This window comes from Talpa occidentalis, unplaced genomic scaffold (assembly GCF_014898055.3).
Source record: "Talpa occidentalis isolate TD23 unplaced genomic scaffold, MPIMG_talOcc4v2.1 talOcc4.8, whole genome shotgun sequence".
NCBI lineage: Eukaryota > Metazoa > Chordata > Mammalia > Eulipotyphla > Talpidae > Talpa > Talpa occidentalis.
Genome location: NW_023605194.1, coordinates 63,778,307 through 64,066,664, shown reverse-complemented (window position 1 = coordinate 64,066,664; position 288,358 = coordinate 63,778,307). Strand labels below are relative to the sequence as shown.

The window sequence follows — 288,358 nt, the reverse complement described above, 5'->3', positions numbered from 1 at the left end:
ACTGGCTCACCCAAGTTCACACAAGCACTCATTAACAGAAATCAAGCCCAGAATGCTAACTTCCTCAAATTCTGCTAAATGTCAGCTGTTAAGCTTAACAACCTTCTTCTTTTCAAATACATATTCGGGCCTTCCTGGTGGCACAGGTGGTTGAGTGCAGCGCTGTGAAGCTGTCTGCAGTCTCTGTAGTGCCGGTTCGATCCCCGCCAGCCTCAGAGCAACCCACACAGCGAGCAGACCTCTCCTGTCTCACCCACTGCTCCCCTCAGCAGTGTATTTCAGTCAGTCTGCTGTTCTGTTCCCTGCTCTGACTCTGGTGAATCCTCTCACCCTCCCACTCATCTGGCCTGTACCCTGGTTCTTGTATAAATAAAAATAAATCTTAAAAAAAAAAGTCACCTCTTAAAAAATAAAATAAAATAAAATACATATTCCCACAGGAGGGGTTAGGACAATTAGGAACAAAATGAAACTCTCGATGAAGAAAGGGCTGAAGGAAGGGTTAGAACCCAAGCAGGGAGGGGCTCTGTGTAGGCAGAAGGGCCAGGGCAGCAGTGGGTATGTGACTATGGCAGGGACGGAGGTGCCACAGGGTGAGAAAAGAGTGCAGTTGAGAGACCACCACACAGTTGACCTACTTTAACATCTCACCCAGCTAAACAGACACAAGTACTCCTCTAGAAATTATTTCTACAGCTGTCATTTAACTGCTGCTTATCTTTCCTCCAGGAGATTCCTTGGAATGAAACCAATGGGAGATCAGGGCTTGGGAGAGTCTCATCAGAGCAGATGGGCCAGCAGCAGCCAGAAAGCTTGTTGCCTTTGGCTGAGAGCAGCATCCTGGATCTGAATGTCTGTGAGCAAACCCCAGCCTTAGTCCCGAGTGATGTTGACCTGCTTCTCCTTAAAGAAGGACCTCATGTACTCCCATGTCATCCTTCCCCACTTGCTGATGTTAAAAATCACATTCTCAGAGAGCTCTTCGACTTAAATCATGTTACACACACTAGCAACCAAAGAAGGACATCTTCTTCGTACTTTTGGTACATTTGGAATTGAACTGCACGGATAGTCAAGAGTTGTAGGGGGAAAAAAAAGAGTTGTGGGTTCTGGTTCTTACCCAACTACTAATTTTCCTTGGGACTTTAGGCAAATTGTTCCTCCCAGGCCACAGTTTCCTCAGTTGTAAGGCTGTTTATAATAACGACAGCTGCCATTTATGAAATGTTCACTACTATGTAATGGACATAATCTCATTGACTTCTTTCAGTGGTCCTGTGAAATAGTTGTTATTATTGTCCCAATTTACAGGTAAGGAAACTGAGGCCCTAACCATCCTATTTAAATGGCTAACACCCACCTCTGGCCAACACTCCTTTCCCCACTTTATTTCAGCCATGATATTTATTATTACCTGAAATACTCTATATTTTACTTTTTGGTTTGCTCTCTTCTCCTATAAGACTAAACTCCATAAAGGTCTGGCTTTTGTCTTATATTTCATGTGCTGCATTCCCATGGTCTAGAATAGTGCTTGGTATGTAAATATTGGTTGAATGAAAAAAATTAATGAACTGATCCTTGTTAGCAGTATAAATTGGGATAGATTCTAGAAAAGTCAATTTAACAATATTAGTATTTAACATGCATTAACCTTTTAAACCTGCAACACCAGAACTCAGGAATTTATCCAACAGACCACACATTCACCCACGGTCCTAAAGCTGTAAGTGCAAGGGTGTTTACTGCAACACTGCCATAGAAAAAGACTAGAAACAAAATAGTTATCAATAAGGGAACTCATTAAATCAATTGTGAAGGATCCCCACAGTGGAATTCTATACAGGAGTGGAAGAGAATGAGGCCAAAAAACCTGCCTGTGCTGACATGCAACAATCCAAGATATATTATAAAGTAAAATAAATCCAGAACAAATATCACTTCCTCCTTTATATATATATATATAAAAGATAGATTTTAAAATGTACTTGTTTATGATGGACTGTTTCTAAAAGCAGAGACAAAAAACCAATAGTTGCTTTTGGAGAGAGGACTTGAGGTTATGGGTTAAGATGGAGAATATATTTGTATAGTATACTGTTTTTCAAAGTTCTTTTTTTTTTTTTTGCAGTTTTATGAAGACGTTATTTACATCCCATATGATTCCCCCACCTAAAGTACACTGTTCGGTGGGTTTTGCTATGTATTACATTAATTACTTACTTAATTTTTTTTTTGCATGGAACAGGGGTATAGGACAAAGGTGCGGGGGGTGGGGTGTGTGTGAGAGGATTCACCAGAGAGAGTGAGGAGCAGAGCAGGTGGATCTACTGCAATGCACTACTGAGGGGGGCAGCGGGCGAGACAGGAGAGGTCTGCTGTGCCATGGGTGTCAGCTCCCTGGCCGGGGATCAAACTCAGACCTCAGCAGTGATAGCTCTGAGACTTAACCCCTAGGCCACTAGGGAGGCCCCCATTATTAATTTTTAAAAATTCTGGTAAATATATATATAACAAACAACTTGCCATTTTAACCACACAATTTAGCAGCATTAATTACATTCACAATGTTGTGCAACCATCACCACTATTTCCAAACCAATATTTTTATTCCTTAAACAGAAACTCTGTAATACAGTATAGTCCTTTTATAATATTTGATTTTTTCTTCTATACTAGTATATTACGTTCAAAATAAAGCATACATAATATGTTAATTTTTCCCCACCACCATCCATTATAGTACCTTTGAGCCTTTCTCCCGCTCCCCTCTTAGCCTCAGAAACCTCACTTTTTTTATTACTGACTGCTAATTTTTATAAATACTTTACTTTCTCTAATTACCCTCTATGTAAATGTCTAATATTTGTCTTTGTCATTCTGATTTGCTTTACTATATACAATTCCCCTCAAGCTCCTTTCATTTTGCTGTAAATGGCAACGTTTCATCTTTCCTCATGACTAAATAGTACTCCATAGTGTGGAGACACCACATCATCATGATCCAGTCATCCGTTGGTGGCCATTTAGGCTGCTTCCCTGTCCTCGCTATTGTAAACAGTGCTGCAATAAATATTGTAGAGCGCATTGTTTCTTGTTCATGGTTTTATGTTCTTTGGATAGATGTCCAGGAGTGGGATTGCTGGGCCATATGGCATTTCCACTTTCAGTTTTTTAGAATAGATTCAGATCTCTTTCCAAAATGGCTGCATCAGTTTTCATCCCCACCAATACTGTAATTGGGTTCTTCTTTCTCCAAATCCTCTCCAGCACTTTTTCTTTTTTCTTTCTTTTAAATACGTGCCTCGCCAACATTTGTTGTTGCTGTTTTTTTAATATGTGCCATTCTCACTGGTGTAAGATGGTATCTCATGGTAGTTTTGATTTGCATTTCCCTGATTACAAGTGATGTTGAACATTTTCTCATATGCCTGTTGGCCATTTGCATTTCCTCATTGGAGAAATTCTTTTTAGCTCTTCTGCCCATTTTTGGACTGGATTATTTTCTGTTTTTTGTTGAGTCTCATCAGTTCTTTGTAGATTTTTGTGATCAGTCCTTTATCATTAGTGTTGTGTGCAAAAATGTTCTCCCAGTCAAATACGTGCCTCTCCTATGAGTGTGAGATGGTATCTCATTGTGGTTTTTACCTGCATCTCCCTTATTAAAAGTGATGATGGACATTTTTCTATGTATCTAATGATGGATATCCTTTTGGACATCCTCTTTGTGAATTGTCTATTTAGACCTGCTGCCCATTTATTAACTGTGCTGCTTGTTTTTTTTTAATTGTTGAATTGCATAATATTTTTATACATCTTGGATAGTAACCCCTTTTCAGTTGTATAATATGTGAATATTTTCTCCCCTCACTAGGAAGTCTGCTTCATCTATGTTTTCTTTCACTGTGCTAAAAGCTTTTTGACTTGAGGTAATCGTAATTATTTCTTTTTGCTTTCCCTTCCTATAAAGTTTGAGTCTCCAAAAACATCTTTATCATTGATATCATGGGACATATTACCATTGTTTTTTTCTATGTGTTTTATTATTGCAAATCTTATATCTAAATCTTTACTTTATTTGGAATTTATTTTTGTGCATGGAATTAGAGAATGATCCAATTTCATTCTTTCACATGTGGCTATGGAGTTTCCCCAGCATCACTTATTAAAGATAATTTCTCTCTGCCCATTGCATGGTTGTGGCTGCTTTACCATAAATGAAGTATCAATATGTATGTGGATTTATTTTGATTCTGTTCCATTGCTCCATGTGTATATTTTTATGACAATTTCATGTTGTTTTAATTACTATTTTTCTATAGTTTAAGAGCAAATAATGTGATGCCTCCGTTTCTCCTCTTTGTCCTCAGGTTGCTTTCAAGAAACTTCTATTCCATAGAAATTTCCATATTTTTTGTTCAATTTCTTTGAAGAGTATTATTGGTATTTTGATGGGGATTATATTTGATTTTGATTATATTGATTTTCTCCAACTATGAGCATGGAAAGTCTTCTATCTTCTTTTTTTTTCTTTTAAAGATTTATTTATTTATGCATACAAGAGCTGGGGTACAGGCCAGAGGTGAGGGGGGTGAGAGGATTCACCAGAGACAGAGTGGGAAACAGAATAGACAGAATGACCGAAGTACACTGCTGAGGGGAGCAGCGGGCAAGGCAGAAGAGGTCTGCTGTGCCATGTGGGTAGCTCCATGGCTGGGGATCAAACTCTTGCTGCAGAAGCTGTGGACAGCTTCATAGGTTGCGTCTTAACCCCTTGCACCACCAGGGAGGCCCAGTCTTCTATCTTCTAATGTCACTATCTAAATCCTTTAAAAACATCTTATAGTCCCTATTGTGCAGATTCTTCACCTCATTTGTTAGGTTAATTCCAAGATACTGGATTCTTTTTGAAACAATTGTAAACGGAATTTTTTTCTTAATTTCTTTTTTCTCATTCATTGTATATAAAAATGCAACTGATTTTTTATATTGATTTTATAACCTGGCACTTTGTTGTATCAATTTGTTTCTAATAGGTTTTTGGTGGAGCTTTTAGGGTTTTGTATATATAACACCTGATTATCTGTAAATAGTGATAGTTTCACTTCTTTTCTGAATTGGATTCTGTTTATTTCCTGTTTTTGTCTGAGAGCTTTGGCCAAAACTTCTCATAGTAAATTGAAAAAAAATGGTGACTGTGAACATCCTTGTCTTGTTTCTGATCTTCAGGGGTAGACTTTAAGTTTTTTACCATTAAGTATTATATTGGCTGATGATTTGTAAAATATGGCCCTTATTATATTGAGGTAGCTCACTTCTGTTCCATCTTAGAGTTTTTATCATAAGTGGGTGCTGAATCTATCAAATAAATGCCTTCTCTTTATTTTTTGATAGTATCATGTGATTGTTTTTTACCATTAAAAAATTATTTATTTTCTTACATTGCTGTTAATATTTGGGCAGTATTTGATTTCTCTCTCAGGTGTAGTGCTTATAGTTTTCCCACCAATTCTTACAGTTCTCCCAGCACTATCATGTGATTTTTATCTTTGTGTTTTGTTGATATTATTAATGTATTACATTGATTGATATATGTATGTTAAATAATTCTTGTATCTCTGGGATAAATCCTGTTGATCACGGTGTATAATCCTTGTAATATACTATTGAATTCCTTTTGCTAGTATTTTGTGGAAAATCTTTGCATGGAATATTGGTCTGTAATTTTCTGGTTTCAGTATTAAGGACATGTTGGCATCATAAAATATATTGGGGAGTATTCCCTCTTCTTGGATTTTAAGAAAAAATTTATGGCTGATGTGCATAAGTTCATTAAAGGTTATAGAATTTGTTTGTAAAGTCATCTGGCACCAAGTTTTTGTTTGAGGAGAGATATTTTACTGCTGTTTCAATTTCAGTGCTTGTGATTGATTTAGTCAAATCTTCTGTTTTTTCCAGCTTCAGTATTGGTAAACTATATTGATCTAGAAATTTGTTCATAATTACTCATATTATCTCCTATGATCCTTTGTATTTCTAGGCCATCTGTGGTAATTTCTCTTTCATTTTTTGATTCTATTCATTAATATTTTCTATGTTCTTTGTTAGTCTATCTAGAGGTTTATCTATTTTATCTTCTTGAAGAAACAACTCTTAGTGTCATTAATTTTTTGTATACTTTTCTTGATCTTTTGTTTATTTCCTCTCTTATTTTTATTATTTCCTTCCTTCTACTAACTTGGGTCTTGTTTATTCCTATTTCTAAGTTGTTTTAAGTGTAGTAATAAAAAAATTCAAGATTTTTTTTCTTGTTTCTTAATGTAGGCCTATATTGCAATTATCTTCTCTCTTAAGACAGCTTTTGCAAAATCCCATAGATTCTGCTAGCTTGTATCCTCATTTTCCTTAGTCTTGAAGAATATTTTGATTTTTTTTTAAGATTTATTTATTTATACAAGAACTGGGGTACAGGTCAGAGGCTCAGAGGGTGAGAGAATTCACCAGAGACAGAGCAGGGAGCAGAACAGGCAGATGACCAAAGACACTGCTGAGGGGGGCAGCAGGTGAGGCAGGACAGGTCTGCCACACCATGTGGGTTTCTCCCTGGCCGTCCAGGAATCGAACCTGGGCTGCAGAGGCTGCAGACAGCTTCACAGTGTGGTGCTCAACCCGCTGCACCACTGGGAGGCCCAATTTGATAACTTTCTTATTTTTAATGTGAAAGATTTTATAGGTATATACATCCCCCATAGCACTGTTTTGCTATGTTCTCTAAGTTTTAATATGTGGTATTTTAATTTTCATTTGCCTCTAATTTCCCTTGTGATTTCTTCATTGGTTGTCTAAGGTGATTAATTTTTTTATGTTAAACCAGCCTTGTACTCCTGGGACAAATTCCACTTGGTTATGATGTATTACCCTTTTTCTGTGTTACTGTATTCATTTGGTAAAACTTTATTTAGAATTTTTACATCTGGGGACCTCCCTAGTGGTGCAAGAGGTTAAGACACAGCACTATGAAGCTATCTGCAGCCATTGCAGCACAAGTTCGATCTCTGGCTGGGGAGATACCCACATGGTGCAATAGACCTCTCCTGCCTCACCCACTGCTCCCCTCAGCAGTGTATTTCAGTAGATCTGCCTGTTCTGCTCCCCACTCTGTCTCTGGTGAATTCTCTCACCCCCCACACCTCTGGTCTACACCTCAGTTCTTGCATGCATAAATAAAAATAAATCTTTAAAAAAAGAAAAAATGTTCCATATGCACTTGAAAAAAATGTGTGTACAGTGGATTTTTATTAGGTTGTTCTGCACATATCTGTTAAGCCTATTTGGTATAGCTACTCATTTAAGGCTATTGTTTATTTTATTTCTTGTTGATCTATCCATAGCTATATGTAGATATAAAATCCTGTAGTATCTTTTTTGACAATATCTCTCTTTAGTTCTATTAGTAATGGTCTTATGTGCCATCATTGATGCATATAATATTTATGAGTGTAATTTCTTCTAGTTGTATTGGGCCCTTCATCATTATGTAATGTCCATCTCTATCTCTTACTACCTTTTTAAATGAGAAGTCTATTTTATTTAATATAAGTTTTTTTTTTCTGTAACTTTTTATTGAAATACCTTCTTGTTTCTGACTTTTTTTTTGGTAACTGCCATTTGCTTGAATGACTGACATCCAGCTTTTGACTCTAAGTCTGTACTTTTCTTTGGTATTAACATGGTCTTCCTGTGAGCAAAAGGTTGGACTTCGTGTTGAAATCCATGTAAGCACTCAATGTCTTGTAATTCAGACCATTCGCGCCATTTACATTTAAGGTGATTATTGAGACATAAGTGCTCATTGCCAATTTTTTTTGCCATTTTTTTGCATTTTTATTTTTTGAGGTGTTCCCTTTTATGTTTTGTTTCGGTTCCATGTCTACTGTGTTATGTGTTACGGCTAATGATTTTTATTTGAAGTTTCTGGTGAGCTTCATATGCGATTGACTATGTGGCCCATTGGACAACCTGGACTCAAACTGGTTCTGATGGGCCACATTGTTATTCTGCTCCTCCATGTTGTGTAACTTAGGTATCTGTTGCCTAGATGTTTGTTAACCCATTAAGACTTCTTTCATGTATGGCTTAGTATTGATAAATTTGTTTAGTTTTTGTTTTTCAGTGATGGTCCTTACTCTTCCTGTTGTCTTAAATGTTAATCTTGCTAGGTAAAAGATGGAAATATTTTTTTTTGAGTACCATAAAGATCTCTTGCTATTCCCTTCTTGCCTGTAAGATTTCTTTTGAAAAGTCTGCTGACAGTGTAATTGCTGTTCTTTTATGGGTTTCTCTTTTTTATCTCAAAGTTCTTAACATTGTGGCGTTGTCGTTGGCTTTCAACAGTTTTTTTATAATGTGTCTTGGAGTATATCGGTCTGGTATTATTTTGTTTGGAACTCTTTGGTTCTCTTGGACCAAGATGCGTGGTCTGTTTTCCAGACTGAGATGGCTCATAGCAATTTTTTATTTACATAAATTGTCTGTTCTTTTCTCTCTTATTCTGGAACCTCCATGATACACATGTTATTTCTCTTTAGGTTGTTCCAAAGAGTTTTTATACTACTTTCACTTTTTAAAATTCTTTATTTTTGGGCCTCCGTAGTGGTGCAAGGTGTTCAGTCTCAGCACTATGAAGCTATAAGCAGCCTCTGCAGCATGAATTCAATTCCTGTTCAGGGAGCTAACCCACATGGCACAGCAGACCTCTCCTGTTGTACCCGCTGCTCCCCTCAGCAATGTATTTCAGCAGCCCAACTGTTCTGCTCCCTACTCTGTCTCTGATGAATCTCCTCACCACTCCCCCAAAACCTCTGGCCTACACCCCAGCTCTTGTATGTATAAATAAATAAAATAAAAATAAATAAAATTCTCTATTCTCTTTATTGTTCTACTTGTATATTATTTTATATTGTGCTTTAAGCTCATTAATTCATTTTTTAAAGATTTGTTTATCTATCTATCTATCTATCTATCTATCTATCTAACTATCTATCCATTCATTCACTCAAGCGCTGGGTACAGTCAGAAGCGGGAGGGTGAGAGAATTCACCAGAGCCAGAGCTGGGAACAGAACAGGCAGACTGACGAAATACACTGCTGAGGGGAGCAGTGGGTGTGGCAGGAGAGGTCTGCGCGCCATGTGGGACCCTCGCCGGCGGCCGGGGATTGAATCAGTGCTGCAGGGACTGTGGGCAGCTTCACAGCCCAGCGCTCAACTGCTGCACCACCAGGAAGGCCCTCAAGGTCATTAATTCTTTCCATTACTTGCATTTGTGTGCTATTGAGGATCTCTATTATATTTTTTAATTTGGCTATAGTATTTTTCGATTCAGTTCTAACTGATTATTCAGTTCTAAATAATCTCATATTTTCTGTCTTTATTCTTTTCCTGTTTCCTTTTATTATTAATTTTTAATTCAGCCAACATTGTTAAAACTGTTACCTTAAACTCCTTTTCAGGCTTATTCTGTAGCTTTGCTAGATTGTGGCTGACTTGGGTTGTTCTTTTTTTTCTTTTCCTCAGCATTTGTGATATGCTCTCTGTCTCTTCATTTTACCTTTTATGCATCATAATAGGGATAAAATTTCAGACTTCTGATCATCAGAGAATTGGTACTGGTAAGCAATAACAGGTAGAGGAGTCGGGGCCATGGAATACCGAGAAGGGTTTCCTCCAGGGAACTTCAAGGATTTAAGCTTCCTACTGCACACTGGGTACCAGAGTTGTGTGGTGTGGATACAGCGTGATCCCTTCCCCTAGGCCAATTCCTTGGCCTAATGTCTCATATAGTTTCATGCCAGCCTCAACTAGGCTATGTTGGAGCGCTCATTTTAGCTCCAAGTGCAGATTATAGCTGAGAGTTGATTTCTTTGCTTTTCCAGTACAGAGCCTTACTCTGAGATGCTTGTTCCTGTGTTAATATCCTGATGCTTAACCTCTGGTTAGTGAAAGCCCTCAGTTACTTTCTTAGTTTTGGCTCTAGGGTGGGAGTAAGGCAAGTGTTCAGAATTTCACAGCTTCAGGCTGCAAATAATGGCTTCTTTTACGAGGAGACACAGGTGATCCATCCTAGCTTTCCCTACCAGTTCTGGTTCCAGCTGTTCTATATTGGGAGATCATCACTGCACCCCTACCCCAATAACATACCCTCTATCCCGGGTGCCAACTCTATGCTTCCCCTTATACAGTGTAGTCCCAAGTCTCCAAAGTCCTTGATATGGGTATGCGACTCTGAGTTAACAACTGTAAGCCTATGGCATAATGAGTCATAATGCCCCAGAATTGCTGTAAATACAATTCAGTTACATTTTACCCACCTCTTTCTGCCAGACTGTTGTTCCTGATAGATGCTGTAGTCATCCATTTATCTTTCAGGGGTTATTGACTTTGCTCTACTGCAATTTAATTGTGAATATGTGGTAGAAGTAATCCCAGCAGCTTCACTCTGTGACCATCTTTAGTATGTGATTTTTAAAAGGCACATGCATGATTCTAAAATGAATTAATAAAAGGAAGGAAATCAGGTGTAGAAAACTTAGTAACTTATCTAAGATTCCACACCCTCATACTCCATGGCAGCAACTACTGGTTTCACTGTAAAATAGTAAAAATGCTTTACAAAGAATCAGATGTCAGCTCTATTTTTGGATGCTATCAAGGATATTGGATATCGTGTAATGCCTTTGTTTTCCAAGTGAGATTATAGACTCTCAGAGGTGAGGGGACCTCCTCCAGTCAGGAAGCCCTTCAGGAACAGGCCTCTCAATCCAAGGGAGAATATTCAGAGTAGGTCACAGAAGGGATCTCTCTACTCTTTGATAAAAAGGAGCTTGAATCCTTCCTGACGAAAAGGGCATTTAAGAACCTCCCACTTTAGATCTCTTTTGTGTGTTCCTGTTCCTGTACTGTCTAGTAATAGAGAATGGGGCCAGTACACCCTCATGTCAGCTTTTCTCTTTATCTAAACTATGCAGCAAACTTACAAATTCTGTCTTAATTTCTACTCATAAGAAAATGTCTCTGATCGCCATAGTGCATCCAAATTGATTCTTCCCCACCCCCGCCTTTATTGAGGTAACATTGGTTTCTAACCCTGAGCAAGAGCTAAGGAAATAGGTTCATAACTCATCAGATGTATGTTGCCACCCTACTCCCACCATCCAGGCACTCACAGTCCTTTACCACAGACCATTGTCCCACTTGACTCCTATATCTTATGAACATTATTATTTAAAACACAATATAGCAACCAAAGAATAGTGTGAGACATTTTACAACTATGTCAATTTATAAGTCCATTCTGCTAACTGGTGTCAGTTCCAGGAATACAGGAATTGGGGTGGTTGTTTTCTTGCAGTAGACACCCAGCAGTTTTGATGGGGCTAACTGAACTGGGAAAAAAAAAAAACCCTATGATATCAGATGTGAATTTTTTAAAGGGACCAGCAGAGATGACTACAGGATTACAGAACACTGGAACTGATGGAATTTGTGACTATCCTTCCAATTTACTGAGACAAAGTATGATCCTTCCTTTGTCTTATCTTGGCATTAATGGCATCTTCATTCATGTGATTTATTGCAATTCATCTTTGTTTTGGAAGGCAGCTGTGCTCACCCTATACCACCAACGCTCAACTTTCTTTTGTCCTCCAACTCAGCTAGGCTAGAATTTCCATCAGAACATAGACCATGTCTGTCTTGACTCACGTTTATATCACCAAGCCTGGCACGTAGTAGGTATTCAAGAAATATTAGATGGGGGAATGGATGAATGAATGTATCAATTGTTTCATAGATGAGGAAGCAGAGTCCCAAAGGGATTGGGCTTCTTAGTGACAAAACTGGGGTAAAAACTCATGTCTCCTGCTTTCCAGGCCAGTCAACAGTCTTCCTATTTCCCTTCGTGTTCTCTCAGTATTGGAGTTAGAAAGTCCTAGAGTCTAGCCCAATCTTTCATTTTACAAATGGGAAACTGAGGCCCAGAGAAAGGGAAGGACTCAGTCAAGTTCACAGAATAAAACTAGTAGCGTCAGGCCTAGAACCCTGGTCTCCTGACTCACAAGCTAGTGCTCTTTTCTTTGTTAAGATGTAGAAAAAACAAAACCGGATTAGGCTTATTGCCAAGCCCCTGCAAGAGGTCACATAGCCAAGCAGCTCTCAGAGTTCCTCGTCTATTCTTAGCCTGAACTTTTAGTGACTCTGGTCTTCAGCACCCTTTTCCCTCCTTTTTCCTTTGCAGTTTGCTCTTTGTGTATATGTGGTGTGTGTTTTAAATAAATGGTGCTACGTGTAGGAAGTGGGCTCCACCACAGTCATGCTACAGAGGCCCTGAAAAGAGTAAACGTGAGAAAAGGGCCCTGAGAAAACAATTGGCTTCCCTCCTCTGAAGTGACCCCAGTGTCCCAGAGCCGCCCTCTCTGTTCGCTGTCACAACTGCCGGCACAAGAGTATGTCACTCACACAATGAGAAGGAAATTGCCAGAAAGAATTTATAAGGAGGACTGGCTATTGTATCGGCTGCTGATGCTTCACTTTGTTGAAGGCCAAAAATGAGCTCTTCTCAAGCTGTGGTTCCTCCTCAGACTTCACTTCACCACCTGGAAGTCGTTCACCAATACGAAGTCAAAGTCCCTTGTGGATGCAAAATTTTAACCTCTCTAGGGCCTCCCTGGTGGTGCAGTGGGTTGAGCGCCATGCTGTGAAGCTGTCCGCAGCCTCTGCAGTGTGGGATCGATTCCCAGCCCGCCAGGGAGAAACCCACATGGCATGGCTGACCTCTCCTGCCTCACCTGCTGCTCCCCTCAGCAGTGTATTTTGGTCTGTCTGCTTGTTCTGCTCCCTGCTCTCTCTGGTGAAGTCTCACCCTCCTGAGCCTCTGACCTGTACCCCAGTTCTTGTATAAATAAATAAATCTTTGGGAAAAAAATACTATGTTAATTCTTTAAAAAAAAAAAAATCTAACCTCTAAAACCCTCTTTCTCAACTTTGCCAAATGCTTGCTCTGCAAAGGACAGAAAAATTGAGCAAATACTAACCTTGGGTTGCTTGGAAAGACCAGAATCATAGAGGACAGACAGTAACCAATATTGCAGAGGGACAAAATGACCAATGGGAGAACAGGTCAGCTTCAAGTTCAAAGGAAGCAGAGGTTGCCCTGGGCTAGGCTAGGTCAAAGAAAATTCAGGGGAGCAGCTTGAATTGGTATCTTTTGTGGTATAACAAATTAACCCACTCTGTTTATTGGCTTCTTTCACTGTCTAACAGATTACTTAAAACTTTAGTGGCTTAAAACAACAAACATTTATGGTCTTACAGTTTCTGTGGGTCAAGAATCCAGGTATAGCTTAGCTAGGTGCCTTGGGCTCAGGTCTCTCTCAGCGAGATTGTACTCAAGCTCCCGGCTTAAAGACTCAAGAGGGGCCTTAGGGGAATCCAATTCAAGCTCAGTGAAATAACCAGCCCGGAAGCACACAGGTAAGTAGCAAGGCAGGACTTGAACCAAATGCTTTGTGTTCCTTTTACTGTATCTCACTCCACGTCAAACTTTACCAGTGAGCTCTGAATAGCATTTTGTTACTCTGAAGTTCTCTCTAAATATTCAAAGGTGTGGCTGCTTCTGTCACCATCTATTCTGTCCTGACCTTCCAGTGTTGGGACTTGTGTCTCAGGCTCTATTCCTGCTTACCTGTGGTGATCACAAGCACATCTTTTCCCCCTTTCTCTAGGCTTTTCTTTCTTCATCTGTGATGAATTTCATTGACTGGGGTCATTTTACAATTTTTATCAGTCTAATGAAGTGATTTTCTTTATCTTCCATTTCATTCATTCAACAAACATTTATTTAACACCTACTATGTGGCAGGCACCGTGCCAGGTAATGGGTACAGGACAGTGAACAAGACAGATGCAGGACCTGACCTCAGAGAATTTGCTTTCTTTCTTTTTTTAAAAAAAAAAAATTATTTATTTTTTGGAGCCTCCCCGGTGGTACAGCGGTTGAGCGCTGGATTACGAAGCTGCCCGCAGCTTCTGCAGTGCTGGTTTGATCCCCAGCTGCTCCCTGGCCACTGGAGGAGGGTCCCACATGGCGCGCAGACCTCTCCTGCCACCCGCTGCTCCCCTCAGCAGTGTACTTTGGTCCTTCTGCCTGCTCTGCTCCCCGCTCTGGCTCTGGTGAATTCTCTCACCCTCCCGCGCTTCTGACTGTACCCAGTGCTTGTATAAATAAATAAATAAATCTTTTAAAAAATTATTTATTTTTATACAAGAACGGGGTACAGGCCAGATGCACGAGAGGATGAGAGCATTCACTGGAGAAAGAGTGGGGAACAGAACAGGCAGACTGATGAAACACACTGCTGAGGGGAGCAGCGGGTGAGTCAGGAGAGGTCTGCTGCACCATGTGGGTAGCTCCCTGACCAGGGATTGAACGCATGCTGCAGTGGCTGCGGATACCTTCAAAGGTTGTGTCTAACCCTTGCACCACCAGGGAGGCCCTCCTTCTTTTCCTGCTGCCAGTGACAGTTTATTGCTAGCAGATCAAATTTCACACATTTATGTTTCACACACAACACTTATACCCTTGCTCTTCTCCAAAATTAGGACCTGTAGCAGCTGACTGTAGTCCTAGGCTGTGCCCAGGGGTATTCTGTAGACAGTTTTTCACAAAACCTTCACCACTCCTGGGTCTGGTTTCTCAAGGTGTGACACTGAGATTAAGCTAAGTAACTTCCTGAGGTGGGAGTAAGCATAGGTGTGGGCTTGGCCTCCATGATACTTCCTAGGTGGAAGCGCCTTCATATGTGTGTTTTGCATGACTCAGCAGCAGCAACTCTTAGCCTGGCACTCAGCCCCAGCAGGTTAGCAACTTGTATGTGAACACCTATTGGTACTTGCAGACACTCGATAAAGTAATCCCAGCACCTCTTCACACACATTTGAAAATATATATATATATTTAAGATTTTTATTTATTTATACAAGAACTGGGGTACAGGTCAGAGGCATGGGAGGGTGAGAGAATTCGTCAGAGAGAGCAGAGAGCAGAACAGGCAGATTTATGTTTAAGTGAAAAAATATTTTAAATTTTATCAAAGTTATACAGGCACACAGTTGTAAAAGTTAACTAGTCCTTCAAGGCTTATAAAGACAAAGAACAGGCCTCTGACTCCCTCCACCCACTCCACCCCTGTTTCCCTTCCCTAGAGGGACCATTTTCAACTTGTTTAACTAATTCTTTTACCTATCTATAAATAACATACTTGTATTGCTACTTCCTGGTTGTTCAGTGGAGGCAGTATCTATTGACATCCCACTGTGGGAGATGAGGATCCAGCTCCCTGTCCTGCACTCACCCCCTCTTCACATGTTCATGCTTCCCGTGCGCCCTGCTCGCAATATAGTTCTAGTGTGATATTTTACTAGATCAATAATTAGTTGCACTTGTTATTATAACAATGTACATGGCACTCACAGCTAAGCCATGTAGTCAGCTATGTTTGGGTTTCCTTCCCCACATACCTTTTTGTTTTGCTTGTCTTGTTTTTTCATATAATTAGGCTTTTATAATCTTATGGCTAATTAACCCTAAACTTTGTCGGTTATCCAGATCTCCTCTCAATGTGTTCTTGAAAAGTCTCCTGGATCCTTCTCTCCTGAAACTGCCCCTTACCATTGCTGGGGGGAACTACTATGCCTCTTTCCTGGGTTGGAGCACATGTTTCTGGATTCTGTGAACTTCTCAATTCTTGTTTTTCCCCCTTTATGATAACTTATATTAGCTAATATATTTCTGAGAGCGCATGAGAGGGAAACTTTTTGAAAACTTGCATGATTGAAAATGTCCAATATTTGATTAAGTGTAGAATTTGAGATAAGAAGTGGTCTTGACTTAGAACCTTTGATAGGGTGGCTCTATTGTCTTCTCCAGAACTGAGGTTGACGCCAAAGCCTTCTATGTATGTAAACTTGTAGAATTTCTTCGTCTCCAGGGTTAAGAATTTCACAATGACATACCTATTGTGTTGGCCACTTGGTGTTCCTTTCAATCTGAAAACTCATGTCCTTTGATTCTGAAGTAGTTTTTTTTTTTTTTTTACTTATTTTATCTCCTTTATTGTGCTCCTAAAACTCCTGTTATTCAACTGTTGGGATAAATTTCTCATCTGCTCTTTCTTAATTTCTATTTCTGACTTGATATTCTACTTTCTGGGAAATTTACTCAATCTGTTTTCTAATCCTTCCATTAAGTTTTTAGTTTCTGATATTACATTTTTTCCAAGCACTCCCATTGTTGCTGTACCCTTGGGGAAAATAATCCCTTTCAGTGGAGTTTAAGATGCAGTGAAATTAGATGCGCATATTTAATTCACTGTTTCTATCCAGCATCTCTATATGTAGTAATTATTGAATAATTCCTACCTTATATTTGTATCAAAGCCTTTATGTGACCCTCTCGGTCTACACGTTGATATCTAGGTAGAGCGTGGGATCTTCTAGTTCATACATTTCAACGTAGAGGGAGAAAACCTGATTCTCTGAGAGGTGAGCTTACCTCTCGGAAAACTCATTTCTGCCAGGACTTATCAAGGTGTGTGAGATGGGCCTTCGACCAGCTCACTCTATTCAGGTAGTGTTTTTGGTTTCTTTTTACTCTTTTCCAATAAGGTGTTATTGAGTTACAACTGATGTAGAATAAACTACCCATATTTAAAGTGTCTTATTTGATAAATTTTAACATATATACACTCCTGAAACTATTAGCCTAATCAAGATATTGCTCACCCTCCCCAAAGTTCCCGCATACCCCTCTATCAGGCCTCCTTTCTGCCTCCCTCCAGCCCTGCCCAGGCAACCACTGATCCATTTTCCAGCATGACAGATTAGTAGTACATCTAGCATTTGCTAGATATAAATGGAATCACAGAGTGTGATCTATATTTTGTCTGGCTGTTTTACCCTTTGTTTTCCTGGGAGCTTCGGAGGTCATTCTTGACTATCTGTGTGGAAAGCCTTCACTAGCTCTGCCTCCCTCTGTATGCTTTCTCTTCCTGTTTACCCGCTTCCAGCCCCAGGGTTGCATTGTTTTAGTTTTCTCCTCTCCATCTGAGCCTGTTCTCAGTAAAGGACCTGTTTCTTCTGCTCAAACTGAGGAGACTAAAAACGATGTTATATGGGTGGTTTGTGTGATTGGACAGAAGACAAAACCCACACTTGACTTGTTCCAAAGAAATAAGGCTCGAATGGATGAGTTTCCAAGCATGAGCAGATCAGTTGGGAGAGATTTTTGAACAAGGGCTTCCCTTTCTTTTCCCGAAGATCTGAAAGTACACCCTGCGGAGCAGAGTCCTCGTGTGAGCCGAGTCTGCCTACAGACAGGCAGAATGAATTGAAATCCCCTCTGGCCCCATTCAGAATTTGACTTCCTGAAATGTCAGCCACTTAGGAGCTAAGAAAAGAACCTATGTCGTGCTGGCCTTCCTTCCTTTTGGTCTGTTTGGCAAAGAAAACAATCCTATGTAGATAAAAGGTCACTTAGGAGGGCAAGGCCTCCCATGTGTTTGTCCTTACCCCGCCGGTCCCGGTGAGAGGAGGTGGTGGGGAGCAGCCAGGCCGACTTCCAAGCTGGCCGTGGCCTAAGGGTCGCAGGAAAGCCGGGTAGACCAGCCTGGCTCCAAAGATGGCTCGTCTTTTTCTTCTTATTCATTTTCACACTTAATCTTTAATTTTGCATTAGTTAACTCACATTTAATTCTTAATAGAACTAGGAAGCAGGAAAATGGGAAATATTTATCTATTTGTAAAATGAGCAAAGAGAAATAATATAATCTGCTCAACTTCAAAGCCTTTCTCAGCGCGAGCCCTGTCTCTGGCGACCTCAGGCCACCTGTCTTTTCAGGCCAGGAGACAGGGCAGTGTAAAACCTCTGGGCTGCAGCCGAGGAGTCAGGGCAGGGGGGGAGGTCCAGGGCATACTCCCAGCTGCTATTCCTCCCTTCCCTGCCCTACATGTTTGAAGATACACAGAGCCTTTGAGGGGCAGGCTAAGGCAGGGGTTCCCAAAATCCTGTGGGAAGGGGCCTATCAGACATTTTCCTTGTGAGCAGAAGGACTGACTCAGCGCAAAGCTCTTGATAAGCAGGAAGACACACAGGCTGTCCCTTTGGCTCAGATCTGTGTTTGTTGAATACCGTCTCTGCCAAGATGGGCCAGGTACAGTTCCCAACCTTGCAGGGGTCCTTGTAGGTAGTAGGGGGAAACAGAACAGTGGTTGGTAGAGGGGGAGGAGATTGTACAGAACCCCTCCCTTGGTAATCCAAGAAAGATGCCATGATATCTACACCAGAAGGGGCACAGGGCAGAGATTTTGAAGACCAACTTGGCTAGCTTTAATCCTTAGTCAGGGCTGGCAGCCTCTGTCCAAGAGCCCAGCAACATTTTTATGGGCATGTCAAATAGATGGCTCACCTGCAGGGAAGTCTCAAGGAGCAAGGATGAGGGTGTCATAGTCTTTAAGGGTCACCTTGGTAGAGGGACATTTTTGAGGCCAGGATAAGTCCATAGTCTCCAAGAATGTTCCTAATACACAAATAGATTCAAGGCCCCTACGTGGAATCTTTGTTACAGTGTCAGAGTCACCGGTCCCTAAGGGTCTGTCATCAACATCCCTACAGAAAGGGGTCTCGGTTTTCTTTCCCTATCCCCCTCCCCTATATTTCTCAGCAAACTGCTTCCTGCACCAGCACCCTTGTTATGCTTGTACTATTTGTGTCTGCTTCTAACAGCTGGCCTTAGCCTGGCCGCCCCTAGCTCTGAGGATTATCCAATTATTCCATTAGCCCAGCATGTCCTTCCTTCCTCCAGAGCTAATAGCTCCCCTTTTTCTCTCTGTCTCCCTCTCCCTCAAAGTGTTGGTCCATAGTCTCCCTTGCTTCTTCCCTAGCCAGAGCTAGGGCTGGGTCAGTCCCCAGTCATTTTTCATCATTTTGCAGGGGAGGAAACTTGCCCATTATGCACAAAGCCACATGACCAGATTGTGGCAGCAGAGACTAAAAACCAGGTCTCTCTGACTTCACGACGACACTCTTACCACACCAAGTGCTCACTGCTCTTAGCTCTGAGTGGAGAGGATACCCTTCCCACTCCACTTCCTGGGAAGCTCTGGCTGACATATTTAGAATTTAGGATCCAAGTAGAGAGATATTCACACTGGTGAAAACCAACATGTTATTCTGAGGTAAGTCAGATCTTAGCAGAAGCAGAGATGTCACCAGCAGCAGGTCACACACTTGCGGTGTAGAACAGACGCGGCCTGCTTCAGGACTCTGAGAAGGGAGAAGAGGTTTGCAGAAGTCTCTCAGGGAATAGATGGCTCTGCAGGCGCCTCCTGGAGCCTGGGAAGTGTTTCAAGTTGGGGAGATTGAGAGGAGTCGCATTCCAGGCAAAGAGGCCTCCTCAAGAGGGAAAGGCAGGGAAGGGGTTCAGAGGGAGGTAGCCTTCAGTTTGGCTTAGCCAGCGCAGTGGGGAGGTCAGGTGGGTGGATGGGGCAAGGCCAGAGTTTAGAGCTGTGGGCTTGAACACCATACAAGGTGAGGCTGGACCTGACTGAGAGGCATTTAGGATTTGCTAAGAGTTTTAGAGCAAGGAAGGGACATGACTAGAGGAGTGCCTCGGGCACGTCAGTCTGTGTGGGCTCAATCGATTAGGATAAAGAGAGAAATACAGAGAAGCAGAGCTGGAGCTTTTCCAGGTGGTTGAGAGATGATGAGGCCTCAGCTAACACTAAGACCTTGGGATAGTTACTGGCACCTAGCGTGGAGGAAGCAGATTTAATACCTTTGGCAATAATTAGCATAATGCAAGGGTTGAATTTGAGAAGATAAGAAGCTCCTAGTAATAGGACTAAGGAAGTTGGAAGTGGGAGTTATGGGGAGAAAAGGAAGCAGCCCCTTTTGTGCTTCTCCTCTGACACTCATGGGGTGAGAGAACTTTATAATATTGGCGCTGCATGAAACCTTCTCTACCTTGTCCCAGCCCCTCCTGCCTCCCGCCTCCCACCAGACGGCTGTGTACTTTAGCTGGGGTGACACTGCTGTCGTGCAGGTGGCACTGGTGGAAAGGACTTCAGGCCTGGGCTATCTTCTGTTCCAGGATCCTGAAATGGCCAAGAAAGATGAGTCATCCTTATCTGGCCTTTTGCCCTAGTGGCTCAGGGTAAGCTCCTCAAGGCCCTACAAGGCCTCTTCTAGGCCAATGAGTGCCCCTCTCCTCTAAGCCTCAGTGCTCCTGGAGGGCACTGAATTACTGCTGCCTGATGGCCTCAAACAAACTTATTCCACCAGAGCTTCCACTTATCAAGGCCCTGATAGGTGTTCCTATCAAGTCAAGCTTGAAGAGCACATGTAAATCAGTCCCTATCCTGATTCACTTACCTGTCATTTCCAGCCTCACTTCCTTGGCTATTTTATTTTATTTTTTGTAAAGGTTTATTTATTTATTTATTTATTTATATAAGCACTGGGTACAGTCAGAAGCGCGGGAGGGTGAGAGAATTCACCAGAGCCAGAGCGGGGAGCAGAGCAGGCAGAAGGACCGAAGTACACTGCTGAGGGGAGCAGCGGGCGGCAGGAGAGGTCTGCGCGCCATGTGGGACCCTCCTCTGGTGGCCGGGGAGCAGCGGGGATCAAACCAGCGCAGCAGAGGCTGCGGGCAGCTTCGCAACCCAGCGCTCAACCGCTGCGCCACTGGGGAGGCCCTCCTCAGCTATTTTAAATTTCCTATCTCCAGACCCTCCCTATCTTGATGACCTTCTGCTGACCACTTGTTAATTCTGCTGGGTGGCAGCATTTTCACGTGGCATTTCAGTTCGCTGACGATGTGTTATGGTCCTGAAACCCAGGTGTGAATCTCCTGCTTTTGCCAAGACCCCAGGAGCACCTTCAGCCTGGGGCCTCTGCAACTATGGTGTGATGCGCTGATCATTTCCACACATTTAGGGAGCACTAAACTCAGCAACTGAAGTCTCCGTGTTGTTTGAGATGAACTGATGATGGGAGCTGCTCTTTCTCTGCCCACCTGCCCCTACACATTTGCTCTTTCAAACTCAGAGCAGGGCTTTACACTCCTCTTTGCTCAGTTTTATCTGTTCAGCCCCTCAGGTCATGTGAGTCCTGATGGTCAGCCCAGATAGTCTCTATGTCCCTTCTTTGTTCACATCTCTGATAAACCGCAACTGCTCTGGATTTGAAACTTTCATAAACATGAGACAGGACGGGACTGAAGACAGGAAATGATCCTCAGACCGCGCCGCTTGCCTCTGCCAGTTCTCACAACCATCTCCTGGCCCCCAGACACCAGAGGCTTCTAGGTTCCTGGATAAATTCACAATCTCCACATTCCTTTATCTGACAATGACTGGGCTGTGTCAGTGAGCAGGACGTAGACCCGAGTAAGCAGCCCTTTCCCCCTTCTGTCTCTCTTCCCTTAGTCCTCTTTCCTGCTCTCCGGAACATCGAGCTCTGACTGCTTGTCCTTCTTTTGTACCAATAATTGCTTTGGTATTGCAATAATAATAATCCTGGGCATTTATGTTACAAAATTTTCCAAAGTACTTTCACACTCATTATCCTGTCTCATCTAAAAGTGAGCGCGGGGGCCTCCCCGGTGGCGCAGCGGTTGAGCGCTGGGTTGCGAAGCTGCCCACGGCCTCTGCGGCACCAGTTCGATCCCCGGCTGCTCCCCGGCCACTGGAGGAGGGTCCCACATGGCGCGCAGACCTCTCCTGCCACCCGCTGCTCCCCTCAGCAGTGTACTTCGGTCCTTCTGCCTGCTCTGCTTCCCGCTCTGGCTCTGGTGAGTTCTCTCACCCTCCCGCGCCTCTGACTGTACCCAGTGCATGTATAAACAAAAACAAACAAACAAACAAATAAATAAATAAAACATGCCTCTATTAAAAAAAAAAATAAAAAAAATAAAAAGTGTGCGCGGCAGCTGAGAGAGTGCCTGGCCCACTGTGAGAGAAGGAGGCCTGAGTGCGAGCGTGCTGTTGGCTTCCCTTATTTAGAGATGAGTGAAGCTGGTGGTAGTTAGAAGGAGCAAGCAATGGGATTCTTTAGCATATCTGAGTTAGCAAATCTGGCCTGGACTCTTGTCCCCGCAACAGCTCAGCCAACGATGGAACAGTTGTGACTGGGCTGTGCCCCTGAATTTTCCTCAGTGAAGACTAGAGACTTTTTAAACACAGAAACATCAATTCCAAAGAACACCTGCACCCCTATGTTTATAGCAGCACTGTTTACAATAGCTAAGCTTTGGAAACAGCCCAAATGCCCAAAAATAGATGACTGGATCAAGAAGATGTGGTACATATATACCATGGAATATTACTCAGCATTCAAAAAAGATAAACACATGCAATTTGCAGCAACATGGATGGCACTGGAAGGGATCATGCTCAGCGAAATAAGCCAAAAAGAAAAAGAAAAATACCGGATGGTCTCACTCATAGCAGGAATCTAGAAAACTTAAATAAGGGACCAGGAAAATGAATAACTATAAGAAAGTGAAAATCAAAATCAACAAAAAACTATGAACCAGAGACACTTTTAGGCGGGCGGGGGCGGGAGGGGAGGGATTGGGGTCAGAATGGGGGGCTGCAATTGTATGGGGAATATAACAATAAAATTTATAAAAAAAAAAAAAAAAAAAAAAAAATAAAAGCACAAAAAAAAAAAAAAAAAAAAAAAGTCCTATCTAACTTTAAAGATTCCCAAAATCTCTGAATCTAAACCAGGCTCTATCCCCCTCTCTCCCCTTGCCATTCTAACTAGAAAGTGTGGGTGGATTGAGAAAGAACAGAAAAGAAAGATCAAAACTCTGACAACCTTCTGACAACATTTTAACTTGAAAATTGCCTGCAAACGGATGGCATAATTCTGTGTAGGCAGATGTAAATCAGGTGCACATTTACTCAGCTCCTCATTCTCATCCCTTAACCTTGAAGAGAAGGGCCCTGGAGTTGGCCAATGACTAGCCTTTGAAAGGCTTAGTGGGCTTCAGGCCCCCAGGCTCGCCAGTAGGATGAGACCTAGTCCTCCTCTGCACACCCAGAGCTTCTGTCCTGCTCACGGCCTCACCTCCTGCTGCCCTAAAGGGCCTGACTTTCTTCAGTTGGTTGTTGGCTCCCTGTGCATCCTTCCTTCCAGCTCAGCACTCAACAGCAGGCGCTAATAAGGTGCTGGAGGGAGGAAGAGAAAGCCAGGAGATGGGGCTCAAGTTCTAGCCTGCTCAGTTCTAATGGAGCCCTCTCTGACAGTGTAGCTGGTCGCTAGGTGCCAGAGCAGAAGGCTGATTCTGCAAAATCACACACACACACACACACACACACACACACACGCACGCACGCACGCGCGCGCGCTTCCCTGGACAAAGAAGGGTGGGTGGTACCATATAAGCATTTCCCGGGCAGGAAAAAAATCCCTCCCTCAGAGCACAATGGGTCAGTAACAGCTGTCACCTAGCCAGCTTCATGCTGATGCCACCAGCTGGGCCTCTGCCCTCAAAGCCTGACCAGTGGGAGGGCAGGTGACTTGTCTGGGAAGGTCTGCTGAGCTGCTCTTTTTCTGCTGGTGAAAAGAGTAGAGCCAGAGCATCTAGAAAGATGCCTCTGGTGGCACATCAGGTTCTGTGTTCTGTCTGTCCCTCTCCTCTGAGGCTGAGTCCTCTCACATCCTCTGTCCCCTCCAGGGCTCTGCACCCAGGGGCTGTCCCACCAGTGACAGTCACTGCTGATGATGAGTGACTGCTGCAGTGAGGGGTGCTTCAGGACAGAGGAGGGGTAGGTGTGGGGAAGAGGCAGGGGTGGTCATCTGACACTGGAACGGAGAGCGCTCTGCTTGTTCAGAGTGGGTAAGGAACTGGGAGAGAGACTTGCCTCACAGAACTGGAGTCTGGGGTCTCTCCCGACAAGATCAGCAGAAGGGCGTTCGTTGCTCAGCGTGCACAGGCAGCACTTGGGCCCAGTCGGGGAACTCAAGGGGGGAGTGTCCACTACGGCAAGAGCTCACGCAAGCAGCAGCTCTGGGGCACTGAGTGGCAAGACAGTATAGGAAAGGCATTCCTGGCAGAGTGTCTTCCTGACATGCCTTTTCTTGGGCACAGAAATGGAGCCAGGCTGCACAGAACCATTCTTACACTGAGAAGTTGGCTCCCAAGAGCCCCCTGGGTACCTCTTTCCCTGCCACTGTTGAAAAAGCTTGTGTGACAACTCTGGGACACAGAGCCCCAGCCCAGGAGAGTCAGGTGGCATCGACACCTTATTCCTCTTTCTCCCCAGGATATCCCTCAGTCCTGCCCGCCATGATTTGTCTCCAGAGCTTGTCTAGTCCCCTGGTCAGCACACATGGAATTGAAGCTCTTCCCAGCTCCCCAAACAGGTTCCAGGAGCCCAGAACATTCTTGTGTAAGATGTCCCAGAGCAAAGGCTCGTCATACAGATGGGGAGAGTTGCAAAGGCAGGGGTGGTTAACGGAGCGGGGAGCATGGAACAGGGCTGATTTACAGAGGGCCTGTCTCACATGGCGTCCTGCGATGAGCCAGAACCCAGCCTGAGCCGGGCTCACAGGTCTCCCAGGGGGCCTGCCCTGGAGAGGAGCTAAGGTAATCACCAGGGCATGTTCGGTAAGGCGGACTTTGTGTTTGGGACAGGCCTGAATGAAGCAGGCCACCTACCCATAGCCCTTTGGGAAGAACAAGGAGTGGGCTGAGGGAGGGGCCCTTGGAAAGAGCTGCAGGGCTTGGAGCAGTCCAGGTGGTACCCCCAGTAGCCTGGCCCCTGGGCCGACAAGCACATGATCCTGCAGGGCTAGGCTAGACTTCAAGTCTCCTTATGCCCCCACTGTGGGCATCTACCCCATTGAGGGGGGCTTTGTACGTTTCAAGCATACACTCGCGTGTTCTGTTGTCATGGAGTGACCCATGCATCTGTGTCTGCACAGGCACTGCCTCGCTGTGGGAGAGCGATGGGGTGGGTGTGGAGATGGGATGCCCTGAGGGACTGAGGGGGCCTAGTCATGTTGGCCTGGGCTCCAGGGCTGGGCCAGGGTGGGCCCTCGGATAACAGGCAGGTGGGGCATAGCTGTAGTCCCAGAAGCCTTTCCTGAGTCCCTGTCCCTTGCAACCCCTAAACCTATACCTATATAGCCCAGCACCCAAAATTCTGTTCCAAGAGACCTCAGAAAAGGCTGAAGAGATGATATTTCTTCCTTTCCTACCTTTGTTTTTCTCTGTCTGGCCTCTCCCCACTAGTTGGCTGTGAGGACAGACAAACAGCATGTTCTTGGCCTCGGGAGGTATAGCCTAGCCACCGCTCTGCCCTCAGCCACAGCCAGCACGGACCAACCTGTGGAAGAGGGAGGAGGAAGCTGGGGTGGACGGGGTGGGCTGTGGGTTTACTCTGTGGTTCTTAGCCCGGCTTTCCACAAGCACTTCCAGGGAATCACTGCGGCCTGGCCAGGGGCTCAGGTTTCAGATTATCCTAGTGTTACTTCTGTTCCTTTGATTGCTGTCACAGTAAACAGAGCTAAAACAAATCGTGTTGGTTTGGGGACACTTATCTATGCATCTGCATAGTAAAAGAATAAAAGTACACAATAAGATTAAATGAAATCCAGGAAAGGGGTCATTTCCAGATGCAGGAAGCAGGGCAAGAATGTGGGGCGGCTTCAGATGCTTCCACTGTGATCACAGTGTTTCATTTATTGAGTAGGGTGGTGGGGACACAGCATTATTTTATACTTTGTAGTGTGGTTGAAACAGTTTAGGAGTTAGTGGAGAGAAAAGAACATATGAATTTTGCAGCCACACAGACCTGGGTCATAAGCACATTTCTGCCACTTGCTAGCTGCGTGATCCGGGACAGGACTTCGCCTCTCTGTGTAAGTCTGATGTTTGGTCATGTACAAAATGGGGCTCCCAGGGCTCCATGAGGATCACCTGCCAAGTTCTAACACTCCCTCCCAGTCCCTTCCGAAGTGTCTTTGAGAACACATTGGCCTGAAGGACGGGGCAGGTTGTTAAAATCCCCCTGGGCTCAAACCACCCCCACAGAAGGATGACACCACCTCCTTAAGGAGACCCCAGCCACGGGCGTCAGAGCAAGAGACACAGTTCCTTATAGGTTCCTTTATTGGAGGGTGAGGAAGGTGACTCCAGGGGAAGGCAACTGAGCCCCCATCCAGAGCTCTCTCCAGATGGCTTCTCAGCAGAGGGCAGTAGAGCGGGGCAGTGGGAGGTGGGGGCACAGCTCTGGAAGGGTAATGAGGGAAAAGCCTGGTTCCCACACTGTGGGGATGCCTCAGGCTAGAGGGGGACCTCACCCCCTAGTAGACAGAGTGTCTGTCTTCATATATACACGCACACTCATATAGTTGCACACACCTATTTATGTGTGCCAGGCCTGGCAATGGAGGAAGAAAAGGAACTCAGACACCATTCTAATTGGACGGGCTTAAAACACAATGTGGCTCATTTTTATTGTATCTCAGAAAAAAACAACATTCCCTACAGAAGGCAAGGCAGTTTTACAGGGCCTCTGCCTGGGCAGCCCAGAGCCGCCCACGCACACCTCATGGTCAGTCAGTTCCGACCACCTCCTCTGAGCCCACGCTCCGGAGTCGCTCCGCTCCGTTACAGCTCCCGCTCCTCACGCCCTTGCTGCCCTGAGAGCTGGCTCTGGGACCGACAGCGGGAGTGCGTGGCCGCTCATGGCAGTGGGAGAGGGCTGCTTAGGCCTCCCTGGGCCGACTCCTGGTGCCAGGTAGCAGCAAGACAACAGACCAGGAGGCCAGGGAGATAATAAAACAAAATACATTTTCTCCTGAAAAAAATATAGTCAAACTCCACCTCTGGGTACAGCTGTGCCCAAACTCCAGGAAGGTCAGTGGAGGGTGGTGTCTGTATGTGTATAAGGGGGCTTGCTGGAGCCCCTCTTCAGTCTCAGGAACAGGCCTGCCTGCTCTGCCACAGCCTTCTCTGTGGAGACAAGGTGGTACTTCTAGGTGCTTCTGGAGTGGGGGACTGGGCCCTGCTCAGCCTGCTGGTGCTCTGGCTCTGGCTTGGTGCAGGGCTTCTCAGCATGAAACGTCCACTTTCTCAGACTCCAAACCCTTTTTGCTGGACCTCATGCTGCTCCAGCTGCGGTTTCCGCCTCTCAGTCCAAAGCAGGAACCGGCCACCAGAAGGGTCTCCTGGCAGACTCACTCTTTTAATGACTGGTTCCACCAACCAGAAGAAGAAAGATTTCCTTCCCTCAGGAAGGGACTAACTCAGTAGATCAAGACACTCCTGCTCCAGCCAGGGAGCCCTCAAGGCCAGGGGGCTCTGGACACTCGCCCTTGAGCTCATGGCTAAGGAGTTCCACATCCGGGAGGTTCATGTCCCCATGAGACTCACCAGCGCTCCCGCCACCCACCAGCCCCGGGGCATAGCCATTGGGCCTCCGCCCAGGGTGGGGGGCATTGCCATTGGCCCACACCCCGGGAGGGTGGCCGTTGAGACGGAGGCTGATCTGCTCTCCATCACTGCCGTGAGCAGCCAAGGCCCGGGCACTGGTGCCCCCGGCCTTGAAGAGCTCCTGCCGTCTCAGAATGTGGCTGCGGATGATCTTGCGGAAGGTCTGGCGGAACTCTCGGATGCGGTAGGCATAGATGAAGGGGTTCACAACGGAGTTGGTGTGGGAGAGGATGATGGCCAGATACATGAGCCAGGTCGGGGCGTGCTTGCACCTTGGGCAGAAGAAGGTGAAACAGTTGATGATGTGCAGGGGTAGCCAGCAGAGGGCAAAGAGCCCCACAATGATGGCCAGTGATTTGGCAGCATGGACCTCCTTTTGTAGTGTAGATCGAGTCCGCTCCCCTGGCAGAGGCTGGCTCTCCATTTGCTTCAGCTGTCGCCGGGCTGCCAGGAAGATCCGCAAGTATATGCCCAGCATGAGCAGCAGGGGCACCAGGACACAAGCAAAGAAGTTGTAGTACACCATGTAGTTCATGGGGACCACATACTCAAAGAGGCAGGCCACCCGGCCCTCTGGGCAGGTCTTCGAGCCATTTTTGTCCTCCTTCAGCGGACTGCAGTTGTTCCAGCCCAGCATGGGAGTCAGGCCGATGGCAAATGACAGCACCCAGCAGACTCCAATGATGCCCTTGGCCCTCGTGCCAGTCACCAAGCCATTGTACCTGTGGACAAGAGACCAGCGTCAGGTGGGGCCCAGAGTCAAGAAACCCAGAGCTGTGCCCTGGTCTGCCCTTCACTGGCTGAGTGGGCTATCTGGACCAGTCACTTCCTGCCTCCTAGCCACATTATCTCCTGTGTTGAGCAGAGGTCCGAGCTCCGTGTTTTCTCACAGGAGGTGAAAAAGGGAACCTGCTGGCTGCACAGATGGTCAGGTGGTTATTGATTAGTATTTTGCGGAGTCCTGGCACTTAGTTTGGTTTGAGGGGATTAATAAGTGATTGGGGGGAGGGAGAGAAGTCAGAGCCTTCATGCTGATCTTGGTTGATGCTAGAAGACATTTCCCTTTAGAGCGGGAACAGGGTAGGAGGGTGGGCTCGCTAGCGGGGGCAGAGCCTGCCAGATCAAACCTGTTGGGGATTCACAGGTCTTCCACTCTGCTCCTCTTTCCCCATTTGACTTAGGACTTAGGGGCCCCAGAAGCTCCCAAGGAGAGGTGGCACAGGAGGGAAAAGAGGGGGTGGAGATACCAGGTCACCTCCAAGTCCATCCATAACCCTCTGGTGAGAAATGAGATGGCAATCATGCACGAGGAAAGGACTGCGTGAGCTACTGACTGCAGGGAGGAAAAGTAAGCCGCCTGCAGTCACGCAGTCATCCAGTCAGGCTTCGTCCCAGGCTCTGGGAGTGGCCTGATCTGACAGTCAGGGAGTTGACCTTAGTCCTGTTAGAAAGGAAGCAGAGCTTTTCTTAAAAGAACAGCAATAAAAAAACATCTCCTGATTGAACAAGGAGACCTCTGTGATCTCTGAGGGGTCACCTTTTGTTTTTGAATCGGGCAAAACCAAAGTGCCTTCCCCTCTACCTGTTAAACCCTACCTGCCCTTCAAGTCCAGGCTAGATATCTTCTCAGAGAACTTTCCTATTTAAGCGTGGCTAACTCTACCCGAGCTGAGCCCCACGGCTAGGAGCGCCCTGGGGACTAGGGCTTTCCCGCCTCCATCTCTGTATGGCCACCAGTGGGACAAAGCACAAAGTAGGTGCTTTAGTTAGTGCCAGAATTAAGCATCTATAGAAACAATCTAGTGCATGGATGGCAAACTCAGGGGCCCTAGATGAGAAATGTGCCAAGCAGGCTGGTGGGGCATATAGCAGCTGATGCCACTCAGCCCCTGTCACCGTGGGAAAAGTGTGCCCAGTGTTGCCAGCTCTCGGGAGGGACTGGGGAGCTGATTTTCTGGGTAAACTCTTCCGTGGTTTAAATGTTGCCAATGAATTTAAATTAAGGATAAAACAACCTAGTGGCCTCTGACCTCCTACTAGCTTAATCCCCTCATTATAAAGATGGGGAAACTGAGCTCCCCGGAGAGGAATGAACTTGCTGTGGACATTCAGGAGCTGAGAGGCAACTTGGATCAGGATAAGTTTGTCTGTTCTGACGTTAAGCCGTAATCAGGCAGGGCCATCAGCCTCTCCGTGCCCCACTCAGCAGGGAGCTGGGTGCCTGTGGCAGGACCATGGCAGGAAGAGGGTCATGGATTTGCCCATTTCTACCAAGCCACAGAAAGCCTGCACTGCCATTACTTATTCTAGAACCTCAAACATGGAATCACAGACTTTCATTTGTTCCATTTTTAAGTTACATAGCACTTGCTCTGTGCCAAGCATTGTTTTTAGTATTTTTCAAATAGTCATTTATATAATCTCACTGAACTGGAGGCTGTTTTAATTTTGATAGTTTTCTTGAGAAAAGCACATCCCTCTCTGAGCTCCAGCCCTGCTGCATTCCTTGTTAGCCGCGTTCTGTCACTCTGCCCATCTGAGCCTCAGTTTCCTCATTTACAATGACACTGAGCATCTGGCACTGTGGGCACTGCTCCGTGAGGGCAGCATGTAGGCTACTGGGTGGGATTTATAAGGGGGCAAGTTGTGGCTCATCTAAGTACAAGCTTTTTAGCTGAGCTATCTGCAGGAGAAATGGGCTGCCTCAAGCAATAGTGAGCTTCCTGCCATGTGAGGAAATCAAGCAAACGCAAGCAGTTATAGGGATGACGTGGAGGATCCTGAGACCAGTTGCTCTGGGGCCTTTGAAATTGTTCTCCAGCAGCAGACCTTCATGCACACATTCCCTGGTGATTTTAGAGGTGAAACTATCAGGGAGGAGAGGGGTTCAATATATATTTACTGAGTAAATGAGCTGATGGGGACACCAGGGTGTGGCCCAAAGGCTTCTGGGGACATGGCATGAAAATCCCTGGTTCATGGAGATTAATATTGTTATTTAAGAGGAAGCCCCTTATACAGGTTGAGAGCCTTGGTTCCAGCCCCTGTGGGGCTGGAAGAGCATCAGGGCCCAAATGGAACCACAGCCAGAACAGCCTGGCCCCTGGGCTGTGTCTAACAGTCATCTCTTGGTCTCCTGGGCTTCAGATGTACCCCATCCAGCACCAGACTCTACTGCTGCAGGGAATTGGGTGTTAGAGCAGTTGCCCACTGCATTGGAGGTACCTCTGCCACTCTGCATGAGCCAGCTCATAGAATGCCCCTTCTTGGAGTTCCCCCTGTTGTCCAAGAATCCCCCCAACTCCCATGATTTTAGGAAGGGCTGCCTGTGCATTTGCCTTATACTGAGAGGGAGGAGCTTTCTTAAACTGCTCAAAGGAGACAGTTATCCAAGACTTGAGGAGCTACTGGCCCACAGAGGAAATCCAAACTCCTTCCTGGGTCCAGGCAGGCTTGAGTCAGCTGCACACCCTCACTGCCATCCTCTTCTTTCCCTGTCACCTCTTCACGGCCTACCACGCACATGCTCATTCCTTTCTTGAGGCCTTTGTCCAGGCTTGACCCTCTTCTCATACACCCCCCATTCTGCCTGACCCACCAGTGTCACTTCCTCCAGGGAGCCGTCTGTCCTGACCCTGGCCTCCTCAGAAGCCAGAGCACTCAGGGTTCGTCCATGCAGGGTGATTCACCATGAATGATTCTGGCCTCAGCGCCCGCTGCTGCCCGGTATTCAGCCCGTTTCTCCAGGAGAGAGAGCATTAATGTGAGAGACAGGAGACAATGGATGCAAAAGTCCCCTGGGGAAAGCCCCATTTTCTGGGGACATGGACAGCTCCCATCTCTGCTTCTGGCCATTGACATCCTGACTAGGCTCTGTCCTAGAACACACAGCTTTTTTTCTGAAACGGAATTCTTTAAAAATGAAAAAAAGGGCCTCCCTGGTGGCGCAAGGGGTTGAGACACAACCTATGAAGCTATCTGCAGCCTCTGCAGCACTGAGTTCAATCCCCGGCCAGGGAGATACCCAAATGGCGTAGCAGACCTCTCCTGTCTTGCCCGCTGCTCCCCTCAGCAGTGTATTTCAGTCAATCTGCCTGTTCTGCTCCTCACTCTCTCTCTGGTGAATCCTCTCACCACCCCACCCCACACCTCTGGCCTGTACGCCAGTTCTTGAATGCATAAATAAATAAATATTTAAAAAAAATAAAAATGAAAAAAAGAACTCAATCCTGAGAGGTACAGGTCTGGGGCCAGCCATCCAGGGTATCAGTCAGAGGGTGGAGTTCAGAGTAGCCACACAAACCTACTGAGGAGAGTGAGAACCGGAACACAGAAAAGGCTGATTCCAGCTGTGGAGGGGCCAAAGGAAGAAGGCAGGAACAGGCAGCTTTGGCCAGGGCGTGGCTCCGAGCTGCCAGGAGCTTTGGGTTTCCATTTACCTCCATCAACTTCCCCTCTATGCCCAGCTTGTTCTCAGGAGCTCCCACGCAGGCATCTTTATATGCCTTACCCTCCCTGGCTCTTGCCAGCCCAGGGGCTTTGCAGAACAGGAATGTGGAGGGACCCAAAGGAACTGGAGGAACTTGAAGGGCCCTGTAGCCTATCTATGTCAGGAGACACTTTTCTTTCTCTGGCCCTGGCCTCCCCATGTAATATGAGGGTCATAACTTCTGTCCTGGCCACAGTGCCAGGTTGTGAGGATCAAAGGAAGTGCTGTGTTAACATCCTGGGCAACTGCGAAGCTCTTTGTCCGGGGCAGGGTCATCACCGTCAACCCCATCAGCTCCCAGAGCAAGAGATCCAGCCCAAGTCCTCCAAAGCCTTAGGCAGTGGAGCTCGAGTGATCATGGTCTGGATGGAACTAGGTCTCATTCCAGAAGATCCTGGAAGTCAGGGATACGCATGGGGGTGTGAGGGTGGGTCCATGACTTGACTCCATCCGGGGACCCTGGCCCTGAATCTCCAGCTGCTCAAGAAAAAGTGGAATTCCCACCTGCCCGACCCCACCCTACCAACCCCCCTCAGGGGCAGTCCCTCTCATCTACTCTCATCTTAATACCTTTATGAGTTCAGAGGGTCAGAGGCACATTCCCTTTCATAGATGAAGCAATGTCTCCAGAGATGGGCAGCTGGCTTTCTGTGGTTTACACAGCATGTCCCATCCTACTTTTAGGGAGTCATTTTTGACTCTCAGAAAACAGAGAGGGAAGATAAGAAAGGCAAGTTTCTTTTGATTGGGACTAGCAGCCCTGTTCTTTCCCTAGATGCATTTACCTTTGAGTGGAGGAAAAAGTGAAAGTAAAGTCTCTGCTTCCCCCTGGATAGTCCCACCAGAGCTGGTGGAGCCCAAGTGTGCTCAGCCTAAAGTAGTAGCCTCCGACCTGGGCACCCAGGTCCCCCTGGAAATCCCCAGACGGATTCCCTCCTAGACCTCTGTGTTCTGAACTGGACAAGCTTGGACTTCGGGGCCTCCTCTGTTCAGTTAGGCTCGTCCTCTACTGGGGCTGGCCTGAGTCCCCTTCTCTTGTGATAGGTGTCTGAGGCTCTCCCAACATGCAGAGTACCGTACGGGCCACACAGGGCCGGGACTCCTTTGTGATGAGGGGCCTGCTTCCCCCTAAGAGGGCAGGTGACGGGAGTAGACATCTGTTGCAGGCTCTGGGAGACTGGGGTTCCTGGTGATTCAGCTCCCCAAAGGCTGAAGTCGCAGTGGGTGGCAGGCCACATTTCTTCCTAGGCACAGATCCAGCTCTGCTACCAACTCTGTGTGGCCCTGAGGACTGACTCCTCTCTCTGAGCCTCATTTTTCCATTCAGACTATGAGAGGAAATGACCGCTCAGGGCCCCTTTTGGGTTTGACACTCTAAATTTCCATTTGCTCATTGAGCCTGCTTCTCCTCCAGGGTGGGGTGCCCTCAGCCTTCAGTGGGGCTGCTGGGGCCCATTACATAGGTGGGTGTCCTACCTATTTGAGAGAATTCCCACAGGGATGGGTTACCCTGACCCTTTGAGGGTCAGGCCCGCAGCTACCCAGGCTGTGGACCCCGGGGTGGGAAAATAAGTGTGGCAGAAAGTTCCCAGGGCTCCCCAACAGAAGGGACACACACCCTAGCCTCCTAGCCTTATTGACGGCCTGGGAATGTGCAGAGGCCATGCTGAGTAAGCTCCGCCTGGGGAAAGTCTTCATTTACACAACACACGGCTGAAGTCACTTTCACAGAAGAGTCACCATTAAAAACCCCTCCACTAGTCCCCTCCTCCAGCGCCACGCAGTGTACAGGCGCTAAAACCATGAGTACTTAGTGACCTGAGGAGCATATCATTTGCATATAGGTCCCAGTGACTCACTGTGGCATTTAACCAAGTCACTTCCCCTCTTTGGGTCATCTTCCTAATGTGCAAGCTGCGAGGAGGGGCCGAGGGAAGCAGGCAGGCAGGCTTTTAGCTCTGAGGTCTGTGGTTTCCCGTGGTGCCTTGCCCAGCCCCAGCATCATGCTGTGTGGAGAAGAGCTGACTTACCCACCCAGTCCTGGGCTACCTATGTCTGTCAATAATCTCGACCACATGAACCTGGGAGGCCCCCGGGGAGGAGCGGGGTGCTTCACGCTCAAAGGGATTAGCTAGATGGGCACAGTTGCTAGATCTATGCCAAGCCCTGAGTAGCCCCCAGACTAAGTCCATGGCCGTGTCCCGGCTCAACATGCCAACACCACAGACCAAACTCTGACCCTGGGTTCACCTGACCCCAGGTTCATCCTGACGCTGGGCACGGACCAGACCCTGGCACAGGCAGCCTTTCATCAGCAGAAGGCGCGCCAGGACAGAGGCTGCGGGGCCACCCGCCCCAGCTCCCGGCTCACCTGAGTGGGATGCGGATGGCAATATAGCGGTCAATGGCGATGGCCAGGAGGCTGAAGATGGAGCTCTGCGTGAGGACCAGGACAAAGCAGGCGATGAAAAGACAGCCATGGCAGGCGGCGCAGAACCCTGTGCTGATGGTGATGGCGAAGGGGATGGCAAGGACCCCCACAGCGATGTCGGCCGCTGCCAGTGACACCACGAAGTAGTTGGTGACGTTCTGCAGGTTGCTGTTGAGCCACACGGCCCAGCACACTAGCACATTGCCCAGCACGGCCAGCACGGCGATGGCCAGCTCCACTGTGATGTACACCAAGGAGCCCATAGTAAGCATGGCTGCAGTTGGGCAGGGTCAGCAAGGACGCCGGCTGGGCCAGCTCACGGTCCATAGCTGCAGCGCAGCTGGTCCTGCCCAGGCTCCTGAGCCTCTTCCTCACAGGAGCCAAGAGGGTCCGTGTGTGTGGGGAGACGGTGTGGCTCCCCAAGCGCTTTGTCACAGCCAACTCTGAGTGTCCAGAAACCAGGCCCTCTCAGGGGGTCCCAGTGGCGGCATCTTGACTGAGGTCCACTTGCGTTCCTGAGACTCCTGCCAAGGGAGAAACCTCATGAGGAGCTGGACCACTGGCATGGGGGTACAGCTGCAGGTTCCCAGGAGCTGTGCTCAGTTCCGGAATCACCCATGCCCTTCTTGGGGGCTCCACCCCCGTGCAAGCCAGGCCTGGGCCTGAGGAGAGTCCACCACGCCTTGCCCCTCCCATCCCAAAGAGGGCCAGGGATGAGCCCCAGTCCCTGTCTTTTTTTAAGGAAAGCATGGAATCTTCCAAAGTTAAGTCCCTCAAGTTAGCCCCATCCCCAGACCCCTCGGCTTCCCAAGCCTTCTGTGGTAGCCTGGCCAGTTTCCTGGAACCCGGGGCTCACTAAAACCCCTAAAACCCTCCCAGAAAGACCCTTTACCCCCTCAGACCTCAGACTCTCCCAGGCCCACCCACCTTCTCTTTCAGCCAGCCTTTTATTTGCTCCTTTCTTGAGAGGTCGTCCTGGGGGTACTACCAGCACCTACCTATGCTGCTCAGGTAAGGAGAGGCCCAGAGACCCTTAGAGCTCTGATCTGGGGAGCCTCCTGATCCTGCTTCCCATCACTGGCAGATAAGCCCTCTTGTCCTCGTTGGAGGTGGGTGGTGCTGCACAGGGCGGGGAGCAAGCTGAGCAGGAACAAAGGGGGCCCGCCCCTTGGCAGCACCCGCCAGCTGCTGCACATCTGGGCAGAGCAACTGCCACACCTCTCCCCTCACCTCCCTCCCGTGCCCCGCTCCCTCCCCTCGTCACCTCCCTTGGGAGGGGGGCCTCCCACCTCCTGCTATGCCTGGCTGAGGACCTGCACCCTGCACTGATAACTGAGCTGGTGCCAGGCGCAAAGCAGAAAGTTCCGCCAGGACTCACTGGGCAAACTGTGAGTTTCCTTCTTGGGCATCAGTTTCTCCACAGATACCATGAGGAGGCTGGACCCCAGATGAGCTCTAGGAGTTATTTCACCACGCACCCATGAGTCTATGGGAAGGAAAAGATATGAAAGGGCCACCCAAGAGTCAGATGTATTAGAATTGTAAGGAGTTAGTGACACCCCTCAGAAATAGAAGCAGAAGTGGAGGTCTTGGATTCCCCGGCAGACCTGGCCATCATCCAAACCCCCATTGCTGTCCCTTGAGCTTGTGAAACAGTTTCCACCCCACTGCTAGCCCAGGGACTTCTCTACGCTGCCTCTGCCCCCGCCTTGTCATACTCATATATGCTGCCCTAGGGGGTTCCCCCACACCAGATCCACCCCTTCTCTAGTCCTGGGCCCAGGTGTGTGTGGAAAATGACTCTGCCTGCCTCGGAACAAAAGGCCTGAAGCTGCTTTTCAGCTGTCTGAGTGTGGGCTCACCCCTTCAGTTCATGAAGGATCAAGGGGTAGTAATGACAATGGGAGAAAGTTGCTTAAGGTCCTTGGCCATGTCCAAAGAATCAGACTCCCCACCACCCCCGAAAAACACATCCCTTAATAAAAATTGTTAATAGCTCATTCATCTATCTACCACCACCATCAAACATTTTGGAAGTGATGGTGGACTGCAACAGATGAGCCCCAAGTTTCCTTCCAACTCTGATGTGCCTTAGGTGGCTGAGGCGGGCAGGCATGGACTGCAGCCACACCTGAGGGGTGTTCCCTGTCCTTACTAGGGTGCTCGGAATGGAGCTCCTAATACCAGGGAGGGGAGGAAAAGAAGAAAAGGTCAAGCCTCTAAGAGCCCAAGGGGTTCCCAGGGCCTGCAGCAGGTGCAGAAGCCATCACCAGGGCCGTGAACAAGTCCCACTGGGCCCCTGCCATGCACAGGACACAGCCAGCTACTCAGAAAGCACAACATTGGCAGGGACAGGCCAGACCACGTTTTCCGGTGCCAACCCTAGTCACATGATATTGCTCGTGCTTTCTGGCCAGAGGTCCAGAGCAGCACTCACTAGTCCCTTCCTGTTCCCTCCCTCCCCAAACACTACAGAGGATGCCAGGGGTCTCATTCTTGTGCTGCAAAAGGGAAGTGACAGGCCCAGGCCAGCCTCCCAGGCCCATTACCATCAGCAGTGGCAGCAGCAACAGGCTGCTATTCAGTCAGGTCTGGCCAGGCCCAGTGAGCACCAGGGACCCTGCCTCCCAGCATCCTCACAGCCACCTGCCCTCCTTCCCCAGGTTTCGGCCTTTCCAGGGAAACCTGCATTAAGAGGTATCAGAGCTTCTATCAATCCAACCAGCTCAATCTAGAAGCCTGACAATCATCTAGATTCAGAGGACCCTGGAGTTGAAGTGGGACCAGCAAAGTTCCACCTGACCCAAATGTATCTCCCATTCTGTGGTTCTCAGGCCAGACTGCCAGCCCCCCTGCCCAGTGCTCTGCCGACTCGGTCACACCACAGCTCTATCCTGGGCACCAGGCAGATTCCATGTGGGCAGCAATTGCAATGCTGAAGGACCTTTGAGGATCTGACCCAGCGCTCTGCTTAATGTGCTCTCCTGGCAGCCCAAGGTACCTGCTCATGGGCCCCATGACCACCTTCTGTGCTGCGGGCTCCATGTTGAAGGCCTGTACCAGCACCCCTTCTGACTTTATAAAGTGAAGCTACCTTCCTGCTGTCCACCTGGTCTCACCAGATGCAACAGATCTTTCTGCCCAGTCAGCCCTGCATGGAATGAAAGACAAAACGGAAGTCCTAAGAGGCTGTTTAGGACTTCACCCCTCGACACCCAGTCCTTCCTACCTCATTCCTGTGAGCTCTTCCAGCATGTTCCAGGGGAGGCTGGCCTGGTCCTGCAGGCAATGTGAGTGGCTGCCCAACAAGAGCACCTGGGTTGAGGCACCGTGGCACCCAGGCCAGGCAGGGCAGGAGGAAGGCCCGCTGCTGCAGCTGATTTGTGGGAAGGCTGGGAACTTCCCAGCCTAGCAGGAAATCTGCCCAGGGGAGGGGGTTCCCTGACTTGTAGCTTTTGCCAGCTATTTCAGTATAAATGCTCCCAATAGGGCCAATTTCAAACTACTAATGTGTCACTGGCCAGAACTGGGAATTGGCCCACATAGTCAGCTGTGAGAACTGCAGTCACCAGGCTCGTCAAACCTGCTCCAACGCTGCCTGGACACCAGAACTCTGCTCTGGACCCTCTAAAATAGTTAGTGTGGTCTGCTTGGGAGCTTAGGAAATGAGGGTGCAGGGACATGGGGTTATTGGCTTGATGAACCCCATTTTACAGATGAGACGCTAAGGCCCAAAGACGTTAATGGCCTCTCCTAGCCTTACAGTGAGCACAGGAGTGTGGGACAGAGAGGGAGGAAATGCCCATGGGAAACACTGCAGTGGGAAGACTTCCTGGGGCCTCCTGGCCCCTCTCTACTTCCCTCCCTTCAGAGGCCTCTAAGAGAGACAGGAAGGTTGGAGGCCCAAGGGGAGGGGGCCGGGGGCAGGGGCGGGATCTGGCAATTTCCTATCCCTCTCTTGTTGACTTTGTCTATCTAATTAATCCTTGAGTCATCTGTTGCTAGCCAGGAGGGGAAATTCAATACCAATAATGTACTGTCCCTGTGATTGTCCCTTGTTGGGGACAGAGCAGAGGGCAGAAGATGTCCCGTACACAATAGGGACACGTGCTGAAGAACGTGCAAAGAATAAGCCCACAGGGTTCCCAGCAGTCAGACTCAAAACTGCCACTTCTTCCCGCCTTCCTGCTCACCCCCACCAGCGGCCTGCCTACTTTAATTAAAACTCCATTTAATCAAAACCCCACATACTTCCCGGCCACTTCTGGCTCCTCATACGTCAGACTGGCAAGGCTCTCTGTACACATGCCCAGATGGTGGCTGTACCCCTCAGAGCCTGCTGGTCTCACTGGGCCTGCTCCCAGGCTCCAGAATCCTGGCCTGAGACTCCTCCACTACTTCTCCTACTAAATGTTCCCCAAATATGTACTGGGTGCCAGGCAGCAGCCCAACCACAGGCCACAGGGAGCTCTGCTACCCACTGCTGAGCCTGGTCCCAGGCAGTCCAAGTTCACCGCAGGAGGACGGAGCCCAGGAGGCTGAGCTGGGTGCAACTGCTACACAGTGTACGGGCCACTTCCGGCCCCCAGAACCCCAGCTCCTGCTTCAGATGAGTCAGGCTAAGGGAGATAAGTGACAATATCCAAAATATGGAGATGAATTCATTCCAGGAGAGGTAAAGGTAATGATTTTTCAAAGGCATTAAGGATTTTCAGAGATAAAGGCAGGGCATCCATAAAGAAGAACGAGAACTTACGAACCAATTGGCAGAAATGAAGCAGAAACAGGTGACAATGAACAAGAAATAATTTAAAATTTGGAATATGAAAAACAGCAGCTTGAGATAAAGCTTTGGGCATGCACACAATTGAAGAGGCAATCAGGGATCTGAAGACAGCACTGCGGAATTCTCACACAAACGTCATGAAGAGACCAGGTCTGTGAGGAGACAGTCGAGAGACGCAGGTAAGGTAGACTGGGAAGCGTCCACATTGTCTCATGGGAGCTTGGCAGCAGAGTGGATGGGCAGCTGGGCTCTGGCTCCAACCACAGGCGCTCACTGGCTGCCATGTCTGGTCTCCAAATTCACTGATGAGGGTGGGGCAGGTGCTACCCGGAGGTGAGCAACCACAGAGTGCTGGGGCCTTTCTGCACAGCCACCTCCTCCCCAAGGCAGTGGAGGACCTGGGAGGCAGCTGGGCAGGCCCCTCCCCCACTGCCCGAGGATGTGAGATGCTCTTCTCAGTTCCTGGGGGCAGGATGTGGGCAGAAATGGGGTGGAGCTCCAGCACTGGGCCTGGATCTCAGAGCGGCACCCTGCCATAGCTCCCTTCCCCGTCTGGGTTCCTACAATCACCCTCCTAACCTGCATGTGTCCAGGCTAGATGCCAGAGAGGCTGCAGACCCCTACTCCTCCCAGCCTGAGGCAGCCACTGGCTTTCCCACCAGTCACCTCAGCTGACATCTCCCTCCAAGGGGTCACACCTCACCCACAGGTGCTGGGTGTCCAACCTGTGGCAGAAGGAGCCCAGCTGGAATCCCATTCCTGCTCCATCCCACACTCTTTAGACACTGAACAAGAGGCCTCCCCTCAGTGCAGGGCTCCTCATGTGTGAGATCCATGAAGTGTCCAGCACCCACTCCTCCCTCAAATGAACCCTAACGGCAGGATGACAGGTAAGATGATACCTGAAGAGGGAACATGAGGGCCATGGGGGGCCTTCTCTATGGCCTTGAGAATACAGCCTAGCTGGCCTGGGGTAGGACCCTGGCAGAAGCTGACCTGTTGAAGGGGTAATGTAGGAGCACAGTCCGGGGCTCCCCAAAGGTAACTGATGAGAGGGAGGGGGGAGGTGAACCTACTTCTGTGGCTCCTGGGAGGAGAGCGCAATGGTGCAGTTTGGAGGCTGAAGGTAGAGGACAGGTGAGGGCAGGACCAATTCAAGCACAGCCTGGGGGCTGGGGCTGGGGCTGCTCGAGCCTGCCACTGCTCCTTGGCCCAGGCTACTGCCCAGCTCATGGTTTGCAGAGGCCACCAAGGGGCCAGAGGTAAATGTCCTACTGATGGATGGACAGATAGATACCAGCCTTGGGACCCCCTGGCCAGAGGCGACCTTCCCAGCATCAGGGGAGGCACCAACGTGTTGCTGCCCACCTTTCCAAGGCCCACTGAGACAGTCTTTCTTCCAGGTGACAGGTGAGCTGGACCAGCAGAAGTGTATCCCCTGCCCAGCAACTTATGAAACAGAGGGCTGTTCTGCACCCTCAGGCACTGCACCCCCACTGCTTCCTCCTACTCTAGACCATAGGGCAACATCTTCGCTCCACAGCTCCCGACACTGCCCTTGGGGCTGGGATCTGTCTCTTTTGTCAACTTGGCACCTATATGTGGTCTCCTCAGCATCCTCCCCCGCACACCAAAGCTGCTGTCTCAGCCCACCCTGCACACCTTGGCCATCCCTATTCTCACAGGCGCACACGTCTTTCAGCACCCAGCTTTGGTTTTAGTAAACACGACACACTCCTTCAGACACTTGGGATGGCAATTCCAGTTCATCCAGGGTAAAACGGCTCCAGTTAGATGGTAGGAAGAGTACTGCAGGATTCCAGGTCACAGCTGAGAGCCACCTGGGCGGTGGCCCCACACAGCAGGCATTGCCCAGGGCCATGCAGAGGATGTCTTAAAAGCCATGTACTTGCTTCTCATTCAACAGGAATCCCTTGTGGTGTCTCCTGACCCTGCAAGGCTAACACCGTCCCTCGTCCCTCGGAGTTTCCCCAAACTGTCCTCTGGTCTGCCCTGAAGCCTGACCCCTAGCCAAAGCTCATCTCTCATTTACTCTTCGCCACTACCCTGAAGGTTTCACTTTACTCATTGTGCTTGTTTTACAGATGAGAAGACAGATTCAGGGCAATGATTTGCCTGTGGCCACCCAATGAGTAAATCAAGGAGGCCGCCCTAGAACCCAGGTTTGAAAACCAGAATCAAGGGTCCATAGGGTTTCTCTCTAGAGGCAAATCATTGCCCTTGTAGGCTGAAGTCTCCTAGGGGACAGGACCCAGAGTATGGCTGGGAATTGCACTTCTTAAAGCCTGTCTCTGGTCAGCCTCATCTGGGCTGCTCTGGGCCTCCCTGGGGCTAGAAACTGGTAAGTGCCCCTCCCAGAAGCCAGTGTGCATGGAGGCGGTGGGGGTACAGGGGCATTGCTTGCGATTGGCCACAGGGACTCTAGGACCTAAGAGAGCCAGAGAGACCCCAAAGGACAAAGGCAGAGCAAGGAGGAGTGGCCATCAAGGAGCCTCAGGGAGGAGCTCCTGTTGTGGTCCTGCTGGGACCTGGGATGGGGCCACCGAAGACCTGCTGGACCAGCCATAGCGGGATTAAGAGGCAGCCCCTGACCCTACATCCTGCCTCGCGGGTGGCTGGGCTCCAAAGAGCTTTCCCTTATGGTTCTCGGGGCCAGGGCAGAGCTCTCAGATCTGCTGGCTAGCGGCTCCCTCCTTGATCCCTTGGGCCGTCCAGCGCCAAGTCCCTCTAGTGCGGCCACCATTCCCGCCACGCCTGCCTCAGCTCACGGCCTCCCGGCAGCCCGCCAGGACCACTCCGAGGCGCGCACCCCCGCGGCCCGTCCTCCGGCCCCTCCTGGGTCCCCTAAATGGGGTGCCGCCACCACGGTCCACCAGACGCGCCCGCGCTGGGTCCGGAGCTCCAGACTCCACTTGCTTGCTGCAGCCGGGGCGTTCCCGGGGCGCTGGGGATGCAGAGGCTCCGCGGGCGCCGCGCGCACCCCGGGGGGACGTCCCTGCCCCGGGGCGGCCACCTGTGGAAGCCCGCACTCCTCCCGGGGTCCTGCCTCGCCTCTCCGCCCCCATAAGGCACTGGCCGGGAGCTCCGGGAGGGTCCCCAAGTGCCCTGGCCGTCCCGCCGCCCCAGCCCGGCCGGCAGACCTTGCCCGCCCCTCGCCGGCCCCCGCGCCCGCCCGCACCCTGCGCCGCCCGGGCCGCCGCGCTCCGCGCCCCCTCCCCTCCCCTCCCCGCCGACCCCGCGCACCTTCCGGCTGAGTTAGGGGCAGAGCAGAGGGTCCGCCCCCGCCCCCAGCCCGGCTTAGGACGTGCGGCCGCGCCAGAGTCCCCCGCGCCCGCCGAGCGCGCGCCCCCGAGGGGCCGGGCTGGACGCCGCTGGGAACTTCGCTCCGAGGCGCGAGAAGAGAGGTCCGGAGCGGCGAGGGACCCCGAAGGAGGGGGACCCGGGCCGTCCTTTCCTCCAGGCCCGACAACCCCACGCCGCCCTGCCGTCCTCCCCGGGCCCCGGGGACCCCAAGCCGGGACCCCAGCTGACCTGCCGCTCGCGAGCCGGCTCCCGCGGTCTCCGCGGCGGCGTCGGCGGCGGGTCCAGCGCCGGCTCCGACCGCGCCGCGCACGGGCGCCCCCTGCAGGCGGCTTCCAGGCCCGCCGTCCCCGCCCCGCCCCGCCCCGCCCCGCCCCGCCCCGCCCCGCCCCGCCGCGCGGGGAGCCGAGCCCCGAGCCCGAGCCCCGGCTGGGGGAGGCCGCCCCGGCCCCGGCCGCGCCGCATCCCTCGCCCGCGACCCCACCGGGCGGCTCTACCCCATGGCGATCTTCTGGCCACCTGGCCCGGCTGCTCCCCTCCCCTTCTTCTCTCCCTGTGAAGCCCTCCGGCCCCACGCCCTCCCTCCAGCGAGTCCCGAGGCGGCCCCGCGCCCCCGCCCGCACCTCTGCTGCCGCTCCGGAGACGGGGCAGCTGGGTGCTGCCGTGGCGCCCCCCCCAGGTCCACCCGTGCCCCGGGAAGCGCTCGGTGCCCGGCCACGCAAATCTTCCCATAGCTCTGCCGTTCATGAAGGAGCAAGTCCAGCCGCCTTTCGCGAGTGTTCAAGGTCCCCAGGGACTGGCAAATGGTCCCCAGCCTCGCCTCCTTCCTGAGCCTTGCCTTGTGATGCTGCTGTTGCTGCTGCCGGTGGACCCTTAGCTCCAAGGATGCCTCTAGGAAAGAATTGGACCCAATTGCACCCCCAGGCGAGACCAGGGTCCTTCCCGTCCTTCCAGCCTCTGGTGCACCATCAGGCCCTGTCCTCACACCACTTCTCTCTGCAAAGGGAATGAGAGTCCCAATCCATACCAAAGACTAACTTTCAATCTCTGAGCTGCTCTCTCCCCACCCCCAGGTCTGTGTTCTGGAGATTTCAAACTGGGAACCTCCTCACAGATAGCCCCAACCCAGCCATACAAGGTGACCTGCCTTCAACTCGAATCTGGACAAGTGTTGGAGCAACTCCAATTCTGTGCACAGCAGGATGGACTGTGCCAGACTACCCGGGAGATGATGGCTAAGGGCTTGCACGTCCCTTGCATTCTTGAGCCTCTAGGAGCTGGTGGGGTCACTGAGAGAGGCCCAGGACAGATGGCTTGGCAAGGGTCTGGCTGGACCCTGGTTCTGAAATCAAGGCAGGAGCAATCTCCTGCCGCAGTCCCACCCTCAGCCAGGGGGCAGTCTCCCTGGCGCGTTCCAGCTCTAGAGCCTGTGTGTCTCTAGTGTCCACTGGGGCCTTTGAGGATGTAGTGAGCAGAAGAGGGCAGACATGGAGGGATCGGGACCTGGACACAACCTTCGGAGAAGCTGAGACTGTGTGTGGGCAAGGCCTACATGAGAACGCACAAATGGGGGATGTCCCAGCGTGCCCTACCCCAGATGCCTTTCCAACCTCCCACCTCCTACCTGACTATGTTGCCCCATTCATCTCCCCCTACCCCCAGTGTAGGTCTTTGTGGAACACTCCTCTCTGATGGGAAATAGGGGACTGAATGAGCCCACTCCATCCTCCCAGAGCCTTTGTTTCCTTAGTGAAGGAGCTCCCCCTCCCCATGGGGCCTGCCCTGGAGCCACCAGCTGGGGCTGCCCAAGGGCTGTGACTTTCCCATGGGCCTTGAGGGACCCATTGCTTCACCTGTAAAACGGGGCTTTCTGCCCTGCCACCCCCTGAGCTGTGCAGAAAGAGACCATGAAATTCCAGCGCGGACAGTGTTGGCAAGGCACCCTCCCCCCAGGCCCTCGGCTTCCCACCTTTGCTTCCACTGCATGGGGGAAACTCCTGTAGGGGGGACAAAGCCCCCCTGCCCACACCTGTTGGACTGACTCATCTACAGCCCACAAGGAACTGTGGAGGTTCCTGCAGCAGAGATCAACAGTCAGTGCTGGGAGTTACTCTTGTCCACCAGCCCCCATGTGGGTACCCACTATTCTCATCCCTGCCATTCCCGGTACCCTTCCCACCAAGCTCTCCCCATGTGTGGCTGGTCATTCACAAACCTCTCCCCCACAACTGTACCCTATGCCAAGGAATAGAGGCTTCATTTCTGCAGCTGGTACTCTGGGGCCAAAGTGTCAAAAGGTCTCGGCCCTGGGCATGGGTGCCTTAAGCCAGGTGGTCTTGAGGCAGGGCCTGACTCAACTCCAGCCTAGTGCCAGCTCCCCAGGCCCCCAGAGGCCTCCCCCAAGGTAGCCAGGCCCCCAGCCTCCCCTTACAGCCCCTGCCAGAGGTGGAGAGAGCGACTTCAGTGGTTCTGTGTCATGTGTCTTTACCCAGGTCTCCCGCGAAGCCACTCATTGCCCAGAAACAGCACATGTCATGGGCCCTCCAGTTCAGTGATGACAGGAAGCAGGCATGCGGGAGTGAGATTCTTAAACTCTGTCTCCCCCATGGTTGACCAAATCTCCGCGAGGTCCTCCTGGGGGCCCTCTGCTGCTGTGGCCCCCGTGTGAGGGGCCTGTGCTCCTAGCACCGTGAACCTTAAGTCCGTCCCCTAGGTCTTAACCTTGGGGTGCTCTCAGCCACCCTCCTTGGGGTGCTCTCAGCCTTGAAAGAGCGCCTCAGGTCAGGCACATGGGTACCATCCAGGACTCAAGGTGCTGTAAGAGTGGGGCGTTGGGATGCCCCTGGCAGGCCCCATCTTCTACCTCTGGACCTGGGTTTCCCAGACCAGCCCTAGTCAGGCTTTGAAGGTTCTGAGTGCCTGCCCTTCCTTCCGTCCAGCCCAACCAGGATGGGGTTCCTCAGGCCAGAGAGGGCCAGCTGGGCTTTCTCCTACAGCAGAATTCCTTTCTCAGACTCTCCACCCTCCACCCCCAACCCCCACTGGCTCTTTGTTCCTGTCCAGGATGCACCTGCACGGCCTCTGGCCCCTGATTGTTTGCTCTGCGGCCAGCTGGGCCACATCCAGGGAGAAATGCCAGACCCAGGACCAAGGTGCTGGGGCCAGTCAGCATCCCTTGGAATCAACCAGGCCACCCTGAAGTGGTCACCAAACTTCCCCCAAAGGGAGGGACACCACACACTTCCTAGGGATCTGAGGAAGTGGAGAGATTTCACAGGGTTCCAGTTTCTGCTCAGACTAAGGCAGGCCACCAGAAGGCAGATTATGTCTGTGGACTCTCCCTAACAGGCCCGCAGCCACAGTAGCAGCTTCCTGAGCAGCCCCCCATCCACCAGCCCAACACCCAGGGAAGATGCTTCAGCTCATGTCAACTTCTGGGCGTCAAGTAACAACCCCAGCAGGAGCCCCATGTTTCTGAGCTGAACTGGGCCTATCAGTGTAGATGGAAACTGAAGGTCAGTTAGAGTGGTGCTGTCTCAGTGTCTGGGGCTCCACGTGGGCAGGGATAGCCTGGGGAAAAGGGAACCCAGGTGTATTCTGTGTTCTGCCCATGCCATGCTCTTCCCCTGTCCTTCTGGCTCAGTCTCCTCCTAGGAGTGCAGACTCCCTCCCTTCCACCCCTCAGAACCCTAGACTCGCACACTTGGCAATGTGATCCCTCCAGAGCTCGAGAGGCCTTCCCTTGCTCTGGCCTGGTGCAGGTTGAACTTCTCCACACCTCTGACCTGGGTGCATGGCCTCCCCCAACCCTGCCCCCCAGCTGTTGTCTCACATGCTCAAGGAGGCATCCCCTGGAATTAACCAGGCCACCCTGAAGTGCTCACCAGACTTCTCCAAAACGGAGAAGTTATCCTGCTTCTATCCAAAAAAACACCCCTTCCCCTACCCCACCCCCAGGTTCTAGAACATTCCCTAAGTCAAAATAGATCCAATTCCCTTCCAGAGGTGCTTGCTTGAGGAGGTGGAGTCAGTACCAAGTTCACGGAAGCACAGCCCTTGGGCTGGCCCTATCAGGAGCTGGGTCTCTCCAGCTGCTTGCAGCCCTGTCAGGCAGAGGAGCCACCTTGTGAGGCCAGCAGGCTCTGAGCAGGTTGGGAAGTGAAGCTTCCCAACTTAAGTGTCCCTAGGTGGTCTGCCCCACAGTCTGTTCCTGAGGCACAGGCATGACAGGAAGGAGGGATGTTTTGGGAAAGGTCACCCCCACCCCAAACCTGTGGGGTAGCAGCTAGAAAAGTCCATGTTAGCTCTGCTGCTCAGGGGTTCTGGGTGGGTTCATCCCTTCTGCGAGAGATGCCATGTGATCGGTCCCTGCTGCATACATGCTCAACATGTCTGTCTCGGTGTTCTCTTACCACACCAGAACAGGCTACAGGCACTACAGAGGCCGAGAGCTCGTGTCTGATCCACAGCCTAGGCCCCACAGGGGTGAGTTGGCGGGAGCAGAGGCCACAACGTGTCCTCCCTCAGCCACCCCATGTGCAGGGATTCCAAGGACTAGGGTGCTATGCTCAGGAGGTTGGGCTACGTCAGCAGCATTTGAAGGGCTCTGAGCACTAATAAGACACAATTCAATGCAGACTGGTGGGTGCCTGCCTCCCCAGGAGCAAGTCAGTCGCTGGAAGGACCTCTGACCCTGGGGAGTCTCATGCCCAGGAAGGGAAGCCCAGTTTACCCTGCTCCAGAGACAGCCCCATGGGGCCCACTGCACATGACATGTGCAATGTGACAAGATGCAGTATCGCCCTGGGCTGTTCTCCGTGGATTCACCATCATCCTGTGATGCGCAGGAAGAAAGGCTTAACTGGCTGGCTGCCCCTGAGTAGTACAATTACTGATGTTACCTTTGTTTCTCCATAATTTAATACATTCAGAGAACTCTAAGAAGACAGATTTAAAAAAAAAAAAAAAAAACCCAAAAAAACCTTCAGGCATCAACTCCTTGCCCTGGAACTGCACAGCTGGCTGAAGCTGGGGAATGATGGGGTGTCCCTCCTTATAGGACAGCTGTTTCTGAGGTCTTCACGCCTGTCACAGAATCTCAGTGGTCACACCACACCCTTTGGGCTCATGTAAGCACCCTCATTACAGATGCAAGTATTTGGCTGAGGCTCCCAACCTCCAGTCGGCTCCTTCCCCCACCATGGGGACAGGTGGCCAGAGGGTGGAGGCTGGTCAGAAGTGCCCTCCTTGCACACCCAGTCGCCATGTTAGAGGGGTCACAGGGAAGGGCGAGTTAGAAAAGTCAAGCTTGATGTTTTTCAGGAATTTTAATAATTCGAGAATATTTAATGGAACAAAATAAAGAAGTATCATCCGTCAGCAGAAGACTGTAGTTGAGAGAAATAGAAACACAACTGGCCCTTTTGCAGTAAAGCTTGTGCTTGAAGGGAGAAGTGGCAAAATGACTTTCTGGAGGCTTCACATCAATTGCCACTGGAATAAAAGCACCTCAGAGTGTCTCAAACACACATACACATACACATACACGGGTGACCATCCGTAACCATTCCATAAAGCCAACCGTGTCATAAGGATCCTATTAGAAAAAGCAAATTGCTATGCTTCTGGAATCCTTTCAGCTGTGGATCCACAAGCAAATGTGGGCAGCCTAGCCAGGCAGCTCGTGTAGCCTGTTGTAAGGGAGGCAGAGGTAGATCCTCCCGGTGCCACCCTCTGCCCTGCCGCAGCCCAGGACACACTTCGGGGGAGCAGCAGCCATGTACATGCAGCCCGTCAGCAGCAGCCACGGCTGCCAGGGCTGGCTCAAGTGGCTAGGAAGGGACAAAGTTGTGAAATGTAGACCCAGGAAAGTCTTGCCCTTTACAGGACGAAACAGTCCTTTCCCCTGCCCTCCCCATCCTGGTAATAAACAAGCAAACATGACTACAGGTCAGATGCATGTGGTCCAGACTGGCAAATAAGAACAAAAGCGGGACTCAGGAAAAGTGAAATGGAGAGACATTTAAAAAACAATGATTCTTATACTAACAGTCATTCAGCTGACAGCAAAGGGGAACTGTCAACGGAGCAGCAGAAATAAGAACAGAATTGGGTTACAGAGGACAGGGACAGGAGTCCACTGGGGTTGCTGTTTCTGGGGTGCTCTGGCTGGGTTCTGCTCACCCGGTCTCTCCTTTGACTGAAAATGGACATTTCCTTAAAACACTCTAGCTGGGGCCGCAGCTGGAGCTGTCAGGTTAGGACATCTGGGTAGGGCAGATGGGCATTTACTGGCCACCAATGGCCTCAGGCTAGCAGGCCACACGCACACGCACACCCCACTTTGTAACAACCACATTCGTTTCTAGGCTATAGACATGTCCAACTCCTAGTCTAGAACATCATGCTTGAAGACAGAGGCCTCAGTTCACAAGCTGGCTGGGCAGTCTGCTGCAATCCTGTCCTTGCATCTTGTGGCTGGGGCAGAGATCCTGCTTCCACTGGTGCCAGCTCTTCCTTTGACTACTTTCTGGATGCCAAAAACAGTTGTGTTCTGGATGCGACAGGTCTTGACATTGTTCAAACCAACAACAACCGTGCCAGGCACACATAACATGGGGGTTCCAAGTTCCAAGAAGGGCCGAGTCCCAGCCTGAGCCAGCGCAACAGAAACACCTAATAAGGCTTTGGTTCAAACCACACAGAAGGGGCTGTGGTTCAGGTGTCTGTCACTCAGAACCAGGAGAGGGCAGCGATAACAGGGAGCCCAAGTCCATCTCTGACCGGTGGTGCCCAGGTGACATCCTGCTGTGACCATGGTGGGCAGTGGCCTTCCAGCCCCTCTGCATGGTGGCTATCATAGCAAGGAGAGTTAAGGCACTTTCTTCAATTCTGGCCTAGGAGGATTATGTCTCAGTGATCCATAAATGACTTTAAATTACACTCCCTGGGCTTCCTAAAGTTGTTTAGTTTATTCTCTTGCTACATCCTACTTCATTCTTTGCTTTTACCATACTAATGTCCAGATTTGGTATTTCATCTCTATTCTTACTAAAATAATTTACCTTTGGTACTAATGGAGCAGGAGCTATTTTTGCCAATATTGCTCAGAAGAACAAAAAAAAAAATTTTTTTTTAAAGTAGGAGAATTCCTTATGACCAATTCTTTAGTCCAGAAATCTAAAGTCAAAACTGAGGATCCAAGTCCTTTCAAGGTTGACGGATGGACTGGTCAGGAGAACATTGGGCGAGGGGTGCCCCTCAGTTAATTTCCTGTCTATGGAGGCCCAGCTGCATGAATCATTCCACACAGGAGACCCTGAAAGCCAGGAACATGAGTTTTGATCATGTTAGCTCAACTTAAAAATACCTAAGTTGAGTTGGCCAGGAAAGCCCTGTCACATGCACCCTTCAAAACCAAGCTCATGTTAGGGGCCAAGGCTTGCTCTGTCAAGTGCCTAGAGGCAGAAACCTGTCAGGCATGGATTTCCTTACTGGTTCTCACAGGTGAAGGAACATACACAGGCAAGCAGTCGAGAAGTGCTGGGCTAAAGCTTTCACCAACCCTTATGAACTGTCCACATAATTTAATCCCCTTTCCCAAATTTAACTGTGAGGAGTCTTTATTTTACACCCCGCAGCACTAATGTAGTTCAATATCCTCTTCAAAAAGAAAACTGGCAGCAAATCAGTGTCACGTTGGTTCCATACTGACCACTGGACAGGTTGTGTGGGAGGAGCCTGGCCGAGCCATGGGCCACACAGGCCCCAGTTCGTCCAACTCGGAGGCTCAGGCTGAAGGCTCACATACTACAGGGCAGCCCAGAGTTGCTGAAAGCTTTATAGGGCGCATAGCTAATGATGGTGGTGTCTCTTGGTATCTGTGGGGGGTCCTCCTGGGGTATTCAGGTTTCGAAGTACTTGTAGATTGCTGTCACGTACAGCATCACGTTCTGCCAATCTGGTCGTTCAGTCCGCACCATTTCATTAATGTCCTGACAGAGAAGAAAGGCTTGGTCAGAATTCCAGGTCACCTCCTGGCCCATCCCACAAAACAGGTTCTTGGGGCTGAGGTATGGGTGAGGGGGACCTTGAAGGATTTTGGTCAAAGTTTGATCACACACATCAAAGCTCTGGCCAAGGTGTCTGCTCCATCTCTTCCCAGTGTCCCTGGGAAGCGCGTCCTCCCTGAGCCGCCCGCCCCTGCTTGAGTACACAACAGGTTCACATCTTCTTTCTCACCACAGTGAAGGACCATCCCCTGCACTTGCCCCTCAACCCTCCTCATGGTCACTTCTGAGAGCCCTTCTCACCCCCGCTCCACAACCACACTGTCCCGAGAAAGTGTCTGTTCTGTGTGCTGGAGGATCTCAGAGCTCAGCATTCTAATACCCTTCCATAGCAGCCACCTGAAATCAGGGAGGACACTCTTTTCTAACTATATGATTCAGAATACTAGCAACCTGTGACATTGAGCCACTACTATAACAGGAACTTGGTAAATCCTGGATTTTGCCTATAGCAAAATCTATAAGAGAGACCCACTGTTGCTGGAGAGCATCTATGACTTCCCAAGGGAGCTGTCTGAAGAACACAGACCTAGCAGGCCCTTCCTATAGGTGAGGGAACGTGCTGCCAGAGCCAGCAGGAAGGAAAGGGCCACCCACTGGTGACTTGGTATACAGTTCAGTGTATGTTGGCATATGTTCAGTGTAAGAATCTTGACTTACAGAAGTTTTGCAAGGTGGGAAAACTACCCACTTCTTATATATCAGAACTTTACATGTGAAGTAAAATACCTAGACAATAGAAAATACTTCTATAGAACTGAATAGAAGGTACTCTAAAAAAAGCTTCTATCTATGAATTCATACAATATATTTATGGAACTCTACATAAACACACTGGCAATATAAATATTTCATCAAAGTTATTCAAATGTCAAGTGAGGGTGACAGGTCCCCCTGGGGTGAGATATGGTACTGGGTCAGGCAACTGCTGGGGTCCTAGGAATGTGGGGTGGCTTGGGTTGGCCTCAGAGTTATTCAGTCTAAGGAACTCCTTGTGCTGTGCACTGATACAGCGTGCGCCCCATAGCTCAGCACGAAGTTACGGAGTGAAAGTGTCTCTAGTTATGGAAGGACTGCCTTTGATTACTGAAAAGTGTTTTCTCCGAGGAAGTCAGACTCGGGGACAAGGAAGGAGCCCTGAAAGAAGCACATCTATTGTGAACTACTGCAGGCCCTGAGCAAAGGCCTAAAGAAGATGCTGAAACACGTGAGTTTTCTACAACTCATTTCTCATTCCACGAGAACCAGTTTCCCATGGCCTTTGTGAAGAAGTGTGGGAACTGCTTATTCAGTCTCTAAGGCCACCTTACCTTGACTCAGGACTCACCCTATCCTCACTCCAGTTAGATAAAAGGCTGACAGACCAGTTGGTTGTGCCTTTATAGGGACACATAAACTTGTCAGCATTTTTCTTCTATACCCAAGGATTCAGTGAAGGAAGATGATTAACTCTGAGAAGCAACCTGGAGGAAGGATGCCTGCACTGAGGTCAGGACCAACCCACTGAACTCTGAGCACTTCCTTGAGATGCTTCATGTGAGGCAGAAAGCACCCAGGGACCAGGAGTGAGACTCTGTTTGCACCTACACCTGACAGGATGCTTACACGGCTGATGCAGGGTTCCCACCCAGGACGCCCTTCATGATCAAGCTGCCAGAACACCTAAGAACCTCCCCTAATAAGGAAGTTCTTCCTAAGAAAAAGGAGGTACCCTGCCACTGACACCTCAAGGGAGAAGGGGCTCACCAGCGTGGATTTGATGCCGACACTCTCAGCCGCCTGGAAGGCCAGGGTGAAGTTCCTTCGCTGTGAAAGAAAGAACATGACTAGAGGCAGAAGCAAGGAGGGAGAAAGGCAATGGGCCCACACCTGCTGCTCAGAAAAGGCGCATACCCGCCCACATGGTACCAAACAAGTCCGCTACATTGTAAGTCCTGCTCCCATGCTTACTGGCCGCTGCACAAGCAACTGGCTATGGAGTGAGCCCCCAAACACTTGCTTTCCTCTAACACATCAGCCCGAGCCACCTGCAAATGCACCTTCAAATCTGGCATGAAACACCTGCCATATGAGTTTGCACCCCAGGGAGATATTCAAGGGCTGCCTGAAGGTCGGAGGGGCTGCTGTGGGAATGGAACAGGGGAGGGGAGAGATGGGGCTGGTTTCTCTTCTCCCCAGTGCTCATTCGGGCAGGGCTATTCCCTGCCCCTGCCCCTGAGCAGTTCCCTGAATGTGAAACCTCAGACCATGGTCGGGTCTGCAGAGGCTTGTACTTTGAGCCATTCTTAGTCCAAAAGGGGGCAAACGGCTGGTCTGGTGCAGTTGGTGCTATCCAGACCACTCACGTCTTGAGCCATCCTTCTGGACAGTTTTTGGTGAAGCTCCTACTCCTAAATGTCATCATCATCCAGGACAGACAGGGCCCATCACTTGGGAAATTCTGAACCAACCAAATGTCCCACCAAATGCCCCATATAAAATGGGTCAGGGGCTGGCTTACTTAGCACAAATAACCCAACCTCAGACTAAGACAAGGTAGAACTGGGCCATTGTGAGCCAGCACTATAGATGTGAAACACTAATAATGTAAGTTTGTGGCTCTATTTTTCACCCATCCCTCTCCCTTGGTGAAGAGGATGCCAGGAGCTGGGTCACTGCCTAGATTGCCTTACCTTATCCTGACTGTTCAATTCTTGATATGGAATGTGGGCTGGAAGGTACGTATGCAGGAGGGCACAGAAGGCTAGTCCATCATTCCAACTACTGCTGAAATTTGTAATGTCAATATTCTGAAGGAAACAAAATAAAAACATGTAAACAACATTCTGAGTTTCTTAGGAGAAGCTGATGATGGTGGATGCGGCCTAAGATGCCATCTGGGTGGGCCTCTGGAGAAGTGCCCCATGCTGGGGGCTGTGTCTCAAGACCAGCTGGTGTCAAGGACTGGCCCTTTCACCAAACCCGGCTCCCACCACCACCTGGACATGGCTGCCACTGCAGTGGGGAATATCTGAGCCAACTTTTCTTGCCTCGAATTGCAGGGTATCAGCAAGCAGCAGTTCTGTTCAGAAGAGTTATGATTCAGCCTGACTCTAAGCAAAGTCTGACAGTACATCAAGAACCTCTGGTACAACTGCTACTCCTTGTAGGAGAGAGCAGGAGTCCATCAGTGCCAGACTGTCAGCTTTCCCACAGTGCTTCTGGGAGAACCACCTGATTTCTTGTAAGTGGTACCTTACTCCATAAGCAAATTAGATATATTTGCAACCACAAAGTAGTGTATCATTCAAAATATTTCATTATATGATATATTCAGCTAAAATGTCCTTCTGAAGATAAAACTCCACAAATAATGTCACTAATTCACAAACTTTTACATAAATGCCACAAACTGAAAAAAGAGAGCACTCCCCAAACAACTCTTGTTTTGTTTCACTGTTAACTTCAGATAGCCTCAAACTGAATCAAGAGTTAGCTCTGTAGATGACTGAGGAAGCCCACATTTTATTACTGAAGGCAAAACATCTAGTTTCTGGGTCCCAGTTCTTATTCGTACCAGGAACAACTGATCACAGAACAATACAGCACTATTTGTATTTGTGTCGTTTCCCATAGTTTACCATCCTAGCCTTCTCTTTAAGAAACTATTAAGTCCTGGTACCAAGCAGAGATCATTGGCTTAGAATTGAGGGGCAGGTAGGGAGTACTGGGTCCTGTGGGGAGACCATCTTTGTCTAGTCTCATGACCCTCAATACTCCTAACCAAAGCAGCAGGTAATGTAGGGGAGCACGAAACCTAACTTAAGATTCATCATAAAACCCAGCTGTCTGGCCTCGACTGAATGCCCAGAGGTTGCCTTCTGGGGGCTTCTACCCAAGCGCACTGCTAAAGGTCAGCAGCTCTGTGAATAATTAGCCCAATGGTCACTTCCCTCAGAAATCTGATTGTCTGTTGCTGCCAGTCTCGTTGATTTGGCTGGAGGTATTGTCCACAAACTGCCATAAGGAAAGTTACCAATTAAGGCACAAAGGGATGCAAACCTGCCAAGAGTCAGGAAAAGGTCGCAGCAAGACAGTGGTGGCTGCATGCCACCTCTGACTCCATTTATAAGAATGCACTGGCCCGCTGTCTAGGCCTCCACATGTGACTGGGCACAGGCAGATGTCCCTGCCTCAGTCCTCATACTTCCTGGTCATGAAGACACAGTCCAGACAAAACTCCCTGTTACATTCCCTAAAAGCCAGGCTGCCGTCCTCAGGGCCTCTGCTCTGGCCAACAATTACAGCCAACACTCCTTAAGGCGCCACACAACAAATGATGCTTGACAGTTTTACTGCTGATAACTGCCACAGCAAACCTGTCACTCATCTTTTGTGACTCTCAGGCAGCAGCCAATCGGGTGTGTCACCTCCATCCAGGAGGAAACTGGGGCCAGGGAAGGGAAGTGACCTGTCCAAGGTGCTGGAACGGAAGCAGGGAGGAGAGTATGTGTCCTTTGTCCTTTGTCAGTCTATCATTTCAATCTCACGTCAGCAAGGAGCATTTTTTACACAAGGAGGCTGTGGTGAGAGGCTCAGGTCAACTAATAGCTGGTCTGTGCTATTATTCAAATTCAGGTTTAAGCCCAAAGCCCATCTGCACTTCTGGGATCTGACCAGTGCTGTGACTAAGTGCCCTGATGAAAGAGCCAAGGACACCAGTATCACTGCATAGAGCGCAGGCAAAAAGCTTTTTAATGATGTGTTTGAGCTTCCATGTGGGCCACATGGCCGTCAACAGCTCCCAATCTTTGCCCCCAAAGGTCACATTCACTTCTAGAAGAAAACAAATCCCCACTTCCTGCTGCCGCTGGCCCCTTCTCCAGCTCCCTGAAAGGCAGCTGTCTCTGGCAGAGTTGCCTACGTGCCTGGCCTCACTGCACCTCGCGGCAAAGGCTCCTCCTGCTCCAGAGGAAATGGCTGTGCCCCAGCTCCCCAGCTGTGGGAACCCCAGCCTTCCCCAGCTTCCTCAAGACAAACCCAACCCTAAACCTGGAACCTCCAGTCAGCGCAGTGCTTCATTTACAAAACATGCCTGTGATTGAAAGGAGGAAAACAATAACTCCTTGATTTCCAGGCTGGGGGAATTAACTTTTAAGTACACCTGACAACCAAACCTTCAAGTCAAAACAACTAAACCCCAAACCAAGGCAGCCTGGCCAGGGTCACTCTCCCTCGGGTCACTCTGCCTCTCCATGGGGAATTAGGCCAGGTACCCCCCTCACTCCCCCCCGCCATCCCCTACAGGGGACAGACACCATGGTTGATAAACACACAGCCCAGTGAAACCTCTGCATGTCCTCCCTGCCTCTGCCTCCTAATCTCAGGTAGAGACCCTGGGGGAAATATGCCAGGCCTTGAAACAAGGTGCTTTATCAGCAGTGGGGGAAAAGCCCATACCAAGAGATCAGGCTGCAGCTATCACCACGACACAGTGCTCAGCCTACACACCTGCTTCCCCATCTCACCTTTTATTTAATTGTTCTTAACGTTTCGGGCTGAAAAATCTGAGAAATAACACAGACTGAACATAGAAAAGTCTATAAACAACAAAGCTGGTTCTCTGAGGCTGAAAAGCACAAGGCTGGAAAATCCGTATCAGAAGATGGGGAAAAGTTCTCCTGGCTTCCTTTCCTCTCTAGAGCTCTTAAATTATTACCCATTATTATGACAGGATTAATACAAATAAATACAAGTAAAAGTACAAAATTGTTTCATATTGCCAGAGCAGTGGCCATTCCACCAAATGCCAGCTCCTTTCCTGTTCAGTGAGGACTACTCATTCCAAAACTGTGACAGCACTCAGCCAGGCCCTACTCACACCCCTGTGGGGCTGCAGGCTACCCACTGTGCCCCACCACCAGGATATCCAGTGGGCTCCAGGCAGATCCCAGGCCCCAAACCAGTTTTCCTTAGTGATGGAGCTCACAGGAGCCAACATTTGCAGGTTCCCACTAGCCTTCACCTCTTTTTTTAAAAAAAGATTTATTTATTTATACAAGCACTGGGTACAGTCAGAAGCGTGGGAGGGTGAGAGGATTCACCAGAGCCAGAGCGGGGAACAGAACAGGCAGACTGACGAAATACACTGCTGAAGGGAGCAGCGGGCACAACAGGAGAGGTCTGCGCACCATGTGGGACCCTTGCCGGCGGCTGGGGATCGAACTGGCGCTGCAGAGGCTGCAGGCAGCTTTGCAGCCCAGCGCTCAACTGCTGCGCCACCAGGGGAGGCCCTAGCCTTCATCTCTTAACAGGTATCCCGTTCAGTGCCTGGACCTAGAGGAATGTGCCGTGTGAAGTCTGGGCCAAACTTTCTGTTGCTGTCTTCTGAGTGAGGTGGCAACAGGCACAGGCAGGTAAGTCTGCCTGTGGTTTCCTGGTTCCCATAACACATGATCAATTGACTCTGCCCCTGAGAGCCAGGTTAACAGAGCTGGCCTTGAACTGTCTTAGCAGATGAGAAAAAAAAAGCAAACGTTTCTGTGCCTTGGATAAAAACAACTAAACCACCACCAGTATAAAGCCTTCAGGTAGGGGTGCTTAACCAGGCCTGACACCAGGTGCTGGGTCCCAGCGAGTGGCTTTTCTCTGTAAAGTGAATGTACACACCTGGCCCATCATTCACACTCTGTGAAACTGTGCGGCCTTCTACAAAGATAAGGGATTTTTATGGGTCTGCTTACTTAATTGTATGGGAGATAGGTACTTTGTAGCGGATGGTACCCATCCCATTATAGGGTGCCAATAGGCAACAAAAGCACCATGTCCCTAGGCAGCTCCTGGCCACATGATCAAGTCTGTTGACCCTTGCTGTTAATTATGTCACCAGTAAACCTCTACCTGACATTCAATGGGTGCGTCACATAAAAAATATGGGCTTTTAGTGTGGGTACCCTTCCTGTGCTCTAAGGGTTGGATAAGGGATTCTCAGATAATTGGCTACTTCTAAATCTCAACTCCTCAGGATTCACTTGGAACACATTGGTAGGAAACCTTCTCTATAATCCTTGTTTCAAAGGGATTCATGTTATGAGGCAGAATGTGTCCCTGCGCTATTGTGATTTATAAGAAATATAAACTTGGTCATCATTCACAGTTCCAGGTTCACAGCTCCTAATGGAATGTTCTAAATGTTGAGAATGGTAAAGGTGTTAAGTGAATGAGGTGACTTCTGGAAGCACCTGAGGATTGGGGCTGGTGCCCCATGATTCAAAGTATTGGAACTTCCAGTCACAGGTCCAGGATCTCCAGGGAGGGGAGAGTGCTAGAGATTAGTAACAGCTGTCAGTGGCCAATAATTCAAATTGGCCTAAATAATAATAAAAACCCAAGAGGGATCAGAGAGCTTCTGGTTGATGAACACGTAGAGATTTGGGGGGGAGAATGGTGAGCCTCGAGAGAGCATGGAGGCTCTGCCTTTCTCCCCTATCTTGCTCTACGCATGTCTTCCATTTGGCTGTTCCTGAGTTACACATTTTTATAACAAACCAGTGTTCTCGGAAGTAAAAGCTTTCTTGAGTTCTGTGAGTTGCTCTACTCAATTAATCAAACCTGAGGAGGGGTTCATGGACACCTGATTTCGTCACTTGGTCAGAAGCCTGGGCTTTGCCACTGGCATCTTAAGTGGAGGGTGGTGTTGGGAAACTGAACTCTTAAGGCCACAGAATCTGATGCTTTCTCTAGGGAGATAGTATCAGAATTGAGTAGAATTCCCAGATGCTCTGCTAGTGTCGTAGCACTGTTGGTTGGTTGGCATAGGGTACCCCTCCCCCGACACTGGAATTTGGTCATCAGGACACCCATTCAATTGGTGTCTGAGAACTACTTGTAGTTGTGGGGAAGCCTCACTTTGCAGGTGGGTCCAGGTACCCAATTTAGCTCCCCTGACAGGGGCAGCAGGGTTTTTTGTGTGGCTCTGTGTTCTGCAGGCCTGCGAAATAAAGAGTGAAGTGTCCAGAGCCCTGTTCTTTCACTGTTGGTAAAGAAGGCCTTCATCTTGGAGAGGAGCCAGGGCACTGGCCCCCAGGGAGACACATGCAGGTCTATAGCAGGACAGAAGACAGGAAAAGGACTGTTGACTCTTCACCCACAGAGCAGTCCTCGCCCAGGACCAAGGCCCAGCCTGGGCCTCAGTTCTCCCAGAATGAGATGTCTTGCAAGACAGAGCCCAACAGGTACATCTGACGCAGACCCAGTCTCAGGGCAGGCTTCAGGGGGAGTGTGGTTAAACTGGGAACTGGGGCTGCTGGGCAGGAAATAAAAAGGTCACCGTGAGAGGTGGCAGGTGGGAGAAGGAAGTGGCAACAGAAATAATTCAGAGCTAAAGCAAACTAAACTTGGTAACACAATGGATATGAAGAAGGGTCGTGCGTGCACTACTGAAGGTGACCATGGTTTTCTGCTGGCAGAGCTGAACATCAGTGGGAATAGTGGGGATCGTCATGGAGGCTGAGAAGCACTTCTGACAAATTGTGTTCACAGTGCTTCGAGACACCTAAAGGGAGGAACTTGGGGGTGTTAACATGGTGGGGCTGGAGGTGCAAGCTGTGTTGGGGGATATAAATGTACAAGGGCCATGAGTGAAGCAGCTCCCTGGTGAACCCTCCAAGGGATGGTCAGAGAGGGCAGTGAGAAGGAAAGAGGTCTCAGATGAAGGCTCTTGGATCTCCCTCATGTAAGGGCCATGCAGAGATGAATAGCCTTCAGAGGTACACAGAGGAAGGCCATACAAAAGAAAAACCAGAAGCCAAAGGAGGAGAGTGCTACCACTGCAGAGAGTAGTCAATAGCATAATTAAGCAATGGCAAATTATTCAATGAAGATCACTCACAAATTAAGAAGCCACTACAGGGCCTCCACTGTGGTGCAGCGGGTTGAGCGCAGCACTGTGAAGCTGTCCGCAGCCTCTGCAGCATGGGTATGATTCCCGGCCGGCTGGGGAGATACCCATATGGCGTGGCAGACCTCTCCTGTCTCACCTGCTGCTCCCTTCAGCAGTGTATTTCGGTCTGTCTGCCTGTTCCGTTCCCCACTCTGTCTCTGGTGAATCCTTTCACCCTCCTGTGCCTCTGGCCTGTACCCCAGTTCTTGTATGAAAATAAATAAATCTTTTAAAAAAAGCCACTACATCAACAAAGTTAATATTAGTTTATAACTTTCACACATATACTCTTTTTACATGTTTATTTCACAAAGGCTGTCTAGAAATGGAAATTCCGTTTTTTAAAAAAGTGGCACTTTCGGTGCACAAGGAAGGGCCTTGATTGTAAAATAGCATCTTCCAGGGCATATCTCCCTGGTAGTAGGGCCCAAATGCTTTGCAGATGGACAAAATGACTAGAGGTCGAGAACCTTTAACACCACTATGTCCTGACTCAGGCAGTGGCCAGTTTCTGGAGCCTGTCCCTTTTAAAATAAACTGTTCCGAAAGCTAGCACCTTGCTGATCTGAGGGGCACATGCATGCTCATGGAAGGACTCAGACGTTCACTAGTCACAGCAATGATGCCAAGTTCTCTAGGAAGGAAACAGTTTTTTTTTTTTTTTTAAAAGAGACACACAAAACACACTAGTAATTATAATGCAAGTACCTAATTAATGAATTAATATTTTACATTTAATTTTCAGGTTACTTTGGGGTTTTTCTACTCTGCAAGATAACTCTATGTTTGGATTACATGGACAAAAAGAAGAGTGTGATGCGCCACAACAGATGTTCACAAAAGGCTGACCACAGACTCAAATGAGGTCCTTTGCCATATTTTTTCTAGAAGCATACATCCTCCTGTCCAGAAAATGGCAACCAAGTGATCTGATTGTCAAGTGACATGACCTGTTTCACAGTGCCATTTGCTGCTCTTTCCAACCATGAAAATTCAGACTTGGACTTCTAAAATTGCCTGATACCCTCATACCCTGTGAGGGAGTGGCTGGACATTTTCCACTCGCTGCTTTAGACCTGGGATGGAAGCCCTTTTCCACTCCTGTGACTTTATTTTTATTATTATTTTTTTAAAGATTTACAAAAACCAGGGTAACAGGTCAGATATACGGGAGGGTGAGAGGATTCACCAGAGACAGAGTGGGGAACAGAACAGGCAGACTGACTGAAATACACTGCTGAGGGGAACAGTGGGCGAGACAGAAGAGGTCGGCCGCACCATGTGGGTATCTCTCTGGGTGGCTGGGATCATACCCACACTGCAGAGGCTAAGGACAGCTTCACAGTGCTGCGCTCAACTGCCTGCACCACCAGGGAGGCCCTCACTCCTGTGACTTTAGATATGGCATTGTTTCTGAGGCCTTCAGATGCTCTGCTTCAGCATGCCTTTGTATGCACTGAGAGTTGGGGGCTGGAACACAGAAACAAGAAACTGCATAAATCTCTACTAAAAATTATTTAAATATCGTAAGACAATGTTTTAAATGCTTTTTTTTTTTTAAAGATTTTTATTTATTTATACAAGCACTGGGTACAGTCAGAAGCACGGGAGGGTGAGAGGATTCACCAGAGACAGAGCGGGGAGCAGAGCAGGCAGACTGATGAAATACACTGCTGAGGGGAGCAGCGGGCGGCAGGAGAGGTCTGCACGCCATGCGGGACCCTCGCCAGTGGCCGGGGATCGAACCGGCGCTGCAGAGGCTGCGGGCAGCCTTGCAACCCAGCGCTCAACCGCTGCGCCACCAGGGAGGCCCTAAATGTTTAATGTTTTAATTTGCCTTAAGTTTAAGGGTCATAAAATTCACTCTCAAATATAACACGCTCTTTAAATAGTTATTAAGGTTCTGATCTATTTAAGGAAATTCCACTTTCATGGGCACAGGGCAAGAAGTCAAAAACCATTATTCACTTTTCTGCTAACATGTGAAAGGACTAATTTTCCCACCTTATGCCTGTTTCAACTATAGAGGTGATGACCACAGGTCCCTGTCAGGCAGAGCCAGAGTGACCCAATACACTGGGGATGACATGCTCTGGGCGTTACAGTCTACCCTTCATCAGACGGGATTGGGTTACAAACAAAATCCTTGCCCACACTGCCTCAGATTCAGGCCACGGGACAGAGTCTGGAGGGTGTTTGGGAATCTGAGTGTGTGTGTGTGCATTTTTCTGTGTGGTACAGTAGGGGGGGGGGTGGAGAGGAGGAACACAATACCAAAAAGAGGGAAAATTCACAAAGACATGGTTTTCACCCCTTCAGGTAGTGACTATGAAACTCAGAAGGCCCCACAAGGCCCTGGGAGTAGTGAGAAGCCTGGATGGTGCCTGTGGTTGCTGATATAAAGGTGTTGCCCTGAGGATTCTAGCTTGTCTCCAGTTTAGCTAATCTCTACTCAGTTGGGGGTAGGGATAGCGGTGGGGGTGAGGGATCTCTCCAGGGAGTCTGCATCTCACATCAGGAAGGTCAGGTGTTGGGGCTTATGCGGGAAAGAGGGAGAAAGCCAGGCAGGCAGCAGAGGGCAAGCCAGTGACCTGAACATAGCATCTTGTGCACTTTATAAGGGAAGGAGGTTCCAATAAGGACCCTCAATCCTCATTGGCATCAGAATCACCTGGAAGCCTTTTCAAAGTGACATATGCATATGTCACTAGAATAGCTGACACAGCTTTTCTAGGTATCTTTTTTTTTTTTTTTAAAGGTTCCCAGGTGACCTGAATGTGCAGCTGAGAAGGGAGGGTCACCAAGCTAAAAGCTGAAGGCAGATGAAAGTGTAATGCATGGCAATATCTAAAAGGTTAAGTCTATGAGTTCATGATGATGTTGACAGAAACACAACTAGCCCAGCTTGGAAATTCATGATCCTGAGTGCTGGAAAATAAAAGGAAGGGATTAAATACTTGATGGAACTTTCCTGACCAGACTGGATGTCAAGATTATCAACAGCTGATAAACAAGTTCCTCTAATGGATGAAGGAGGAATGACTGACAGAATTAAAATCTTGAAATCTGGTAAAAACAATTATCAGTGGCCAGTAACACCATAGGTAGAGAGTCACAGGCTACTTTACACCTGGACAGATGACACACTTCCACAGGTGGGGTATTCTGTCAAAAATTTGAACTGGAATCAGATCTAACCAACAGCTCAATCTACCAATTTATAGCATGACAATTCTCCCAGGATGTCATTAATAAAACCTAAAATGTTCAAGCTCAATAGGATACTCAATTCAGTTGTTTCAAAAAGATACAGTGAGAGGGAAAAAAGGGAGAATATTAAGATTAAAACAGACTTAAAAGAGACATTATCCAAATGCAAACTACAAACTTTATTTGGATCTTAATTCAGTAAATTAACAGTAAAACTATGATTCAACTGGGAATCTTCAACTCTGTCTAAACATATGATCATATTGAATGGCTGGGATTTGCTTCAGAATCATGCAGGGAGACGGGTGGGAGAATGAGAAGACTATGTGGTTGTGACTTGTTGCTGGGGATAAGTACAAGGGGGTTGTTTCACTATTCTCACTATTTTAGCTTGTATTTGGAAATTTCCATTAAAAACAACCCAAACTGTAACTCAACAACAAAAAGACAAACCAATTGTCCAAATAGGTCAAGGACTTGAATACATAGTTCTCCAAAGAAAATAAATTGCCAACAGCACATGAGAAGATGCACAAATCTATTAAGTCATAAGGGAAATACAAATCAAAACTGCAATGAGTTACCACTCCATACCAAGTAGAATGCTGATTATTTTTTAAAAAAGGAAAATAACAAGTGCTGTCGAGGATGTGGGGAAATTAGAAGCCTCATACATTGCTGGTGGAAAAGTCTGGTGGTTCCTCAATAAATGAAATACATCATTACCATACAACAATTCCACTCCTAAATATAAACCTAAAAGAACTGAAAATGGGTGATGAAACTAATATCTGCACAAGAATGTTGGGAACAGCACTATACATAACAGCCAAAATGTGGAAACAACCTGAATATCCACCAAATGTGGTATATTCAACCAAAAAAGGAATGAAGTACTAATACATGCTCCAAGTTGGATGAGTCTTGAAATACAATGCTAAGTGAAAACTAGGCACAAAAGGCCAAATATGATGATTCCATTTATATGAAATATTCAGAACAGTGAAATCCTGAAACAGAAAATAGATTAGTGGTTATCATGGGCCAGGAGTGCAGGAACCAGGAGTGACTGCTAATAAGTACTGGAGGAGAGTATTTGGGGTGATAAAAAGTTCTGGAACTAAATTTTTGATGGATGCACAATGCTGTGAATGCCACTGAATTGTACTTAATGCCACTGAATTGTGCACTAAAAAAATGACCAAAATGGTAAGTCTTATGCTATGTATATTTTATGACAACAAAAAACAATTGGCAGACAGACATTCTCAAGTAGCACATGCTCAAAAATGCTGTACACCAGGTAGATCTCATAAGAAACTTATCCCAGATCATCTAATCAGAGGTTATAATGCTTAAATGCAATAATTTCTGAGTGAGTTCTAAGGGAATTTATTATGGCTTTGCCTTGACAATTAAAAAAAATTTTCTTAAAAGCAAACAAGGAGTTATGGGTAGGATGAGCTTTGTCCACCACCACTGGAAAGCTTCTGGTAACTCAAAAGTGATCTGATACATCATCAGTGGGTGACTGTTCCAAAGAGCTGCTCATGCTTTGGTGAGAGAAGTTGCCCCAAATGCTCCAAGTAGTGAAGGCACTTCTAGGCTACAGCCCTAACTATGTTAAGTTTCACAAAGACAAATCCTAAGATATAATACTATGTCTGGGGTTCAACATGCTGAAACTTTTTTTGGTCAAATGACCCTATTTGGGGGACAGTTCAGGATAGGTCAGTAAATGTCACCCTAAGAGATAAAGGGGAGACTTCATAGAAGAGCACACAGGAACCACAAAGCTTTCTTTTTGAAATTTCAGAAAAACTGCCACCAAGAAGAGATGGTAATTGAGACCTGCTGGCTGGGTCACAGCTGATTCATGAATCCACGGCATGTTGTGAGCAGTTTTATTAGCAGCTTAAGAATTAGTTTTCTAGATTCAGTTTAGCTTTGGCAGGGGTTATTACTCATCAAAATGCAATTTCAACTAAAGGGGACATACAGTAATCCTCAAGTTACATTTACCCTGATTGGTGCCCTTGGGGAAGGGCATGGGGAAAAGAAGTGTTTGAGGCACTCCAAAACTTCCTTGGCCTGGCCTTCTTTAGTTTATCCTTAGGTAAAGCTCACCAGTTTTGTCCTCAGGCTCTGAAATAGATGGATACAGAGCTGCCTGGGTGGCGCAAGCCTTGAAGCCCACCAAATGTTAGCAGCCTAGACTCACAATGAAATCCTGTTTAAATACCATCTCTGAGAAAAGGCTCTCCAGCCTATCCTAGAACGTTCTGGTGACAGGAAGGAAGCACTTTACCTTACTAGGCCAACTGCCCCTCCACTATAAGTCTTAAGAAAGTCATCTTTTTTTTTTTTAAATTTATACAAGAGCCAGGGCACAGGTCAGATGTGCAGGAGGGTGAGAGGATTCACCAGAGACAGAATGGGGAACAGAACAGGCAGACTGACTGAAATACACTGCTGAGGGGAGCAGCAGGCGAGACAGGAGAGGTCTGCTCACCATGTGGGTTACTCCGAGGCCGGTGGGGGATCGAACCAGCACTGCAGAGGCTGCAGACAGCTTCACAGGGCTGCACTCAACTGCCTGTGCCACCAGGGAGGCCCAGGAAATTCTTTCATTGATTCAAAAACCACCCTCTGCAGATACTTGTTTGAAAAGCAGAGCTGTGTGGTGAAGGTGTCATGGCTTTAGGGCCCGATGGATCTGGGGTCTGAATGTTGGGGTCACTTCTTTAACAGGGCCTTAGGGCAGGCAGTTTAACTTAAAGGAGTCTCAATTTTCTCATATACAATATGGACAAAATATCCAATTATGAAGACTCACTAAGATAATGTAAGCTATGGAGGGCAGAACAGCCTGTACCCCTAGTCAATCTCCCAAAGATAGTGCTGAATCCACCTTTTCAAACACGAGATTGTTCCCCACCCTTGGAATGTCAGAAGACTGTCATGCTGGGTCCTCAGTACTTGTCCCCTAGTTAACATCCTGAATTTCAGGACACCTACTACTTTGGGCCAGAGATGACATGAGCAGGCAGGTTTCTAACGTGAGTCCCCATCAAGCCTACATACTGCACTTACATAGCTTTGTTTCTCTCTCTTAGAACATATAGCTCCTCAAGGGTGGGCTTGTTCTCCATCCACCAAGACTGAGCAGAAAGTCTGAGATATCCTTTAGGCACCCAGCAAAGACTTGCTGAATAATATTCTGGCCTAATGAAACTTAGGGAAAGTAGAGAAAAAAAATGTTTTAGCAGATCTGAAAGCTTCAGTACAGAGATAGGCTTGGGAGGGACGGAATGCTTCAATTTCTAAAAATGGGGGCTACTGGAAGATAGTATTTCACAAAGCATAAAGAATGGACACAGAGCATATCTGACTCATTTAAAGACTTTAAATTTGAAAAATATAATTTATGCAAAAAAGGATACTATATTATACTGTCAGTTCAATATAGAACAGAACAGATTTAAACCATCGCATTGATGGGAATTCCCTAACATGGAAAATGCCCATTTGGATGCATCATTATTCTTTTGGTACTCACGTTTCAGAGGGTTAACAGCCTACTGCCTGCCCGCCCACCAGGAATACCTTCTGATGTGTGCCAAGATGGAATGTGAGCCTGGAATGACCATGGATCTTACCCAGCGTGGCACTTCCCATCTCTGATATCATAGGCAATGTATCTGGTCAACCCACAACACCAAAGCACAAGGCATCCGGGATACAAAGTGTCTGGGATCTTTCAGTAGCTTGGGAAGGAAATGATCTCAGGGAAGAATGCTCAATATTGCATGCTCACCTTAAGATGAACTTATTTTATTGCTTATAGTAGGAACTGAAGTGTTCTTTTCCATCTGTCAGTGAATCAGTTTCTACATCTCTAATAGCACTCTGGCACAGAGAAAATGGCAAAATATCTAAAAAAGGTACTACACCTGTGGTACCTCCCTCTTGCACCTTTTTTTTTTTTTTTAAAGATTTATTTATTTATTTATACAAGCACTGGATACAGTCAGAAGGGCAGGAGGGTGAGATAATTCACCAGAGCCAGAGCGGGGAGCAGAGCAGGCAGAAGGACCGAAGTACACTGCTGAGGGGAGCAGCGGGCAGCAGGAGAGGTCTGCGCGCCATGTGGGACCCTCCTCCCGTGGCCGGGGAGCAGCCGGGGATCAAACCGGCGTTGCAGAGGCTGCGGACAGCTTCGCAACCCAGCGCTCAACCGCTGCGCCACCGGGGAGGCCCTCCCTCTTGCACTTCTTTCTGAAGTCCCAAATCCAGTGGTTTTCTTTCTTTCTTTCTTTTTTTAAAAGATTTATTTATACAAGAATCGGGGTACAGGACAGATGCATGGGAGGGTGAGAGGATTCACCAGAGAGAAAGCGGGGAACAGAACAGGCAGACCGATGAAATACACTGCTAAGGGGAGCAGCGGGCGCGACAGGAGAGGTCTGCCACGCCATGTGGGACCCTCGCTGGCCGGCCAGGATCGAACCGGAGCTGCAGAGGCTGTGGACAGCTTCACAGTGCTGTGCTCAACTGCCTGTGCCACCAAGGGAGGCCCTCTGGTGGTTTTCTTACCTCACCTTTAAGTGAAATAAATAAGGGGAAATGGGAAGACACTTTATTTTGGACCAAAGACAACCAGATACCACTAGTAGAAGTATGGAACAGAGTTATCACAGGCCCCAGAGCAGAGTTTGTGATACACCTGTGTATGGTGTTTGGTGCTAGTGCTACCAGTTATTTTTCTGGTTTTATTTTACAAACAAGTTTGTTACAAGCTCTTTCTGTTGTTTTCTTGATGATAAAATACATCAGGATGTAGTCAGAGAGAGTTGAGGGATTCACTGGCAGCAGAAGTACAAAGACACTCAAAACAGGATTCTATGTAGCACAATGATGAATGCTTGTGATAACAAACAAGCCATTAAAAAGGTTTTAAATTATGCCCAGGAAAAAGTGTAAACTTTCAAAATTTGGAAATAATACACTGTGCACAGTAAAGTGTTAAATATTAATTTCATGCTTGATTTAGAGCAAAGAAAGGAAAAATTTCCAATATAGATGCTGACAGGAGAGAAAGTATTAAAAAGATGCATAGAAAGAGAGGTTTCTTTCAGAAGGAAGATGCAAACACCAGGAATCATCCCATCACCAGACACCTAGGCCCAGAGTGGAAACTCATCCCACCCAGTGAATATAGCCTGATAACAAGCCCAATAAAATTACATCCTTTATCTTCTCCACAATTAATTTTCTCCCGAGTATAGAGATGAAAAGGATGGGGCAAATATCAATAGGGAGGCAAAAATCCAATCAAAATGTGTCACAGACATAGAAGCAGTCTAATTCAGTGAACGTGTTTCTCTTTTTTACTCTCTTCCTTGAAATGTCCTCACCTTGGAGAACAGACGAGTCTTCTTCCCTTCACCTCAACCACCTCTGACATTGTGTAGCTCTTTCCTTCCCTCTTTCTACGACATGCCATTCTTCCCAATTTAAGTAAGAGCCAACATTAAAATTAGCTACACGTCATACTTCACACCATACATAAAAGTAAATTCAAACTGGACCTAAATGTAAAACCTAAGACTGACTAGAAATTCTGCAAGACAGGGCCTCCCCTGGTGGCGCATGCCGTTGAACGCAGCGCTATGAAGCTGTCCACAGCCTCTGCAGCACCATTTCAATCCCAGCCGGCCGGTGAGGGTCCCACGTGGCGTGGCAGACCTCTCCTGTCTTGCCCCCTGCTCCCTTCAGCAGTGTATTTCGCCAGTCTGCCTGTTCTGTTTCCCGCTCTGTCTCTGGTGAATCCTCTCACCCTCCTGTGAATCTGGCCTGTATCCCAGTTCTTGTGTAAATAAATAAATAAAAATCTTTAAAAAAAAATAAAAAAAGAAATTCTGCAAGACAGGAGATAATCCTTGGGACCTTGGGGCAGGCAAACATTTCTCACATATAAATATCAAAAACACACATACACCATGAAAGAAAAAATAAATATATATTGGACATCACCAAATTAAGAACTTCTCCACTTCCAAAACCACTCTTAACCAACTGAAAAGACAAGCCACAGAATGGGAGAAAATATTTGCAAATGATGTATGAAGGATCAGAATATTTAAAGGATCTAAAATTTATTAATAAACAACAATAAGAAAGTAGGAAAAAATGCTGAACAGATACTGTAGGGTAAGGTAAAAAGTATCAGGCTTTTCTGCCCTCCCGCCATCAGAATAGATGATGGAACCCTGAGGTCCTGAATGCATGCCTGATGGTGGGAGTAGGGTGTGGGCATATGTAGATGGGTTTCACCTGGGCTAAGACTGGGCTTTTAGGGGCAGCATCGCGGGGACGCCAGCAGAAACAGAGAAGCCGAGAGCAGAGAAGCCGAGAGAAGGCTGGAGAGCCCAGAAAGAGTGAAGACTTGCTGGGGGCTGGAGGCCTGCCAGCCTCCCGGCCCCACAGTACTCCTGCCTGCCATGTGCCTGGTAAATCGCAATAAAAAACCTGCAAAAGCCACTGAGGGTTCTTGGACTCCTCCTTTACCTGGTCTGCTGGATCAGAAAACCTGCCCTGTGTCATTTCTGCCCCCACAGATACTAAACCAACGAACACATATAGATGGATGGCAAATAAGCACAGGGAAGGCATCCCTGGTGGCACAGGGGTTAAAGAATCAGCAGCGCTATCAAGCTATCACCAGCCACTGTGGCATGAGTTCTATCCCCGGCCAGGGAGCTGAGCCATATGGTGCAGCAGACCTCTCCTGTCTGCTCCTCCCCTCAGCAGTGAATTTCAGTAGGTCCGTCTGTTCTGCTTCCCACTCGTCTCTGGTGAAACCTCTCTGGTGAAACCTCCACACCTCTGGCCTATACTCTACTTCTTGTATGCATAAATAAAAATAAATCTTTCAAAAAAAGAAGCACAGGGAAAGATGCTTATTCTGATCTGTGCCAAATAACCTGCTTCTATAAATGGAGAGGTCACCCTAAATTTCCTGAATGACCTCAGGCTAAACTCATTCGTGAAAAGCCAGAGCACTCATATATATAATGAAATTAACCTGTCAAATTTTAGCTCCTCTCTAGACTTCAAATTATTATGCTAGCATCACATTGCACTGCACAAGGGGAAAATGATTTCTCAAGAGGTAAGGAAGGAAAGGACCATACATGCTATCTGAAATGATATATAAGGATTATTTGACCCAGACAATTTAATGGTTCTGCTTTTAGTACTATTAAGCAGCTCTTGAAAACGTTACTTATCTCATTTCTATTTCTCAGCATTACTCATAATAAAAATACTGACTTCCTGGAAACTTACTAAAGTGTTTGGGACACCACTGGGGAGGCAGCACAGCTCAGGAGGAAGCCTGGGGCAGGCGCTGGAGGCTGACTTGCAGGCTCTCAGGCAAGCACATCCACCTCTCTGATTTGCAGTTTTTCTCACCTGTGAAATGCAAGCTGGCTGTCATGATTTCCCCAGGCTGTCTCAAGTCTGTCTTTCTCCAACATTTGAGAATTTTGGGCACTGATTCAGGTAAGTATCCAAATTTTATTTTAGAAAATGCACCCCTCAGATAATTCTCTTAAAATTATATGAGAGATGGGCAATCAAACCATTTTACAATATTCAGCATGTTTTGTCTATGTCATTAGTGGGAGCTAAATGGAAAAGAATGAAGGGCAGATGGCCAAAATCCTTAGTTAAGAACAACCAGCTTCTAAAGCTCTCTTAAAACTCCTCAGGTCTCTCTCTCCCACTTCTACCACAAGCCTACTGTTGGTGAAGTCACACAAGTATGTCTCAGAGACCACTGCTGCTGTGCACAGTCCCTATCTCTGCCAGGCCATTCAGAAGGTCACCATTACTGAATATCTTTCAAATTTATAGGTCCTGATGTAACTATGAAAGAAGCTCACAGTGACAGAAGTAAAAATCAGCATTTAAGAATGGGTGTAATATGTAACTCCTTCACTTGTGTAGAGAAAGCTAATTTGTGTCAGCTGGGGGAAAAGAATCCCGAAAACTTGATTGAATAATGTTGTCGACCACATACTGAAACCATGATCAAACTAGTTTATGGTAATGTTATTAAGCAATTAATTCAAAAAATATATACAGAAATTTCTGGAAATAGATGCTAACTGTTATCAGGTCGTGTTTAAAGAGAACACAAGGACATTGTGATTCTGGGAAAACTGTTTCTGAGCTGCTATGTTTAGCTTTAAAAGGAATCCCCTGAAGACAGGAAACAGTTCTTTCACTCCACTGTGGCCACTAGGATCATCTAGCCTCCACAGTGTGAGACAGAGGACAGAAGAGCCCGGCCAAGTGAGAGCTGCCTATTCTCTGGGGCTCTTGCAGACATGTCAACTCCTCGCCTGGCAGCCACAAGCTCTGGATGAAGATATCTTGTCATCAGGTTAAAAAACAGTTAGATCATAGCAGTTTTCATCACCTCACTAGAAAGAACTTGTAAGTATATGTATGTTCACATTAAAAAACGGGCAGGACTACAAATCTGGCTAATCTGCTTTCCCTTCATTCAAATATTTTTAACCCCTGAAATACACAGAATATTTACATACAGTAAGATCTTTCTGCATGGGAACTTAGTTTCCATGCAAAGTCACAGTGTGAAATTTAAAAAATTTAGACTTTCAGCCTAGATTTGAATAAATCTAGATTTTATTTGAATTAAAAAAGCCTGCACCTTTTAAAATTTTTACTCTGAAAAGCCATTCCGGTGACCTAAAATTCAAATTATAAAAGAGGACATTAAACCAACTAAACTTTGCTTAGACTGTCAGGAACGCCTAATGCATTAACTGCCCCCCGTCTACGGGGAGGACTCCCAGCTTTCCTAACCTTTCCCAATCTACCGTCCCGCTAGTCCCAACTTGAATCATGAAGAGAGGATGCAAGGAAGGTGGAAAGGGGAAGAACAGAAAGAAGAATTGGAACTGTGGGATGTTTTCCTGAGAGAGAGATTGAAGAGCTCTTGAAAAGGTTGAGGGGAGGGAGGACAGCAGTGGAAATAAACTCTCAGCGTTGGGCAGGTAATGGGAAGATATGTGCAGAAAATGCTTCTCTAGTCCCTGTTCTCTCCCAAAATGCAGTGACCAAGAAGAATCACAAGAAACAAGCTGGTTTGGGGAGTGACCCTAATTCTTTTGTTGTAAGTATATATACCACATTATGGGCTACAAAATCAAATTCAGTAAGTTTAAAAGCACTCAGGTCATAGAGAATATGTTCACTGACCACTATGGAATTACATTAGAAATCAGTAACAGAAAGATCTCTGGAAAAATCCTCAAGCATTTGGAAACTAACATACAAATAATCCATGGGTCAAAGTAGAAGGGAAATTAAATTAGTAAAAGTATTTCAAATTGAATGTAAATGATTATACAACATATCAAAAATTATATAAAAGCAGTACTTGGGTAAAATTTCTGGTATCTATAATAGAAAAAAAATATCTTCAAATCAACAAGATGTCTTCTATCTTAAACTAAAGAGCAAATAAAACCTAAAGTAAGCAAAAGGAACTAATAAAGACGAGAGCACAGATTAATAGAACAGAAAAACAAAAACATATACCTATGGGATAAATTCTTTTTCTGCTGAAAGAGTTTTTGACTCTAACAAACATAATGACAATCTCACACATGTCTTTTGGTGAACATACATGTGTTTCCAATGAGTATACACCTTGCAGTGAAGCTGCTTGCTCATGGGGTATGTGAATATTTACCTGCAGCAGATACTTCCAAACAGTTTTCCAAAGTGGCTGGAGCATTTTAAAATCCCATCATCAGTGTCTAAGTGTTCTAATTGTTTCACTTCGTTGCCAACACTAGACATTATCAGTCTTCCAATTTAGGCATTCTGCGCTTAATTTGCTGTAGTTTTAATTTACATTTCCCTGATGATTAATGATATTAAGCACTTTTCTAGCTGTTAATTGGCCACCCGATCTTTTATTTTTCAAATGGAAGTGTCTGAGAAGTTATCTTACTAGATAGAATAAACCCTCAACTTTGTTTGCCAAGAATGCCTGGACTATGTGGGTATGTGGGTTTCCATTTAAATGTTTTTATCAACCATCAATTTCCAGTAAAAGAGAGAAAAACCCTGCTGTCATTCTGATATGTATTACATAACTAACATAACTATATAATCGATTATGTGTTCTTCCAATCAATGAACTTGGCATATCATGCCATTTACTTAGGTCTTCTTAATTTCTCACAATAATGTTCTATATTTTTCTTGATTCTATACATCTTTCATTAGATTTATTTCTATGTATTTGATTTTTAAAATACTAATGAAAATCAGATCTTCAAAGTTTTTTCAACTGTTTGTTATTAATTCTAACATTTTATCTGCAGCTTTGTTAGGATTTTCTATATCATAATCATGACTGTGAATTAGGAGTTTAATTTCTTTCTTTTCAATCATTACACTTTTTCTCTTTCTGCCTTCCTGCTCCGGCTAGGATTTTCAAAAGAAAGTTACAGAGAGGTGATGAGAGTAGACAGTCTTGTCTCTTTCCTCATCTCTGGAAGAAATGTCACCATTTTTCTTGATGTTTACTATCAATTTTTTCTAGTTACACTTTATTGGAGTAGGGTAAGCTCTTCCTATTTCTAGTTAGAAATTTACACTTTATCAAGTGTTTTTTTTGTATCTACTGAAACTAGATCAGTTTGTCCTTTCCTTCTGAGACTACTCTGAAGGTTTTAATCCTTTGAACTTTTTGAGACGTTTTGTAACTGAGAAACATTCTGTGACCAATCTGAAGGAATGTGCAATCTGTAGTTGTCTGGTGCAACACTTTATAACTGTCAGTACAAACTGGTTACTAGTGTTAGTCAAATCTTTTATAGCTTTATTATTTCTGTTTTTTACTTCTGTTACGAGAGAGGTATCAAAACTCAAAATATGACTAATAAGAGTTTATTTCTACTTTTAGTTCTGTCAGTTTTTGCTTTATGTTCTTCAGGGTCATATTATTAGATGTATTTGAATTTCAGATGTGCTATAACTGCCTGTGAAGTTCTCTTTTGGGGGCAGGTAAATCTTCCAATTCTGTTTTGCAAGGCTGCCTTGTTGTTTTGACCCTTTTATCTTAAAGGAATATTCCCCTCTATCTTTAGTAATATTTCTATGAAGTGTACCTCATTTGAAATTAATATAGCTCTCCCAGATTCTGGCTAGTGTTTACACAGTCTATCTTTTTCCATTCTTTTATCTTCAGTTTTTGCTTTTAAAATGTCTCATATAAAAACATGATTTGGTTTGTTGTTCTTTATAATCTGAAAGTCTTTTGTCTTTAAAGTGGAATATTTTGTCCACTTACATATAGTGCAATTATAATATACTTTATCCTTAGTGCTTTCTTTTCTCTCCTTTCCTGCCTTCTTTTGGATTAACCAAATAATTACTACTACTCCATTTCTCTCCCTCTACTAGTCTCCTATGAGTTTTCCTTTTTTTTTTAAAGTTTTCCATTTTTTATTGTTTTAGTTGTTACCAATATATCATTTAAGTTTTTCTAACAGCCATATTAAAAAATATAAAGTACATAATTAAATTTACTTAACCTAGTGTATTAAAATGTATGATATCAACATTTATCAATATTTTTTAAGTGGGCTATTTTACACAGCTTTTTCCAAATCAAGTCTTCAAAATCTGGCATGTATTTTACATTTACAGCACATCTCAATCTGAAGTAGCTACATCTTAAGTATTTGATAATCACATGTGGTCAATGGCCACTGTATCAGATAGGACAACCCTAGAAACTTCCACAGTATGTGACCCTTAATTAGCTACCAAAAATGAAGAAATTTATAACTTTTGAATAATGCAAGGACCTATGGTAATTACATCCCACAAACCTTTTGGGCCATTTTGCCTTGTATTTTAAACCTAAATCTCTTTTAAATAAGACATTTTTATTTTACTATACAATCAATATTCATTTATATTTACCCATATACTGCTACCATTGCTCTTTATTCATTCCTTTAATTTTGTCTCCCTATGGAATAAATTCTTTTTCTGCTGAAAGCATTTCCTTTAACTTTTGTAGGCCTGCTGACATTCTATCTTGTTCATCTGTTCAGAAGTCAGCTACCAGTCTTACTATCATTATACCTCTACAGTTAATACCTTTTCTCTCTATTTCATGATCTTCCTCTCTGGCCTTGATGTCTAGCAGTTTTACTATGACACTCCTATCCTTCCCTCTCATTTCCTTCTAGGACTCCAAATATATGTGCTAAACCTTCTTTGTATTCCATATATCCATTACACTCTCCTATGTATTTTTCAACCTTTCACCTCTCAGTTCATCATTGTGAGTATTTTTATCTAACAAATATTTCAATTCACAAATATCTATTGTATCTAAGTATGCTGTTAAACCTATGTGTTAAAGCTCCTAATTTCTGCTACTGTATTTTTTTAGTTCTAAAAGTTTCATTTGATTTTATTTCATAGCTTCCAATTTTCTGAAAAAAATCCTCTATCCATTTTTTGTACATATTAATCAGTATTTTATTTTATTTTTAAAAAAGATTTATTTATTTATGCATACAAGAGCTGTAGTACAGGCCAAAGATGCGGGGGGTGAGAGGATTCACCAGAGACAGAGTGGGGAACAGAACAGGCAGACTAACTGAAATACACTGCTGAGGGGAACAGCAGGCAAGACAGGAGAGGTCTGCTTCGCCATGTGGGTTTCTCTCTGGCTGGCCGGGGATTGAACTCGTGCTGCAGAGGCTGTGGATTGCTTCATAGTTCGGTGCTTAACCCCTTGCGCCACCAGGGAGGCCCTAATCAGTGTTTTAGAGTCTGAGAGTTTTGATATCTTAATCACCTGACAGTCTTTGCTATTATCTTGATTTTCAGTCACTTGATGTTTATTGCCATGCTTGAACTTTTTATGGAATCAAAGACTGAAAGATACTGGAAGATGTCATCTCACTCCAGAGAGGTTTTAAGTTTCTTAAGCAACTAGAAAGGACAGATTACCTTGATCCATTAGCAAAAGTTTCTAAGCTGATTTTCAAGCTGATCTCTTACAGGTAACACTTAGGTGTAAAGCATAGTTTGAGGTCTCTTGAAATCCTGAAGTACTTATCAGGGTCGTGCCTCTTAGGCTGGCCTTGAACTCTATTTTTGTTTCCCCAGTACTATGAGAACAAAAGCTGTGTTTCAGTTTTTATCCTACGAGAAGTAGCTTTCTGTTGGATATATTACCTTGAGAGCAAAAGTTTAGTTAACCGTTGAGTTCAATACGTTATGGTTGTCTTTATTCTGGGATTCTGAACCCTTAAGTCTTGGCTACTTTAGTAGCACAAATCTCAAATTTTAGTGTTTTTACTCAGTGATTCCCAAATAAGTTCTAGATCATTGTTTTCTGTTTGGTCTATGCTCTATGCCAGGAGTTAGCAAATGCTCCAAGGGTTTTTAAAAAACAGGTGTTCAACTGAAATGTGTTTTTCTGTCTATAATTCTGGGTCCTATAAACTTGTCCTGGCTATTTTGGTTAGTCTCCAAACACTTCAAAGATATTTATATTTTTGTACTTTATACAGATTTTATAGTAGTTCTTGGTTTGATATCCTATCATAGCCATACACAAAAATTCACACTATTTTAGTCACTGATATATATATTTTACTGACTATTCCACAAACTTCCTGAAAATAGGAAATATCTTTTATTTCTTGATTTCTGCTTCAACACCCAGCATACTATTTGGCACAGAGTTTGGTTATGTTTCTGCTAAGTTAATTTTTGTATTAAGAAAAGTTGCTAGAATGCAAGTAAAGCATAATACATAAAAACATCATATCTAAGCCATTCTAATCCATCAGCTATTCTGATTTCATTAATATCCACTAAGAAACATTCAATCTCTTCTTCTATTTAGCCCAAGCACTAATGAGAACATCACTTGACAAAGCCATGCATTTTATGTTCCTTTGAGATTAACTTACCTCTGATAGTACTAAAAGCCTTCGTTCATTTATTAAAACTATTTTCTATTAGATTGAGTGACTGTATTATCTTTTTGCTTAACTAATCTGTTTCTAGGTCTGTCATTTTATCAGAAATCAATGACATTTTTTACCTACAGCAAAGCTCTCTTAAACAACTTTTAGAGGTTTCTTGATTATGTCTTTTTTAGAAAAAGAAAATCTAATGGCACAGAGAAATGTTAAATATACAATTTAGAACCAAAGAGAATAAATTACTTTTTTAAAGATTTATTTATGTATATAAGAACTGGGGTACAGGCCAGAGGTGTTGGGGGTGAGAGGATTCATCAGAGACAGAGTGGGGAACAGAACAAGCAGATTGACTGAAATACACTGCTGAGGGGAGCAGTGGGTAAGTCAGGAGAGGTCTGTTGAGCCATGTGGGTAGCTCCCTGGCTGGGGGTTGAACTCATGCTGCAGTGGCTGCGGATTGCTTCATAGGTTGTGTCTTAATGCCTTGAGCTACCAGGGAGGCCCAAATTATTTTCCTTATTTCCTGGCTACTCTTGTATTATCAATCTCTATAAAGAAACACTAAGGAGCTGAAAATATTTATCTCTTGGAAGCAGAAATTACAGTGGTTAGGGAAGTAATAGCATATTACTTCTCTCTATAAAACACTTAACAATTAATAGTGTTAACTGCATATTTAAATTAGATTTAAAAACATAATTATGCAAACAGGTACTGATTTAAAGAAACAAATAGTCCCCGAATGTTGTTGGACTCCTGATACAGCAATGTGGCAGTCATTTATCCTTGTGGTGGGGTTTCAGTCTTATATTCGTAAATGTGACAGTAATCAGAATGTCATGCCCTTTCTACAGTAATACACTAGTCTTCTAAAACTTCAGTGAAGAATTAAGTGGCAGGGCACAATTAAAAGAGAAAAATGTATTTGTTACCTAAAAGGCAAAATCACAAGGGCTTGTTTTGTAATTGACAGATAATGAAATTAGGTAATTAGGACAATTATTTTAAGGATGACTCATAAGAGAGTTAAAGGAAGATGATATGGGTATTAGGAAATCTATCTCCATTGATTAGATGGTTCCTATGACATGAAGCATGCATGGTCCAAGTATTAATGATGCATCTGGGTCCAAGTATTAATGATGCAAGCAGTACGTGCTAAGTGTCACTTAACGGCTCCCGCTTTAGAAAGCTGGCCAAGTGTTAGAACCTACCCTTTCCTGCAGACTGAGAGGAGTCAGAGACCAAAGGACTAGACCTAAACTGCTGGCCCTAAAGGATGGGCATGCTCATCTGGATTTACAGCTAGATAAGGAAAGTGCTCTGGCACTTCTTATATGGTTGACAAATTAAGAGCTGTATCAGATAATATCTTTCCATTTAAAAAGATCATGCATTTCAGACTGTCCAATTTTAACTCACAGACCATGAATAAAAGAAACAGCATCCTATCTATTTTTAAACAGCAAAACCAGATCTGTCTCACAAGAAACAAAAACCAAACAGAAAAGCCATACATATGTATCATTAGGGAAGTGTCTATAGAAAAGTAAGGAATGGGGAAACTGGGTTTGTAGCATGAGATTGCTAGTGTGCAAAAAGGTTTACTGTCATGGTTAATCCTTCTATTTTGCATTATATTTCCTCCTGCAAGTACCTAGTAAATGAAAAAAAAAATTAATTGAAGTTCTTAAGGAATTTATTTGTATGCATTTTTAAACAACCTCCTCTCCTCCCCCCTAAAAAACCAACCATACACAAAAAACAAAACCCTTTAGAGAATTTAATTGGGAAGGAATCAGGAGACATTAGTTAAATCAATGATTTAATGTTTGAATTAGCTGTTATTTAATTAACTTTGCATGGTAAAATTGCATAATTAAGAGGGACATACTTTATAATTATCTGTATTTACTCAAGAAGTAACCTAGGAAAATTTAAAGCTTATGCTACAAGATGACACCCAATAATGAAGAAGAAAGTAATAGTTACAGAATTGATTAAACGCATGGTATATGCTAGGAAATGTACATGACTGCCTCAATTAGGAATCCTTAGTTTTACCTGAGGAGGAAACTGAGGCTCAAAGAGGCTAAGCAATAAGTGTAAGGCCACACAGTAAGGCACAGAGTTGACCTTCAAACCTTACCTGGCACTCAAGTCCAAGGTCTTACTCACTATTCTGTGTGATTCTCAGTGTGGTCTACAGTAGTGTGGTCATCTGCAGTGCTTATAAAAAATGCTGACACTAGGATCTTACCATAACCTCTCAAATCACAAATCTTAAGGGATCTGCACTTTTTCTATAATCTCTATATGTTTTCACATAAAAGTTTAAGAACCATTGTTCTGAAATGAACCTCCAATGTATCCCACTGAATTCAATATAGAGATTCAGACAATTATTTGGTTCTGTTATGTGCTGAGCTTTACATGTTTGGTGTTGTCAGGGAAACAAAGATAGGCTGGCCTGGGTAGCTTACAGTCTACAAAGGAAGACAGACAAGCAAACCAACTACGTCAATACACCCCGTGTTGTATCCTATGGGGTTTTGGAACACAGAAAATTATAGATGCGAAGAATATGTCATGAAATTCAGAAAACAGCCTATCCTGCATTGTTTTCTGGTCAAGGAGGAAGCTGGCTCCATGAGCTCTTAGGAGGGAATGGAAGGGAGCAATACATGTGAGGGATGAACCTTTGTAGGGGAAAAGCAGAGGCAAAAACAATTTTGCATAGATGCTGATTTCTAAGCTGACAGAGCAGAACCCGCTTTCCAGATAGAAAGCATTAGAATGAAAGGATGGAGGCCTTCGGGGCCAACGTGAGACTGGGGAGTTCACAAGAATGAAGAGAAGTCAATAAGGCTACAGGGGTCAGCCATAAATCTTATGATCAGCCATAAGTCGTCTTATTCTCCATGCCAAGGACCTTGAACTAAACTAAAAGGAGAAGTAGCATAAAGAGAAATAACCGGGCCTCCCCTGGTGGAGCAGCGGTTGAGTGCTGGGCTGCAAAGCTGCCCGCAGCCTCTGCAGCGCCGGTTCAATCCCCGGCCGCTGGCGAGGGTCCCATATGGCGTGCAGACCTCTCCTGCTGCGCCCGCTGCTCCCCTCTGCAGTGTATTTCGTCAGTCTGCCTGTTCTATTCCCCGCTCTGGCTCTGGTGAATTCTCTCACCCTCCCGCGCTTCTGACTGTACCCAGTGCTTGTGTAAAAAAAAATAAATAAATCTTAAAAAAAAAAAAAAAGATTTACAAATTTAAAAAAAATAAATAAATAAAGAGAAATAACCAAATCATTTGGCAACAAAATAAGAGATGGACAAGAGGAGGCTAAAATCACTTTTATCCTTGCAAAAGCTTGGACATAGCAGCATTATATATTATAGCCAAAACAACCCAAATGTCCATCAACAGATGAAAGGATAACAAAATGAGGTATATCCATATAAAAGAACAGTATTCAGTCATTAAAAAGAAATTAAATACTACTAACATGCAACAACCAAGATGAACAACAAGGAAGAACCTTGTAAACATTACAGGTGAATTTTATCTTATGTGAGATATGTTTCAATAAAAAATGCTTAATGAAAAAAGTGGTTTTTGCAATAATCAATTTATTTGAGATTTTAGTCCTAGACCAAACTTACAGCCACCAGCGTGACGTTCCTGTCATTCAGCAAAGCTGAGATTATTAGTTTAATACTGTTTTCAAGTCTGGAGTAGATGTCTTTTAGGCTACGATTCTATGACCGATTTCTTTTACTTAACATAGTATTTTCAAGGTTCACACACATTGTCGTATGCATTAAAACTTCCAATCCACAAACAAGGGAAGCCTTTCCATTTATTTGGATTTTCTTTAATTTCTTTCAACAGTACTTTGTAGTTTGCAGTACACAAGTTTTACTCCCCCTTGGTTAAATTTATTTCTAAGTATTTTGTTGTTTTTGGTGATATTATAAATGGAAGTGTCTCAATTTCATTTTCAGATTTTTTATTGCTAGTATACAGAAATGCAAGTAATTTTTGTATAGTGGGCTTATGTTCTCCAACTTTGTTGAATTTATCAGTGAAATTTTTAAAGTTTTCTACATATAAATCATGTTATTGGCAAACAGATGGTTTTATTCTTTCTTTCAAAGCCTTTCATTTTTTTCTCTTGCTTAACTGCCCTAGTTAGAAATTATAGTAAAGTGTTGAATCAAATTGTTGAGAGTGGGCATATTTTCTTCACGATCTTGGGGGGGAGGGACAACTGAGAAAATTCCCTTCCCCTTCTATTCCTAGTTAGTTCAGTGTTTCAATCACAAGTGGACTTTGAATTCTGCCAAAGAGGCTTTCTGCATGTATTGAGATAATTATGTGTTTCCTTTTCATTTTATTGATAAGGTGTATAACATTAAATTTTATATTTTGAACCAACATTGCATTACTGGGAAAAATCCCACTCAGTCATGGCATTTAACTATTATTTACAGTGGGATTCCATTTTCCAGTATTTGTTCTTAGGATAATACTAGTCTCACTAAATGAGTCAGGAAGTGTTGTCTCTTCTATTTTTGGAATTGTTTAAGACTGGCATTAATTCTTCTAAATGTTGGGCAGATTTCACCAGTGAAGTTATCTGGTCCTGAGCCTTAAGCTCTTTAGGCATTATAAGTCATTCAGATTTTTTTCTGTTTTGAGCAAATTATGATATTTTCAGGTATTTCTCCATTTTATCTAGGAAACCCAATTTGTCAACAAATAATTGTTCATAGCACTTTCTTTTAATCCTTTTTATTTCTGATGTCCCTTTTATTATTCCTGATTTGAGTAATGTTAACCTTTCTCCTCTCTCCCCCAATTTATCTAAAGGTTTGTCAATTTTTCTATTTTTTTTTTTTTTTAAGAACCAACTTTGGATTCACTAATCTTCTCTATTATTTCCATTTCCTTTACTTCTGTTCTAACATTTATTACTTCCTTCACTTAAGTTCTTTAGGTATAGTTAGCTCTTCTTTCTCTACTTTTGTAAGGTATAAAGTTAGGTTATTGATGTGAGATTTTTCTCTTTTAAAGGTAGGTATCTACAGCTGTAAATTTTCCTTTGAAGTCTGCTTTAACACCTCCTGCAGGTTTTAGTATGTTAAGAATTTTCCTTCTGTTAGTAATTTCTAACTTCATTCCATTAAGATTGAAAAGATACTTTGTGTAATTTCAATCTTTTAGAATGGATTAAGTTTCATGAATCAACTTATAGTCTATTCTATAATGTTCGATGTGTACCTGAGAAGAATGTATATTTAGAGTATTCTACAGATGTCTTAAAGGTCAAATTAGTATATAACTTTTTTTGTTTGTTTGTTTATTTTTAATTTCTAATTTAAAAGAAAACCATCTAACACCAACCACTACAAACATATTCCACTCTTATCCCCACCCAGCCCTACCCTCTTCACTTCAGGTAATCTCATTTTGTTCTTTTCAATGTCCATTAGTTTATTTTTATATTGTTCTATTTATCCTGTTTCCTTATATCGCATATACAGGTAAAGTGATTCAATATTTTTTTTTTGTATGTATGGTTAAAGTGATCAATTTTGTTAAGTATATTTTATCACAATAAAAAAAATTACTTAGCCTAAATAAATTACTGCAATAATTTATGGAAAACTAGATGGAAAATCAGCAAGGTCATATAAAATATGAACTATATATACTCTATGTATAAGTTATATACTAATTTGATATCAAACTAGTATATAACTTATACATAGAGTATATATAGTTCTTATTTTGATTATACTAATAATCAAAATTGATCACTTTAACCATACTTATGTGTACAGTTCAGGGGCATCATTAAGTACACTGTGCAACCATCAACAACATCCATCTCCAGAACATCTTTCATGTTGTGTAACCAAAACTCTGTGTTATTTTAAACAATAACTCCCCTAGCCCTTGCCCCCACCCCCGGAGACTGCCATTTTACTCTCGGTCTCTATGAACCTCTATACCCTAGTTATCTCATGTAAGTGAAATCATATGGCTTGTTTCATTTAGCATAATGTCTTCAAGGTTCATCCACATTGTAGGATGTGTTATTTTCTTTACTTTTGAAGGGTGTGTAATATTCCATCGTATATGTATACAGCACATTTTGTTCATTCATTTGTTGATGAACACCTGGGTGGCTTCTACCTGTTGGCTATTGTGAATAGTGCTGCTGTTAACAGAAATGTACAATATCTGATTAATTTCATGTTTCCAACTATTTTGGGTAGGTATATATGCATGATAAGTGTAAGTGTTGGATCATATGGTAATTTTATGTTTAACTTTTAATGAACTACCATACTTTTCCCTACCCATTTTATATTCCCAGCAACAGTGCACAGGGTTCTAATTTCTCCACATCCTTGCCAATATATCACCCCTTTTATCTGAGAACCAAAAGTCCATTGCAATATACTTGGCCTTTAATACAAAGTGAAATGAAGATTGCTGCTTAAAGTCATGTTTCAATTTGTCCTAAAATGAATTTGTTTATGGCAATCTTCTTAAGTTGTTCAATTACCTCTTACCTCTTTTACATAAAAACTGTTGGTAATGTATTTAGTTCTTTTATGTCATTTTGGTGAGAGGAGGGCTACTATGGTGAGAAAACACTAAATACTTTCTCATATTGTATTTCTATATGGATATACCATAATATGAAAGGGCATTAAATAATACTGGCAACAAGCTGGGAAGGGTACCTGTAACCAAAATCATATGTGAGGGTACTGGGAAGTAAGTTATACTTTCTAGCAGAAAAATGGGTACATTTTAGAGATTTCCATTTTGTGTAAAATTAGAACTGCCCTTCCAAATGCCGTATTTATTTAACATCACTTAAAATAAAACCTGAATAAAATATTGAAAGGAAAAAAGAGAGTGATGGACAGATGGGGGAGGAAAGGGCAGGCAGTTAAAATAATCCAGATATGAAATGATAAGGGCACAAAAATAATACAATGGGAAGGGAAGAATGCTACAAAAAACACTTAGCCAAAAGAAAACTTTAAATATAATAATTAAAATAATAATTTAAAGTAAAATAAATATATTTTCACTCTTAGTCCATATTTTACCTCATTAAAAGCATCTAACCAGGGGCCACCCCGGTGGCGCAGCAGTTGAGCGCTGGGCTGCGAAGCTGCCCACAGCCTCTGCAGCACTGGTTCTACCCCCGGTCTCTGGGCGAGGGTCCCACATGGTGCGCAGACCTCTCCTGCCGCCTGCTGCTCCCCTCAGCAGTGTATTTCATCAGTCTGCCTGTTCTATTCTCCGCTCTGGCTCTGGTGAATTCTCTCACCCTCCCGCGCCTCTGACTGTACCCAGTGCTTGTATAAATAAATAAATAAATCTCTAAAAATAAATAAATAAATAAATAAAAAATAAAAGCATCTAACCAGGACTTAAACAAGCAAGTATTCTAACAGCTGAACAGAGGTATTGGGAAGATTAGTTACTCTGGAAGGTAAAAAACTTCTTTCACTGAAGTGACAATCAACCAACTTTGGAGTAGACTTTTTACATGTTCCTGAAATTCAATATAAGACTAATCATTTCTAATGTGAGAATCATAGTGAGCTTATAAAGCCCAACATTTGGTTTGGCAATTGCTCATGTAGGAATAAAGAACCACATGATTACCTGATAGCCTTCTGTTTTCTTCTGACACCACTTCAGCAAGGCATTCCTTTTTGATCCTCCATATTCTCTTGCCAATGCTGAGAGAGGGTCCTTCCTTTCTTCCCTGGTGTGTAAAAATAAGAAACCAATAGTTGAAATATTTTTTCTTTGAACACCATTATAAATCACATTATGTATTCTTGAATAGCATAAATATACACACTATAGCATCAAATGGTAAGATGGTAAGAATGCATCTTTTCGAAGTCATCTGACTTTACCCATCAATTTCTATTGGATTCTCATAGACTCACCATTATCAGTAGTTTCTGTTACTCATTATTTACATGGAAACTGGAAAAGATATAGTACCATGTATTTTCACACTGAATGGAATGTGAGCCAGGATGCTCGGAGGAGAGAAACTAACATGGAACTGACAGCATCTAAAAGTTGTCATAGTTAATATAGACATTTCATGCCTATTTTCCTGGCCCTTTGAGAACAAATATTTGGGATGTAAAATAACAGCATTTGAGCGCTGATTTTTTTTTTCTTTCCTTGTGTGTTATTCATATTTACTGTTCTCTACCTTATGCGGCTTCGAGTGGTGGGGGTCACAGATGCTGTGGGAGAGGAGGACAGGGAAAGCTGTGGTGATGTGGACCCCATAGCCATAAGAGAAGCTGGCGACGCTCCTTCTGGTGCAGAGATGTCTCGTTTCATCTCTTCACTACTTCGTCGAGACACTGATTGTGAGAAATAGTCATTATGCATTTTATAGCAAAAACAGTTTAAATATTTTATTCAGCAGGTTCCAAAAACAGTAGAAACTATCATATGGGAGGAAAATGGAACATTTTATCTTATTGATAAGGTTGGGTTTCTTTTTCTTTTTCATAAAAGAAAAACCATAATAAGGTAGAACAGTCAAAATATGCATTGAACCTCAGAGACTCTGAAGACAAGGAGTCTTATTCATCCCTGTAAGACTCACTTCACCTAAGTAGCACACAATAAGCACTCCACAAATGTTCACTTAATTACAAAATACAATTATAAACAAAAGGCTGATTAAAGCAATACCTAACAACCAAGTCAACACAACTTCTGAATTTTGCCAAAAATACTGTTGTAAATGGACATAAAAGAGCTACCTTATTACAGGATGCCACTTAACTCTGATTCATGTTATAATTCAAATGGCATAAATCAGTGAGATCAACAGTAAACCAAAAGGCATCAAGTCAACTAGTGGGACGTAATACCAACCAGAACAGTCCTGCTTTGAAAGTCTGGCATAGTAAGATGCCGTACCTTGTTAGAATTACAGAAAGTTCTGAAAACTGTTAAGTAGAAGTGTCACTTCAGCCGTTAAAAACAGAGCCACAACAAAAGCAGGTTGCTAACAAGCATGGGCTGAGTATGAGCAGGTGCTCAGGATGCTAGGTTGAGCACAGTGAGAAGTGAGATGAGACAAAGTTCCTTCCTGAGACAAATTCTCTCTCATTTTAGGATATACTGGATATGCAGGCGCCAGCAACTGAGTCACCCGTGTTGGTTATAATGCAATCAGTGTTGTGTATCAGTCATTTTTCACCTGATTACTGAAACTTTCCCCATCTAATTGGCTAAACTTTTCCTGATGATTTTAGGATAACCATAAGTAGAGTCTGACTCTGCATTAGTAAAATGATGTCTTTGAAGATTCAGAGGAGACAGATGCTTTCTCTGATTATGTTATCTTAGATGATGGGCTTATATATTTGTGGCATTATTTTGTAAGTACTCTTGTTTTTCCTTTCAATGTTGGATCTGTGTGCCTTAAATCAGCAGTTTCTTCTAAGTCGTGTACTCAGAAATTAAATGAGAAAATCTTTCAGAACTTTATAAAAAGCAGAGGAAACAGACCAAGGAAGAATAGGAAGAACTCTGTCATAGGAAAAGATATTAGAATAGTAGTTTCAGCTAGACTTTCCACCCTGGACCCAGCTCTGATATACAAGAACTGTGTTAACTTAAATCTACGTACAAGTGGGACGTCAACTGAGGGATACTTAGAGGAATTTCTCCTTTACTGGTCTGATTGTTCAGCTATTAGGGTAAGTAAAAGCCACAAAGGGAACATATTGTGAGCAAATAAAGAACTGAAGATTTAGTTCTAATACATAGTATGCTCACCAAATTCACTATCGGGTAACTTCATCAAACTGGAAAAAACTGACTTCCAGAGAATTCTTAACATGCTCTGAAATAACTTCAAAAACAGTCATGACGAACTTTGGGATAAATGTTCTAATCTTTCATAATTATATCAAGTTTTCATGAAGCTGTATTTTCACCATATCATTTAACCCAGTATAGGCACTTAATAAGTACTTGTAAAATGAATGAAGTGACTAGATTTTTTTGTTGTTTTAATGCAGGCTATGGAATGTGATTTCTATAGAACCTGTAAGATAAAACAGGGGAAATTCCCAGTGAAAAATAATCAACTCAAGAACTAAAGAGGCAAGTAAAGTTAAATAATTGGTTGTAAGGTAAATAAGTCTAAAGAGAAAGCATTCCATACTCTGGAAGAGTATTTTCAAGGGAAATTTCAGATAAAAGTCATTACCTGAGATGGTCTTGGCACTTTCCATGGCAGGTACTCTTGGCAGGGAAGCAGGTCGGCTGGTTGAAGATGTTCTTAATAGATGCTCTGCACAAGGAAGTAAAGGTCACAATAAAGAAATCTGACATTGAATTTATTTTTTTTTTTTTTTAAATATTAAATTTTATTTTTATATTCCCCCATACAATTGCAAACGCCCCATTCTGACCCCAATCCTTCCCCTCCCGCCCCCCACCCCCCAAAAGTGTCTCTGGTTCATAGTTTTTTGTTGATTTTGATTTTCACTTTCTTATATTCATTTTCCTGGTCCCTTATTTAAGTTTTCTAGATTCCTGCTATGAGTGAGACCATCCGGTATTTTTCTTTTTCTTTTTGGCTTATTTCGCTGAGCATGATCCCTTCCAGTGCCATCCATGTTGCTGCAAATTGCATGTGTTTATCTTTTTTGAATGCTGAGTAATATTCCATGGTATATATGTACCACATCTTCTTGATCCAGTCATCTATTTTTGGGCATTTGGGCTGTTTCCAAAGCTTAGCTATTGTAAACAGTGCTGCTATAAACATAGGAGTGCAGGTGCTCTTTGGAATTGATGTTTCTGTGTCCTTTGGGTAAATACCTAGGAGTGGAATTGCTGGATCATATGGAAGCTCTATGTTTAGTAGGTCCAGAAATCTCCACACAGCTCTCCATAGTGGTTGGACCAGTTTGCACTCCCACCAACAGTGCACAAGAGTTCCTTTTTCTCCACATCCTCGCCAACATTTGTTGTTGCTAGTTTTTTTAATATGTGCCATTCTCACTGGTGTGAGATGGTATCTCATGGTAGTTTTGATTTGCATTTCCCTGATGACAAGTGATGTTGAACATTTTTTCATACTGACATTGAATTTAGAAGTACAAAGGTGGCAGGAAGGTGAGCTCTAGCCCTCTCACCCAAGAGCCTGACAATCCAGGACACTTCAACAATTCCCCCATACATTCCATTTATGTAAGACAACTTCCACAGACAAGGAACACGGTAAAACATTTCATTCAATGCTTCCTAGGGCTGAGACATTCAGCACAGTTGAATAAAATATTTCTGTATTGTAGAATACTTCTTACTTCTTTGGTGCAATAGAACCAAAATTCAAAGAACCCCCCCCAGACCCCCAATTCCAGTGCTGCCAGGTCTCAAAGTACAATCTGAATAAAAGCCTTGCCCTTATGTGCCTACATTTAGTGGTGAAGCAATACATAAATGCAACCACAGACAAGTCAGGATGGGATAATTAGAATAAAGAATGCAATATGTTATCAAATCAGAGGGAGAAGCCATTCACTTTGATTTCAGGTAACAGGAAATGCTTTGACAATATAATGGCATTAAAGCTGGGTTTTACTAGTAGAGGACAGGGGTGGGGAATGATATTGTAGACAGATAATAATCACAGCAAAGGTATAGGGATATTCAAGCTAGAGGATAATAAAATCCTAGTGTGGCTAAGACACGGCAGTACTTGGAAAACAGAGGACAGCAGGAATGGGGACTTTACGGGAGGCTGAAGCTGACTAATAAGAGCCTTGTTTACCTGGTATGTGGACTTCAGTCTGAAGACAAGGAAGCATCATATTTTTGAACATGCAGGGAAGGACATAGATACTACCTCTACTGCTTGTGTTTACAGCCTCGCCTGGTTCTACTCCACCCTTGTTCTCTAAACATAGCCATCTCTGGAGTTTCTTGAGTTCCTTGAACATTGGCACAAGCATCCTAGACCCCTCCTCCACTTGACTAACTTTGCGTACTTTGGTCTAGCTTCAACTTCACTTCCCTATGACCTATGAACTACTCCCCCACAGCCGAAGCCCCAAGTGAAGACCCTTGCTGCATACTTCTTACCTAGGGCTACCAGGACAACAAATGCAAGGACAGAGGAGATGTGTTCTGTTTGGTCAGGGGTATACATTGAGGATATGTGATTAATATGAGGGAAAATACCTCCTCTGTTCTTAATAAAAATTGCTAGTTTTTCTGTCTAAGAATGTCCCTAGGCAAACATATTTTAACAAGAGGAAGGCAAGATTCATCACACAACAATTAAAAAGGTCATTCACCACTTCTTTTCAAGAACTGACAATTTGAAAAATACTCCCTCTCAAAATATCATGAAATCTAAAATAATGGTATATGGCATTTTCTTTCAAGGACGGCGCATCTTTCATTCCAAAATTTATTATCTAGGCATTGAGGAATATTTGGTTGTAATTATATACTACTTTGGAGAGGAAAAGTGGGAAGGACAGAACGTACTTTCTTAATGAAGACAGGACTTATACAGCTTAGAGTCATTACAACTTTCTTATCTTGAACAAACATCACCTCTGTACAAAGTGCCTATAAGCAAGCATTAATCAAAATTCTGAACCCTGTCGCAGTTGGCTTTCATCATCACAGGAAGAGCATATTATGCACAAAGTCTGACAGACAAAACAAAATTAGCAGAACACGGAAATAGTAGGAAACAGAAATCAGCATTTTAATTTAATCAAATTTTCCATTCTACAATTATGAAACTATGCTCATTTCCCTAAAATCTTCACCTCTCAAAGAAGAACACAGAAAAAGAAGAAAGTGGGGGCCTCCCTGGTGGTGCAAGGGGTTTAGATGCAACCTATGAAGCTATCCGCAGGCACTGCAACATGAGTTCAATCCCTGGTGAGGGAGGTGACCCGCATAGCGCAGCAGACCTCTCCTGACTGGCCCGCTGCTCCCCTCAGCAGTGTATTTCAGTCACTCTGCCTGTTCTGTTCCCTACTCTGTCTCTAGTGAATCCTCTCACCCCCCACACCTCTGGCCTGTACCCCAGTTCTTGTATGCATAAATAAATAAATCTTTTAAAAAGAAGAAGAAAGTGAAAACAAAGGTAATAAAGACAAATGGATTGAAACAAAATATGAAAGCTAAGGCACACACTTTTTTCATTCCCTATATGGAAAGAGATTTTAAGTTGCCTTATTTCTTTCTCTTTTACATAGCACACTAAAGGCACATGCTGGAGAAAAAAGCTCATGAAATTTATTGCTGATACTTTTGCCCAATACCTGGTTAAGTCTTTTTCTTACTGAATGTCTAAGGATGCAAGTCTGTCTCAATTTGCAGACAATCTCTAAGATAGACCAGCACCTATTTTCTGAAAATGCACAAAGTGGTACTAAAAGCCCTACTAGGTTATTCTTTTGAAAAGTAACTAACAATTTTCAAAAGGTATGACACAATCTACTGCCATTTCATGAGGTATTTTCATATGAGACTCAAACTTGCCCAGAGGCACTTGTCACAGAAAGCACACATGTCCATTTACTACTGCAGTAAGGGGGCTGGATTCCATCTTCATGTCAAGCTGTTAGTTTATTCTCAGGAAATAAGATTAGTATGTTACAGATGGGTGTACCAGGCAGGAAAGATTATATTTTATATTAGTAGAGTCTGGTCTATTGCCATTTGGAGCTATTCTTGTCTTTGATCTATTAATTAATTCATTCATTCAACAAAAATAATTTGGCTATTCACTACATGCCACAGTGAGCTTGGTGCAAAGATCAAAAAAAGGAAGAAAGACAGGAAACCTACCCTCATGAACTTGGAGGTTAGAGCAGAAGGCAGACATTTAAAAAATCATTATGAGTGAGGGATGCTAGGAAAGAACAAGTATAAGGGGCTGTGGGAACACAGCAGTGGATGTGACCTGCTCATGAGGTGAGGTCCAGAGAGGCTTTTCAGGAAAAGACATCTCAATTAAGACTAGAAGGATAATTAAGGGGCGGAGCAACATGGCGGCGAGGAGACGCTGCGAGTAAGATCTCCCATTAAAAAAAGTTAATAGGGAGGAAAAGCGGCAGGTCCCAGTGAGAACCGGGACACGGAAGATAAACGGACGACTCCAGCAAACTGCCCGAAGAAGAAAGTGGCCATAAAAGAGGACCAGAAGGGAGGGAAGCGCAGACCCCTGCTCCCCTCCCCCGCCCACAGAGGCGGCACTCTCCGACTGGCAGAGAGGAGGAAAACAACAAACTAAAACTGCCAACAAGAACAAAGGACACAGCAAGCGGGACTGTGAGTGGAAAGGAACTATTGCAGCCACTACACCCTGTGAACGGGAGCTGTGGAGAACCCCCGCAGGATCCGCCGCGGAGGTGAGCTCCGGGCGCCATTGAAGAGAGACCCCGCCCAGGAGGAGACCAGCCCCAGCACACAGTCCCGGGCCGCCCGGTAAGCTTGCGCGGAAAGCGGCGCACCGGAAAAACAGACGCAGAGCAGGATTGCGCGGGGAAAGCGGCGCGGATTGCGCGGATCGGATCGCAGCTGCCCAGGTCCCCGCGCCTGCGACCTAGGCTTGCGGGGAGACGACCTAGGCTTGCGGGGAGACGCGCGGAGGCCCTCCCCGAGTGAGCAGGAACCAGACGCCCAGGCAGGGGAGCGGGATTCAAAAGGCGCCATTCCCGCGCCACTGATCTGGGCTACAGCCCGCGTCCTGGAACTGAGGGCTTTGGAACTGAGACCCGGGGCACGAAATTAGGGGCGTGGGTTCCCCACGACGGTGGGGCACAAGGCAGACACAGCACCCCAAAGCCGTTGAGGTGTACCCTACCATCCCTGCTCTGCTCCCTGTCCCACTGGGTGGAAAATCAGCTCCCCAAGGGCTCCAGGAGAGATCTCTGTCGCCACCTAGCGACTTGAAGCCAGCAGAGGCTCCTGAAGGAGCTAGTGGCCAGCTGGGGAGTTAGCCCACGCCGGGCCCCTTCCGAACAAGTAGTCTGAGCCCACAGGGAGAGTGAGCACCCACAGCCGGGGCAGACCAAGCGCGCAGAAGAGTGTGCCTGAGACGGGACACGCAGGGAGTGTGTCCCACATCACCATTATAGAATAGGGACATTTCTTCAGTAAAGACTACCTGCAGAAGGCTTCCTCAGGAGCCAGAGGTGAGCGGGGGAAGTTCGCCCACGCCAGACCCCCTCTGGCCTGCAGTCCAAGCCCAGAGGGGGAGCAGGAACCCACCGCCGGGGCAGACCAGGCGCACAGGGGAGTGTGTCCCCACATCGGCATTTTAGAACAGGGACCTTTCTCCAGTAAAGACTGCTTGAAACTGACAGATGACTCCTGGAGGAACCAGGGGGGAGCAGAGAAGCCCACCCAAGATGCCGGCCAGTCCCAACTACACAGTGTCCCAACGCATACGGCAAATTAGAAAACAGACAGTAGGGAGGAGAAGAACCACACGCAACCTAGCAACTCTCCAGAGAAAAAGCACACCACAAAAAGAAAACCAGCCCCCAGATGGCAACGACAGTAACTTGGAAGAACTTCTGAGCCTTCCAGAAAGAGAATTTAAAATTGCCGTGATTAAAAAACTGACAGAAGTCATAAAGGAAAACAATGATAAGGGAAAAATAATCAACGATCAGAAGAATGAAATTGAGTCCCTAAAGAGGGAAGTAAAAGAAATGCAGGAGATCAAAGAATTAATGGAAGAACTAAAGAATTCTGGGAAAAGCAATGAAAGCAGAATTGATGAAATGGAAGAACGAATAAGTACTCTTGAAGACACAGAAATAAAAAGAACCAAAACAGAAAAGGAAAGAGAAGTACGAAGGAAAAAGAATGAAGAAAGACTTCGGGAACTATCTGACTCCATGAGGAAAGGAAATATAAGAGTTATAGGAATACCAGAAGGAGAGGAGAGAGAAGTAGGAACAGAGAAAATATTCAAAGAGATAATTGAAGAGAACTTCCCAAATGTGAAGGAGGAGCTGAAAATTGATATACAAGAAGCAAGAAGAACACCAAACTTCCACGACGAAAGGAAAAATACAGCAAGACACATAATAGTAAAGCTCCCAAGAATCCAGGACAAGGAAAAAATAATGAAGCTGGCAAGAGGGAAGAAACAGATAACATTCAAAGGAAAGCCAATCAGGTTGACATCAGACTTCTCCGAAGAAACACTACGGGCAAGGAGAGAGTGGAGGGACATAGTCAACAGACTCCAAGAAAACAGATGCCAACCAAGAATACTCTATCCCGCAAAGCTCTCCTTCCTCTTTGAAGAAAGAATATGGACTTTCCCAGACAAACAGAAACTCCGGAATTTCATTGCAACTAAACCCCCACTCCAAAAAATACTACAAGGAGTCCTAAAGCCAGAACCTCAGAGGGACGAATAACAATGAAAGAAGGCCAAAAAAAAAAAAAAAGTTATTAAAAGAATAAATAAATAAAATCAAAGGAAAGACAAACACAATGGCAAATACAGATGTTAACATATCAATATTAACTCTAAATGTAAATGGACTAAACTCTTCAATAAAAAGACACAGAGTTGCAGCCTGGATTAAGAAACAAAACCCAACCTTTTGCTGTCTCCAGGAAACACATTTAGCTACAAAAGATAAAAATAGGCTCAAAGTTAAAGGATGGAAAACAATCCTACAAGCAAATGGACCAAAAAAGAAAGCAGGAACAGCTATACTTATATCAGATAAAACAGATTTCAAACTCAAAAAGATAAAAAGAGACCCCAATGGTCACTACATTATGATCAAGGGGACAATACTTCAAGAAGAAATAACACTCATTAACATATACTCACCAAACGAAGGAGCACCAAAATATATCAGACAACTGTTGTCCTCTCTGAAAACAGACATCAGAGAAAACACATACGTAGTGGGAGACTTCAACACACCACTATCAACAATGGATAGATCAACAAGACAAAAAATAAGTAAAGAAACCAAAGCTCTAAATAAGGACCTAGAGCATTTGGGCTTAACAGACATCTATAGAACACTAAACCCCAAAAAAACGGAGTACACATTTTTCTCAAGCGCACACGGATCATTCTCCAGGATCGATCACATACTGGGGCACAAGACAAACATCAACAGATACACCAAGATTGAAATCATATCAACCATCTTTTCTGACCATGAAGGCATCAAACTAGAAATAAACCATAAAAAGAAGGCAAGGAACTTTCCTACCTCATGGAGATTAAAAACCACACTACTGGAAGACCACTGGACCAATGAGGAGATGAAAGAAGAAATTAAAAAATTTTTTGAATTGAACGACAAGGAGGACACCAATATCCTAAATGTATGGGATGCAGCAAAAGCAGTAATAAGAGGAAAATATATAGCAATAGAAGCTCACATCAAAAAACAAGAAAGAACTCAAAGAAACAACCTAATCTCGAAGCTCAAAGATCTAGAAAAAGAACAACAAAAAAACCCCAAAACCAGTAGAAGAAAAGAAATAATAAAAACCAAAGCAGAAATAAATGAAATTGAAACTAAAAAAACAATCCAAAAGATCAATGAAACCAAGAGCTGGTTCTTTGAAAAAATCAATAAAATAGACAAACCCCTAGCCAGGCTCACAAAGGAAAAAAGGGAGAAAGCACAAATAAACAGGATCATCAATGAAAGAGGAGAAATCACAACGGACACAGCAGAAATCAAAAGAATAATCAGTAACTACTATGAACAGTTATATGGAAACAAGTTTAACAATCTAGAGGAGATGGACAAATTCCTACAACTCTACAATCACCCAAAGCTAGATAAAGAAGAAATAGAACACCTAAACAGACCAATTACAATTAGCGAAATTGAAATGGTAATCAAAAACCTCCCCAAAAACAAAAGCCCAGGACCTGATGGATTTACAAATGAATTCTACCAAACATTCAGAGACGAATTAGTGCCTATCCTTCACAAACTCTTCCAAAAAATTGAGAAGGAAGGGGCAATACCAAACACATTCTATGAAGCCAACATTACACTAATACCAAAACCGAACAAGGACAACACAAAAAAGGAAAACTATAGGCCAATCTCCCTAATGAACACTGATGCAAAAATCCTCAATAAAATTTTAGCCATCAGAATCCAACAATGTATCCATAAGATAATTCACCACGACCAAGTAGGATTCATTCCAGGGACACAAGGATGGTTTAACATCCGAAAATCATCATCAACAAAAAGAAATATAAAAACCATATGATAATATCAATAGATGCTGAGAAAGCTTTCGACAAAGTGCAACACCCATTCATGGTAAAAGCCCTTGAAATTCTTGGGATACAAGGAACATACCTTAACATCATAAAGGCCATCTATGACAAGCCAACAGCCAGTATCATTCTCAATGGTGAAAAGCTGAAAGCAATTCCATTAAGATCTGGAACAAGACAAGGATGTCCACTCTCACCACTGCTTTTCAATATAATACTGGAAGTCCTAGCCAGGGCAATAAGACAAGAGAAAGACATCCAAGGAATCCAAATAGGAAAAGAAGAAGTCAAACTATCACTATTTGCAGACGATATGATATTACACATAGAGAACCCCAAAAACTCCACAGAAAAGCTAATTCAACTCATCAATCAGTTCAGTAAAGTGGCAGGATACAAAATCAACACGCAAAAGTCAGTAGCCTTCCTATACACAAACAATAAATCTGAAGAAGAAGAAATCAAAAAAACCATCCCTTTCGTTATTGAAACAAAAAAAATCAAATATTTGGGAATAAATCTAACAAAAGAGGTAAAGGACCTATACAAAGAAAACTATAAAACACTGTTAAAAGAAATAGAAGAAGACACAAAGAAATGGAGAGATATCCCCTGCTCATGGATTGGAAGAATAAACATTATTAAAATGGCCATCCTTCCGAAAGCAATATACAGATTCAATGCTATTCCAATCAAAATTTCAATGTCATTCTTCAAAGAAATAGAACAATTATTGATGAAATTCATATGGAATCACAAAAAACCCCGAATAGCCAAAGCTCTCCTGAAAAAAAAAAGAAGGGAATGGAGGCATCACACTCCCAGACTTCAAACTATACTACAAAGCCATAATCATCAAAACTGCATGGTATTGGAACAAGAACAGACATACAGACCAATGGAATCGAATAGAAAATCCAGAAATAAACCCACAGATTTATGGTCAACTAATCTTTGACAAAGGAGCAAAGAATATGCATTGGAGCAAAGAAAGTTTGTTCAATAAATGGTGCTGGGAAAACTGGGTCGCTACATGCAAAAGAATGAAGCTTGACCACTACCTCACACCATACACAAAAATCAACTCAAAATGGATTAAAGAATTAGACATAAGACCTGAAACCATAAAATATATAGAAGGAAATATAGGCAAAACACTATGTGATTTGCACATCAAAGACATCTTTACAGACACATCACCCAAAGCAGTGATAGTGAAGGCGAAGATAAACAGCTGGGACTACATCAAATTAAAGAGCTTCTGCACAGCAAAAGAGACAATAACAAAAACAAAGAGAAACCCCACCAACTGGGAGAACATTTTTGCACCCAACACTAATGATAAAGGACTGATCACAAAAATCTGCAAAGAGCTGATGAGACTCAACAACAACAAAGAAAAGAATCCAGTCAAAAAATGGGCAGAAGAGCTAAAAAGAAACTTCTCTGAAGAGGAAATGCAAATGGCCAACAGGCATATGAAAAAATGTTCAACATCACTTGTCATCAGGGAAATGCAAATCAAAACTACCATGAGATACCATCTTACACCAGTGAGAATGGCACATATTAAAAAAACTAGCAACAACAAATGTTGGCGAGGGTGTGGAGAAAAAGGAACTCTTCTGCACTGTTGGTGGGAGTGCAAGCTGGTCCAACCACTGTGGAAAGCTGTGTGGAGATTTCTGGACCTACTAAACATAGAGCTTCCATATGATCCAGCAATTCCACTCCTAGGTATTTACCCAAAGGACACAGAAACATCAATTCCAAAGAACACCTGCACCCCTATGTTTATAGCAGCACTGTTTACAATAGCTAAGCTTTGGAAACAACCCAAATGCCCAAAAATAGATGACTGGATCAAGAAGATGTGGTACATATATACCATGGAATATTACTCAGCATTCAAAAAAGATAAACACATGCAATTTGCAGCAACATGGATGGCGCTGGAAGGGATCATGCTCAGCGAAATAAGCCAAAAAGAAAAAGAAAAATACCGGATGGTCTCACTCATAGCAGGAATCTAGAAAACTTAAATAAGGGACCAGGAAAATGAATAACTATAAGAAAGTGAAAATCAAAATCAACAAAAAACTATGAACCAGAGACACTTTTAGGGGGGCAGGGGCAGGAGGGGAGGGATTGGGGTCAGAATGGGGGCGCTGCAATTGTATGGGGAATATAACAATAAAATTCATTATCTAATAAAAAAAAAAAGAAAAAAAAAAGACTAGAAGGATAATTAACAGCTCTTATTAAGGTAAAAGAAGCTTGGAGAAGTGTTCAGGCTGAGTGTTCAGAATACACCAAAAGAAATCCAGGACAGCGATATTTAGAGGGCAAGGGAAAGTGAGGAGCAGGTGAAGCTGCACAGGCAGGATGGGAGGGTCAGGCTGGGTGAGGGCAGTGGTGCAGGAGATGCAGGTCAAGTTAAGTAGGGTGAACTTCACCCTTGGCATTGGGGAGTCAGGGAAGGTTTTTCTGGTCAACATCCTTCTGGCTGCAATGGACTAGAAGGGTTACAATACACAGAGGGTGATGAGTTAGACTATACAGGGAATTGACAGGATGCCTTGCATGTGGCTGGTACCAGGGAGATGGAGAGCAATAACTAACACAAGCATCTAGGTCTGCTACTCAATTTTCTTATTTTACAAATCAAAGAAATAGGTATAGACCGTTGTTCCTTTATTGTTTCCTAAGTAAAATTTACAGGCAATTGTGGGTTAAAAACTTGGAGCCTAGGGCCTCCCCTGGTGGCACAGAGGTGCCTGTAGCCTCTGCAGCACCGGTTCGTTCCCCGGCCACCTGCGAGGGTCCCACAAAACAAACAAACAAACTCGGAGCCTAAAATCCAATGTCTGTTCACAGAGGAGTAGTTTCAGATGAACCAAAACTCCCACTGAAAACAAATTAAAAAAAAAAAAAAAAAACCAGCTACTTAAAAGCACTAAAGATCAACCAAAAGCAAGCAGAAAATGAAAGGAATCTACACTCGAAAGAATGAAATAATCTTGGGTGAATTTCCCTGTTAAGGCAGTAGGCATGTATGTATGCCTCAGATGAAGCCAAATAGGGCAGTTAAAATTAGAAAGTCCATAGTCTTCCAGAAGAAGAACCAGAGGACTATCTTGTGACAACTAAAGTTGCTGAAAAATGAGGGGGTAGGTGAAATACCAGAAAGAAAAGAGTCATGAATTCTGTAAACAAATTCTACCCAAATCTCTCATGACTTCTGAAATCTGCAAGCACTAAATTCCAAGAAGCTGAATTAACGACAAAACAACTAACACATATTTCAACTGCAGCGGAGAGGTTCGAGTTTGGGGTGCACCAAGTTAACTGCTTGCTAAAATAGAAACCTATTTTCTGCAGAGGAACATGGTAGAATCCAGAACCTCTAAGTATGTGATTCACAATGCCTAAGATACATTTTAAAATTATGAGACAATACAAAAAAATAAAAATTAAAAAAGGGGAAAAAATGACCCATGACCAAAAGAAATGGAAATCTGAAAATTAGTTATATGTTGGAATTAGCAGAAAAACATTTTAGAGCAGCTGTTAAAAATATGCTCAATGTTGTAAAGAAAACTTTTCTCAACAAATGAACAAATAGGAAATATCAGCTGACAAAGTCACAAAAATATGAGAAAGGTCTTCCCTAAAATCCAATGCAAAGGACAGCCTAGAGTTAAACTTTTGGGGCAGACATTGAGAAAAATCCTCTGGAACACAAACTATTAATAGAGTAATTGGAAGCCTGCAGTGCCCTGAGGGCAATCACAATAACAACAAAATTCAAACCAAGCCCACCTCTTGAGTAGATAAATATGGACTCTCATAATTAAATCATAGCAGAAGGAAAAAGGTGTCCATGTCAAGACAAAAATCAATTTACTGTGCAAGCTACATTACCATGATGTCCAGCGTTCAACCAAAATAATGAAATAGACAAAAAGCTAAAAAAAAAAACCCAACATATTCAGCTCACTTTATCAAGACACCAAGTAATCAATAAACCAGACTCAGATATGGCACAGATGTTGGAACACTTCTCTACTGAAATCAAATAAAACTGTGAAAATCCTAGCTTTAGAACTCAACTAGGGGAAATTCTGACCCTTCCCCCCAAGGTACATATGCCAATGTCTGGAGGCATTTTTGGCCATCACAATTGGGGAGTAGGAGAACCATAGGTACCTTAGAGGGTGGTTACTATCACACAGCAGAGGCCAGGGATGCTATGCTGCTAAACACCCTACAAGGCACAGAACAGAGAATGAATTTTATGGTGTATTAAAAAAAAAAAAAAAAAAAAAGCCAAAAAGAAAAAGAAAAATACCGGATGGTCTCACTCATAGCAGGAATCTAGAAAACTTAAATAAGGGACCAGGAAAATGAATAACTATAAGAAAGTGAAAATCAAAATCAACAAAAAACTATGAACCAGAGACACTTTTTGGGGGGTGGGGGGCGGGAGGGGAGGGATTGGGGTCAGAATGGGGGGTTGCAATTGTATGGGGAATATAAAAATAAAATTTATTATAAAAAAAAAATAAAAATCAACTGAAGGGAGCAGTGATAAAAGGAGCTGACCTAAGTAACTATGGGGTATTCTGACTGGATGCCCTAAGGCTAACTACAAAAAGAACCATACACAAACACTGTACTCTAGTCAGTAAATTGGCTCCCCATAGGGGTATGGTTTAGCAATTTTGAAATTACTATGTATAATAGAGGTAAACAACAACAAAAAAAGTAAATATACTGTAGATAATGAGAATCAGGTTTCTCAGTCTAGAGAAAGAAGTTACAGATTAGGAAAGGGAAAAAGCTAGAAAGTACCCTTTGGTGCTTGTTCAGAATCAGAGGCATGGTTTTGGATAGACAAAACAGTTACATGTGTGTTTGTATGTACTGGTATGCAGATATACAATTTTCCCAGCTCTATCCAGAGAGGGAATAGAGGCAGTGAAATTTCAGTAGCAATTAGCATGTTTAGCTGCCAGGATTTTTTCTAAGTAATATTCTCTAAAGAAAAAAAATCAAGAGGTGCAGGAAAAAAAATAATTCTGGAGCATCCCTTGGTACCCTAAAGTAAGGCGTGATGTGAAGGGGTGTTGGGGAGTGGTAACAAAAGAACAAAGAGGGCCTCCCTGGTGGCTCAGCGGTTGAGCGCTGGGTTGCGAGGCTGCCCGCAGCCTCTATGACGCCGGTTCGATCCCCGGCTGCTCCCCGGCCACCGGAGGAGGGTCCCACATGGCGCGCAGACCTCCCCTGCCGCCCGCTGCTCCCCTCAGCAGTGTACTTCGGTCCTTCTGCCTGCTCTGCTCCCCGCTCTGGCTCTGGTGAATTCTCTCACCTTCCCGCGCTTCTGACTGTACCCAGTGCTTGTATAAACAAAACAAACAAATAAATAAATAAATAAAAATGCCTCTATCAAAAAAAAAAAAAAAAAACAAAGAGTTGATGTTAAGAGCTCCCAATGGCCAAAGCCCGAATAACTTGAGCAACAAAATAAATAACAACAATAGTAGATCATGACCCAAAGAATAAACTAAATATCCATAAGCCTAAACTAATACAAATAAATACTCTAACAGTAAATAGAGTAATGCATATAATAATATAATTTCTTACAGAAGGAATGAAGAAATGAGAAAGTCACTACTACAATACCACAGTAATAACTGTTAGAGGTAAACAGCAATGAGAAAAAATTTAAACAGGAATAGAGTATTTATTAATAGAGTATTTATTAATTACCGACTTAACCAAGTGATTGAGGTTAACATCACCAGTAATAAGACACATCAACATCATGTACCCCATAATGTGATGCACTTAGAAGGGCATATCACCTTTGTGGTGTCCTCCCAAATAGCACATAACCTTAACCTAATCAGGAGAAAATATCAGTAGAGCTCTGGAGACTTAACACATGTCTTCAAAAACCTTAGCCCACAGACTTTCCATACCTGGTACCCCCATCCACTGAAACCAAGGTAATAGAAAAAAAACAAAATGGTAATCTTTATCCAGTTTCCCAAATTTGTCCTCTCCTAAGAATCTAGGGGTACTTGTGAAAATGATGTTTCCAAGTTCCCTTTTATGGTGAGTCCAGATAGAGTCTGTACTTTACCAGGGACTCAGATAAATCTTACCAACAGGTAAGTTTGCAAAACACTGATTTTTTTCCCCGTAAACCTTGCCTTGCTGTGAGCTGATCAAGATGAATCTGGAAGGGAGAAGTTGATGCTCATTGGAGTATCCCCACCCTCCGTGGTGAACAGTAGTCTGAAGTCTCAGCATCCTCTGGTATCCCAGGATCACCTCAAATCTCTCCAGATAGGGGTCTCTTTCACAGGGCTGTCATAGGCCCAGGATTATACATGCCCAAAGGCTGTGACGTCCTGGTTTTTGATTCCAACTACACTTGGCTCTAACTGCAAGTCAAAAGACTGACTTGACTGACAGAACTGGAGCCCTCACAACAGGCAGCAGAGTAGGGGTGCTCCTGAACCCTCCCATCTTTGCGCTCAATGCAAGTAGCTTTTAAAGATGTTCAGGACACAATTTGTATGGATGTCTACTCTCAGTCACTTGTTGACAACTAAGCAAAATCCTGAAGAACATGGTTGCCTTGCAATGCACTGAAATCTTCTTGCATTTCATTAAGAGCCATCATTCTCAGCCACCTTTGCTACAAAGGAAAACTGTACACATAATAAAAGCTCATACATACACTCTAGCAGTGAGCATTTACTATGGGCTCAAACTTGTGTTAAGCCATTTATATGATTTGACCTTTATTTTATCTATGATTTTATCAGGAGCCCCATACTACTATTGGAGCTGAGGATGCCTCAGTGAACAAAAAAGAACCAAAACCCTGACACCTCCTGGGCCTAGTGATCTAGAATGGAAGAAAGATGATAAATGTTAAAGTGATAAATGTTAAACTTATCAGAAGGGATAAATTCTAAGGTTAAAAATGTTTTGTTTGTTTTTTTTTTAAAGGGGAGAGAGATCACAGAATGGGGTATGTGGAGGAGGGAGTGGTTTACGGTTTTAAAAGTGGCATTCAGGGCCTCACTGAGGAGAGCTCTGAATGAACCCTTTAGGGAGAGCAGGAGTGGCACTTTCTCCCAGACAGAGTGTTTCAGCAGAAGAGTGAGTGCAAGGTTCATAAGTCAGCAGTGTGCTGGCGTGCCCAGGGGCCAGCAGCAAGTCCACATGGTTGGGCAGAGTGACCAAGAGAGAAAGATGATGAAGTCAGAGAGGCAACTAAGGACAAATTGGCGGGGTTTGTAGTTATAAGAAAGTTTTTTTCTTTTCTCCTGAAAGAAATAGGGAGTTAGTAGATGGTTTTGTGTAGAATGACAGGTTCCAATCTCTATTTTTTCAAGAGCATGGTAGTTGTGGAGTTAATAGATTGTAGAAGGATGAGGAATCTTTTGGCAGAATCCAGGTAAGAGATGATGGTGGCTTAAACTGAGGAGGTGGCAATAGTGAGAAGAGCAATATTCCGATTCTAGGTATATTTTGAAAGTAGAGCCAATGGGACGTCCTAAAGAACTCAACAGCTCTAAGACAAAGCAGGGGATTAAGGATGACTCCCATCCTTAACTGAGATGAAGATGACAGGTTAAGGGCAGAACAGGTTGGGGAAACTGGAAATTTTGTCCTGGATACACTTAGTCTGAGAGTACTCAATATGAAAATGGAGAAGTCAGGTAGGCAAATGGATATGAGAGTCCAGCGTCCAGAGGAGAGCATCAGATTAGAAATATTAATTTGGCAGCACTCAGCATGAACACAATAGTCAGTCATAAGACAGAATAACAAAGTAAGCAGAAACAGAGAACAGTCCAGGATTGAGCTCTGGGGCACGCCAAGAAGGATGAGTCCAAGAGATGGAAGAGTGGCCAGGAAGAAGACAAGAGTGTGGTATGGAAACCAAAAAGAATACCCCAGAAGAGGCCAGTTCACATCAGATTTGGACTAAGAGTTGACTGGGTTAGCTACATACCATCACCGACAACCTTGAAGAAAGCATTTCTGGTGGATGGTAAGGAAGAAGGCTTGATTGCAGATTTTAAGAAAACACAGGAAGAAAGGGGTAGGTATTCAGTCATTCCCAATTTACAGATGAGGAACCAGTACCAAAGAGGTCAACAAGTTAGGACAAACATGTGCAGCTGATGATCATGCACCAAGCACACATGTAGTCCTTAGTGGATACATCTGGGAGGTAAGAAAAGCAATGAGGTAAAGATGTAAAGAGAGACTTTGAACCTTTCATTCTTTGTTCCCTTAGCAAAAGGACCTTCTAATGGGAGAAGTGATCTTGGGTCACAGCTGATGACTGAACCAGAAGTCAAGAAGCAGGGGTAGAAGGCGTATTTCTGTGCAGGGAATGTAGCAGCAACACCTGTTCTAGATATGTACTGATATGAACACCCAAGACTGACAGGTATAGGGCCAATTCAAGTGCTAAACCAAACCCTTCCTTGATGTTCCTGGCACCCAAGGAGACAGTCCTTTAGGTTCACTAAGGAAATAATCCTCATCTTTATTTATTATTTTCCCACTGCTGTTGAAACCTTGTAGTCTCCCCATGAGCTTAACTTCCACAACTGAGAATGCAGAGCAGAACACATGGAAGTGACTGGCCTGTATGAGCTAAAAGGTGTCCAGGGCTCCTGAAGCGTGAACACACCACTCCCAAGTGAAGTGCTGCCTTTTAGAGCACCATGCCATGATGCCAGCCTGTGTGGCATAACAGAAGGAGCCCTGGCCTTGAAAAGTAGGAGACCTGGGTCCTGGTGCTGGGTCTATCATAAGGGCTGTGTGAAATGGGCAAGCCCCTTCTCAAGTACACAAAAGAATTGCTGGACCTCATCTTTTGGAGTCTCCATTTCTTCCACTAAACAACAACATAGAGCACAGCGATTAAAAGAATGGGCATTGGAATCAGGATACCTGGGCCTGTTATTTTCTATGTTAACCTGTGTTAGTTAACCTTTTGAAGCTTCATTTTCAGAACCTGTAAAATGGGGATAACAATACATACCCAACAAACAACCATGAAAACACAGTGCCTAGCAGTGGTGTGCACTCTCTATTACCCATTATAATACTTTGAGAGTTGTCTTCCAAGATGCATTTATTAATAATTAACCTCTCCATTTGCAATTAAAAAATATTAATAGTTAACTTCAGATAGGTTGAAATAATGTTAAGCAAAAAGGAAATAATAATTTAGCCAAAAAATGAGAAAATAAAAATCTAGTAACAATAGTGAACTATTACTTATACAACAGATGACATGTACCTTGAACAGGGATTTCCCCATAGTTTGGTCTCTTATCTGACAGGGTTGTCAGGGGTTTGGATGTAGAAATTGGTCCACTTATGGAATGTCTCTGAAATCATAAGGTAAAAAGTATCAAAGTTAGGTCAAATCTAGAGCTGGGGCTTAAAACACAAGTGTTGCAGAGAATATTTAGTTACAAATTTGCATAATTCCTTCTACACTGTTAAAGTAAGGCTGAAGTAAACATTAAGATACAACATCTACACACACGCACACACAGAGTGATCTCAATATACATTAAAAAAAAATAGTATGGAAAGATCCCTTCCTGTGCCCTTTACCCAGTTAGCCCCATTAGTTAGTTACATCCTGTAATCCTATAGTACAATAACCAAACCAGGATACTGACATCATATAGTCAAGGATTCCTCCTATGGCCCTTATGCAATTACACCTTTCCTCCTGCTCCCTGACCCCTGGCAACCAGTGGTATTCTGTGGGTGAGCCCACTGTTTGGATTAAAAAGGATTCTTTCGTGTCAGCTACCAACTAGTGAAATACAGATGTGCTCCTACTACAACTGCCCCTCTACAACCTGTCATCTGAACTCAGCACTACTGCAACAGCTTTGTCACTGGCTTCCTCAGCTCCTAACTCTTATGTACACCCCTCTGCATGCAGCCATAAGTATCTACCACCTATACCTAAAAAACCTCTTAGCCCTTCTTCATCTCCCATCACCTTTACTTACTGCTCAAGTATCACCAAACCACTTGTTCCCACAGAGACTGTGGTGTTTACCGTCTCTGCTTTTTCTCAAGCTTATTTCCTTTTCTTAGCCCCTTTTCACCTAGCTAACTTCTAATTTCTCATTTCATATTCCCGGCAGGAATATGCCAGACGCCCAGCATTCTCTACATCTTTATCAATACTTGGTATTGCCACTCTTTTAATTTTGGCCATCCTATCAGATATGCAGTGGTACTATGGGTTTAATTTTCATTTCCCTGAGGACTAATCCTATTGAGCATCTTTTCATTTGCTTATTACCCATTTGTACATCTTCTCTGAGGAAAGGACTTTTCTAATCTTTTGTTCATTATACACCGGGTAGTTTGTCTTTAACAAGCCTTTGAACAAGACTCTTTTGGCAGATTAAATGTATTGTGAAAATATTCACAACTTATCTTTTCATTTTATTACTTTATTATTGTCTTTCAGAAGTTTAAACTTTTGATGCCCAATTTACCAACTTTTTTCTTCATGCTTTTTTGTATCCTAAATAAGAAATCTTTGCCTTCTCAAAAGTCCTTAAGATTTTTTTCCAATGTTTTTATCTAGAAGTTTTATGACTTTTAGTTTTTACCTTTGGGTTTATAGTCAGTTTCAATTCTTGTATGTGGCAAGAGGTAAGGATTGTGGTTCTTTTTTAGCCCCACACAGAGACCTAGTTTTCCAGAACACTTTGTTGAAAAGACTATCCCTTTTGAACTGAATTACTGAGTACCTGGCACCATTGTTGAAAATCAACTGACCTATCTCTGGATTCTCTATTCTAGTCATCTAATGTCTGCATCTAAAAACTGATGTGAATGTCATATGCCTTGATTATACTGTATTGAAATCAGAGTGTAAGCCCTCCTAATTTGTCTACCACCCCACCCACCAGACATTTTGGATATTCTGGGTCTTTTAACTTTGTACATAAATTTAAAATTATCTTCTTAATTTCTACAAAAATGGCCGGTTGGAATTATAACTAGGATTATGTTGAATCCATAGATTAACATGAAGGAGAACTACAAGGTATTAAAATATTGAGTCTTCTAATCCATTAATATGTCTTTTCATTTATTACTTCCTTAATTTTTCACAGCAATATTTTGTAATTTTCATTGTATAAGCCTTCCAAAATATTTTATTAAATTTATAGCTAAGTACTTCAATTTCTTATTGTTCATTGGAGAGGAGTAGTCAAGATGGAAATGTCTTTTTATAACCTTAATTGGGAATGACACCTCGTTTTCCCATATCCTATTTATAAGAAGTGAGTAGTATAGGCAGCCAGCATCAAGAGGGACAGAATAAAGGAATGACTACCAGAAGGTGTGGATCACTGGGAAGCATTTCAGAGGCTGCTTACCCTATACTTCTGCTTGCTTACTTCTGGAACTCATGGGTCCTTTTGAAACTTATTTTTAAGGTCTTTTAGAATAGGTCTAGAATAGTGTCTACAGTAGCACTATTTAGTTCCACTGTAAAGTGTGGTCCTCTGTGGGATCTCTAGGAATGCTCCAAATATTCAAAGAGGTTTCCCATGACTGAAATGATTCCCTGCCCTGTGTGAACTATGGAAAGTGTTTGCCTGACAGCTCCCTGGCAACTGTTCTTTGCTGGGAAACTGTTCTTGTCCAGCCTTATGGGGGTTCACCCTATGGACGTGCAGACTGGCAACCAGGAAAGGACACAAAAGCATGCCTCTCCAGAATTCTAGACTCCATTCTCTGTCTACCTCCCTCCTCCTATTTACTGTGCCTTACAAATTCTGGCACCCTCATTCTCCATGAAAACTTGCCTATAGCTCTTCAGATCTAGTTAGTTCCCTTCCTTGCTTCATTTGGATTCAGCCTCCCTAAACTACCATCTGGAAAGTGCCAATAGAAAAGTATGGGGTATACCATGATTTATCTCATTTCTTAACTTTAATTCATGGATAACAGCCTTCTGCTGCCTGATATAAAATATCTAAAAGTGCTTTTTTTAAAAATCTTTTTTTAAAGATTTATTTTTATTTATACAAGCACTGGGGTATAGTCAGAAGCGCAGGAGGGTGAGAGAATTCACCAGAGACAGAGCGGGGAGTAGAACAGTCAGATGGATGAAAAACACTGCTGAGGGGAGCAGCAGGTAAGGCAGGAGAGGTCTCCCCGCCATGAAAGTAAGTGCTTTCTATGTTTTGACTAGTTGCCTGTGGTGGCAGAATAATCCAGTAATAACTCCCTCAGATCCCAAAGTGGAATTCCTACTCAGAAAGTTCTGAAAAAGTAACAACCCCAATCTTGGGTCCTCCTCCTTCAGGGATTCTCATTCACTAGGATGAGGCTGGGAATTTATGTTTAAAAACTCTCCACATGACTTTTATGCATAGTTAGATTTGAGAACCAATGTGCTAATTAAGCAATTATTAAAAAATTACTAAAAGTGACTTGTAATTCTTGCTTTTTTTAAGTTACAGAGTGAGATTTTTTTTTTATTGCCTGTCCTAGAAAGATTTAGTGTGATGTCTTGCACATTAAACTTCAATTGACAAACACTGGAGAAATTTCACCTCACCTGAAATTTATTTTATTTTGCCTTTATTTATTTATTTATTTTTAAAGATTTATTTATTTATACAAGAATTGGGGTATAGGTCAGAGGCACCGGAGGGTGAGAGAATTCACCAGAAAGAGCGGGGAGCAGAACAGGCAGATGGAGTGAAGACACTGTTGAGGGGAGCAGTGGGCGAGACAGGAGAGGTCTGCCACGCCATGTGGGTTTCTCCTGGCTGGCCAGGAATTGAACCCGTGCTGCAGAGGCTGTGGACACCTTCACTGCACAGCGCTCAACCCGCTGCACCACGGGGGAGGCCCTTATTTTGCCTTTAGTTATTATAATCTTGAGGTCTTTAGGAAAAGTTTAATAGAGAACAAATAAAAAGTATTAAATACGCAAATGGACAAGGAATTCCCCTTGCCTTCCTTTTAAATTAAGAACACCTTCTATATGAAAATGCAAAGTTGCTAACTTGCAAAATTATAAATGCAGGGGGGGGGGTAACATGTTTACCCCAAACTTTACAAAGGAAAAAGTAAAATATTTATCCTCAATATACATGGCCAATAGTTAACAAAGCACAAGTCTCCATTCAAAAAGAAAAAATTACTCCTATATAATTTTAGGGACAGGAAAAGAGCCAATGCTACTAGTTTTAGGCCACCTCAAATACTCTTTCCACAAGTAGTATCCTAGCAAGGGCTACTTAGTCCCTATAATGAAAGGATATCTTGAGCCCTACAGAGTGACAACTCTCTGCTCTCCTTTCTGGTCTGCATTTCAACAGTGGCAAAACAAAGCAATGTCTAAAACTCATCCATAACGGAGCAGCAAGGTTCTGTGCTAGACTACTACGAAATGAAAGGGCATCTTGAGCCCTACAGAGTGAAATCATGCTTCTTTAAATTTATGCCTTGTCAACCCCCTTCCACTCTCATTCTGGAATGGCCTTATGACCTGCGTGGCCCAAAAGAATGGGAGAGAAGTGACACTGTCTAACTATAAACCTAGGTCTTAAGATGCTTGTTAACTGCCACTTTTACTCTCTCGGCAGTTGAGACACCAAGTCATGAAGGAGCCTGAAAGGAAAGATCACAAGATGAGATAGGCGCAACCATTGCTGCTGAGCCCAGGTTCTAGCTCACCTTCTAGACAGGTGTAGCTGAAGGAGAAAGGTCAGGCAAAACCAGGAAAGAACTGCCTCATCAACCCAGAGAATGTCAAAAAGATAAAATTTCTGTTTTAGGCCTCAAAGTTTTGTTTTTTGTTTTATTTTTAATTTTATTTTATATAATTCTTACATCATTTTTCATTTTTGCACAATGTATGCATTTTCCTTTTGGTTATATTCCCCATACAGTTGCACCCCTCCTTTATTTTGACCCTAGTCCTTTCTCTCCCCATCCGTCCCCCCGCCACAATAGTGTGTCTCTGGTTTATAGTTGCTTGTTGATTTTGATTTTTACTTTGTATTAATTAGTCTTTTTCCTGGTCCCTTATTTAGGTTTTCTACATTCCTGCTATGAGTGAGACCATCCGGTATTTTTCTTTTTCTTTCTGACTTATTTCGCTGAGCATGATCCCTTCTAGCTCCATCCATGTTGCTGCAAACTGCATGTGTTTATCTTTTTTGATTGCTGAGCAATATTCCACTGTGCATATGCACCACATCTTCTTGATCCAGCCATCTATTTTTGGGCATTTGGGTTGTTTCCATAGCTTAGCTATTGTAAATAGTGCTGCTATAAACATTGGGATGCAAGTGCCCTTTGGAATTAATGTTTCTGTGTCATTTGGGTAAATACCTAGAAGTGGAATTGCTGATCATATGGAAGCTCTATCTTTAGTAGGTCAAGAAATCTCCACACAGCTCTCCATAGTGGCTGGACCAGTTTGCATTCCCACCAGCATTGCAGGAGAGTTCCTTTTTCTCCACAACCTCGCCAACATTTGTTGTTGCTAGTTTTTTTAATATGTGCCATTCTCACTGGTATAAGATGGTATCTCATTGTAGTTTTGATTTGCATTTCTCTGATTACAAGTGATGTTGAACATTTTTTCATATGCTTGTTGTAGGCCTCAAAGTTTTGAAAGTGATTTGCCATGCAGTGAAAGTTGAGGCATACCAATTATGTGTTCTCCTTAGAGAGGTGTCTTAATGTAGTGGCTAAAAGCATAGTCTCTGAAGCCAGAATGCCCAGGTTCAAATTTCTGCTCTTTTTAATTACATAACCTCTAGTGCCTAACCTTTGTAGGCCTGTTTCCACATGTGAAAACTGGGGTTAAGAACAGTATATACACCCAACAGAATTAATCAGGTTAACATTAGAAAGCATTTGGAATCGTGTAGAGCACAGAGTAAGTGCTCAATAGTTGTTAGCCATTTTCAGAAAAATAACACGACTGACATTTACCTAATTTATCTCAATTAAGGATATTCACAGTATCTCAGAAAATTCCAACTATATTCCCCACAAGGCAGTCATTTAGTTCCTAATGTAGTGCACGTGACTTTGAAGAGGATAAATTTCAGAAACTGAGGTCCCCAGAGTCACCACATACCTGCATAGGGGAGACAGCTGCTGCAGGAGGGGTTTTCATAGGACTTGGACTCAGAGGTGTTCGTGGAATTGCAGCTGCAGTAGGGTTTGGTACTAGACAAACAACAATATACAAATAATCAATAAATAGATCATGATACAGCAGAAGCTTTCATAACTGGTGTCCTCTAAGCATCCACTAGATTAACCAATGCCCTTGGTTCCCCCTGGAAACTGTTCTGATCGAGGAACCTCTCCTGAACACTTTGTCATGCCCAACAGGTGGTCCTTCTTCTGCCACCAGGTAGACTGTGTGCTTCTCTAGTATTTCCAACCCTGGTTATGCCAGTCACTTTATTTTTACTACTTGATTGTCTTATGTGGTTAAAAATGCTCCATAAATCAACGCAATTCAAGAACCAAAAAACCCCAAGAAGAGTATTTCTGTAATTGCATCAGTGAGCAGCCTGGCACATCGTGGATGTTCACTATTACATGAAGGAACACTAGAACCTGCTCATCTTCCCTCATCTCCTTCATGAGGTCATTTTACATTAATTATCAGATTTGCACTTAATACATTAATGTTTAATTACCTGCTCACACATCAATCTCCTTCCATAGCCTGAACTGTTATAAGAAAGATCTGTAGTTTATTAATTTCTAGATATTTGGGCTTAGCACAGATTCTGGTGGAGGGTGTATAAAGATGGCTATTCATCTGAAGCCAAATTAAAATCAAAATGGGACACACAAATGAAATCAGGCACATAACACAGTGGATGAGGATGGAGAAATCACTGTGGACCTTTTTATTTAGCCAAATATTTATGTTAGGAACTATGTTTCTAGATGTGTTTTCTATTGAGATAAAATTGACATAACATAAACTTAATTTTTAGACTATAAAGATTAGTGGCATTTAGTACATTCACAATGTTAAATAACCATCCTCACTTCTACCTAGATCCAAAACATTTTATCACCCCCAAATGAAACTTATAAGCAGTCACTCCCATTCATTCTCCTCCAACCCCTGGCAACCACCAAGCTGCATTCTGTCTCTGAATTTACCTATTCTGCACATTTTTTGGTTTCTGTCACTTAGCATATTTTCAAGGTTATCCACATGGTAGCATATCAGTACTTCATTCACTGTTATATTTAAGTAGCATTCTACTGTATGGATGTGCCACATTCTGTTTATTCACTCATTAATTGATGGACATCTGCATTATTTCCATGTTTTTGTTACTGTGAATAGTGGTGCTACAAACATTTGTGTGTAAGTATTAGTCTGAATGCTTGTGCTCATTTCTTTTGCGTATATCCAGAGGTAAAACTACTGGGTCATTCAGATATATTTTATTATAATACAGTGCTTTTTATTTTTTATTTTATTTCTTGTAAAGATTTATTTATTTATGCATACCAGAACTGGGGTACAGGCCAGAGGTGTGGCGGGTGAAAGGATTCACCAGAGACAGAGTTGGGATCAGAACAGGCAGATTAACTGAAGGACACTGCTGAGGGGAGCAGTGGGCGAGTGAGGAGAGGTCTGCTGTGCCATGTGGGTTGCTCCCTGGCCGGGAATCAAACTCATGCTGCAGTGGCTGCAGATAGCTTCATATGTTGTGTCTTAACCCCTAGAGCCACCAGGGAGGCCCCAATGTTTTTTTAAAAAAGATCAGTACAGTAGATCATTTTACATTAAAATCCACTGTATTAATATTTTTAAATAGTTGTATAATTTTAATTGTGTAGTCATTCCATCATCAACTTATTCTTTTTGTTAATTTATTGATTTATATTATGTTTTACATCATTGTTCATTTTTGTACAATGTTTGTTTTCTCCTCTCAGGTGTAATCCCTGTGAAATTCCTACCACCAATTCACCTGTGCATCATCACCACAGTCCCTTATGTTCTTCCCTTCCCTGTTTTGGGCGCTCTCCTTCCTCCTCCCCTGTAGAATGTCTCTGATTTATAGCTGCTTGTTAATTTTATTATTTTCATTATTTTTTCCTTATCCTTATTTGGTTCCCCTAAATTCCTCCTATAAGTGAAACCATCTGGTATTTTTCTTTTTCCTTCTGACTTATTTCACTGAACATAATCCCTTCCAGCTTCATCCATGTTGCTGCAAATGGCATGAGTTAATCTTTTTTGATTGCTTTAAGTATTCTATCTTGATCCAGTCATCTATTTTGGGGCATTTGGGTTGTTTCCATATCTTACCTATTATAAATAGTGCTGCAATAAACAAAGGGATGCAGGTATCCTTTTGAATTAATGTTATTGTGTTCTTTGGGTAGATTCCTAGGAGTGGAATTGCTGGGTCACATGGTAGCTCCAATTTTAGTAGTTTGAGGAGTGTACTTTTTTTAAAGTTTTTTTAATCTTACCCCATCAAATACCCAGAAGCAGCCACTAATAACAATTCCAAGCACATCTTTCTTGAATTTTCAATACAAATATCTATGTATGTTAAAAAACAGAATGAGATCACACTACATAATATTGTCTACAACTTGTTAATAAAAGGCTGCAGATTTTGTCAAAAAAAAAACATAACTCTTTCCCTTTCCCAGAGCTGAGGAGGTTAGAGAGACAAAATATTTCAAGATCCACCTCACCTTTGGTAAAAGATATTCCACTGTATAATAATGAATTATAACTGACTTAATCTATTTATGGGCATTTAAGCAATTTCAAGATCTTTCATTTTTTAAAAATAATGCTATATTGACAACTTTGTATACATAGTTACCTTTATACTTTATGCACTTTGCTATTATTATGTATAAGAACTTTGGGGTCTGTGAATATAATATTTTAAGTTGGAAGATATTGCCTAACTGTCCTCTAAAATGACTGTACCAACAATGTGAGTATACCCATGACTTTGTTCCGCTTTTAAGTCAAAGTAATCTGATTTGCATATAACTACAGAGTACAAATTCTAAAATTCTACCTTTATTAGAGTGAATTAGAATAAAAGCTAGAATATAACAATCAGTTGTTTTAAAAAACCATAATAACTCTTGCCCTTTCCCAGAGCTGAGGAGGTTAGAGCCACAAAAAAGGGCCAGGATGATTTTCCAGGCAGAGAAAAGAATATGATATGGAACCTGTCTTGCTTCAGAAGCTGAAGTGCACTGCAGTTAGAGCACAGGAGGTAAGGGAAGAGTGGTTCAACTAAGGCATGAGGTAGGCAGGGTCAGACTGTAACACATCTGGGGATCTGAATTTCATTCTAACTATAATAAAACAACTAAAGCATTTCTATGATAAAATATGTAAACTCACTAAGGTAGGGTACAGAATATTGAGTAGTTAGTGGTGCTGTGAGCTCACAACTGATTATGTCAATAGAGAAGTAGAAAAGTACAAAGACTGCATATCGGAGGGTGGATCAAAAGGAATTGCCAAAAGATTAGATATAGAAGTGAGGAAGAAGGAGGATTCAAGGGAAAAGGAAAATTTCTATATTTCTGGCCTAAATAACGGGGTAGAAAGGTGTTGCACAATGAAGATAAGGGACAGCAGTTTGGCTTTGAACGTAGTAAGATGTCTAGAAGATACATGCATGTCAATGTCAAGTGAGTATTTGGATATACAAGCCTGAAGGAGTGCAGAGTAAGGTAAAGGTTAAGTCATCTCTCTGGAAAATTTTAGGCACAGAGAAGATACTCAGTTATGAGAATGTGTGAAAACACATCTCTGTATGGTGTAAAACGCAAGTGAGACCAAGATCTCTGAAGATGAACATATCTCAAATCTACTAAAATTCACCTAACAATAAACTGCTTCATGAATATGTAATTTGATACGATTCAAGAAAAGATGGAAAAATATCAAAACAAGGCAGATAACACATAGTAAGTGACTATCGCTGTTTGCCCGTGGCATAACATGGAAGAAATTACCTTGAGATGCACTATCAAAGGACTTGATGAGGGTTTTAACTGTAGGGGTTGGCTCAGAGGAGGTGGAGGACCTTCTACTCAGTCCCATCCCTTGTCTTAAAGCTGCCAAATCTCTCTCCACAGCATTCATGTAGTTATATACCCGGCCTCGCTCCTCTTCTTGCCTGAAAACATATTGAAATAAGAGCATATTTACAAATGTCCTGACTGAAATACATTAAGAAGTATCAGTTATAAAAAAGGATTGGTTGAGTAAATTACCTGTCTTAATATTCTCATTTGCTTGGTAAATTTCAGGAAATGATATTTAAAATGTTCTATCAGGTTACCTTAAGTAGGTTAAGTAACCATCAGATTCCATTTTCATCTGAGTGAGTGTAAGGTGAGGACATCAATAATCTATTAGCACTAAAATGGAAGGTGGATGGGCCAAAGATGCTAATTTAGAACCATGAATCTTGAGATTCTGTGCTAGCGAGAAGGCCCAGTCCTTCTCAGGCGACTTCGAGAATTCACCAGTGAATAAGGAGATTATACTTACTCATCTACTATGTTGTGCAGACATGAAAATACAAAGAAATGAAAACAAAGTCCACACTCTTAACATTTAAAACTCTGCTGTAGTCTCCAAACAGAATTTCTACAAGGAAAAAAGGCCTGTATTAGTAACATGACTCTTCAAGATCTCAGTGTGATGGACCATGAGTCATCTAAAAATCAATTTCATTTCATTTCTGGCCAGCTCTAATTCACTGAACTGACTAACACAGAAGTTTTCATCTAGGATGAGATTACAGTTGCAGAGTTTGTATGTCATATAACTACCAAGTAAGTTTACTGGTGGACAAAAATTAAGCCAATCCTTAGGAAGATTTGTGTATGGTAGCCATTTGGCTATTCTGGCAGTTTTTTGTTTCAAGATGCATGTTCAGAAGTTTTAATAATCTACTATACTCAAAAACGACAAGAGGTAGTTACTTAAAAGTTAGTTGCAATGTGGAATCTGAAACTGTATGAATAAACTTCTACTTTACTTAACCCTTTAAAATCCCCTGGTTGATCCTGAATTTTGAATGGATCTTTTAACCACAAATGATTGTGTAATACCATGCATCCATCATATGGAAAATACTGGCTTACCGAGTTACAAGGATTTTTCCAAATGTTTACACCTTTCATCATACAATTTATTTTTTAAATGTCACATTTGTTAATATCACAATTGTTAAAATGGGAAGCTGCCAATCTCACAATGGCAGATAAAAGTTTTCCAAAATCCTAACATTCACTTGGAAGTCCACATTTTATCACTGGTAACAAAGACTGTCAGTAGTTTTCCTTGAAGTGACAGGTTCTCTTAATAATTTTTAAGAATACATACTATATAACAAAAGTCTGAATATCCATAATCTGTTCATTAGTCATTCTCAAGTGAAAAATAATGTTAAATGAAAAAAAGAAAACAGATGAACTAAAACAATCACAAAGTGCTTCCCTCCAAACACCTTCATCATTGGGTATATAGCCAATACATCAGAAATACTGTATGTATACTTCCTGTTTTGTCAAAGAGAATGTTAGAAAGAATTTACTCAAGGAACAAGATTATCATTATTAATAATTTACTGCTTTATCAAGGATATCTTTGAGTGAAACCTACATTATTTAAAATGTAAGTTTATAATAGTAGAGAATATAACAACTGAGTATAATTTGGTGGCAAAAGCTTAAATTATCAACTTTTCACATTTGCTTTTCATTATCAGTACAAAACTCAATACAATGAACAGGGCTAACCACATATCAGTACTACTATAAAAACAGTAGTGCTTGCAGAGTCTGTGAAAGGGTCTTGAGGACCTCTAAGGATCTGCAAACCTACTCTGAGAACCACTACTGTATAAGATGCTACTTCTTTGGGGAGGGATTTCCTTTAAATAATGTGTCTCAAAGACTGAAGAGTTTTAGGAACAAATGGTATGACTCTTTATGAGTACAATTTCACTCACTCATGATAACTTTAGAATGGAGCATTTCTGATACACTCTTCATTTAACAGCATACCAGGGGAAAAGTAGTGTGAGTCTTATGTCAGTGGAAAAATAATCTACCTCATTCCATTTTCTGCTTAAGGAAGCCAAAGGAAAATAGTCATTGGTATTTTTCTTTGGAACATATACTAGAGACCAGCAACAATAAAATAACTTTTTAAAGATATATCGTCAAATATTTTTCTAAATATTTTTTCCTATGTCTACTAAGAATTAAAGTTAGGAATGATAACAACCTGAAACACAAAGTATACTCTCCCTCACTCATGGACAAGAGTCTCCTTGAGAAAATCAGCAAATGTCATCTCAGGAAGTACTTTTTATGTTTTCTATGATCTCTTTATTAGAGGGGAAAAAATTCTACTGGGGAGATTCATGTGGTTACAAGCATAAAGTAAGAGAAAACTCAAGTGAGCGGCAGAGAGAAATTCACTTAGCATTCTTAATTTGCGTTTCTAAAAATACTAAAGACACTGCCGTGAATGTTTTGCAGGCATATCCCATTTAAGTCCTAACAACACTGTAAAGCAGGTAGGATTGTTTGCATTTTATTTTGTTTTATTTAATTTATTTATGTTTGCATAGAAGAACTAGGGTGTAGGCCAGAGATGAGGGGTGGAGGGAGGGGATGAGAGGACTCACTAGAGACAAAGTAGGGAGCAGAACAGGCAGATCTACTGACACACACTGCTGAGGGGAGCAGCGGTCAAGACAGGAGAGGTTTGCTGAGCCATATGTGGGTTAGTTTCCTGGCTGGGAATGAAATTCAGGCCATAGCGGTGATAGCTCTGAGACTTAACCCACTAGGCCACCAAGGAGGCCCTTGTTTGCATTTTAAAGATGAGTAAATTGTAGCTCAACAAAGTTACAGGCCCTGACCAAGATCACATAGCTAGTAAAAGGCAGAGCTGAATGAGAGTCCGCATCATTAATCATGAGGCTATAATCTAAAGAAAATAGGGCTGGAGTGTGGGGAGAGAGGAATAGAAAGAAATATAATGTACCCTATATACCATGGAATATTACTCAGCATTCAAAAAAGATAAACACATGCAATTTGCAGCAACATGGATAGAGCTGGAAGGGATCATGCTCAGCGAAATAAGCCAGAAAGAAAAAGAAAAATACCGGATGGTCTCACTCATAGCAGGAATCTAGAAAACTTAAATAAGGGACCAGGAAAATGAATAACTATAAGAAAGAAAATATCAAAATCAACAAACAACTATGAACCAGAGACACACTATGGGGGCGGGGGGGGGGGGAAAGGAGGGCTTGGGGTCAAAATAAGGGGGTTGTAATTGTATGGGGAATATAAAAAATAAAATTTAAATAAAATGTGAAAAAAAGAAAAAAGAAATATAATGTACCCAATGAGTCAAGGGTGATTTTAACACCTCCAGAATTGATAATGGACACTGACAACTCTGAAAGATCCATCTAAACTGTACTATTCTACAGGTATCATAAAATAAAGTCAGTAAGGTTGAATTATTTTCCATTAACAAACTAAGTCATACTGATGTCAAACTCTACGTTCTTTCTGTTAAACCAGGTGACAATACTGGGATCTAAGCGTTCTTTGTTGAAACAAAGGACACAAGTGGTTCCTCAAAACATACTTGCGTGACTTTATTTCCTCCAGTTCTTTTGTGAGTTTCTCATTTTTTTCCTGAGCCTCATGTAACCGGCGCTTCAGATCACCAATCTCCTCTTGGGCTTCAGATTTAATGTCATTTGCAATCACCACTGCAGTCTGGAGATCAGCTTGAAACTGTCGCCATTCTGCAGATTCTTCCTGTATTAAAAAAACTAAAATTTTATTTCCAAAGACAGCAATAAAGGCTTATTTAAAAACAATAATATGTGATTATGATTAGCCTGCTGTAATGCACTGTACTCACAAATGATTTTTTTTAATCCCAGAGAATTGCTATTACCTATTTCTAACAGGTAATGAAATTATTATTAGTGAACTTACTTTGCAACTGATCTGTCCATTGAGACATCAAGCACTCAAGAATGCTCAATAAGTATTAATGAATACAATGTGAAGTCTCCTTTTAGTATGTAAGTTTCAAAGTAAGTCTTAAGAAAATAAACAAAATTTACAGTGCTTTTACCTCTGAAAACTCAAGAAGGTAGACAAACGGTATGTAAACTGAAAGATTTCACAGTGAACTATAAATATCCTGACATCAAAAACTAACAGGGAAAAAAAAATCAAAAGTAAAGGAAAAGGAAGAGGAAATCAGAAGAACAACACTAAACTCAATACCTAGGCAGACAAAATCACACAGAGAACTAAGGAAAAGTTGCTTCCCACAGTCATGGAGGATGCAGGTTTGATGGACTGTGAAAGCCCCCCTGGAGTGTCACCTTCAGGAGTGACACTTCAGGAGTGTCACCTTCAGTCACCTTAGGCTACTCCAAAGCAATTTCCTGACCTTGTGAAGTAGCCTAAGAAACTGAGGCAGGACCCAAACTACAAGATTAGCTTCACCTAATGCTCTGTATCATAATGACACTGCTGTTTAGCCAAGCTGATCAAAAAACACAGAAGACTGAAAACAGCTCAGTTTGGGAAACTTTATAATTAAGAATAAACTTTCTTTCCAATAAGCCAAGTAGAGCATTATTATAATTGTATCTCAAGCTTAAGATAAATGATAACATGGCCAATGATGACCTGTACTCAACTTTCATAAAATAATGTTTTCTAATGAGATAATAGATGAAGATTAATCCTACCCGAAGTCTCCTGTGTAGTGTCTTGATTTCTCTTTCCATATCATGTTTCTGGTCTTGAAGTTTTTTCACCGTATCTGAAAAGATCACATAAATTCAAATATTTATTGTTAGAGCTGTGTTCAACATGAATTATATATAGGGAGGAAGTACTTAAATATGACATTCTAAAAATGTCATCCTGCCTAAAGATTTATTTTTAATATTAAATTTTAAAAGAAAAAAGGAACATCTAAGCCAAGTATTTAACCAACATTATTTCTAGTTTATCAAGTTTAAATCACAAAATTTCTGGATTACTTCCTTCCTCATTGTCTTAATACTGAAACAAAAAGCTAAGTAAAATCAATTGTTAGTAATATGTACACTGTTGGCTTATAACCAATCAAAACAACACTGACTGGTAGTAAACTGTGAACTTTTAATGTCAAAGGTTCTTAGTCTGAAATAATTTATGCAAATATAACTTACTTCACACAATGTAGTACATTCCAGAAATACAGTAAATCAGTTAAATTTTTATAAACTTAATTACATAAAATCCTAGGAAGTTTCTATATACATTACTCCTACTCTCAAATTATTTCTTACATTTTATGAATTTTCTTCAAACAACTTTTTCACTGTTAACATTTAATGAGCACCATTAATATGCAAAGTACTGGGCCTCCCTGGTGGCGCAGGCGGTTGAGTGCTGACTGGAAAGCTGTCCGCAGCCTCTGCAGTGCGGGTTCGATCCTGGCCGGCCAGCGAGAATCCCACATGGCAAGGCAGACCCCTCCTGTCTCGCCCACTGCTCCCCTCAGCAGTGTATTTCAGTAGATCTGTCTGTTCTGTTCCCCACTCTGTCTCTGGTGAATCCTCTCACCCTCCTGTGCATCTGGCCTGGACCCCAGTTCTTGTATAAATAAAAAAAAAATATGCAAAGTATTATTATAGACAATGGGAATGCACATGTAATACTAATCTTTCTTAAGCTAACATTATTAGCTTTCAAACTGAGACCCTGACATATGTGTTATGATGCTCTTAGATTGCTAATTATCTTCCTCCCCCCAGTTCTATCAGGAACCTACACTATTGAAACCTTTGTTTTTGCTTTGTGATGTTTTCTTTTTGGAATTCAATGTCAGTACATTTATGTTCTGATATTTTTAAATGGTATGAAGCCACTTCAAGAAAAGTATAGAATAATGTAACAATGACGTACTTTCTACAGTCAGATTTTTAAAGATGAGATAATACAAGGGGGAGCTGGTTAATTTCGGTAATCAGTAGTTAACTCCCTCCCATTCATCACCCAATTAGACTTGGAGCCTATGAAATAAAAAATTTAAAACTTAATCATTAACATAGCATCTTGTAAGTACCTACTTTGTACCAGGTTTTATTCTAGGTGTTTAAGACATAAAGGAGAGGGGGAAAAAGATAAAGTCCCTATTCTCTCTGAGATAGAAAGGACAAGTTTGCTTTGAGCTAGCAAAGGAGGATGTTTTCATATGTTTATCTCTATACAGGCTGCTTCAGAACTCATTTAACCTGGAAACTAAGAATCAAACAGGCCATCTAAGTTGTTTAGAGCAAAGCAGATAATACAAAGGTGAGTGTGTAAGTCTAATACCAGATCCCAATCTCTAGAGACAAGGATGATTCTGGAACCAGCCTTGGAATCTGGCTCTGTATGACCTACATTATGGACAATTTCAGGGCCTGGGTGCTACTATCTGACACAATCAAGGAGTAAAGACAGACATGGAAATATTTCTAGTGTTGAAAACACTAGGGATCACACCTTTCACTTACACATTACCCATTTATATGCAAGAAATATCAAAACAGACCAGCAAACAAACAAAAAAAATGTTTTATTTCATCCCTACTGAAAATTGTTTTCCTTTTCTTTTGGTCACAACAACTCATCCACCTATCTTGAGATAATTCACACAAAACAAATGACAGCAAATCATACTATAGCTCACTTTTAACATCGTGTGTTTGCGCCTAAGATGAACTTTATATTTAAGATTTATTTATTTGTACAGGAACTGGGGTACAGGTCAGATGCATGGGAGGGTGCGAGGATTCACCAGAGACAGAGTGGGGAACAGAACTGGCAGACTGACGAAATACACTGCTGAGGGGAGCAGAGGGCGAGACAGGAGAGGTCGAACCCGCGCTGCAGAGGCTGTGAACAGCTTCATAGAGCGGCACTCAACCACCTGAGCCACCAGGGAGGCCTCTAAGATGAACTTTAAACTACCTGGCTATCTTAAACCGATCATAAAATCCCAAACTTCATTCATTTTTGTTTATTATAATCTTTCTGTCTTTTCCAACCTCTGCATTCAGCCACAAAATTCACATAATCATTATACTTAAAAAGACATCCCTCTACTGTGTTACATATTTATTATTGCTATGTTTTCTTTTTATTTCTTCTTAACAGAAGAGAAACTGATAGCTAGTGGACATATCTAGATGTAGTAAAACAAAATGGAATATCTCCAGGGAACTTGACTTAAGCTTTACAAATAATGTCTGTAATTTTCACTTTGTAACATAGACTATTAAAAGTGACAAAAAGGCTTTTCTAACTTGGAAACAAAGTAGTTTGTACTTAGGTTCTGGTTTTGAGGACTAGATTAGCAAAACTGCCATTCAGTCCAATTCATGTCCTACAGAAAAGGCAGTTTAGTCTTCAACCCTGGAGCCACTAAATGCAATGTCCTTCTGCAAAATTTTCTGGTATGAGGGACTGCCATCTACTGACTTCAACACAAAAACATTAAACTGGATTAAGAAACAGAAAAATATAATGATTTCATTTTAAAATTACAGTTTTAACTCACTTTTACAAACTTGTTTTTATTCTAGAAATCAGGTAAATTGCTATTGTTATTAGACCAACTTTGTTGAGAATAATTCTGGGCACAGCCTTGCCCACCACCAAGGACCTACTATCCCTGACAAATCAAGATCAGCCAAGTCACCACTCTGGCTTCAGGTATATGCCCATCTTTCACACAGATGATACTAGGCTCCATTATGAGCACACTGACCCCTGGGGGTGTAAAATAATGGAAGTTCATAAGCAATCTTTCCTGCCCTCTGAACTGAGAAACATCTTTAGGGTATGCTTAGCATCTTGCATCTGGACAAGCAACTCCGACTGACAACACGTGCAACTTTAAGAGTAAAGGAAAAAATAAAAGAAACCAATCAGTTAAAACACCACACCTCAGGGGCAGGAAAGAGAGGCAGGCAGTGCATCTAGCCACCAGGCAAAAGCTTTATCCCCAAACCATAATTCCTGATGTAGGAAGAGGATACAGATGAGTTTCAAATGAGCTGAGGATACAGATGAGTTTTAGTTTTCTTTATTTATAAAATTTTATTTCACTCAATGCCTTCTGAAAAAAAGTTATACAAATTTTGTTCCACAAGTCTAAAAGTAATGCAGGCTCACAATAAAAAGCCTAGAAAATGGACAGGGGTAACAAAAAATGAGATTACCTGCTGCACCTCCCCCTGCAGTGACCTTTAGGGCTAACCGTCCACCAGGAACCACTACAAGAATGCTAAAAAACCTTATCCCGTCTTTCTAAAACTACAAACTTTAATCCCTTATTGTCTTTCTAAACTTCCTTCTTTCTTCTATAAAGGTCATTGCTTGTTAATTAAAAAATCATATGAAATCCTTAAAACAAGGCTGACTCAAATGAAACATTACTAAACCCTGTAATAATTAAAATACAGTTTAGGTAAAAAAGTAGTTAATAAAAAATGCGATTATATAGTTTAAAAACAAAACTAATGGTCTATCTACTTAGGAATGAGGCTGAGTCCAGATGTAGATCACCGCCCTGTCGGTGATAGGCTGAGCCCATGAGCAAGCTGATTTCATTGATATTCATTGTTCCTGTGCTTTTGGAAAACATATATATACTGGTCACAAACTCAAAGAAAATCACACTCAGATTTTCACTCTTGAAGTGTGTCTGTTTGTCATTTCTTTCACCGACGCCCTGACCACCCTGCACACTTCTCTCAACCCTGAGGTGGCTTCATCGTCTACTGCTGTGCTGGTCCGCGGCAATTACCCATTATTTGCATTTGTCGTAGATCCTTCCAGATTTCAATGTGTATTTTTTTTTTAAGATTTACTTATTTATACAAGAACTGGGGTACAGGCCAGATGTGCAGGAGGGTGAGAGGATTCACCAGAGACAAAGCGGGTAACAGAACAGGCAGACTGATGAAATACACCGCTGAGGGGAGCAGCAGGCGAGACAGGAGAGGTCTGTTCTCCATGTGGGATTCTCGCCAGCTGGCTGGGATCAAACCACGCTGCAGAGGCTGTGGACAGCTTCACGGTGCGGCGCTCAAATACCTGCACCACCAGGGAGGCCCTCAATGTATATATTTTTAAAAAGAAAAATGAAATTATGCTATTTATACTGTTTCATGAGTGTTTCCAATTAGCAGTACCAAAAGATACACACCCGTATCTGGAGCACTCTTTTGATGGTCCTGTCAGCATTCTGTCGATTGGATACATAGTTTTAGCAACTTCCAATTAATGAATAATTAGAATGGTTCCGAAACTTGTTATAAACACAATGAATGTTTTTACATGATTGTTCAGATATTAAAGATACATTTCTAAAAGTGGAAATGATGAAGGGCCATCTGAAACCATCAACAGGATCAGAGTCAATCTGTTATAGGACAGGGAGAGGGGCAGCCCAAACCCCGCAAACCTGCCTATTTTAAATGGGTTCTGCCATCCGCCGCATCAACACAAAACACATGAGACTAATGGGAAGGATCTTTAATAAAACTAGGAAACAATACAGGTAAGGCAAAGAGTCTACTTTCTAAATGAAGCACCCAAAGTTACCCGTCCCCTCGTGGGTAAAAGTCCATCCATATGGGATCGGCCCAGAACAAGGCCCCAAAGCCTGCCACAAGTCTAAAGCATCTTCCAGTGGGGACCCACAGAAAAGGGTCACAAACAACCGGACAAGCCCGGAAGGAAAAGAGCAAAATCAACATCAAGATAAAAGCTGCCATTGTCACCTCCCCACAGTTCTCACCCACATCTGTGTCACCCAGTCCACGACCAAAAGACAAGCGCAGTTTCTTTACGTGTCTCTAGGCTCCATGCGCCTCCTCCAGGTCTCCTTGCTCCATCCTGCTTCCTTCCTTCCTCAGTCTCTTCTCCAGCTTCTCCTCTTCCTGCTCAGCTCCACCCTCCCTTGGGTGGGGCAGGGAAACTCCCCCTTTCCTGGGGACCACCCTGTTGCAAATCCATTACAAGAATCTAGCTCAAGAATGCACAAATTTTCTTTTTTGAGAAGTCTCCAAGTTATAGAATTTATTAAATAGAATACACTGAAATCAGTATTTTTAAAGGAAGACCATTAAGCTTGGCTACCGTAACAATGTAATATTGTATTTAAAGGTTGATGGTTTTTAATTTTAAAAGTAGCACACATGGTTCATAATCTGTTGCTCTGAGACTTGCTTTATTTCACCTTACGGCATTTCTCTGTGCCTTGATGTGGGCCTGTATTGCCATATACTTCCCTGTTAGTATTACTTTTGCTGTGTCACAGAAGTTCTAGAAGGCTGTGTCCTTACTGTCATTTCATTCAAGGTATTTTTTGATTTCTTCATTAACCCAGTAAGTCACTCAAGAGTGTATTATAAAGTCCCCACATATCAGAGGTTTAACCTTTCTTTTTGTGGTTGACTTCTAGCTTGACAACTTTATGGAGAGAAAAGACAATTGGTATGACTTCCATCTTCATGAATTTGTTGCTACTTGACTTGTGACACAATATGTGGTCAATCTTGAGGACTGTCCCATGTGTACTTGAAAAAAGTATTCAGCTTTTGGGGGGGGGGGCACAATGTTCTATAAATGTCCATTAAGCCCATGTGACCTAATTCTTTATTTAAGGGTGCTGTGCACATATTTATTTTCTGTCTAGTTGACCTGTCCATTGTTGAAAACAGGGTCTTGAAGTCTCCCACTACAAATGTGTTTTTCCCAGTGTTTGTTTTCAAATTTTACAGTAATTTCCTTATATATTACGATGTTCTTTTGCTTGGTGAGTATATGGTGATGAATGTTACATCTTCCTGATATATATTGTTCCCATAATCATTATATAATGTCCATTCCTGTCTTTTGTTACATTATTTAGCTCAAAATCTATTTTTCTGATATAAGTACAGCTGTTCCTGCATTCCTTTGGGTCTCATTCACTTATAGGGTTATTTTCCAGCCCTTTATTCTGAGTCTATGTTTATCTTTGAAGCATAGGCATGTTTCCTGGAGACAGCAGAACACTGGATTCTGCTTCCTAATCTAATCAGACACGCTGCCTTTTAATTGGTGAATTCAGTCTCCTTACATTTAGAGTAATTATTGATATGTTAAAGTCAGTGCTGCCATCTTATCCTTAACTTTGTGGTTCTGTTTCCTTGTTCAGTTACTTGTGTATGTTCCTTTCTTCAGTTTAGATAAGAGAGCTCCTTTTAACATTTCTTGGGTAGGGGGTGTCTAGTGTTTGCAAATTTCTTAAGCTTCTCTTCTTCTGAGAAGGTCTTTATTTCTCCCTCTTTTCTGAAGGATAGAGTACTCTTGGCTGGCAGGTTTTATCTTTAAGTATTTTGATCTTGTCATTCCATTCTCTTCTTGCCTGTAATGTTTCTTCAGATTAAGTCCAGTGTTAGTCTAATCAGAATTCCTTTGCAGTTCTCATCCCCCAGCCAGCTTTAATAGTCTTTGTCTTGTACTCTTGGGAGTTTCAATACTATGTATCTTGGTGTAGGCCTCATTTTGTTTAGGTACTACCCTCTTGTACTTTTTGGTTCATGGATTTACATATTTAGTTCCTTCCCCAGATTCAGTAAGTTTTCCTCTACTATTTCTTTAAATATGTTCTTTGTTGTCCTCTCTCTCTCTCTCCTTTAAGATATACATTATTCTCATGGTGCCTTTCCTCATGGAGTTGGATAATTCTCATTGTATTTCTTTGTATTTATCCCTTTGTATCTCTCTTTCTTCATTCACCTGGTTTCTTTGGGTATTTTCATCTTCAAGGTCACTGATTTGACCTTTCATTTGGTCTATTCTACCTTCATCATTTTCTCTAGATTTTTTCATTCTTCTCTACTGATCATTTTACTTCCTGCACCTCAATTATCTTATTATTCAAATCTTCAATTTTGACCTTCTGTTCATTAATTTTATTTCTCGGAACATCCATTTGTTTTTCTGAATTTTCTTATATATCCTTGTTCAGCTGTTCTGTGTTTTCTCCATATCTCTGAATTTATCATGGCAACACTGAACTCTGTATCTTCCACATCTTTGTGATTGTGTTCTGGAGATTTGTTCTCTTTCTGTAATGTAGTATTCCTCTGAGGATTCAGGTTGCCATTTGTTATCTTTTTCTCTTTCCCCATTATTTACTTTCGAGGCTGCACTATTAGAGGGCTGCCAACAGGCATGGCCACATCAGGCCCTTCCACATGCTGGCCTGGGGGTTTAACAGGCCTGTATTTTTGATACCTACCAATCAGCAAACTTGGCTGGATTGGTGGTGAAGTAATTAACCATTTCTTTGGGCTCAGCTGAGCTGCTTCTTTCAGTTGAGCTGCTTCTTTCTGTTGTTTCACTTTTCTGCTTTATTAAGATATATTAAAATGTGCAACAAGTCCTGGTTGCTTTTTCCTTACTTAGAAAAAGACAAGAACAACAAATCTAGGGATTTCTGCACGTTTCTCAACAATAGTAGAAGTCATTTTTATACACGTAAGTCTTTTCTTTTGATGTAACAGGATACAGGCTCTGCTGATAATACATGCCTAGAGAGGGGGTCCCCCCAAGATCTACAAAAGGGGAAATGGCAGCTTCAATCAAGGTAACAGATGTGTGTTGCCACTTCATAGTGATCCCACCCTTTACACCAACATCTCAGTGAAAATAGTGCTGACTGGGGATTATAACTGAAATGGGGTCACAAGCCAGGAGTTGTTCTCTCTGCCTTTCAAATATGGAAGCTTGCCCTGTGATGGTTGTTCCTGCTGTTAAGATTCAGGTGGTTATCGTTAGTATTCAGTTACTGTCTCAATTTTGGCCTTGAATAGGGAAAAGGCAGGTATTTCATGGATCACAGTCACAGGCTACAAATAATACCATCTTCTATAATGACAGACAGGTAATTCAACCTGGCTCTCCTTGCTCATTGTGGCTCCAATTGTCCTCGTGTGGAAGCTACAGATGCAACACATTAATCAGCACTCTGGACTTAGACTCCTAAACTCTGTATACTCCCTTCTCTAGTATAGAACTCAGGTTTTAAAGTCCCCAGTATGGGTGTATGTCCTTGAGGTAAAAACAGCTGAGAGGCTTTGGATGGCAGTTACTCCTCTGTCTGTGAGTTATATCCCCATCTCACTCATGGGTTACACTGCCCCAGTACTGTTGCAAGCAATTTAACTATAGTTTTTCCAAACCCTTTCTACTGTGCCATCACACTTAGTGTGTATCACAGTGATTTGTTTATCTTTCAGGGCTCATTGTCTTCAGTTGTGATTTTGTTGCAAATATGTAGAGGTGAGCCCAGTGTCTTCAATATGCCACTATCTTGCTGGATTCCTTAGGTCATATCTTCACAGAAGTCCTGATGGCATTTACTGAGTTTTTATATGAGGGTTGTCTGGATTCAAGTACCAAATGCTAAATTCAAGTACTACTGAAAAGTATTGAAGGGCAAAACTAAGTTAGGCACTGATGCTATCTGAGAGGTCATCTGGTTCTCTAGTTACATGTGTTAGACTCATTTCCCCCCCCCCCCCGCCGCAATCTGTTATCTCTTTGTCCTGCAGACTAGATTGAGGTTACTGATTGATCTTCAAGTTTACTGGCTTTTCTAAATTTCTAATTTTCTGCTTAAATAACTCAGGATATTTTCCATATTAACTGCAAAATTTTTTCAGTTTTAGAATACCTTCTTGGTTATTTTTCACATTTTTTTCCTTTGTTGAGATTCTGCTACTTGTTCATTTATTACAAGTGTATTTTTCTCTACATCCTGAGTATAGTTACAATAGCTATTTTAAAGCTTATCCACTAATTCCAAAGTTGCAATAGTTGTTTTAAATTCTTTCCACTAATTCCAGAGCCAGGAGATCATTTTGGGTAAATGAGGAATGACCACTACCATATGTATAGGGTTTCTTTCCGGTGTGACGAAAAAGTTCTAATATTGATTCTGTAGGGATTGTTAAAACATTCCATAAAGGAAATTCTCAATTAACAGTAGGACATGACTGTCATCAAGTCCCCCATACAGAGTTCTGGCTTAGCATCAATCCCAAATGGAAGAATTTTCCAAAATGAAAAATCCATTCCTATCAGAGAATGAATGTATAACAACTAAATACAAAGCATGAAATCTGGTTGGATGCTGGCTCCTACAAAACACTGTGAAGAGATTTTTGGGATCCACCTGGGAAATATGAATATGGGCTATTATACATTAACCGGGGAAAATGACTAATTTTACTAGATGTGATATTACATTGTATGATAATGTAGTAAGGTATTGATGAGAATGTTTAGAAGTTACATACAGAAATATTTAGGAATTAAGTGTCAGGTTCAGGAAACAGACACGCACGTATGACAGGTGAACAATGCAAAATGTTATCAATTGTCAAGTCTAGACAAGGATGCTAGCTGTATTATTCTTTTCTGTATTTCTGTGTGTGTGTGTGTATTTTAAAGCTGAACTTTTTTTTTTTTAAGGTTTTTTTTATTTTTGTGTGGAAGATATGGGATGTAGGTCAGAGGTGCAGGGAGTGAGAGAATTTACCAGAGACAGAGTGGGGAGCAGAACAGGCGGATATTTACTGAAATACACTGCTAAGGGGAGCATCAGGCAAGACAGGGGAGGTTTGCTGCACCATATGTGGGTTAGCTCCCTGGCCAGCAATCGAAATCAGGCCTTCATGGTAACAGTGCTGAGACTTAACCCCTAGGCCACCAGGGAGGCCCCATTTCTGCATATCTTAATTTTAAAAATTGGGGAGAGAAAATACATAGCAAAATAAAACACATTTAGTCAGGCATTTTGTCTGCTTTATAATTGAAATCTATATAATCATGTAATTTATATTCTGGAAATGAGTTGTAAAATGTCATACCAGGCATTCTTATCATCTAACATTTTTTTCTAGCTATTACCCCAATTACCACAAGGTGTCACTCTTTCCATGGTTAAATCAAAAGTCTTAGAAGGAAAGAAAATTATCAACATTAAATGAATATGAACTGAATTTCCAAATTAATCTGAACAACTTTAAAACATCTTACATTTAAGAAAGTAAAATTAGATAAATCCTCAGTTCGGGGACAATGAAATACAAAGCAAATATTATACTGAAAAGCTTTTTAGAACTTTATATAGAAAGTTCACCTCTAGAATGACTTTTATCTCTGAGATGCAGACTCACAGTCACTACTTTAGTATCTACATGTTTGGAAATGTTCCAAATAACCGTGAAGTCAATCTACAGATACTGGGGGAACTAGCCAGAGTTCCAAACTGCCACAAAACATGTTTAAGGCTCCTGCAACCCCACTCCTCTAGTAAAAGCACAAACCGCCCCACCTCTGTACCCACAGCACATGAGATCTGGCTCTATGCTATTGTCTGCCTATCAATCCTCTATCAAGAAATAATTAAGGCTCGGGCCTCCCCGGTGGCGCAGCGGTTGAGCGCTGGGTTGCGAAGCTGCCCGCAGCCTCTGCAGCGCCGGTTGAATCCCCGGCTGCTCCCTGGCCATGGGAGGAGGGTCCCACATGGCGCGCAGACCTCTCCTGCTGCCCGCTGCTCCCCTCAGCAGTGTACTTCGGTCCTTCTGCCTGCTCTGTTCCCCGCTCTGGCTCTGGTGAATTCTCTCACCCTCCCGCACTTCTGACTGTACCCAGTGCATGTATAAACAGACAAACAAACAAACAAACAAATAAATAAATAAAACATGCCTCTATAAAAAAAAAAAAAATTAAAAAAAAAAAAGAAATAATTAAGGCTCAAAGGAGAAGTATCATGAAAGAAAGTTTAGAAAGCTTTGATAAATGTATCAAAAACGCTTACTGCCCCCATTCTCCTTGTCCACACATGGCATCATTAAAGTATTACAACTTAAAACTTGTTAACATTTGAAGAGTGTGGATGAAGAATACGTAAGAATTTTTAAAACGTGTTATTTGGAAATAATTTCAAACTTACAAAAAGCTGCAAAAGATAATATAAGGAATATCTATGAGCCAGCCCTCTGACTCTGATTTTCTTAGTGTTAACAGTTCATCCACTTATTTTTAGCATTTACTGTCTTCTATCCCCCTCTCTCTCTCTCTTCTATCCTTATCTATCTATCTATCATCCATCCACCCATCCATCCATCCATCATCCCTAATTTTTTTCCTGAACTATGTGAGAATACACATCATGGTCCTTTACCCCATAATATTCACTCTGTGGTTCTTAAGACTAGGATTATTCACTATATAAACACAGTATAGTCTTCAACATCATAAATTTATACTAGTAAGTTTATCTAACCTATCATTACATTTACATGCAATTTTATCACGTTATCCTTTACAGCATTTCCCCCTTATAATAATGAACCCATACTGTACAGGTATTGCATTTAGCTGGCATGTTTCCTTAGCCTCCTTTAATCTGGAGCTTTTCCATAGCCTTTGTTTTGTATGACACTGGCATTTTTGAGGAATCACTCTTGTGTTGTAGTAAAATATTTCTTAACTTTTATCTGTCTGGTGCTTCTGTAACTATAAGCTATGCCTCAGCCAGAATACAAACAAGCTGTATTCAGTATCTGTGTGCTTTTATCACTTATGTGATCACCCAAAGTGTTACACAATTTTTCTACTGTATAATTTCTGACTGCTTCTTTTCCTCACTTTTAACATAACAGTCTATGAGAGGACATTTTAAGATCATACAAATATTGTGTTCCTTATCAAATCTTCTATACAGAAATGCTTAGTACTATTTTTGCAGCTTTTTTCTAAGCCTATAATAATTACAAAAAAAAGAGTTACAAACTTCAAATCTGAGCTTCAATGTACAAGATCATAAAATCTCCATGGTAAGAAAAAAAATCAGACAAAAACCTTTGTCTTAGATATAAGATCAGTCAGAATCATTATTTTTCTGTCTCAGTGTATTTGTGACCACTAGGAGCAGATCATAAATGGTTCTTCTTAATATTTATAAAATAACCACCTAGCTTTTTGTTTAAATGATTTTCCATATTTAGGCACAGCTTTACAGTAATGCATCAACTTCAGAGGTCCTCCTTAGGCACAAGAAACAGTAGTCAAAGACTATTGACTAAAGTATGATTCACTATAACAAGTATATTTCTGTTAGCTAACTATGCTGCTCCCTTTGAATTACTTGTACCTTTCGGAATTACTAATTTTTACTTTGTTATTACATACAAACTATTTAACACATGTTAAAAAGGGTGGGGCAAAAAAGAAGGAAAATTTTTGTCTTACTCTCTAAATCAGAAATGATGAGGTTGTCATGAAGTTTCACAGCTCGATGTTGTTCTACTTCATCTTCAAGTTCAAAGATGGTTTCTTTCATGTCACTTCTTTCTGTTTCTTTCTCTTCCAGCTCTGATCTTAATTTTTCTAATGTCATATTCAAATCTTCTATTTGTTTCTTAGCTTCTTCTTGGAAGGCTCGGTATTCATCTTCTACCTATATAAAATTGATAGTGCAGATTAGAAAAGTAAAAGTTGTTCTAAGATAAATTTTAGAATTGAGGTACACATGGTTTCAAATGGAAACTGAGTTGCATGAACTAAAACAACCTGTGTATTAACTGTTAAAAAATATGAAAAAACATGCTACAGTAATACAGGACTTCATACTTAATTAAGCATAATTTGTTGTCATAACATCACTGAATGAAATCATATTGACAAATCATTGAACTTAACTAGATTATTTGTAAAGAAATTTTGGAAATTTTCCCTTCAAAGTTGAAATTGAAGGCATACACTTGATTAATGATTGATATGCTCTCCAACAAAAATGAATGGACTTGTCAGTTTCATCAAATTAAAAATAGAAACATAAAATCTCAAACACTCTCATTGCAAGTACAGTAGGTCATACTGCTTCTCTCAATGCATATGCACCAACAATGTATCTTTGAAATTATATCTGTAGAAGTGATTAAGTATTTTAATGTCTAAGTTATTCATATTTTGGTCAAATATATACTTTTCCAAAATACTTTATCCAAAAATGTTTTTTAATTTAAAAATCAATGGACTAAAATAAAAAATAAAACATGAGATAGAGTGATTAGTTAACTTATGCAAAAAACACACAAATAACTATGTGGGGCACAGAACCCTAGCCAGTGTCAGCAGGCCAGGGCTGCAGCAACAAGTGAATCCTTACCATTATGCTGACATGAAACAATGAGAGATCACTGATCTCTAAGGCCCATGCTAGCACAAACCATAGACTTTTAATAAACAGGAGCCTCCAGACTCCAAAAGTATTTAAATTCATGACAGAAGTCAATTTGAAAAACTACAACCACAGCAGGATGAGATGGCAGATGCCGCTTATCCCATAGGAGGAAATACTGATTCTTCATCTTTCTTATGTCAAAGTACATTAAGGATGAAGATGTAGGGCCTCCCCGGTGGTGCAGCGGTTGAGCACTGGGTTGCGAAGCTGCCCGCAGCCTCTGCGGCGCCGGTTCATCCCCGGCTGCTCCCCGGCCACCGGAGGAGGGTCCCACATGGCGCGCAGACCTCTCCTGCTGCCCGCTGCTCCCCTCAGCAGTGTGCCTCGGTCTTTCTGCCTGCTCTGCTCCCCGCTCTGGCTCTGGTGAATTCTCTTGCCCTCCCGCACTTCTGACTGTACCCAGTGCTTGTATAAATAAATCTTTAAAAAAAAAAAAAGGATGAAGATGTAAAAACTGCAAGACATACTCTGCTGGGTGGACCCAAAAAAAAAGAAGACAAATTCTGTTGCTAGTTATATCTCTACCTCTACCTTCTCACAGGATAATAGTAACAAAATTTCAGTGAGTGAGAGCAACATTACTAGAAGAATACTTTCACTCTATTTCCTCAAAAGAAAGCCAGTCACAAGTTTTTTCTTAAATAAAAGCCAGTGACACACCACACAAGTGATCCTCGCTCTCAATAAGCATGCCACGTATTGCACTACATGAAGCAGATCCAGAACATTTTATATAATTAACCAGTACCTTAGCAATGGTGTCCTGTAATCGATTGGCATCATTTCGGGTGTGAGCCAGATCTTCCTGCAGGCTACTTGCCAAAGTCTCTGCTTTTTCTTTGTCCAGCCTGACACTCTCTAGGAGATCCTGAATATCAGACTTGTCCCCAGAGTTATGGATGGAGTACAGCTCCGCCACTTTCTGCTTTTCGTTCTCCAGCTGGGCCTTCAGGCGATTCATCTCTATCTGGTCACTGGCCACTGTGGCTTTGTACTCTTCCAATGTGGCTGCCAAGGCTGCTTTGCTCTTCTGCTCAGACTCAATAATGCGTTCCATGTGGTGATTGCGTTCTTTGAGAGCCCCTATCATTTCTTGAGCTTCCTTATTGTCTTGTTCTGCCATCTTCAAAGTATTGCTTAAATGCTGCTGAACACCTAGCAGCTGCTCTCGTTCAAAACGGGCATTCTCAGCTAGATCCATGTAACGTTGTTCTAATTCCAAATAACGTCCACTTTTTACATCTTCATCTATAACATAAGAAATGTGATGCTCATCTAAAAGGGAGCGGAAATATTCAATCTGCCTGCTAAAGTGTTCCAACTTATCACTTTGCTGACATAAAGATTCCATGAGAATAACCTTCTCTTCTCCGAGTCTTTCATTTTCACTATTCAGTTCTTGGGTAATCTGTTGTAAATCAGCTAGCTCTTGCAGAGTTGCCTGAAGTTCCTCACTCGTACTGTGCTGGTTCTCTTCCATCTGGTGTATCCGTTCCGTCAAGCAAGCAACAGACACTTCACTGGCATTCCCACTGCTTCCCTTTCGAGAGCGCTCAATGCTGGGAATGCCTTCTGATTCTGAGGATGATGGTGCATCAAGGGCATCATCACTCGATGTGAGGGGCTGGTACACCTCACTGCACTCGCTGTCCAGATTGTCCATAGAGTTACTGTGTTGATGGTCCATGAGGGTGTTTTCATCCTGACTCAAAAGATCCTCCACTGACCCAGGTGCAGAGCCTTCCACTGAAGAAGTCAAAGTACCCCCTCCATCACTCTGGTTACCAGGGGTGATTTCTGGGCTCAGGGACTGATAACCAAACAGTTTTTCAGAATTGTCTAACCTCTGCTCTAGGGAAAAGCCCAATGCATTCAACCTGTCCTTTAACATTCTGTTTTCATTTTTCAGCTGGTTGAGTTCTTCACGGATGGCAGTATTCTGTTCTTGTAGCTGCAGTAACGTTGACTCAACATCAGTTGGCTGGTGGGTAATAATAGCTTCCTTCTCAGATTTTTCGTCACCCTCCAAATGATCCTCATTGATGCCCAGCTGAGCACGCATGTCTCGGAGTTCGTTTCTCAAATGCAAAATTTCCACATCTTTAGTTTTTGCCAGTGTGAGAAGATCTTTCACTTTGGCTTCCAAAGCGGCCTTGTCACTGATCTGATTGTCTGACTTAGACTTACTCATACGAACATCACATTCCATAGCAGTGCGGCTGCGGGAACGCTTAGCCAATGCCATGTCATTAGCTCCCTGACCTGCAGAAGGTAGTTTTTTGCTCTGGTTTAGTCGGGTACGTTCACGCAGTCTTTCTCTGGTAGAACTGGATTCTTTATTACCTGTAGAAGTGCTCCGCTTGGTTGAAGAACACGAGCCTATGTATTTACAACAAGGAATTTAAGGCAAAAATATTAGCAATAAAAAGATACATAGTTTATGCCTTAGGTCCAATGAGATGAAATCTGGGGATATACAAACATTGATTTAGACCTATATTAATGTTTCCTGGAGTCAGTGTGGTTACTGTAATACTCATTTTCCTCAAATTATCTTTTAATTATCAGTGAAAAAGAAGTTACATATTGAACTGTATGTACACATTAAAAGGGGTAAATTTGATGGGACAAGAATTATATCTCAATAAAGGTGTTAAATTTTTTACAAGTTAGATACATTAACTTGAATCCTAAACCACAGCTTCATATAGGTGGGCCAGGGGCACAATACATTAGGGCAAAATAGATGAAAAATGTTCTATAAAGTCTAATTAGACATATTAAGATGACTATAAATCATCTTTATCTAATTAGGATTAGCCCGTCAGTGGTAAAGAACTGTAGAAATAGAAGGTCAGGGAAGATTACAGGTGAACAAGAAGGGACAGGCAGTCTCTAAAAATCTAAGTTACAATAAACACAAAAAATATTATGAAGGTAAATGCAAAAAATGCATTCTGCCACACAAATAATAACAATTATTATAATAGTAGTAGCTAATATATTTACCATTCACACACATTGCTATTTCACATACATTAACTTATACAAGCCTCATCAAAACTCAGGTAGATGCTATTATCATCTTGTTGTGCAACTGAAGAAATCCATGCAGGATGTTAAATAATTTGCAAGCATCTCAAAATAGTTAAATGGATGAGGCAAGATTTATACCCAGGCAGTCTGGCTCCAGAATCTGCCCTTTACCCGGTATGCTAAACCACCTCTGTAAATGTCAGGAAATAATGCACCAATGCTACAAATGACATACTAATCAAATATGCTTTACAAATCACAGTATCCCTAAACTTCTGAACCTTATAACCTATAAAAATAATTGACATGGTTATTTAATATTAAAAAAAGGGATATGTTTGATTTTTTTTAAGATTTATTTTTATTTATTTATGCATACAAGAACTGGGGTACAGGCCAGAGGTGCGGGAGTGAGAGGATTCACCAGAGACACAGTGGGAAGGAGAACAGGCGAATCTACTGAAATACACTGCTGAGGGGAGCAGCGGGCGAGACAGGAGAGGTCTGCTAAGCCATGTGGGCCAGCTCCCTGACCGGGGATCGAACTTGTGCCGCATGGCTGGTGAGAGCTTGAGAGCATTGAGACTTAAACCCTACGCCACCAGGAGGCCCTGAAAGGGGATATGTTTAAACACCCATGCACAGTTAAGAAATAATTACAGCATATTTTACATTAAAAAATAAGATTGGGCCTCCCCTGGTGGCGCAGTGGTTGAGCGCTGGGCTGCGAAGCTGCCCACAGCCTCTGCAGCGCTGGTTTGATCCCCGGCCGCCGGCAAGGGTCCCACATGGTGCACAGACTTCTCCTGCTGCGCCCGCTGCTCCCCTCAGCAGTGTGTTTCATCGGTCTGACTATTCTGTTCCCCACTCTGGCTCTGGTGAATCCTCTCACCCTCCCGCGCTTCTGACTGTACCCAGTGCTTGTATAATAAATAAATCTTTAAAAAAATAAAAAATAAGATCTAAACCCAATCAATCAATATTTGTAAAGAACTTGCTTCTTTGTAGGTAGCAGGTACCAGGTTGGCAAGGTACCTGAAAAGTAAAGTCTACATAATGTACAAAGATGGCCACTAATTTTCACAGGGATCATGTATACAGCAGGGGAGGGATTTCTGGTTGGCCACAAGACAGACAGGAAAGCAAGGCACACAGAAAGGAAAAAGTGAGATTATACAGTTATGGAAGCTGCCTGTGAAGGGTTTTCTAGAGTCCTGAACATCAGGGAGAATACAGTGAGTCACAGGAGGTCTTTAAATATTCTTGAGTGTAGAAAAACATATGGAAAGAGCAATTTTATGAAAACTAATGAAGAGGAAGCTAAGTGGAAAATATGAGAAAGAAGGAAGAACAGTAGAGGAGGAATAGGGCAGGCACAGTAGTGTAAGTAAACGAGAGTCTGCACTTGGAGAGTAAGACTTCAATCTCATTACAACCGGATAGGGGGGAAATTCTGCAATAGATTTCAAAAATAGAAGTAATAGGAGGGGCTTCCCCAGTGGCTCAGCAGGTTGAGCACAGTGCTGTGAAGCTGTCCGCAGCCTCTGCAGTGCGGACTCGATTCCCAGCTGGCCAAGGAGATTCCCACATGGCGTGGCAGACCTCTCCTGTCGCGCCCCCTGCTCCCCTCAGCAGTGCTTTTAGTCCTTCTGCCTGTTCTGCTCCCCGCTCTGTCTCTGGTGAATCTCTCACCCTCCCGTGCTTCCGGCCTATACCCCAGCTATTGTATAAATAAAAAATCTTAAAAAAAAAAAAAAAGAAGTAATAGGATTAGGAGAAACAACTGCAAATGCAGACCAAAAAGCGAAAAGGATGGTATAATTTCTTCCCCAATACTAATTTTTCTTTCCTATTTCTGTAATATCACACTTCTTATCTAAACCAAAAGGTGTTCTGAAAAAAAAAAAAAAAATCTGGGCATGTTTGAAAGACAAAAGAAAGCAATGAGGGAAAGGATAAATAAGGCCCCCAAAGCAAGGGAACAAGAAAAAACAAGGAGAGAAAGACAGAACATGAAGAAGAAAAGCACCTCTTCTGGGATTATTGTGATGACTGAGTATACAGGAGAATCTGAGGTAAAGACTAGTGAACTGGTCTTAAGGAAGTCATCCAGAGTAAATAAAGGCAGAGCAGATGTACTCAAAAATTAAGATGTGGTTGTTGTGTCGAACATTTATGGGCCAAATATCCCCCCAAATTCACATGTTGAAGCCCTACCCCTGGTACCTCAGAATGTGACTGTCTGTATTTGGAGATAGGATAATTAAGGTTAAGAGGTAATTGAGATAACATGGGGTTCTTAGGATGTACCCTAATCCAAAATGACAAATGTCCTTATAAGAGCAGGCGATTAATATACAGACAGGAACAGAAGGATGGCCATGTGAGGATGAGAAGCAGTCATCTGTCTGGCAAGAAACCTTATCTGCCAATACCTTGATCTTGAACTTTATAGCCTCCAGAATCATGAGAAAATAAACTTCTGCTGTTAAGCCACCCAGTCCAGTATTTTGTTACGACAGCCTGGGCAAACTAATACAGATAGACAAACTTATACTGGAGCTGTGAGGTAATAACTGAATTCAGTCTTAGAAAGGCAGGTGGTATTGGTCAGTAAGGAACAAGTTTTCAAATATGTGGAATTTCTCCCAGTAAATTCTAAAGGCTGGAAATATGAAGAGATGCAGATGGTATTATAGTATTTAATTTCCTTCTCAGCTCACAGGCTGGAGTGTTAAATGTGGCAGTGGCCCCAGGCACAAGAGTAAAAGATCTATGGTCCAGCCCTTGCTCCTCCACCAGCCAAGTACAAAACAGTCGCCCAACAAATATTTACAGAGCAAAATGAATGCATGACTTGGGCAAGATATTTAAGCTTTCAAAGGACAGCTTTCTCATCATTAAAAATTTTTTTTTTAGGGCCTCCCCGGTGGCGCAGCGGTTGAGCACTGGGTTGCGAAGCTGCCCGCAGCCTCTGTGGCGCCGGTTCGATCCCCGGCTGCTCCCCGGCCACCGGAGGAGGGTCCCACATGGCGCGCAGACCTCTCCTGCCGCCCGCTGCTCCCCTCAGCAGTGTACTTCGGTCCTTCTGCCTGCTCTGCTCCCCGCTCTGGCTCTGGTGAATTCTCTCACCCTCCCGCGCTTCTGACTGTACCCAGTGCATGTATAAACAAAACAAACAAACAAATAAATAAATAAAGCATGCCTCTATAAAAAAAAAAAAAAAATTTTTTTTTTAATTCTTAGGCTCATTTTAAAGATAAGATAGCTATGCTTCGAAAGCTTAAATATCTTGCCCAAGCCATGCTCTACCTCAGAGGGAGCAGAAAATGAAATAATGCCTAGAAAGCACAAAGCAAAGATTCACATGTTTCCTCCTAGTAATCACCTCAGCGCTATTATAATTAATAATGGAGTGTGACATGGGAGGGAAGGAAAAATCCACAAAGCAGGAGGGAAAACAGTAAGTAACATGGACTAGGAAAAAGTCGAATAGATACGAAAGGGGTTAACAGCCTAACCTATATGAAGATAAAAGTCTGCTATAATTTTTGTCAATTTGCTTTCATATGCTTTATTACAAATTCATGACCTTATGTTTACTAGACATTTTTTTTTTTTTTAATTTTTTTTTTTTTTTTTTTATAGAGGCATGTTTTTATTTATTTATTTGTTTGTTTGTTCGTTCGTTTTGTTTATACATGCACTGGGTACAGTCAGAAGCGCGGGAGGGTGAGAGAATTCACCAGAGCCAGAGCGGGGAGCAGAGCAGGCAGAAGGACCGAAGTACACTGCTGAGGGGAGCAGCGGGCGGCAGGAGAGGTCTGCGCGCCATGTGGGACCCTCCTCCTGTGGCCGGGGAGCAGCCGGGGATCGAACCGGCGCCGCAGAGGTCGCCGGCAGCTTTGCAACCCAGCGCTCAACCGCTGCGCCACCGGGGAGGCCCTGTTTACTAGACATTTTAAGGATTTTTTTCCTATAAGTGTTAGAACTAAAATATAGCATTACTCCTTGAGCTGAGGGATGAGTTATGGACTCCATCAGATCTAAAAACAAACCACTGCTAAAGAATGACAGAATTAAAATGAATGACTCTAGGTATTTATAACAAAGTGCTGCTAACATCATGGAAATAGACAACCAGAAATGACTGCCTTCTGATAGATGGTTAACTACCACCTATGAAGGAGTCTTGGGGGGAAAAAAACAAACCTGAATCTGTCTCAGCAGAGAGCTATAGCTAATGACATCTACAGCAAACAAATGAACAAGGGAACATGCTCAAGGCTATCATGGAGAAATTACATCAAAATTCAGATCATAAGAAATTCTAGTCAAGCAACCAGTTCCTATAAAAATCAAATTGCAAAGAAAAAGGAAAACTTAAACATATCACCAGTTAGAATATATGGACCTTAAGTGAATTCTAATCAAACATATATACAGCAAATATATGTAAATAAATGTAGTATTTACTAGTTATGAAAGGGTCAGAAATTTAAATACTTACTGAATAATTTATGATTTAAAGAATGAGCATTAATTCTTTTAAGGACTGAAAATGGCACTGTGATTATATTTTTAAGAGAATCCTTATCTTTCAAAAGACAATGAAGTATTTGTGAATGAAATCCTATGATGCCTGAAATTTGCTTCAAAATAGTAAGTGGCTGGCCAAAGTCAGCCAAGTGTAAAGGAGTTAAGATTGGCCAGCAGCTAATAACAGCGATGAATATATGGGGCTGAAATTTTTTTTATCTAGATGCAACCTCCCAAACACTAATGCATGCTATTTATTCAAACAAAAGGCCAATTAAATCTTAAACTGAATACCACCCATACCTGTGCCAATCTTTGCTTTGCTCTCCATGGTGTTCATGGCAAGGGTAGATGCTGCAGAAGGGCAGGTGCTTTTCTTTCCTTTAACACCATTAGTCACTGTCACCCCTCCAGCCATTCCAGCTAGAAGGTCATCACTGCTCTTGGTCTGGAAGCAACAGAAAATAAAAATAAATTTGACTAGCTAAATCATGATTAAATGATATTTTACAACTAAACAAAGCTCTTGGCTTTTCTATGGAGTTCAAGACTTATGGACAGTTAACCACTAGTGCATCACACTGTTCTACAAACAGAACCTCTTTACTGATTTATAAACAATCACACACTTCTTTTTAAAATACAAAATTTACATATGTAATCAAAGATTTTATGGAAACATGCTGTGTGCCCACATGTGTCAGATTCAGTGCGGGATGGGAAACAGTGGAGACATTCTCCTTGATACTCTTTCACCTAGGACGTGACTTAAGAACAGGGATCATTTCAGGGTACCACAATGATGAATCAATTATAAATGGTTAATTTTGTAAATCAAAAACCTCTAAATCAGAAGTTACATCTACTCGTTAGTAACTCTACATGAAGTCACAAGAAATGCCATCTTGCAACATTCAGAAACAATCTTCATTGCCCTAAGATTCAATGATGAAGCCAATATTGTAAAGAATTTGTTATAAAACTTATTTTGTCTTACCTTGTCTAATTCTCTAATAGTCCAATTTATGCCAAAATTGAAAGGAGACCTTTTAAGGCCTAGATAATATATCAATAAAAAACTAGAGATTTTATTTATGGTTAGGATCAGAGCTTAACTGATCCCACTACTTGAGAAAGCCATGCCCATAAAGATGATTGAAAATATATGAGGTTTTTCAGTCAACAGTATCTGTGTTCATAATGTGCATTTTTCAGGATGCAATGACAAACACATTGTCAGAGCGGCTGTCCCTTTGGGGGAAGCAGTGCCTGAGCATCTCGCTGTCTGGCTCCTGGAACTGGAGGTCTGCTCCTTGGGACCAGCAGCTGAGTAGTCTTCACTTCTGCCTTTGTGATATTGGCTAGATGATGGGCCATATAAATCCACCCAAAAGAACACTATAAAAAGGCTCCTATATATTTCCATCTCTCTATATTTATGCAGTTCATCTTCATAGATAGTCCTGACATAAAATAGATGATGTATGCTGTATCCACAAGTCATCTGTAACGATTATGTTTTCAGTGCTGTGTCCTTTCAAATAAACCTTTGGTAATCTCCAGGAAACAAAAAAAAAAGAAAAGAAAATGTATGAGGTTTTTAAAGGAATGTAAAAACTCTGTAGAATCAGACTGGGTATAAAATTATTACTTAAGAAAAATGGTGAAGAAATGGGTTTTTACTTCTTTTAGGAATAAGAGAAAATACAGAGGAGTTAAACATCTGTTTACAAAAATAAAAATTACTTTTTGGGGCCTCCCCGGTGGCGCAGCGGTTGAGCGCTGGGTTGCAAAGCTGCCTGCAGCCTCCGCAGCGCCAGTTTGATCCCTGGCTGCTCCCCGAACACCGGAGGAGGGTCCCACATGGCACGCAGACCTCTCCTGCCGCCCGCTGCTCCCCTCAGCAGTGTACCTCGGTCCTCCTGCCTGCTCTGCTCCCCGCTCTGGCTCTGGTGAATTCTCTCACCCTCCTGCGCTTCTGACTGTGCCCAGTGCTTAAATAAATAAATAAATAAATAAATAAATAAATAAATAAATAAATAAATAAATAAAAATAAATCTTAAAAAAAAAAAATTACTTTTTAATAAAAGGACCAAAAAGTTTTGTCCCATTAAGGTAGAATCACAAGTTAACCAACCAATTTATAATGTTTGTATCTGCAGCCATGCTCATCCTTAGGTAAACATAAAAAATTCACTTGTACAAATTAAACAGGTTCATGAAAAACAAGTTTCTACCATCTCTCCAGTTCTAAATGTCTCTGATTCAATATTTGGAGTAGATTCTGTTTCTATCATTCAATTATGAAAATTATGACACAGTACTATTAGGTGGGTCTTATTTATAGAGAGACATAAAAAGGATTATTGTTTAAATGATTTACATGGACTTAAATTTTGATAATTTATGGTTGTCATATTGGAAAAACCTATATTATAAAATGAGAAAGTATATTGTATTAATCACTAAGGTTGGCATATTCTTCAAGACTAGTTTCTATTAATGAAACTGGTCATTAACTATGATGCAAAAAGTTGTAAATCAAAAGTTACACTTCCTTAATGTCAATCTGTCCCTCATCTATTAGTTAATAAATTCAGTATGTTCATATATTTTCAAATTCTCTTTCACATTCTATCAAAAATATTAAAATTGTCTTTGAACAGTCATATGAAAGTGGGATAACTGCTGCACTTCTTGATTACAAGTTGTCTTTGTGTATGGCAAAGTTAAACATACACCAAATTTTCTACAATTATCATAATAACTACAACAGTACAGTAGTGGCACATAAATAAACCGGCATGAGAGAACTGAATATATAAATAAACTGCATGTATAAACACCTGATTTATGACCAAAGAAACAGTACAGAAAAAAATGGGTTTTTAAATAAATGCTGCTAGGGCAATTATACATTCACAAAGGGGGAAAAAAAAAATCAGCCCCAATTCAACTCATTATCAAAAATAAATTCCAACCTGATTCAAAATCCTGAATTATAAAACAGAATTCATAAATTTGACTATATAAAAATTAAAATCTTAAAAAAACTGTTTTAACTTTCGCATGGCCAAAAAAATTATCACTAAAAAAAAAAAGAAAAATTGGAGGAATATTATCTGCAGTCTCTCACTGATAAAGGGCAAATAGCCCTCAAATATAAAGAGGTTCTTAAAAATCAGGGGCCTCCCCTGGTGGCGCAGCGGTTGAGTGCTGGGCTGCGAAGCTGCCTGCAGCCTCTGCAGCACCGGTTTAATTGCCGGCAAGGGTCCCATATGGCGCAAAAGACCTCTCCTGCCACGCCCGCTGCTCAGCAGTATATTTCGTCAGTCTGCCTGTTCTGTTCCCCGCTCTGGCTCTGGTGAATTCTCTCACCATCCCGCGCTTCTGACTATACCCAGTGCTTGTATGGATAAAAAAAAAAAAATCAAGGCGGAAAAGAACAAATACCAGATGAAAAGTAAGCAAATGAACAATCATATACAACCAACTCACATACACATATAAAAGAGATGAGCAGTCTAACTCATGGTAAGAGAAATTCAAATTAAACAACACTGAGATACCACTTCTCCTTCACCTATCAGAATGGCAAAAATGAAAAGATAAGAACACATCCTTTAGGAAAGATGTGGAGAAATAGATGTCCTCATGAGTTGTTGGTGATAATGCAACTTAATATAACTATGCCTTATGAAAGGAAACTGGCAATACCTAACAAAGTCCCATATGCATTTACCTTTTGCACAGCAATCCCAATTCTATAAGTTTAATCTCAAGATATACTGCCAATAATACAAAATAACTATGCATAAATTGCAGCATTATTTTTACCTGCAAATAACAAAACCCCTTAAATACATGTAGAATATAGACACAAAAAGTAGCTGAATAAACCTCGTATATATATATATATATATGAAATATATATACATATATATGGAAAGTAGCTGAATAAACTACAGTATATCCATACAATGAAGTATTAAACAGCTATATAAAAAAAGAATGAGAAAGATTACTATAAGTTGGTATGGAGAGATTTTTAGAATATATTAAGAAAAAAATACAAAGTATAAAAGTGTATCTATTTATGTCAACTTTTGTATCAAAAGGGGGAAATAAAAATATACATATATATCTGCTCATTTATGCAAAAATAAACAGGACCGTTTACTACCAAGAGGATATGGTGGGGACGAAGTAAAAAGGAATGGGGAAAAGGAGGGACATATCTGAACACATCTTCCTATAGAGTTCTGACTCACAGAACCATGGGAGTGTTTCACATACTCAAAATAAACACAATAAATGAAGGGGAAATGTAGGGGAAACCTTAAAATGGAATACAATAGGAGTAAATGGATCCAATTATATTTCAAATGAATAATATAACCACATGGAGTTGGGGGTAAAGGACCCCTCCAAATCTTTTAACACATTTATTTTGACCACATCTTCAAAATCTCATGTAAAAACAAAAAATATAAATATACACTGAACTCTAGCTGGTAGATTTGTTTTTTGCAGTAGTATGGGTGAGCAACTCTTTTAACTACTTTCTGTATATTCTAGGATTGAGAAATTAAGTAAAAATATTTAAATAATGAAAATCAGATTTCTGTCTGTTGGAAAAGGGTAATTACAATTATGCACAGTAGAGTGGTTATTATGAAACTTGTGTGTTAACTAGAATTGAAAATCAGCATGAAGTCATAGTTTTTTAAATATATGGAGAGAAACAGATACAGAAATTGCTCTGTGTGGGTGCATGTGTGTGCACGAGAGAGAGAGAGAGAGAGAGAGAGAGAGAGAGAGAGAGAGAGAGAGAGAGAGAGAAGGGATGCATATTTCCTATGTGTCCAATAAGAGGGTTTAGAAACAATATACTCAAAAGTAATAAATACAATTAACTCCCAGATAGTTTAAGTTCCATCCTCCATTAGAAGGAACAAGGAGTTCTTGAACAAAAGGCTGATTCCAGGGCTGGGGCTTGAAAAGTAGAAAACTCATGATTTCAGAAGTTAAGGAAGTGTTCAAATAATAATAGAAACAATTCAAGGAGTCAGTTTGAAGACATTCCCACTGGCCAAGTCAGGGACAATTTGTACATCAAAATAAATTATGCTAACAATTTATAACCCAATAAGAATCCATGCACCTACAATAATATATATGAAAATATAAATGGGGAGAGGGAGTAAAAACTCTTCCTCATACTAGAATGCCAAGTAATAATAGAAGAGGAATTTGAGAACTAGAAAATTACCATTACAAAATTACAAAATTACAAAAATCATGATAGTTGATTCTGGAAAAAAATACAAAAAATTTAAGATTAGAGCAAAAACTTGATGGAAAAAAAAGTACTTACACAAAAGTCTCAAAGTGTCTTCGGCATGATCCTAGTTACTGAAGGAAACACAGTAACCCGATAATGGAAAAAACTATCAAATACCATCTTAACCAAATTCAGCTGACTTCATTAGGAACAGAACAGACTGAGATTCTCTGGAAACACTTCACCAAGGGTATGTGGCCTCCATGGGATTCCTGCTAAAAATGTATAACCTAAACCTAATCCCAAGGAAACTGACAAGTCCAAATTTGGGAGACAGTCTACCAAATAATTGGCCTACACTCTTTAGCAATGTCAAGGTCATAAAAGACAAAAACTGAGGAACTAGTCCAAATTTAGAGAATGGAAAACAGAACTAAATGCACTTTAAGATCTTGGACTGGATTCTGGACCAGGAAAATTTTTCTCTTTTTTGCTAAAGTGGATATCAATAGCACAATTAGTAAAACGTAATTTGTCTACAGAATATATAATAGCACTATAGCAATGTTAATTTCCAGATTTTGTAACTGTACTACTGTTATGAGAGAAAACATGCATGTTTTTTAAGAAATACCCCCTGAAATATTTAGCAGTTTAGGAGCATTATACCTACAATTTAAACAGTTAAAAAAAAAACAAACTAAATACACACTGTGCCATCACATCTGCACATATGTGAGCATCCACACAAGTGAATGAGTATGTATGTGTATTATCTAAATGATGAAATGCCAATAACCACTCATCTGGTTATTCATTGATGCTCCATCACAATTACAGGAACTTAAGTTGTGGGAGGTGTCTATACACTAGAGAAGCACAATGAAAAATGAAAACTTAGAAAATAAAAAAACATTTAAGTGGAGTCTCCAACCCTTATTTTTTTAATTAATATTTTATTTTATATAATTCTTACATCATTTTTCATTATTGCACAATTTATGCATATTCATTTTGGTTATATTTCCCATACAATTGCACCCCCCCCTTATTTTGATCCTAGTCCTTCCTCTCCCCTTCTCTCCTCCCCACCCCCACCCATAGTGTGTCTCTGGTTTATAGTTGCTTGTCCAACCCTTATTTTTTCCCCTTCAATTTCCTGCTCATTCCATTTTCTTCTTTCCTTCTGTGTCTTCTTATATCAACTTCAATGATTCTTTTCTTCTCCTCCCTCCTTCCCTCTTTCTCTTCAACCACCCAACACAGCAGAGGCAAAGCTCACACAGTTGACATGTAGTTGGCATCTAACAGGTATGCGGTTTTACTTTACAATAAAAAAGTACTCACTGTTCAAGACCAAACTACCAGCAACTCTGGATCCAAGCTGCAGCAGATCTCATGCCTGCTCAGTGCACACTTCATAGTAAACCTACAATGCCACTGCCAGCCACTGACAAGGATGAAAAAGAAGGAAGGCAGTAATATACATCCAATGCCAATGTTTCAACCTGTTCTTCCAGTCATATAAATAACAGGTCACCCAGTAACATGCACTCATTCCACCCTGAAGATAGCTCTAGACTGAGTAACCAGTTAGGTCAGAAAATGCCAGCTGTCTTACATGAAAGAGTGACAGGACTGCCACCGAGGAAATAATTCAGGGTGTTGATTCAGATTAACACAAGTAGGGCAAAGGTCTACTTTTAGTACCCTCCTCAGCCACCAGCTGACATCCAGCAGCATACTGGGGCTGTAGCAAGGAAAAAGTCTGGGGGCATCTTGAAACCCATGGAATAAATCCAGGTTCAGTTTTGACAACCCTAGAGTAAAAAACCAGCATTTTCTGCTAGATCTTAACAAATCTAAGGATGTTCCTTCACAGATATTCCTGTGAGGTGCTTCTTCAAATAACTCAGCCATGATTTATCATGGATGAAAGGCTTTGTGATCTATCATGGATGAAAGGCTTTGGTGTGGATCATGTTTGAGGTAGAGAGCTTGATTTTTCCCATCAGATTAGCAGAAATTCTCTCCAAGTCTTCATCATAAAGTAAAGTTTCTACTTAAAACACTACATCCCTAAAACAAACAATAAAAAACAAATCAATGAAGTCTGGACTAAGAAAGGATGAAAGAAGACAACTGTGGATCTCTGTCCAATGAGCCTAAGACCTAATCAGCAGAAAAATGGCCTGTAGTTCCCTGTCCTTTTGTGGTTCAAACCAACAGAGATACAGAAGAAGACATACAGAAAAATTATTACTTTCAGCAAACAATCCTGGACTGATCAAGTGTCCAGAGCTAATCAATAAAAATGTTACCACCTCTCACTTCTAAGTACTTGCTGGACCTGTGATAACTGAAGGGCATGTTCACATATTCCCTTATTTCATCGTGACCACAGCCCTCTGAAGTACATCCTGAGTCTGGGTCTGTCTGTTCCTAAAGCCCTTGGTCTTATACACTACTTAGTGTATATCAAAAGAACTAAGATAGTCTCTAAAGGAGTGTAAAGAAAACTCAGTATGTCTTTACTAAATTATCACCCAATTTTAACTAGGATTAATACAGGGTCAGCTGTTAGAGAAAGAATACAAAGAACTGACAGTTTGTGGTACACATGGGATGAGGGTAGTAATAAAAACCCCTTGGAGTCTTAGGAACATTATTTCTGGTCATCCCTTAAGACATAGCTCCTATGTTCTTTTCATAAAATGTTCCCCAGGGTAGAAATATTATTTTCCTTCTAAAACTGCTACACACTTTTCCTGCTCTCCCAGGGCATGTGACTTTCCACATCTGTTTTACTTACGCATGCATGTGCTGCCTCCAGCCAATACTCTGTACAAACTTCTGGAAGGCATACTCTATGGCCAGCTCTCACCCAGCAGAGCCTTGCACAAGGCAGGCGCTTAGTGATTTGTTTCAGGAATGAGTATGCTATTTGGTTTTATTGGTTTTATTCATAGCCAATACACACACCAAGTTCATACACCAACTCATACACCAGGTATGTCCACCAACCTGAATTTGCTTTTAAGGCACTATATTCCCAGCACCAACACCAGATGACACTGAAAAAAAAAAAACCACTTACTTCATGTTTTTGTGTTTTCCAAGTAGATACCTAGGAGTGGAATTGCTGGATCATATAGTAGATCTATGTTCAATGCAGTACTATTTACAAGGTAAATTACAGGCTATTGCCAACTGATGAAAAAGCTAAGCTCCCAATGACACATAGAGAATAAAGAAGATGCACAACATATACACAATGGAATATATTCATCTATAAAAGAAAAAAGATGTAATCTTGCTTTTGTAATAACATGGATGGAATGGAGGGGATCATGCTAAATGAAGACAGTTATAAAAAGAAAGACAAATACCAGGTGAGTTTACTCATATGCAGAATATAGAGAAACAAAACAAAGGAATAGACAAAACTAAACCAAAACAAACCCTAGAAATTTGAAGGCAGAATTGAGGCTACCAGCGTGGACTGGGGTAAGGAGGTGAGAGTAAAGACGGGCCGGGGCTCTATGGACTATGGGTGCCTTGGTGGTGGGTGTGGCATCATGGTAACATACATCAGAAGAGGTATGAACCTATACCTCTTATAAATCATATAGAGTGTTGTAAATCAATGTTATCACAATAACATATATAATACAAAAATACAAAAAACTCATGATTATTTAATAAATCAGACATTGTATCATGATTCTCTCATCCTAAAATTCATCACAAATTCACATAATATTAAATCATTACCTTTGACAATGATGCTGCTGTTCCAGGTTTTATAAGTTTGCCTCCAGTAGGTGCTAAAGAGTTGTTCTCAAGTTTTGTTTTTTCTACTGTTTGTGTTTTGCTTATCCCAGACACTTTAGGCACTGAGCCAACACTCTTGCTTGCTTTCTTCATTCTGCGCTGCCTCTTCGTGATGCATTTACAGGCAAATCTGTGGAAAGAAATGGCATTACACTGAAAATAAAACTGTAAGGGTACTCTTTAGAAAATTTGTTTTTCAAGAATTTTACCATGTTTGACCCATACCCTGGCAGAATGGGGGGGTGGGGCGGGACAACTCTCTCCTTTAAAAACAATTATACAAAATTTGCTCACAGGAAGATCTAGACAATGTCCAGTCTAGACTCTCAGGATTTTCCCAGAAATCTGGAACTAAGGGTGGTGGTCATTAAGGGGAAGGATGGAAGGAAGCAAAGGGAAGCATGACTTCCAACTGGAAGAACAGGTGGGGGTAGGGTGGGGGGTGGTTAATCACCCAAGCCATTACAGGGGCAACCCAGGACACTGTGAAATTCCGCAGAGGAACTCTTGAGTGGGCACAGACCTGACCCGGGCAGTGTGAATTCTGTGGATACATGTGCAGGAAATTGGGAACTTCGAAGTCTCCTTCACCACTCCCTTCCTAGAGGAGATCAAAGAGATACCAGGCTGAGCCAGGCCGACTCCACAAAAAGCCCCAAAACAGAGAAAGCACTTGTGCGATAACTCACAAATCCCTTAGGAAAGTAAACAAAATGCACAGAGATTGCAGCCCTACAAAAGTGGCACCAGAGGCTGGGGCAGTGCAGTGCAGGCGGCTGTTGGCAGACATGGCAACAAGTCAGCACACTCCCTCCCTCTGGCACAGCGTCTCCTCCTGGCCAAGTGCAAATTAGTCTCAGAGCATGAGTCAGGCAGTCCAGATCTTGCTCCTCCGGAGGGAAACTTAAGCTTCATAGATCATACATAACCCACAGGAAAAAAGGATCAGCAGTGAGGCTGGCTGGGAAGTTAAGGTAATCTAAGCACAAACTGCTGTGGAATGAAAGAAGAGGAGAGGCTGAGAGGGGGACCAATGTCACTCCTCAAAGTGAGATGGAGTGTACAAGTCCTACACTCACCTCCTGCCCCCACCTTACACCATGGCACTGAGAAGAGAAACAGACAAATCTACATAAAGCAACCCAATCATTAAAAAAGCAAGTAAGACAACACACATTCCTATGAAACAAGGAACATCTGAACACAAAATGGAATAGCAAAATGAGAAGAACAGAATTTTGGGGACAAATATAAAGGACATAGAAATAGAGAACTTATCAGAGAAAAATTTCAAAACAACAATATTAAAAATGTCAAATGAGCTACTGGAAGGTCAATCAAAGACAGGCAGATGCGAGATCACAAAAAGAGACACAATGAAATGCAGATAAACTTAGGAAGTACTTTAAATGAATTAAACTGGCAAAAGAAAGAATTTCAGATGAAGAAGACTCAAATCACCCATTAGGAAAGTGAATCAAGCAAAGAAAAAATGAGGAAACTCTATGAGAAGTATCAGACCTAATTAGAACATGAAATTTAAGAATAACTGAGATCCCAGAAGGTGAACAAAGAGAAATGGGAGCAGAAAACATATTCAAAGAAATAGTAACTGAGAATTTCCCAAGCCAAAAGGATGAATTAAATATGGGAGTCCAGGAAGCAGAGAGACTCCCAAATTTTGAAATGCAAAAAACCCTACATCAAGCCATAACATTGTCAAATTATCAAAAATCAAAGATAAAGAAAAAAATTTGCAGGGAGCAAGAGAAAAAAACAAACTTACAAAGGCTTCCATATTAGAATTTCCCCCAAACTTCAACCCAGACACTCTCTAGGGAAAAAGAGCATGGAAGGAAATGCTCATAATGCTAAAAAAGGTAAGAACTGCCCATCATGAATATTCCATCCTATAAAATTATCATTCAAGGGCCTCCCCTGGTGCTGCAGTGGTTGAGCGCTGGGCTGTGAAGCTGCCCACAGCTTCTGCAGCGTGGGTTCAATCCCCAGCTGCTGGCAAGGGTCCCACATGGCGGACAGACCTCTCCTGCCACGCCCGCTGCTCCCCTCAGTGTATTTCGTCAGTCTGCCTGTTCTATTCCCTGCTCTGGCTCTGGTGAATCCTCTCGCCCTCCCGTGCTTCTCACTGTACCCAGTGCTTGTATAAATAAATAAATAAATCTTTAAAAAAATATATCATTCAAGTATGATAGTGAAATAAAGGTTTTCCCAGACAAACAGAAGCTGGTGGAGTTTACCACCACCAGACCTGCCCTTCAAGAAATAGTGAAAGGAATTTGTCCATAAGAAAAGAAAAATATGAAACAAACTCCTGAGAAAAATACAATAAAAATACAAGACCAGAAGAATGAGCAAGAATACTGAGTCAACAATAAAACACTAAGGGAAAAGAAGAAATGGACAGAATCTGTATAATTAAATGTCAGAGAGCAGATACCTGCTCATAAAAGATTTAAGTCATAGAATTTTAGTAACAACCTCCACGGTAACCACTAAGCAAAAATCCAGAACAGACCCACAGATGAAAAAACAAAGAAAGTGGTAGAGGTACTAAGGAAAGCCACCCAGGAAGGGCTGAGAAAAACAAACAGAAAAAAGAAACACCATAAAAATAAAATAATCATAAACAAAATGACTGATATTAAATAGTTCATTTCAATAATCACCCTAAATGTGAATGGACTAAATTTACCAATGAAAAGACATAGTGGGTGAAAATTTTCAGCAGGGGGATTTGGAGATTTCCATCACGATGGCTTCCATTTCGGGCTACACCAACAACAATGAAGAGTTTCTGCTGGGAGAGGTTAGTCAAGAGGAAACATTTAGCATCAGTGACTCACACAAATCAGTAACACAGATTTCTGCAAGTAACTGAAATCCATAACTATGAACATTGTCCCAAACATTTTAATTTTCTAAGACTAGTGAGCAAAGATCAGAGAAAGTTATCAGGTGGAACAGAGTGCCCTAAATCACACAGCAGCAGATGTCACAGAGAACAGGTTATCCATAAGCAGTTCACCCACATCCTTTGGATGACTGACCTCATTTTCCTTCTCTTCAGCTTCATCTTCACTGCCAAAAATTCTATTCATGCTTTAGACTATGCTCTCTTTAGACCAAGTTGAAGGTATTATCGAAGGCTATCCCTCACTATTCCCAACCTGGGCAACACTAGTCAGCAAGAGTATAAAGTGTTTTCAGAGCCAAATACTTTTTAGAGTTATGCCAAAGTTATTAAAGAACATGGTAATGACTTTTTTAATTAATTTTCAATATGTTTTTACATCATTTTTCATTTTTGCACAATGTATGCATTTTCATCTTGGTTATAGTCCCCATACAATTCCCATCACCCTTGTTTTGATCCTGCTCCCTTCTCCCCCCCTCCCCGTGCAGTGTATCTCTGGTTTATAGTTGCTTGTTGATTTTGATTTTTACTTTATTATAATTAGTCTTTTTGATGAGGATGGAGTAATGAAAGACATCAGGGCAATTTATCAGGTTTATAATGTACTGCAAGAGAAAGTGTGCAGGTGGTGTGTACAGACACAGAAAAGAATGAGTGAGTTGTTTAATCTTGTCAGACAGAAGTGAACAAATTAAGAAGATAAATCACTCAAATGAAAAATGAAAAGGGACAAGAAAGAAGATTGTAGCAGGTGATGGTAAGCAGAGATAGATCCCTTCGGGAAGCTTAGAACCAACTTCAGCCCCGGATGTCCTACTCTGGTGTTCAGCTAAAGGCAGAAGTGTGGGAAATACAGAAGCCATTGGTCATCCTCCTCCTAATTCTGATTTTCACCCAAACAATCAAGAAATTACCATGAATCATCCTGACCCAGAGATTAGTGTCTTTAAGCCTGAACCTCAAGCTGTGGGCTCTTCCAACTACGCTTACACCAGTGCTGGACTGAAATATCCTGGAAGTAGAGCAGATCTCGCCCCTATCCAAAGAGCAGTTGGAGACAATGTTGAGGAATCAGATGACATTGATTATGAAAATTTGATTGACCCCCACAGAGCCTTTGTATAACAACTACTCCCAATCAAGGAATTTCCGTCCTGTGACACATCAGGACCAGGGCTCCAAGAATACTCAGACCTCCCAGATTTAACAAAATGATAGAAACTCTTTTTCTTAATCACTCATTGAGATTTTGGGGGACTTAATCTAGATGGAGAACCACTTTCTCAGACTCCTGAACTTCCAGGAGGAGAGGCCTTGGACCCAGAACTGGTAAGAGCCTCAGGGCCACAGGTCCTCACCTTTGGACACAGTGGTCAGGTTTCATGAGAGAGAGAATCATTAAGATAATCTAGTGTGATTCATGGGTGTTCTGGTAAACTTTTTTTTTTAAGTTGCCATTTGAAGGATAATTGTGGATTATGCAGAGACTTTCTTTTATATCAATACATATCAATATTTATTTAGTTACTGTCTGTTTCTAGAATGTGTTGTCCAGAATGTGTGAAAGCACTGAAGAAATTCATAAGCATGTTAGGCTCTTGGCTGAACAGGACACACCATTTATGACAAAGTCAGCCCATGAAATGAATGCTTTGGGATATAACAGCCCTTCCTTTGGATTAGGAATTTGTTCAAAAAGTTAAAAATCCAGGTTCTGAAATGTAATTTCATTTTATAGAAGAGACTAATATGAAATTAGGCAGTGTAATGCTGTCTGAACAAAATGAGAACACTACCATTCTTAAGACAGCCAGTCTCTCGGGTCTGTATTTCACACTCTCTTGGTTTGGCTAGCCTTATGCCACTCCCCATTGATTTGAAATGTTGCACCCATTTTATTTGCAAATGTGTTCCAGGTTTTATCAGCTACCTACTAGTGGCTTAGCACCAGTGTGATTTTTTTTTTTTTTTGAAGTGCCATTTGCCTTGTCCTCTGTTCACATTTTGACATTCAGGAAAATATTTTTATTTTTATGCTATACAGAAATCTACAATATATACCTGACAAAGCAGTTAAATGTGACAATTAAAACATATTTAGTCATGATTGAAAAAAAGAAAGAAAAAGGAAAAAGTTTCAGCCATTGATACTTTGTTTACAAGAGACCCATTAAAAGCCAAAAGACATCTTTACAGACACATCACCCAAAGCAGTGATAGTGAAGAGAAAGATAAACAGCTGGGACTACATCAAATTAAAGAGCTTCTGCACAGCAAAAGAGACAATAACAAAAACAAAGAGAAACCCCACCAACTGGGAGAACATTTTTGCACCCAACACTAATGATAAAGGACTGATCACAAAAATCTGCAAAGAGCTGATGAGACTCAGCAACAACAAAGAAAATAATCCAGTCAAAAAATGGGCAGAAGAGCTAAAAAGAAACTTCTCTGAAGAGGAAATGCAAATGGCCAACAGACATATGAAAAAATGTTCAACATCACTTGTAATCAGGGAAATGCAAATCAAAACTACCATGAGATACCATCTCACACCAGTGAGAATGGCACATATTAAAAAAACTAGCAACAACAAATGTTGGCGAGGATGTGGAGAAAAAGGAACTCTTGTGCACTGTTGGTGGGAGTGCAAACTGGTCCAACCACTATGGAGAGCTGTGTGGAGATTTCTGGACCTACTAAACATAGAGCTTCCATATGATCCAGCAATTCCACTCCTAGGTATTTACCCAAAGGACACAGAAACATCAATTCCAAAGAGCACCTGCACTCCTATGTTTATAGCAGCACTGTTTACAATAGCTAAGCTTTGGAAACAACCCAAATGCCCAAAAATAGATGACTGGATCAAGAAGATGTGGTACATATATACCATGGAATATTACTCAGCATTCAAAAAAGATAAACACATGCAATTTGCAGCAACATGGATGGCACTGGAAGGGATCATGCTCAGCGAAATAAGCCAAAAAGAAAAAGAAAAATACCGGATGGTCTCACTCATAGCAGGAATCTAGAAAACTTAAATAAGGGACCAGGAAAATGAATATAAGAAAGTGAAAATCAAAATCAACAAAAAAACTATGAACCAGAGACACTTTTTGGGGGTGGGGGGCGGGAGGGGAAGGATTGGGGTCAGAATGGGGCGTTTGCAATTGTATGGGGGAATATAAAAATAAAATTTAATATTTAAAAAAAATAAATAAATAAATAAAAAAATTAAAAAAAAAAAAAAAAAAGCCAAAAGACAAAAACAAACTAAAAATAACAGGTTGGAGTAAGGCCATGCATGCTAATAACTCAAAGAGAAAAGGAGGAACTGCTACTCTCACATCAGAAAAACTAGGTAATCAGGGACAAAGATGGACACTACATAAAGAATTACTCACCAAAAAGATATAACTGTTATTAACAGTCATGTGCCCAATATAGGACCACCTACTTATATAAAGCAACTACTAACAAATATAAAACATGTCAACACCAGTGATATGACTGGATAGATCACCCAGACAGAAAACTAACAAAGAAAAAAAAGGCCTTAAATGAAATATTAAATTGTGCATATGGAACATTCTCAAGAATGACATAATACATGTCTCAGAAAATATACAAAAATAAAAATTATATCAAGCATTTTCACAGACCAGAATGCTAAAAAGCTAGAAATTAACTACAAAAAGAATAGCCAAAAAAATGTGGAGACTAAACAAAATGTTTCTAAACAACTTCTGGATCAATGAAGAAATCAAAGATGAGATTGAAAAGAATTAAGAGACAATAAAAATGGAGAGACAAGCTACCAGAACCTATAGAATGCTATGCAACACTACACAGAAGTGTATAGCAATACAGGCCCTTATAAACTAACAAAACAAGCAAACAAAACCTCAAATAAATCTAACTCTGCTGCTGAAGGAACTAGAAAAACAAAAAACAGTAGAAGAAATAATGAAAGTTCAAGCAAAAATAGGAAATAGAAAATAGAAAGACAAGCTAAAAGGTCAGTAAAACTAAGAGTTGGGTCTTTGGGAAAATAAACAAAATTGGCAAACCATTAGCTAGGCTTACAAAGAAGACTGAAACCTCAACTCAATGGAGTATGAATGAGGCAAAATTTAGCTATTTAGGGCTATAGGGGATCATAAGAACCTATTACAAAAGTCTCTATGCAAACAAACTGGATAACCTAGAAGAAATGCACAAATTTTTAGACACATACAAACTCCCAAGATTGAATCAGGATGCAAAAGATTGCTTAAACAGTGGAATCACAAGTGCTGAAATTAGAAAAGTAATAAAAACTCTCCCAAAGAACAAAAGTCTAAGACAGATAGGTTCTCCAGTGAATTTTTCCAAAACTTCAAAGATCTAATGCCTAGTCTATCATACCCAAACTCTTAAAAAAAAAAAAAAAAAAGATGAAGAGGTAGGGAAACTCCCCAACACATTCTATGAGGCCAACTTTATCTGATCTCAAAACCAAATAAAGACAGTAAAAAAAGAAAAGCATAGTCCAATATCTCTGATGAACATAAATGCAAAAGTCCTCAACAAAATCCTGGCAAGTATTATCCATTAACATCAAGCAGGAATCATACAGGGATGAAAGTCTGGCTCAACACATGTAAATCAATCAGTGTCATTCTCCAGATCAGCAAAACAGAAGATAAAAACCACATGATCATCTCAACAGATGCCACAAAAGCGTTGGACAAGATTCAGCTCCCATTTATGAGAAAAATCAATAAAATGTGAATAAATAGCACTTACCTAAACTTTATTATAAACAGCATATATGACAAACCCACAGCCAACATCATACTCAACAGTGAAAAGCTGAAAAAATTCCCACTGAGATCCAGAACAAGACAAGGATGTCCACTAGCACCGCTACTGTTCAATGCAGTATTGGCAGTCCCAGCCAAAGCAATTAGGCAAGAAAAAGGTATAAAAGGAATCCAAATTAGAAAAGAAGTGAAACTGTCACTATTTGCAGATGACTTGTTAATATACTTAGAGAAACCAAAAGACTCTACCAAAAACTAATAGAAATAATAAAATAGAATTGGCGGCATACAAAATCAATACACAAAAATCAGTAAAATCAGTGGCATTTCTATATGCAAACAGTGTAGCAAAAGAAAGGGAAATAAAGGATACAATCCCACTTACAATCATGTCAAAAAAAATGAAATACCTTGGAGTATACTTACAAAGAAGGTGAAGGACATATACACTGGTAACTATAAAACTCTGTTAAAGGAAACAAAAGACACAAAGAAATGGAGAGACAGCCCTTGGTCGTGGACTAGAAGAATTAACATCATGAAAATGACCATATCTTAAGTAATTTACAGATTCATTACAATACCTATCAAAATACCAATGACTTTTCTCAAGGAAACAATTATAAAATTTACATGAAGTCACACAAGGCCCTGAATAGCTAAAACAATTGTGAGAGAAGAGAAGAAAAATGGAGGCATCATACTACCTGCCTTCAAACCATATTACACAGCAACAGTAATCATAATACTAGTATGGTACTGGAACAAAAACAGAATCTCAGACCAATGGAGTAGAATAAGCCCACACAAATATGGACAGTAATGTCTGACAAAGGAGCAATGGGCATACAATGGAGAAAAAGATGGCATTTTTAATAAATGGCGATGGGAAACAAGGATAGCCACTTACAAAAAAAGGAAACAAGATACACACTTAACTCCCTACACAAAAATTAATTTAAATGAATTAAAGATCTGGATTTAACAACCAAAACCATAAAACTCCTGAAAGAAAACAGGGGACACCCCACAGGACAAATAACCAGAGATGTATTTGTGGACTCAACTCCAACAACAAAAGAAACCAAAGCAAAATAAAACAAGTGTACTGACATCACACTAAAAAGTTTTTAAACCATCACAAAAACAAAAAGGCAACATACAACACAGGAAAAAATATTTGTACATCACACATCTGACAAGGGGCTAATCTTCAAAATTTATGAATGTCTTATCCTATCCAACAACAACAAAAATACCCTATCAAAAAATGGGCACAGGACCTAAAACAGACACTTTTTCTAAAGAAGATAGTCAGATGGCTTACAGACAAATGAAAGACTGTTCAATATCGCCTACTGTAAAGGAAACGCAAATCAAAAAAAACCACAATGAATTACTACCTCACTGCTGTGAGAGGGACACATAGCAAAAAGAATGGAATCAACATATGTTGGCAAGATTGCAGTGAAAAAAGGAACTCTTTCTCATTCACAGTCTCTGTGGAAAACTGTATAGAGATTCCTTTAAAAAAAAAAAAAAAGAAAGAAAAAAGGGAATTCTGTATGATCTGGCAATACCTTTATGAGGTATTGATCCAAACAATATGAAAATTCTAATACAAAAAGATTTATCTATACCTACGTGCATAGCAGGACTGTCCACAATTGCTAAGGCATGGAACCAAACTAAGCGCCTTTCAACAGGTAAGTGGATAATGAAATTGTGGAATACATTCTCAATGGAATACTATATGACTGTGAAAAAAGAGGTGAAACAATGGTATTTGGGACAAAATGAGTGGATCTTGAGGTGATTATGTTAACCGAAATAAGTCAAAAAGTGTAAGACAGATATTGGATGGTTTTACTCAACTTTGGAATAATAAATAACCAAAAAGCACAGGTAAAATATAACAGAAATCAACCTTGAATTCAAGAAAGAAAATAATGATTACTAGGGGAGATGGAGGAAGGGAGAAGAAGATCGGGCAGGAAGTCACTGGGGGCACTGGCACAGATGGTTTGGTGGAGAGTAAGTGAACATGTGCACCTATGGAAGAGCAAAAATGTAACCCCAAAAATTAAAATAGAAAAAATAAGAATTTTACCATGTTTGGCTACCGATGGGGCAGGAGGAGGGGAAGGAATGGGTAAAGGGTAGGACTGGTTGGTGGTGTATGATGGCTGGACATCTGGCAGTGAGCGTGGTATGATATAGTTGCTAAGGTGAGAAATGCATACCTGACAACCTACACAGTTTTGTAAACTAATGTTACCTCAAAGACAGAAACAAAGAACTTTACTACATGATCATTAATATGTTCAAAAGCTAGATGACACTATAGAAAATGAGTGGAAAAATTCCTAGAGTTCTTACTTAATCAGAATGTACTGATTTTCAAGGCTTTCTTTTGGCTACTACTAATTTGAAATTATCTGCACACTCTAGTTCAGTCAATAAAAAGAATATTCTTTATCTCTCATGGAATTGACTAACTATAACCAATGTACATTATTTTTAGCATTTTAAGAAGCAGTATTCACCCTGACATTTGAGAATTAGCCATTTTGCAGGTATCTAAGGGTGATCATACTTGCTAAATTATCCAGCATAGTCTGAATTTCAAGTTATTTGTTGTGATATACCCACATAAGACAGCAGAATATTCCAGAAACTACAACACTCAGGAACTAAATATATTTCCTAAGTTATGTTTTTCTATCAAGAAACAGCATCAAAGTTCACCTCAGAACATTAACATCAACTATTGGTTCACGAAATAAGGCCACTCCAGACAACTGCAGAAATATGACAATAATTTGAAACCAATTCATATTCATCTAGGTGGTACATAATTGATTTTACAGTTACGAGGACTGAGAATTAACACTGGCAAAGCACAAATATACTGTAAAATATTTTATTTATTTAAATAAATTTTAAATAATTTATTAACTGAGCGAAGAGTCTCTACAACAATATGTCTGGAGACACATCATGGGCCATTTTGGGTAGAGTAATGCTAAACTAAAAGAATAAAAGTATATTTGAATATAAGGAGACATATATGATGACTGAGAAACTATAATTAAAACAAAAGAAAAGGCTGGTCTAATTTATGAAATTCTAAATACTAATAAAAAAAACGTACAGAATAACCATTTAGAGAAGAAAAAGCTCGTTCCAATAGCCTAGGCTGTGCTCAAATACTCCAGATATATCTTGCCTTGCCATAATGCAAACTGTACCAACTGGTTTGGTGGCAGGAGCAGTGAGACAGAAGAAAAGGGGGGTTCTGCTCCACCCTCAATGTGCTAAGGCCTTGGAACAAAAAGTACACTGCCATTAACCTCAACAGAAACACAGCAAAACCTCAGACACTCTCCTCTAACTTTCCCCCAAATTCCCAATTATTTCTTATCAAAAACGCTATAAATGGTAATGATCAATTACTTATCTACTCCTAATGCTTCTGCTTTCTATTTTCCTATTCCACCTGAGTAATCTGCCCAGAGTAAGCATTCCCTCCAGTTCAGTTCTACCATCTATTTCCTGCACTTTCCCATAGCAGTGACCAAGATAAGATTTAAGTAGCTTGAATAACATGCTGTTCAGTATGGTAGCTATGAGCCATTTGTAGTACTGAGCACTTGAAATGAGCTCAATTAAAATTTATTAAATTATAGTTTATTTAAATTTAAAGGTATACTGTAGGTATCATACTGGACAATGCAATAGATTATATTATCCCTTTCCTGCTATTGTTTAGTGCCAAAGTTAAAACATTATGAGCTACCCACTAAAATAGCTATAGCAAAAAGATAGGTAGTAACAAATGTGGGAAAACTTGGAGTTGTTGGAAGCCTCATATGCTGCTGGTAGAACTGTAAAAAGGTGCAGCAACTTTGGAAACCAGTCTGAGGTGTCCTCAAATGAGTAAACACAGAGTTAACGATATAATCCAACAATTCTAACCTAGATACATACTCAAGAAAAAGGAAAACATTTGTCCACAAAAAGCCTATATACAAATGTTCATGGCCAAAAACAACACAAACAACCCCACAAATTCTTTTCACTACATGATATAATTTTTGTTAGCATTTAGATAATATTAATAATTAGTAAAAAAAATTGTTACATGTATCACATAGAGATATTATTATATGATAATATGATACACACTTTCTACCTAAATATTTTTTCAATTATAAGTGTCCATCAATTGATTAACGGATAAAATACAGTCCAATGTTCAGTATTTGACTTTATCTTTCTGACTAAGTTGCTACATACAATTCCCCTAAGTTCCTTCTATTTTGTTGTAAATAGTAACTTTCTTCTTTCCTTATGGAAATAATCATACCATAGTATCCAGGGATCCTTCTTTTAGGTATCCATGGAAAGAATATGAAACCATCAACTGAAAAATTCACATGTTCCACAATGTTTATTGCAGCATAATTTATAATGGCTAGGATTTGAAAGCAACCTAAGTGCTCACTGACAGAGGACTGGCTAAAGATATGGTATATCCACACAATCGAATACTATTTCAGCTATAAGGAAAGATTAAAATTTTAACAAAGTAACATAACTTAAACTAAAAGACACTGATAACCAAAGATGGCAAACACCAACATCCTAATTCAGCGAGGAAGAGATTCCTCCTGCTCAGTCTTTTTGTCCTTATTTGAAAGGTTTTCAATTAATTGGAGAGGCCCACCGCATTAGGGAATGCATTCGGCTTAACTTAGTCTACAGAGTCCTTTTTTTTTTTTTTTTTAAATAAAAGGCTTATGATTAACAATATGACTCTCTAACCAAAACCTTCCCCAGACTCCCCTGGGCATGGGAGAGACTGCAGAGTGGAGGGAAAAGATCAGCACAGTTCATACCACTTGGACTGTCTGAAAGTTGAAAAGAGGTGTGGTAACAGTTACTATTATCCCTTTCCCAGTCCTGCTCAAGGATGCCATGTCAGCAATCATTACCACTTCTAGTCTGTGAAGTCAAGGTTTGGGAGGAATAAAAAGCAGCTCTCACAAAAACAGTGTGTATTCTGTCTCTGTACTGAGAATAACTCACACTGCAATAATCTATGAAGTATGACACATGTATTTCTCAAATAACATTTCTTAAAATCATCACAATAGATGCACTGCTCCCAAAACAGAGGTAAGGCACTAAGGTCTTGAGCACCCTGCTCTGCCCACACCCCAGGGGGCAGTCACCATGTCCCGTCATGCCCAGCACAAGAGCCCAGGTGGGCACTGATCAATGAAGGAACAAGAGTCTCATTTCAGTCCCCATGCCCTACAGGTCACCCCAGAAGGCCTCCAATGCTAACATACACAAGAGCTTCTTACAAATGCAATTCTGACTTCAATGACTACTTCATGAGCCATGAACATGATGCAACAACACTGAAAATACACTGCTCAATCTGCCCCTTCAAGATTTATCTACTTGTTATTGTCAGTATTTGTGACCAATTTTTTTTCACTTTAAAGATATTAATTGCCATGTTATTTAATTAAAAAACCTATCTTTTTAACAGTAGAAAATTCATTACCAGAATTAGATCAGTTAAATGAAATATAAAAGTAAAATTCTTAGCTATAATCATTTTTATTTATAGATACCTGTTTTTTTATTTAAAATAATTATCTAATAGGCAGAGATACAACTGCTCTCATTTATACAAACAACCCTGAATTAAAAAGGCTGCAGTCGAGGTGGCTGGAAGTCTCATCAGAGTGTCCCAGTACTTGCGGCTCCTTAGGACAGGATTTTCAGCTGCAGGAGCCCTGTCTGTAGCTAATTACACATCCACAGTCAACAGGAAGCTTCAGTTTCCTTTACATGCGCGAAGAGAGTGCATAATCATATAATCAAATAAATATTTAAAACCTACTGGGGAAAACAAGTAAAGGATCATCTCTTACCTTCCATATACAGTAGATAAAAATACTATCTAAAAAATCAAACCATAGACTCTGAAGAATGGAAACTATCTTAGAGGTCACTTTATAGAAGTCCTACAATTGATATCACTGACCAAAAAATGCTCTAGTTACAAGTATGTCCTAACTACTAAAAAGTTATGAAACAAGTCATTGTTACTCAATTCATTCAACATTTACTTTATGCCAAGTCAAGTCAAATGCTAATTCTCTGGACAGCTAATCAGATACCGCATAAATAAATAAATGAACTTATAAAGATGATTAGGATAAAAACACCAACTTTTAAGGAACTAGAGGAAGAAACAAGATACACAAATGAATAGTGTACCCTTTATAAATTCAATTAAAGACCAAGTTAATTATATGCATAAGGCAGAGTGGGAGCAGAAAGATCTAGTTTGCTATTCTCCCTCTGGGGAATGAGGTGGGAGGTATGTCTTACAGAAGTATTAGAAACCAGGAGCTCATCTGAAGAATTCTAGGGATGTAGGTCAGCCTAGAAAACAGATATGCCAAAAGAGCTGGCTAAGTAAGGGCCCCATGGTCAAGCCCTGGCCTCAGTCTGACAAGGGACAGCAATCACAGACAGAATTGAGGCAGCGCAGCCAAACAACCCTTTTGCCCCTGTTACATATATAATGTAATGTTATTTAAAACTATTTAAATTTGGGTCTCCCAGGCATTAAGTTTCAGCACTGTCAAGCTATTGCCAGCCTCTGCAGCCTGAGTTCGATCCCCGCCAGGGAGCTAACCCACAAAGTGCAGCAGACTTCTCGTCTCACCCGCTGCTCCCCTCAGCAGTGTTATTTCAGTAGATCTGCCTGTTCTGCTCCCCACTCTGTCTCTGGTGAATCCTCTCACCCCCCACACTTCTGGCCTGCACCCCAGATCTTGTATGCGTAAACAAATAAAATAAATCTTTAAAAAAATAAAGAAAATAAAGCTATTTAAATTTGATGTTTCTAAATCTCTGTGCTTATATAAAAGACCAATATGCAGAAAACCACCCCATCACATATGATTTAATCTGTATACCTGGGCAAGTTAACTTAACTCTCTGAAATCCATTTCCTCATTAGTAAAATGGCCTAGACAATACTACCTACCTTATAAGAATGTTGAGAGGCTTAAACGAAATAACGAAACTAAAGTGTTTAACAGCGTGGCAGCCCATGGTAAAGAGAATAAATGTGAACTCTCAATTTATAGAACAGGCTGCATGTCCCAAGTATGACTAATTTGTTATTAAAATAAAAGCAGCAACCCAAAAGACACTTTGAAAGAGAAAGCCTTTTAAGGAATGACTAAAGACTGTTTTTACTTACTACTTACATTAAATTATATACTACAGCACACACATATCAACAAACAACACTTGCTTCTGATTCTTTCTCACTGAAAATTATGTATCAGGAAATACTGAAAATATATGGTAGGGAGTTCAGTGGAATGATAATCAAGAGACCTAGTTTGTGGTTACAGGCCTAACACATCTGTATGACCTCAAGCAAGTCTGTAAGCCTTGCTTATAAGGCAAGGAGGATATATTAGAAACTCAAAAACTTGTTTACAATTTATACCTTAAAAAACCAGGAATAAAAACTTTTTTAAAAAAGGAAGTAGCTCACTAGTTATGATTTTTATACCTATTAATATCACACTAAAAAGTCCAAACAAATTTTGACCCAAGCAATCTAAAAACAATTTCTTTCATCAACTCCCTACTTGAAAGGTAAGGGTATTAAAATTGCAAATTAAGAACAGATTTAAAACATGGATGAGAAAGACTCACAATGTGAAGGAAATACTGAAATAAAGGAATAATTAACACTGGAGCAAGTAAACGTTGCTAAATAAATTAAGACTGATAACTAATCTGATAAAAGCACGTAGACTACAAAAACCAACAAAACACTTAAAAGAAATCTAATAGGAAATATTTTATGGGGATTTCACCTGAAGGGAGAAATCAAACATTGTACAGAAATGAACAACGATGTAAAATACACATATTTTTTTTAAAAAGAAGTATTTTAATTAAATCATAACACAATCCTCTACTGAATTCCTCAAAATATACACTCACAAACTTTCTTACTGTGAATTTTTTAACACACAATCAGAGAAGTGCATTTAAACATATACATTTTAAAGACAGAATCGGCTGACAAAGTCAAGGATTCATTCACAGCATTGTGAAATGGGGAGGTCTAAATGTAAATGATCCTCTCCCTCAAGCACAACTGGAAAAATAAATGAACCTAAGATACAATTTGCTCCAAGAAAACTTTAAAAGTTTATTGCTAGAGATGGGGGTTGGGGGGTACTTTCCCATGGAAATTTTATGCTGATGTAAGTGATCTGCTATGGAGACAAACCAAGAAGAGGCAAGGGTAGTCATAGCCAGGTCAGGAGCCATTCCAGTCAGCAGAATAGGTTGGGGGCCTACCACAGATGGTCCTACTAGGTCCAGTGAATATTTCCAATGAGACTTTTCAGAGAGGATACTGCAGACAGTCTCATAAATGCACCAGTCTGCTGGTTTTGTTGCTGAGTCTGAAGGCTCTTGGAATGGATTAGGAGGAGTGGATTAGGACTGGAGTGGAGAGAAGGCCTGTGTCCCTCTCAGCACAAAGACTGGAGAGAAAGAACCACAGTGTTGCACAGTCTGGGCCCCTTGACTGGCTGCCAGAGCCCAGCCACCCATGCCAAGCTGCTGGTGACTGGTGGCTCACACCTGGCACCCCTTGCCTGGCAGTTGGAGCCCAGTGGCAAACACCACACCACAAAGGGGAGCATTAAGGAGACAGGGCCAGAAATTCAGGATCCCTGAAGCAATAAACAGAACTTGTTCTGGAGAAAGAGCAAAGGAGGTGGAGATGAGATCTATCTCCCTAGAGGAGCCCTCACTCCCCATGAGGTCTGAAAGGAGTTTTTGGGCCCCACCTGCCAAAAAAGGTAGACAAAAAAGAGAAACAAACAAAATAAGACTAAATCCACAGTGCCCTAACCAGGAAAAATGTCATTAAGGCAACATACATGCGAAGAAAGATGACCACAAGATGGAAAAGCTGAAAAAGAATAGAAGTCCAGAAGCATATCTAGAGGACACAAAAGAAGAGAGCCTAATGGACAAAAACTTTAAAATAACAGCATTAAATATGCTAAATGAGGTAAGGAAGGTCAGCCAATGACAGATAGGCAGATACAGAAGCTTAGAAAGGAGATCCAAGAACAAAAAGAGTTCTTCACTAAAGAGATTGAAGATATTAAAAGAACACAAGAGACACTGAATGAAATAAGGACAAATATGGAAACTGTATTAAATAGATTTGAGGACAAGAAAGAAAATTTCAGAAACTGAAGACACAAATGTACAAATGAACCAAGTGGGTGAAGAGAGAGAAATACAAATTTAGAGAAAATGCAGAAACTAAAAGAAACATCAGAATCAATTAAAATAACAGCTCTCCTGCCCCCATGTGACTATGCAAGTGTTTCTTTTCACAAACCTTTTCCCTTTGCAAAACAGGAACAGCAGTTCTCCTGCCCACCTGTGACCACGCAGGTGCTTCTGTCTTTCTCCTTTTCCTAATAAACCTATCCTTTTAAAACATTTTTTTAAAAAATAATGAATTAAGAGAGGAAACATAACAATAGTAGGTGCTTCAGACGGTGCAGGAACAAATAGTCGAAGAAACAATAGCTAAGACCTTCCCAAACTTAAAGCAATAAACATGATGTCCAAAAAATAGAAAGAACAAATTAATACAAAAACGATTTTCACAAGACACATCACTGTTAAGTTATAAAAGTCAAGATAAAGAAAAAATATTAAAGCTGCTAAAGATAAAAACATACGATCATTTCAACGGGTGCTGAAAAATACTCAATACTCATCTATGTATGATTAAGTTCTCAACAAAGTGGGAATAAATGAAACTAATCTCAATAAAGGCCATATACAACAAACCCTTTGGAAGGAGAATAGATGGCCTAAAGACACATAAAAAACGTTTAACATTATTTGTTGTAAAAGAAATACAAATAAAAACCACAATGAGATATTATCCTCAACTCTGTGAGAATGACCAATATCACGGGCCTCCCCGGTGGCGCAGCGGTTGAGCGCTGGGTTGCGAAGCTGCCCGCAGCCTCTGCGGTGCCGGTTCGATGCCCGGCTGCTCCCCGGCCACCGGAGGAGGGTCCCACATGGCGCGCAGACCTCTCCTGCCGCCCGCTGCTCCCCTCAGCAGTGTACTTTGGTCCTTCTGCCTGCTCTGCTCCCCGCTCTGGCTCTGGTGAATTCTCTCACCCTCCCGCGCTTCTGACTGTACCCAGTGCGTGTATAAACAAAACAAACAAACAAATAAAAATAAATAAATAAATAAATAAATAAATAAAAAAGAATGACCAATATCACAAAGATTGGAAACAACAAATGTTGGCAAGGATGTGGAGAAAAATGAATCTCATCCACTGTAGGTAGTAGGAATATTATTTTGATGCAGCCTCTATGGAAAACAGTATGGAGAGACCTTAAAAAATAAAAGGGGAAATACCATATGATCCAACAACACCCTGCTAGATATTTACCTTAAAAAATAAAAGGGGAAATACCATATGATCCAACAACACCCTGCTAGATATTTACCCAAGGAATATGAAAACTCTAAATATGAAAAGATTTATACACTTTTATACTCACAGCATTATACACAGTAGCCAAGTTGGAGAACCAACCTAACTGCCCAAAGACAGTCAATTCAATAAAGAAATTATGGAATATATACTGAAAGGAGTAGTATCCAGGTATTTTATAAGATGAAACAGTACCTTCTGAGACAAAATGAATGGATCTTGAAGTGATGATGCAAAGTAAAATAAGTCAGAAAGTGAAAGGAGTTTACCAGATGGTTTCACTCATTTGTGGGATATAAATAACCAAAGAAAACAAACTGGCAGAGACAGCAAAAATTCTTACATTCTATGCAAAAATGTACTGGTTACTGGAGGAATGAGGGAAGACAAAGAGGGGGTTCAGGGAAGGAGGGGGACAGGACATTGGCACAGGAGTTTTCATGGAAGTGAGTGAAATATTTGCAAATGTGAAGGTGTGAAGTTGTATACTCAAAATTATAGTTACGTAAATGACTGAAAAAATCAATAAAATTTTAGAAAAAGAAAAACTGAAAGCTTACTCAGAGGGGAAGTCCGACCCTGGTCAAAACAAAACCGCACATGTGCAAGTGGGCATGTATTCAAGGGTCTATAACAGAGACAAGAAGGTGAGAGAAACCAGGTTTAGATGTCCTCAAGCACATGATTCTGTGCTTAGTGTGAATTCATATGCAAATGTTCACAACTATTCAAAATACTAACTAATTTTACTGAAAACCTGACTATTTTAATGTTTACTGGCAACTTATTCAATGCTTATTCGTATTGCAATATGATTACTTCTCATTTTCTAATGAAAAGTTATTTCATGTCTAAAATTAGTATGTGACTATCAACTAAGATATACATTTAACATGGCAGTTGTTTCCAGATATCAGTGATGCAAATAACGACTTACTGAGGGGAGGTGGCATTCAGAGCTAATACTGCTCCACCAAGACTTCCACCTTCATTCCCTAAAAGGATGGAACTTTACCATGTCCTCTCCGTACCACAGATGCGCACACCCCTTCAAGCACCGTGATGGTCACAGAAGGAAAAAGTACGTCTTCTCCTGATTTCAACCTCCTGTTCACAGCTACCTCCATTCTGCCTGGCCATACTCAGTGCAAGGAGCCTGGGGGTAAACCAGCAGGAGAAAGGCACACTGATGAGCCACGTCCAAGTGGACAATGAAGTGAGCAATGAGGAAAAATGGTGAGCAGGGCAAAGCAAGCTGTCTTAAGTCTGACAGCTCCTAAGTGTGGAAGGGTCATGCCACATCAGCAGCAGTACGTTTCATTCCCAGAATCATTCACTGCGTGGCTGGAAAAGAGGAAGAGACTGAGGTGAGAGAAGAAAGCAGCCTGCCCAAAGTCTGAGCTCTTGCCACTAAACCACAACTACTGATAGGATGCTAGAAAGGTGCACATAATCAGCTACAAAAACCTCAAATCACCACTCTATTTCCACTTGTTTTGGCCATAGAAAAATCCATTCAACCTAATTTATAATTTCTCTATTACTTTATAAGACTCAATACAAGAAAACATTTAGAAACAATTAGAAGCTCCCTGGATTTTTCAAGCTTACAACCGTAAGTCTTTTCTGTTTCAGTGCTTTCCAAAGAATAACGACGACTGGCCTTTCCCAGTTGTGTAGTGGTTGAGCTCTGGGCTGCAAAGCTGCCCGCAGCCTCTGCAGCGCCGGTTCAATCCCTGGCCGCCAGCGAGGGTCCCACATGGTGCAACAGACCTCTCCTGCCGAGCTCCCCTCAGCAGTGTGTTTCGTCAGTCTGCCTGTTCTGCTCCCCGCTCTGGCTCTGGTGAATTCTCTCACCCTCCCGTGCTTCTGACTGTACCCAGTGCTTGTATAAATAAATAAATAAATCTTAAAAAAAAAAAAAAAAAAAGAATAACGACAACAACAACAAAAAAAAACCTTTATCTTACACCAAAACCTCTTCAGATCCATTTCCGGAGATCTTCTCTTTTTAATACAAACTGCTAAAAGGCTGCAAAACTACTAACAATACTTTAACATTCCAGACAAGTGACAAGGCTGGAAAAGGAGAGCCTAAAAGAATTTCTGGCTACAGTACACAAATGATTTTTCCAGAGTTAGTCCAAAATAAATTGGTTCCCAAAGTTCAAACTCCCAGAATGCAAGAAATTTTAAGTCCCCTCTGCCTACTCCCTCCTCAGCCAAGATTTCTGAATATTTACAAAAAGAAAACTTTTATTCAGAACCCCTTCAAACCATGGCTTTATGCTCAGATTTTCAACAGGCAGTTACAAAATAAAATTTTGTAAAATTTTAATGAAATTACAAACTAAAAATTTCACAAACTACCCATCATATTTTCAGTTAAAAACATCAAACTGATTTATTTGTACACTTTAACAAACTGATCTGAAATATGAAATGAAACATTTTGTTTAGTACTTCATCATTCACATGTGACAATGTAAAAAATTCCTCTAAAACCAACCTGGAATTTCATTTTTTTTTAAGCTGAAATTCTACATCTGGTAACTTGTTTTGCCAACAATACAAAGAAAGTCTCTCTAAACTCAACAAACAAGTTAAAACAGGTTAGAACCCTGACTTCAGTTTAATTAAAAATGAAATCTTTTATCAATAAGCAGTGGTTTAAGTGGTTTCAGTGGTTAGGCAAAAAAAAAAAAAAAAAATTAATAAAAAATTCTGAAGAGTGCTTTTCCTTATAGCAAGCATAAGATAATAGTTTTACAGTGGGCAATTTGTCACTGCCTGGCACAAGTAGGGGGCAGGTGCCACTGACGGGGGTGGGGGGGTGGAGGCCGCTGAACATTCTACAATGCACAGAACAGCCCCTCCCACAACAAAGAATTATACAGCTGAGATATCAATAGTGCAGAGACTGAGAAATCTTTATGTAAATGGGACTGGTTAAAACTGGGGGAATGGGGTATGTTCATATTTCTGAGGCATAAATAGGATCTCATCTGCATGGACATTCTGTTTTGTTGAAAAAGCTGCTCCACAGAATTGGCTGGGGGGAAAAAAAAGGGGGGGACATCTATGCTACAGTATCTGTTCCTCCTTTACATTTCCAGCCACATTTCTTGAGAAAGGACAGATAGCTCAGACTCTCTCTCATCTCCTAAAATGGAATGTGAGCAGGAATCACAGAGGCTCACTGCTAAGCCCTGTACTTCCTGTAGTTCCTGAGCTACCTGGCACAGAATTACAACCCCGAACAGAGAGTAGGAATCCACTGTTCTCCATTCCTTCTGAAATCTCACCAGCGAGAGTGAAAGAAGGGAACTAAACTAAAACCTATGGGCCTGCTATATGCCAAGAGCTGTGCTAGGGAATTCACATACCTCTATTTATGCAATCCTCCTTCATCTTAGGACATGGATATTATCAGGTCCACTGTGAGAAGTATAACCTGAGCCTCCAACAGCTAACAAATGCTAGACAGGTCTAATTCCATATCATTCCACCATAACTCAGAAACTTCTGGGTTGTTCTGCTTTACCTCAAGGGGGTGGCCTGTACAGTGAAACCACAGAGGGTCTTTGCCATGCTCTGTCTTGAGAGACATTTTTAAATAATAGAGATAAGGAACTACCATGTGATCCAGCAATTCCACTTCTAAGTATTTATCAAAGGAAACAAAAACACTAACTCAAAAAGCTGTTCAGCCTCTTTTCCAAGAACACACCAAATGGTGGATACCACTGATGCTGTGACAGGAGTTTGTGGAGGTGAGGCCAAAGGCGAAAGAGTGCATCCGCTCACCAGACTGGGTCTCTTCCAGTCAACGACAAAAAGATATGGTCCCTGGAGAACTATCTCTTTTTCTTGCTCATCAAGGAATCTTTATTCCTGGGAATGTCTCAAGAACAAAACTTTGAATATTATGCCTGCACAGACCAATAAAGATCAGGTTCAAGGCATTTAGTCACCATCAGGACCTGTTGATCTGAATGTCAAATTCTCCTAGGAGTAGAGGGGCCATTATCCTGGCCAAGCTCTCCTTTATTCTCATGAGATAAGGCTACCAAGGAACAAGATGAGCAAGCTCCAAACCATTCTGTGTAAGGTGACTAGCTACTGCAGCTGTGTAAGTGTGCCTCAAAAAGTTGCTCCTAGGAAAGCTGGCATAGTCTCACTCCTGGGCACAAGAAGCTGCTTCTGATGGCTACCACATCTTGGCCAGAGATTGTATTGCCATGCCAGGCAGCTTTGTCAAGACCACCTCAGATGCCATCTCCAAGACCTGTAGGTGTGTCTCCCCTGACCTCTAGAAAGAGACCACATGTTTGGCAGCAAGTCTCCACAACAGGAATTCACTGACCATCTTGTAAAGAACTAAACCACAGTCTCCACACAGAAGACCCAGGCTCCAGATGCAGTCACTACATACTTCTCATGCAAAAAAAATTAAGTGAATTTAATATAGGGGGAAGAAAGATATAAGCACCCCCATGTTCACTGCAGCATCACTGACAATAGCAAAGAAATAGAAGTAACCTAATATTCATCCACAGATGATGGATAAGAAAATACTGTATGTATTTATGTGTGCACACACACTCAGGAATACTATATGACCAAAAAAAGGGATGAAATCTTGTCATTTGCAACAACCTGGATGGATCTTAAGGATAATATGCTAAAATATCTGAAATAAGTCAGAGAAAGACAAATATATGATCTCACTTATATTGGAATCTAAATATAAAACAAAACAAACAACCAAGCCCACAGATATAGAGAACAGAATGGTGGTTGCTGGGAGAAAGGAGAAGAGAAATGGATAATGACGGTTAAAAGGTATAGACTTCCAGCTATAAAATAAATAAAGCTGGGGATGTATTATATGCACAATAACTATACATGATAATACTGCTTTGTATATCTGAAAGTTGCTAAGAGAATAAATCTTAAAAGTTCTCATCACATAAAGATAATTTTTGTAACTAAGTGTAGTGATGGTTTTATCATGGCGATCATTTCACAATATACACAAATAATGAATTATTATGATGTTCACCTGAAACTGATATAAGCTTATGGCCAATTACAACTCAGCAACAAATAAATAAGGCAAAGATGTGTCTTAACAACCGAAGGAAGATATTAGACTTACAGCACTCTGCCTCGCTGTGCCCAGGCCAGCCCGATTCCAATGTATCTGTGCCAGGGAAGAAATGTAAGCTGAAAAAGTACCACAGCCTCCTGTTATCTCCCTGCCTTCATTTCAATGCTCTGCACAAATCTGTCTCTGCATTCAAGCACAAAGCCTACTGTAGGGTAAGGTAAAAAAAGTGTCAGGCTTTTCTGCCCTCCCGCCATTAGGATTGATGATAGATCCTTGCGGTCCTGAATGCATGCCTAATGCCGGGCACCTGGAGTGGGGTGTGGGCATACATAAGTGGGTACACCTGGGGTGAGACCGGGCTTATAAAGGCAGCATCACGGGGACGCCAGCAGAGAGAACGGAACAGCAAAGAGCATAACTAGAGAGAACAAGAGCAAACGAACGAGAGCAAAAGAGCGGAGAAGCAGAGGCCCCAAGAGGAGGCCAGAAAAAGTGAAGACTTGCTGGGAGGCCTGCCAGCCTCCCCCCACCCCCACCCCGGTATCCCTACCTGCTATATACCTGGTAAATCCCAATAAACCCCTGCAAAAGCCACCGAGGACTCCAGGACTCCTCCTTTACCCATCTACTCCGATCATAGAGAATTGGCCTGTGCTTCCTGCCACTACACCTACCCTGCCAAATATTGTCACTTGCAGTCCCAGACCCAAAGCCCCAGTGACCAACAAACAGTCCTCTAGACCCCCAGCTCCCACCCACCATTTTCAATTCATTTTCACACAAACACATTCTCTCAATACCCACACATCTTCCATTCCTTCCGCTGAGAGTCCCTTATCATCTTCTTGCTGAGAAATAAATGTGACATCAAGGTTTAGCTCAAATGCTATCTCTGTAGTCGTTGGATCTTTCAGATGAATTCAGTCCTCCTTCTTGGTACGTAAATCACAGCACTCACCTCACTGTATTCATACAGGCAACATCGGGGAAATACTTAAACTAAATTATCATTAGTTGTTTATCCAATACTCAAATGTAACTGAGCATCTTGTATTTTATCTGGCAACCAGACCCTCAAATAGGCAGAAAAAGAAAAGGTACCTATAGAGAAGGGAGGAGAAGATCAGGAATAATATACAAAGAGAATCATGTCAAAAAGGGTGAGCAGCAGTCCTGTGTCATGATCTTCCACAAAACAGCTTGCTCTACAATTTCAAAATCAGTCTGTTATGTGGTTAACATATATTTGAAGGTGTGACCCTGTATTTCTAAGTTACATGCATTGTTGTAAAACAATGTTACAATCTCAATTAAAAATTACCAAAAAAAAAATTCTTTACGTATTTCTGTTAAAAAAAAAAAATCAGTCTCATGACTCCCTTCCAAAAAGTCAGTGTACAGCAGCAGGTCTGTTTCTCTTCCACAGAACCAGCCATCCGTGTGGTCTACTTATCTTGCTCCATGGAGTTCCCCCCAAGTGGTATATGAGTCCCCCAATTCTAATGTCCATTAACTGAAAAATCTCTTCTGCTTCAAAGCCAATCTCAAAAGAAAGCTCAAAGGACTTATGTCTCCCAATATCCACAATCACATCTGGTCTCCCTCTCTTACTGAAACCCCCAGCTCTGACTAGAACTCTTCAAGCACCTATGAACACATCCTCAAACTTATATGGAGACTTCCCCAACAGTCCTCACTTAGAATACAAATGCCTTGTATATGAGGCAAGGCAAGTCGTCTTAAACATTCCATAAATATACAGAGAATAATTATATAGAGAACTACTGAAAATGGACAGAATCAAAGCTAAGATGTGAATAGTTTGAATCACTGCCTAGAAGTGCATGCATGTCAGAACATCCTAAACTCTTTCTAAACAGGTAAGATAACCACGTAATACATAGCACACAACCTGTCATGAGACATGTGTAACTCAGTGCAGAACTCCCGTTCACTTATTAGTGGGTGGATGAGGATGTAAGAGGGAAAACGGAAAACAATGGGAAGCACTTCCTTCTGAGTTCAAAATGTCATGGGCCACACTTCCTTGTTAATAAGCTGGAGACAACACAGAACTCAATTACACTGATTCTGCAATTGCCAATTTAGGATCAGACTGTCTTTACTGCATGAGTAATGTATTCCAAGTTCAAGCAAAAAGCTCAGTTTCTAGCCAGTACCCCAGTATAACATACCCAATCAGGTATTAAGAGAACAAAACATCTGTGTCTTTCAGATGCTTCATTTTAATTTTCATTTTAATTTTTCAAAAGGAAAACTTCAGAACATCACATGATGTTAACAAATTTTGACATTGAGTAAAAGTTTACTCAACTTTTACTCAGTCAGATAGTAACAGACTCCAGACAAACATGACAGCAGTACATCCCAACTTGACAAATGCAAGTCTTCAAAATCTAAAATCCTCAAAACTATTTTCTAGGTTCAAAACACTACCAAAAAAAATTACCAACTCTGACACACATATACATGTCTCTGAGAATGTTGCTTATTTTATCTGATTTAAATAGATAAATGAGTAATTCGACTATGTTAGCTTAAAAAACAGCCATCATGTCAATGAATTTTGAAACACAAGATCGACAAATTAAAAAGAGAGAACAGCATTTTTCTGGTTTACTACACTCAACATACAGCATGTGATAATGGAATAGCAACTGGTATACTTCTGGTTTGTGCTTATGAATTCACTGGTGGAAAACTCAGATCATAGTGGGGTAGAAATTATTCAAAGGTTATCTTACTAGTTAGGTGGCTCTGACACTCATCTCTAAACTTCAGATTTTTCACCTGCAGGTGGAGACTAAGTACCACTACACACAACGGCTACGAAACCACATCAAGCAATGTGTGTAAACTATTTAGGACAGGGTTATTAGCCTCCTTACCTCCTTACTACAACCACAAATGCAAATTCCTCTTTATACTGAACATCTTAGTACTTTTTATCTCAAGGAACTAGCAGTGTAACAGGGTGGTCCCCAGGAAAGGGGGAGGTTCCCTGCCCCTCCCAAGGGAGGGTGGAGCTGAGCAGGAAGAGGAGAAGCGGCAGAAGAGACTGAGGAAGGAAGCAGGATGGAGCCAGGAGACCTGGAGAAGGCACATGGAGCCTAGAGACACGTGAAGAAACTGCGCTTGTCTTTTGGTCGTGGACTACGTGACACAGATGTGGGTGAGACCCGTGGGGAGGTGACAATGGCAGCTTTTATCTTGATGTTGATTTTGCTCTTTTCCTTCCGGGCTTGTCTGGTTGTTTGTGACCCTTTTCTGTGGGTCCCCACTGAAAAATGTTTTAGACTTGTGGCAGGCTTTGGGGCCTTGCTCTGGGCCGACCCCATATGGATGGAGTTTTACCCACGAGGGGATGGGTAACTTTGGGTGCTTCATTTAAAAACTAAACTCTTTGCCTTTCCTGTATTGTTTCCTAGTTTTATTAAAGTTCCTTTTCATTAAAGTCTCCTATGTTTTGTGTTGATACGGCGGATGGCAGAACCCATTTAGAATAGACAGGTTTGTGGGGGTCTGGGGTGCCCCTCTCCCTGTCCTATAACAGCAGGACTATAAACACTCCCTCTTCTTACTATAACCCTCAGGCCAGCTTCCACCCTCACCCCCATCCCACACTTTTCTCCCTCCCCACCCCATCTGTCCCCCTCTCTCCCCCTTCCCTTCTCCTTCCCAAATTCTTTCAATTCATCCTTTGTTCTGAACTGTTGCTTTTTTAAAATCAGATAATAGTATTGTGGTTTTAATTCATTACTCAAATTAGAAAAATAATAGAGGGGCCTCCCCTGGTGGCACAGCTCTTGAACACTGGGCTGCAAAGCTGCCTGCAGCCTCTGCAGCACTGGTTTGATCCCCCGGCCACCTGCAAGGGTCCCACATGGCACGCAGACCTCTCCTGTCGTCTGCTGCTCTCCTCAGCAGTATATTTCGTCCATCTACCTGTTCTGTTCCCTGCTCTGGCTCTGGTGAATTCTCTCACCCTCCCACGCTTCTAACTGTACCCAGTGCTTGTATAAATAAATTAATTAATTTAAAAAAAAGAAAAAAGAAAAATAATAGAAAGAAATCTGAGAAATTCTCATGTACTTAGAATTAACACACTACTAAATAATCCATGAAAAGGGAAATGGGAATGTACTATGAATTGAATGAAAATGAAAACATGACATCAAAATTTGTGGGATGTTCCTAAGCAGTAACGTAGAGGAAATATATATACTAACTGCCTATATTAGAAAAGACCAAAGTCTCAAATAAATAACTTAGATTCTACCTTAAGAAACAAGAAAAAGATCAAATGAAATGCAAAGCAAACAAAAGAAAATAATAAAAGAGATGAACAACAACAACAAAAAAAAAAAAAAAACAGAAAAGGGAAAATGGAAATCAATGAAACCAAAAAAAAGGTTCTTTGAGAGGATCAATAAAATCGACAAACTTCTAGGCTCACTCCTCAGGAGAAAAAAAAAAAAAAAACTACCAATATCAGGAACGCAAACCATAACAGCAGTACAGGCTCTCCAGCTATAAAAGATAGTAAGGGACTATGATGAACAACTTTATGCCAATAAAAATCAGTAATTTTGATGAAATAAATTCCTATCAAACTCATTCAAAAAGTAATAGGTAACTTGAAAAACCTTATAATTATAAAAGAAATTAAATTTAGTTTAAAACTTTTTTTTTTGGGCCTCCCCAGTGGCGCAGCGGTTGAGCGCTGGGTTGTGAAGCTGCCCGCAGCCTCTGCAACGCCGGTTCGATTCCCGGCTGCTCCCTGGCCACCGGAGGAGGGTCCCACATGGCGCGCAGACCTCTCCTGCCGCCCGCTGCTCCCCTCAGCAGTGTACTTCGGTCCTTCTGCCTGCTCTGCTCCCTGCTCTGGCTCTGGTGAATTCTCTCACCCTCCTGCGCTTCTGACTGTACCCAGTGCATGTATAAACGAAACAAACGAACAAACAAACAAATAAATAAATAAACATGCCTCTATAAAAAAAAAAAACCAAAAAAACTTTTTTTTTTAAAGATTGATTCATTTATGCATACAAGAGCTGGGGTATAGGCCAGAGATGCAGGGGGTGAGGGGATTCACCAGAGACAGAGTGGGGAACAGAGCAGGCAGATCGAACGAAGTACACTGCTGAGGAGAGCAGACAAGCCAGGAGAGGTCTGCTGTGCCATGTGGGTTGCTCCCTGGCTGGCCGGCGATCGAACTCGTGCTGCAGAGGCTACAGATAGCTCCATAGGTTGTGTCCTAACCCCTTGCACTACCAGGGAGGCCCCAAATCTGTATTTTTATTTATTTATTTATTTATTTATTTATACAAGCACTAGGTACAGTCAGAAGCGAGGGAGGATGAGAGAATTCACCAGAGCCAGAGCGGGGAGCAGAACAGGCAGACTGACGAAGTACACTGCTGAAAGGAGCAGCAGGCGAGACAGGAGAGGTCTGCACGCCATTTGGGACCCTCGCCAGTGGCCGGGGATCGAACCGGCGCTGCACAGACTTCAGGGGGGCTTCACAAGCCAGCATTCAACTGCTGCGCCACCGGGGAGGCCCTAGTTTAAAACTTTCTTAAAAGGAAAACTACAGGGTCTCCCCTGGTGGCGCAGCAGTTGAGCACTGGGCTGCGAAGCTGCCTGCAGCCTCTGTAGCGCTGGTTTGATCCCTGGCCACCAGCAAGGGTCCCACATGGTGCACAGACCTCTCCTGCCACCCGCTGCTCCCCTCAGCAGTGTACTTCGGTCCTTCTGCCTGCTCTGCTCCCCGCTCTGGCTCTGGTGAATCCTCTCACCCTCGCACGCTTCTGACTGTACCCAGTGCTTATATAAATAAATAAATAAATCTTAAAAAAAAAAAAAAAGAAAAAATACTACAGGTCCAGCTGTATTCACTAGAGAATTTCACCCAGCATTTAAAAAACAGTTAAAACAAATTCTACATAAAACTGAAGAGAACAGAATATGTCCCAATTCATGATAGGAAATCAGCATCACTCCACTAGCAAAACCAGACAATTACAAACAGGAAAGAAAGAAAGCTACAGACCAGTATATGTGATGAAAGTAAGTGCAAAAATTCTAAGCAAACTTTTACTAAGCTGAATCCAACAATCTAAAAAAGTTAACACATCATGGCCAGGAAGGGTTTAGTCCACCAAAACAAGTTGGTTCAAAAATCAATGTTAATTGATGTTTTCAGGTAGCCACAGAAACACAAAATATCCTTCATTTTTCCCACCACCTTAAATCTAACCACAGGCTTGGTTTTTGAGGTCCTAAAACCAGTCCTCTCTGCTTCCTGTTCTTCTATGACAAGGATTAGTATATTGAGGTCCAGGGGATAAGTCCAACCCATCATTTCTTTTTATATAATCCACAAACTCAGAATATAGTTTGCATTTTGAATTGGTTGGTGGGGGGGGGGCTCAAAAGAATATTTCATGACATCAGAAACATTTCACATTTCAATGCCTACAAAGGAAATTTTACTGAAAGCTACATGAATTAATTTGCATATTTCTGTGACTACTTTCATGCAATGATAGCATAGCTGATCATTTACAACACAGATCATCCGCCCACAAAGTCTAAAATATTTACCATCTGGCCCTTTACAGAAAGTTTGTTAACCTCTACTCAATGATATATGCCTTCGCTCCCTCAGATGGCTAAATCCTTCACCTAAGGAATGTTCATTACTACCTTTCCTTTCTTCAAGTCCCAGTTATTCCTAAAAGCTCTAATTCCCAGTTCCCCTTTTCCAAACCTAACAAGCAACAGTAGCTTATATAGAAGCAGGTAAGCAAAGCATGAATTATTAAATGCAGATTGAAGCCTTGCTGATGATGGCCCCTGTGAGTACAAAGGGTGGCTGATGACCCCCTGTTCATTTCCAATCTACTAGCAGATGGGCAGGCTAGTGGCTGGGAAGAAAAGCGCACATAATGTAGGGCACTGAGAACACTGTTCAAGTAACCCATCTAAGTAATGTGCCAGGCCCTGCCTGCAATGCCATTATTTACATATGCTACCCCCACAGGTGAACTGAGGGGAAAGCATCTCTAGATACCAACAGAAGACAGGATAATTTCAACAGACAATTTGGAAGGAAAAGCTGCTGAGGGACAGGGATGGAGGAAAAAATCTGTCACTCCAACAACTAAAACTCTTACAAACTATGGTTAATGGGAAACACTAGCAACTAAAGGGGGCAGATACCCTTCACTAGGAGTGGGAAACAATCCCCAAAGGAAGGGCCCAGCAGAGCTGTAGCTGGAACACTCAGCTCCTCAGGTGTCCTAACATCCTTGAGCTGGCACACCAAATAAGAGGCAAACCTGCTGGGTATAAAACCTAGGGCTCACTACCATCCTTGCGTGCCATTTGAAAACAAATGAGAAATATGAAGTCTGGAAAATATGGAATGTATCTCTGACTAAAGTCCCAAACTTTCTGAAGGCACAGCATTTTCATCTCCTTTTTTTTTTTTTTTTTCAGCTTTACTGAGGTATAACTGACAAAACAGTATGATATTTCAAGTGCTTATCATGGTGGTTGATATGAGCATACATTGTGAAAGGATTCCCATCATCTGTTAGTTTAACACATCCATTTACCTTGGGGAGGAGGGGGAGAGAAACATCTCCAATTTAAAGAGGCAAAAGAAAGAAAGCAGATTTCGGAAGGGTGCGGGTGCTGTCAAAAGTCAGGATTTGCTCTTGTTGCCGATGAGTTCCCAGTGAAAGGAAAACTATGTAAAAGACTGTGAAACACTTGCTTCTGTGAGGCAACGCGGGGATTTGGGCTGATCATAAACTTAACGTGCCCCTATAACACAGCAAGGCTTTTTCAAGGTACTAATACAATCCTGAGCTGAAATCACTCATCTGATTTACACTGTCTGGATTCAGGAACACAGGGGTTCCTCTGTGTTCCTAGGTAGTCTGTACAGTTCTGGAGCAAGACTGTGAGGTGAAAATATTATAATCAGCTTCTCTCCAGTCCAGAAGGCTCTGGGAACAACTCAAAGACAGACTTTCAACTCAGTACGTAAAAATAGCTGTTTTTTTATTTGAAAAGATCCAGATGGCAGAAACAGAGAAAATTATCAAGATACAGATTCTAGGGCAACTAATCATCAGAGATGTTCCTGCATCAAATGAGGGGTCTGAATAAATTTGGTTTCTCCTCACCCCAACCAAAAGCATTCTAGGGGAGGGGGAGATTGAAAGGACTGCTGCAACATTGGACACCAGCTGAAATGTGAAATTCTTACACTAAATTAACTAAATGTTCACATATTGCCAATGTCTAAATGTTCAGACATTGCCAATGTCTAAAGGCTCAAGACAACAGTGGGATGACTTCAATTATTTTAAAAAGCATGATATTGTACATGTGTAGGGAGAACTCTCGTAGCTTACCACTTGTCTATTTCCTGAAGCAAACTCTTTCAGTTTAGCGACCCCCATTATCTCTAATCCACAGCCTCTTTTGATACAACATGGCCCAGACACTTGATCACTAAATAAATATCAAACTCCAGACTTCTGACAACTTTTTTACGTATATAGACAGAAGACAAAGAAACCAGTAATGACTATGCAAAAAGGGCCTCTTACCTCTCTCTTACTTCTTACTGAGAGGTACCTCTTACTGAGAGGTAAGAGGCCCTTTTCTTTTTGACCTCACTACTTTCTGAAACTTTCACTTTCAAAGGTGTTAGGTAACAGAATTCTAACATGTCCTTTTTCATAAGATAATCTCTGACATCAATACAGAACTGGCCACTGCTCACTGCCCTCTCCGAATGCAAAATACAGCTCCTTGAGCCAGGCAAAATGCAGCATCTGTGTGTTCTCCATACAGGCAAACCCCACCTTAGTGTGAATCCCTTAATTGTGCTTAGCAGAGAATGCATTTTTTTTACTAATTGAAGGTTTGCAGCAATGCTGTGTTGAGCAAGTCTATGGGTGCCATTTTTCCAATTATATGTATCCACTTTGTGCATATAACTCACATTTAAAGTATGGACATTGCTGTTGATTATTTTTTTTTAGATATGCATTTGCACACTTAATAGTGTACAGTATTATGTAAACGTAATTTCCCCCCCTCCCAAAGATTTATTTATTTATTTATACAAGCACTGGGTACAGTCAGAAGAGCGGGATAGTGAGAGAATTTACTGTGAGAGGCAGAGCGGGGAACAGAACAGGCAGACTGATGAAATACACTGCTGAGGGGAGCAGCGGGAGCGACAGGAGAGGTCTATCACACCATGTGGGACCCTCCCTGGTGGCTGGGGATTGAACAGGCGCTGCAGAGGCTGCGGGCAGCTTTGCAGCCCAGTGCTCAACCGCTGTGCCACCAGGGGAGGCCCTGTAAACGTAACTTTTATACGTAGTGGGAAACCCAAAAAATCATGACTTGCTTTTATTTCAACTTTGGCTTTGTTGTGGTGGTCTGGAACCCAACTTGCAATATCTGTGACATATGCCTATACACTATTTGCACCATCACATGCAATTAGAAACAAAATAGGATAATTTGAGGCAGTTATAATAAACTTTGGGTGAGAAATTAAACACTGGATTAGACTTTCAGCAGAGAATTCCTACTTATTTAATAAATCATCTCCCAAGGCTACCATCCCAGTATACACGCTTTAATTTTTATTTCCAATTTTAAAAATCCCTGCAGTTATATATAGTACTGGAAAAAATTACAAATTCAAAATTCACCCTTTACTCTCACTTCACTTATAACAATACAGAAGGAATGAGGATACATTCCAAATGTGAGTAAAGAGACAATCTAAACAAAAGTATCATGAAATATTATCAAGAGAATAGCCCACTGTAAAATCATGTCTCTGAGCGGCTTAAGGGAGAAGAGGCAGAAAATCAGAAAAGAGGACGTCCAGCTAAGTGTTCAAGCAAGAAAGGGTATATAGAAGGAGGCACACATGAAAAGAGGGGAGTAGACTTTTTAGTAAAACAGAGTTTAATCCCCCAATCCTCTGGCCAGGATACTCCAGGGCTTCTGTTACAAAATGGTAACTTGAAAGGGTAAAACCTTCAGTAAATGGGCAATTTTTCAAATAAGGAGCCCAAACAGTGCATCTGTAACTATCATTCACCAGAGAAGCTGCTAAAGCAACTCAAAATAAATCCATCCCTCTTTCCATGTGAAAATTCTACTTAAATAGCAGAATAGTTCCTACAACTATGTAAGTGCATTCCAGTTGAAAGACAGCATATTACAGTGAAAAGAACATAATAGAACTTTTAGCCAGAAACCTGGTCTCAAATACACAGTTAGCCTCTGGTTAGTTCTGTGCACTTCCTAACCTTGTTTCCTCATTTATAAAATTAAGAAAAATAATAGCTATGCTAACTAATTCAAGATGTATTGTCAATGGACCACATTTAAAAACAGGTACACAGGAGGGGCCTTCCTGGTGGTGCAAGGGGTTAAGACACAACCTATGAAGCTATTCGCAGCCACGGCAGCACAAGTTCGATCCCCAGCCAGGGAGCCACCCACATGGTGCAACAAACCTCTCCTGTCTCGCCCCACTACTCCCCTCAGCAATGTGTTTTAGTACATCTGCCTGTTCTGTTCCCCACTCTGTCTCTGGTGAATCCTCTCACCCCCCCCCCACACCTCTGGCCTGTACCCCAGTTCTTGTATGCATAAATAAATAAATCTTTAAAAAAAAAAACAGGTACATAGGATATGGAGCTTTTTCAACTGTTCTGCTAAAGACGTCATGAAATTCCATAAGCTATTACAAGAAATTTCATAAACCTTCAATTCATGAAGGTTTTGGAACCCAATACCTAAACATTTATGTTAGGGAATGGTCAGAAGCAAAGACAGGAGAGGAGGTAATAGATCTCTAGTGCAACTAGAGAAGATCCTGCTTGACATTTACATTCTACACTAGACCTTCAGAAATACTCCTTTACCATAAACTTGAAAGCTGAAATTAAAAAAGAAAAAAGGAACATTAATAACCAAATGCCAAAAAAAAAAAAGCTTTTTTGCAAATATTTTATTCATTACAATGAAATTCTAATTATTAGTAAATGATTTGCATTCCATCATGATGGAGCTGAGTGTGCCTGAGGAAGTCTTTGATGCGGAGGGGAGAATAGGGACACTGAATAAATGTGCATCTAAAGTATGCATTTCTAACTTCATTTCAATGTCAAATATAAAAAAGCAGTATCAGAACAGAAACCTTCATTCATTTCAACCGCATTACCTGCAGGCGGAACTAGAGTGCACATCAACATCAATCAACAAAAGTGAGGGAATGAGGGTTGAAAAATTCAGTAGGTAATTCATAACAGAGGAGAGAAAGCAAATCGAAACAATGGTAATGAGTTAATGGAACCTGCAGAAAATGCAGAGTGCAAGAAAAGAACAAAAACATGGGACAGGAGATATAAAACTGGTCCTAACTCACCAAAGTTAAAAGCATGTATATACAAGAAGAAAAGTCAATAGCTAGTGCTCAAAAATTCTTGGACCTGGTAGGGCAGAACCAAAAGTCTGTGATAGGGCCTCCCCGGTGGCGCAGCGGTTGAGCGCTGGGTTGCGAAGCTGCCCGCAGCCTCTGCAGCGCCGGTTCGATCCCCGGCTGCTCCCCGGCCACCGAAGGAGGGTCCCACATGGCGCGCAGACCTCTCCTGCCGCCCGCTGCTCCCCTCAGCACTGTGCCTTGGTCCTTCTGCCTGCTCTGCTCCCCGCTCTGGCTCTGGTGAATTCTCTCACCCTCCCGCGCTTCTGACTGTACCCAGTGCTTGTATAAATAAATAAATAAATAAATAAATCTTAAAAAAAAAAAAAAAAAAAAAAAAAAAAAAAAAACAAAAGTCTGTGATAAGGAGACACATGAAGGGAAAAAAAGAGACCGGGATTCAGGACACTAGTGACACCCAAGTGGGAATAAAGGGGTATCTCTTGGGAGAAAGTGTCCTAGTGTAACTGTTCTGGAAGAAAGCAGCCCCAACCACTTGCCTTGGTGGAAAAAGTGCCACTGGAAAATGACTGAATTGGGATTTTTTTTCTCAAGAACATGAGAAGAGGTGATAAAGAAAGGGACAGATTTCATCTTTGACAGGTATTTCTTGATAACTGTTAACATTGGTACCAATTTCTTTGCATGCCTCTTTCCTGAGCTTAACCGGGATTTTTTTTTTTTTTCTTTTCTATAAGCTCAGTTCTTAAAAGTGTAATATGGGACTTGATTTTAGAGACAAAGTATTTTTCACCTTTAACTTTTCTATTTCTCTAGGTTATAAGCACAGTAGACTAACTTGAAATTTAATCTCTTGTACCTTTATTGTCCATACACATTAAAATAGAAAAACCACACAACAACAAAAAACAAAACCCCAAGGTGGAAGGCATACAGGGGAAAAAGAGATTCAGTATGTATATAAGGCACATTCCTTCCAGAACTGGGGTAAAAAAAGAGCCCACTTGATGTCTGCATAACAAAAGAAAGCATAGTCTTCAGAAAATCAGATTTGATTATACACACTATGCCACAACCATATGGACTTTTTACAAGTTGGTGTATAGAGGTAACTGAGGTCTGGAAGGCTCAAGGGCACCTGACTTGAAAGACTCCTGAAGGGCAGGGACTAAGTGATCCGCCTACTCGGTAGCATACTTCCACAGACCACACCCAGCAGATGCAATACCTCTCTGCCAAGCCACACATTCTGCTGTGCACTGCCTGTCACTGACTAGTGGAGGGAGCAGACAAAAGACAGGCTGCAGAATCCTAATTGGACAGGGTGCTGGACAGGTCTACTGAAAAAAGGATCAGAGAAGCGTTCCAGACAAGGTAATAGCTGAGTTGAGTTCTGAAGGTGATAGTCAGATAAAGTGAGAGAACATTCCAGCAGAGGGAGATAAGGACACTGCAGAGTTCACAGGACCAAGTTCAATGAAGCAACTAAAAAGAGATGGGGGAAGGATGAAAATGGAGGTCAGAGTCTAGTGATGAAGTGTCCCGGTACCAAGCTAAGGATTAGTAGCTCTGAGCAACGGAAGATGTTTTTCAAGGGGTGAGGGTGGGGCTGACTATGAACAGATTAATATTTTGGAAAGACAGAGGCAGGAACAAATCTCCAAATTTAACAAAAAAGGAAAAGAACTATTGTTGTAGAGCAACCCCGATACAAAACAGGGTGCCTGACTGTGGGTCCTCACCCACGCGCTTAAAAGGACTTATCAATGCTCTACTGCAGGCACATGTGAAAGGTTAATAAAAGGTTTATTTACAAGGGAAGGGGAAATGAGGAAATGTACAGCTCTGGGAGAAAAGTGGGAGACAAAGTTTTAAATGAGTCCTACCCGATCCACCGACCAGGAATCCCAAAATGGCGCTCTCAGAGTTGGCCGCCAGCCAGGAGCGGTGAAGCCAGGAGGCGAGCGATCGCGAGCCAGAGAGCCCCAAGGCCCACGTATTTGGTTTTTATATCCAACCTGGCTGCCCAACTCCACCCTCAGGTCCCAGCCACCCTCCCTTTGGTGGTGATGGGATTTATCTTTCCCAATGTCTTGATGGCTTTAGTCTGGAGTGGGGGTGGAGTCCACAAAGCCTTATGGGATTAACTCAGGACATCATTTCCCCCTAACACTATGATGAAGATATGGGGAAAGATCAGGAAAAGCACTATTAACTTGTACACACTCTTTTCTAGTGGACAAATTTCCTTTATGTGGTTCCCAAATTATCCTTTGAAAATGGAGCGTGCAGAGGCTGAAAGCAGTTCAGTCCTCTGAATGTAGAAATGAGTAGTATGAAGTACTGACTGCACTGTTAACTTTAATTCAGGACACTGAAAAAGTATGTCTGATTTACTATAGATTTGTAAGCACAAGAAGTTTTACAGTAATTCTTAAATTGTACCTATTATCAGCAGACTACCATGAATTTTAAAGACTTCACAGACACAAAGATCATCTTTTATCTTCCTTTTGGGACAGACCAGTCACTGCTCCCCCCAGCATATCTGAAATACAATCTTTAAGCCTGATTTCTTGCTGGTCATGCTGTTTTACAGCAAAAGACTGAGGCCACAATGTGAAAAAATTGTTTGAGTTGACTGAGAATCCCCAAAGGGTTCTTTACCTCAGCAGCTAGTCTATTCAGTACTGACAATTCCAACCACCAGGAGGAATTTCCCTGCCTGAGTTTATTTTGTTGGCACAAGCACACTCACACAAAAATTTCCTGACATTTTATATCAAGTAGGAAAGGATGATCAGAAGGTGAATGTTTTTAATACCAAGCAAATTTCGGGACTTTTTCCATTACCTATGGGTTGTGACATAGGCCATGACAAAGCAAACTCATATTTACTTTTAAAAAACATTCTGCATCTTAATCTTCTTAGCAAGAAGTTCCAAGGACTTTTTCCTAAACTCCCTAACAACCCTACCACCACCAAAACAATGAATTCTAGGCTCTCTTTATTTCTAAATTATTTCTAATTATTTTATTTCACCAAATATAACCAAGCTTGTATTGGGCATTTGCCATATATCACCATCAATTCATAAAAGATGCTTAATTTTAACACCAAGGACTTTTTTCCCCACAAAGGGGAGTCCTTTAATTGAATAAATTTAGTTTCATGAAAAAATTCCCCTTTTGTTTTCCATTCCATTTCAGAGGCCTTGACCCAGTTTCTCCAATTTGTTCTCAATAACTTTATAATGTCCCCTTCTCCCTGTCTTTGAGGTCACAAAAATAACTTACAGAACCTGTAAGAAGACGCAGTTCATCTCCTGGCTGAAGAGGACTTTCTAGGTCTGGATCCATTAAATGTTAAAACTGGCAACTCAAACTCCTTTCCATCTCCTCCACCACCCTGCAATTTACAGACTGGAAATGAGGTCCAGAGAGGAAAACTGAATTACCCAAAGACATAAAGCCAGGAGAACATCTCCAACCCCCTGACACCTGTCACCAATCCTCTACTGAGCTAGACAGTTTACGTAACACTATGTACAAATTAGCCATGATTTAAATATGTTTCTGGTATTGCAAGACTTAAGTATTATTCTCACAGTAATTCTGTACTGAAGCAATATTATCAATCTCAGCCATCTGAAATACTAAATGCACTATGTCAGGTCAGTTAAAAAGTCAACCTCAGCTTCAGAGATACTCCTTTTTAAGATGACACACTGCAGATACCCGTCCTAAAAGCTCAAGTTTAAAATGGAAATTGTGATACAAAGTTCACCTTAACCACAACTGCTGCAATTACTCTTCACTCACTAGTATAATGTACTTGACACTCAGATATTGGACTGTTAGGAAGGCACGCAGCGAAAAAGCTTTTCAGTGGCACAATATTCACTTTCCTAACCTGCATATCAAGAAAACCTCCAGAGTATGTACAGGCAAGTAAGAATTCTTCAACTATCAAAAGCTGCTAAGTCTTTAAAGACTCTGGTGGGTGTATACTAAAAGTGGAAAAGGAAACATTGTAGAGAGGGAAAAGATTATTGGATTAGTCATTTTTTATACGAAAAAAGTTTACCCAGATCTATACTCTATACTGTTCCTTGCATCTATGTCCTACTGTATTGGTTTAGCTATTTTATAATCTTCATGCATTATGATGATGCCTGCTGAAGTCTACCAAGTCACGGTTCGAGTCCTCAAGATGTATTCTCCCGGCTGAAGCAAACGCTACCGGGTGGGCTCTGCAAATTTATTAGTGCTTGAGTCTGTTGTAAGCTCGGGAAACATTATCAATGGCTTGCAATGGTCTTCTTACAACACACATTTCCCCCTGTAACCAACATAGGACAGCAAATTGAATGGAATTTTTTCCTGAGTCCTCCGTTGCTCGCCAGAGGGCATCAACAAATTAAGGTTGGGCAGCCTTCGAAAGATCACAGGAATTCTTATTTGGTCAGGTAAAGTGGGTGAAACGACGTGGACAATGATTTCCTTTCCAGGGGAGCTCTTAACATAACCATTTAAAGTACACAATTGCCAGGTTGCGGGAAAGGCACGTTTTCCTCCGTTAAACCACTAGATTTTTCACATAGAACCTGAAGCAATTCACGGGGTGTCAAGAAAAAAAGGCACTGTGCCTGCTCTGGGCTGACCTCCCGACGGAGCGCAGCCGGGCAAGGGTGGGACCGCAGGCTCCGGCGGAAGCACAGCCCGCAGGAAGCCCGCGGTCGGGCGCCCGCAGACCCGCTCCCCGCGCCGCGTCCCTAAGGCCCCGGAGCAGCGCCGTCCCCGTCGGGGGCAAGAGACCTGAGGACCCTGGCGATGAAGCGGCGGCACTGGCCTCTCCTGCGGCAAGGTCACAGCCGGCCCCGCGGCTCTACGAGATACGCGGGCGGGGAACCCAGAAACCAAGCCGGCCTCCAGCACGCGCCAGACGGAGACCGAGGTGGGGGGCGCGGGCGCCGGCGGCGGGTTGACACTGGAGGGGACGGCGCAGGCGCAAGCGCAGGACGGGCTGGGGGCCCGAGAGGGGCAGGGCGCAGGCGCGGGCCCGCCGGGGTCTGCGGGGCCGCCTGGGCCTGGCCGCGCGGGCGGCGCTAAGATGGACTGGCCCGTCGGCCCACACTGAGGGGACCCGGCCCAGGCTCTTACCGCGCGGCGCCGCCTCGCTCGCTCGCTAGCTTCGCACTGGGGCCGGGTGGCGAGTTCACCCGGTGGCGCGGCCCGAATCCGTTGAATCCAACCTCAGCGCAGCAGCCAACCCCGCGTCGGCGTTCGCCTGGCCAGCCCTGCCTCCCTCGCGGCCCCCGCCCATTGCACGCCCAGCACGACCGCTGCAGACTGCGCAGGCGTCGCCCAGGCCCGGCCCACATCCCGCGCCGCGCCGGCGCCTGTCGCCCCGCCCACTCTGCCCCCCCCCCACCCCCTCGGCCTCTGTTTCTGGCTCTGCCTCTCACGAATGGCCGGGGGTGTCTGAGTGGGCAGCGCGCGCGCATCGGACCTCGAGCTCGCGACGCGGGCTGAGTATTGTGGAGGTTGAATGGGGACCGCGCAGCTCTCCGCAGTGTCTTTTTTTCTCCAGTATTGTGCTGGGCGCGACCAGGCGGTGACCTTAGAGCTCCCAAGTCCCAGAGATTTCCTAATTTCAAAGGTCCGTTCACGCATCCCCTGTTGACGATGTGCCAAGGGTAGTGCTAGGCGTGTGTTAGAGGGTGGTGAGAAAAACACAAGACCTGCCCTCCTGGTGCTCCCAGCGCAGCAGGGAACACAGGCAAATAAACAAGTGAGCCACCGAAAAAATGAAGCTAAGTAACTTTTATCAAGTTAAGGAAGTTCTACTGTTTTCCTTTGATAACTTGAGCTACATTAATAGATTTTATTTATTTATTTATTTTTTACATTATCTTTCCCAGGAAAAAAACCTACCCAGGTCTTCATGTATTGCTGGATTGTTATAGGGCAGACGAATTACAAACGTGGCAGCAGTCTTTCTGCCCACCTGTGCCTTTGCAGATGCTTCCTTTCACCAACTCTCCCTGGGTAAGGTGGCAGCCTTCCTGCCTGCAGGTGACTCCTCCTCACTGACCTCCCTCAGCCGGCCCAGCTCTCCTCAATGCTGCCCATCTGCAGCCATGCAGGTCTCTCTTAGCAAACCTGTCCCTTTGGGGGCAGCTCTTCCTGCCAGCTGGTGTCTATGCAAGTGTCTTTTACTTTTCTGTCCCTTTCCCTAATAAACTTGCTCTTTAAATATTAAAAAAAAAAAAATTACAAATGTATCAGGACAAACCCTTGAGGTGTTTAGGGCTGCTTAGCTAAGCTCCAGGCTCTCATTCTGGCTTAAACTAGTCAACCCAAAATTCACAGAGAAGGCTTTCGGTGATCTACCTTAAGATCATTACCATCCATTTATAATGGGGTGGTTGGCTGTCATTTACTGAACATGCGGTCCATGAAGAGGCATGATCTGCTCATGAAACTAAAGCTGTCCCTGCCAAACCAAGATTCTTGTCATTCCACCCTCACCCCTCCCTGTCCAAATAGCAGTAATAATCGTAAAAACCCTAACCCCTTTCAGGAAGATGAGGTATCAATGCTTTTGCAGCAATCCCTATGCCTGTTATTTGATTCAAGTAATTAAATAGTCTTTGACACTACCGTTCCACTTGGCCTGGTCAATTGGCTGCACGCACCAAGCAAAAAAATGGTGGAATCAGTAATGACTACTTGCTAATATTGCTTGTAAGTAGCTGTATGTCCCTAAGTGATATTGACCTATGCTTGTTGATATACCTGGCTTAATATTAACCTTATAGTAAATTCACAAGGAGTCAAGTAGATTTCCATTTTCTTCTGTATCTAGAAACCTATGTATAAGTTGGGATTTTTCGACTCTTTTTCATGTTGGCTGAACTCATCTATAAAATCATCAGGGTGTTGATGGTGTTTTTTCTTTAGTTTTGTTGCAAGATTTTTGAAAAAATAGGGTACAGATTTTAAACTAGTAGCTCTAGGTGTAAACAGAATTTCTGTTTCTTCTGTGTCTTTTTCACTGTTCTATTTTTGCAAGAAAGTGCCTTGATGCTTTCAAAATCTTTGGCCTAAAGTTGTTCATGAAATTCCCTGATGGCATTGCTTTCATTTTATTTGTATTTTTTGTTTCTGAATATATTTCTAATAAATTTACATTTTCAAAATCCAGAAAAGCACCATATCAACACCCTCTCTATTTCTGTAGTCTTTCTCAGATGCAGCTAAATGCATTCAATTTCTTAATATAATTCTAGAGAAACTATGAATGTAAGCAAATACCCAAAATTAACAGATACATTCTTTTACCTTTCTTTTTTTATAGAAATGATAGTGTACTATACATGTCAAGTTGTATGTTCTTTTTAGAATCAGAATATCCATGATGTTTTAATAGTTTGGAGATAATAATCTAGCCCTAGTATAGGACTAAGGTCTTGTTCCTCATAACCAGGCAGTCTAGGTTTGAATCCTGGCTCTATGACTGTCTGTCATTGCCTTTCAGTTTTGTCCTGCACAAAATGGTTTCCAGTATAGGTTGTTATGGGGATGAAGTGGGACAATGCATGAAGAGTGCTTAGCATGATGCCCAGCACTCAGCAAAGGCCTGGTAAGCGTGAGGGGGAATAATATTGCATCTGTTTAGACATTTACAGTTCATAAAGGACTTAACATCTTCCAGATTCTCATACCAGCCCTGCAAGAGCTGTATGAAGGGTAAAATAGAGGCCTAAAAAGGTTATTTCACTTACTCATGGCCACCAAGCTAGCAAATGGCAGAAACAGAACTGTCTAGACCATGTATCCACCATCACCCCACTGCTACTGACAAGTCCTGCATGCTGTTATAAGTATTTTTTTTTTTAAATTGAAAGACACAAAGTAAATTTACAACTAAGTGAAATATCAAAAAGTGAAGGGCAAGAAAAGAACTTGAGCCGTTACCCCACTTCCCTTCCCCTTTAACACTGCATTCTTCCCTCAGGTAACCACTAGACAGCTAACTCAGGATTGAGATAGACTGATTTTGAACTTTAAGCAAATGGAATCATACAGTGTTGGTTTCCTAAGGCTGCTGTAACAAATTCCCACAATCTCGGTGCCTTAAGACAATGGAAATGTGATGTCTCACAGTTCTGGAAGCTGAAGTTCCACATCAAGGTGTTGGCATCTCTGAGCTTCCTCTGAAGACTCTGGGAGAAAATCCATTCCTTGATTCGTCTCAATCCAATCTCTGCCTCGTTTGGCCCTACCAAATGGCCTTCTCCTCTGATTCTTGTAAGGACACTTGTGATGGCATTTAGGGCACAGTTGGATAGTCCAAAACAATCTCCTATCATAAGATCCTTAATTTATCACAACTGCAAAGACCCTTTTACAAATCAGTTACCATATATAGGCCCAAGGGTTAGGACCTAATGTCTTTGGAGGCCTACTGCAAGTGTATATTCTCTTCTGTGTGCCTTCTTTCAGTCAACATAAGGTCTGTGAGATTCATCTTTCTTGTTGTGTCTGCGCCATGCAAAATGAATATCATTTGAATGCTGGGTAGTATTCCATTGTATGGATTTACCAACTATGGTTTGTCCATTTTCCTGTTAATGAACATTTAGTTTCTCTAGTTGGGACATTTGTGGAAAGGAAATTGCACTAATCAAAAAATATTCCTGTTGTCTCCAATGGAAAGCTAAGCAGAGAATAATTAGAATAATAGAATAAGCTCTATTTTAGGTAATCTGATTCTGATTCTGTGGAAGGGCCAGACTTTTTATTGCCTTTTACAACTCTGTAAGTTGTAGAAAGTTATGGCAATGCAGTTAACGTAGAAAATTATGGCAATGCAAATAATTGTGTCTAGTGCCATCTGAATGGTTCTTATCTAAGGACAGCCCTCCCTACTGTGATAAAGTCAAGTTTGCCACTATTTGCAAGTTTACATCAGCATTTCTGATCTATAAATGTGTCTGAACTGTGAATTCTCCTTTGAACTGATAGTAACATCTTTCAAGTCCCTGTGTTTAATTAATGAGCTAAATAAATTTTCTGATGAATGTTGATTTATATTTAAGAGTCACAATTTTACTTTTTTAAAAAAAATTTGGGGGCCTCCCTGGTGGCGCAGGGATTAAAGACAGCTCTATCAAGCTATTGCCAACCACTGCAGCATGAGTTCGATCCCTGGACAGCCAAGGAGCTAATACACGTGGCACAGCAGACCTCTCCTGTCTCACCTGCTGCTCCCCTCAACAGTGTATTTCAGTATGTCTGCCTGTTCTGCTCCTCATTCTGGTGAATCCTCTCTCCCCCTGCACCTCTGGCTTACACCCCAGTTTTTGTATGGATAAATAAATGAATCTTAACACTTTAATTAATTAATTAATTAAAAATACTTTTATCTTTAGGAATAAAGTTTCTGTGAATATTCTTTTTTTTAAAGATTTATTTATTTATGCATACAAGAACTGGGGTACAGGCCAGAGATGCAGGGGGGTGAGAGGATTCACCAAAGACAGAGTGGGGAACAGAACAGGCAGACCAACTGAAACACACTGCTAAGGGGAGCAGGGTGAAACAGGAGAGATCCGCTGTGGCATGTGGGTTTCTCTCTGGCTAGCCGGGGATCAAACTCGTGCTGCAGAGGCTGAGGATTGCTTCAAAGTGCTTTGCTCAACCGCTTGTGCCACCAGGGAGGCCCTCTGTGAACATCGTTGTACACAGAAAAATACTTTCAATGAGCCAGAACTACTGAAATCTAAATTCTGTCTTTGAAATTCCAAAGCAAAGAAAAACATTTTTCACCAAGTGGGAAATTGCTGACACTTCCTGAGCAGCTACTGGGCTTGTAGAACCCTAATCTCTAAGAGCCTGTTCCGGCTGGAGTTGCAGTGTCACATGATCCTAGATCAGGTGAGATTCTGTCCCAGAGAATCAGCAGGATACGCAAAGGAGGTAGCCCTTGAGCAAGGTTTCCATCAGGGATGTTGGACAGTAGAAGAAAGGGTAAGAAGTAAAGGTGAACAGGACATACCTGGGGCAAAAACTGAAGCTGCAGACCAGAGCAGGGTGCATGACTGTGCATGTGGAGGTGATGGGGGCAGATCAGAGGGCCTCTTTAGAACTATAGAAGCTGGGTTCCATGGTGTCGACAAATGCCAGTCACTACAGCTTTGGCACAAGGATGTGACTTGGTGCACAATCTTTAGGAAGACTGACCTCATGGTATGCACAGGATGGAGAGGAAGATTCTAGTAGACATGGAGTTGTTCATGGTCCTGGGAGAGGTAGGAAGGAGTTTGGGAGATCTGGGATAGTGATGGAGTCAGGGGAAGGAGACAGACCTGTGAGTGAAACACACATTACTATTTTTATTAGCATGTTACTAAAGGTAACCTAAAGACCCCAAACTATTAAGGAGTACCCACACTAAAAGGAGTCCAGCTATCCACTCACACAAAGGCAAAGGAAGTTCCCCAAATTACCTATCCCCTTATGAGCAAATGCCTAGCTAAGCAGGCTTGGCCCAAAATGGGGCTGCTGAGGTCCATAAGCTTGCCACAAATCTAAGGTCCCCTCTAGTGGGTAACTACAAGAAAGGTAAGGCAGGACCCAGAAAGCTGGGTCAGAAGGAGAGACTCAAAATTCAAAATGTACCAGATAATCCAAGATGAAAACAAGATCATGTCTGCCATTGTCACTGCAAAGGATCAGGAGCAGCCTCCCCACATGTCTCTCATCCACGTGTCTCTTCCAAGTGTCTTTTCCAAGAATGTCTACAAGTTTACCTCCTTTGATGTCCCCTCCCCCTTTGTTTCACCTCCTTTTATATATTCACCTTACTTTTTCCCAGCTATCCTCACTCAGGAAGTCTGGTCCATGGCATACCGGAACTTATAATCCAAGGTGGCTGCTTGTAAGTGGAGGTGAGGAAAATGGCACCTCCCTTCACAGCTGTGTATCTATAACATCTGGACTTTGAATCATTCTGTGGCTGTGCCCCGGCACTGGCATCTGGGTGGTTCCATTGACTTCACTCATATGTTGTTCCCTATCTTTGCTTATTCACCTTGGACTCTAAGACTGGAAAGGCAGAAAGAACAAGAAATTGGCACATTGTAGGGGCAGAGAGGAAATTTCCCTCTACCCTTCTGGATTCTTCTTAGGTTGGCCAAGCAATAAAAGTAACATTAAACAGATTAGTAGGAAAAAAGAACAAGTTTAATGCGAATTATGGAGAATCTACATGGATGCAAATGCTAAAGTAAATGGGGCAAAATCAGGGTGTTCATCGTAAACTAAGGAATGGGATAGGGGCCTTGGGCTTCAAAGAGAGAGGATGGGACTTGTGTGATAAACAGAGGGATGTTACAGAGAAATGAGTGGGGTGGTGAGGGCCTCTATCCTACATGCATAGCTCAGATATTGAAGTCAGGTCTTTCAGAAATCACTATTGCAAATCAATTGGCAAGAAAGTAGGAGATAAACTCAAATCTACCTCCCCAATTAAAAAAGGAATTGAGGACCTCCCTGGTGGCACAGGGGGTTAAGTCTCAGCACTATGTACCTCTCAGCAGCCGCTGCAGCATGAGTTCAATCCCCGGCCAAGGAGCTACCCACATGGTGCAGGCGACTTCTCCTGTCTCACTTGCTGCTCCCCTCAGCAGTGTGTTTTAGTCAGTCTGCCTGTTGTGCTCCCCACTCTGTCTCTGGTGAATCTTCTCACACACCACCCCCCACCCCACACCTCTGGCCTACACCCCACTTCTTGTATGCATAAATAAATAAAATAAACCTTTTTTTTAAAAAAAAGAAAGGAGTTGAGGTTATATAGGTTTAGGGGGGCCTAGGGCCCAGAATAAATAAGTTAAATTTTATTTGTTCAAAAGCAGGATGGGGCAAAGAAATGTGGGTTTGGCTGAAGTTCACTGACTAGTCGCTGGGTACTTCATACATGAAGTATGAAGAGACTTTTCTTCAGATAACTAGAGCTTTGATTTTCTTTTGGGCCCATGCTTTGGAAAGCTCTCCCCGCCCTCTTCTGCTGTGGAACTCAGCTCAAGGTTGTTTGCTTCTGCTTGTTCAAACTGTGCCAGATAAGCTGCATATGTAAATACAAACCTCACAGAGAAAGTTAGACAGGGTTTCCCCCCACCACCTTTATTTTCTTAGGGTATGAGACCAATTTAACTATTTAGCCCAGTTTCAAGGTAACTCATATGACAAAGACCAGATGCTTTGTAATCAGATGCTTGCCTGCCATATAAGTAGTCTTCTCTGATAGGAAAGTAACTTTCTGTTACTGGGTAATACCTCTAATTTTTATTCTTCTAGGTAGTTAAGGAAGTAGGAAAAGTTTCTCTTGACACTGGAGGACTTTGACCTCAACTCAAAATAATCCACTGGCCACAGTCACATCTTACACAGGATTAATCTGGACATCTTGGAAGGCCTGTCCTTCAGCAGCTACTGACTGGGCATGAGAGGAGACCTGATGAGGTACCAACCCTGGGGAAGCAGGTGGTTGACTACCTGAGCACCCATTGGTCCAGACCCCACCTGGTCATGGCCACCCAGTGGCAGAGTTTGGGACAACTGATGACCTTCATCAATAGACTAAGAGCTCCCCTCTGCTAAGACCCTGCTGGACCTCCCCAGCTGGGTTACCTTGAGCTTAGTACCTTTGGGTTCCCGCTGACCCAGTCAGTGCACTGTGATACACAAGCAGTCACTGACATGGGCCCAACTGCTTTATCTGCACCACAGGCAGAGGAGTAAAACAGGCAAGGGCTAAAGGCCAAGTTTTAATCTGAAAACAACTGGTCCCCATAGTTATCAAGCCATCAGCTCTGAGTGCCAGGACAAGGAGCTTAGGATTCTTGACATGCCTCCATTGGAGCCAGGGAGCTCTGGGTCCTGGGAAATGTGCAACTGTCAGCTAAGCAGTGGTGTGTCTGCAAACAGAGATGAGCTGTCTGCCTTCCATAGCCTCACAGTTCATGAGAGAGGGACCCGCGTCCCTGGTTACTGTGACCTGAAGTTGAGAGTCTCCTCGGGATGTCCAGCTGGCCAGGAGTCTCCTCGGGATGTCCACAGGTAGCCCAGATGAGACACAGGAGGAGAACCAACTCAGAACATGGCATCCAGTGTTCCTCATGGCCTACTGCCATCATCATTCTTTCACAGGTAGGGGAACTGTGGCCAGCAAAAAGGGAGTGTGAGCCAGTTCTTCCCTCCTGCGGCTCTGTATATAAACCTCAAACCCTGGCTCTGGCAGCCACAAGCTGTGTGAGACCCCAAGTATGTTCCTTGACCTCCTAGTGCTGCCATTTCTTCCTGTGAACAATGGCAATACTCCCACATTGGTCAGGAGTTCTCAGGGACTAATTAGCATATCCCACATTATCCAGTGCCCCTGCACACCATGCTTCTCTTTACACATGGCAATCACATGACTAATAAACAGTAACAATGCATTTAGCTTCTATGATCTGGAGACTGTAAATGTCCAGAGAAGAGGGCCCTGTCTGGGGGAAGGGTTCTTATCATCTCTCAGCATCCAGTTCCCATCTACAGAAAGGGCTTGTCCACCTTCCTTACTGGACTCCACCCAGCACCGGGGACCTTGTGGTAACAACTACACATGGTGATTGCACAGGGACATCAAGGATGAGCCAGATTAGGGGCTTTAACACACATGCCTGAAGCATGCCTCAGGCTTTAATACACATTGGCCCCTGTCTGGCTCTTTCCAGTATCACAGTATCTGATGTAATCCTTATTGTGTAGGTGCAGAAAATGAGAGATAAATTCAAAACATAGAACCAAGCTTTGGGCCTCCCTGGTGGCACCAAGGGGTTAAGATGCAGCACTATGAAGCTATCCGTAGCACGAGTTAGCTATCTGCAGCACGAGTTAGCTATCTGCAGCACATAGCTATCTGCAGCACGAGTTCGATCCCAATCCAAGGAAGTGACCCACATGGCACAGCAGATCTTTCCTGTCTTGCCCCCTGCTCCCCTCAGCAGTGTATTTCAGTCAATTCACCTGTTCTATTCCCCACGCTGTCTCTGATGAATACTCTCACCCCCCACACCTCTGGCCTGTACCCCAGTTTTTGTATGCATAAATAAATAAATCTTTAAGCAAACAAAAAAAGAACCAAGCCTTGACCTGTAAATCCTGGGCTGTACCCCTAGTCAGTGTTATCCCTGCCCCCCTTGCAAAAGAGCCTCCTGGGAATTCTGTTCACATTCCAAACCTCCAAACATGCCCATATCTCCTCTTGGAGAATCATCTTCAGAACTAGTAGCCTTTTTCAGGAAAACTCTATTTGAGGGTAACTTATTGCAAGAAATTTTTAAGCAAATGGCTAAAATGAGAGACGAATAAAAGTACCTCATTGTTCTGTTTGAATACCAAGCACAACTATAATTAAATAGTGCTGCTTTTGCAGGAAAACATGAAGGTAGTTTAGAGAAATTCTAGAACCATCTGGAGGAAAGAAAAACCAGCTTGTATTGTAAAATGTAAATTACCCTGGGGTACTAATTCACAACCGGTCATCAGGCCATGCTTGTGACAGGGGGAAAGAGGGGACAATCAAACAGGACAGGTATTTATGTTGCAGCTATCAACTTAGCCATGTGGGGTGTTGGCTTCTAGCCCATCAGGCTGAGCTGGACATCAAGGAAATGGGCAGTGTGGGGTGACTGTGGGGCAGGCAGCCCTTCCCAGGGGCTTAGTGAAGGAGAATGGAGGCCTGTGGCCAGGGGCATGGAAGGGCTGAGGAAGGGCTGTTTCTCCCTTCTCTCCTGCTTTCTGGGAGCTGAGTGTGTTTATGGGCCAGAGGCGATGGGATTCTGAGCAAACGAGGGCCACGTCTGCTGAGGTGGACAAATGTCAAGACCGACAGGGCTGTTGACTTAAATCAATTGGGGCAAGCAAAAGTAAGTGAGTTTATTGAAGAATCAAGACTGAGGACTTGAGCCCAGGAAGAGACCCCACATATCTCTGGGAAACTGCCTGAATATACTGAAATTCTTAATGAGGATTACATACAGTTTGCACAGCAGTTACATGAAACATTTTAAGGATTTCTACAAAGAAAATTCAGGTAGGGGTTCAGTTAATGTATCTATCTGATGTTGTCTATGCATTAAGGAGAACAAAGAAAGTTGTTAAAATTTACCATATCTAATTAGAGCCTGTCATCTCAGAACTGAGGTTTTTAGTAACGCCACGAATCTTGGAGTCGACTTCTTTGAAGTGTTGACTTGTTTAGAGGCAGCAGCTTCCAAACTCTATTTTATTCACAGAGACAGCATTTTCTTCAGGCACAACCTTTTCACAGGACCAGGCCAACTGCATGCTGACTCAACTCTTGCTCCATATTTGGGACCAGGGACAGGGGTACACCCGCATAATCATTAGCTTTGGACAATAGGGAAGACAGGTGGGCTGGGGTCTCTCTGCTCTCTTGGGACCTTATGTGGGCAGGGCAGGTGGTGGGAGAGAGGCCAGAGCATTGACCAAAGCCCTCCCCTCTGCCCAGCAGCCAGCCTTTTCCCTCAGTTAGCACTTGTCCCTTTGTGGATTGAGAAACGTTCAGGGTCTGTGGTCTCCCAACCCATAGTCCATTCTAGGGTCAGCCTTACCTGACTTCTGTGTATCCCTTCAGCCTGGAACACATCAGCTGAGACCCTGAGTTGGGATCTCAGAGCTCTGGAAGCAAGGAGTCTTGAGATTGAGCAACTGAGGGGGTGGGGAGAGGCTGCTTTGGAAATTTGGGTCCCTAAAGAGAGCCATTGCCTGGCTATCCTCACAGCCCAAACAAGCAAGCACATGGGCAGAAGCATGAGGTGACCCTCAACAACCCAAGCCTGGGCCATGACTGTGATTAGGTTGCCAGGAAGAGCTACAGGGTCACTGTGAATTAGAAGACACTTTCTTAAACAAAGGTGGAGTAGGGGGCCACAACAATCATGCTTGTCCAAGAGGTCATTAATGCAGCCTGGTTAAGGGGGGGGTGGTGACAGCCATCTGCCAACTACATGGTCAGTCAATACCTGGGTTTCCTCTGAGAGGACCATGAGCACAGAACAGCACTGGGGAGGGCAGGGAAGACCGTGGCACAAGCTTAATTTCAAGTCCAGTGGTTGGACTGGCCAAAGTCCATGGTATTAGTCAGCCTGGGCCACCATAACAAAGTACCACCGACCAGGTGATTCAAGCAATTGGCACTTACTTTCTCACTTCTGGAGGCCAGAAGTCCAAGGGCAGAGTACCATCAGGCTACTTTCTCTCGAGGCCTCTCCTCCTGGCTTCTCCACAGATAGCCGCCTACTCATGGTCCTGGGTGGCCTTGCCTCTTTGCATATGGAAGAGAGATCTCGGGCATGTCCTCCTATTATATGGCTAGTCTCACTGGACTAGGACCCCATCTTTACGAATACACTTGACCTTATTAGCTCACTAAAGACCATCTCTGAATACAGCCACATTGGCCTTTAGAACTTCAATATATGCATGGGGGCAGGGAGGAGACATATACAATTCAGTCGATAGCAGCCATGGAGTGTGGAGTCTGGAAAACTCCAGGGCGTCCAGGAAGGAGCAGGGAGGAGGTGGGCAATGCCAGCTGGGAAGAAGGGGGATCTTCTGTCCTCTGGCATCACCACTTGGCAGCATCCAGAGGCTCGTTTAGCACAAGGGGGCCTGGGTAGGCTGAGACTCAGAGGCCAGGGGTCAGCCTGCCAGGATGGAGGGAACTCTTGTGGCCATCATCCACTGACCAAACCCCAGGGGTCTCTTCCTGACCCACTCCAGATGAAAGGGGCCCACCAGGGAAGTGCATCTCAGGAGTGTTTATCTAATGGAAACACAGAGTTGCAGATACCTTAGATGGCTCCAAATAACCCCAAACCGCCCATTCCCAACATTTTAAATATTGTTTTCAGGAAAATGAAGAAACCATCGTCATTACTTCCCCACTACTGTCTTTCTTTTCTTCTGGCCCAATTTCCCTCAGAGCCAGCTACAAGAGTGGGAAGTTGACCTTACTGGATACTGGGCAGCCACAGATGCGAGTCCAGGCAGCCCCCCCACCCCATCCCACCGACAAGGTGGCACTTGTCATATGAATTTACATTTGAGTGGTATTTAAGTGAGCAGTTGCAGCATCTGCTTTCCTCTGGATGGGTCAGGACTTCCCATGTTGCCGGGTGCATGACACGTGTCTGGGATGTCTGCCTGGCCATGGTCACACAAGCACTTGAGTCCCTGGGGAGTGCCCAGTCTGGGATGGCCACCCTCCGCCTCTTCTGGTGGTTACTCAATGGCAGCTACTCAGGATTTGAGTTTTGTGGGGTGCTATTCCTAAGGGCCCCTTTTTAACCAGAATCATATTTGAACCTACTTGTGCCTGGTGCTAGACTCAGGCTCCCACAGCATGACTAAAAATGTTTAAGAGAGAGATTTTGGCCAAGCCCTGGCCAGTTCTAATGGGAAAGAAACAGAAGAGCAGTTGTGAGTAGACTGGGTCTAGTTCAACTGGCCAGAAAAGGCCCAAGAAGGCCTTTCTGTGGACACACGGCAGGTGGTGTCTATCTAAGCCACCTGGTCCGGTCCAGGCACAAAGTGATCCTGTTTGGGAACTTGCAAATGGGCAGCCTTAATCCCCTGAAGCTGATGGCTTCCCTTCCAAGCTGGATACATCTGGGGGATGCAATGGGCCCTGGATCTCAGGAAACTGCCTCTGTATGTGCCTATCTGTCATGGCCCTGGCTGGTCTTGTGTGATGAGAAGATTGGGGTGATGTGGGGCTATACTGGCAGCTAACCTGAGCTCCGGAGCTCTTTCCCATCCAGGGATGCCAGCTGAGCTCCAATAGCTCCCACTCCCTGTGCCTGACAGCTTCCCCTTCATCCAGGAGTGACCCTCAGCTCTGTCTTGCTCACTGACTAGTGGCAGCTGCTCTTGGAGGCCTGCTGGGTCTCTTCAAAAGCTGGCTGTCTGTGGCCCCTCCCTTTTTGTTTATCTTTCCAGAGCTATTTGTAACAGCTATCATTAGGCCATGTAAATGCTTCCTTTTAAGGCAACTGGGGAATTCTTCTGGGGGCGGGTATAAAAGCTCATATGAGATTTCTCCATAAACTCCAGGGTCAGGGCTGTGTTCAGGCCAGGGTGACAGTTGAGGTCTAGCTTGAGGGTCATCAAGATGCTGAGACCCCAAAACCCCAGCCTCTTCATGGATCAGCTCTGGGATATCAGGTGGGCATGGCAACTTTGTGTGCCTCAGTTTCAATATCTATCAAGTAAAGGAATTGGCCGCTGGGGTCTCTTTGAGATATAGGATCTCAGCTTCAGGGCAGTGGTGTATGTCCTTCTCCCTGGGCCATGCCACAGACCTGGGTTTAGCCCACATGGCCCATGCTCTCAGGATCATGGGGATAATCAGCTCTTGCAGGAAATGCATTCCTAGTAAGAAAGATGGAATAAGGACTTTTATTTTTTGTTTTTGTAATTTTTCAAGCAGGATCAGAAAAGTAGGAGGAGGGAGAACTAACTGTCATTTTAGGGGCCAAACACTTGGGAAAGAGGGACCAGTGGCAGCCCACTTGTCATCAGATGTAAGAATTGACAAATGGCACCTCATACTAGACACTTTTCCATTGCAGGCAGGACCCAATGTCAACCCTTACACCTTGTGGGGCGTAGTTCTATGAGAGAGGGGTGCTGACTTCCAGAGATTCTGAGGTATCTTCCCAGGGCATCTGTCCTTCTCTGAGTGTGTGTGGTGCAATAAGGATGGCACTGAGCTCAGGGCTGCTGCCACCAAGCCCTCTATCTCCCTAGGACCGCATGCCCTTCATTCACTGTAATAGCCAAAGGGATGTTCCACAGCTGGAGGGAAAATGATGGTTCAGGCAGGTGATTCCTCACCACATGGTCCCTCCCCAAGAGAGCTGACAAGTGATCAATGAGGAGATCCTTGGAAGACCCCCAGCTCACCACCTTTCACCCACCTCACTGGCAACTTGCCATCTTTTAGGTGAGGCTGGTCCCCTTGGGGGTGACAATGACCAACAGCAAGCACTGCTGATGACAATGGTGCTACAGTCAGTTTCATCACCATCTCTAGCATGAACTCAAGATAGCTGCAGCTGCATAACCACCTCCAATCCCAGCTCCAGTGAGAGCTTAATGCCAGCTCTAGAGTGATCTCCAAAACCAATTCCAGAGTTAAACACAGGAATAGATTAAGAGGAAGAACCCCTCCAGCAGCAGCTTTAAATCTGGCCCCAGGGTTCGAGTCCATCCCAGTATAGCTCAGAGCTAGGGCCACAATAAGATTAGAATCAGCTCCAGTTCCCACTTTACCATCAGCTTCAGATCTGTTAATAGTTACTGCTGTTTAATCATTGAGAGCTCCAGGAGTAGAATCAGCTGCAATACCATTTACTGTACCCTAGCATCCAAGACCAGAGCTAGAATCTACTTCAGCCTTCGTGCCATGATACCATTACTAAATTTGAAAATTAAGCCCCTACTCCTTACCCAGCAGGCAAACTTGGGAGCCCTAAATGGATAAAGGGAGTGGAGGGGACTGGCATGGGAACTGGGCCATTAAGCTAATGATCCATTAAGCTGATCTGGATCATGAGTCAGGACATACCCAAGACTAGTCACCCTAACCAATCAGTGATGCCTGGAGTATAACAGAGCCTTGGGACCCGCTCTCTGCACAGCAGACCTCCCCTGTCTTGCCAGCTGCTACTCTTAGGAGTATATTTCAGTAAATCCACGTTTTTTGTGCTTCACTCTGTCTCTGGTGAATTCTTTCATCCCAATGCCTCTGGCTACACCATGATTCTTCCCCACAACATTAGCTCTACTACCAGCTTCTGTGCCAGATATAGTGCCAGGTCTGGTGCCTCCTCTACAGCAAGAATCTGCTCTAACACCAATTCTTACAACACATTCAGTGCCAAATCCAGAATTAGAACTAGCTTTACAACTAAATCTTATTCCTGCTACAGAGCTAAGGCTTGTGCAAGCTTTAGTATCTTCCAGAACCAAAGTTAGCACCAACGCTAAGTACAAACCTAGAACTATATCTCCTGCATCAGCTCTAAAATTGTAACAGGGTGGTCCCCAGGAAAGAGGGAGCTTCCAGGTTTCCTACCCCACTTGAAAGGAGGGTGGAGCTGAGCAGGGAGAGAAGAAGCTACAGAGGAGACTGAGGAAGGAAGGAAGCAGGATGGAGAGTCAGAAGGAGACCCGGAGGAGGCACATGGAGCCGAGAGACATGTGAAGAAACTATGCTTGCCTTTTTTTTTTTTTAAACTCTCAATATGACTACTTTATTTTTTTTTAATAGAGGCATATTTTATTTATTTATTTGTTTGTTTGTTTCTTTGTTTGTTTATACATGCACTGGGTACAGTCAGAAGCGCGGGAGGGTGAGAGAATTCACCAGAGCCAAGGCGGGGAGCAGAGCAGGTAGAAGGACCGAGGTACACTGCTGAGGGGAGCAGCGGGTGGCAGGAGAGGTCTGCGCGCCATGTGGGACCCTCGCCTGGTGGCTGGGGATCGAACCGGCACTGCAGAGGCTGCGGGCAGCTTCGTAACCCAGAACTCAACCGCTGCGCCACCGGGGAGGCCCTATGCTTGCCTTTTGATCGTGGGCTGGGTGACACAGATGTGGGTGAGAGATCCGTGGGGAGGTGACCATGGCAGTTTTTATCTTAATTTTGATTTTTCTCTTTTCCTTCCAGACTTGTCTGGTTGTTTCTGATCCTTTTCTGTGGGTCCCCACTGGATGCTTTAAACTTGTGGCAGGCTTTGGGGCCTTGCTCTGGGCCAATCCTGCTTGGGTGGACTTTTACACCGTAAAAGGATGGGTAACTTTGGGTGCTTGATTTAGAAACTATATTCTTTGCCTTTCCTGTATTATTTCCTAATTGTATTAAAGTTCCTTTTCATTAAAGTCTCATATGTTTTGTGTTAATGTGGTAGATGGTAGAACCTATTTAGAGCAGGCAGGTTTGTGGGATCTGGGGTGCCCCTCTCCCTGCCCTGTAACAATACCATTTCCAGAACTGGAGCCACCTCAGGGGAAGCTCCTTCACCACTTACAGAGTCAGTATTCATTTTGACACCAACTCTAGAGCAACAGTAGTTCCAATGCCAGACCAATAGCTATGGCAAGCACTGGTATCTGCTCTAGAGCTATTGCTAGAAATAGCAGTAGCTCCAGAGCCAAAGATACCTACAAGAGCCCCTTCAATATGAACTCCAGTTCCAGAGATAGAACAAGTTCAAGAGCTAAATCCAATTCCACAATGTATCTGGATCTAGAGTCAACTTTGACAGCCTCTCCAGATCAAGAGTTAGTGCCAGATCTAGCGCTGGAGCCAACTCCAACTCCAGATCTTGCATTTGCTCTGGAGATAGAGCCATTTTTCCTGTTTTAGTTCCAGTTCAAGGGAGAGAACCAGTATCACTTTACACTAGAGTCATCTCCAGCACCAACTGTAAAATTAGAGCCCATGTTCAATAGTTCCAGAGTCAGCATCAGATCCAGAGTCAGAGCTCCCACTAGATCAATAATTGGAGCCAAAATCATCAACAGCTGTAAAACTAATTTTAGAGGCACTGGTATTTCTCTCACTAAATCAGATTCAGCTGAAGGTATTGCACTACCTCCAGAGCTAGAATGGCTTTAATAATCATTCCAAAGATAGATTCTTGCCAAATCCAGATCTAGTACTAAGTTTAGAGGAAGAGACAGTTCAAGCACTAGTTCTAATATCAGCTTCAATGCTAGAATCCATGCCAGCTACAGAACTAGACCAGCTATAGAAACAGCACTAAATCTAACGCCAGAGCTAGAAACAACTCAGGAATCATTATTACCACCAAACCCAGAGATATACAGCTCTATCACCAACTCCTGTGCCAGCTATAGCACCAGTTCTATATCTAGAACTCCCTCCAGTATGAGAGATAATTTGATATTGAGGGTAAGCTCTCTGAAGAGAGGGGACAATTCTTTGTGCAGTCAAGGTGGGTTAGGAGCCCCTAGTCGAGAGGAGAATGTGAAAAGTAGAAAGGAAAAGTCTCCCAGTTTGGGGGATACAGGCACAGGGCAAATTTCTGAGCATTCTTCCAGGGAAGAGGGCAGATATTGGAGCACTAGAGACTATGGAACTAGAACCAGTTCCACTACCAGATCTATCACTATATACAGAGGTAGAAGAAACTTCACTGTTATCTCTAATGCTAGACTTCAGGCTGATGCAAGCTGGCTAAAGCCAGTTTCAGAGACTGATGCATAGCTGGAGTCAGCCCTGCCACCAGCTCTAGAGTGAGAGCCAATTCTGGAAACACCTACAGGGTCAGTTCCTAAGATACATACAGCCAGTACCAACTATGAAACTGGAGCCTTCCTTTCCCTTGCCTGTGAAGGCATCCTATCATTTTTATGTCATTGCTACCTCCTCCCCACTTTGCTTTATTATTATCTATGTTTTATCTTATACAGTACATACAAAATGAAGTTTACCTTTTAAAATAAAAATTTTCAGTTGTACAGTTTAGTGAAATCAGCTATGTTTACTATGCTATTCCCCACCACCTCTATGTGGATCCAGAACATTTTCAGCCCTCCGGTAAGAAACTCTACACCTATAAAGCAATCATTCCCCAATCTTTACACCTGAATATATTATATTTTGTTTATTCACCTGTTCATGGACATTTGGGTGGTTTTCACTTTTTAACTATAGTGGGTAGTGCTGCTATTAATATTTGTGTGCAAGTGTTCAATTTGAGTGAATGTTTACATTCAATTCTTGGTTATATACCTAGGAGTGGAGTTACTGGGTTAACAGCAAACTCTATGTTTAACTGAGGAACTGCCAAACTGTCTTCATAGTTTTCGTACCATTATACAATGAGGCTCACGATTTCTCCACTTCTTTACCAATACTTGATATTTGCTCTCTGTGTCACTATCCCTCCCCCCAATTTGAATAATAAACTGTGCTAGTGAGAGTGGAGTGATATGTCATTATGGTTTAAAGTTACATTTCCTTGATATCCAATAATGTGGCTCATCTTTCTATGCATTTGTTGTGCATTTGTATGTCTTCAGAGAAATGTATTTCAAGAGCTTTGTGCTTTTTTTTTTGTTTTTGGGTTGTTTGTATTTTTATCGTTGAGCTGTAAAATTTCCTTTTATATTTTGGGTAGAAGATTAATAATATATACATATAATTTGTAAATATTTTCTACCACTCTGAGGGTGTCTTTTCACTCTTTTGAGGTTTTTTCTTTTTTTTTTTTTGATGCACCAATTTCATTTTGCTGGCATCCAAAATGTCTGTTTTTTCTTTTGTTGATTTTGGCAATATCTTTAAGAAACTGGTATCAGTTCCAAAGTTATGAAGATTTGTTCCTGTTTTCTTCAAGAGTTTTATAGTTACAGATCTTAAAATTAGCTCTTTCATTAATTTGGAGTTAATTTTTATATGGTACTAAGTAGAGTCCACCTTTACTCATTCATTTATATTTTTGTGTGTCTGTATTTGTAAGGAGGGACTTGGTCTACTGAATGATTACCATAATTTGTTAAACAAAGGGAAGTTTCATTAAATTTCAAAGAAATTGAAAAATAAAATAAAGTAAATATTCCTGAAAGAAATTCTGAGGTTATGAAAATGTTCTGATGAAGGCTAACTTGTACAGCGTTTCTTTTATAGATATATAGATATATAGATTTTTTTTTTACAACATTCTTTGTTTTTGTACAATGTTTGCTTTCTCCTCTCAGGTGTAGTCCCCATAGAATTCCCACCACAAATTCACCCATGCACCATCACTATAGTCTCTTGTGCTCTTCCCTATCTAGTTTTGATCCCTTTCCCTCTCCCTCCCCTGCAGAATGGTTCAGATTTATAATTGCCTGTTAATTTTGTTTTTTATTATAATTATTTTTTTCCTGATCCCTTATTTGGTTCCCCTACATTCCTTCTATAAGTGAAACCATGCGATATTTTTCTTTTTCTTTCTGGCTTATTTCGCTGAACATGATTCCTTCCAGCTCTATCCAAGTTCTGCAAATGACATGAGTTTATCTTTTTGATTGCTGAATAGTATTCTACTGTGTATATATACCATATTTTCTTGATCCAGTCATATATTTTTTGGGCGTTTGGGTTGTTTCCATAGCTCACCTATAGAAAATAGTGCTGCAATAAACATAGGGGTGTAAGTATCATTTTGAATTAATGTTTTTGTGTCCTTTGGGTAGATATCTAGGAGTGGAATTGCTGGGTCATATGAAAGGTCCATTTTTAGTAGTTTGAGGGACCTCCACACAGCTTTCTATAGTGGTTGGACCAGTTTGCACTCCCACCAGCGGTGCAGGACAGTTCTTTTTTTCTCCACATCCTTGCCAACCCTTGTTTCCTTTTTTCTAAGATGTGCCATTCTCACTGGTGTAAGGTAGTTTTGATTTGCATTTCCCTGATTACAAGTGATGTTGAACATCTTTTCATATACCTTTTGGCTATTTGCATTTCTTCTTTGGAAAAGTGACTTTTTAGCTCTTCTGCCCATTTTTTGACTGGATTGTCTACTTTGTTTTTGTTGAGTCAAGTCAGCTCTTTGTAGATATTTGTGATCAGTCCCTTATCAGCATTGTGTGCAAAAATTTTTTCCGAATCAGTAGGGTGACTCTTTGTTTTGGTTAATGGCTCTTTTGCTGTCGTACAGTTTTTCTTTTGAAGTGGGATAGTGTCATTGATTTAAAGCAACTCCTCCTCCTCCCCTCTTACAGGTACAGGCACAAGCAAACGCACACGCATACACTGCCCTCTGGTGGCCAGCTGAGAAAGGCATGATTGCTGAAGCACTGCGTGGCTTTTGTCCTTTGGAGTTATTCAAACACATTGTGAAAATCGGAAGTGGGTCTAAACAAAGTCTGTAAGACACAATGTTTTGGGGGTGGCTTCCAGTGGAATTCACTGTGTTGTTATTTCACATTATTAAAAAACAGACCTCTTCCAAGTGCGGTATTTCAGAGACTGCACACTGTGTTATACAATTGGATCCACCAGCAGAAAATCTAGGTAAGTTCACTGCTCCCAGGACCCTCAGAGAATGGTGTGGGAAACGGCTGGAAGTAACTGGTCTATATCAAACGTTTGTGTTTCTGGTATTAAAAAAATAATATACAAAATTGAGGAATTTTTTTCCTGTTTTTTATTTTTTTTACGTGACTGTTCTCCATTCATGTGTAGTCCCTGTGATTCTCCCACTACCATAGCCCCTTGATCCATCTCTATGTTTAACCAATAAACCATTTTAGGAAGCTGGAGAGCGCCCGCTCCACATATCTGTATACTTTCATCTAAATTAGATGGAATAATCACATAGGATGCTATAGTATCAGTTAAATGTTTCAATTTATATTTGTATCCATGTCAATAAATGATTTAAGAAATACTGCTTAATATTTAAGAAATACTGCTTAGTCCTTAATATATCTCGTACATCAATGGCCCAAACTTCAGTTTTACCAGGGAAATCTATGGCAAGAAAAATCATTAATTTTTCTTTTAAATGTATTTATCTTTTAAATGTATTTAATGAAAATTCCTCTGATGAGCTATTGATAAAATGTATAAAATGTTAGGTTTTTTAGAGAACTTTCACTTTTATTTCTAGGTCTTTTACTTCTAGGAAATAACTGACCTTATTAACATTTTTATATTTGACTTTTTCGTTGAGATACCACTTTAAATTCAGAGTTGAAGAATGTTAAGGAGGAATTTGGAAAATAAGTATAGCATCCATATATTAAGTTCTAGTTTCCTAGATTTTAAATCTTAATGTATTCTCTAGTAGATGATTCTGGCCTACTTGAGTTCCTCATTATGATTGGACAGCATTTTTTAAATCAGTTGCTTATTTAGCATTTATTTAATTGCTGAGTAATCAGATTAATAATTAATAATTATTAATTACTGAGTAATCAGCAATTAATTAATAATTACTGAGTAATCAGATTCATGAGTGTGTTAGTCATTACATTTTATTTTAATATATCAAAAATATCCTTGTGTATAAAGTATAGTTTTGTGAGTTTTGGCATAAGTACACACCTCCAAAATTTTCTTGGCATAAGTACGCACCTCTAAAACATGTATCCATCACCACTAAAAGTATTTTTTTTTATTTTTATAATCCATTGTTAGCTTGATGTGTAACATCTGATGGTTCCTCCAGATTTACTCTACACTCAGGAAGCAGGTTGCTTAAACACTGAAAGAATTGATCAGCCTTGCTGATCTATATTGGTAGGACCCCATAATGGAGTTCATGACACCTATGACAGATTAATAATAACTAGGTAGAAAGATTTCTAAGGACTTACCTGGAAGATATAGACTATACACTGAAACTTACACACCTTGGCAATCTGAGTTTTCAAAAGGCTGGACAATCTTGGAGGAAATAAGTTCTGAGTAGCTGAGAAAAGTGTCAAAATAGAGGTCTTGATTGGACCAATCACTGACTTGAATGTACTCACTAAGAATTAGGGATTTTTTAAATATTTATTTTATTTATTTATGCATACAAGAACTGGGGTGTAAGCTAGAGGTACGGGGGTGGAGGTGAGAAGATTCACCAGAGACAGAGTGGGGAACAGAACAGGCAGATCTATTTGGAATACACTGCTGAGGGGAGCAACGGATAAGACTGGCGAGGTCTGCTTCACCACATGGCCTAGCTCCTTGGCTGGGGAGCTATCTCTGCAATGGCTGGTGATAGCTTGATAGCACTGAGACTTTAACCCCTGCATCACCAAGGAGGTCCAAGAATTTGGGATTTTAAGTATTGGCTTGGCCACCTGCAAAAGGTATTGAGATTCTCAATCCTGTCTTGGGTGAATGAGTTCGGGTTATTAGACTTTTCTTGCCATACTAGAAGAGGAGGAAGAAGGCAGAGGACATAGCAAATATGCAAGCTCTTCAGCCATCCTTAGTTGTGTCATGAAAGAAAAGGATCTCCTTCCCTTCATACATAGGCAGGAGAGACATTAACATATTAACATTAACATATTAACATATTAACATATTAACATTAACATATCCTGACAGGGATATCTGACGAACTAATGAATCAGTGTGTCTAGAAATGAAATTGAAGGTAGCCTGCCTGCCAAGAAAAAAAATCTAGTTAAGCCATTGCTCTAGTGAGGACTCATGATCGATTTTCTTGCTATGAGTCCTAAGGCAGTGATCAACTTCAATCCGCTAGACTGAGAGAAAAACTGGAGGTTTTGGGAAATGATGCGGCAATGTAATCTCAGATGTGTGCACCTTATCCCCCAGTTCTCCCTAAAGTCCCCAGAGCTATAGACATGTACCAGGGTGATGATACTATGAAAAAAGGAAATATACATATTTTCTGGGGACTTTCACATATTGGTTCTGAGCAAGTGCTGTTTCCCAAAGAGCTCCAATAATATGTGGCCTACTCATTGGAACAGGGAGCTTGGAAGTCTTGGGGAAGAAGGGACTTGGCCCAAGTTTAACAGCTTACTCAGTGAGACCACAGATTCATTCTGTGCTCAATTCCTCAGTTCCAGATTATGGAGTGGAAATAGATCTATTTAACGGCTGGTGGAATTCCAGTGTTTTCATGGACCTAGGAATGTGGCATACTAGGGGAATAGTGACCAATAAGTTTCTTGAAACTACCTCCTCCCTCACAGTGAAACCACAAGCAATACCACATCCATGGTGAATACTGGAGAAATTAGTAATCACATCAAGCCCTGGGGAGATGTAGGGTGGGCAGCTCCCATCACTGCTCATTTACCTGCCTCTTTGGCTACTGTGGAAGCCAGATGGGGTTCATGGCAAGTGACAGGAGATTCTCACAAACTATCAGATAAAGATGATCATCACAGTTGTGATTCTGTATGATATGCTTTCCCTGTAGAGCCAATCCATGTGTTGCTTGACCTCACAGAATAGGAAACCTGGGCAGTCCACTGCTGGGGAAGGGGCATGAGCATGATGTGAGAACCCCCCTTCCTGCTTAATTCTGGCTGCTGAGAATGGTGGAGTGACACAGGAAACCCCCCAATGCCCCAGACCCCACACTAAGCAGGAGGTAACAGCAGCCAGCCCACCCTGGAGGAACTGGAAGACAGTGCAACTCCTGACTAGGCATTCTCAGTGCCCGGCACTGTGGGCCTAGAGTCCTAGTGTGCCCACTTCTGTGCATAAAGTCTCCTTGCTGCATCACTGTGGTTCTTCTCTGTAATTTAACATTAATGGAATTTAAATAAAATGCACACATTCCATTTCATTTCATCATGACAGCTCAGAATAAAGATGACATATTTTCCAGCCTCTGTTGTGTGTCATGGCTGTGGCCACGTGACTGAATTCTGACCATGTTCCTAATTCTAGTCAATAGAATGTTATACACGCATGGTGTAGTATTTGGTGAATCCTTCCTTAAAGGAGAGGTGTTTTATGCAATGTGCCCATTCTGCTTTGATCTCATTCTGTTTTCTGGAATGAAAATATGATAGTTGGAAAGCAAAAATGGACAATTATAAACCAGACATACTGCAGGGGAGAAGAAGAAAGAGGGTTCAGAGAGAGGGAGGGAGGAGCACAGGGGACTGAGGTGATGGTGCACAGGTGCATTGGTGAAGGAAACTCTGTGGGGACTATATCTGAGGGGGTTGGGGGAAGCAAATATTGTTTAAAAACGAACAATGATGCAAAAAAATAAATAAATAAAAGAAAATAAGATAGTTGGAGCCCTGACTGTCATCCTGAGCAATGTGTGAGTGCTTTAGGGGTGGCGGTATGGTGGTGTAGAAGGCACATGAGTTGCAAGGATCTTGTAGATTACCTAATTGGAGTTTATGTATGAGAGACAAAAAATTTTGTATGAATTACTCTTATTTGTGGGTCTGTTATATGTAGCTACAATAAATTTTAACCGTGAAACAACGAAACATTCTTTTTTTTTAGGAGGGTTGAAGTTAATTGTGGATTTGTTTTATACTCATCTTCTGGGATAAGTGTATGAAGAGTACAAACTTGAATGAAAAATGAGTACTTGTTGCCAGGACACATTCAGAGCTCAAGGACCACACCTGATGATGAAATCGAGCCAAAGAATTATTGTAACCAGAGAGCAGCAGTGAAAAAAATGCTCATAGTAAAGGCAGCCATTTATTCCAGATGAAGACACTGAATGTGGCCATCAGATTAAACAGAATTAGTGCACTTGATCTTTATTCAAATTGTGACTGTGAAAACAAAGTACAAGGTTTGAACATAACTTGTGTGTTCAAAATACAGGGTCTATCTTGTCACAGTTAGAAAGAAGTTTTGAATTGGTTATTACTAGAAGCAATTGATAGACGCTGATGGAGTGTGGAGGCGTGAATAATAAGAGCAAGTTTAAGGAAGGTTGAAGGACAGAGGCTGCCTGCTGATAGCCTCTGATGCCACAGAAGATGAAAACAGTTACAGAGCAGCCCAGACTGGGAATTGGGAGAACAGCATCAGGGCATTAAAGTAGCCCCTTATGAATCTGATAGAATCTAATGTAATGGTGGCAGAATAATCCCTCATAAATCTAGTATAAAGGGTAAAAGACAAAAATGTAAAAATAACTATAACTTTAGTAATTTATTAATGCACACACAAGTTGAGGAGATGTAAATTATGACATTAAAAACATAACACTATTGAAGTGTAGAGTTTTTGCATGTTTTCAAGTGAACTTGTTATCAACAGAAAATAGATTCTTATAAATATGGCATGTTTTATGTAAGCCTCATAGTCACAAAGCAAAAACTTATAGAAAACAAACAAAAGACAAAGGCAACCTCAGGGGGAAAAAATCATCAAATGATGAAGTAATTCAGCAAGAGCTGGAGAAAGGAACAAAGGAATTCAAAATTGCCAGAAACAACATGCTACTTAACACCTAATGGGTCAAAGAAGAAATGAAAAGACAGAAAAAATCTTGAGACAAATGAAATTGGAAACACAGCATACTAAAACTTAGGGGATGCTCCAAAGCAATTCTGGGGGAGCAATTCATAAAGGTAGACCCTACATTAAGAAACAAGAAAGTACCTCAAATGGGGCAACCTAGACAGGCATTTGGCAGGTTCTCATGAGAGAAGGAGCTGGTCAGGGAAACCCTCTGAGTGTAACCTGTGTACACTCAGTGTACACCACACACAGTGTACAAGGACAGGGCCACCACGCTGTTCTGAATTCATGCAGTTCTAATCCAATCTCTCATTGGATAAATGGAAAACTGAAGCCTACAGAGTATCTAGACAGACCCAGGGGCACAATGAGGCAGAGTCCAGAGGTTAGGGTGAGTTTAAAACTTTTAGGTGAAGGTTCAAACCCATCCCATATGCTTTGCTTACAAAATCAGAAAGCATAAGACTGTGGGAAACTGTTGCCCATAATTCCGTATATGTGGGTTGTTTCTCTGGGCATCCAGAATGTGAACATTGGCAAACACATCACACACACACATAGGGTGACATTAACTGTTAGGACTAAGGGGTGGGATCAAAGGAGGAGTAGACACAGGGAAGCAACAACAGGAAAAACAGGTTGGAAGAAGTACCTGCCATGTTACACCAGTCTCCCTAGCTTACAGTTATTATCCCACCAATGCCTGAGTCCTGGGAAATATGTGCTACACCATCCCCAGCACACAGGTCTGGAGACAGGCCCTGAGAAACACAGTGTCTTATCCATGATTAGGGAACAGGTAGGAATGAGTTCGGGCAAAACCCAGGTCTGTCTCACAGTACATGCAGAACTTCCCGAGGGCTGTGGAGAGAGGTATGTTTGTGTAAAGGTGTCCAGCTATGGTGCTGCATGGTCAATCAGAGTGACCAATTAGTGCCCACAGGGCTGGTAGAATAGGTGCTATTTGAGGAAAGGACTCAGGTAAGGGGACAACAGCAAGTGAAGTCACTTCCTTGTATGGACACCAATGGAATTTGAAAATCCTATAACCCGGCACCCACAATCTAGTTATAGCCCCAGGCCCAGCTCACTTGACCAGAGACATTTCATATACAAAGACGCTTTCCTGCTATACTCCATCTTGCTGGGGCTCTTGCTTCAGGAAACCCTGGAAAACTTTTCACCAGAGTCCTTTTTAGATGCTTCACATGTTGACTCAACCTTCACCCATTGTCACTCTGACCATTTGTTAGCAGGTCACCTGAGGTCAAACAAAATGTTAGGACAGTCCAATCCAGCCAGGTCCACAGTCTGAGCCCTGCCAGAATAAGCACACACCCCTTCCTCTTCATTGTGGGGAAGAGGGACATGATGGAAGGAGCACTCTGGGAGGGCCTAGCTTGCTGGGTGGTTGATGACCTGGTGGTCCTGACATGAGCACTCACCAAGACAGAGTGAAAAGGTTATTCTTCAAGTGCCTCTTAATTTGTGCCAAAGTGAATCCATGACCCTCCTGCTGTCATCTTTGTTCCTCCTTGGTGGAGGTCTGTGAAGACATGGTGAACCTGTGTCTGGAGTGAAAAAAGTCCTGAAGGATTACGAATCAAAAGGGACAGACTGACACGGGGCTGAGGCTTTTCACCTGGCTGCTGGGCACTATCTTCAAAGAGCTCCACCCAGGAGACCAGACAGGAGCTAACAGTGGGGTCCTGTATTCCAACTCCCTGCAGGAGGGGCAGGAACCACCCGCCACCAACAGAGTCCAGCACTGGTCGAGGGTGAGTGCAGGCAAGAGGAAGACTCCACACCCAGACCCTGAACAAGCCAAAGAGGACCCAGGCTCCAAACCACCTTGCTACTCTCCTGGGCTTCCTCCTAGAACCCGGATTGAAAATTATCTGGGTCCAATCTCCTCCACCAACCTGCCCTCATCGATAGCCTCTGATTTTGCTAGATTTAAAGTCATATCCACATAATTATAGGAAATCACAAAAAGACTTTCATATGATTTCACGTCACATCAAGAATGATTTTGCATTTTTCTTTTTTTTTAAAGATTTATTTATTTTTATACAAGAGCTGGGGTACAGGCCAGAGACGCAGGAGGGTGAGAGGATTCACCAGAGACAGAGTGGGGAGCAGAACAGGCAGAAGGACGGAAACACACTGCTGAGGGGAGCAGAGGGAGAGTCAGGAGAGGTCTGCCACGCCATGTGGGAATCTCCCTGGCCAGCCAGGAATTGAACTGTGCTGCAGAGGCTGCAGACAACTTCACAGCACTGCGCTCAACCTGCTATGCCACTGGGGAGGCCCCTGATTTTGCATTTTTCTATAGATATTTTGGTTTTAACTTTGTCCTCAGTTGTCTATGTTGGCCTGACCGTTCCTCCACATTTTCTCCATCTTATACATCATCATGATAGGAAGGGAAATCTCTATTCAAATGATGTCAGTTTCCTAGCATATTATGTCCATTTTCTCTACAAATCTCTGCTTCAAGGAGCACAGGCCCATGGCCCTTCCACATCAGGAATTGGTGTCACTGGGCTGCACAACATCCCAGTGGGGAGACCAGGTAGCAAGCGATTCAGTCATTCACTGATGTGGGACCTTGATGTGAGTCCTTTCTGGAGATTTTGACACAACTGCTCTGAGTAGGCTACATGTCCTGATATCCTGATCCCTTGCATCCCAGGAGAAGCCTGTAACTGAGGTTAAATGGTCAAAATAGTCTCAGAGCTAAGAGCACAAAAGACAGAGATCCAAAAGACTAATTCAAATTTCTCTCTGAGGCTTGCTTTTACAGACACAGTGGAGCTTAGAGACTTATCAACCAACCTGATTGAGCACCACAGCCAGCTGGAGTTGGTGAAGGTCCCACCCACAGAAATTCAAAACTCTAGTGACCTGAAGAAAAGCCTCTTCATACTTCATGTATGAAGTGCCCTGGGACTAGCCAGTGAACTCAGCCAGGTCCACATTTCTGTGCCCCCAACCCACTTCTCAGCCAATAAAATTCACCTTCTTTGTTCTCAACACTGGTCCCCCAAACCTACAAGACCTCATTTCTTTTCTTAATTGGGGGGGGGGTATATTTGGGTTTATCTTTTACCTCTTGCCAATTGGTTTGGAATAGAGCTTTTTTTCCCTTTCCTCAAACCCAGTTGTCATAAGCTGGTCTGTGCATGTTGGGTAACAAGTCTGTGTGTTCTCAGGTCTGGAATGGAGTGTTTTACCAGAAACCACAGGCAAGATGCAGTTAATACAGGCAAGTTCTGTCACTGCTCAGCTCACAACCTTACTTGAGTCACTAACCGGGTGAATCAAACCCACCTCCAATTCTGCATAGAAGACCAAGAACCTCTTTTTTTTTTTTTTGTGGGACCTTGTCTCACAGCCCAGCGCTCAACCGCTGCGCCACCAGGGGAGGCCCAAGGCCAAGAACCTCTTATCTGCTGAGAGAACTGTTCTCCGCTCCTTGCCATTGGCTGCCTATGGTTGGGGAGTTTTGTCTAAGTTTAGCCCCCAACCTTGCCGGTGTCCTTGGTGCTGCTTGTCCCTCCTCTGTTCCACCCCCAGAGGAAAATGCCTCAACAGTGAACATGAAAAAGACCTGCAGGGTGAAGACTGGGCAGTGTGATATAGAAGACTGCCTGAGGCTCATATTTATAGAAAGAGACTTCTCCACCGGCATTTCCTGTACACCTACAGAGCTTCTGCCACCAACTGGCAGGCACTGGACCTGCTGTTCAAAAAGTGAGCACCTGCCTCTTGGTGTCACAGCAGTCACTTGCACACCCACTAGCTGTGAGACTTGGGAAATCAAGACACCTTTCCAGCCTCAGGTTCTTCCTCTCAGCAATAGAGGACCATCCTCATAGGGTTATTGTAGGGATAATATTGAGCAGCTTTTTTTTTTAAATCACTGTAAGTGAATCACTAATGATGCACAGTGATGTTTTTCTTCTGATCTTAGAATCTTAGCTGCTGCCCAATATTGTACTTTACATGTTCCAAGAAATCTACTAACTTTGTTATAGGACAGGGAGAGGGGCCAGCCCAAACTCTGCAAACCTGCCTATTCTAAATGGGTTCTGCCATCCGCCGCATCAACACAAAACATAGGAGACTTTAATGAAAAGGAACTTTAATAAAACTAGGAAACAATACAGGTAAGGCAAAGAATCTAGTTTCTAAATGAAGCACCCAAAGTTACCCGTCCCCTCGTGGGTAAAAGTCCATCCAAATGGGATTGGCCCAGAACAAGGCCCCAAAGCCTGCTACAAGTCTAAAGCATCTTCCAGTGGGGACCCACAGAAAAGGGTCACAAACAACTGGACAAGCCCGGAAGGAAAAGAGCAAATCAACATCAAGATAAAAGCTGCCATTGTCACCTCCCCATGGATCTCACCCACATCTGTGTCACCCCGTCCACGACCAAAAGACAAGCGCAGTTTCTTCACATGTCTCTAGGATCCACGCGCCTCCTCCAGGTCTCCTGGCTCCATCCTGCTTCCTTCCTCAGTCCCTTCTGCAGCTTCTTCTCTTCCTGCTCAGCTCCACCCTCCCTTGGGTGGGGCAGGGAACCTCCCCCTTTCCTGGGGACCACCCTGTTACAACTTGACATTATCTCCAATGATTCCCACTTTCCTAGCCCTCTGACTAAGCCATTACCACCTCTATCTCGCAGATGAGAAACTTGAAAATAAAAACCACTGGCCAGGAAATGGTTCTCTGTCTCCATCCCTGCCAATTCTTCTGCTTTCTTTCCCTCCCCAGGGCCAAGAGAAGATCACTAGACAAGACTTGAGTGATGCAGTTGAAAGGGTCTGCTTAGTGTCACTCCTGGGTGTTCTCAGATTAAGTGGCGATTTCCTCTCTCACTTCATCTTCTAGGTCTCCACTGATGTGTCTATTTTCTTCTATTAACCTGAGAGGTCCCTGAAGGCTTGGTTGTCCCTAAGGCCTTCTGTATTGCTAGATGTTAGCACCAAGTAGGTGTTCCCTGAAGCTGGTAGGAGAATAGGATGAGACGAACAGGAGGGGCAGGACCACAGACATGGAGCATGGAACACACAGCTTCACCTCAATGGCAACCTGCCCTCTTTAGATTCAGGTTCCTAGCTGGTGCAGGCCCAGAACCACCTTGCTGACACTCCCAGGGTAACTTTGCCTTGTGTACTCTCATTGATTTCTTGGGGTGTGCCCTGGTGCGCAGAGAGCAAAGGAGAAAGCAAGATCTTTGGGATTAAGCAAGAGAGCTCAAAGTCACAGAGTACTGACTTAGCCATCAATTATTCGCATTCTCTTAGCTTCACTTTGCTCTCTACAAACTGGTTGTGCTGCCTAAGTCAGGATGTCAGAGCCGGGCCCCTAGAGCTGTGGCCGCTTTCCTAGTAATGGAGAAAGGCCATGGACTATCAAGCTGGGTCATTTTGTCGCCGCCCTAGCAAGAGATGGAATTACAGCACAAAAGCAGCCCAGAAATGTCCAGCTCTGTCTTCTTTAAGGATGTGCAAGTTAACCAGGCAGAGGACAACCGACCCGCTGATGTTCCATCAGGTGAGCTGGGGCACCTGGTGCCTGAAGTTTTGGGAGGGAATGCGCGCTGTGACTCCCGGGAAGACTCGGACTAAATGTGTTGCTGCTGGCTTCTGCCTCCTACCAAGAAGGGTGGTAGGCCGCTGTTTCCACTGTCTCAGGACGGGATTCCGAAAGGCACGGCACCCACCGCTTGGAGCCCAGACTCCCCGCTTGCAGTGAAGCAGACGTCCCGGCCCGCGCATGCGGGTAAGGGGGTGGGGTGGGTGGTATTGGGGGAGTGGTAGGGGGGGTGGGCGGGACGCTCCTGGGGCGGGGCTTAGACGAAGGGGCGGGACTCCGGGTGAACGCACCACTCAGACGCCGCTGGCGCTCACGCTCAGCCAATCATGAATCTTCCCATCTGGCCTCCCAAAGCCGTCTCTCCGCGGACCTTTCTTTTGCGTCTCTGGTTTCCCGTCGGCTTGTTGAAGCTACGGAAGGGCGCATTTCCGTTTCCGGCGGCGTCCACGCGGGCCTGAGGATTAGCAGTTGTGAACCCGGTAACGGCCACTGAGTGGGGCAGGCGGCCGCGGTGGGGGTCTCGCGGGCTGGGGCTCTGGGAGCATTGCGAGTCGCGCGCGTGGTAATATCTCTCCCCGGAATGTCTTCCGGAATGTCTGTGCTCCCGAGGAGCACTTCCCGTGCTGGGCTGACTGCTCGTAGTCGCAGGGGAATTGTTCCGAGGTCGTTGAGGGACTGGCTGAATGAATTCTTGCCGAGAGCCTGGGCCGTGGGGGGGGGGGGGGGGGAGATGGCTGGGAATGGTGCTTTCATGGCAGGGTAGTTCTGCCGGGTGACTTAGACCTGAGCCAGATCTGATGACTCCAAATTTGGGCTCCTCCGCCCGTTGCAGTACACGTTTGGAACCGAAATGTAGTAGTGAAGAGAAATAATGACTGTGAAAATTAAACAGCTGTTTAATTTGAAAGCATTCCTGGAACCCAGCTCTCCTAAGTTCCTGCACTGTTCATTGACATTACGCTGGTGTGTACAGACTTCCGTTGGTGTTTGTCACGTATACATCATGGGAAATCTCAAGATTGATCAACCTTTTGATTGGCACGGAAATTGTTCGTTTGGATTCCCGTCCCTAGTTAGATTATAGTCATAGCCATCTACAGTCATAATGTCTAGCACATCATAGATAAAATTATGGGGCAGATATTCAGTACCATAATTGATTTGAATGACACCCTGACCCTTGTTTCCTGATTTCCTAAAAAGAAAAAACAAACACCCCTCCCCCCCAACTGTTCCTGTTCCACTGTTCTCCAATTTACTGTCCAAGAATTCCTGGGACTCTCAGAAATTATTGTAAGGGTTCCTGCAAATCCACATCTCCAGATGTCACCCAGAATCTATCCGATCTCACGTGAATAGATGTTACTGCTTTTTAAAAGTGTGCAGGTGATTATTAGAATTTTCTAGTTTTATAGAAAACATACTAAAATTGATACTGATGTGCTATTGAAGGGTTATTAATATGCTTTTATTTTTAAAATGTAAAAATAGTTTAAGTTAGAGAACCACTTCATTAATCCATTTTATTTTTTAAGCTTGAACTGTTTAGTATGGTAACCACTAATAACATATGGCTATTTAAATTTAGAATTGAATTAATTAAAATTGGAATTTAAAATTGGATTTCTCAGATTCTCTAGGTACATTTTTAGTCCACCGTAGCCACTTGTGGCTAATAGTTTTGGCAATGAAAGGTATAGTTGTAGACTATTGCATTATTACAGCAGCAAAGTGAAATTGGGAATAATATTAAGAAGTTTCTATCCCAGTTAGTTGAACAAATATATATTTCTTCATAAAGAAATGAATGAAATTTACAGCTTTTCCTGAGGTGTTGACTAGATTATAAAATGCTTACCCCACCTCCACCCTCTTCAATGTAGGTTAAAGTTGGTGAATTGGTTAAAAAGACACTATGGAGACTAAGGACCAGAAGAAACATAGAAAGAAAAACAGTGGACCCAAAGCTGAGAAGAAAAAGAAACGGCACTTGCAGAATCTCCAACTTGGAGATGAAGAAGATGCCCGGAAAAGGAACCCCAAAGCTTTTGCAGTCCAGTCTGCTGTGCGGATGGCTCGATCCTTTCACAGGTATGTTTACCTGGAGTCTAGTGGTTCTTCCACTGGAAAGTTTGTTCTTTTTAAACAATGGGAACCTCTCCAGATGATGTTTAGAATCACGAGTCTAGTCCAAATTTAAAGGGCATGGAAACGAGTGCCATATTTCTTTTACTAAATCATGAGAGTCTTGCCTGTGGAAAGTGCCTTGCCTCCAAGATCTGCACAGTGACTGACATTTTTGCCCAGGAGAAAAGCTTAAATAGTTTTTTTTTTTAAAGATTTATTTATGCATACAGGAACAGGGGTACAAGCCATAGGTGCAGGGGGAGCAGGGGAGGAGAGGATTCACCAGAAACAGCAGAGCGGGTAACAGAGCCTGCAGATTGACAGAAATACACACAGCGGGCGAGACAGGCGAGGTCTGCTGTGCCATATGGGTGGCTCCATGGCCAGCTGGGGATCCAACTCGTGCTGCAGAGGCTGGAGATAGCTTTACAATGCTGTGTTTAACTGCTTGCGCCACCAGGAAGGCCCTTAAATAGTTTTTCTTTATCAAATACATTCATAGCCTTTAAATAATTTCTGTGGTAGTAGGCATACTTGTGTGTTTTTTTTTTTTTTTCCTGGATATGTTTCATGTAATTGTAATATGTAGTGTTAAGTGGTTTTATTTAATGAGCCCTTAGTATGTGGCAAGCTGTGTGCTTTAAAACATGATTGAATTAAATTTTCCCAGAAGGTATGTCAAATTTAACCCCCAAACCTCTGCTCTTATATACTATGATACATTGCCTCTGTGTTTGCCTGACAGTCAGCTAAGAAAACAATCAGAAAATGTATGTATCGTTTTTACCACTCTATACTGTTGAAGTTAATCTATTAGATATCTATTGAATTGCAGTTATTGGATTGAGACCAAGTTAACAAGTTCATTTTATTCCATAACATTGTATATTCTGCTCTCTTTAAAATCTTTACTTGTGAGGATAATGCATTTTATTTTTTGAAAATGAATTTTTTTAACTATTTAGGACTCAGGATTTGAAGACAAAAAAGCATCATATTCCAGTGGTTGATCGAATGCCACTAGAGCCCCCACCGATAGTGGTGGTGGTTATGGGACCTCCAAAAGTTGGAAAAAGTACTTTGATCCAGTGTCTTATTCGGAACTTCACCAGGCAGAAGCTGACGGAAATCAGAGGCCCTGTAACGATCGTGTCAGGTAGGAGGGTGGTATTGCAAATGACATAGCAGATGTTGTCTTTTCGGGCACATGCATGTCTTTATTGAACATTTTTTTTCCTGATAAATGTTAAAGTAACATTGCCACTTCATATTACTTCTTCTGTGTTTTTCCTGAGTTGACTGTAGCTTCAGAAAAGGATAGATTCCCAGGGGTGATAATGATGTGGATTTGTATCTTATTCTGAATCCTCTATGGATTTGCAAAGTATGCTCCTCTGCAGGGGTTGGCTGGCCTGGGAGGCCAAATTGGTCATGGTGAGCACCTTCATTTAACAGATAGTATCTGCTATGCACCAGGCATACCTGCTTACCCTTATGAAGCCACATTCTTTTGGACATGAAGGAGCTTGTCTCTTTTCCTGTGAGAACTTGTCTGCTCTGGGAAATGGTGAACTTTGTGGGTTTCAGGGAAGATGAAGAAAATTCCCAAAGTGGCAGTGGTAGAATCTGAAATCTCTTACTGCAGTCATATAGTTGGATTGAGACTGTTCTTTATCTTAAAGACATTTCTATCAACTGACTGATTTCTTTAACCTTAATTTATTATTATTCCATGAGCATTGTGTTATATTTGGTTTGAGAATGTTTTTACGTAGAGTAGAACACAGGACACTTTAAGTGAAGCATTGGCCCCTCTGCTGAACAACAGGATCATCTTCGACATGAAGCCTGTTTATCTGCCTAATTCAGTCAGAATTCTATGTTTAAGCACTTTATTCATATGGGTAAACTTTTCAATCATTTTAAAATTAGAAAATATAATAAGAAAAGTAAGATGGGGCCTCCCTGGTGGTTCAGTGGGTTGAGTGCAGTGCTGTGAAGCTCTCCGCAGCCTCTGCAGCACAGGTTCGATTCCCAGGCTGGGAAGAAACCCACATGGTTTGGCAGACCTCTCCTGTCTCGCCCACTGCTCCCCTCAGTAGTGTCTTCGGTCCGTCTACCTGTTCTGCTTCCCGCTCTGGTGAATCCTCTCATCCTCCTGCACATCTGACCTGTACTCCGGTTCTTGTATAAATAAATAAATCTTTAAAAAAAAAGAAAAGAAAAGTAAGATGGAATATACTTTATCTGTTTTCTCCTATAAAAATGAACTTCTGAAATACTCATCTAAGTGTGTATGCTGCTTTTGATAATGCAATTAAGAATTATTAGTAGAATTAATAAACTTTTACGAGATTTTTTTTAGAAGTAAAATTTCCATCTATTCTCTTACAGGCAAAAAGCGCAGACTCACCTTTATTGAATGTGGATGTGACATTAACATGATGATTGATCTAGCTAAAGTAGCAGATTTGGTAAGTCAGTGGGAGAGAGTAGGTTTTTGATGAGTACTTAGAACAGTGTGATAGGTCATTTATCCCATGTTGAAGGGAAGAGAGGTTTCTGATGTTTAAAAGAAAGGTGAGTACCATTTCTTGGACCCTTGTTAGAAAGCGCTGTGCTAAAAGCTTTCTACAAATTTAGCTTATCCAATCCCACAGTTCGCCTTAGAGGTAAATAGTTGTTCTCTCCAGTTCAAAATTATGAAGTTGAGGTTCCAGGGGTTAAGTAATTTGTCTGAGGATGGGAAGGTCTCATCCTTCCTCTTAATGGTGTCAGAATCTCCATTCTTAATGCTAAAGTAAGTTCATGAATTGCTCTTGAGATGTTGCTCTTGATGATGGAGATAGTATTTAGCATATGGAAATAGTGCAGTTTCTTTTTTTTCAAGATTTATTTATTTATGCATACAAGAGCTGGGGTACAGAACAAAGGCGTGGGTTGTGAGAGGATTCACCAGAGACAGAGTGGGAAACAGAACAGGCAGATTGACCAAAGTACGCTGCTGAGGGGAGCAGGGGGGTGAGTCAGGAGAGGTCTGCTTCACCATGTGGGTTGCTCCCTGGCCGGCTGGGGCCGGGATCAAACTCATGTTGCAGAAGCTGTGGAGGCTGTACATGGTGTCCCATAGTGTGTGTCATGATTAATTTAACCTGGACTATATTGATTGCTGTACATTAGGTTGTGATTAAGCCTCCTAAATCGTGGCAAAGGCACACACATGTGTGCATGCACATGTATGTGAATTGGAGGAGTAATACAGGATTCAGTTATTTTTAGTTGAGAAAGATTGTCAGCTAAGGAATTGTCACCTAGTTTTCTGATCCTGTAAGCATGTCTTGCATCTTGGCGCTCCTGGTATCTGGTAGGGTGTAGAGATAATTCCACAGTCAGCCCTTCCCCTTTGACCTGTTCTAATCTGTCCAGAGAACTCTGAATGCCAGCGTGGCCTATGATGTGCCTGCGGCCTCTCCGCTTTCTTCCCGTGCTCAGTGGTCACCTTCATGTATTTTGTGTGTTAGGATTATGAATGTTCTCTTCTTTAATAAAAAGTTTTTCTGTTTCCAGTTTTATTTTTAATTTGCTACAGAAAGGAAAGAACAGATGTCTTGAATATCTTAAAAGTCTCAAATAACTCAAATTATTTTACATGTTGGAGAGTCATAAATTTTAAGAAATTGGTATTATCTACTTATGTTTTCATGTCAATTACTGTTTATAACTATACTCTCCTTTGACTCAATTCTAAACTTTTTTTTTTTTTGGCATGTTAAAATTATTTCTTAGCAAAGATATTTTTTCTTTATGAAAAAGTTAAACAAAAATTTTGGTTTTTTTTTACATTTTGGTATTTTGTATTGGTTCCACTTATCCCTTTTTTTGCATGTCAGAGAACTGTTGTGTGATTTGCTTGTTAGAGACCTGCTGTTTTGCTTAAAAATGCCATACAACAAAACATTATTTCATGAAGTAAGGACTTTTCAAGTGAGAGCGAAATTAGACCCAATCTTTTCAGAGTTATTTCTTATATATCCAAATTCTTGAAATAGAAGTGTGTTGTGGTAGATATTGTCCTGGTTGGTGTTTTCTCCCTGCGGTGATTCCTAAGTGATCACTTAGTTTAGAATAAGGGTTGACTGGGCCCGATAGTCAATATTTTAGGTTTTGCATGTCATACTTTTTGTTTTAACTGCTTTGCAATTGTAGCCCCAAAGCCTCTGTAAATAGTGTGTAAATGAACTTATGTGTTTATGGTCCAGTGTAACTTCAGTTACAAGACAGGTGATAGATGGGATTTGGTTTCTGGGCTACAGTTTGCTGATAGTCTGTTTTGGATAGCTTTCTTGAAAGATTGTGTCTTCTCTTTTTTAGGTTCTGATGCTCATAGACGCCAGTTTTGGGTTTGAAATGGAAACATTTGAATTTCTGAACATCTGCCAAGTACATGGTTTTCCGAAAATTATGGGTGTTCTTACTCATCTTGATTCCTTCAAGTATAGTAAACAACTGAAGAAGACAAAGAAACGATTAAAACATAGGTTCTGGACAGAAGTCTACCCGGTAGGAAGAGACTTAATTATTGAATAGTGTCGCTATAATCCTTTAACAATAGAGTGAATATGAGAGATTAATAAAAATCTTTACAGGACTTACCTTCTGAGTTCCCTTTATCTATTGTTCATAGTCCTTGAAACATATCCACCAAAACCAGGCAGTGTCAAATTTAACTGCTCTAGATTTTAGAGTAAATAGGATACGTCTGAAGTTTATCCTACTTACAGGATCAGAAATAGTAGTGCACTAATACTGTCACTCCTGCCCTCCATATTGCTTTGGCCCATCTGTCACAGAATTTTTTTCTGTGCTTAGGAACATCACTGCCCTCTTCATGCAATACTCTGGACAAATGTCATTGCTTGTATGACAAGCAACTTGAAACTAAATGTTTTAGCAATTTGCCCGTGAAGCCCTAAAAGATCAGTATTTAAAGAAGATGGAAATTCTGAAGCATTGGCACTGTGGTTTGCTAGGGGTCTCCCTATCTTAGCATTGTTTCTTATTTATTTATTTAAAGATTTATTTTATTTATACAAGAGCTGGGGTACAGGCCAGATGCGAGGGAGGGTGGGAGGATTCACCAGAGACAGTGGGAAACAGAACAGGCAGACTGTCGAAACACACTGCTAAGGAGGGCAGCAGGTGTGACAGGAGAGGTCTGCTGTGCCTTGTGGGATTCTCGCTGGCCAGCCGGGATCGAACCCACGCTGCAGAGGCTGGGAACAGCTTCACTGTCAGCGCTCAACCGCCTGTGCCACCAGGGAGGCCTGGATTATTTCTTATTTAGAGACCTTTATTTTGGTGCAGTATTGATAAGGTTTAATTGAAATTTATTTTATTTTATTTTCACTGTTCAGGGTGCCAAGCTGTTCTACCTTTCTGGAATGGTACATGGAGAATATCAAAACCAAGAAATTCACAATCTGGGCCGTTTTATTACCGTTATGAAATTTAGGCCTCTCACATGGCAAACCTCTCACCCATATATCCTGGCAGACAGGTAAAAAGTGAATGTAGACTGTTTTTCCAGGCTCGTGTATTTTGAAAAAAGGTTAGGAAAAAATAATGAGTTTATTTTGTGTCTACTATGAATGGTTGGGGAGAAATAGTTTTTTTTTAACATTAAAGATGTGGCTTTGGGAGTAATTAGGTTACGAAAGTATGAGAATTTTGAAGCATTTAAGGCTATAGGATGTGGTCACATCCGGCTTTTTCACTTTAATTTTCAGTGATGCTGTGTTAGGACAGTGGTGCTCCCATCACTCAGATGTGCCTGTGCTTTCCTTCCTTTCTGCTATTTTAATATTTTCTCAGCCTGGAATAATACCCTTTATCCATTTGCCAGAACCCAAACCATATTTAAAAAACCCATATCAAAGCATCATCCTCTTCCATAGAAGGGCTTTCCTGTATGCATCCTCCACTCTTCCCTGGCCCCACATGCATAGTGTTTACTACTTGTGGTGTCTCATTAGTCAAATATATCTCATATAAGAGACGTGCAATCTTTTGTTCATGCCTTTTCCTCTGGTGTATGTAAACTGCGCCTTTTTATTTCTGAATTTTTTAAATAATTCTCTGGAGAACATGTTTAGAAAACTAGTGACTGTGATGAGTCATTGACCCATGAAGTAAGGTATAAGATTTTTGACATTCATGTCTATCATGTAATTGGGTTTTATTTTTCTAGGATGGAAGATTTGACAAATCCAGAAGATATCCGAACAAATATCAAGTGTGACCGAAAGGTGTCTCTCTATGGTTATTTAAGAGGAGCGCATTTGAAAAATAAAAGCCAAATTCACATGCCAGGTATCATTTTGTTGTAAAATACATTCTATTTATAGACCTCTTGGGATAGCATATGAAATGTTCTTAGGAAAATGGAAAAATGGCAAAATCAGATAGAGTACCCTGTAGGTTTTAAGAGTTATCCAGCTCTGCAGTTGTCAGAAAGGTGTTGAATTGCCCTAAACCCCTCTCCCTCTGGTGCTATTATTTAGCTTGAGGGATATGGTGCCGGGTCATATGATGCCCTTGTTTTGATTGAAACCTTTAAACTGTGGGCCATTTCTGCCAACAGTCAATACTTGTTAACTGAAGCCATCTTACTCTGTCCCTGTTCCAGGTGTAGGAGATTTTGCTGTGAGTGATGTCAGTTTCCTCCCAGACCCCTGTGGGCTTCCTGAACAACAAAAGAAGCGCTGTTTAAATGAGAAAGAGAAGTTGGTTTATGCACCTCTGTCTGGAGTTGGTGGTGTGCTATATGACAAAGATGCTGTCTATGTTGACCTTGGTGGTAGCCATGGCTTCCAGGAATCGGTGAGAAGGATATCACAGGGATTAATGTAGTGAGCTTTTTATTCCCTGAGTTTTTTAATATTTATTCATGTATTCAAGAAAGACCACAACACTTACTATAAATATACAGAATACTTAATTGCACTAAGAAAGTAAAAGTCACATCCTCCCTTTGATGCTGCTGCCCAGTTGTTCAGGGCCTCCCATGTCTCCCATTGTGAGCAATGAAAGCAGTCTGGCTGCTCTGCTCCCTGTCTCTATATAAAGTCAATGTGTTCTAGCTCTCTTTGGTCTTTCTCTCTTTTTCTGTTTTTCTCTAAACATACTCATATTTGTGTTATATATATTTATATTGTTATATATTACATGTAAACAACACCATTTTATTTATGCATGTAGTACATAGATGTGGTATTTGAGGTGTGTGTGAGAGAAGTAATACTGTTATGTGGAAACCAAGTTTGCAAAAAAAAGCATTTTTATTTATTTATTTTTAAAGGCAATCAACTTTATTTTACATGCTTACATGGGTAGATATATCATAAGTAACATTTAAATCAAACAGAACACTTTGAAAAAAGCATTTTTATTTATTTTTTCTTTTTTATTGTTCTTTTCCAAATGTGTTGACCAGTATTGCAGACCCCATTAGTCATTTGCTTACATACAACTAAATGTAAGCAAAAGGAATGACTAAAAGAACAACGAAAATCCACCCCTTCAGCAAAGTGAAACCAGAGAGAGCATTTACTTTTGAGTTGCTTTACAAGCATATTTGATTTCTCAGAAATCAAATCATATCATACTATTTTTTTCCTTTTATTAAAAAATCCTTATTTTTTTATTTAATATGATTGTAGCCAATACTGTGTAGTAGCAACAAAGAAATTTTTGTAACCATTCCTTTAACCATTCGATCTTGCTCTGATGATTCTGTGCAGCAAAGTTTCATAGTTACATCCTTTCAGTTTACAACATACAAATATCCTCTATGAGTCAGAAGTAAGGAAATTTTCCTTCTATTCAAAACATGTTTAGAATACTTAGTATGTGCCAAAAGTTATGGTTACAAATACAAATGACCTGTCTTCTATCTGGTGACTTAGGCGAATAACTGCACATTGTCCTCATTTATGAAGAGAATTATAATCTTCATTATGAAGATTTTGGTAAAGCATCTTTACTGTTAAAGAACTTTTTTTGATGAACTAATGATGTTGATGAATGAAAAGTATTATCTGTAAAGTTGAATTACCATATACTACCTCCTCAAGAGCCTAAAGTGAAAATGGAAAATAACTAGATTCATAGACCTTGATATAGCCTTAATATTTGATGAAGCCTATAACTTCAAATGTTGTTAAAGTAAGTGGTATACAGCAAATCAAATGAAGGAAAATCTGAAGCCTTGTGAAAAAAGAAAGTCACTTCTGAACTCTAAAATGTTTAATTCTTTAAACAACCTTTCTAGGTGCATATTATTAATATTTTTTTTTACCTTTTTTAAAATTTTTTTATTATAAATTTTATTTTTATATTCCCCATACAATTGCGACCCCCTTATTTTGATCCCAATCCCTCCCCTCCCCGCCCCCCACCTCTCATAGACTGTCTCTGGTTCATAGTTGTTTGTTGATTTTGATTTTTACTTTCTTATAGTTATTCTTTTTCCTGGTCCCGTGTTTAAGTTTTCTAGATTCCTGCTATGAGTGAGACCATCCGGTATTTTTCTTTTTCTTTCTGGTTTATTTCGCTGAGCATGATCCCTTCCAGCGCCATCCATGTTGCTGCAAATTGCATGTGTTTATCTTCTTTGAATACTGAGTAATATTCCATGGTGTATATGTACCACATCTTCTTGATCCAGTCATCTATTTTTGGGCATTTGGGTTGTTTCCAAAGCTTAGCTATTGTAAACAGTGCTGCTATAAACATAGGGGTGCAGGTGCTCTTTGGAATTGATGTTTCTGTGTCCTTTGGGTAAATCCCTAGGAGTGGAATTGCTGCATCATATGGAAGCTCTATGTTTAGTAGGTCCAGAAATCTCCACACAGCTCTCCATAGTGGTTGGACCAGTTTGCACTCCCACCAACAGTGCAAGAGAGTTCCTTTTTCTCCACAACCTCGCCAACATTTGTTGTTGCTAGTTTTTTTAATATGTGCCATCCTCACTGGTGTAAGATGGTATCTCATGGTAGTTTTGATTTGCATTTCCCTGATGCAAGTGATGTTGAACATTTTTTCATATGCCCTTTGGCCATTTGCATTTCCTCTTCAGAGAAGTTTCTTTTTAGCTCTTCTGCCCATTTTTTGACTGGATTATTTTCTTTGTTTTTGTTGAGTCTCATCAGCTCTTTGTAGATTTTTGTCATGAGTCCTTTATCACTAGTGTTGTGTGCAAAAATGTTCTCCCAGTCGGTGGGGTTTCTCTTTGTTTTGGTTATTGTCTCTTTTGCTGTGCAGAAGCTCTTTAATGATGTAGTCCCAGCTGTTTATCTTTGCCTTCACTATCACTGCTTTGGGTGATGTGTCTGTAAAGATGTCTTTGATGTACATATCATGTAGTGTTGCGCCTATATTTCCTTCTATGTATTTTATGGTTTCAGGTCTTATGTCTAGTTCTTTAATCCATTTTGAGTTTTGTGCATGGTGTTAGGTAGTAGTCAAGCTTCATTCTTTTGCATGTAGCGACCCATTTTTCCCAACACCATTTATTGAACAAACTTTCTTTGCTCCAATGCATATTCTTTGCTCCTTTGTCAAAGATTAGCTGACCGTAAATCTGTGGGTTTATTTCTGGATTTTCTATTCGATTCCATTGGTCTGTGTGTCTGTTCGTGTTCCAATACCATGCAGTTTTGATGATTATGGCTTTGGAGTATAGTTTGAAGTCTGGGAGTGTGATGCCTCCATTCCCTTCTTTTTTTTTTTCAGGAGAGCTTTGGCTATTTGGGGTTTTTGGTGATTCCATATGAATTTCATCAATAATTGTTCTATTTCTTTGAAGAATGACATTGAAATTTTTATTGGAATAGCATTGAATCTGTATATTGCTTTTGGTAGGATGGCCATTTTATTTTATTTTATTTTTTTTTTAACTTGTTCTAAGTTTTGTTTTTTTTTAAAGATTTTATTTATTTATTTATACAAGCACTGGGTACAGTGAGAAGCGTGGGAGGTGAGAGAATTCACCAGAGCCAGAGTGGGGAGCAGAACAGGCAGAAGGCCCGAAGTACACTTCTGAGGGGAGCAGCGGGCGGCAGGAGAGGTCTGCGCGCCATGTGGGACCCTCCCCTGGTGGTCGGGGAGCAGTCGGGAATCGAACCAGTGGTGCAGAGGCTGTGGGCAGCTTCGCAACCCAGCGCTTAACTGCTGCGCCACCGGGGAGGCCCAGGATGGCCATTTTAATAATGTTTATTCTTCCAATCCATGAGCTGGGGATGTCTTTCCGTTTCTTTGTTTCTTCTATTTCTTCTAACAGTGCTTTATAGTTTTCTTTGTATAGGTCCTTTATCTCTTTTGTTAGATTTATTCCCAAGTATTTGATTTTTTTTAGTTTCTATAATAAAAGGGATGGTTTTTTTGATTTCTTCTTCATCAGATTTATTGTTTGTGTATAGGAAGGCTACTGACTTTTGCGCATTGATTTTGTATCCTGTCACTTTACTGAACTGATTGATGAGTTGAATTAGTTTTTCTGTGGAGTTTTTGGGGTTCTCTATGTGTGTTATCATATCATCTGCAAATAGTGATAGTTTGACTTCTTCTTTTCCTATTTGGATTCCTTGTATGTCTTTCTCTTGTCTTACTGCTCTGGCTAGGACTTCCAGTATTATATTGAAAAGCAGTGGTGAGAGTGGACATCCTTGTCTTGTTCCAGATCTTAATGGAAATGCTTTCCACTTTTCACCATTGAGAATGATACTGGCTGTTGGCTTGTCGTATATGGCCTTTATGATGTTGAGGTATGTTCCTTGTATCCCAAGAATTTCAAGGACTTTTATCATGAATGGGTGTTGCACTTTGTCGAAAGCTTTCTTAGCATCTATTGATATTATCATATGGTTTTTATATTTCTTTTTGTTGATGTGTTGGATAACGTTGATTGATTTTCGGATGTTGAACCATCCTTGTGTCCCTGGCATGAATCCTACTTGGTCGTGGTGAATTATCTTATGGATACATTGTTGGATTCTGATAGCTAAAATTTTATTGAGGATTTTTGCATCAGTGTTCATTAGGGAGATTGGCCTGTAGTTTTCCTTTTTTGTGTTGTCCTTGTTCGGTTTTGGTATTAGTGTAACGTTGGCTTCATAGAACGTGTTTGGTATTATCCCTTCCTTCTCAATTTTTTGGAAGAGTTTGTGAAGGATAGGCACTCTGAATGTATGGTAGAATTCATTTGTAAAATCCATCAGGTCCTGGGCTTTTGTTTTTGGGGAGGTTTTTGATTACCATTTAAATTTTGCTGCTTGTAATTGGTCTGTTTAGGTGTTCTATTTCTTCTTTATCTAGCTTTGGGTGATTGTAGAGTTGTAGGAATTTGTCCATCTCCTCTAGATTGTTGAACTTGTTTCCATATAACTGTTCATAGTAGTTACTGATTATTCTTTTGATTTCTGCTGTGTCCGTTGTGATTTCTCCTCTTTCATTGATGATCCTGTTTATTTGTGCTTTCTCCCTTTTTTCCTTTGTGAGCCTGGCTAGAGGTTTGTCTATTTTATTGATTTTTTTCGAAGAACCAGCTCTTGGTTTCATTGATCTTTTGGATTGTTTTTTTAGTTTCGATTTCATTTATTTCTGCTTTGGTTTTTATTATTTCTTTTCTTCTACTGGTTTTGGGTTTTTTTTTTGTTGTTCTTTTTCTAGATCTTTGAGCTTCGAGATTAGGTTGTTTCTTTGAGTTCTTTCTTGTTTCTTGATGTGAGCCTCTATTGCTATATATTTTCCTCTTATTACTGCTAAAATAAAAGCATTTTTAAAAGCACATTTTTAAATCAATTTTTTAAAAAAAAGATTTATTTATTTATTTATTTATACAAGTATTGGGTACAGTCAGAAGCGTGGGAGGGTGAGAGAATTCACCAGAGTCAGAGTGGGGAGCAGAACAGACAGACTGATGAAACACACTGCTGAGGGGAACAGTGGGCGCGACAGGAGAGGTCTGTCGCACCATGTGGGACCCTCGCCGGTGGCAGGGCATTGAACCGACACTGCAGAGGCTCCGGGCAGCTTTGCAGGCCAGCACTCAACCGCTGCGCCACCGGGGAGGCCCTAAGTCACATTTTAAAATATGTGGTTCCACATTTTTCTGTTAGTACTTGTAGAGCTATTCTCCTTTTGAAGCTCCTGTAGCATGTCACTGGATAAACCTCATTTACTCACTAACCCTTGGACACCATGGGACTCTGTTTTAAACAGTGCTGCAGTGAGCACCCTGTGTATGTGGCTTCTCACTGGGGTTGATCTTTCTATGCAATAAATTTCTTGAAGTGAAGGTTTTAGATTAAAAGTTACTTTTTGAAAGTTGATTATATATATTTTTCTTTATTCTGGGATGATATTTTATTGGCCTAAAGTGGAATAAATTGGTATCTATGGTTTTTCAAGCTAAGTGTTTGGGTTATCAGGTTGTGTATGAGCCTTGGAAAAGCTTAATGAAGACAAACCAATTTTAGACTTTGTCATAAGAAGATATACATTTTTTTGGAGGGGCAATAAGAGGTTCTCAGGAAGTGTCTTTAAAATGATTTTGAGAAACTGATCAAAATCAGTATATCTGTCTTTAGAAACTTTGTGCATTCCTCACTTTCCTTTTCTTGTGGCCTTGACAGGATGAGACAAGGCCTAACCATGAACTGGTCCAGAGTCTCATTTCCACTCATTCCACTATTGATGCCAAGATGGCTTCAAGTAGAGTGACACTTTTTTCTGATTCTCAACCACTGGAGTCAGAGGATATAGATAATCAAGGGTAAGTTTGCTATTTTTCTATTTTTAATAAAAAAATTTATTACAGATTACTTCACCCAAAATTCTGCCATCATGATACATTTCAGTGGAATTCATTCCAGGTTCTTTTGTTTTGTTTTGCTTTGTATGTGTATATATTTCTGAGGGCTCCTCATTTATATAATATTACATGGAAGAATTTTTTTTTTTGAAGACTTATTTATTCATGCATACAAGAGCTGGGGTACAGGCCAGAGGTGTCGGGGGTGAGAGGATTCACCAGAGACAGAGTGGGGAACAGAACAGGCAGATTGACCAAAGTACACTGCTGAGGGGAGCAGTGGGCAAGACAGGAGAGGTCTGCAGGCCGGGATCAAACCTGTGCTGCAGAGGCTGCAGATAGCTTCACATCACGGCGCTCAACCTGCTGTGCCACCGGGGAGGCCCCAAATTATTTCTTTCTACGTTATATCACTAAAAACCATTCCTTGTCATTATTTTCTGTTTCTTTGCATACTTATTGACTTATTATTCTTAGATTAGCCTACTACTGTACAATTTGAATTATTTTGCATTTCCTTGGTAATCTAGGCTGTGGATGCCAAAAGAGGAAAAGCAGATGGATTTGAAAACTGGACGAGTACGTCGTAAAGCTGTTTTTGGAGATGAAGATGACTCTGGAGACAGTGATAATGAAGATGATGAAGAAATGTCTGAAGGTGACAGGTTGGAAAATAACTCCAGTGATGATGAAACAGAAGAGGAGGAAGATGCTGAAATGCCTGATAAAGGCTATACGACTGGTAAAGGTTTCAAACGGCAGAGGCTTGAAGAGCAGGAAGAAGATGTTGAGGTGGATTTGCCAGCGTTTGCAGACAGTGATGATGACCTTGAGAGGAGTTCAGAGGAAGAAGGAGAAGCAGAGGAAGCCACTGAAAGCAGTGAAGGAGAAGATTCTACTGCAGAAGGAGAGACAGATATTTCAGAATATAAGGTTGTTGGAGAAAGTAGTAAACCAAGACTATTACAAATTAGTGGTTTGAGTGATAGTTTGAATCTGGAGAAGTCTTCAACATTGAAAAAAGCAGCCCTCACCACTTCAGATTCAGGTCATTGCACAGCTGAAGAGGCATTTGCTTCTGAAGATGAAGAAGAAAGCTCCTCTCTCAGTAGAGATGAAGAGGATTCAGAAAATGAAGAAGTTATTAGAAAAAAGTTTCCAAAGCCTTCTCAAGTGATCAGTGATCAGAAACTGGCCTCAGATAACTTAATTGATGATGAAGAGGATTTACTCAAAGAGGAAGAAGATTACAAGGAAGAAAATAACTATTCCACAGAAACTTCAGGTATGCTCGTATTTAATATAATTGCCTTTATAAACTTGGCACTGAAAAGATTACAAATCAAATATCTCAAATATAGTCATTTGCTATAACAGTTTGCTGTTTTGGAGATTTTGTTAACTGTTCAGATACTGCATCTTACAAAAAAGATTGCAGGATGAATGAGCAGTTAATTTTAAGCAGAGAGGACTTAACTGATGTTGATCTTGGTCCTTTCAGGAGCCCTCAAGTGGAAGGAGGACCTTTCTAGGAAGGCAGCTGAAGCCTTTTTGAGGCAGCAACAAGCAACTCCAAACCTTCGAAAGCTTATTTATGGGACAGGTAAAAGAGCTCTGTTTTATATCTAGAAATATTTTAGTATCTTAGACTGCTTTCTGCAAAAGAGATTGGAAAAATTGGTTGGAAGATTTATATTATATATGGTACTGTTGATATCCATAAGATATTCCTGTCTGTTATGGTTTATATTGGCAGATTTTAAAAATCAGTGCTCTCAAGCACCAGAAATCAATCAAAATAGATTTGTGGGTTTCCATAAAACTTTTGAATAGAAAACTGCCCATTATGTAATTTTATACCCCCTATACAAAATCCTTCATGAAATTTTGGTAGAATTTGGTGCCAAAAAAGTATTTCTTCCTGTAAAGATGTTTTTTTCTTTCTAAATATGAACTCTATAACTCTTTTGCTTTTCCTTTCACCCTTGTTCTTCGATTTTATATTTTATTAGACTTGTCTGTATGTTCTTTTCAGAAAGAGCACGAGTTAATAGTGTAAAAAATATCAATATAAGTGGTAGACTTTATATCATGCTCTTCAGGAACCACATGATTAAAACAAGGCTCAGAGGAGTACACATGGGCTAATAATATTGAATCTAGGAATACGTACTGATTCCCATTCAGGCTTTGCCTCAGTACACGTTGTTATTGACAGACTCAATATTCTTCAATAGAAACTCTGATAATTGGATATTCTGCCTCTAAATTCTTCCCTTCCCTAACCCCCAATATTCTGCCTATTCAATGGAGTCTTTGCTGTTACCCTGTGGGAGGACAGAAGTTCTCCAGACATGTTGAGCCTTTCTCAGCCTGTGACTGATATGCTCAGAGGTACCATTTGACCTGTCATTAATAGGGACACTTAGTCCCAAGTTCTCCAGGATGTACATTTGTTCTCACTTTTCCAACATTGTGATTTCTTTAGTGACAGAGGATAATGAAGAAGATGATGATACCAGGGAAGAGCTTGGAGGATTGTTTCGTGTCAGCCACCCTTCCAGAGAGTGTAAGCACAAGGCTGACTCTTTGGACTGCTCCAGATTTCACGTGGAAGCACCCCATGATTGGGATTTAGAAGAGGTAAGGCTGAATATTAGTAGTATGCTTGACATATGAGAGTATTCAGGAATTGCTTTAAAAGAAAATAGTGTGATCTCAATATTTACTATCTGTTATTAGCTTCTTATTTTTATAAGATGTTGGAATGGGTATTTGCATCCTAAACAGTAACATGTTGAGTTTAGTCAGACTGTGCTTGTGTTATGGAGAAAAGGAAGGTGTTTAACATTTATTGTGGATAGTAGAGTTCATCTTAATTTTGAAGCATTGCTTGTAAATTTTCATGCATTTAAAATATTTTGTGTCTTATACCTAGTGTCCCTGAGGTATTGTTTATAATTTTCAAACAGAAATCCATGACACAGTGAATTTTCATGTCCTATTTATCATTCTCTAGTCACATTGAAGTTCACTTTTCAAATTTGCCATGCTTATCAATTCTATCTTAGAATTCTTGTCCCTCTGTTTTTTCTCCTGGGTTGTTGTGCTGATCTTTCCAAGGCTGGCTTCTTTTGATCATTCAGATTAGCATAAATGTTACTCCTGAGAGAGGCCTAATAATTATCACATTACTTATTTCAATTTGGTAGGTAGCAATTATGGACTTCATGAGATTTTATGTAACCATTGTTTATGGTAAATTTTAATGCAGATTATAGAAAACCACACAAAAGTAAATTTTAATGCAGTGAGTTACTAGGTAAGTACCCTTGAAACTACCACATGCCCATCTCAGCTTAGTTCTCTTTGGTCCTGCAGAAGGAATCATGGCACTTATCATAATCATTTTTTTCTTTTCTTCATGATTTCATCTTCCAAGTTTCCATCAGTAAATGCCATAGTTTGATTTTACCAGGATTTTGGTTTTTGCTCTGCCTTTTAAATATATAGTCTATAATCTTCCCCTCTACTCATTTCTTTTTTCCGCTTACATTTTATGTGCTTTTGGGGCATTGGCAGTGAATGACTCATGCTGTCTTATGTTAGGTTCACCAGGAAACAGACTCTGAATTGGACAGTTGTGTGCAAGGTTTTATTCTATGATTTGAGATATATATCCGGCATCTGCTTTGTGTATATATGGGTGATCTTGAACTGGGAACTAGTACTCTTTGCACTGTTGTGAACATTTTGCCAGAAAATTATCGTTGGTCAAGGGAATTAAGTTTTCAAATAGCCATAAGAAGTCTCTATTAACATATAGTAAACCTAACTTTCTAAAAATGCTACCTGTTGTTTTCGGAACACTAATAAACTTTTGAAAATTGGTTGAATTAGTAAATAATTATTTACTTAGAGGTCACTGGATTAATGATACCTTACCTATACACTGCTTAACATTTTATAACATGTATGCTGCTTTTTCCAAAACAACTTTTTATTAGCCAGCAAAACATAATCAGGACACAATTTTATGTTTGTAAATTAGTTCACAAAAGGATGTAAAATGTTTGCAATTCACTATTGTGTGTTAATATTGCTAAAGCCATTCACTGAATTTTACACCAGTATGAACATAAGCTTATTCCATGATGAGAAGTAGCCTGAATCTAATAACTATGAGCTGTATTAGTGGATCTCTTCCTTTTTTAACCATTTAACTTTACTTCTTATACTTGGTTTCCTTACCGAGTGGAATTTACAAACTAAATTTTTAAAAAATTGTGAAAAAATGATTGCAGCTCTGCAAACCAAGTAGTTGGGTTTGCAGAAAATTCTGAGAGAAGTAGTGACATAAGATACTAAAAAAAGTATTAACTAGTACACATGTAAAATTCTTCCATTTTATTCATGATTCTTTTTTTTTACTTCAATTTTTTTAAAAGATTTATTTATTTATTTGTACAAGCACTGGGTACAGTCAGAAGCGTGGGAGGGTGAGAGAATTCACCAGAGCCAGAGTTGGGAGCAGAACAGGCAGAAGGACCGAAGTACACTGCTGAGGGGAGCGGTGGGCGCAGCAGGAGAGGTCTGCTGCGCCATGTGGAACCCTTGCTGGTGGCTGGGGATCAAACTGGCGCTGCAGAGGCTGCGGGCAGCTTTGCAGCCCAGCGCTCAACTGCTGTGCCACTGGAGAGGCCCTTATTCATTATTCTGATATTAATACACTATTAAGTGATTTTGCAAAAGCTGATCTGCTGGTTACTACAAATAAACCTCGAGACCCAACTTTTCATAATATTCTCTTCCAGATGTGGTTTATATAAGGTTAGTCAAACTTAATCCATGTTTGTATATTTTTCCCAAAGATCTACCCTGTGCCAGAGATAACACAAATGTGGTACAAAAACACTTGAAATTGTTTCCAAGTACTTTCCCGCCGTATTTTTATTTTTCCTGAAATGTTTCTATTTCAAACATACACACAACCTGAATTCATCTTTTCAGATGCCATGTTGGTTATTTTATGTAAAAGAATGTCTTCACAAATCTTCCCAATTCAGTGATTCAGTTTCATCGAAAAATTGACTTACTTTTTTATAGCCTGTTTATAGTCTGTTTTCGTAGAAAAACATACTTCATTTTTATAGCCTCTGTTTTCAGTTGATTAAAGGACACCAATAACACTATCTCTATTACTAAATGTAACAAGTAGCACATCCGAACTGAGAAAATGTCTTATTTTGGTGAAGTTTCAGCAATTAAAATTCTGGTTATTTTCACATAATTAACTGTTGAAATTACTTTTACAAATGTGGAACCAGTTTTTTCCTTATGGGAAGAGAAATGGGAAGGAAGAAGCTAATGGGGAAGAGGCACGAGATGGTAGACAGGGTAAATAAAGCTGTGCGTTCGGTGTATGATTGTGGTCACTTTCCACAACACAGTGGTGGGTTTTCTTATATCTCTTACTATGACTGTAGTAAAAGACAGTACTAAACCTATAAACCATAAAATCAAAACACATTTGATAAAACATTCATTTTCAAGTTTCAGACAATATTTGCATTTCTTTCTTTTTTTTAAAAAAAGATTTTATTTATTTATACAAGAACCGGGGTACAGGCCAGATGTGCGGGAGGGTGAGAGGATTCACCAGAGACAGAGCTGGGAACAGAACAGGCAGACTGACAAAATACACTGCTGGGGGGAGCAGTGGGGCACGACAGGAGAGGTCTGCCATGCCATGGGGGACCCTCGCCGGCCGGGATTAAACCAGCGCTGCAGAGGCTGTAGACAGCTTCACAGTGTGGCGCTCAACTGCCTGCGCCACCAGGGAAGGCCCTATATTTGCATTTCTAAGTACAAAATCTCTACGATATATTTGCATGTTTTCATAGACTAACATACACATTCGTGAAGTCTTCTGTTATGTTCTTCATTTTTTTAAAGATATTTATTTTGCATAAGAGAACTGGTGTGCAGGCCAAAGGTATGGAGGGTGAGTGAGAAGATTGACCAGAGACAGAGTGGGGAGCAGAACAGGTGGGTCTACTGAAATTCACTGCTGAGGGGAGCAGTGGGCAAGACAGGAGAGGTCTGCTGCATGACATATGTGGTTAGCTCCCTAGCTGGGCATAGAACTCAGGCCCTCATGGTGGTATTGCTGAGACTTAAGCCCTAGGCCATCACAGAGGCCCCTGTTAGTTCTTAATTTTGCTTGGATTTGACATCTCCATATATAGTAAGTGAAGCTACAAACAAGTACTGTAACTTGCAGTCTCTTTTACTTTTTGAGAAAAAAAATCAGCAATTTTATAAAACCAAAGGGATAGAAATCCTTTAATTTTTTTTGCTTTTTGTGTCAGTTGTTTGAAAAACACTAGAAGCTGGCATGAAGTTTTCTATATATTGTCCAAGAACTTGATTTTCTGATTTTAGCTTTGGATTTTCTTCCTAAACTGCATCTGTTCTTGCAGAGAGGTCATCCATATCAGCATTCATCATATTAGATAACAAACTTTTGGAACTTGGATACAAAAATCTTAGCGAATGGTCTGCCATTTGAGGTACTGGGAAAATATGTATGCTTTTATCTCTGGTTACACTATCTGCATCAAAGGTAAAGTTATCTAAGAGGCTCACTTGGAATCCACAAAAGCATTTTGAAAAGTAGTTAAAGACAAGTTGTCACCTCTATTTTTTTCCTTATTTTTTCAAGCTGAGGTATAATTGACATACTAGTTTCAGGTGTACAACATGAACCAATATTTATACATGTTGCAAAATGATAATCACCTTTTAAGTCTAGTTAATGTCCCTTACCTTATATAATTCCAGAAATATTTTTCCTGTGATAACAACCTTTAAGATCTACTCTCACCGGGCCTCCCTGGTGGCGCAGCGGTTGAGCGCCGGGTTGCAAAGCTGCCCGCAGCTTCTGCAGCACCGGTTCGATCCCCGGCTGCTCCCCGGCCACTGGGGGAGGGTCCCACATGGTGTGCAGACCTCTCCTGCCGCCCGCTGGTTCCCTCAGCAGTGCACTTTGGTCCTTCTGCCTGCTCTGCTCCCAGCTCTGGCTCTGGTGAATTCTCTCATCCTCCCGCGTGTCTGACTGTACCCAGTGCTTGTATGTATGTATGTATGTATGTATAAATAAGTAAATAAATAAATAAATAAAGATGGAATTTCAAAATACTTAAAAAAAAATCTACGCCAACTTGCAAATGTGCAATTCAATGTTAATAACTGTAGCCATTATGCTACTCATTATATCCTATTGCCATGACTTATTTAATTTTATAACAGGAAGTTTGTGCTTTTTAACTCCCTTCACCCGTATCTTCTCCCCTTCCCCCTGCCTCTGGCAGCCTCCAATCTATTCTCTCTATATAAGCTAGGTTTTGGAGTAGGGGCTGGAGTTTTGCTTTTATATTCCACATATAAGTGAAAACGTGGTATTTGTTTTTCTCTGATCTGTTTCACCTATTTCACTTAATGTAATGTCCTTATGTTGATGCAGAGGGCAAGATTTTATTCTTTCATATGCTGAGTAATATTTCATTGTGGGTCTAGTTGTGTAGTTGTGTGAATTGTGTGTATTTGTACACTTTATTTACATATACAATATACATATACATGCAATGTACATACAATATATACTGCACACACAATTTCTTTATTCATTCATCCACCTATGAACACTTAGGTTGGCTCCCTGTGTTGTCTCTTGATAATGCTGCAGCGAACATAGGTGTACATCTTTTGACTTTGTAGTGGTTTTTCTTTTTCTTTCTATTTTTTAAAATCTCTTTTTTTTTTTCCTGTGGGACCCTCGCTGGCGGAACGAACCGGCACTGCAGAGGCTGTGGGCAGCCTCGCAGCCCAGCGCTTAACCGCTGTGCTACCAGAGGAGTCCCTAAAATCTCTTTGAATAAATATCTAGAAATGGAATTGCTGAATCATATGGTAGTTCTATTTTTAGTTTTTGAGGTACCGTCATCCTGTTTTCCATTATGCCTATACCACTTGACTTCTCATCAACAGCGCAGAGGGTTCCTTTTCCTTCACATCCTCACTAACTTGTTGTTTCTTATCTCTTGGAAAGTAGATACATACATACATACAAGCACAGGTGTGAGGCGATGGCTTATTGTGGTTCGGATTTGCATTTCCCTCATGGTTAAAGGATAATGAGCATCTTTTCATGTCCCTGTTGAGTCGTCTGTGTATCTACTATTTCTTAGTAGTTGTTTTGTTGATTGATTGGAGTATGTCAACTAAGTGCTGCCTTTTCTCTGTAAGGTTATGAACACTATCAGAGATTGCTTTGTGACTGGGAAGTGGGAAGATGATAAAGATGCAGCCAAGATCTTAGCAGAAGATGGTAAGTAAAGGTAAAAGTAAAAATAACACTTTTCAGAGAAGACTTCCTTCTCTAGACTTTTCACTATCTCTTTAGTAGTCAATTTGCAAGTAATAGTCAATTGTAAAATGCTTGGGGGAACTGTAACAGGAGTTATGATTCCTTCTTTCTTGGTCATCTTATTTTCTGCCGCTGGTTAATTAATTATTATTATTATTTTTTTTTCTTTTTTCTTCTTTTTTTCTTATTTTTTTTTAAATAATAAATTTTATTGTTATATTCCCCATACAATTGCAGCCCCCCCATTCTGACCCCAATCCCTCCCCTCCTGCCCCTGCCCCCCTAAAAGTGTCTCTGGTTCATAGTTTTTTGTTGATTTTGATTTTCACTTTCTTATAGTTATTCATTTTCCTGGTCCCTTATTTAAGTTTTCTAGATTCCTGCTATGAGTGAGACCATCCGGTATTTTTCTTTTTCTTTTTGGCTAATTTCGCTGAGCATGATCCCTTCCAGCGCCATATGGATGATGCATGGTTAATTAATTATTAAATGTGAACCCTGAAGAAAAGTAGGGCATTTTCCATAAATTTTGTCATGCGCTTATTAAAAATAGATTTTGTGTGTGTGTGTGAAAAATGTACTAAAATTACATTTTTCTTGTGATGATATAGTGTGCATTAAAGAGAATTAGAGTTAAAAAAAAATACCGTAACTACCACCAACTGTAAAAATAATTTTTTTCAACCCTGAGGTATTTCTTTCCGGTTATTTAAATATAGTGCGTGAGTGCCAGGCCCCTTCTGGCCTGCAGTCCAAGCCCAGAGGGGGAGCGGGAACCCACCACCGGGGCAGACCGGGTGTGCAGGGAGTGCGTCCCACATCACCATTTTAGAACAGGGACATTTCTTCAGTAAAGACTGCTTGAAACCAGCAGAAGGCTCCCTGAGGAGCCAGAGGGGAGCAGAGAAGTTCACCCAAGATGCCGCCAGTCCCAGCAACACAGTGTCCCAATGCATACGGCAAATTAGAAAACAGACAGTAGGGAGTAGAAGAACCACACGCAACCTAGCAACTCCTCAGGAAAAAAGCACACCACAAAAAGAAAACCACCCCCTAGATTGCAACAACAGTAACTTGGAAGAACTTCTGAGCCTTCCAGAAATAGAATTTACAATTGCCATGATTAAAAAACTGACAGAAGTCATAAAGGAAAACAATGATAAGGGAAAAATAATCAACGACCAGAAGAATGAAATTGAGTCCCTAAAGAGGGAAGTAAAACAAATGCAGGAGATCAAAGAATTAATGGAGGCACTAAAGAACTCTGGGAAAAGCAGTGAAAGCAGAATAGATGAAATGGAAGAACGAATAAGTACTCTTGAAGACACAGAAATAAAAAGAACCAAAACAGAAAAGGAAAGAGAAGTAAGAAGGAAAAAGACCGAAGAAAGACTTCGGGAACTATCTGACTCCATGAGGAAAGGAAATGTAAGAGTTATAGCAATACCAGAAGGAGAGGAGAGAGATGTAGGAACAGAGAAAATATTCAAGGAGATAATTGAAGAGAACTTCCCAAACGTGAAGAAGGAGCTGAAAATTGATATACAAGAAGCAAGAGGAACACCAAACTTTCACGATGAAAGGAAAAATACAGCAAGACACATAATAGTAAAGCTCCCAAGAATCCAGGACAAGGAAAAAATAATGAAGCTGACAAGAGGGAAGAAACAGATAACATTCAAAGGAAAACCAATTAGGCTGACATCAGACTTCTCCGAAGAAACACTCCGGGCAAGGAGAGAGTGGAGGGACATAGTCAACAGACTCCAAGAAAACAGATGCCAACCAAGAATACTCTAACCCGCAAAGCTCTCCTTCCTCTATGAAGAAAGAATAAGGACCTTACAGACAAACAGAAACTCTGGAATTTCATTACGACTAAACCCCCACTCCAAAAAATACTACAAGGAGTCCTAAAGCCAGAACCTCAGAGGGACAAATAACAACGAAAGAAGGCCAAAAAAAAAAAAGTTATTAAAAGAATAAATAAATAAAACCAGAGAAAAGACAAACACAATGGCAAATACAGATGCTAACATATCAGTATTAACTCTAAATGTAAATGGACTAAACTCTTCAATAAAAAGACACAGAGTCGCAGGCTGGATTAAGAAACAAAACCCAACCTTTTGCTGTCTCCAGGAAACACATTTAGCTACAAAAGATAAAAATAGACTCAAAGTTAAAGGATGGAAAACAATCCTACAAGCAAATGGACCAAAAAAAGAAAGCAGGAACAGCTATACTTATATCAGATAAAACAGATTTCAAACTCAAAAAGATAAAAAGAGACCCCAACGGTCACTACATTATGATCAAGGGGACAATACTTCAAGAAGAAATAATGCTCATTAACATATATTCACCAAACGAAGGAGCACCAAAATATATCAGACAACTATTGTCATCTCTGAAAACAGACATCAGAGAAAACACATACATAGTGGGAGACTTAAACACACCACTATCAACAATGGATAGATCAACGAGACAAAAAATAAGTAAAGACACTAAAGCTCTAAATAAGGACCTAGAGCACTTGGGCTTGGCAGACATCTATAGAACACTAAACGCAAAAAAAAAAGGAGTACACATTTTTCTCAAGTGCACACTGATCATTCTCCAGGATCGATCACATACTGGGACACAAGACAAACATCATCAGATACACCAAGATTGAAATCATACCAATCATCTTCTCTGACCATGAAGGCATCAAACTAGAAATAAACCATAAAAAGAGGCCAGGAACTCTCCTACCTCATGAATATTGAAAACCACACTACTGGAAGACCACTGGACTAATGAGGAGATCAAAGAAGAAATTAAAAAATTCTTTGAATTGAATGACAATGAGAACACCAATTTCCTAAATGTATGGGATGCAGCAAAAGCAGTAATAAGAGGAAAATATATAGCAATAGAGGCTCACATCAAGAAACAAGAAAGAACTCAAAGAAACAACCTAATCTCGAAGCTCAAAGATCTAGAAAAAGAACAACAAAAAAAAAACCCAAAACCAGTAGAAGAAAAGAAATAATAAAAACCAAAGCAGAAATAAATGAAATCGAAACTAAAAAAACAATCCAAAAGATCAATGAAACCAAGAGCTGGTTCTTCGAAAAAAATCAATAAAATAGACAAACCTCTAGCCAGGCTCACAAAGGAAAAAAGGGAGAAAGCACAAATAAACAGGATCATCAATGAAAGAGGAGAAATCACAACGGACACAGCAGAAATCAAAAGAATAATCAGTAACTACTATGAACAGTTATATGGAAACAAGTTCAACAATCTAGAGGAGATGGACAAATTCCTACAACTCTACAATCACCCAAAGCTAGATAAAGAAGAAATAGAACACCTAAACAGACCAATTACAAGCAGCAAAATTTAAATGGTAATCAAAAACCTCCCCAAAAACAAAAGCCCAGGACCTGATGGATTTTACAAATGAATTCTACCATACATTCAGAGTGCCTATCCTTCACAAACTCTTCCAAAAAATTGAGAAGGAAGGGATAATACCAAACACGTTCTATGAAGCCAACGTTACACTAATACCAAAACCGAACAAGGACAACACAAAAAAGGAAAACTACAGGCCAATCTCCCTAATGAACACTGATGCAAAAATCCTCAATAAAATTTTAGCTATCAGAATCCAACAATGTATCCATAAGATAATTCACCACGACCAAGTAGGATTCATGCCAGGGACACAAGGATGGTTCAACATCCGAAAATCAATCAACGTTATCCAACACATCAACAAAAAGAAATATAAAAACCATATGATAATATCAATAGATGCTAAGAAAGCTTTCGACAAAGTGCAACACCCATTCATGATAAAAGTCCTTGAAATTCTTGGGATACAAGGAACATACCTCAACATCATAAAGGCCATATACGACAAGCCAACAGCCAGTATCATTCTCAATGGTGAAAAGTGGAAAGCATTTCCATTAAGATCTGGAACAAGACAAGGATGTCCACTCTCACCACTGCTTTTCAATATAATACTGGAAGTCCTAGCCAGAGCAGTAAGACAAGAGAAAGACATACAAGGAATCCAAATAGGAAAAGAAGAAGTCAAACTATCACTATTTGCAGATGATATGATAACACACATAGAGAACCCCAAAAACTCCACAGAAAAACTAATTCAACTCATCAATCAGTTCAGTAAAGTGACAGGATACAAAATCAATGCGCAAAAGTCAGTAGCCTTCCTATACACAAACAATAAATCTGATGAAGAAGAAATCAAAAAAACCATCCCTTTTATTATAGAAACTAAAAAAAATCAAATACTTGGGAATAAATCTAACAAAAGAGATAAAGGACCTATACAAAGAAAACTATAAAGCACTGTTAGAAGAAATAGAAGAAACAAAGAAACGGAAAGACATCCCCAGCTCATGGATTGGAAGAATAAACATTATTAAAATGGCCATCCTGGGCCTCCCCGGTGGCGCAGCAGTTAAGCGCTGGGTTGCGAAGCTGCCCACAGCCTCTGCACCACTGGTTCGATTCCCGACTGCTCCCCGACCACCAGGGGAGGGTCCCACATGGCGCGCAGACCTCTCCTGCCGCCCGCTGCTCCCCTCAGAAGTGTACTTCGGGCCTTCTGCCTGTTCTGCTCCCCACTCTGGCTCTGGTGAATTCTCTCACCTCCCACGCTTCTCACTGTACCCAGTGCTTGTATAAATAAATAAATAAAATCTTTAAAAAAAAACAAAACTTAGAACAAGTTAAAAAAAAAATAAAATAAAATAAAATGGCCATCCTACCAAAAGCAATATACAGATTCAATGCTATTCCAATAAAAATTTCAATGTCATTCTTCAAAGAAATAGAACAATTATTGATGAAATTCATATGGAATCACCAAAAACCCCAAATAGCCAAAGCTCTCCTGAAAAAAAAAAAGAAGGGAATGGAGGCATCACACGCTCCGACTTCAAACTATACTCCAAAGCCATAATCATCAAAACTGCATGGTATTGGAACACGAACAGACACACAGACCAATGGAATCGAATAGAAAATCCAGAAATAAACCCACAGATTTACGGTCAACTAATCTTTGACAAAGGAGCAAAGAATATGCATTGGAGCAAAGAAAGTTTGTTCAATAAATGGTGTTGGGAAAAATGGGTCGCTACATGCAAAAGAATGAAGCTTGACTACTACCTCACACCATACACAAAAACCAACTCAAAATGGATTAAAGAGGGCCTCCCCGGTGGCGCAGCGGTTGAGCGCTGGGTTGCTAAGCTGCCCGCGACCTCTGCGGCGCCGGTTCGATCCCCGACTGCTCCCCGGCCACTGGTGGAGGGTCCCATATGGCAGGCAGACCTCTCCTGCCGCCCGCTGCTCCCCTCAGCAGTGTGCTTCTGTCCTTCTGCCTGCTCTGCTCCCCGCTCTGGCTCTGGTGAATTCTCTCACCCTCCCACACTTCTGACTGTACCCAGTGCATGTATAAACAAAACAAATAAAAAAAATGGATTAAAGAACTAGACATAAGACCTGAAACCATAAAATACATAGAAGGAAATATAGGCACAACATTATGTGATATGCACATCAAAGACATCTTTACAGACACATCACCCAAAGCAGTGATAGTGAAGGCAAAGATAAACAGCTGGGACTACATCATTAAAGAGCTTCTGCACAGCAAAAGAGACAATAACCAAGAAACCCCACCGACTGGGAGAACATTTTTGCACACAACACTAGTGATAAAGGACTGATCACAAAAGTCTGCAAAGAGCTGAAGAGACTCAACAACAACAAAGAAAATAATCCAGTCAAAAAATGGGCAGAAGAGCTAAAAAGAAACTTCTTTGAAGAGGAAATGCAAATGGCCAACAGGCATATGAAAAAATGTTCAACATCACTTGTCATCAGGGAAATGCAAATCAAAACTACCATGAGATACCATCTTACACCAGTGAGAATGGCACATATTAAAAAAACTAGCAACAACAAATGTTGGCGAGGGTGTGGAGAAAAAGGAACTCTCCTGCACTGTTGGTGGGAGTGCGAACTGGTCCAACCACTATGGAGAGCTGTGTGGAGATTTCTGGACCTACTAAACATAGAGCTTCCATATGATCCAGCAATTCCACTCCTAGGTATTTACCCAAATGACACAGAAACATCAATTCCAAAGAGCACCTGCACCCCTATGTTTATAGCAGCCCTGTTTACAATAGCTAAGCTTTGGAAACAACCCAAATGCCCCAAAATAGATGACTGGATCAAGAAGATGTGGTACATATACACTATGGAATATTACTCAGCATTCAAAAAAGATAAACACATGCAATTTGCAGCAACATGGATGGCGCTGGAAGGGATCATGCTCAGCGAAATTATCAGAAAGAAAAAGGAAAATACCAGATGGTCTCACTCCTAGCAGGAATCTAGAAAACTTAAATAAGGGACCAGGAAAATGAATAACTATAAGAAAGTGAAAATCAAAATTAAATAACTATGAGCTAGCAACACTTTATGGGGGGGGGGGCGGAGAGGGAGGGATTGGGGTCAAATTAGGGGGGGGTTTCAATTGTATGGGGAATATAAAAATAAAACTTATTTAAAATATATATATATATTTTGTGTGTGTGTGTAAGTAATAGATATAGAATAATTATAAAAATACACATGCACATAAACTTTTCTATATCATCCTTAATATTTGTCATTAACACTTTTCAAAGATTCAGTGTTTATGATTTAAGTATTTAATCACATTCTAATTCATTTCACAGTTCTGTTGTTTTGACATTTAAAGCAATTTACTTTATCCATATAGTAAATAACTGTACTTCAGCCAACTTAGCTCACTTTTTTTTATTTGTATAAGTTGAATTCATAAAAGTTGGAATTTTTGAGTCATTTTTATGGATCACAATTGCCAAAAGTTTTTCCAGAAGATATTTTATTTATTTTGTGCCTGCGAGCAGTATATTTTAGTACAGTTGACCCTTGAACAACATGGGCTTGAACATAGGCCATTTACAGGCAGATTTTTTTACTGGTTGGGGTTTCTGCATTTATAGATTAAACCAACTGAGATCCAACCAACCACAGATGTTGTTTGAATCTGTGGATGAGTATAAGTTCTATATAGATTTTCAGCTGCCAGGGATGAGGGATCAGCAGTGCATATTTTACTGTTTGATACTTGATATTTACAGTATTTGAGTAAAGCCCATGAAAAAAATTTCTTTTTGCCAGTTGCCATTGTAACTTGCAATTTTTTGGATTAGTATAATAAGTGACAGTTTATTTAAGATAATTTAGCTGTGGCATTTCTTTGGTGAATACCTTGTCTGTTGTACAATATTTTTTTTTATGAGATGTTAGTGTATTTATTTTGCTATTTCAATATTTTTAATATTTTTAATATTTCTCTCTAAAGGGCATATATCCTTCATTTGTTGCAATTTTTTCTGCTTTTTATTTAACTTTAAAATTTTGTTTAATATTACATTAAATATGCATTTTTAAAATATTGTGTAGTAAAGTCTTATCAATTTTTGGTGGGGGGGGAGTCATTTCATTTTTTCCATAGATTTTTCTTTTGTGTCACTGCACTAACCAGGGTGGCAATTTTATAGGTTTTCATTACTACCACAGACTTACATGACCCAAAATGATAGTGTTTTCAAATCTAGTTTATTACAGGAAAGGGATGCAATTGAGCAATCAGTATAGACTACCACAAAGCCCAGGGGTCTGCAGAGGCCAGGTGCAGCTCCAGCTGTCTTCCCTCTGCGAGGGCTGTGGCAGGATGCACTTTGTTTGAGTACCAATGACCTGGAAGCTGAATAGTCTTTTTTTCACATGTTGTTTGTCTCAGAGGTGTACTCCTCAATAATTGGCTTCTACAGAGCGCTCTCCGGGTGTCACCTCCTTAATCTCATTGTTATCAATAAACAGTGCTGACAAGTTCCTACAGCAAAGGGCCCCAAAATTCTTTGAACTTATGGTTTCAGAGCAGAGTCGTTGATCAGTATGAATCATGCACTGACCAAGGGAGATTTGCCTGAGGGAGTTTAACAAAATAGTTAGCATGAGAGAGCTTTAAGAAAATAGTTAAGGCTAATTCCAGGTCATTGGAATGTGTATTCACTGCACAATCACTGAAGTACTGAAACTTGTATGACTAGGCCTAGAGTTGTTTTTTATAGTACACTTACTTAAATTGATTCTTATATGTGTGCACACGTGTGTACATATATGGAAGGACAGTTTAAGGCCTTCTCTTCTGTGCTGTTGTCTTTTGATTCTCATGCTGTTATCTTATGTCTTTTATAATCTAAGAAAACACCTCATTTTCAAATTTACTTCATAATCACATCTTTTTTTAGATTAACTTCTATTGAATTTTCATTTATGCAAATAAAAATAACAACACTTGCAGATTATTCAACACAAGAATTTTCAAAGAATAACTTTAAGAAAGAAAATATCAAAATCAACAAACAACTATGAACCAGAGACACTCTATGGGGGGTGGGGGGCGGGGAAAGGCGGGCTTGGGATCAAAATAAGGCATTTGTAATTGTATGGGGAATATAAAAATAAAATTCAAATTAAAAAAAAGAAGTATGTAGGAGGAAAAAATGGAGAGGACATGGTGTCCAGACATAAAAATCACAAAAAAAAAAAAAAAAAAAAAATAAAAATTTGGACTTACAAGTGCTGAACCCTCCTTCCTTTGCTTGTGGGGTTACTGTAGCCACTGTCAAGTGTGCAATCATTTTTTGTTAAGACAGAAATTGCTGTGTAACCTTACATGTTCTCCATATGTTTGTGTCACTGAAATGTTTTTCATAGACATCCTCTGTATCAAATATTTTGAGCAATCTCATTCTTTTTAATGGTTGTATATTTGTTGATGTGCCATAACTTATTTTACTCATTGATTTCCATTTAGTCTTTATGTAGTTTATTATTCTTACAGATAAGGTCACAGTGAACATCTTTAATAACTTATAGGAATATATAGAGCAGATTTTTAGAAATGGAATTACTTTATCAAAGGGTGTATACATTTTAATTTTGAACTTATGTTGTCCTAGACAAATGTTCTAAAGCTTCCCTACATTTTGAACAAAACTCACTATTATGTATTATTTTTAGTTTTTCCAGTTTGATAGGTCAACTAGTGGTCCAAAATAACTTTGAAAACCATTTTAATGAATCACAGAATATATTTTGTTTTTTAATTGGTATTACATTAACTGAAAAATTGACTTGGAAATAGTTGAAGCTTTTCTACAGTGTTCTATACTGTTTTCTCCAGGAACATGTTTTGGCCATATTTAAATCTTATCTCTGATTAAAGATTTCTGCATCACCATATATTCCTTATGGTTATTCCTAGCAATTTTATATTTCTGATTAATTTTTTTAATTCCTTTTTGTCATCTCCATGTTACTATGTATTTTCCTTATTGAATCTGTTAATGTGATGTGTTATGCTAATAGATTTGCTGCTGTTAAGCCATCCTTAAGCTAGATAAATGATTGTTTTAATGGACAGCTGAAAAGATTTGCTGTTGTTCATTTGTAACTGTATTTATCAGTGAGCTGGGTTACTGTGTCTTCCCGAATGCTCTCTTTTTCAGATTTTGAATACATAGCTTTCTTTGAATCCTTTTTTTTGTCAACCATAACAGTTTTTATCACTTAGAGTTTATTTTAATCATAAATGTGAAAGAATTCACTGGTTAAATTTGCTGGTTTCCTCCTTACTCGTTACCCATTTTCTCTGGAAAAATGGGTTATTTGCTTGTATTTTTGCAATTTTTTATTGTGAAATAGTTTACACTTATAGAAAAGTTGAAATAATAATATGATAAACACAAGTGTACGTACATTCAACTTATATATTTTATGTATGTTATCTACATATGTGTTACTATATATATATGTGTTGTCTCTGTGGGTGAGTATCCTGAACTATTTTAAAATAAAGTGCAGACTTCATGACAGTTCACCACTACAAGCACCTGATAAATCTAATATATATATATATATATAAGATTTATTTATTTATTTATTTATACAAGCACTGGGTACAGTCAGAAGCGCGGGAGGGTGAGAGAATTCACCAGAGCCCGAGCGTGGAGCAGAGCAGGTAGAAGGACCGAAGTACACTGCTGAGGGGAGCAGCGGGCGGCAGGAGAGGTCTGGCCATGTGGGACCCTCCTCTGGTGGCCAGGGAGCAGCCGGGGATTGAAACAGCGCTGCAGAGGCTGCAGGCAGCTTCGCAACCCAGCGCTCAACTGCTGCGCCACCAGGGAGGCCCACCGGTTAAATCTAGAGATATTTTGCATAACTACAATCTTATCTGTATAGAAAGTAGCATAATAGTATCTAATTTAATCCATGTTCAGATTCTTCCAATTAGCCCCAGATGTTTCCAGCCAAGGTTTTTTCCCCTTATCAGATCTGATTGATTTCATGCATAACATTAGCTGTTAATTTCTTGGTCGTCTTATAATCTAGATCAGGTGCCCACTAATTGGACTTGAAGACCAAATCAAATTTACTGCCTATTTTTGTTTGACCTGCAGCTAAAATAGATTTTACATTTTTAAAGGACTAAAAATGACATATAAACATTACATGAAATTAAAATTTCAGTATCCATAAATAGTGTTAGTGGAACACAGCCACTGTATTTTGTTAGTATTAGCTATGACTCTTTGTAAGCTTCAATGGCAGAGTTGAGTTGCTGCAACCACTGTAGCGACCCTGTTTTCCCAGCACCATTTATTGAACAAACTTTCTTTGCTCCAATGCATATTCTTTGCTCCTTTGTCAAAGATTAGTTGACCATAAATCTGTGGGTTTATTTCTGGGTTTTCTATTCGGTTCCATTGGTCCGTGTGTCTGTTCTTGTTCCAATACCATGCAGTTTTGATTATTATGGCCTTGTAGTATAGTTTGAAATCTGGGAGAGTGATGCCGCCATTCCCTTTCTTTTTTTTCAGGAGGGTTTTAGCTATTCAGGGGTTTTGATGGCTCCATATGAATTTCATCAATATTTTTTCTATTTCTTTGAAGAATGACATGGAAATTTTATTTGGAATAGCATTGAATCTGTAGATTGCTTTCGGTAGGATGGCCATTTTGATAATGTTAATTCTTCCAATCCATGAGCAGGGGATGTCTTTCCATTTCTTTGTGCCTACTTCTATTTCTTTTAACAGTGTTTTATAGTTTTCTTTGTAAAGGTCCTTCTTTTGTTATGTTTATTCCCAAGTATTTGATTTTTTTTAATATCAATAATAAAATGGATGGTTTTCTTGATTTCTTCTTCTTCAGATTTATTGTTTGTGTATAGGAAGGCTACTGATTTTTGTGTGTTGATTTTGTATCCTGCCACTTTACTAAACTGTTTGATTAGTTTAATTAGTTTTTCTGTGGAGTTTTTGGGGTTCTCTATGTATATTACCATATTGTCAGCGAATAGTGATAGTTTGACTTCTTTCTTGCCTATTTGTATTCCTTGCATGTCTTTCTCTTATCTTATTGCTCTGGCTAGGACTTCTAGTATTATGTTGAAAAGCAGTGGTGAGAGTGGACATCCTTGTCTTGTTCCAGATCTTAATGGGAATGCTATGAGTTATATTTTCTCGCAAAACTTTCACTGAAAATTTGAACTTAGAATTAAACTGATCTGTTATAAGCACTTTTCATATGTATTTTTCATCCATTTTTTTAGTCAGTTGCATGTTATCTATTTTGTGAATCCATACTTGCATATTTATTTTTTACTTCTGTTTTCCTCATGATTAGAAAATTAATGAGATTTGGCTTTTCCTTTTACTTGTATTTATTAGTTATGGAATTTTAATTTTTTGTTCTTTAAGCCTTGTTATTTAAATTGAGGTATGACTTACTGTTCAACTTAATCAATTTTGACAGTTCTATACTTCTATACCTGTCACCCATAACAAGATAAGGCTATTTCTGTCATCCCAAAATGTTTCCCTGTGCACTTTGTAGTGAGCACCCAATCCTTAGTCAGCCACTTTTGGATTCTTATTACCATAGTTTGGGCTTCATACAAAAGTAATCAGAAAGTATGTATTCTTCACTTTCTGGGTTCTATCCCTCAACATAATAGTTTTCCTTTTAAGAAATCAACCTTTTGAGATATATTTTATATACAAGTAAATGTATCAGTTTTAAGAATATAGTTTGGTTAGTTTGAATATTGTATGCTCATATACTGTTGTTGCAGCCAAGAAATAAAATAATTCCAATGTTTCTTTCACCTCAGATAGCACCTCATGGGCTTTTAGCAATCAGTCTTTATCCCCTAAAACCACACCAGCTTCAAGGCAACCAGTGATCTGCTTTTTGTCAATGTAGATTAATTTTGCCTTTTCTAGAATTACAAAATAAGTATACTCTATTTTGTCTCTAGATTAATTTTTCTTAGCATACTGTTTATGAAATTCATTCATTTTGTATGGTTGAACCTTAAACAACATGGATTTGAACTGTGGGACCCAATTATACATAAAATTTCTTGTAAACAAAAGTAAACTTACAGTATCCATAATTATTTTTTTTATTTTTTTTTTTTTAAAGATTTATTTATTTATTGATTGATTGATTGATTGATACATACATACATACAAGCACTGGGTACAGTCAGAACCGCGGGAAGGTGAGAGAATTCACCAGAGCCAGAGCGGGGAGCAGAGCAGGCAGAAGTACACTGCTGAGGGGAGCAGCGGGCGGCAGGAGAGGTCTGCGCGCCATGTGGGACCCTCCTCCGGTGGCCGGGGAGCAGCCGGGGATCGAACCGGCCCTGCAGAGGCTGGGGGCAGCTTCGCAACCCAGCGCTCAACCGCTGCGCCACCAGGGAGGCCCACAGTATCCATAATTATAGTACAGTATTGTAAATGTAATTTCTTTTCCTTGTGATCTTCATAATAACATTTTCTTTACCTTGCTTTATTGTCAGAAAACAGTATGTGATGCATATAGCATACAAAATAAGTTAATTGTTTTTATTATCGGTAAGGCTTCGAGTCAACAGAGGCTATTAGTGGTTAAGTTTTGCAAGAGTCAAACGTTATACGTGATTTCAACTATGGGGCAGGAGGATATCCTAACCTCATTGTTGTTCAAGGGTCAACTGTAGTTTGCTCTTTTGTTGATTAGTATTATATTGCACCGATATACCCCAATTTTTATTTTTCTCCTCCTGACTACTGAGGTTATTTCCAGCTTGAGACTTTAACAATGAAGGCTACTCTGAACATTCATTTATAGGTCTTTCTGTGGAAATTTGTTTTCATTTTTCCTGTGATTGGAATGATCGGACTCTAAGTTAGACGGATGCCTGACTTATATAAGAAACTGTGATTGTATTTGCCTCCACCTCTTAAGTCTATTTGTATAGACTTAAGTCTCACCTCTCCTTTCCCCCTTTCTGTCCTATACCTGTCCTACACCAGGTGCTCTGTTTTTTGGTACCAGCAGAATGTTCAAGCCATGTATACCCCTGCCCTCAACCCAATCCCCTGCTCCAACCACCATTAAAAGCCCTACCTATTCTTTTCCTCCCTGCTCTCTCTAGCTATATTTAGAATAGGTTGGGACATCTGCCTTGCTTTCCTCATAATACTTTGTTAGATGAGTCATAAACTCTTTCCATATCTCTTGCTGCATGTGTGTTGTCTTGATATCTACTTGTGGGCTGTGGTTCAAATGATAGTTTAATTTCAGAGTCTTTGCAGTATTTGTTGGCCTGCTTTGTTCATCTGGTGCCATAGGTCCCTGCTGGTGCCAGCTCGCGGGAACAGAGTAGCTTCCCCAGACTAGGACACCTGGTAGGGCTAAGTGGAGAAAGTTTGTCTTGGCTTATGGGGCCAGTTTGCTTGTTGTGGGGGGATCTCCTTTACCGATGTTGGCAGGCACACATTTTTAGGTGGGGGAAGAGAAACTCCCCCTTTGCTGATAAATCTTGGTCTCCTGAAAGGAGATACAGGTTCTTTGGGGAAGGAGAGCACTTCCCTTCATCAGTTCATTATCAGTGATGTCCTGAAGTTACCAGGGAAATCCGTTTTGATCTGGGGAAAGAATGACTGTACGTGGGCTGCCTTCTATTGCTACCTTATGGGCTGCCCTTTCTGTGGATTTAGTGCAGTGAGACACTGGCCACTTCACCATTCCTCTAGTCCTGGGGAATCTCATTGACCAACATTTCTTCTCAACTTTCAAAGTTTGCTTCTTTGGTTGTCTCTATGCTCTTGTATTATTTTTAGAATTGATGGCTATATCTATTCACAGAGAAACCTTGGGTACGCCATCTTTACTAGACCAGAAATCCTTTGTGACTTTTTTTTTAAATTATTATTATAACCTTGTTAAAAGGGAGAATTGACATTTTCATGATAATGAGTCTTTTACTGCAAGCATATGGTAATCTTTATTTTTTCAGTAGGTGATAATCATACCTCCTTCACTGGGTGATGTTGAAGAATATTAGTTAAGGCATGGAAGATACTTAGAGTGGTACCGGAGTGTAAAGTACTTACAAGTGTTAGCTAATGTTATTCCATGTGTCCTTTGGTAACATAGTAAAGCTTTTAAAAAATTAAAAATGAAGTTTCAGGACACTTTTGTTAGGTTTATGCCTAAGTATTTCATTCTTCTTTGTTTTTATTATGAATAGAATTGTTCATCTATTATATCTTCTTTATCTCTTGGTTCTTTGGATCTTATATGAAAATAAATGGTGCCTTCCAACAATTAGCTTATTTATTTATTTTCTTGTCTACAACTAAACTTAGAACTCCAGAAATGAATGGATGGATGGATGGATGGATGGATGACCTCTTCATGTGGGCTTGGCACTGTTTTGGTACTATTTATACTCCAAATGCAGTATTTTTTTGTAATCTAGCATTTTTCCTGGGTATGACGTATGGTTGTGTTATGTTGATCTTTATTATTAAAATTTTTCACTCTTGTTATTATCAAGCCATAGCTTTTCAAATCACTCTTTAAACTGTTGGTTTTTGGAGGACGCAGCTGTAGTCCTCCACATGCCTACACTGTGTGAATCTGCTACCAGAGTATCTGTTCCCTATACTGGAAAAATAGCTCTTGGCTAAGTGAGATTTTGAAGTGAAATATGGAAATATGAATTGGGTCCATTTAATTAACCTAAACATGTAATAAAATACTAACAATTTAAAAAGAAAAAGAAACAAGTACAGATTATTTTGGGGGGTGCAGCAATAGGAACAAGAAAAGTGAAATTTGGGATGCAGAACTCATAGCCCACCTGGTACTGGGTGGTGCTAGAGTGTCATATGCAACCTTATTCACAGAGGACTCATTTGGATCTTTTTTCCAGAAGAACTCTATGGTGACTTTGAAGACCTAGAAACAGGGGACGTGCACAAAGGGAAGTCTGGCCCAGAAACTCAGGTATGCCTTTTTCATAGCCAGCTCTTGCCACTGATCCTTGATCTGTGGTCAGTATGTTCTGAGAGTGGCCTATATTAAGAAGTGCAGGCCTTGCTTGTTTTCTGTGTAGATTTATAGACTGGCTGGATTGCTTCCTAAAAATATAGAGGATGGGGATAAATCAAAGATTGCTGGTTTATTCTTGATACCTACTACTTCTTGTCCTTATGATTCTTCAGTCATTGAAAGTTTTAGCTCCTGAGTCATGGGGATAAATCAAAGATTGCTGGTTTATTCTTGATACCTACTACTTCTTGTCCTTACGATTCTTCAGTCATTGAAAGTTTTAGCTCCTGAGTCACTTTCTTTTTTTCCATCATTCTCTTCTCAAATTTAAGTGCCACCTAAAAAAAAAGCCCCCTATTCTCCCTAATGTTTCTTTTGAACAACATCTAGGAGCATTTGAGCATTTGGGTTAAGGACACTTTTTATTCATATTTAGCATTCCCAACCAGATTAAGGAATTCTAATGTATCGTAAATGTTTTTTATAGCTATACATGTTAGAGCCAAAATCTTTTTGTTTTGTTTATATGATGATAATAACTTAAGACTTTTGTAGCTCAAATATAAATTTTTAATCTTCTTTATGATTTTTTTTCAAGATTTATTTATACAAGAGCCGGGGTACAGGCCAGATACGCGGGTGGGTGAGAGGATTCATCAGAGACAGAGCTGGGAACAGAACAGGCAGACTAAATAAATTGCTGAGGGGAGCAGCGGGCAAGATAGGAGAGGTCTGCTTGCCATGTGGGTTGCTCCGAGGCTGGCGGGGATCGAATTGGCACTGTGGAGGCTGTGGAGAGCTTCACAGCGCTGTGTTCAACCACCTGTGCCATCAGGGAGGCCCTATTCTCTATGATTTAAAGAAAAGATTTCCACAAACTTTTTTTTTTTTTTTTTAGATTTATTTATTTATTTATACAAGCACTGGGTAAAGTCAGAAGCGCAGGAGGGTGAGAGAATTCACCAGAGCGGGGAGCAGAACAGGCAGACTGACGAAGTACACTGCTGAGGGGAGCGGCAGGCATGGCAGGAGAGGTCTGCGTGCCATGTGGGACCCTCGCTGGCAGCCGGGGATCGAACTGGCGCTGCAGAGGCTGTGGGCAGCATCGCAGCCCAGCGCTCAACTGCTGCACCACCGGGGAGGCCTGATTTCCACAAACTTTTAAGACATTTTCTTTTCTGTAAATTTAAGGTTGAAGATGTCAAGGAAGAAGTCAAGGAAGAAGTTGACCCAAATGAAGAAGAAAGTGCCAAGAAAAAGCATTTGGAAAAAAAGAGAAAATTGAAGGAAATGTTTGATGCAGAATATGATGAGGGAGAAAGTACCTATTTTGATGATCTTAAAGGAGAAATGCAGAAACAAGCACAGGTAAGAAAATTCAGTTCCTGTTAGCTTCAAGATTGTAATAATATTTTCATAACTTGTGTCTCTGCTTCCTGGCCTGCCTCTGTGCTTGTTGTTTGGACTCCTATATCAGTAAGCAGTGAATGTGTTTATTCACACAGTCATCTAATTATTTCTTCAGTCAGAAATTCAGCAGAAATTTATGAGTATGTATTTTGTATCAAGAATTAAATGCTGAGAAAACAGAATGGCCTGAGCAGAACAGCCACTTTTGAGGATCTCACACTGTAGTAATTTGAGACAGTGTTTATTTTTAAATGCAAACATTATCTTGCCATTCTGAGTACTGCTTCTTGGAACCATAAGTAAATAATTTGAATGAGTAGGTAATCCTTGGCCTGCATGGTTTATGTACACATCTGTATTCTCTGGAGAAGGTTTTTTTTTTTTTTCTGGAGAAGATTATTTGAGGACTCACCTTGATCAGAGTTCAGAGGATATTCTGAGTATAAGGTCATTGTGTGGAGATAAAGGGAGCTCTTGCAACACTGAAAGGGAGATTCTGGCCCTCCTGCCTTTTGATACTGTGCAAACTATTTGAGTTGATCAGCCCTCTCTGAAGGAAACACAAAGATGTATATACACAGTTGAGCTCCCCTTTGATAAGAGGGGCCACCAAGAATTCCTGTAAGCTGGAACATAATGTTAATGCTGCCTGTATGTTATGCAAATTAAGTATATGATTTGTGAATTTGTGGTTAATAGGCTGTGTTCAAACTAGACCTTCATCTAGTCAAAGATGGTATAATCTAGTTAGTCATTTACATAGTGGTTCCAAGTCTAATTGGTCTTTGACAGAAGCAACTAAGAATTGTAAAGCTAGTTCTGAAATCTTTGCTTCTGGCCATTTATGATTTAAATTGCCTAGAACCTTGTGGGCCATTGATGTTGGACTTTGATGTTTTACTCCGAGTTTTCTGGGGTTCCATGGGAGTTTTGAGCAGAAGGGAAATATACCTTGAAAGGATTGCCTGGCAAGAGTTCAGAAGATTAAGGTGATTCACTCTGAGGGACAGGTGTGGGGTGAGGGTAGGGTGACGATGGACCAGAATTAAATTCTGGTATACTTTATTTGAAAGCTAGATGGATAGGGAGTCCAAGTAGATTGAATGCGGTATGTGAGAGAGGAAATAAGGATGACTTAATGGAAGGAGAAGGTTGGCATAAGTAAGAGAGAAAAACCTCTAATTGGTGCAGGTTTGTCTGGGAAGATGAAGTTTGGATCTCTTAGATTTGAGGTAATCTCTCAGACAAGTGGAATGTCAAGCTAGTCAGTGAGGAATATTAGATAGAAGGACTTTGAGGTACAATCCTTAGCATTTGTTTTATTTTGTTTGTAAAGATTTATTTATTCATTTACACAAGAACCGGGGTACAGGCCAGATGCACAGGAGGGTGAGAGGATTCACCAGAGACAGAGCTGGGAACAGAACAGGCAGACTGAGGAAATACACTGCTGAAGAGAGCAGTGGGCACAACAGGAGGTCTGCTGCGCCATGTGGGACCCTCGCTGGCCGGGATCAAACAGGTGCTCCACAGGCTGCAGACAGATTCACAGCATGGCGCTCAACCACTTGCACCACCAGGGAGGCCCAATCCTTACCATTTAGATGCTACTTAAAACCATGAGATGGATGGGGTGACCTAAGGAGTAAACATAAAGACAGAAGAGAAGACCAGGACTGACACTGGTACTCAATATAGGAGGCAGGGCAGAGAGGAGGAAGCAGCAAAGGGATTGAATAGTGTCCAGGAGAGAGAAGACATCAAAGCGCACATGAATTATTCTAGGTAGAAAAAAGTAACACACCCATTAGTGTGTTAATTGCTTAGGGAGGCCTTTAGTGACTTTGGCGTTTTTTATAGAGTGTGGGTAGAAGTCCTTTTTTTTTTTTTTTTTTTTTTTTTAGAAGACCAATTTTAAGGGATTTATGAGAATGGTAGCAGAGAAACTAGTTATGGTGATAGAAAACTTATGAGGCATTTTTCTTCAAACAAACAGAAATGGGGCAATAGATGGAAGATATAGGGTCAAAGAAGACTTTAAGATGAGAGAAATAACAGACAATATCTGCTGGATAAAATCCAGCAAGAGTGGGTGACATCCAGTGTGCAAGTGAAGTCTGGCATTAAATAAAAAGCATGGATAAATAATTTCTAACAGTTTCCTAGTGAAGCTTCCTATAATAATGGAAATGTTTTTCCTACATTGCAGCCACTAGCCACATGTTGATGCTGACCATTTGAAATGTGGCTAATGTGATTGAGGATGTGAATTTTTAAATTCTTGATGTTCATTAACTTATATTTAAGTAGTCTTGAGTGGCCACCGTATTGAACAATGTAGAGCTATAATAAAAGGCTACACCTGGATGTTAGCTCTGGTAGAGGGTTGACTGTAGAAAATCTTTTAGATTGCTTAATTTTTGAACAAATTAGGAAGCAGTCAACAGCTGGGAGTGAGAATGAAGAGTAACATTAGATGTTTGCAGGAAGTATGAAATAATTGGGAAGAAAAGGAAGTGTAGACTGGAGAAGTTGAGAATGTTTGCTCTCCAGCATTAAGGGCTCCTTTCACAGTTGTTTACATTTGCTTTATCTTAGAGCAGCAGAAAAGAAAGCAGTTGGAATATATCCTGAGCAGACTGTAAAGATAAAATGTATATTATTTTAAATTAGGATAAAGCCTAAATAATTCTGTCTGTGGTTCCTTTATTTAGAAATTGCTTATCTTTTAAATGTTAATCTTTTTTGTTTTTAAAGATAACAGCATTGTGAGTTTTTTTTGTTTGTTTTTTTCCCCTTTCATATATAGCTTAATCGGGCAGAATTTGAAGATCAAGATGATGAAGCCAGAGTTCAGTATGAGGGTTTTCGACCTGGGATGTATGTCCGAATTGAGATAGAGAATGTTCCCTGTGAATTCGTGCTTAATTTTGACCCCCATTACCCAATTATTTTGGGTGGTTTGGGCAATAGTGAAGGCAATGTCGGCTATGTTCAGGTAGGTACCCTTTGATACATCTTTACATTTGAGGCTTTTTGGACATACTTGCATCAATACTCCATTGAAATCTGTTTTCCCCTCAGATGCGTCTGAAGAAACATCGTTGGTATAAGAAAATTCTCAAGTCCCGAGATCCAATCATTTTTTCTGTAGGGTGGAGGAGGTTTCAGACCATTCCACTCTATTATATTGAAGACCACAATGGAAGACAGAGGCTTCTAAAATATACCCCGCAGCATATGCACTGTGGAGCAACCTTTTGGGGTAAAATATGATAAGAATAACTTTCTTATAGATTAAGATGAATGTAATTTATTATATAGTTTTGGTTTTTTCCTTTTACAAAATCCCAGTTCCTAAGATTGCTTTTTTTTTTTTTTGGTGTGGATTATACATGTGAAACAGAATCCAAAATTTGTGGTTCACAATATTTTTTGTTTGTTGTCTTTAAGGACCTATCACTCCACAAGGAACTGGGTTCTTGGCAGTCCAGTCTGTCAGTGGCATAATGGTAAATATCTTGGATGTTTTTGTGTTTGATAAATGTATCTTGAATATAAACATTGAAAATTATTCATTTTCAGAGTATAGTAAATGTCTCTTAATTTTTCTACATCTTTAAAAGTAGAGTGGAAGTAGAGGAGGTAAGAGTTTAATGGTATCGATAACATGTTACTTTTTATGTATATTTTAGATTTATTTTTCTAAAAATATTTAAGCAATGATCACTGTGTGCTAAGCATCATAAAGTTTTGAGGGTACATTGGCTACCATCTAAACATACGCCTGCTAATGCTGGTTTAGTGAAATATGTCTTCATACTGTCTTCATTTGATCAACTAGAACAGGTTTATTGGATCTATTTAACAGAAAATAGAATAATGAACAGATGGAATCTGCCTTAGAGATACACAATTTAATTTCTTAAAGATTATAAACAAATTGTCATATTCCTTTTCATTCCAAATAGGCCATCGTTGTGAAATTATGTTACAGTGGAATCACTCTCAGGATAATACTGAAGATATCATTAGTTTGGCTTCCATGTATTAGAAATTCAGATTGCTTTTGTTAAAATACTTATTTGCATGTTCAGTGTTTTTTATTCTTTCTTAGCTGATTATAAGTAAATGTACTTTAGTAATTTGTTGCATTGCACAAAATTGTTCCTGTTGCTGATATTCCTGTTTTCAAATTTGGGGGGGTCCTTTTTAGCCTGATTTCCGGATAGCTGCCACAGGAGTGGTCCTTGATCTGGATAAATCCATAAAAATTGTGAAGAAATTAAAGCTCACTGGTTTTCCATATAAAATTTTCAAGAACACTTCATTTATTAAGGTCTGTGTGTGTGTGTGTGTGTATATATATATATATGTATATGTATATAATGTTCATATATTTATAAATTTATGCACTGTTAAAAGTAAAATGAAATATTTCTAATAGAAGTAATATTTTTATGATTATTTGAAATCTTTTGTAAAATTGGTCTTTGATATTTTGTTTATTTCTTGATACAGTCCCTATGTTGCTTAAATATGATCAGAAATCTTAAGATGAAGTAAAATGGAGGTAATTAGCAATGGGCATTATTATTACATCTGGCACTATCACAGAACTGATCCCTGTCATCTCATCCACTGAATTACAGTTACCTGCCATTCTGGTTTGTTGTTAAGAGAAGGAGAAAGCCACAGACTTGTCAAACAGATTGGTGAAAAAAATAGAAACATTTCACAAAATACTCTTGGCAAGGGTACAGAGAAATGGACATTGTTAGCACTATGATATGAGAGGGTAGTTTGACCAACATATTGATGATTTTATTAGTTTAAAGATAGTGTTTAAGATTATTAAATATTCTTATAAGGTAATAGGGATCATCATTTATCTCACTATTTTTTCTTTTTAATTTATTTTCTTACATTATTGTTAATTTTTAGGCAGTATTTGATTTCTTCTCTCATGTGTACTCCCTGTAGTTCTACCACCATCACCATAGTACCCGTGATACATCACTACAGTGCCTTGTTCTCTTCCCTTTCCTGTTTTGACCCTGTTTCCCATCTCCTGCTATATGCCTCAGATCTATAGTCAGCTTGCAAGTTACTGGTTTTTTCTGAGTGTGTGTGCACATAAGTGATAGGATTTGAGCTATAGTCCATCCCTATGAGATGATAGCCAAGGCTATCTAGGCCAGTTCATAAATACCTCTTTGATCTCTTCTACAAAGATATCAGTGATGAGCTTGCTGGTGATCCCACAAAGTTGTGTTTTTTAGTAATTCTTTTAAGTAGGGAGATATTTTATTTATCATTCTCTAATAAGTTTTTATTTTTTAACCAAGGATATATTTTTGGTATTTATGAACTCAGAGGAAAGGTACCTGATTTTGTGTATCTATTTTTACTTTTCATATACCTGTAGGGAATGTTTAACTCTGCCTTGGAAGTGGCTAAATTTGAAGGTGCTGCAATTCGAACTGTCAGTGGAATAAGGGGACAAATCAAGAAAGCGCTCCGGGCTCCAGAAGGAGCTTTCCGGGCCAGCTTTGAGGATAAGTTGCTGATGAGTGGTAAATATCCTTTTTGCTGCATTTGTCACAATGTGTTGCCTTTCACTATTAATTTATAGCCAGCATGGATAAGAGGTTGTAATTTAGGTCTTTAGAAAATTGGAGTTAGCTCCATCACTTCCCAGTTGGAGCATCTTAAGCACTATGCCAGATCATGCTGCATTTGGAGCTATTTGGTTCATACCTAGCCAAAGTTTTTGTGATATTCAAAAATAGTTTGGGGTAAATATTTTGCTTGATAAGTTGAATGAATCTTCTTGAAAATTATATGAATGAATCTTCTTTGAAAATGATAAAGTAAATTTCTCTCTTTCCAGATATTGTCTTCATGAGAACTTGGTACCCTGTTTCCATTCCAGCCTTCTATAACCCAGTAACCTCTTTGTTGAAGCCAGTCGGTGAGAAAGACACCTGGTCGGGAATGCGGACAACGGGTCAACTCCGTCTTGCTCATGGTATCAAACTAAAGCCCAACAAGGATTCTCTGTATAAGGTATAGACATATATAACCTTTAGACAAGGGTTATCCAGGTGCTTTGTACATAATGTTTTCTGTTCTTTGAATTTTCAAGTAGAAAGTCTAATGGTAAATCTGATTGAATATGTTATATATTATAGAATGTTTAAGAAGTGGTAATAGTAGTTTTTTGTGGATTGGAAAGCATACTAAAACTTTCCATACTAAAACTAAAAGCATACTAAAAAAAAAAGCATACTAAAACTTTTCTCTTTTGAACTCTTTTTCCACCATATTTATGTATGGTGGTTCTTATTTTGCTAGTTCTTATTGAAGCCATGTGGGTTTTGGGGAAAAAGTCTTTCCCGAAAAGACTTTTTATTGAACTTTTTATTGAACTGTTAACATATGTACAAAAAAATACACAAATCATAAGTATACAGTGAATTTTAACAAGCCGTTGAATTACCATTACAACAGGTGCTCCTCCTTGTGACCTCCCATGCACTACTCTCTCTTCACCTCAAAGATGGCAACCATCCTGACTCCTGACATGTAAATTCGTTCTGCCTGTCTTTGAGTTTTATAAACTATAGCACATACTATTGCATCTAGGTGCTTTCCTTTAATGGAATGAGATTCATCCATGTTCTTGTATATAGCAGCTATTCATTGGTTGTTATTGTAGAGTAGAATTTCATTATATTGACAGTGTCACTTTATTCATTGATGGATGTTATTTGCAGCTTTTGGATATTGTGAATACTTGAACTCTTACATGCCACTTGTTTGGTGTGCATGTGCATACATTTCTGTTGCATAGATACCCAAGGGTGGGATTGCCAGGCGACAGGGTATTAACTTTAGTGGATGCCTGTAATATTCTGAAGTCATGCCAGGATAGACTCCCACTAACAGCTTGTCGGCATTCTTGTTCCACATCCTTGCCATTAGTTGGCCTCATTGGTACCCTGTTTGCCATTCCAGCCTTCTATAACCCAGTAACCTCTTTGTTGAAGCCCGTCTAGATTCCCATTTCATTTAGATTTTGGTCTCTGAGACCTTTTCTTATTATCTTCACAGGTTAACAGTGGATTTGAAAAGATACGTTTATTTTAATGTGGGGTACTTAATGTTTTGTAATAAGAGGATCGTTCAGGGTCTGCCATTCTGGTGGAAATGGAAGTTTCTTTTTTTTTTAAGATTTATTTATTTATACATATAAGAACTGGGGTACAGGCCAGAGGTGTTTGGGGGGTGAGAGGATTCACCAGAGACAGAGTGTGTAACAGAACAGGCAGATTGACCGAAATACACTGCTGAGGGGAGCAGTGGTCGAGTCAGGAGAGGTCTGCTGCACCATGTGGGTAGCTCCTTGGCCAGGGATCAAACTCGTGCTGCAGTGGCTGTGGTGAGCGTCATAGGTTACATCTTAACCCCTTGTGCCACCAGGGAGGCCCAGAAATGGAAGTTTCTTATGCATTACATTTTCTATAAAATTGTAAATGATAAAATTTTGAATCATCTTACATGAATTTCTATATATGCTTCAGGATGTGATACCTAGTGCCCAGCCTTTGGTGTTTATTTGTTTTTGAGAGGAGTGATAATTTTGTTCTATGGCATTTTAAAATTACTAAACAGAACATGGTCATTGTCATGGGTGATGTCTTTAATACATCTAATACATCTAAAGATGTAGCAGGAATATTCTCTATTAGGTTGTTGACCTTGGAAAAAAATCTAGGGTGAAGCTTCCAACTTATTTTTTCTAAGACCGTTAAGAATTTTAGTCATCTCACGTTAAGCATAAAATTTAAATTACCGGGCCTCCCCTGGTGGTGCAGCTGTTGAGCGCTGGGCTGCAAGGCTGCCCCCAGCCTCTGCAGTGCCGGTTCGTTCCCCAGCCGCCGGCAAGGGTCCCACAAAAATAAACAAACAAATAAATAAATAAATAACCTTGAAAATTGAATACAGAGTGTTTTGCCTTCATCTTTTGTTCAAATTCTGCTTGCTCAGCCAGCCTTCCATTAAGATTAAATTTCTTAATTAGAATCAGTGGCCGCTGATTAGAGGAACCATGTCCTTAAATCCAGAGACTGATAGTCAAAATGAAAAACTGGATTATTCTTACTAGTAGGCTAGAAAAAAAACATCTGAATGCCCTAAAGATAAAGCCTGAATTTTCATGAAAGGAAACTTTGGGTCTGTTCACCTATTTGGTTGAGATAGCATAGTTCATACCATAGAAATGGGTGCAGTTGATTTATTGGAAGAATTATAAACATATTCTGTATAGTCGTCTGTTTTGCCCAGACTTGTGCATGTCCACTGAGATAGTTCATAGATGATTGAATCCTTGTTTTTATGATGGTTAGCAGACACTGGTATTACTGATCTTGTGGAAAAGTAAATTCATTTTAAGTTTTAAGTGCATATAAATCATAGATCATAATGTCACACTCTTTTATTTTTCTTTTCAGCCAATTGTGAGGCAGAAGAAACATTTTAATTCATTGCACATTCCAAAAGCTTTGCAGAAGGCCCTGCCTTTTAAGAACAAGCCCAAGTCTAAAGCAAAGGCAGGCAAGACGCCAAAGGACAGGCTGAGACCAGCTGTCATACGGGAGCCTCATGAAAGAAAGGTACTGTCATTGGAAAACTTCCTGATGTTCTCAATTAGATGTGAACATAATGCTTTCTGTAGCAAACTTGGCATTTCTATGGCATTCTCATTTTTTCATCAGGAAAAGATAAGGGCCAGACTTACTAAAGGCACTAGATCTGGAAGTTAGAGGAAAGGCCAGAACCCATTTCCCTTCTTTTGTTTTCTTATGCTCTGCCTTTTGCATTTAAATGGTGGATAATAGGCATACAGCTGGTGAATCCTGTCTTAGTTATAGGTGTATCTGTAACCACAGAGTGACTAACAAAGATGGTTTTGTGGTAAAGACAATTATTACTTAAATACTTTGCTAAGTAAATAATGTTTCTACTTATATTTCATGTAAGCAATGGTTTTCTAATTCTACTAGGTTAATACTCATTTAAATCTTGGACTGACTCTGCTTTTGATACAGCTAGCTGAGGTGTTTAGGCTCCCTGAAACTTAGAGGTAAGTACATTGTGGCTGTAAAAATACTTTGATGCTCACTGGGTTTTATACTTGTCAGGTCCTTGCACTGCTGGATGCTCTGAGTACTGTGCACAGTGAGAAGATGAAGAAGGCCAAGGAGCAACGACATCTGCACAATAAAGAACACTTCAAAGTGAAACAAAAGGAGGAAGAAGAGAAACTGAAGAGACAGAAGGAACTCAGGAAGAAGCTGTTCCGAATTCAGGGTCAGAAAGAAAAGAGAAATCAGAAGTCTAGCTTGAAGGGGCATGAGGAGCATTAGAAGCCAGCTCTATACAGATAGACTCATTTGGATCTTCAGAGACGGATAGTTTCAGGTATTATTGTACTTACAAATAACAAGTCAAGGGACGGGGCCAAGAAAGATCTCTTTGTTGGATATACTGCCCGATGGTGCCTTTGAGAAGAGAAATGGAAAACTGCTGATAGATGAACCTGTTTATTCTCAGCATCTAGGTCAAGACTTAAAGCATTGTAATTTGTAGTTTTATAGATTCCTTTACACCACTTTTACCTGTCTTAGTTTGATTTTTGTACCACAAAAATATTAAAATATTTTCCTCTTAATTTTGGCTTAGTAGTTTTTATTAGGAAAGAATGTTTGATGGTTGTGGATAACTGTTTATTTTATACCTTCATGTAAATCTTCCAGAAGGGCAAAAAATATTAACTTAGAACCTTAGCTTTAATGTAAAATTTTAGAGAAGTGTATTATTTTGGTTTTTTGTCTGCCATATGTTGTATTCTTTGACTAATCAATGTTTTATATCTTACTTCACCTGCTTTTTGTGTTAGTGTAATAGGTAAATACTGTTTTAAACAGAGGCTTGCTAGTTTTGCTATGTATAAGGGCTGAGAAATAATGTATATTAGGCTTTTTGTATTACACTCATTCATTAACACCCAGCCCTTTATTTTTAACTTGGACTTTTTGTTGAGATAATGGTGCATATATATGATTATATATTGATATAGCCCTGCTATAATCTTAGATCCACATATAGTTGTACACTTTCCCACAGTTGTAATATTTTACAAAATTATAGTGTAAATATCATAACCAGGATATATATTTCTAACTATTTTTTAAAAAAAATTTTATTGTATTTTGTTTCTTACATCATTGTAGTCCCCATAGTTCCTATGCCACCGTATCACCATGAACCATCACCATGTTCCTTTGTGTTCTTCCCTTCCTTGTTTTTCACCCCACCTGTTCCCTCCTTTGTTGAATGCCTCAGTTCTATGGTCAGCTTGCTAGTTTTGACTTTTTCTTGACCTTTCATTTGGATTCTCTATATTCCATATATAAGTGAGACCATCTGGTGTTTATCTTTTTCCTTCTGACTAATTTTGGCTAGTATAATCCCTTTCACCTCCACCACAATGGCTTGAGTTGCCACAAATGGCTTGAGTTTGTCTTTTTTGATCACTGAGTAGTATTCCATTGTATAAATATACCACAACTTTTTGATCCATTCATCTAATTTTGGGGCATTTAGGTTTCCATATCTTGGCTATTGTAAATAGTGCTGTGATTAAACATAGGAGTGCAGGTTTCCTTTTGAATTAGTGTTTTTATGTCCTTTGGGTAGATTCCTAGAAGTAGAATCACTGGATCATATGGTAGATCTATTTTTAGTGTTCTGAGGAACCTTCACACAGCTTTCCATAGTGACTGGACCAGTTTACATTCCCACCAGCAGGATAAGAGGGTTCCTTTATCACCACATCCTTGCCAGCATTTGTTGTGTCCAGTTTTTTTGATGTGGGCCATTTTTGTAGATCTTTGATATTAGTCCCTTATCTGCACAACCAGATATTAACATTGATAGGGTCCATTGATTTTATTCCAATTTCCCATTTTACTTACATTCATTTGTGTGTGTGTATAAAAATACAGGACACTTCACAAAATTTCAGGTCATCCTTGCACAGAGACCATTCTACTCTTCTCTGTTTTCAGTTTTTCACCCCAAAGTAAATTCCCCTGGGGCTAACAATAGATTTCCCACTAGAATTGTAATAAGTTGACCTAATTTGGAAGATTTTACAAAACTCTCCTTGGGTCTCCATAACTGCTTTTTACTACTCTGCAGAAGAGAAGATGAGATAATTCTGCAAGAGCCACATCTTCATAGAAAGTGATAGTAGGGACACTGTCACTTTTAATGAACCGAGGTGTCAGTTTTCCTTCATTCCTCAGCAGTAGTTAGGAAATATGCTAATAAGTCTGGAGACTGACACATAATATCCCTATAAAAGTTAGAAAAGTATTTTAGACTAATTTCCATTTTTTTACAGGTACATTTTAAAATATGAAACTAAATAAAAAATATAGGCTGTAACACCAAGTCTTCCACAATTTGCAACTTTTTTTTTGCCGAATATAACCTAGCTTTAAGAGTCTACAATTAGAAAATGATGGAAAAATAAAAGAATATTTAAGCACAGTTGCAGATAATTGTCCTTCCTAAAGACAGTATATATGTATAATAATTAAGGTAACATTGCTATATAACACTGATTCAGAGATACAGGAGACGACTATTCAGATCTAAGTTAGCACACCACCTACCACCAAAGTAGTCATGTGCTCCACCATAGTCTGATGGGCTCCCTCACCCTTTTTCTCGTCACCCTTCACCTTCCTATCCTCCTCTGGTAGCCTCAATTCTACAGTCTAATTTCTAGGGTTTGTTTTTGGTTTGGTTTCGCCTGACCCTTTTGTTTCTTTGTTTTCTGACTGAAACCGTCTGGTCTTTCTCCATTTTGTCTCTTCAGACCATTTGCCTTTCTCCTGACTTAAAATTTCCTTAGCATAATCCCCTCCAGTTCCATTCATGTAGTTGCAAATGGTTCATCCTTATATATATATATATATATATATATATATGTAGTATTCCATTGTGTATGTGTACCACAGCTTTTCAATCTACTCATCTGCCCTTGGGCACTTAGAGTGTTCTAAAACTTGGCCATTGTGAATAGTGTTTCATTGAACATAGGAAAGCATATCCCTTTGAATTGGTGTGTTTGCATTTTTGGGTAGATACCTAGGCATGGAATTGCTGAATCATATGGTTGATCTATTTTTAATATTTTGAGAAACTACCATATTGTTTAACTTAGGGACTGGACCAGTTTACATTCCAACCAATAGTATACGAGAGTTCCTTTTTTTTAAAAAGATTTATTTATTTATTTATTCAAGCACTGGGTACAGTCAGAAGCACATGAGGGTGAGAGATTTCACTAGAGCTAGAGCGGGGAACAGAACAGGCAGACCGACGAAATACATTGCTGAGGGGAGCAGTGGGCATGGCAGGAGAGGTCTGCGTGCCATGTGGGACCCTCACCAGTGGTTGGGGATCGAACCGGCGCTGCAGAGGCTGCGGGCAGCTTTGCAGCCCAGCGCTCAACTGCTGCGCCACCAGGGGAGGCCCAGGTCTCCTTGTTTTAATGATAGCTTTATATCCAACTTTTTAGTCCATTTTGAGTTGATTTTTGTGTATGGTGTGAGAGAGTGGTCTAGTTTCATTCTGTAGCATAAGACTGTTCAGTTTTCCCAACACCATTTGTTGAAGAGATTTTCCTTTTTCCAATATATACTCTTGGCTGCTTTGTTGTAGTTTAGCTGTTGTCCATGTAACTGTGGGTTTATTTCTGGGCTCAATTCTATTCCTTTGGTTTGTGTGATCATTTTTAAATTCTAGTACCATACTGTTTTGATTACTCTTGCTTTGTAGTACAGTTTGAAGTCTGGTAGTATGATGCTTCTGTTCATTTTTTTGAATCATAGTTTCATTTGACTTTGGGGTCTTCTATGATTCCGTATAAATTTCTGATGTGCTATTCAATAATGTTTGCTCTACTTTTTTTGAAGAATACCATTTTAACTTTGAGAGGGATTTTATTGAACTCATATATTATTTTGGATATGGCCATTTTAACAATGTTAATTCTTCCAACCTATAAGCAGAGAATCTTTCCATCTCTCTTCTATTTCTGTTTGTAGTATCTTATAACTTCCATTGTACAGGTCCTTTACTTCCTATGTACTCTTCCTCTTTACTAACACTGGCATTACCAATACTTGTAATTTTAGTTGTTCTAGGGAATGTGTAGAGCTATTGTTACTGAGAATAAGCCTGGTTCTGCTCCCTATCACTACTAAAAAGCCAATAAGAGGAAGACAATTGAATCTATTAGCACTTTTTTTTTTTTTTAAGATTTATTTTACTTATTTATACTGGGTATAGTCAGAAGCGTGGGAGGGTGAGAGAATGAGCCAGAGCCAGAGCGGGTAGCAGAATAGGCAGGCAGACGGAGGATACTGCTGAGGGGAGTAGTGGGCGCGGCAGGAAAGGTCTGCGTGCCATGTGGGACCCTCGCCGGCGCCTGGGGATTGAACCAGCGCTGCAGAGGCTGTGGGCAGCTTCACAGCCCAGCGCTCAACCACTGTGCCACCAGGGAGGCCCCTATTAGCACTTTTATTTTTCAGATCGCTGCACAGTGATCTGAGAGAACAGAGGGCGTAGCTCCCTGAAAAGACTGTTTTTGCATGGCCTTTGATCTGAGAGAATGGAGAGACCATTCTGCCATCTCATCTTGAGATGCCCTTTTTATAATGATTTAAACAAAAACAGTCATAGCCCATCATAATAGCCCGTTATAGTTGATATTGTTGGTATTCACCTTGTTCAGCCCCCAGAATTTGTTCTGGTTTCTTGGTTATTTTGACCTTGGTACATCCTGGCCTGATTGGTTTATTTCTGATGGTGTCAGTGTCCAGCCCTCATTTAGACATCAGGAATTTAGACAATCAGGGCAGGAATTTCAGTTCAAAGTAAGAGTTTTAGTTTTAAGAAAACAGAACATTAGAGTGTGTACATGCAGCTTATGCTAGGTGTGTATGTGCAGATTCCTATATTAGGTATGGTATCTTTCCCTTTCATTTTAGTCCTGAATCACTAGCTCCTTATGGTTTTAATTTGAATTTCCCTAATGGCTAAGAATGGTGAGCATCTTTTCATATGCATTGTTTACTTTGGTGAATTTTATGTTCCAGCTTTTACCAACCTTTTATTTGACTTGTTTTCCTATTGTTGATTTTGAAAGTTCTTCATATATTTTATCAGATTATGTAATTCACAATTGTTTCCTACTAGTCTATAGCTGTCTTTTAAGTCTCTCAACAGTGTCTTTAGCAAAGTTTAAAATTTTTATCAATGGTGTGGCAGACCTCTCCTGTCGTGCCTGCTGCTCCCCTTGGCAGTGTATTTCGTCAGTCTGCCTGTTCTGTTCCCCGCTCTGTCTCTGGTGAATCCTCTCACCCTCCTGCACATCTGGCCTGTATCCCAGTTCTTGTATAAAAATAAAAATAAATCTTTTAAAAAATAATAAATTTTTGTCAAGTTAATTTTTAAATTTCTTCTTTTTTGGATTGTGAATTTGGTTGTATAGTTATATAGTTCTGTGATTTTCATTTTGAGTTAACTTTTACATAAGGTATAAGATTTAGATTGGAGTTCTTCATCAAAAAAATTTATAGACAATTGTTCTATAATCATTTGTGAAAGACTATCCTTTCCCCTTTGAAATGTCTTTGCATCCTGTGGTGGTATAATATTGGGGTGATGCCAGAGGTGCGGGGGTGAAAGAATTCATCAGAGAGAGAATGGAGAACAGGGAAGGCAGATTTATTGAAATACCGGCAAGGGATTAGGGGATGAGAGAGGAGATATCTGTATGAAAGAAGGATTTGAGGGTCTCTTTTATACTCTTATTTTTGCCAACTTTCTTAGTTGGGGCTCCAATTTACTTCAGTTACCTGCTGGGATGTCTGGTCTTGGGTGCTGGCCTTTGACACATAATATGCCGTAGCTCTACTTCTGCATTCCTGGAGCTACTGATTTTTCTGTAATGGCGGTTGGCCTTATGACCCAGTTCCCACGGCAATCTTATTCCCTTATCTTTTCAAGCCTCCCAAAATTACCTGCTGGGCAAGGAGTAGGGGCTTAGTTTTTAACCTTATTAAACTACCCCAAGACATCCTTGTCAAAAATCAGTTGAGCATGTTTGTGAAGATCTATTTGTGGGCTCTCTATTCTGTTCTATTGATTGATATGTCTATCCTTTTGCCATTAACTTTGATTATTGTATCTTTATTATAAGAATTAAAATTGGGTCATGTGAATATATTAAAAAAATTTCCGCCCCCTTTCCAAGCCCCCTCCTTTCAGCCTCCAGCAGGCAAGAGAGTAAAGCCATATGTGTATCTGAAACAGTTATACAAAATCTGATGCCAGCAGGTAAAGTAAGCCTTTTCACACCCACTGGTGATCAGGAAACCAGATGAAAAAGATTTAACAATGGGTACCCAGCCTTTGCATCTCTACAGTGCATTCTTTTTTTTTCTTCTTATGTGTGAACTATACATTCCTGTTTATTTGTCTCATAACTTTGTTGTTTGTTTTTTTTTTTTGAAAAACAGGACTTTTATTTTTTAAGTTTTATTTATTTATTTATGCAAGCACTGGGTACAGTCAGAAGTGCAGGAGGGTGACAGAATTCACCAGAGCCAGAGCAGGGAGCAGAACAGGCAGAGTGATGAAATACACTGCTGAGGGGAGCAGTGGACACGGCAGGAGAGGTCTGTCACGCCATGTGGGAACCTCGCCTGCGGCCAGGGATCCAACCTGCGCTGCAGAGGCTGCGGGCAGCTTCGCAACCCAGCGCTCAACCGCTGCACCACCAGGGGAGGCCCTCTATGCTGCATTCTTAAGAAAGGAGATTAAATCTTGCATTACCTTCCTCTAGTATTAGCATATCTTTAGATTGGGACAACTTAGAAGTCCCTCCTATCAAGAATAATTACATTCTTAATGGCAATGACTCCCTGCTTGCACCCATATAAACCAAGTTCAAACTTGTGTTTATTGGAGCAGCTCTCACAGAGTAAAACCAATGGGACTGCTTCTCAAGTCTGAAACCTCACTGTGATTATATAATAAACTATTTGTTTAATTATCATTAAGACTATTTTAGGGGTTGTGCGATCCCTCTAAATTCATTTGTTTTCAGAATTGTTGCAGTTATTCTAGGGCTTTTCCCTTCTGATATAAATTTCATTTTTTTTTTGATCCAAGAAAATCTGACTTTTATTCTTAAATTGTATGATGGAAAAGGAAAGAAATTATTCTCTGATAAGGAAGAGTCATATAGAGCCAAGGCTTCATGGCAGTGACTGAAATGCTGGGACTATAGTTGGGTCTTCCTGCATTCTGTCCTTTTTTTTTTTTTTAACTGATTTTTGTAAAAAAAAAAATTATTGTGTGTAGAAGAACTGGGGTTTAGGCCAGAGGTGGGGGTGGAGGTAGGTGGGAGGATTCACCAGATACAGAGTGGGGAGGAGAACAGGCAGATCTACCAAAATACACTGCTAAGGGGAGCAGGGGTTCATGAAATAGGAGAGTTCTGCTTCACCATGTCTATTAGCTCCCTGGCTAGGAGTTAAACTCAGGGCCTTCGCAATGATAGTGCTAAGACTTAACCTCTAAGCCACCAGGGAGGTCCTGCATTTGCTTTTGTATATCAGCCTGTATATCTCCTGAACCTCAGAATCAGCAGGGTCTTGATCATGGATTTCCCAGCCTCCAGAACTGCAAGAAGGAAATTTCTGTACTTAAGCCCATCAGTTTATGGTATTTTTGTATATAGCCCAAGTAGACTAAGACAATGGGCGATAAAAAGAAAACTCATGAACTCATGTTATACCTCACCAGCAATGGGCGATAAAAAGAAAACTCATGAACTCATGTTATACCTCACCAGCTACGCAGACTGAGCTTTCTGGCCAGCCTCTTTCTCTTTCCACTTACAGCCTTTTCATGATGGTATGTTAATTGATGTCCATTGCATTTAGTCATATTGAAGGGCAAGAGCAGGGACAGGTGAGTCTACACCATCTTGTCATAAACATGCAGCTGATTTTTCAAGCATTTGGGATCCTTAAATGTCCACAGTGTCCCTTGGTATAGTATAACGATTCATATTCCTACAAGCACAATCTACATGTTAATTTTCATCACCCATGAAAGTAATGTTAGGATTTTTGTTTTCAAAATTTGCTTTTGGTTCCTAATAATTGGTTTATACGATTACTGGCTTTATCCTATGAACCTTGGAGATGCCACAAAAGGAATAATTAATTGCTGGATCCCAGAAACACATGAAAATCCATGAGAAATCCCAGGATGCAGAGCCTGGTGGGATTCTGGGTGAGAAGCGAGGCACATTCTAGAGTGAAATTGGTAACCCAGAGCTAGGATGGAAGAGGTCCTGCCCTCCCTGCATTGCCTTGCAATCAGCTACCCAGACTGTTTCTGTGTTTAGGAGATCCTATACCAGACACATGCACGCAGGCGATGCCATAGCAGCTTGAAGTCTGCCTTGAGTGAGTGCTACATCTGGACAGGTTAGCATCTCCCATGGCATCTCTCCAACCCACGGGGCATCAATAACAATGAAGATTGGCAGCCCCTGGACAAAGACAGTGCCAATGCTAGAAGGACTGGGAAGTTCCCTGGGAGCCAAAGTAGCCTTGTGGAGTTGACCTAGCAAGGTTATCTTGCCCTAAAATTTCCGTGGAGCCTGTTGCCCACCTTTCCTGAACTTAACCTGCAAGGTACTGATTGGTGCTATGTCTCCCTGCACCTCCTGTCAAGTATATTTGACCAGCTAAGTGACCAACCTTCCCCAGAGAAAGCAATGGCCATAAGGGCAAATTAGATGTAAGAGGGAAAGAGCTCTAACTGAACAGCAGAGGAAATGGATAAATAGACAAGACAGGAAAAGCATTTTCATGCACACAAAATCTCAGAAGGACATGGAAATACAAGGCTAGGTGATGAATAGTTATCTGGGGATGTTGGGTATGAACAATATAAATATCAAAATGATGGACTTTGTGGGAAGACTCAAGGGCAGAACAAATCACCAAAGCGGGGGTCAAGATAGGGACTTTTTATTTTTTTAAAGATTCACCAGAGACCGAGTGGGGAGCAGAACAGGCAGATCTACTGAAATACACTGCTTAATGGGAGCAGCAGGAAAGAGAAGTCTGCTGTACCATGTGGGTTAGCTCCTTGGTGGGGAGCAAACTCAGGCCATCAGGGTTATATCACTGAGACTTAACCCCTAGGCCACTGGGAAGGTCCCTAGGGTAGGGACTTTTTAAAAAGAGGTAAGGAAGGGGCCAAAAAGATGGAGCATTAAAGAGGGATAGAGGTGAGAAGAATTTATGTTAAGTATATTTTATTATATTTATCTGAGTGCCAGAAAGAGGAAAAATCAATACATAAGAGAAAATATCTGAAAAATAACATAATTTCCCCCTAATTAAGACATAATATCTCAAATTGAAAAGGTACATAGGGTGTGGAGTAGGATAGGATAGAAAAACCTTTTGAGTCAGTGTTATATCTTTTTGCCTGACGTCTATTCTTTTCCATTGCACCGAGGTCTCATGGCTATTTCTAATTTTGTTGTTGTTGATGTACTGTTTCATATAAGCATGCGATACATCCAGGGACTGTACTGGTGGAGGGCATGCACACTGTTGGCATGGAGGACAGGAGGTAGAGCACTGCAGGACTACAGGAATAAGGGGGCAGCTGACCCTGTGCCTCCCAAGTGAGAATAGGAGCCTGAACTGGTGGGGATGGCCAGATCTCATCACCGTGTCTGCAGAAGAGGTTATTATGTGCAGCCTATGGGTGAGAGATAGGAAATACCTGCCTTACCCCTGCCCACAACCAAAGCCGAGATAATAACCAAACTCAAATTAACTAGAAGTTGAGTCACCTGGACCTTAACAACAGGAGCAAGAGCCTGAGGGTAAGTCTCCATACTTGAAAGGTAAAGATAACAATTCTCAGCTTGTCCCCCTATCTGAAATATGTCTCTCAGACATTGGAGGGCAGCATGGACAGCACCAGAGGGGACACTGAGGAGATTCATGATTTATTAAATGAGATGGGTGGAGACAAATGCCTGGAGGTTGTGGTCTGAGGTGGGGAGGCTGCCAGCTGAACTCTTGTGCTGTTGCTCCTGGCTTAAGTAGCCTTAGGGAGGGGAGACCTGAGCAATGTGGAGACACACAGCCTTGACCAAAGGGAAAGATGTGTGGAAGGGCTGGGGTATCCCAGTTTTATGGGCACCCAGTGAAAAGAACAAGAGCTATGTGCTGGGCAATGATCCCCCTTCCACACCCCTTGGGATTGGTACTGACCTAATGAACATAGATGCAAAAGTCCTCAACAAAATCTTAGCAAATTAACAATGTATGAAACAATACATGAAAAGCATTGTACATCATGGTCAAGGGATGCAAATTAATTCAACATCTGAAAATTGATCAATGTAATTCATTCCATCAACAAAGGAAAGATAATAATCTTATGATCAGCTCAATAGAGATGGAGAGAGCTTTTGGTAAGATTCAATATTCATATGCAAAATCCCCCTAAAGTGGGTATAAAAGAAACATATCTAAACGTAATAAAGGCCATATATGACAAACCTGCAACTAATCATACTCACTGGTGAAAAATGGAAAACTTTTTTTTTTTTAAAGATTTATTTTTGCATACAAGAGCTGGGGTACAGGCCAGAGAAGCAGAGGGGTGAGAGGATTCACCAGAGACAGAGCAGGGAACAGAACAGGCAGACTGACCAAATCACATTGCTGAGGGGAACAGTGGGAGAGTCAGGAAAGGTCCGCTGTGCCACGTGGGTTGCTCCCTGGCTGACGGGGGAACAAACTTGGTTGCAGAGACTGTGGAATGCTTCATAGTGCGGTGCTTAACCCTTTGCACCACCAGGGAGGCCCAAAATGGAAGACTTTTTCTTTAAGATCTGGTATAAGGCAAGGCTACTCACTCTCACCCCTATTATTCAATGTAGCATTGAAAGTCCTAAGTAGAGCAATTAGGAAAGAGAAAGATAGAAAATGAATATAAATTGGGAAAGAAGTAAAACTATTACTAATTGCAGAAGAGGTGATAATATGCATAGAAAACACCAGGAACTGGAGTAAAAATTTATTTGAAACAATAATCAATACAGTAAATAGGCAGGCTACAAAATCAATTTACAAAAATCCTTTGTTTTCTTATATACATGTGATAAAGTAGAAGAGAAATAAACCACAAAAACAATCCCTTTTACAATCATATCAAAAAGAATTCTATACCTAGGAATAAGCTTAAAGAAGAAGGTGACAGACCTGTACAATGAAAACTCTAAGCTATCATTAAAAGACAGAGAGACAAAGAAATGGAAAGATACTCCCTGTTCATGAATTAGAAGAATTAATATTGTTAAAATAGCCAATTTTTCACAGCAGTATATAGATTCAATGCAATCAATAGCATTCTTGAAAAAGAACAAACATTACTAAAATTTATATGGAACCAGAAGAGACACTAATCAAATCAATCCTGACAAATTGGAGGAAGAATGGAGGTATTATACTCCCAGACTTCAACTGTACTACCAAACAATTGTAATCAAAACAGTGTGGTATTGGAATGAATAGACACACAGACTTGTGGGAGCCCATAAACAAACTCACATTACAAGGACAGTTAATCTATGACAAAGGGAGCAAGATTACATAGAAGCGAAAAGAAAGTCTCTTCAGCTAATTGTATTGGGAAAACTGGACAGCCACATGTAATAGAATGAAATTAAATCACTATCTCAAACCATATAAAACATTAACTCCAAGTGAATGAAAGACTTGGATGTAAGACCTGAAACCATAAAATACACAGAAGAAAACTTAGGCAAAACACTTCACATTGGCATCGTGGATGTCTTTAGTGATTAAACATCAACATCAAGGGAACAAAAACAAAAATAAACATGCGGGCTTACCTCAAACTAAAATGCTTCTGCACAGCAAAGAAAAAAGATCATTAAAATGACAACAACCTACCAAATGGGAGAAAATATTTGCATATCATAAATCCGATGGGCTAATATCCATGATCTAGGGGCTAATATCCATGATCTACAAAGAACTCAAATGTTATTTGCATTGCTGAGTACTTCCATAGGGTAGATTATTTGAAGTAGGATTTTGATCAAAGAGTAGGCACACTTTCCCCTTCACATTTTATTTTATTTTTAAGATTTTATTTATTTTTGTGTAGAAGAACTGGTGTACAGGGCAGAGGTGGGGGTGGTGAGAAGACTCACCAAAGACAGAGTGGGGAGCAGAGCAGGCAGACTGACTGAAGTCAAAACCAGGTAATTGCAGTGACAGCACCGAGACTTAACCCCTAGGCCACCAGGGAGGTCCCTCCCCTTCACATTTTAGAGTCAACGTATTCTTCTAAGAGACTGGACCAAGTTATATTCCTTCTCTGGTGCAGGCGGTATGTTTTTACCAACCACTTCTGGCCAGCGGCGAATGTGTTCAGTGCTTTTAATTTTTGCCAATCTGGTAGACACAAGAAATGTTTAAATTTTTATTTTTTTTAGAGAATTTGAGGACTTTAACGTGTCTTCATGTGTTTATTGGCCGTGCTCCCATCTTCTGTGATTTGTGCATATTCTTTGCTCACTTTCTATTGGATTGCTCGCCTTTTACATATTGAATTTGTAAAAATTCCTTATATATTATATATATTCTAAATCCTTACATATGTTTATATGTCCTTATATGTCCTGAATATAGATCGTGTGGGTATTTATAAATTTCATAAATTTTTTTTTCCTGTGGTTATTTATAAATCTTACAAATATTTCTCCCTAGCATGTCAGGTGTCATTTGATGCTTTTCTTTCTGTAGAGGTTTCAAATGTTCCAACAATCAAATCTGGTATTTTCTTTGATGGTGCTGAAGTTTGGTTGTTGTGTTGAGGTGAATCATTCCTACCTCTTTAATTATAAAACTGACCTTCTATGTTAAGTCTCCTATTATAGAAGATCTTTCCATGTTTTCTAAATTTTAGAATTTTATTCGATAGTGTAATTTTAATTAGTAATTATTAAACTTTAATTGCTTTTCTTTTAAAATTAGTATTAAGTCTTACTTTTATTTATTAATATTGATTGGCTTGCACTTCATTTCTTGCACTTCAATTTTTTTGAAGTAACCTCTGAATGTATTATTTGTAAACATTCCAACATATAGTGTAAAAACAATCAGTTGCCCCTTTACTCCTTCCCAAAGCTCTCATCTTACTCTTCCTTCCAGTTAATTATGTGTGCCTTCCAGATCTTTTTCCAGACACTTACATTCATATATTGCTATTTTTCTCCATGTGATGTGTTTAAAAATTTTTGGATTCTTTTGTTCACAAACTTTCTATTTTTGACTATTGTAAGTGTCTTAGGGGATCCTTATCCCTGCAGTGTCTGTGTATGCGTGTGCATACATGTGTGCACGTGTGTCATGCCACCTGCTCCATGTGCATGCACATAAGTATGTTTGTGTGATCCTTGTTTGGTTTGTTAATTTTCTGGGAAGTAGTGGGCAGCTCATTTTTTTCTGTGCTTTCGGTCACATTCACAACAGCAGCCCCCCATCCCTGGAGGCTGATGGAAACTCTCATACCTTTGCTCTTTGTTCATTGTTCTTTTCAGATTTTCTAAAAGGCTGGACCAATTTTGTCACTAATATATTCCAAGAAAATCTTCCATTTTATATAGATAAAGCAAAATCCATGAAAGGAAGCTACCTACTGTCTCACTTATGGTTTAAAACACCTCCTTCCTATCTGTAGTCACCTCACATTTTTAACATGATATTTTCAAATTTGTACCTTTTCCATTTTTCCTTTTGCTCATCTTCATAGAGGTGTTCATTTTAATTCTTTCTTCAAGAACCAGTTTTATATTTTATTTATCAAGTCTGCTTTTGTTGTGGTTGATTTAAAATTATATTAGTTTCCTTATTTGTCTTTTAAAAAGCTTCTTGTGTTCTTTGCCTAGTTATGTCTTCCTAATATTTAAGTATATACATATATACCTGAGGCTATAAAATTTCCCATGAATAACTCTTTGGACCTACCCCATTGGTTTTGATATGCTATGCTTATAACATAGTCTATTCCTGAAGAATTTTCCATATTTGTTGTTATTTTCTGTTGAACCCAAATTGCTATCAGCTTTTCCCTGGGCCTCTTTTATCCTATTTATGACAAATTCCTTTGAGGATATGAATTTCTTTCTAAATACCAATTTCATAATTTTTATATGAATACCTTATTGTCCTCAAGTTCCAAACATTTTATAATTTTCTTTTTTTTTTTTAAGATTTGTTTATTCATGCTAAAAGAACCGGCATACAGGCCAGATGTGCGGAAGGGTAAGAGGATTCACCAGAGACAGAGCAAGGAACAGAACAGGCAGAATGACTAAAATACACTGCTGAGGGGAGCAGCGGGCAAGACAGGAGAGGTCTGCCGCACCATGTGTGTATCTCGCCGGCCGGCAGGGATCGAACCTGCACTGCAGAGGCTACAGACAGCTTCATAGCGCTGCACTCAACTGCCTGTGCCACCAGGGAGGCCCATATTTTATAATTTTCATTATGAAAACTAATTTAGTTTCCAAAATGCATTTTTCACATTTTCTTCTTTCTTCTTGTTTCCATTTTTATTGCAAGCTGGTGAGAGAATGTGATTTGTATAATATCTATTCCACAAAAGATATTGGGGTTTCTTCTCTCATCCAACACAGCATCAGCATTTCCAAATGCTTGACATGAACTTGACATTCACCTTTGGGTTCACTCTTTCTGTAAAAACGAGTTCTTGATTCTGCATCTTTTGGGTAAATACCTAGGAGTGGAATTGCTGGATCATATGGAAGCTCTATGTTTAGTAGGTCCAGAAATCTCCACACAGCTCTCCACAGTGGTTGGACCATTTTGCACTCCCACCAGCAGTGCAGGAGAGTTCCTTTTTCTCCACATCCTCGCCAACATTTGTTGTTGCTAGTTTTTTAAATATGTGCCATTCTCACGGGTATAAGATGGTATCTCATGGTAGTTTTGATTTGCAATTCCCTGATTACAAGTAAATGTGAACATTTTTTCATATGCCTGCAGTTTGCAGCAACATGGATGGAGCTGGAAGGGATCATGCTCAGAGAAATAAGCCAGAAAGAAAAAGAAAAATACTGGATGGTCTCACTCATAGCAGGAATTTAGAAAACCCAAATAAGGGACCAGGAGAAAGACTAATCATCATAAAGTAAAAATCAAAATCAACAAGCAACTGTAAACCAGAGACACACTACAGGGGGCACGGGGAGGAGGGAGGCGGGTCAAAATATGGGAGATGGGAATTGTATGGGAAATATAATCAAGATGAAAATGCATACATTGTGCAAAAATGAAAAATGATGTAAAAATATATAAAATAAAATAAAATAAAAACAAGTTATTGATATTTTGACACTTTTTCCTCTTTTCTAATAACCTGTTTTATTTAGTTTCTTCAGATCTTTTGACAGTGACTCTTGCCTTTGCCATATCCAGGACATTTCTCTGTTTATTTAGGATATAAATGTGGGTGTGGGGAGAGGTCAGTTGCCTGTTGTGTGGCCTGGAACATTTGCTTTGCTCTAGCTGTGCCTTCCCAGGTAAGTGCCCCCCTGTCTCAGAGGGCGTAGTGAGCACAGGTAGCAGTAGCTACATCATGAGGTACATTTCCACATGGTGGGTTGCTGGGGGTGGGAAGTCCTTCCTCCATTTGTTGTTGCAGCTGAGACATGACCCCTTCTCTGCTTCATGATAGATCTTGATAGTCAGTGGGCTCCCAGCTGTCTGGCTCCTGCCTGGGCCCACTGTGCAGAGAAAACCTGAGCAGGAATACAGAGAAGGAGCAGGAGCACAACCTCCCTATTCCCTCCCCCACCACTACTATTCTGGAGGGTGTCTGGTGGCCCTTCACCTTTCTCCAGTGGACTCATCCTCCTGCTTGGTGGCTTTCAGGTGGCCCTCAGCCTTCAGCCTTATCTCTCTTGCGTCACACCTTCCCGCACCGTCTCTCCTGTACTCCCACGCTGACTTGAAATATCCCTGGGGTTTATGACAGGCGATTCCACATATGGCTCAGGATGGGATTTTTTTGAAAGCTGGGACTCAGATATTTGCACGGTCATGTTCACAACAGAACTATTCACAAGAGCCAAAAGGTGGAAATAACAAATATCGACTAGCAGAAGGATGGATAAAAAATGTGTGTACATATCTACAATGGAAAATTGTTCAGTCTTCGGAATTCTGATACATGTTACAACATAGACGAACCTGGGAGATATTATGCTTAGTGAATAAGTCAGACAGTAAAGAGCAAATACCACATGATTTCCCCAAATCATAAAGACAAAGAGTCAAAACGGTGGTTGCCAGAGGTGGGGTGAGAGACGACCGGGAATTGTCTCGGGTTCTGAGTTTCATTTGGGAGCATGAAGTTCTGTGGATGGAGGGTGATGTTTGCAAAACAGTGTGAATGTACTAATACTTGGACGCTTAAGGATCTGAACTGGACGCTTAAGAATCATTAATAGAGTTTCGTGTTATGCATGTTTTACAATTAAAAAAAAAAGGGCATGGATTTTCAAACCGGTCTGTTTCCAATCCTGCCTTCACCATTTAGTCATTCAGTCTTGAGCAGGTGACCAGGCTTCTTGTGCCTCAGTCTTCATCTGCAAAACAAGAATCCAACCAATCTCAAAGCTTGACTCTGGGGGTTACCTCGGCTACTGGAGCCCTGGGGCCCAGTGTGAGTGATGGCGCTGCTGCCTTAACTGGACATTACCAGCAGATTCCCAGGGAAGGGAGGTTAGGAATGTGAACCGTTTTGTTAATCCCCAACCTTCTTCCAGGAGGGCTTTGCTGAGCTTCTTCTCCCACCAAGCCTCAGCACCACCTCTCTGCCCTTCATGCCAGACTTGTCCTTTAACCTCCAATAACATCTTGTTTTTCATGCTCAGCCACAGAGTTGCCTCCACCAGGGACCCCACCCTGACCATGGCTGTTCCCGGGGCCTCTCTCCATGACTCTTTACTGCATTTGTTTGTGGAGACACCTGTTTGCCCCACTGGGTGTTAAGCTCCTCGACAAAGGCCTCAGTTATGACCGACTGAGGTTACAGGGCCACCTTCACGGGCACATGGCGACCTACTGCAGCCTGCCTGGGGGGCTCTGTGGTGTGTCCCCAGCTTCTGGTCCACAGTGCTGCTTCCTGGCTGGGAACTGACCACAAGTGTCACGTTCCTTACTGCCCTAACGCCTGGCCCTGGTGCCAGGCCAGCAAATACTATGGGACTAGACACAGGGTATCCTCTTTCAGGGCCTCTGTTTCCCCATCTATACAAACAAGGTCATCATAACTCTGGGATCTTGTGCCTATGTGATGTGAAGTGGTGCCAAATCAGGTGTAAGCCTAGTAGGCTTGTCCAGGTGAGTGTGCATGCACACGTGAGTGCCCCTGAGTGAGTGTGGGCACAGTGTCTGAGAGCGCATGCCCTCTGTTCCAACAGAGGCTAGACCCAGCTTCCAGAGTGCAGAGACTTTTCTCCTCTCACAGTCCTGAGGGGAGGAGGGCCATCCCACCTGGCTCTGAGTGGTGGTGGGAACAGGATGTCTTAGGATCACCTACGTGCTTTCCTTTCAGGTGCCTTGTCAGGAGAGTTACACATGTGAGCCAGCAGGGGCCGCCACAGACAAGCAGATGTGTGTGTCTCTACCAAAACCACTTTTGCCTGCCTTCCCTGCCAGCATTCCTGGAGAACTTTCTAGGTAACAAACCCGATTTCAGGTGCTGTAAAGAAATTCCTTTGAGCCCCTGCACTAGAAGTAGAGTTTACTGAGGAAGCATGGAAGCTTGCAGAGGGGTAAGTAACAAGATCAGTGGCATTGTTGTTTCCATTCTTTTTCTTTCTAGTTTGCCTCCAGCCCACTTCCCCTTCCATGATAACAGATGCCACTAGAAACTCCCTCAGGTCCATCCAGCGGGACAGGGGTGTTCTATTGGCTCCTCAGACCCTGGGCTCCTCTGAAGTACTGGAGCTATGTGGGTTTTCCCAGCTCAGGGAAGGCAGGCTGCATACCATGTGTCTTGCTATTGGGGTCTCCATGGGCCTGGCCACGCAGAGGGAGCCACACATGGTGCTGGGTGAATGATCTCCCTGACCCACTCACTTTAGTCTTGTGTGGGTCCTAGACTGCGTGACCTCCTCGGTGCATGCAGAGCCCCTCCCCAGCATGCACACATGCACCCACCCACACACCCATGCCCACACCCTCTTGTCTCTGCATCTTGACTTACACCCTCCGCCTCCTGCTTGCTATCCCTGCCGCCCTTCAAGGCCACACTCCAAAACCACCTCAGCTGCCTTGGTCCTTTCTCCTTTCCTTCCCCTCAGAAGAGTGCTGCTCTTCTCTCCCAGCAGTCACCGGGCAATCATTGTGTGCTGGGTCCTCCTATGTTAGGTGCAGTGGCTGAGTGTGTCCTGCATGCCAAGCCTGGGCTTATCTGAGTCTAGGCCTATATTGACCAGACAGGGAGCCTGAGAGGGCCAGGGGGGTCACGTGGCAGCGCTGGGCCCACCCTCAGTCTTCAGAGCTGACCCTACCCTACTGTGTACGGGTGAGCGGGGCAAACATCTTCCATCTTCTCTCTCCCAGAACTCAGGGGTGC

At 41.6% G+C, this 288,358-nt stretch overlaps 3 protein-coding genes and 2 pseudogenes across 18 annotated transcripts; 2 read left to right on the top strand and 3 right to left on the bottom strand.

The window, feature by feature from the left end:
• Window positions 1–26,300: 26,300 nt before the first annotated feature.
• On the bottom strand, window positions 26,301–42,854 carry ADORA2A (adenosine A2a receptor). 5 transcript variants are annotated; one of them, XM_037496818.2, is made up of 4 exons: window positions 42,820–42,854; window positions 35,860–35,967; window positions 34,422–35,005; window positions 26,301–28,283 (listed from the first exon to the last, which is right to left on the bottom strand). In XM_037496818.2, the coding sequence occupies exons 3-4, from the start codon at window positions 34,751–34,753 to the stop codon at window positions 27,383–27,385; spliced, it is 1,233 nt and encodes a 410-aa protein (XP_037352715.1). In that variant the 5' UTR covers window positions 34,754–35,005; window positions 35,860–35,967; window positions 42,820–42,854; the 3' UTR covers window positions 26,301–27,382. The 5 variants fall into 5 exon arrangements, with proteins under 5 accessions (XP_037352715.1, XP_037352713.1, XP_037352716.1 ...); XM_037496816.2 differs by lacking the exon at window positions 35,860–35,967; XM_037496819.2 differs by lacking the exons at window positions 35,860–35,967; window positions 42,820–42,854 and adding an exon at window positions 37,711–37,900.
• A 4,737-nt stretch (window positions 42,855–47,591) lies between these two features.
• On the bottom strand, window positions 47,592–189,716 carry SPECC1L (sperm antigen with calponin homology and coiled-coil domains 1 like). 10 transcript variants are annotated; one of them, XM_037496849.2, is made up of 16 exons: window positions 149,941–150,018; window positions 149,358–149,547; window positions 140,602–140,746; window positions 133,472–135,102; window positions 131,730–131,937; window positions 119,120–119,193; window positions 117,991–118,166; window positions 114,318–114,481; window positions 110,410–110,501; window positions 104,551–104,641; window positions 87,144–87,227; window positions 85,119–85,275; window positions 84,548–84,650; window positions 53,330–53,446; window positions 52,404–52,463; window positions 47,592–50,582 (listed from the first exon to the last, which is right to left on the bottom strand). In XM_037496849.2, the coding sequence occupies exons 2-16, from the start codon at window positions 149,508–149,510 to the stop codon at window positions 50,493–50,495; spliced, it is 3,345 nt and encodes a 1,114-aa protein (XP_037352746.1). In that variant the 5' UTR covers window positions 149,511–149,547; window positions 149,941–150,018; the 3' UTR covers window positions 47,592–50,492. The 10 variants fall into 10 exon arrangements, with proteins under 10 accessions (XP_037352746.1, XP_054546449.1, XP_054546446.1 ...); XM_054690471.1 differs by lacking the exons at window positions 47,592–50,582; window positions 52,404–52,463; window positions 53,330–53,446; window positions 149,941–150,018 and adding exons at window positions 77,011–78,513; window positions 141,296–141,855; window positions 142,211–142,292; window positions 148,608–148,657 and having other exon boundaries at window positions 149,358–149,397; XM_054690473.1 differs by lacking the exons at window positions 47,592–50,582; window positions 52,404–52,463; window positions 53,330–53,446 and adding exons at window positions 77,011–78,513; window positions 189,571–189,716.
• Window positions 152,919–153,559, top strand: LOC119234082 (BRISC complex subunit Abraxas 2-like; annotated as a pseudogene).
• A 30,753-nt stretch (window positions 189,717–220,469) lies between the features above and the next one.
• On the top strand, window positions 220,470–274,988 carry BMS1 (BMS1 ribosome biogenesis factor). Of its 3 annotated transcripts, none has more exons than XM_037495968.2 (23): window positions 220,470–220,570; window positions 221,975–222,182; window positions 223,184–223,374; window positions 224,613–224,692; window positions 226,590–226,778; window positions 227,633–227,775; window positions 228,466–228,587; window positions 228,904–229,097; window positions 234,911–235,050; window positions 235,620–236,374; window positions 236,591–236,692; window positions 237,578–237,732; window positions 243,397–243,478; window positions 258,936–259,006; window positions 260,243–260,419; window positions 263,271–263,459; window positions 263,546–263,726; window positions 263,915–263,973; window positions 264,678–264,800; window positions 265,890–266,037; window positions 266,355–266,530; window positions 268,978–269,139; window positions 269,668–274,988. In XM_037495968.2, exons 2-23 carry the CDS (start codon window positions 222,007–222,009, stop codon window positions 269,890–269,892), a joined length of 3,840 nt encoding a protein of 1,279 aa, XP_037351865.1. In that variant the 5' UTR covers window positions 220,470–220,570; window positions 221,975–222,006; the 3' UTR covers window positions 269,893–274,988. The 3 variants fall into 3 exon arrangements, with proteins under 3 accessions (XP_037351865.1, XP_037351863.1, XP_037351864.1); XM_037495966.2 differs by having other exon boundaries at window positions 258,933–259,006; XM_037495967.2 differs by lacking the exon at window positions 220,470–220,570 and adding an exon at window positions 220,832–221,477 and having other exon boundaries at window positions 258,933–259,006.
• LOC119234944 (U6 spliceosomal RNA) lies at window positions 271,524–271,615 on the bottom strand (annotated as a pseudogene).
• Window positions 274,989–288,358: the final 13,370 nt, after the last annotated feature.

Bases quoted from the DNA above. Each gene is read 5' to 3' on its own strand.
- BMS1 (XM_037495966.2), top strand. From the start codon at position 222,007: ATGGAGACTAAGGACCAGAAGAAACATAGAAAGAAAAACAGTGGACCC. The intron at 222,183-223,183 runs GTATGTTTACCT...TTAACTATTTAG, and splicing joins ATGGCTCGATCCTTTCACAG to GACTCAGGATTTGAAGACAA. The intron at 243,479-258,932 runs GTAAGTAAAGGT...TCTTTTTTCCAG, and splicing joins CAAGATCTTAGCAGAAGATG to AAGAACTCTATGGTGACTTT.
- SPECC1L (XM_054690473.1), bottom strand. From the start codon at position 149,510: ATGAAGAAAGCAAGCAAGAGTGTTGGCTCAGTGCCTAAAGTGTCTGGG. The intron at 110,502-114,317 runs GTAATTTCTTCC...TTGTTTGTCTAG, and splicing joins CTTTGATAGTGCATCTCAAG to TACCAAACCCTACTGCAGCT. The intron at 84,651-85,118 runs GTAGAGAACAGT...TTTACACACCAG, and splicing joins ACCACTCGAAGCCGCATAAG to GGAAGAAAGGAAGGACCCTC.
- ADORA2A (XM_037496818.2), bottom strand. From the start codon at position 34,753: ATGCTTACTATGGGCTCCTTGGTGTACATCACAGTGGAGCTGGCCATC. The intron at 28,284-34,421 runs GTGAGCCGGGAG...TCTTGTCCACAG, and splicing joins GCCATCCGCATCCCACTCAG to GTACAATGGCTTGGTGACTG.